Source organism: Chelonia mydas, chromosome 5, assembly GCF_015237465.2.
Source record: "Chelonia mydas isolate rCheMyd1 chromosome 5, rCheMyd1.pri.v2, whole genome shotgun sequence".
In the NCBI taxonomy this organism is placed as follows: domain Eukaryota; kingdom Metazoa; phylum Chordata; order Testudines; family Cheloniidae; genus Chelonia; species Chelonia mydas.
Window position 1 is genome coordinate 25,651,031 of NC_051245.2, and position 215,007 is coordinate 25,866,037.

General features: G+C 43.4%; 2 protein-coding genes across 19 annotated transcripts; one reads left to right on the plus strand and one right to left on the minus strand.

The window, feature by feature from the left end:
* Nucleotides 1-31,471: 31,471 nt before the first annotated feature.
* CPLANE1 (ciliogenesis and planar polarity effector 1) lies at nucleotides 31,472-214,245 on the minus strand. Of its 15 annotated transcripts, none has more exons than XM_043546680.1 (54): nucleotides 213,871-214,245; nucleotides 209,825-209,971; nucleotides 208,235-208,370; nucleotides 207,888-208,007; nucleotides 202,467-202,699; nucleotides 186,617-186,723; nucleotides 176,691-176,847; nucleotides 171,156-171,259; nucleotides 170,861-171,043; nucleotides 168,265-168,514; nucleotides 165,086-165,241; nucleotides 163,448-164,211; nucleotides 162,632-162,843; nucleotides 160,907-160,987; nucleotides 158,656-158,820; nucleotides 157,477-157,650; nucleotides 154,879-155,107; nucleotides 154,408-154,547; nucleotides 151,873-152,090; nucleotides 151,422-151,586; nucleotides 150,278-150,416; nucleotides 146,111-146,220; nucleotides 133,529-133,690; nucleotides 133,260-133,368; nucleotides 123,138-123,444; nucleotides 111,998-112,934; nucleotides 109,386-109,549; nucleotides 107,868-108,019; nucleotides 107,654-107,736; nucleotides 104,619-104,701; nucleotides 98,400-98,468; nucleotides 97,690-97,882; nucleotides 96,720-97,016; nucleotides 95,753-96,529; nucleotides 82,729-82,901; nucleotides 81,204-81,333; nucleotides 76,476-76,530; nucleotides 75,032-75,136; nucleotides 74,405-74,497; nucleotides 73,159-73,280; nucleotides 72,698-72,893; nucleotides 71,789-72,030; nucleotides 65,070-65,163; nucleotides 63,943-64,104; nucleotides 59,949-59,979; nucleotides 58,933-59,064; nucleotides 49,483-49,648; nucleotides 40,382-40,443; nucleotides 39,750-39,917; nucleotides 37,660-37,784; nucleotides 37,198-37,281; nucleotides 36,025-36,168; nucleotides 32,791-32,969; nucleotides 31,472-32,245 (listed from the first exon to the last, which is right to left on the minus strand). In XM_043546680.1, exons 2-54 carry the CDS (start codon nucleotides 209,903-209,905, stop codon nucleotides 32,111-32,113), a joined length of 9,855 nt encoding a protein of 3,284 aa, XP_043402615.1. In that variant the 5' UTR covers nucleotides 209,906-209,971; nucleotides 213,871-214,245; the 3' UTR covers nucleotides 31,472-32,110. The 15 variants fall into 15 exon arrangements, 14 of the variants coding, with proteins under 14 accessions (XP_043402615.1, XP_043402620.1, XP_043402619.1 ...); XM_043546685.1 differs by having other exon boundaries at nucleotides 107,868-107,953; nucleotides 213,871-214,233; XM_043546684.1 differs by having other exon boundaries at nucleotides 72,698-72,839; nucleotides 97,690-97,873; nucleotides 213,871-214,233.
* On the plus strand, nucleotides 37,779-62,767 carry LOC119566638. Of its 4 annotated transcripts, XM_043546695.1 has the most exons (4): nucleotides 37,779-39,204; nucleotides 41,121-41,227; nucleotides 42,320-42,498; nucleotides 44,779-46,926. In XM_043546695.1, the coding sequence occupies exon 4, from the start codon at nucleotides 45,494-45,496 to the stop codon at nucleotides 46,463-46,465; it is 972 nt and encodes a 323-aa protein (XP_043402630.1). In that variant the 5' UTR covers nucleotides 37,779-39,204; nucleotides 41,121-41,227; nucleotides 42,320-42,498; nucleotides 44,779-45,493; the 3' UTR covers nucleotides 46,466-46,926. The 4 variants fall into 4 exon arrangements, 3 of the variants coding, with proteins under 3 accessions (XP_043402630.1, XP_043402628.1, XP_043402629.1); XR_006290916.1 differs by lacking the exon at nucleotides 44,779-46,926 and adding an exon at nucleotides 62,495-62,767 and having other exon boundaries at nucleotides 41,121-42,498; XM_043546693.1 differs by lacking the exon at nucleotides 37,779-39,204 and having other exon boundaries at nucleotides 40,898-41,227; nucleotides 42,257-42,498; nucleotides 44,779-46,932.
* Nucleotides 214,246-215,007: the final 762 nt, after the last annotated feature.

Consider the following 215,007-nt stretch of genomic DNA (forward strand, 5'->3'; position numbering starts at 1 on the left):
ATAGGTAGTGACTCCTGCAGTTCTGCCTCATGCTTTATTGATACTGTGGTAAATCCCTTAGTGCCAGGAGCTGTTTCCATAATGGGAATTTCCAGTTCCTGGCATAAAGGATTTAATGAGATCACATCAGTTCGGTACAAATCTTTTTAGGTATGTCAGCTGCTAGATAGTTTTCCTAGTGAATTGTTGTTAGTAATGCTATCAAATTAATAAGTGTTCATATAAACAATTTAGAGTAAAATGTTGTTAATCACAACAGTCTTTTAGCCTTCTCATACTTTGTGAAATCTAAGGCTGAAGTGTTCTATTTTTAATAGCTAATACACCCATTGTAAGTTCCCAGGGAAACACGAGTGTGGCCCTTTGACATACTGTTTTGCTAAAAGTCACTCAAGGGCAATGAGTTTTTAATATAAAATTGTTCTAATCTATTTTTACTCTGTATTAATTTTTACACAGAGCAGAAACAAGAAATCTAACATGAGAGAACGCTGGGCTATTTGTGAAATGTGTGATATGTGAAAGGGCATATTTGCCCTTTGTTTGAATGTGTTGGCTATATTAAATTCATATAAATTATTTGAATATTTTCAATAAGATTATTGTTAGTTGAATTTCCTTCTTCCATGCAAATGTTGATCCATGGTATATCTAATGATGCCTTTTCTATCACAAATGTTTAAAGTACTTAATGTGACCAAAAAAAGGAAATGGAAATAGAGATTTTGGTTTTGGAAAACCTTTTTCTAGAAAATCTGCATGGTGTAGTGTGGGTATTAGGCTTATGACCATCAATTATATAAAACACAATAATTGAGATTGCCGCTGCAATCAGTTCTTACACAACCTCTTAACATTAGTAAGTGAGGATTTCTAATCATGCACCACATTGCTAGCAATGGTATCCACCAAAATATTTGTTGGTTTTTAAAAAAAAGTGTGCTGTAATATAGTAGTTGATCCCATATACAGAACCAAAGTTGTTTTACTACTTGGCTTTGATTTAGATTTGCCATATTTTTCCATTTTATGTCTATAGAGTTCTACGTATGTGCATACAAGTTACTGGATTTTTGATCTTTTTGATAAGAAAAATAGAGCATCATTCCTCTTTTTAGAGTAGCAGCCGTGTTAGTCTGTATCCGTAAAAAGAAAAGGAGTACTTGAGACCTTAGAGACTAACAAATTCATTAGAGCATAAGCTTTCGTGAGTTACAGCTCACTTCATCGGATGCATACAGTGGAAAATATAGTGGGAGATTTTATATACACAGAGAACATGAAACAATGGGTGTTACCATACACACTGTAACAAGAGTGATCAGGAAAGGAGAGCTATTACCAGCAGGATGGGGGGGAGGGGACCTTTTGTAGTGACATATTCTGTACGTGAGAATTTGTTATGGTAGCTTGAATAGAAAGGGACGCAACCAAACTTTTAAAAAACCAAATTAGACTTGTTGCACATTCATTATTAGATTTGGATAGGGGGAAATGCCCACATTTTAAGGAAGAGGTAGCTGTTTTTAAATCTTCCACTCTACCACTGAAATTACAGAAATATGCATTTTTGAGTCTTTTTGTTAACTACAGCTCTCCAAGAACACCGTAGGTGTTCTGACAAAATTATAAACTGCATGGTGGGAGAGAAGTATTTTTATAGTTCTTCAACGCCATTTTATATTTTTGAAGATCCCAATTGCTCTCATTGACCAGTCCAATATGTATACATTTCAAATGTAGGTATTTATTCAGCATGTTACTATTCTAGGGAGTAGGGCTGTTCAAAAATCTAGCATCTGACCCACAATCGAGAATCTGATGTCAAAGTTAGCGTATCTACACTAATGCAGAATCCATGCATTGTACTGGATGTTAAGCCAAAATATGAAGCATATTGTACCATTAAAATTGCCTGTGTGTGTGTATAACACAGTTTTGGAAAGATCTGGGTATAATTCATCTAGCACTAATATGAGGATGCGCTGCTTAAATTCAGATTTTGATGTTCCATTTTGCTGGATGGATCTGTCCCTACTTCAGAGACAGCTTTTATGCCTGAGCCCCACATACCTCAGAGGAGTTAAGTTCAAAAAAGAGCCCTGAGCCCTTGTTTATGCACCAACCTGAGTCATATGCTAGAAATAGTAAGGGCTCAAGACAAAAGCCTTAAATGTCTGTTTGCTTCTGCTCATTGTAGGACCACAAACAATTCATATAACTGTTTTCTTAATCTTCTGTGAAATTCAGTTTATATTCTTTAAAGTACTGTGTTGTAGTGGGTAAGTGAATTTATTGTAAATAGTCACTGTTTTCATTTTGTCATGGTTCCTTTACTAAATAGTAGTGTCATTATATAAAAATTAATTCATAGCATTTTTGTATTTTATGTTTAAAAAAATGTTTCAAAAAGTTCAATTTGGACCCTTCTAAGAAACTGAACCTTAAATTATTTTCTTCTAATGTGTGCACACACTCACTGATTTAGGAACCAAACAACCAACAAAAAGATCACCTACACTGTCTGAAAGAAGAAAAATCCTTCATTTGAAAGTTTTGTGCTGCCTTGAAAGGTGTCCCCCTTTTTCCACAATATCCCTCATACTTGAAATCCAGATAAACTAGTCAGGGCAAAATTGTAATTGAGTCCCAGTTTTCAGCCTTCATTTAGTTATCTACAGCATTTCATGTACCTAGCTTTTCTCCAGCTAAGAGCTTGAATGCTGCTAGTATCTCAGCTGCAAGGAAGACAAACAGACTTCCCTATCTTAACTTTTTTGGTTGAGGATGGGAGACCCATGTGCTCAAAAGGCCTAATTCTTTAAATGGTGTCGTGACTCATGGTGTACACAGGTTTCCTTTCCAGTATTTTTGGATAGGTGCACATATTTGGCTACTTCAAAAATGTTTCTCTTTCACAAGGGTTGGTTTAGTCTCTACATAAATATCTACTGAACTTAACTTTCCTTTTAATTATTTTCATTTCAGTCATATGGTTTTATACACTACAGGTACTGGACACCCAGTATATTTGACATTTATTAGCTTATTTGGGAAAAAAAAGTCATCTGAAGCCAGTCAACTCTATATCTCCTGGGTTTTTCCTTATGTTTATTTCTCCAGGATTGTTTTTATTTTAGCTACATTGGATGTAATTGATCCATAGGTCTTAGATTTGAGGAAGAATTTCTACAAGTTACATATGCTTTTGTGACATTTAGACATTGGTTAGATTAATCCTAAACAATGTCTGTCTAAATGAATTGTTGATATTAAAGTTTTATGTTACATGGCTTCAAGAAGCATATGCGTTTGGTTGGAGTTGAGGGTAGCTGCTGATGCTGCTTGTTCCCATCACTTATCTGAGCTAGGGCAAATAGTAGGTTAGAATTCAGTTTGTACAAGGTTAATTCCAAAGCAAGGGATGATTCCTGGACTGGTAGAGGAGGTTTACAGTCTGCTTTTTCAAATCAGTTTGGCCCAATATCTGAAAACATTCTCTTTAGCCTTCAGAAGACATGGGTATATTTTGGAGGAGAGAGTATGCAGAAATTGTTACTTACTTTCTGTATATTCCCCATAAATGTGCACTTGTCTTCTGTTCCTTTTAGTTTGCCTTAGCAGTATTTAGAAGTGGATCTCAGCCCTTCATAACTTAGGATTTCTATTTAGATAATTTGACATCTTCAGGAGGCCATTGTTCAAATAACACCGCAAGAGCTCTGGCCAAAGCACAGACTTGTTCTGAAGTGTAGAAATGAGATCTGTCTGAAGAAAACCAATTACAGGTAAGTACAACTTTATTTACCACTTATATCTCCCTTGATATACGTAAAATGTGACTACAGTAAGGTTTTCACATAAAACAATATAAAATAGCTTTTCAAAATAACCTTTTACTTGTCTTTCTTTTTTTCTTCCCTCTTTCCACTTTATTCCTTCTACTGTATGTTTTCATTTACATTTTTCATCATTTTCAGTTTCTTTTGTTGCTTCAGTTAGTTTTTAGTACCTTTTAAAAAAAAATACAGGCCATGATTTTCAAAATTGGATGAAAAGTTAGGGGCCTAAATCCATTTGGGGGCCTAAATCCATTTGGGGGCCTAATGAGTGACTTGATTTTCAAAATTGCTGAGCCTCCAGTAGCTGTCAATGATTCAGGAATTTTGAAAATATAGTTAGTTGTTAGGTTCCTAAATATGGACTTAAGAGCCAAACTTCAGGCATCTAAGGTAGGATTTTCAAAAATTGTAAGTGACGTAGGAGAATGAAAATCAATGGGATTTGTGCTACTAAGTCACTTTGGCCTTTTTAAAACTTCCAATCTGCTTGTTTAAATCTTGGCCATTTTTGCTAACATCATTTTTTTCATTTCTTTTTTCCTTCAGTCTTTCAATTCTATATCTAATTTCCTACCTTTCCCCCATATGTTTGCCATATGTATTTTCTTTCCTTTTTGATACTGTTTGATTTTTTTTTCTTCCTGCAACACATCTCTTCCATAATTCATACTAATAGGCTCTATTCTGTCCAAAGGTGGGTGGTTGACAAGCGAATCAAAAATGTTTTCTCCCCCCCAAAAAATGATGATTGCTAGTGTTAGTTTCTCTTCTGCCTTAGTGAGGAGCTAACTGCAGCAATCTTCAGAAGACATCTGAAAAAGATGGGGAAGGGAAAAGATGGCCACTTCCAACTCCTGCCATATAGAGAGAGTACAGTGTGCGTGAGATGTGAGGGATCAGATCCAGCCAGCTGCAGACAGTATGAGTACCGTCTCTTCTCATAAAAATACGTGATCTCTAACTTCTGGGAGGACCTTCTTTGGATACTTGCTCTGCTACCATCGAGGATGTCTCTCAAAGTATTGCCACTCCTGTCCTCTCTCGGCAGTCAATGTCCCTGCTTTCCTTTAAACTTCTTGGATAGAGAGTTGGTGGACTATCTCAGCCAGGCCTTTAGAAAATGAAAGCCATCGAAGCCATTGTCTGCTGCTGCCCCCTTAATGGCAGAGGTCAGTCCCTCTAAGCCTCATAGGAGGAGAAAGTGCTCTCATGCACCTACCAAAGGGCTCTGCTCTCATGCTCAGGGGGCTGAACATTTCTTCCTCTTGTCAGAGGCCAAAAAGGATACCAGTAATGTCAAGCATTCTGAGGAAGAAGAAAATGGTCATCCTTTTTACAAGTGGACCCTGGCTCTTGAAGAATGTGGATTCTTAATCCAGAATACATGAGCCACTTGAGTACTGCTCCTTTGATTAAAGGTACAATATTGTATTGTCTTAAAGAGAGAATTTTCACCTGACTGGCAATTTCCACTCTAGAGGAAAAGGATTAATGGTGTTTGGAAGTACCCTGAAGAGGAATCTTCTCTGCCCAGAGGTGTTAAATTTTATATTGGCTCCACAAGGAGAAAAAGGATACCTGAAGACTCCTAATTAAAAAATAAATGCATACATTGGAGGGTGATCTAAGAGATCTTATGTTCTCTTTGAAAAGGCATCTTTTACCGTAGGCATCAGACAGGAGAATTGAAGTAGCACTGGAGAGAGAACTATGGATTTGGGGCCAGTTCTAAATGCATTTTTGTCCCCACAGCTCATAATATTTGGCTGAGGAGGTTTTATTCTCCTGTAAGAATATTCAGAACAATATTTTAAAAGAAATTTTATCCACTCCTGAGGCAACATTGGAGAATTTTCAAAATTCTTGCTAAATCTCTAGCCAGTGGAGTGGTGGCTTGCAGAACTTTCTGGCTTTGCCTGTGCGTTCACTGAGTTTCACAATAAGCAAAAGTTTTTGTTTCTATGTTCATGGGACTTTTTGGTGACAGTCTAGATAAAGCACTTTAAAGTTTCTGACTTCCCTTTCCTCCAGCAAAGACCATATCGATTCCCAAGCTCAGTCTGATTCTGATCAAAATGCAAAAAGCTTCTTCAGAATATATTACTGAGCATAAAAGACTAAAAAATCAAGAGAAGATCCTCAATCCCAACAAATCCAAATTTTAATTTTTTGCAGTTTCCCTTCCATTCATTCCTAGGGAAGGCAACATCATGCATTCCCTTCAATCAGAGAAAGCATAACATCAGACAAATGTTCTTTCTGCATTTTCAATCAGTTACTATATGGAATGTCTCAATTCCATTGTCCTCAGTAAATTTTCTTCACCTCATTCTTTCGACTTCCCCAAAAATACCATACACAAGCATATGCAGCGCTGCCAAGATATCTGTGCTATTCTTCCTGCCCTTTCAACTCAGGTAAAGGAAAGCCTTTTTTCTCTCTTCTACCTGGTGCTCGAGTTTTCAACTGGATTTAGTATTCAGATAGCTAAACTGCATTTGGGAGTACAAGAAATAAAAGATGGAATCTCTTTGGTCTGCAATAACCACTGAGCAACAGAACAGGTGGATTTATGGCAGCCATTGATCTGCAAGACACACAGTTTCACTACCTATTAAAGCATCTCATTATAAATAACTGAAAATTGCAAACAGACTCTTCAGTGCCTTGCACTCTCACCACAGCCCCGTGAATTTTCTCACATGCTCTGATTGTATTTCTGGCAGCTCTTCACTCATAAGTGGTTCAAATTCTGCCATTTTTTTGGCCAGTTGGATCATAAAAATACAAAGGACCAAGTTCTAGTTCTAAAAGTGTGTTTCCTCCTTTATCATTGGTTTTTATCATAAATCTTCATGAGTGTCTTTTGAGATAGGAACCATATCTTCATATATATTTATATAGACCTTTGCACAATTGGTCCCTGATCCTGATTGGACCCTCTCAGTACTATTGTAATAACAATATTAAACATAAACGGATTTTAGTCCACTTGTAAGCTCGCTTAAACACTCAGAAGGCCCATGTGTATTTGCTTCAAGAATAGATCCAGAAACTTGTCAAGGTGAAATGCATGTCATCTTGGCCTTGTATTACAGACCCCGGATTAATGGCTCTTGCTTTGATTTAGACACAATAGATTCCTGCTTATCCCCTCTGCTCTCACAATGGAACCAAAACACTTCATGGTCTGAAGAAGAAACTTCATTCTGGAGTGTGTCAGAAAATCTTTGGCATAGTGGATCCTACCTATTCATCTTATCAGGAGCGCCACTATTTTAATTACAGGTGCTAGTCTCCTCATATGGGGTCCAAAATAAACGAGAAGTCTGTGCAGCGTAAAGAGTTCAAAGAAACAAACATCTTCATATGAACAGACTGGAAAGGAAAGAAGCTCACCTGACACTTCTATGTTTCAAGACTCGGATTTTACAGAAACCAGTCCTAATCCATTTGGATAACTATACAGGCTAGCAACTTACTTCCTGATCAATAGTAGTAGTCCTACTCATTAAGGCATCATTGTTCCTCTCTCAAAGCCATCCACGTGGCTTGGGAAACTCATCAGTATCAATTGACTCAGCCATTCCATCTGCATCTTGGAGAATGATGTCTCAATTCACACGAATTTCTCCGGATTGTCAAGAGATGGGAAGCCCCAATGATACTTGTTTACCTCGAACAAGAATTTAAAAATATGTCTATTCTACAACAGATGAAATAATCCAGTAGCACTGGGGATAGATGCATGCAGTGTTCTTTGAACCAGATGGAAGAGGCAGCTCCACAAGAAGCCTCCTTTTTCTCTCTCTTTCCCCCAGTACTGAGAAAAGTTCAGAGAGATTATAAAATTGATTATCGTAGCCACATCTTCCTTGGCTGTCACATCAGGGACTGAAAAGGAGTACTTGTGGCACCTTAGAGACTAACCAATTTATTTGAGCATAAGCTTTCGTGAGCTACAGCTCACTTCATCGGATGCATACTGTGGAAACTGCAGAAGACATTATATACACAGAGACCATGAAACAATACCTCCTTCCACCCCACTCTCCTGCTGGTAATAGCTTATCTAAAGTGATCACTCTCCTTACAATGTGTATGATAATCAAGTTGGGCCATTTCCAGCAGTGCTAATAAACAATGGTCACATAAACACCTCCCTATACCGGAAACCTACTGACCCTATTCCTACCTACATGCCTCCAGCTTTCACCCTGACCACACCACACGATCCATCGTCTACAGCCAAGCTCTGCGATACAACCGCATTTGCTCCAACCCCTCAGACAGAGACAAACACCTACAAGATCTCTATCAAGCATTCTTACAACTACAATACCCACCTGCGGAAGTGAAGAAACAGATTGATAGAGCCAGAAGAGTTCCCAGAAGTCACCTACTACAAGACAGGCCTAACAAAGAAAATAACAGAACGCCGCTAGCTGTCACCTTCAGCCCCCAACTAAAACCCCTCCAATGCATTATTAAGGATCTACAACCTATCCTGAAGGATGACCCAACACTCTCACAAATCTTGGGAGACAGGCCAGTCCTTGCCTACAGACAGCCCCCCAACCTGAAGCAAATACTCATCAACAACCACATACCACACAACAGAACCACTAACCCAGGAACCTATCCTTGCAACAAAGCCCGTTGCCAACTGTGCCCACATATCTATTCAGGGGACACCATCACAGGGCCTAATAACATCAGCCACACTATCAGAGGCTCGTTCACCTGCACATCTACCAATGTGATATATGCCATCATGTGCCAGCAATGCCCCTCTGCCATGTACATTGGTCAAACTGGACAGTCTCTACGTAAAAGAATAAATGGACACAAATCAGATGTCAAGAATTATAACATTCATAAACCAGTCGGAGACCACTTCAATCTCTCTGGTCATGCAATTACAGACATGAAGGTCGCTATCTTACAACAAAAAAACTTCAAATCCAGACTCCAGTGAGAAACTGCTGAATTGGAATTAATTTGCAAATTGGATACTATTAATTTAGGCTTAAATAGAGACTGGGAGTGGCTAAGTCATTATGCAAGGTAGCCTATTTCCCCTTGTTTTTTCCTACCCCCCCCCCCCAGACGTTCTGGTTAAACTTGGATTTATGCTGGAAATGGCCCACCTTGATTATCATACACATTGTAAGGAGAGTGGTCAGTTTGGATGAGCTATTACCAGCAGGAGAGTGAGTTTGTGTGTGTATGGGGGTGGGGGGGTGAGAAAACCTGGATTTGTGCTGGAAATGGCCCACCTTGATTTTCATACACATTGTAAGGAGAGTGGTCACTTTGGATAAGCTATTACCAGCAGGAGAGTGAGTTTGTGTGTGTGGTTTTTTGAAAAAAAAAAAAAAGGGGGGGGGGTGAGAACCTGGATTTGTACTGGAAATGGCCCAACTTGATTATCATACACATTGTAAAGAGAGTGGTCACTTTGGATGGGCTATTACCAGCAGGAAAGTGGGGTGGGAGGAGGTATTGTTTCATGGTCTCTGTGTATATAATGTCTTCTGCAGTTTCCACAGTATGCATCCGATGAAGTGAGCTGTAGCTCACGAAAGCTTATGCTCAAATAAATTGGTTAGTCTCTAAGGTGCCACAAGTACTCCTTTTCTTTTTGCGAATACAGACTAACACGGCTGTTACTCTGAAACCTATCAGGGACTGAGTTGCCATGGCAATCTCAGTAGTCTGTCCTCACTGACATAGCTTCATGAGAGATTGAACTTGAAGAGCCATGGTCTATCAGACTGAGTTGTCTAAAGCCTTCTCAAGCTTCAGAGATAAGTAGTCACTGACCATGATGACATTGTCTGGAGGTATTGCTAATAAGGACATTTCCCACTTTGGGTTTTTAAATTTTTTATTCTTATTTTCTCCAAGGTGGCCTAAAGAGAAAAATCTGTCCTGATACTTTTTTAGAGAGACAAGCTCCTGCTTCTAAAAACTTATTGACTGTTTCCTTTAGTAAGGTGTTTCCTAAGAAAGTCAAGCCATTGCAGCACAAGTTCTGTGAAATCACTCTACGTTGGAATCTGGTGATTAAAAGTCTCTGCCTCTATCTTTTTGATTTTATAGGCACTGTCCTGTTAAATTCTTTTGATCAGTTGTGACATTTTTGTTTGCAACTAACCTCAGCTAGATGGGAAGAAAATGCATCTTTTTTTTTTTTTAATTCCCATTTGTTATCTTTCATTCTGACATGTGGTTCTTAGAACTGACTGACTTTGTTCCACAGAAAAAATTCCAGACATTACATCAATCATGAGGTCTCTCTCTATCAACTCCAGCCTGGAATATGAGACGGGGAGACTCCTGCGCTCCCTTAGCATAGCTGGGGCTTTTACTTCTACCTGGAAAGGACAAAAACACTCAGATCATCTGAGTGCCTCTTTGTTTAAAAAAGCATAAAATGGCAAAGCAGCTCTCAAAGCACTGATTTCAGGATGAATTTGTTCAGCGAGCCTTGAGGCATATGTCTGGGGAGGGATCTGAGTAGGATGCCTTCTGGAAGGAAAGGAGGTAGCCTTTAAGAAGAGATCTGTAGTGTCACCTGGAAGATTCTCTAATCCTCTGCTGAAAGTGTATACTAGTCTCATGGGTAACTTTCATCTATATTTTTGCAAGACCTGTTATTCCTTTCCCTAACTGGACACATCATTGCTTCCATTTAGAGTTCATTGGACATTGATTATTGGTGCTATTTGCTGCAGAAAAGGGACATTTCTGCACCTGTACAACTGGGTTACTGTGAAAACATTTCCAGAAACAATATGTAGCCTGTAGGTATAAGTATTTGTTAGGTTAAGGCATAGGTATAAGTGAATGCAGTAATGTAATGAGCCTACATGGCCTGCAAGACAATAAGCTTAGCTAAACAAGGCCTAAGGCTCAAAAAGCCTTAGCATAAGCAGTTAACCAGAAGTAACCCTAGATCATAAGATATCACAAGATAGAATACTGTAACGACTAAATTTCTGACATGCAACCGCAACATGCTAGTTTCTACCAGCTTGGCATATCTTAAAGTGAGGGACATCAGTAGATATCTGACTACAAGAATACCATGGTAACTAATTGATGTATGTGCTAATAAGCTTGAGAGGAGAAGGGAAACTGAAGATTAGTAGGGTGAGCAAATACAAATAAGGAAAAGGGGATGAAACCCCTACTGAATATGCACTAGGCATGGTTACATCAGCATAACATATTATAAACGTTTTATCCCGGTCTGTGTGCCCAGGGAGATGCTAGGATGGTGACCACTGGTGATGGTGAGTCTGATGAGTATCTCTGTCTACCTTGCGAGTTTGGAGTGTTTGTAACTTTGTTAAGTATGTTAATTAAACTATTACAAATACAGATTTTTTTCCCCCAAGTGTGAATGTTGGAACCATAGATCTTGGGTTTCCCAACTGAACAACAATTCCAACAATATTGGGCCTGATCTTGGTACAAGATCCCTATTAGTTGGGAATTCTTCAGGGATCAACATAATTAATAAACAATCAATAGATGAGGCAACTAGGGCTCTCACTTAATCACAGTTAACTCATATGATTAACTCAAAAAAATTAATCACGATTAAAAAAATTAATTGCTGTTTTAATCGTGCTGTTAAACAATAGAATACCAGTTGAAAAGTATTAAATATTTTGGATGTTTTTCTACATTTTCAAATATATTGATTTCAATTACAACACAGAATACAAAGTGTACAGTATTCATTTTATATAACTTTTATTACAAATATTTGCACTGTAAAAATGATAAAAGAAATAGTATTTTTCAATTCATCTCATACAAGTACCATAGTGCAATCTCTTTATCATGAAAGTGCAAATTACAAATGTAGATTTTTTTTGTTACATAAGTGCATTCAAAAACTAAACAATGTAAAACTTTAGAGCCTACAAGTCCAGACAATCGCTAAGAGAAACCAGTTTGTTTACATATATGGGAGATAATGCTGCCCACTTCTTATTTACAATGTCACCTGAGAACAGACATTTGCATGGCGCTTTTGTAGCCCGCATTGCAAGATATTTACATGCCCGATCTGCTGAACAGTCACATGCTCGTTTGTGCTTTGGCCACTGTTCCAGAGGACATGCTTCCACGCTGATGATGATCATTTAAAAAAAAAATGTTAATTAAATCTGTGACTGAACTCCTTAGGGGAGAATTGTATGTCTCCCACCTCCTGTTTTACCTGCATTCTGCCATATATTTCATATTATAGCAGTCTCGGATGATGAGCCAGCATGTTGTTCATTTTAAGAACACTTTCAATGCAGATTTGACAAAATGCAAAGAAGGTACCAATGTAAGATTTCTAAAGATAGTTACAGCACTCAACCCAAGATTTAAAAATCTGAAGTGCCTTCCAAAATTAGGTCAGGATGGGGTGTGGAGCATGCTTTCAGAAGTCTTAAAAGAGCAACACTCCGATGCGGAAACTACAGAACCCGAACCACCAAAAAAGAAAATCAACCTTCTGCTAGTGGCATCTGACTCACGGTGATGAAAATGAACATGCATTTATCTGCACTGCTTTGGATAGCTATCGAGCAGAACCCATCATCAGCATGGACATGTCCTCTGGAATGGTGCTTGAAGCATGAAGGGACATATGAATCTTTAGCACTTCTGGCACGTAAATATCTTGTAACAACAGTGCCATACGAACTCCTGTTCTCACTTTCAGGTGACACTGTAAACAAGAAGCGGGTAGCATTATCTCCTGCAAATATAAACAAACTTGTTTGTCTGAGCGATTGGCTGAAGAAGTAGGACTGAGTGGACTTGTAGGCTCTGAAGTTTTACATTGTTTAATTTTGAATGCAGTTATATTTTGTACATAATTCTACATTTGTAAGTTCAACTTTCATGATAAAGAGATTGCACTACAGTACTTGTATTAAGTGAATTAAAATACTATTTTTTATTTTTACAGTGCAAATACTTATAATAAAAATAAATATAAAGTGAGCATTGTACACTTTTTCTGTGTTGTAATTGAAATAAATATATTTGAAAATGTGGAAAACATCCAAAATATTTATATAAATAATATTCTATTGAGCAATTAATCGCTATTAATTTTTTTAATCGCTTGATAGCCTTAGAGGCAACACATATATGGTGTTATATATGGGCCCAGTTATTGCTGATCTAGATAATGGTGTTTAATGTTAATGTGTTTGGTTTGCATGTTTAAGACTGGGGAAGTTGCTTTCCTGGTTCCCAAGTGAACTAGCAGTAGTGAGCCCCTGTGGCAGGAGCCTCCTTAGATTGATCTGTCGGTTTGTCCTTCATCTGTGGAGAGAGAATATTATATGAATTACTGGAGCTTCTGCCCATTTCCTCTGTCATTGATACACTTGGTCTTGTTTGCTTTCCTTCTACTGTATTTGCCCTTGGCAACTCTGAAGGTGGGAGGTAACTAACTTTCATGGTATTATGAGTCTCATGATACTTAGTAACTTTTTTGCAGCTTCTTGTGATTTCTGGATAATTGAGCATAACATAAGAACGGCCTCACTGGGTCAGACCAAAGGTCCATCTTGCCTAGTATCCTGTCTTCCGACAGTGGCCAATGCTAGGTGTCCCAGGGGGAATGAACAGAACAGGTAATCATCAAGTGATCCATCCAATCGCCCATTCCCAGCTTTTGGCAAACAGGCTAGGGACTCCATCCCTTCCTGTCCTGGCTAATAGCCATTGCTGGACGTATCCTCCATGAAGTTTTCTAGTTATTTTTTGAACCCTGTTGTAGTCTTGGCTTTCACAACATCCTCTGGCAATGAGTTCCACAGAATGACTGTGCATTGTCTGAAAAAATACTTCCTTTTGTTTTTTTAAGCCTGCTGCCTATTCATTTTATTTGGTGACCTTAGTTCTTGTGTAATGAGGAGGAGTAACTTCCGCTACTTCCTAATCCTGAAGGCCAAAGGCAGCCTCAGATCCATCCTGTGTGGCCTCAACAAGTCTCTCAAGAAGTTAAAGTTCTGCGTGGTCTCCCTGGCCTCCACTGTCCCTTCCCAGGATCCAGGGGACTGGTATGCCGCTCTGGACTTAAAGGACTCTTACTTTCATGTCTCCATATTCCTAGGACACAGGCATTTCCTGCGTTTCATAGTGGTCGGGCACCACTTCCAGTTCATGGCACTGCCCTTTGGCCTGTCCTCGGCCCCCAGGGTGTTCATGAAATGCATGGGACGGGTAGCAGCTTACCTGAGATGTCAAGGAGTCCAGATCTTCCCATATCTCAATGACTATCTCATCAAGGGCAGGTCTCCAGAGCAGGTGCAAAGGAGCCTTGATCTGGTGCATTCCACCTTCAGCAATCTGGGCCTATTAATAAACACAGAAAAGTCCACGTTCATGCCAATCCAATGCATAGAGTTTTCGGAGCGGTTCTCTACTCCATGCAGGCCAGGGCCTTCCTTCCGGAAGCGCGTTTTCAGGCCATGTTGGACCTGATCGCTCATATAAAGAGCCACGCGTTCACCACGGCCCACATGTGCTTGCAACTGATGTGCCACATGGCCGCAAGCACATACGTGGTCAGCCATGCCCGACTTCATCTGAGGCCTCCGCAAGCGTAGCTGGCCTCAGTCTATATTCCCAGCAGGTATGCCTTGGACCGAGTGGTCATGGTGCTGAGCCACATCCTCTTGTCCCTGGACTGGTGGCTAGCTCCCAAGTTGGTGCTGCAAGGAGTTCCCTTCATGACCCTATCTCCATTGCTCACCCTGGTCTCGGACACATTGGATCTGGGCTGGGGAGCCCACCTGGGTGAGCTCAACACCCAGGGCCACTGGCTACAAAATGATCTAGCCCTTCATATCAATGTCAGGTTGCTCAGAGCGGTTCGCTTGGCCTGCCAGGCTTTCTTGTCTCACCTGAAAGGCAAGATGGTGCAGGTCCTGACAGACAATACCGCTGTGATGTATTACATCAACAGGCAGAGTGGCGCCAGGTCTTCGGCCCTTTGTCGGGAGGCACTCAGCCTCTGGGACTTCTGTGCATGGCATGCATTCATCTGGTAGCCGCCTACCTGCCTGGAACCAAGAACATCCTGGCAGATCACCTCAGTAGGACCTTCTTGCCTCACCACAAATGGTTGCTCCATCCAAAGGTGGTCAGCCTAATCTTCTGCAATGGTTCTTATGAACTTTTCCCTGTTTGTGTCCAGGCAGAACAAGAAGTGCCACGTATTCTGTTCTCTGCAGGGCAGGGACAAGGGCTCCCTGTCAGACGCCTGACTCCGTGGTTGGGGATGCTGATGTACACCTTCCCACCAGTGATGTTGATCCAGAAGGTCCTGCTAAAGGGGAAGCAAGACAAAGCGACTGTTATTCTCATAGCCCCAGCCTGGCCTCATCAACATTGGTTCGACATGCTGCTGAGTCTTTTGGCAGCCACCCCACTGCAGCTGCCTCTTCGGCCGGATCTGCTGTCCCAGAACCCTGGCAATCTACTGCATCCAAACCTGATGACTTTGCACCTGACAGCTTGGCTACTACGTGGCTTAGTATGGACGGGTGGACGTGCTCTGCCGCTGTCCAACAAATCCTGCTGGGCAGCAGGAAACCCTCTACCAGGGCTACCTATATGGTGAAGGGGAAGCAGTTCACGTGCTGGGCCTCAGATCAGCACCTTCGTGCCGAGGAGGCCCTGCTGCAGGTCATCCTGGAGTATTTGCTGCACCTTAATTTCTATGGCCTGTTGCTTTCTTTGGTAAGGGTACTTATAGTGGCCATTTTGGTGTTCCACACTCCGTTTCAAGGCAGGACAGTTTTTGCCCATCCCATGATGGCATGGTTCTGAAAGATCTGGAGCACTTCTACCCGCATGCCCGGGACCTGGTTCCCCCTTGGGACCTGAATCTTGTACTGTCAAGGTTCATGGGTTCCCCCTTCAAACTCTTGGCTTCCTGCTCCCTCCTGCTTCTCTCCTGGAAGGTTTCGTTCTTGGTAGCTATAAGTTCGGCCCGCAGGGTGTCTGAGATCAGGTCGCTCACACTGGAGCCACCTTATACGATCTTCTATAAGCACAAGGTCCAGCTGCATCTGTATCCGGCTTTTCTGCCCAACTTTGTCTCCCAGTTTCATACCAGTCAAGACGTATACTTACCGGTCTTCTGTCCAAAGCTGGATACCACAGACAAGGAATGCAAGCTACTTACCCTAGGTTTCAGATGGGCGCTGGCCTTCTACATTGATAGAACAGAGCCATTCCGCACGTTGACACAGTTGTTCGTTGCTGTCGCAGACAGGATGAACGATTGCCCAATATCTTCCCAGAGAATCTCATCTTGGATCATGGCCTGCATCCACTACTGTTGCAAGTTGGTAAAGGCGCCTCCGCTGGCTATCGCGACGGCTTACTCGACTAGAGTGCTGGCGTCATCAGCAGCCTTCCTAGCACAGGTGCCAATCCAAGAAATCTGGGAGCTACTACCAGACCATCTGTCCATACAGTCGCATTGCATTATGCACTTACCCAGCAAACTCAAGATGATGTGGCCTTTGGCAGAGCTGTACTGCAAGTTGCAAGACAGTGAACTCCTAGTCCACCTCTGAGGATACTGATTGAGAGTCACCCAGAATGGAACCAACATGAACAAGCACTTGAAGAAAAAACGGTTACCTACCTTTTCATAACTGTTGTTCTTCAAGATGTGTTGCTCATGTCCATTCCACTATCTGCCCTCCTGCCCCTCTATTGGAGTTGTCAGCAAGAAGGAACTGAGAGGGCGTAGGGCCAGTGGCATCTGATATACCGCCGCATGAGCACGGCACTCCAGAGGATGCCACAGCCGACCCTATGCAAAAATCTCCAAAAAAACGGATGTGGGCATGTGCACACCTAGAATGGAATGGACATGAACAACACATCTCGAAGAACAACAGTTACAAAAAGGTAGGTAACTGTTTTTTGAGGGTTTTTTTAGATGGGGCGACCACATCTGCATGCAGTATTCAAAATGTGGGTGTACCATGGATTTATATATAGGCAATATGATATTTTCTGTCTTATTATCTATTCCTTTCTTAATGATTCCCAACATACTTCTTGGAGTGCTTGCCCATGTCCACTCCATTGTAGGTGTATGTTCTCGCTACATGCACCAGTGATGGAAGTTTTTCCCCCCGCAGTATCCATAGGGGACTGGCTCTGGCACCCTCTGGAATGGCACGCATATGCTGTGGTATAATGGGCGCCGCCAGATTTCCCACCCTCAGTTCCTTCTTACTGCCAGTGACAGTGCAGGAACGTCCTCTTGCTTCGGCAAGCCTATTCCTTCTCAATGGTTCTTATGAACTTTTCCCTGTAAATAGTTTAAAGTTAGTAGTAGTTTCCCTTAGTGTAGTTAGTTAGCCCTAGACGGGACTCAGCCTGGGGACGGGGCATGCCCTGATTCCTCAGGCTTCAAACCCTGTGAGCACTGTAAAAAAAAAAAAGGATACCTATCACTGTCAGAAGTGCCTGGGCGAGACCCTTATCAGCGACAAGTGTCGTATATGTAAAGGTTTCAAACCTCGGACAAAAAAAGGATCAGGACATATGTCTCCAGGCGCTCCTTATGGAATTGGTACTGGCGCCGGAGCCGTCCAGGTCAGACTCTGCTCCCAGCACCGTGGCATCCCCCTCCCCAGTACCAGACAGAAAGCAAAGAAAGGCCCAGAGGGGACGATCTTCTACATCCTGTAAAGGAAAGGAGAGCACTGGAGGGAAGCAAAGACGGAGAAGGGCAGCTCCTTACCTCTGAGTGGGAGTCAGGCCTCAGCTCAGGTCGAGCGGGTTAGTCCATCCCAAGACGTGCCTGCCACCCTGGACAGCAATGTTGGCCCCTGGCACCTGGACATGTCATCGACATCTGAGGCCCCGCAGAGAGCACAGGACATCCTAGTGCTACTGGTGCGGCCCACAGCAGTGCCTCATTCCAAGGGTAAACCTGCCCTGGGATCCTTTCAGCAGTCCCCATCGGTGCGGCACCGCTCCCACCAGTGCTCGCTTGCACGGAGCCAGCAGGCCTCAGACACAGAGAGGCCAGCCGAAGGAAGCCCCCATAGGTCTCTGGATTCAGGGCACCGCTCATCCAGCTCAAGACGCCAATCACCGGTGACTTGGCACAGGCCCATGCAGGTGCGCCTGTCCCTGCAGTCCCGATACCGGGACTTAGCCACTCCCCTAGTGTGTTCAGCACCACTCCGGGGACCCAAGCCAATGGTCCCGAAAGCCTCACTACAGGAGCACCGGTATGGGTCACCATGGCTGGGCTGACGTTCCCCGTCTCAGCAGGCTGACCCACTCCTGCTCTCGCTTGACGGACCGACACCGCTCAAGAAGCACCATCAGTCTCCAGGATCTTGATGTGGGGAGTTGTCATGCTCTGATAGATCCCTGTCGCAACATTGGGATCAGCACCATTGCGATCAGGATGGACAGTCGGCACCATCCTGGAATCCCAGTCGTGATCCCCCCGCCTCGGACTCAGGTTCCAAACAGGAATCCCTACCAGCGGGCCAGGATCCCATGTCAGGGATACCCACTCTACCAATGGCACCACCCATTGCGTCGTGGCCCCAGGACCAGTGGCCTACTCCCTGGTACCTTTGGAATCCCTGGGGGTTTCCGCAACCGTCGTAAGGGCTCAGGTCGGCCACAGGGGCTTCAGATAAATCTTTGACCTTGGTCTCCTGCCTGTCTCCTAACACGGAGGTGATTGTGGAAAAGACCTCATATTCACCCGGGCCCCATCGAGGGACCAGTTGAGCAGTCATCGGAGGTGGCAGATCCTCCAGTGCCTGCTTCCTCCTCTTCCTCACCCAATGAGGTGATCACAGGGCCCCCTCATCCAGTCCCGCAGGATGATGCTAAGGCCCATCAGGAGCTGCTAAGAAGGGTTGCCTCAAACTTGGGGCTTCATGCCGAGGAGCAAAAGGAACCCTCGGACTCCCTATTTGATGTCCTCAGCTTGGCAGCCCCAGCCAGGGTTGCGTTGTCCTTGCACAAGGGGCTGGCAAAGATCACAAAATCCTTGTGGCAGACACCTTCGTCACGGCCCCTGTCTCCAAAAGGGTGGAACGGAAGTACTATGTGCCAACTAAAGGTAATGAATACCTTTACACACACCCTCCCCAAGTTCCCTGGTGGTTGCGGCCATTAATGAATGGGAGAGACAGGGCCAACAAGGAGCGACCCCCAAAAACAAATACTCAAAGAGGCTTGATTTATTTGGAAGGAAAACGTATTCATCATTGAGCCTCCAGTTGCGAGAGGCCAACCACAAGCCCATGCTTGGCCGCTACGATTTCAACATGTGGCAGTCCATGGCCAAGTTCAAGGATTCGCTGCTCGAGGATCCCAAGAAAGAGTTCTGTGCGATCCTCAAAGAGAGCAAAGCGGTAGCCAGAGCAGCCCTCCAGGCAGCCTTGGACGTGGCGGACTCTGCAGCCAGAACTATTTGTTTATTTAGCGTGTGCATAGCCAGAACCATGGCCTCGGCCATCTCAGTGAGGCTGCATTCGTCAGGTCTGTCGACAGAGGTCCAACAATACAGGATCTCCCTTTCGATGGCCAAACTCTGCTGAACAAACAGACATGAAGTTACATGGGCTAAGGGACTCCTGGGTGACACTGAGGTCCCTGGGCCTCTATACCCTGGGCCCAACTAGAAAGCAGTTTAAGCCACAGCAGCTCCAGGGATCTGGGATCCAGCCCAGATCAGAGCCTGCCTGTAAGAAGGGCAAAGGCTATAGACTCTGGCAAGATTACCAGCTAGCATCCTCTGCTCAGTTGAGCTCCACCCACAACCAGCAGGGTGGCAAGCGGGCATTTTGAGCGTGCATCCAAGGGAGACCTATCCAGGATCTTGCTTCCCCACATTTTTCCAACCAGCACCTTTCCTCCCTGCATGGGCCTCCATAACTTTGGACCATTGGGTCCTCAACACTGTGGCACAGGGTTATACCCTCCAGTTTTTCTTTCTGTCCCCCCTTCCTACACCTCTTCCCTGTCCCTCTTCAGGGACCCTTCTCATGAGAACCTGCTCACGCAGGAGGTAAAGGGCCTTCTGCAAGTGGGGGCTGTGGAGGAAGTCCCTGAAGAGTACAGGGGCAAGGGGTTTTACTTCAGGTACTTTCTAATCCCCAAAGCCAAAGGGGGTGTCTGAGACCCATCCTGGACCTGCGACACCTCAGTAAATACCTCAAGAAGTTGACGTTTCGCTCCCTGGCCTCCATCATTCCCCCCCTGGATCTGGGAGACTGGTACGTCGCCCTCAATCTGAAGCACGCTTACTTCCACGTATCGTTCCAAAGGCACTGATGGTTCCTGTGGTTCACGGTGGGTTACGCTCACTATCAGTTTGTGGTGCTCCCATTCAGCCTTGCCACAACCCCAATGGTGTTCATCAAATGTATGGTGTTGGTGGCTGCTTACCTCAGGCATCGGGGTATCCAGATTTAGCCGTACCTTGATGACTGACTCATCAAGGGCTGCTCCAGGTCTCAGGTCCAGCGCAACGTCTCAGTACTGCAAGTCATGCCCTGGACCTGCTAATTATATGAGGAAAGGTCATTCAGAGAACAGAGTTTACTGGGGCTGTCCTCAACTCTACTCGCACCAGAGCATTTCTGCCGCAGGACAGGTTCGAGACTATGGCAGCTCTGATTGCCAGTGTCTCCGCATATCTCCTCACTACAGCCCGGGTCTGCCTCAGGCTGCTAGGCCACATGGTGGCGTGTACTTACATCATCCACCATGCAAGGCTCAGGCTTCAACCCCTCCAATGGAGGCTGTCAACAGTCTATGCCCCGTCCAGAGATCCTCTGGACAAGGTCATCACGATCCCACCGAATGTACTGGCGTCCCTGCAGTGGTGGACCAACTCAAGTTTGGTTGTGGAAGGAGTTCTGTTCCAGAGCCCTCGACCCTCAGTATCTCTGATATCGGGTACCTCAGCGTGCTGTGGACTCAGGGAACATGGTCCCCAGAGGAACTGACGTTGTACATAAACATCAGGGAACTCAGGGGAGTCTACCTAGCATGCAGGGTCTTCCTGCCACATCTTTCAGATTGAGTGGTACAGGTACTGACGGACAATACGGCCTCTATGATCTACATCAACAGGCAAGGGGGAGCCCGATCATCGGCTCTCTGTCAGGAAGCATTCCATTTGTGGGACTTTTGCGCACAGCATGACATCCACCTCAAGGCGTCTCACCTTTCCGGCATCTGGAATGCACTGGTGGATCACCTCAGCAGGTCCTTCTTCTTTCCTCACGAGTGGTCCCTTTATCCGGAGCTCTTCTAAAGGTGGAGAACTCCACGAGTGGACCTGTTTGCCACCAGACAGAACAGGAAGTGCCAGCAATTCTGCTTCCTCCATGGCTTAGGCAGGGACTCCCTCTCTGAAGCCTTCCTCGTATCGTGGGAAGGGGATGTGATGTACACATTCCCGCCGATTCCACTGGTCAGCAGGGTCCTGCCAAAAGTCAAAACAGACAAAGCACGGGTCATCATGATCTCTCTGGCATGGCTTCACCAGCATTGGTTCGGCATGCTTATGGATCTCGCCGTAGCTCCCCCATGGCCACTGCCCAACCGTCCAGATCTCCTCTCGCAAAACCACAGGCAGCTCCTGCACCTGAACCTTCCATCCTTCACCTAACAGCTTGGTTGCTACGTGGCTCAACCTGGAGGGGAGGTACAGCAAGTCCTCTTGGAAAGCAGAAAGCCCTCCACCAGAGCCACTTACCTGGTGAAGTGGAAGTGATTCTCCTGCTGGGCGGAGGAGCATGGCATCTCCCCAACAAGGTCATTTTTGCAGTTTATCCTAGATTATCTGTTGCACGTTAAGCATCAAGGCCTTGCGCTTTCCTCCATCAAGATGCACTTGGCAGCCATATCAGCCTTCCACGCCAGCATGTTCAGGACAAATAGTTTTTCTCACACAACATGTCCATCTGGTTCCTAAAAGGCCTTAGAGCGACTCTTCCCACCCGTCCGGGACCCGGTTCCACAGTGGGACCTCAATTTTGTCTTCTCGAGGCTCACGGGGCTCTCTTTGAACCCTTGGTCTCTTGTTCCATTCCACATTTGTCATGGAAGGTTGCTTTCCTTGTAGCCATTACCTTGGCGAGGCTGGAATCCAAACTTAAAGCCCTTACTCAGAGCCCCCTTACATGGTTTTCTACAAGGACAAGGTCCAGCTGTGACCACACCCCGCATTCCTGCCTATGGTGATGTCCCACTTCTATGTTAACCAGGATATCTTTCTCCCAGTTTTCCGTCCAAAACTGCACTCCATCGCGGAGGAGAGGTAGCTGCACACCTTTAATGCCCAGGAAACCCTAGTGTTCTACTTGGAGCGCACCAAGCCCTTCTGCAGGTCAACCCAATTCTTCATCATGAGAGTGGAAAGGATGAAAGGCCTCCCGGTATCCTCAAAGAGGTTCTCAAACTGGATCACCTCCTGTATCCGGTTCTGTTATGAGTTAACATGGGCCGAACCGCCACCTATATTGAAGGCCCACTCAACCAGAGCTCAAGCGTCCTCGGTGGCCTTCCTAGTGCAACTCCCCATCCAGGACATCTGCAGGGCTGGCACATAGTCTTCAGTGCACACATTCATGATGCATTACACCATTACCCAGAAAGCCAGAGATGATGCTGGATTTGGCAGAGCTGTGTTGCAATTAACATGTCCGTGAACTCCTACCCACCTCCGGTGGTACTGCTTTGGAGTCACCTACAATGGAATGGACATGAGCAAGCACTCAAAGAAGAAAAGATAGTAACCATTTTCATAACAGGTGTTCTTCAAGATGTGTTGCTCATGTCCATTCCATGACCTGTCGTCTTTCCCCTCTGTTGGAGTTTCCAGCAAGAAGGAACTGAGGGTGGGGGGTGTGGGCGGTGCCAACTATAACACGGCATACATGCTCCACTCCAGAAGGCACCAGAGCCAGTCCTCTATAGATACTGCTGAGGGAAAAACTTTCGGCATGGGTGCATGTGGCGAGCACATACACCTACAATGGACTGGACATGAGCAACCCATTTCGAAGAACACCAGTTATGAAAAAGATAACTGTCTTTTCTGTACACTTTTTTGACTGCTGGTGCACATTGAGTGGATGTTTTCAGAGAACTTTTTTATCCTCGATGCCAAGATTTCTTTTTTGAGTGGTCACAGCTAATTTAGACCCCCATCGTTTTATATGTATAGTTGGGATTATGTTTTCCAATGTGCATTAATTTACATTTATCAGAATTGAATTTCATCTGCCATTTGTTGCCTAATCACCCAGCTTTGTGAAATCCTTTTGTAGCTCTTCACAGTCTGCTTGGGACTTAACTATCTTGAGTAGTTTTGTATCATCTGCAAATTTTGCCACCTCACTGTTTACCCCTTTTTCCAGATCATTTATGGATATGTTGAATAGGACTGGTCCCAGTACAGAGCCCTGGGGGACACCACTATTTACCTCTCTCCATTCTGAAAACTGACGATTTATTCCTATCCTTTGTTTCCTATCTTTTAACCAGTTACCAATCCATGAGAGTACCTTCCCTCTTATTCCATGACAGCTTACTTTGCTTAACAGTCTTTGGTGAGGGACCTTGAGTACATTATTATGGTCACTATTACCAAGCAGTCCAGCTATGTTCACTTCTTGGACCAGATCCTGTGCTGCACATAGGACTAATCCAAAATTGCCTCTCGTGGGTTTCAGGACTAGCTGCTCCAAAAAGCAATCATTTAAGGTGTCAAGAAACTTCATTTCTTCGTCACGTCCTGAGGTGATGTGCACCCAGTCAATATGGGGATAGTTGAAATCCCACATTATTACTGAGTTTTTATTTTTATAGCCTCTCTAATCTCCCTGAGCATTTCAGTCACTATCACCATCCTGGTCAGGTGGTCAGTAATATATCCCTACTGCTGTATTCTTATTATTAGAGCATGGAATTACTATCCATAGAAATTCCATTGTACAGTTTGGTTCATTTAAGATTTTTACTTCATTTGATTCTACGCTTCCTTTCACATACAGTGCCACTCCCCCACCAGCATGACCTGTTCTGTCCTTTCTTTGTTTTGGGAGAAAACTCATTAAATCTGCCTTTTTTCAATACACTTGCCATCCCCCATTACTTTTAATAGCATTGTAGGCACAGGTCCTATGTAGATAACATCACCATGATTTCCAAACTTAAAAAAGAGACGGTTGTAGTGAGGTTGCCCTTAGCACAAATTTCTGTGGCCTCACAGTGCATTCAAGGCACTGAAGCTAAGTTAGACTCAGTGAAGATGTCCCCCTGTGCTGTCAGGTGATGGAGGGGAATATGTGGGAGAAAGGAGACTTGAGTGAAGGAAGCTGACTATAGGGGCATAGGAGCATGTGAGGGATACAGAGGGAGCCTGAGGAAGGTAAAAAATAATGTGGAGTTCAGGGGGATTCAGGGGACAGAGAAGGAGAATGTGTGACAGCTCAGAGACTGAAGGGAAAGGAAAACCAAAGATGGAGGGCATGTTGGAGATCAGCTAACAGGAGAATGTGAATGGGGGAGAGAAGGGAGCAGGGAGGATTAGTAGGGGCAGTGGTAGGAATTAGTATTGCTAACTTAAGCGATTTTCATTGTGAGACTTGCAATATTTGGTGCTTTTCTTAAATTTCCAGCTCTTGGAGCCCTGTGATTATGTGAGCATCTCAGCTTTAATTTTAAAATAAAGCTTCTAGTCCTTGTGATTGTGGGAAAAAAGTTTGAAAATGTGACCCTATAGGCTCAAAAAAGAATGCAAATCAGAGTAACAAAGTGTATCAGTTTTTAAAAAAAGTTTCATGATTTGTGACCACTTGGAGTTAAGGATATCAATAATAGAATAGCAGCTCTCCTGTCTCATGGGCTAACAGATGGTAAGTGAAGGCCCCGCAGAGGAGGCTTGTGTTTGTGTGTGCATTTACAGGGGCATTTCAAATTGAAAACCACAAGCACATGGGTGGGCAGCTTCCATTAAATGCTGAAAAATCACATAGCAAGATAAAAAGTTGTTTTTCTGGGGGGAGGGATGGAGTTTAATATGGTATTAAACCAGGGATATCAAACTCAAATCACCACGAGGGCCCATGAGGACTAGTACATTGGCCCGAGGGCTGCATCACTGAAACCTTTTCATACAACAATACAAAAGTATAGTCAAAAATGAAAAAAATGAAGTGTAATAGAGTATGCTATTAAAAAGTCAATGTATTAACTTTTTTAACACTGTAATGCGAAGAAGAGTTTTAATAAAATATAAACACCAGTAACTGTTCCTTATGTGGTCAATAACACTGATGATGATCTACACTAACAGTCTATCAACATAGCTATAATGGAAGGAACTTTTTAAAATAACTATTCATACAAAATACGTTGCCACTTTTAACAAACATTCTTCCCAACTACTGACAGGAAAGAATCTTACATGCTGAACTTCATACCTCAGTCCACAAGGCCCCGCCCCTAACTCCACCCTCTTCCTGCCCCTATTCCAACCCCTTCCCCAAATCCCCACCCCAGCCCCGCCTCTTCTCCACCTCCTCCCCTGAGAGTGCCACATCCCTGCTCCTCCCTCCTGGAAAGTCCTAAGTTTCTACCAAACAAAGTGCTGGGAGGTAGGCAGAGGAGCAGGGACATGGCATGCTCAGGGGGGTGGCGGGTGAGGGGAGGTTGGCGGGCCTCAGGAAATAACTCTGTGGGTCACGTTGTTTGAGACCCCTGTTTTAAACTAATCATGATTTCTTGGATCTGATTTATGATATTTGAATTGCTTAGGTTTGGTAGTTGCATTCCTTCTCCTGAGCGCGCACACTCCTTAGGGCCCTTTTTTTCCCCTGCCCATTAAAGGTTAAGATTGCCTTTCCTCTGCCCCATCTGCTCTCCCTGGGATTAGGGGAAGCACTGGAGAACTTCCTTTCTTGAGGCCACAGGACCATTTAGCCTGGTTATAGTAATTACAGTAATCTTGCTCTGTGCTGTCCTAGCAATGTGGATAGAGCTTGGTTCAGGCATTTGCTTCTGTTCTCACATGCTGAATAGCAGATTGAGTTCCATGGTTGGGAGTTCTCCCACTTGACCCTTTCCTTGGTGATAGAGACTCCACATGGACTGCTATTCTGTTGGATAGAGGTCGTCTGAGTTTTTGCAAGATCCAAGATTAGATCAGTAGGGTGCAGTTTTGACCAGACTATCATTAATGATGCTAAGCCACAAGTTTCCTACCAGCTGCTGTCTCAGGTGAAGCCATTTTCTTTTCAGTATGCTGTAGGTGAGATCAAGGGAGTAATCCCTACTCTGATCCCATTTCTCTCTGGGGCCTTTGTCAAGTCACACAGACCAACATTTTCAAAACTGCATGCCATTGAATTCAGTGGTACCTCTGAAATCATGGCATTTATTTAGGGGATTAATTATGGATTTAGGTGACTAATTTAACATACTAGAGTTTGAAAATGTTGGCCTTAGTGCCCACATCCCTGAAATGATTATCTTAGCTGCATCATTGGCCATTGTGACTATTAAGTAGTTAATGTTTGCATGTGCTGTCCAATTCCTAAAACGCATAGAATGCACACAAAGCCCTCCAGTGGCTGGGACCCTTTTTCCTCTCTGTTTTGTACCACACACACCTGTTGCATTATATGTAAATCCTATAATGATGATACTTCCACTTGAGTTATATATATTTAAGCCATGATTTTCAAAACTGGTGCCTAAAGCTAGGCTCCCAAGTCCATATGTAGGCACCAAAGTAAGTGGTCTGATGGGAGATGCTGTGTCTTTAGAACTTTAGATTTTTTCCCCCTTAGGTAGGTGCATTAAAAAAGATGTTTTTCTAATCTCGATTTAAAAATAGCCTGTGATGTATAATGCACAATGATGCTTGGTAAATTGTTCCAATAGTCACTTACCTTCACTATTAAAAATGTGCACCTTATTTCATTTCCAGTCTGTATTTTACTGCTTTTTACTAGCTTCAACTTGCAGTCCTTGGACCTTATCTTTGTCTGCTACACTAAAGAACCTATTTTTAAATATTTGTTCCCCATGTACGTACTTATGGACTATAATCAAGTCATCCCTTAATATTCTCTTAAAGCTAACTAGATTCACTTTCTGAGTCTATCACTATAAGGCATATTTTCTAATCCTTTAATAATTCTTGTGGCTCTTCTCTGAACCCTCTCCAATTTATCAACATCATTCTTGAATTGTCAAGAAGACAACTGGACACACTAATCCATTAGCAGTCACACCAGTGCCAAATATAGAGGTAATATAATCTCTTTACTCAAGATTCCCATGTATTCATCCAAGGATGGCATTAGCCCAGCTGATCACAGCATCACACTGGGGGCTCATGTGCAACTGATTATCCAGCATGACACCCAAATTCTTTTCAGTGTCACTGCTACCCAGGATAAAGTCCCATCCTGATCTACATCTTTTTTCCTAGATGTGTACTTTTACATTTAGCTGTAGTAAAATACATGTTGTTTGCTCGCACCCAGTTTGCCAAGCACTCCACATAGCTCTCTAGTAATGGCCTGTATTCTTCGTTATTTAGTACTCCCCCCAATTTTTTGTCATCTGCAAATTTTATCAGTGTTAATTTTGTTTTCTTCTATGTCACTGATAAAAATTTTAAATAGTGCTGGGCCAAAAAGAAGTTTACCTTGTACAGTAATGGTGGTTCTTTGAGATGTGTCCCCCTATGGATGCTCCGCCGTAAGTGTGCTTGCGTCCCTGTGCTGCTGATGGGAGAACTTCGGTAGCAGTGTCCATTAGGCCCACATATCCAAGGTTTCTCCTCGTGCTGCATCATGAGGCTAGCCTGCACATTTGGGTTAACCCCCTTCAGTTCTTTCTCTACCGCAGAGTCATAGGTAAGAACTCCGAAATAAAGGCAAGGAGGGTGAGTTGTGGCGCACCCATATGGACATGCATCTTAAAGAACCATCATTACAGCACAAGAAGAGTAAATTCTTCTTCAAGTAGTGTCTCTGTGGGTGCTCCACTGTAGATGACTCCCAAGCAGTACCCCTTCTGGATGGCTGGGACTTTGGAGTCTGGTCAGTTACAGATGACAGCACTGTGGCGCTGAAGATGACATCAGAGCGGAGTCTGCAGTGATCACATAGTGTTCCGCGAAGGTGTCAACTGATGCCCATGTTGTCGCTCTACAGATCTCTGAAATAGGGACTTGCTTGAAGAAGGCAACGGATGAGGAGATCGACTTTGTGAAGCGTGTCTGAATAGAGTCTGGAGTGGTCATGCGACTAAATTAATAACACTGTCTGATGCAATTCAAGACCCACTTGGAGAGCCTTTGGGCTGCTATTGCTAAGCCCTTGGATCTTTCTGCAATGGAAAGGAAAAGCCTAGGGGACTTCCTGAAGGTCTTTATCCTGTCCAGGTAGAAGGCCAGGATTCGCCTGACATTTAGGATATGTAATATAGCCTCCCCTGGTGACACTTGGGGTAGAAGATTGGAAGGTGAATCAACTGATTCATTTGAAAGGGGGAGGTTACTTTAGGGATGAATTTTGGATGGGGGCTGAGTGTAACCTTGTCTGGAAAAAATATCATGGGGGCGGGCGTGTGACACTGCACCCCATATTCTTCACAGGGATATTATGATGTTAGGTTTATAGAATAATTATAATGCATTTTGTACAAGATAAATCATGTATTAAGGTTTGGCTTGACAAAGCCCTGTCTGGGATGATTTAGTTGGGGATTGGTCCTGCTTTGAGCAGGGGATTGGACTAGATGACCTCCTAAGGTCTCTTCCATCCCTAATATTCGATGTGTGGTGTCATTGGAAAAGTTATGATTTGCTGAATAGGATTATCCTATTTGTATGCATGTATCATTTTTGTATCTGAAGTTATGAATATAGACAATGTATCTGTATTTCACATGTAGTTACACCTGGGTAACACCCACTAGACAAGATGCTTTCAGTCTAGATAGCTGGTTGGGAAGGGCCTATTCAGGACAATGAATCATTAGGGAAAACAACAGGCCTTAGGAGAAGCTTATCTCCTACCTGGTGAGCCTTCCTGCGAAGGCTACAGCCAGCCTGTGAGTGATGGCTGCTATGACTCTACAAGGACATGTGACCAGGCCACATGATGCTGGACTCCATCTTGGGATGTCAGTATTTTTCCACAGACTGGTCTGGGAACCAAGCTTTGGAACAAAGGGTTTCTGCCATCTGCAAAAGCAAGGTAGGGAGTGACATAATCTGTGGTTCTTCACTCCTGGAAACACCTGAGGAACTAAGACTGAACTGGGAGAAGTGCTAGACCCAGGCTAAAGGGATTTCTGGCCTGTGCATGAAACATCTGGGGATTCCAAGATGCAAAGCAACTGTAGCTTGTGCCTTAAAAATCTACAAGTCTGCCTGTACCATCAGTTAGGGTGAGAATCTGCTATTCATATCCAATCTATTTAGTATATTCTGCTGAGTTTGCATTTTTTTTTTAGGTAATCTGTTTTGATCTGTTTATTAACTACAAAAGATAGATTTGAAGTGATAGCAAACTTGTTTTAACCTAAATCAGTAACCTCTGACTGGTGTGCTTGGGGAAAATGTCTGCTGGGTCAACAAAAGTGTGCATTGCTCTCTTCACATTGAGGGAGAAGTGGAGTGGGTATTAAACGCATATACTGGCCCGATTTGACCAGGGCGGGACAATACTGCTCTGGGGTCCTAGGCTGGGAAGCTGGGGGTTAGAGAGCCTGCAGTTGGGTGTGTCCCTACCTGTGTGAATGCTGGTGAAAGTGCAGGCTGGAGGGCTTTGCAGCTTGTTACAGCAATATAGCGTGAGCAAGAGCCCAGACTGGTGAGTCAGGGGGCTCAGTGATACCCCAGTTCCAGGTGGCACCCCCATCACCGCAGGATGTGCCATCAGAGCCACTATCTCTCCTATTTTTCTGGCGAAGATAATTGTTCTCAGGAAGCCTGTTTTCATTGATAGGTACAGCAGCAAACAGGTGGCCATCGGTTAGAAGGCAGGCCTAGTCATCCTTTCAGTACCAGATTTAGGGAGGCAAGAGGTTTACTATACCCTTGGGGAACCTCTTAGTGGTTGAGTGTGACAGCACTGAGTATCCCTCTACAGGTTGATGGAAAGCTGTTACAGCTGCTACATGGACCCTAAGAGAGATTAGAGATAAACACGACCTTTTCAGGGTCAATGCATAGTCTATGATATGTGGAAGACTCGCAAATGTTGGGGGAGATTTGTTGGGATGTGCACCAAATCTGAAACCTGGACCATTTCTGCAGTAAGTATGTCATGTCAAGGACTTTCTTCTATATAACAGAACCTCTTGTACCTTTCTTGAACAGGGGCTTTCTAAGTGTTCGAACCAAGCAGGAGCCACGCCTTGAGGCAGAGAATCCCCAAGGTAGGATGTAGTATACATCCTCTGTTCTGTGAGAGGTGGTGCAGAATGGCCAGAGAAGGAGTGCTGGACACATTGCGAGCTGTGACAGGTAAGGGTGTTAGGTCTGTACTGGCCAAGTAGGAGCAATCAGAATGACATGAGCTCTGTCCCTTTTTATTTTCAGTTATCATATGGGGGGAAAAAACCCAAACATTTATTGAACACTTCTGCATTATTATTTACAATTCTACCCTAGTAATAGACCAAATGGGCTTCATAGTGTAGGTGGTAATGAACAACAATTTTTCATCTCAATAAGCAGGTGAATGCTTGCTCTTAATTTCTGGCTCATCAAATACATCACTTACCTCCCACATTGCTGACCCTAAAAAAGTCTATCTGTAATTACCCTACTGCTGTTGGCCTATGCATATACCAAATAAAGTTAAGACTTGCTACATGAGTTGCCATTATTATTTTATTGAGGGCATTCGCTGACACTTTTGTGTCAGATTAAAATCAAGAGGTGATCAACTGATGTTCCTAAGCTACTCACTTGTTTGTTAGCAGTATGAAAATGACAGGAATAGGTTTTGACCTGCACAGCAATAAAGGTGTGTGTGCTAGAGGACAAAAAAGAGCTTGAAAACTAAAATGTTTCATTAGGAAGGTACTGTCAACCAGTTTCACTGCTTAAAATTGATCAGTTCTAGGAAATAGTTGTGCTCTGGAAAACTATAGATGGATGTAAAAAAGTAGCTGTATAAAATGCCTGAATTAATATTTTACTAAAGGCAGCTGATGCTAAAAGTGAAAACTATCCACATTTGCTGGTCTTTCCCGCTTCCATCTTTTCACCAAATCTAACGAATAAATACTCATGGTCTCTGTATGCTAAACACTTACCTGAGTCCTTAAATCGTAACTTTTCTAGATATCTTTCTCAAAGCTATGCTGTAGTTCTTGCTGCTAAGTAAGAAACAGAAGTCAGACTGGTCCTTAAAATCTCTGAAGAAGAAAGGAATTGGAAGAACTTTAGCTTAGGGTCACCACCTATGACTTAGAATAGAAGGCACTAATATAAAAATGCAAAAGCAAACCCTCTACTGTTTTTTGATGTATTGGGAGGAATATCACTGTAAACAGACAAAACCAAGATTTTATTAAAACCAAATCAAAATATCACACTTGTTAATATACTTAATAGTTAACACTAACTGCATTGCTCTAAAAGTATAAAATGAAACTTTTTACTGAGTTGATATTAAAGTAGTTGAAGGAGAAAACCTGATCATTAAAACTCTTTAAATTGTCTGTACACTTATTTTGAGAAATAAAGTCAATATTGGCACACAAGTTCCCTTACCCACTCAGTTACAGCATTGCTCAATGGAGGATTAAAAACTGGTGGGTGTCAACATGGTACTGCATGACATCTTGATTCCCTGTTTACAATTACAAGTCAATAGTATTTCTATAACAAATTCTGTAAAGCATCTATCAACCTAACTTGGAATTACATTAAACTAACTGATATTTTTCTTATGAGATTACAAGAGAAGCTGAAGAGACAATGCACATTAACACCAAAGTATATGGTCTTTAACCAGGAAACTGAGGAACCTATTTCAAAGAGATTCAAACACTTTCCATGGTACAAGAGCTATTAAAACTCCACTATTGAGTTTTAAGCATAACTGCAAATTGATTTCAATGAAGGGTTCTGTTTAAAATACAATGGAATGGTAGGGCCGTACAGAGGTCGAGACATCTTCTCTTCACTTTTCTTCCACATTCGCTACCATAGCCTCAACAGCGTTCCAGTCCAGTTTGCTCAGGATACTTCCTGTGCTTTCAGATACACTGTCATTAACGCTAAGAGGAGAACAATCCTCTTCATGAGGCACAGAGACCTATGAGGGAAAAAGAGGGTGAACAGTGAGCCAAGGTACATATAAGGCCTCTAGAAATCCCTATACAGATAGCTAAAGTGCTCATCGTGTTGGTGTCGTAAACTTTTGTCCTGATTTAAACAATCATCTACTTAGACTTTTCTATAAAATATCTTGAGAACAAGACATGCTTGTGCTGAAGGGAAGCTAATTTCTCTTTTGACTAAGCAACAAGGCCATTACACAATTGTGTCCCAGTTGGCTACTTGGTAGCAACTGAAGTGAGCCCCCAGCATACAAGAAATCAGTATGCACTTGCAAGATTATAAGGTAGTTTGTTTTCCCAGTCCATGCTACACCAATAAAGACATGGCAGTAGCAACAGCGTTATAATGAGAACATGAGGCTCTGCTGCTGTAATATTTATAACAAGAATCCTCAGCTACTACCTCCACCTCCTGAACTCTCACACTTTGGATGTGAAACCTATTTCAAATGCAAAAGAGGTAATTAAGGGCATATGAAATACCTGTCCTTTGGACACAAGATAGGCACTGACTCCTTACCTCAAGTAGGGAATCATAATCGTCATGAAGGAGTCTTTGGATATCAACAGGGACACTCCAGGGACTTATTGAATCTCGCTCAGACTCATAATCAAGACCTGTCTCTTCTCTCTGAATTGCAGCTGCACTGGGTGTAGGTCTTCTCAGATTCCTTGTGCTGAGTGTTTGATAATCAGATGCTGAATAGGGGAACACAAAGAAATCATGCCATTGTTTATGAATTTGTGATAAACTAAAAATCAGTATTCTTTATAGCTGTTTTGTTGAAATACTTCTAGCTAAATACCCAGTACCCTCGCTGTCCCTAGAATATTAGCAGCACTCCCCTACTCAGAGTATATCAGAAACTTCATGATCTCATGTGTCCAATCATAGATCAGCAGATATTTCTTGCTATCTTTATGTAGTCAGAGCATGGAGTGTTTGTCTTCCAGAAAACTAGCATGCAGAAACAAAATTCAGGATCAGGGAATGGATGCTGTAACATAATCCTATTCAAAAAATCAAAGCCTAAGCTAGGGAAAATGAGCTGCTTACCCTGCTACTAACTGGCCACAACATGACAAATCTCCAAATCCTCAGATGAATATTACAAATACTATTAAAAAGGGGATGTTTGAACAAAGAGTGGGTGAAAGTCATGGCTAAATAAATTTAGAATGGCCTAATCTCTTCAGAACCTATTTCAAAATGAGAGCAACTCCAGCATATTTCCTTGACTGGGAGTGGAGACCAGGGATATTCCATGGCTTTAGAGCTTGGACCTCCACAAAAGGATAAATAGCTTTTTGTGAAAAGCCTTTTTTGTACATGTTCTTAATTTTAAGATTTAAGCCCCACAGATTTCTCAAGATCATAGAAACAACTGTTATGGGAGCAAATTCATTACTATATTAATGATTGGGACACAGCTGTTAAACTGGGTGGAATGTGCCTAAGAGAGAATATTGTGGTGAAAGAAGACAGTAGCCTACCACTGCAGTGCACTTGCTTAGGTAATTTTTTTGGCTCAAGACTGATAAATAGATCTGGTGAACTCCAATAACTATTCCCCCCACAAACTGGAGGCCTCATAACCCAACAGAACCACTTCATGGAAGAAATGAATATGGTTTTGTAAATTAAAATGTCGAGTTTCAAATGTAGGTTGTTTTGTGTAACCAGTAGGCCAAAAAGAAGAAGAATCAAATTTCTTATCATGTAGCTCAGAAGGGCACTTTAATGTTTAAACTATATCAACAACTTTTAGCAATACTGATCAAAAGGTCAAATGCTAAATTTGTTTTCTCCTCTTGTATTCAGCAGCCTTCAATGACTAACAATGCACAATTTTAAGATTTTTGTTAAACAAAAAGATGGAAATTATGTCAGTCAGAGACAAGGCTAGAAGTTTGTTTTATAGAATATATTCCAAAACTCATTAAATCCCCCATTTAAAAAAAATATACAGTCCCACTAGACTCTCCTTTGAATTTAACTTCTATGAAAATAAGCCCAAGACCCTGGATTTTGGAGGTATACAGTAATACATTAATAAAAAATGCCGCCTTTGATTCTTCTAGTTACACCAGCTCAGTAGCATATGGTGCCTTATAGTCCCCTAGATTCTCTGACATTCTCTCTGGACTCATGCATAAGTGATGTTGCTGCAGTTCAGTTTCTTGAAGCAGATGTCATACTTTCCTCGACCTTGGAATCAAGGACATTGGAGGACAGTCTAGACTCCCAACATGAAGTGATTTTTTGAAGATGCCCTGGCCTCAGTAATTCATGCCTTTGTCATTTCTTGGCTGGACTACAGAAACATGATATACATGAGCATGAAGCCTTCAGCACTTGGGAAACTCCAACTAGTACACAATGCTGCAGCACATTTCCTCAGCAACACAGGCTACTGTGAGCACATCAGACTTGTTCTCTGCTCTCTAAACTGGCTCCTAACAGAACTCTGAATCAAGTTCAAGGTCTCAGTCCTTATCTTAAAGGAACTCCATGGTCTGGGTCCAGGATATATCTAAAAGACCACTAAAGCTCCAGGATTAACACCATGGTCAACAACTTCACTCCTCTGGCACAATGGAACTCTATAATAAGGAAAAACTTGAATGTGTGGGAGACAGAACTTTATCAGAGGCTGGTCCAAGACTGTGGAATGAGCTCCCCCGAGAACTAAGGGCCATCACAAACCTCGCCACCTTCCCTCACAAGTACAAGGGAAATTTCTTCAACGTGCCTCCTTATAAATGCCTATCATCATGCATATTTGAAAAACCTACCAAAATAAGACACTCCACTGCTTATGCTTGTCCTTTGAGGATGAGTGATTGGACAATATGTGACATGCACAGTAACACTGCTTAATGCATGACTGGAAGGCACTCACACATTATGGTGACACAGTATAAAAAGCTACAGATAATACAATACATGCAATACAACGAGTCAAGTATCAGGGGGTAGCCGTGTTAGTCTGTTTCCACAAAAACAACAAGAAGTCCGGTGGCACCTTAAAGACGAACGGATTTATTTGGGCATAAGCTTTTGTGGGTAAAAAACCACTTCATCAGATGCAACTGAAGTGGTTTTTTACCCACGAAAGCTTATGCCCAAATAAATCCGTTAGCCTTTAAGGTGCCACTGGACTCCAATACAATGAGTGGCACTTAAACTTTTTAGGCAGTAATCAGCAAGCTTCTTATATTCTCCTGAGGAACTGACAATTGGAATTGGATCTTGCTATGACAACTGGTCTGAAATTTCTCAATGTAATATTTTCCTATCAAAACTGAAATGTTTCATGGGAATATGTTGATTCTGATGAAACTCAGAGGGAAATCTACTTGGTTTCCTGCCCATTCACCTGCCTAGCTTGTGGGCAGGCTGTGAGATTATGAGGACACTTTCCAAATGTTCTTAGAACCCTTAGTAAAAGCCTTAACTACTTCTTAACTAAGCCTTAACTAAGATATGATAAGTAGACCTAATTACACAAAAGGAGACTCCAGCTGGAGGTCACATAACCCATAAGTCCATAAACAACCATTTTAGAAAAATACTAACTTCATACAGAAATAGCAAATAGACAGGACAATCAAACAGAGTCACACCACATGAGGCTAGTTCGAGTAGGGTCTCTACTCCATTACACTACTTAAACACCAGTGATACTAGCATAAACATGGGTAATGGAAAGGAGACTTAGGCCTCAATATATCCTAAATTCCTTTTCCAAACCTTGTCTGGCCGAATTAGGTCTTCCTTTGCTCAGGCCCTGCCTCTGGCTTGCATTTTCTTGCAACCATGTTCTCCTCTGGTTAAAATCTGTCAGCATTCCTCTGTGAGTGACTTGGGACATTTGGTCTTGAGGCCGAATGGCAACTTGGAAAAGAAAATATATATATATTTTTTTAATATAACTAGTTTCACACAATGGAGCAGTGAATGTAAACCAAGCTCGAAAATTACTGCTCAAGACTCTTCTGCGCCTTCTCCTGCTTTAAACATTTGGAATTCCAGTCTATTTTAGAATCTGAATTTTGACTAACAATAACTTTGCAGATGTACCACAGGCACTCTCCAACTCATTTGAATCACTGATACATTAAATAGGAGTGTGTGCCACAGTAAACTGGGCTTTAACATCGAGGGCTGGAGTCTGGAAATTGGTACATTAGAAAAGAGGCAGAACAATGGGTTCCAAATTCACAGCAACAAACAGATCTGGAATAAGGCATTTTTCTAAAGTTTTGCCATTTTCTGCTCTACAAATGCACAAAAAGTTGAATATTTTCTGAGTAGTACCATATGACTGCTTCCACTCTCCTATCATAGATATATTTATTGTTTGTACTGCAGTACTACCTAGATGCCCTAATTGAGGGGAAACAGCCGTACAGAGAGATGAAGGGACTTGCTCAAGGTCACAATACTAATTTGTAATAAAGCTGGGAACTGAACCCAGTTAATCGCTACTTCTCTCCTGTGCTGCCTCCCGTACACTGCTTCATAAATGTATGAGCTTTACTATTTTCCTACTGCGATTCATAAATTCCATTTCATAGAAATGATGAGCTAAACAATGCATTTCAAGGCACTTACTGCACTTTTCAGGTTGTTAAAGGGCGTTCAATCATTGGTAGAACACGTCAAAACATTTAAAAATTCAAAAATTTTCAGTAAAAAAAAAAGGGGGATACCTTCCCCCCCATTTTTCAACCAGTTCTAGTCTTGAGTACTGTGCCATATAAAAATACCACCTGAAATGTGCAGTAATAATTCAGAAATGCAATAATTTTGTCTTACTGTTTAAATAGTTACTTACCTCAGAGGTTTTTAGGTCTTGTAAAACACAGCACTCTATTAAACTTTTAGTTGAAAAGCACCATTTCTTTGTTCTGTATAGCTTACCTTGCCTAGAGTTAACAGGATAATGTCTTGCATTTCTAATCCTCCCTTTGGATATATTCTTCTGTAATACCACAGTGGCAGTTCCTAAAAAAACACATACAAACCAATTTTACTGCAACCAGTTTTAGTATTGTGTGTAATATATGTGGGTTTTCAAAAGGGAAGAGAGAGAGAGAGTCAAGTAAGTGCCTGCTTCCTGGGTTCCACACTACCTTTTATTATGGACTCTGGACAAATTGCACAATGAAGGCCTTCATGAATATAGAAAGGAATGGTGAAGCAGTCAAATAACTGACATCCTATCTGAGTGGCTAAAGTCATCACAACAGCGACATTCTCATCTTCAAAGAACAATCCAGATCTTGGGTCTGGAGCCTGCATTACACCATAAGCTTGTTAGCTTCCATGTACAAATGGGGGGGGAGGCGCGTGAGGGGGGGAGAGCAGAATTTCAATTCTTACCCCCAGACTGAGCTAAACCCTGAGGTGGAGTGGAATGGGATCTTGCTTTACCAAAGTCAGGTTTGGCAGCAGTTCTGCTCCTTTCAGCTTGACTTGCTGATAGACTGCGACTACCAGGACGACTTCTAAAGCAAGAAGAAAAAAAAATACATATTTACCACTGCTAGCAACATACAATTATACTAGTACAAATGTATTGCAATAAAAACAAACTATGTTTGAAACAATAATATCTAGGGGAGGATATTTAATAATTTGTAACATTAAATGAAATACCATTATTTTCTACAAGGCAATAAGCAGCAAAGTACAAAACAAAGAAGAGTTAACTATCTCGGTGATGTAAGTCACTTCTGTGGAAGTATTTCTTTCTAGAAAAGGAGAAGGGGTATAAATTCAGGAGGCTCTGCTGAAAACCAATACATATGTAAGCAGGGTCTGCATGAGCTCTCCTCTGACACCTACAGATGAGCTGGGGAAGACGACTTCAGGAACCAACTTTTGTTGCATAGACATGCCCATTCTGCCTATGTGTGCAGCATCATGGGGCTGCTTTGCCCAAAAGATCACTTTTGGCTGGTGTTGGATCACAAGGCACTTTGTTATTGAGCGCAGTAGTAATAAAGTGGTGTTATCCTTGTTGTGTGAATCAAGGATAGCAGAACTGTGCTTGGCATACCCTGATTGAGGGACTCACCCTCAACTGAACTGCACTCGCTATGCAGGGGACAGGAGGGCCAAAGCCCAGTTTAGTTGAGGGAGGGTGGGGACAGGTGTTTGTACCTGGTGGTGTGGGTGCCATCTAAGAATCCTAGCCACCGTTTGACTAGCCTCTCTCTCCACTGTGTAATGACAGCTGATTATTTTGTTGTGTATCAATAGAGCTAAAAACACTAATAACCAGGCCTAAACATTTGACCTGTGATGAGACAGAATCTCTGGTGAAAGCAATTGCCTAGCCTGCACTGGCAATGAGGCTCCCACACTGAGAACATAAAGCTGTGTTAAGTGGTAGGACCTCAAGAAATCCTAGTAGGAGCGGCAGAGCAACGAGCGGCCAGTCAGGCGGCCAGTGCAGCTAGCGGAGTGGCCAGCTGAGCAGCCAGGGAGCAAGCAAAATGCCTTCCTCCCTCCACCCCCAGATGGGAGGTGAACTCATGTGAATGCACCTCTGAACTCTGGATCTTCACTGACCAAGGACAACAACTGTGAGTGGGGTGCAGTGGAGGGAGAAGTAACGGGCACATTAAAGGAACATTTAATTGTTGGACTTAAGAACCTGAGGCAAAATACACTGCCCCACCTACTTGGGGGAGGGTGTTTTGCTTATGAATCCTGCTTGCTTATGAATCCTGCTGGGTTTCTTTTCCCCTTTTTTATTAAAATTTTCTTTTCTACACTCAGACTCTATGCTTGCAAGAGGGGAACTATTGCCTCTTAGAGGCACCGAGAGGATGTTGTATTGCTGAAAAGGAACCCCTAGACCTTGTTGCTGCCAGTTCCACATGGCAGAAGTGTTATACATGCAACTACAAGTAGGATCAGGTAAGATGTTCAGTTTTCACTAGTCTAGGACTTTTAAAAAAAAATTTGTGATTGTTACCAGATGTTACAGGGCTCATGCACTCATGAGCCACCAGATTCTCTCAGCTGTGCTCAGTATCTCCTGGATGCAGGTAAGTGGGGGTGGATTTGAAGGAGCTGGTTATCTGGCTATGATCCCCAAGGGGTAATCCACAAGCCATGCCAAAACAGCAGCATTCAGTGCTCTGTTCTCTGGTGCTTGCCAGAGGATGGTGTAGGAGCTAGCTATGCTAGCTGTGTGCCAGCTGGAGACTTCCAAACACCAGGTTAAACATCAGCTAGAGAGACCCAGCCATTTTGCCCACTGCCATTACATTTAACTCATTCGAACTTAACCCATGTCACACAGGATAAATTGGTTAGTCTCTAAGGTGCCACAAGTACTCCTTTTCTTTTTGCGAATACAGACTAACACGGCTGTTACTCTGAAACATCTCAACTAGCAAATCTGATGTGCATTTGGGAGGCCTGTACACCAAAGTATGTTTGAATTGTAAATATGTTACCCTCTAGCAGATGTGGGGTGCTGCTTTCTGAAATCTCGAGGGGATCTCATTGTTTTGGACAATGGTCTAAATTCACTTGCAGGAAGCTGCACTGTCTCAGATAACATCTCGTTCATTAGGGAAAGCGCTTGTGAGACTCTAAGATTATGATGTTCAGAGAACAGGGCTCTTTGGAGAAAAGAGTAAGGCAAAAGTTACACATTAGTTCATTATATCATTCAGTGAAAGTTATTTATTTTAACTAGAGCTGTTTTATGGATTCCTCAGTCCACTTTCATAACATCCTTTTATGATGGTTACTGAAAAACTTTCTGCAATCACTGAACTCAGTTGCACAAATTAAGATAATTGTTACAATTAACAGCTTCAATAGAATGAATCAGAACATTACATTAAAAATAGTTAATAGAATACAAAGATATAGACCAGAAAAAGTTAAATATTCAACTTTCTCCCAAATACAATTTAATGAGAATTATGACGCAAACTGTTGATGCTTTTTACATCAAAAGTTATTAATATCTGAAACTCCAGAGTTAAGACAGACATAATTAGCTAGGCACTGAGACTGGCAGAATGGTTAAATTTAAAAGTACATAAGAAGTCCCAGAATGACACTCGTAGTAACTTACTTATCTTTTTCATCTTTCTTTTTCTGGCTCAATTTGATTTCCTTTGCAGAGAGACCAAACTGCTATAAAAGAAAATGAAAACAAGCATTTAACTTGCTATACATTTTAGTTCACCTCCTAAAAATCTTATCAGATCTTATTTATTATAGCTACTCTTTTTGAGGTTAGACTGTGTCTTTGAGGCACTACCCAGAGTAAGGAGCAAAGTGGAACTGTACTGGCTCAGCAGGAGTTCAGGCTAATATTATGCCTTTAGTTCTCCCAAACTCAGGAAACATACCCAACCCCCGGGAGCCCAACTGCTTGTTCATATGGCACAAACTCTGCCAAGTCACCATTGCTGACTATGTAAACCACATGCTTTAAACTGCAACATATTTTATTTTCAAAGAAAGGTTGTAATTGCCAACCCCAAGCATCAAATCTCCTGAGTCAAAATATCAAGAGATTGGCTTAACAATCGTGAGGGTTTTTTTTTTACAAAATAATTTTTGGGGGGGGTGCCCTTTGGTTCTGGAGCTGCTAGAGAACATGTTTCCAATCTTTTGAGGTCCAGAAACTTTTTTCTAAATTAAAATAGGGATTCTCTCATCATCACATAACTCCAGGAGCAGAAACTTTAAGAAAAGCACCAAATATTCTGATACAACAAAATCATGAGATCTGGCACATGGGAAAGGGCAAGAAAGCAGCAGGGAGGGAACATGGATTTGTCTGAATTATCTGTTTTGGCACACAGATCAGAGCAACTCAGAACTGCCAAGAAACAATCAGAAGAAGAGCGTGGTAGTTACTAGACAAGATCATTAGGAGTTTCTGAATGTGAACAGAAAGTCACCATTATGGGTAAGCAGTTTCCATGGCTTACATAGTTGCAACCTAAGAGCTGAGCCAATCATAGCTCAAAGACAGGGGAAGTTATCAATACAGGAGTTACTGACAGCTCTGTGGATCTGGCTGATCAGCACAAGACCAGAGGATGCGTTTGCTGTTGGGCAAGGTCTCAACCCCTGTAGAGCTTCAGCTACAGATTTCTTGTCGATTAAGTTGAAGAGAGCTCTTCACCTATTAAGAACAGACTGAAATGCTGCTAGCTAGAAGCCACCAGATTTTTGGTTGCTGACAAGGCAACAGTTTGTATTTATTTATTTGAGGGGAGGGGAGAGGAGGTGACAACTGAGATACTGCAATTTCTTTCCAAGCCCTGAAGAATCCCAGGTGACATCACCACATTTTACATCACTCGATAGACTGAGAAATAGTCTCTGAAACAAGATTTGAGGGGGGAAATTGTGTTTATATGTGAGTCTGCTAAAGAACAGAAATGCAAAGGTTATGCTGAAATTACACTGTAGTGCAGATATTACAAACCAAACTTTCATTCTATGAATGTATACAGTAACAGAGGCAGAGTTTAGAAATTTGTGTAGGAAAAACTTCGGTGGCTTTACTACCTATGAACTTAAGAACCACCAAACTGGGTGAGACCAATGGTCCATTCTAGCACATGACAGTGGCCAATGCCAGAAGAAGCTTCAGAGGGAATGAACTGAACGGGGCAATTTGGAGTGATCCATCCCCTGTTGTCCAGTCCCATCTTCTAGCAGTTGAAAGTTTACTGACACCTGGTGCATGGTGTTGCATCTCTGACCATTTTGGCTAATAGCCATCGATGAACTTATCTAATTCTTTTTTGAACCTAGTTATATTTTTGGCCTTCAGAACATGTGTTGTGTGAAGAAGTACTTCCTTTTGTTTGTTTTAAACCCACTGCCTATTAATAGCTATTAGCTTTTGTTTTAAAAATTATTTAATATTCCAAATATATCCACAAACATGAACAGTATTAAATGTAAATTCTTCTTCTTCTTCGAGTATTTGCTCATGTCTATTCCATGTTGGTCTCTAATGTCGAGACACCGGTCTCCATCTGCCCAGCACCGGTTGCCAGTATCAAGGAGTCGGTCTCCAGTGAAAGGATGCCAGTCACTGTACCCTCGACATCGTTCCCCAGCACCTCGGGACTGCTCCCCGGGCTCACCACGGCTGGCAGGAGAAAGAGACAACGGCCCTTCCTCGGCCTTTGGACATGGAGTCATCTTCTTCGAGCTCTGGAGGTGAGTCAGCTCCCCCACAAAAGAGGCAATGTCATCCTGCCTATGAATTGGATTTCAGTGCAGGACTATCTATGGGAGTTTGGCCTCCAGGGCAGTGGGCACTTCAATGGCAATATTGGAACCCGGCGTGGTTCCCAGCATTACCCGGACCATTCTCTCAGCCACTGTCTTCTGCAATCTCCCAAAGATAAGCTGCAGCCCTACCTAAGCAGGTTCTAGAAGCTGACTCAGGCTCTGACCATGGCTCTGAATCCTCGGCAGTACCCCCGGTAGAGACCACGCCCAGAGAGGTGGAAGAGCCAGTCCCTCCAGTAGTGGTGGCATTCTCATCATCCCCAGATGAGGTGGTTATGGGCCCCATGATCCCACTGCCTCCAGGTGACTTTGGTGCTCACCAGGAACTACTTAAAAGAGTTGCTGCCAACCTGGGACTGGAGGCAGAGGAATTGAAGGAGCCAATGAATAGCCTATTTGATATTTTGAATGCAGTGGGCCCCTCCAAAGTGGCCTTGCCAGTTCATGATGGGGTGGTAAAGCTGGTGAAGGCACTCTGCCAGACCCCATCATGTCTGCCCCCAATATCCAAAAGGGCAGAGAAAAAGTACTATGTTCACACCAAGGGATTCAAGTACATGTATTCTCACCCTCCCCTGAGGTCCTTGGCAGTTTCTGTGGCTAAGGAGTGGGACAGACAGGGTGAGATGAGTGCCACACCCAAAAATGAAGATGTTAAGCAGCTCGATGCTAAGCTGCTGGGGAGATATGAATTTAATATCTGCGACTCAGTGACAAAATTTAAGGACTCCCTGCCTCAGGAGTTGTCATAATATAAAGGGAAGGGTAACCACCTTTCTGTATACAGTGCTATAAAATCCCTCCTGGCCAGAGGCAAAACCCTTTCACCTATAAAGGGTTAAGAAGCTACGATAACCCCGCTGGCACCTGACCCAAAATGGCCAAGACGGGACAAAGGGTTTGGTCTGTCTGTGTGATGCTTTTGTTGGGAACAGATCAGGAATGCAGCCTTACAACTCCTGTTAAGTTAGTAAGTAATCTAGCTAGAAAATGTGTTCGATTTTCTTTTGTTTAATGGCTTGTAAAATAGGCTGTGCTGGAGGGAATGTATATTGTTGTAACTTAAGGTTTTGCCTAGAGGGATTCTCTGTTTTGAATCTGATTACCCTGTAAAGTATTTACCATCCTGATTTTACAGAGGAGATTCTTTTACCTTTTCTTTAAATAAGAACAATGAAAAAATCAATCAGGTTCTTAAAAGAAGAATTTTAAGATCCAAGGTTTTGGGTCTGTGTTCACCTGTATCAATTGGTGAGGATTATCATCAAGCCTTCCCCAGGAAAGGGGAAGGGGGGGATATTTTGGGAGAAGATGTCTCCAAGTGGGCTGTTTCCTTGTTCTTTGTTTAAAATGCTTGGTGGTGGCAGCATACTGTTCAAGGACAAGGCAAAATTTGTACCTTGGGGAAGTTTTTAACCTAAGCTGGTAAGAATAAGCTTCGGGGGTCTTTCATGCAGGTCCCCACATCTGTATCCTGGGAGTTCAGAGTGGGGAAGGAACCTTGACAGGAGTCAAGGCAAGAGTTTCTGGTCATCATAGACAAAGGGAAGGTGGGGATCAGGACCTCTCTCCAGGCCGCCTTAGATGTGACAGACTCCGCAGCCAGGACAATGGTGTCAGCAGTGGCGATGAGACGCAGCTCTTGGTTGCAATCTTTGGGGTTCTCTCATGAGATTCAGCAGTTGGTACAAGAGCTCCCTTTTCAGGGAGCTGCACTGTTTTCTGAGCAAACAGATTCCAAACTGCATGATCTCAAGGACTCTAGGGCTACGCTGCGATCCTTAAGCCTTTATATACCATCAGCCTTGAGGAAACACATCATATCACTGCTGCTGCCCAGGTTCTCAGGGGCCCCCCAGACATGAGCCCTACAGGAGGAAAGGAAAAGGTTACATACACCATCAGGGCCAACCTTCTTCCTCCACATCCCAGCAGGACACTAGCCAGTTCACAAGTGGGAACAGGCAGGCCTTCTGAAGGCATGCTTGAGGATGACTTATCAGTCATTATTCCGGATCCACTGTCCCCTTTATTTTCAGACCGGCTTTCGCCCTACCTCCCTGCATGGTCATCAATCACATTGGACCGTTGGGTATTAAGTAGCATAGCAAAGGGGCACACCCTTCAGTTTCTATCACTCCACCTCACCCCCGCTCCCCGTCCCTTTTCAGGGACCCTTCTCACAAGCAACTTCTCGTCCAATAGGTGCAAACCCTCCTGCGGGCAGGGGCTGTGGAACTAGTTCCTCCAGAACTGAGAGGGAAGAGGGGTTTCCTTTGATTCCCAAGGCAAAAGAGGGCCTCTGGCCCATCCTAGACCTGCAACGCCTCAACAAATATCTCAAGAAGCTGAGGTTCCAAATGGTCTCCCTGGACCTACATCAACCCCTCCCTGACTCCAAGGAACTGGTACATCGCCCTTGATTTGAAGGACATGTATTTCCACATCTTCAGTTTCCGTGGACACAGGAGATTCCTCAGATTCGTGATGGGTCAGAGCCATGACCAATTTACAGCGCTTCCCTTTGGCCTGTTGAGTTTTCACAAAGTGCATGGCAGTAGCTGCAGCCTATATCAGATGTTGAGGTATACAGATTTAGCCATATGTAGACGATTGGTTGATAAGAGACTGATCACAGGCTCAGGTTCAGCATAGTATCAACGTCAGTCAAGCCATCTGTCTGGCTAAGGAACTCTTAATAAAAGGAACAAAGGTCAAAGTTCGTCCGGGTGCAGAAAATAGCATTTATAGGCAGAATTCAATGCATCTCAGGCCTGGACCTTCCATCCAGAGTCCAGGTTCACAGCTATGGAGGACCTAATCATCTCAGCTAACCATGTGTGTGTACAGCTTCTAGGTCACTCTGGTGGCATGCACCTATGTCATGCAGTACGCTTGACTATACCTCAGGCCACTTCAAATGTGGCTCACATCGGACTACTCCCTAAGCAGACACCGTTTAGACTTGATTCTAACCATTCCATCGCCAGTTCTGGCATCCCTGATGTGGTGGTTAGATTCAGACTTAGTGCTGTCCGGGGTACCCTTTGCAACCCTACAGCTCATGATGACTTTGCATCAGATCAGGGGCGGGGGGCCCACGCTGGCAACATCAAGATCCAAGGTCTCTGGTCGCAGAGATCTATCAAGGCATATAAATGTAAAAGAACTCAGGGCGATACACTTGGCCTCCAAGGTGTTCCTTCTGCAACTGTCAGGCAAGTCAGTGCAGGTCTTGACGAACACCACAGTGGCAGTTTTCTATGTCAACAAGCAAGGAGGAGCTTGCTCCAGGATCATTTTCCAGGAAGTCCTCAGACTCTGGGAGTTTGGGGTGAAGCAGTCCATTCACCTGGAAGCATCGCATCTCTCTGAGGTCTGGAATGGGTTAGCATATCACCTCAGCAGGTCCTTTTCCTCTCACCACAAGTGGTCTCTCCACCTGGAGGTTGCCGGCCTCATCTTCCAGAGGTGGGTGACTCCCCAGGTGGACCTGTTCACCACTGCAGAGAGCAGGAAATGCCATTGGTTTTGTTTGAGGCTCGGTCAAGGCAAGGGCTCCCTGTCTGATGCCTTCCTGCTATCACGGAAGAACAACATGCTGGACACCTTCCCCTCTGATTCTCCTGATTCACAAGGTCCTCCTGAAGATCAAAGGAGACAAGGGAAGAGTTACTGTAATTGCTCCAGCATGGCCACATCAACATTGGTTCTGCATGCTTCTAGATCTTGCAGTGGCAGCCCCGTGGATGCGCCCACTCAGGTTGGACCTAATCTCACAAGATTGCGGACAGCTTCTTCATCCAAAGCTTGCCTCCCTGCACCTGACAGCATGGCTGCATCTGGACAAGAGGGCCTGCTTGGAACAAATCCAACCGGTCTTGCTAGGTAGCAGGAAACCCTCTACCAGAGCTACCTACCTGGCTAAGTGGAAACATTTCTCTTGCTGGGCAGCCGAGTGGAGCCTTTGCCTGACTCAGGCTTCTCTGCAGTCAATCTTAGACTATTTCCTTGGTCCGAAGCACCAAAGTCTATCATCATCACCACTCAAGGTCCACTTGGCAGCCATCTCAGCATTCCACCCTCCGATCCAAGGCAGATCGGTCTTCGCCCATGAGATAACAAACAAGTTCTTCAGAGGGTTGGAAAGGCTCTACCCATAAGTTCGCGACCCAATTCTTCCTTGGAACTTAAAACCTGACAGTAGCATCATGAGACCACCTCTCTCCTCCCCTACCTACACTGAAGGCAAAAAGAATGCTGGGAAGACAAAGACTCTGATTGAAGAAACACTGGTCCCAAGCTGAGAAGGAAATTCAGCCTGTGTATTAACAACTGTAACCTACCTTCAACATCCAGTGGGGTGAGAAAAGCTGTTTGATTCAAATCTTGCTTAGTCTGAAAGCTTAGGATTTAGAATGCATTACTTTTTATTTTTTAGGTAACTATCTCTGACCTTTATGCCTACCACTTACAATCGCTTAAAATTTATCTTTCTGTAGTTAATAAACTTACTCATAAGGATAAAACATTAAAGTAAGTTTGTCCAAAATGCTTGGGGAATCTGCTCAGATTACAAGGGCTGGTGCATGTCCACTATCCTTTGACGAAGTGGTGAACTAATTAATATAAGCTTGCATTGTTCATTCTAGTTAAAGAAATACGGGTTGGATGGACTATAAGGTGGGTAGAAAGCTGGCTAGATCATCGGGCTCAGTGGGTAGTGATCAATGGCTCCATGTCTAGTTGGCAGCCGGTATCAAGCGGAGTGCCCCAAAGGTCAGTCCCAGGGCCTTTTTTCTCCAATATCTTCATTAATGATCTGGAGGATGGCATGGATTGCACCCTCAGCAAGTTTGCAGATGACACTAAACTGGGAGGAGTAGTAGATACGCTGGAGGGTAGGGACAGGAGACAGAGGGACCTAGACAAATTAGAGGATTGGTCCAAAAGGAATCTGATGAGGTTTAACAAGGACAAGTGCAGAGTCCTGCACTAAGGACGGAAGAATCCCATGCACCGCTACAGACTAGAGACCGAGCGGCTAGGTGGCAGTTCTGCAGAAAAGGACCTAGGGGTTATGGTGGACAAGAAGCTGGATAGGAGTCAACAGTGTGCCCTTTTTGCCAAGAAGGCTCACTGCATTTTGGGCTGTATAAGTAGGGGCATTGCCAGCAGATCGAGGGATGTGATCGTTCCCCTCTATTCGACATTGGTGAGGCCTCATCTGCCCCACCCTACAAGAAGGATGTGGAAAAATTGGAAAAAGTCCAGCGGAGGCCAACAAAAATTATAAGGGGGCTGGAGAACATGATTTATGAGGAGAGCCTGAAGGAACTGGGATTATTTAGTCTGCAAAACAGAAGAATGAGGGGAGATTTGATAGCTGCTTTCAACTACCTGAAAGGGGGTTCCAAAGAGGATAGATCTAGACTGTTCTCAGTGGTACCAGATGACAGAACAAGGTGGTCTCAAGTTGCAGTGGGGGAGGATATTAGGTTGGATATTAGGAAAAAAACTGTCATTAGGAGGGTGGGGAAGCACTGGAATGGGTTACCTAGGGAGGTGGTGGAATCTCTTTCTAAATCTTCTAGGTTTTATACTGCTTGTGGTTGGGGACTTGGAATCTTTTGGTTTCTGCCAGTAGGGAAGCCAAGAACCCGGATTCTGAATGTACTGAGCACTTATGATTTCAAACTGAACAGTGAGTTGTCTGAGTCTCTGTGACAAACCCCTTCATCTTTTGATAGGAAAGGTTCCTTCTAACACATGCCAGTCATCAAGTTTCTACTGAACCTCTGTGTAAAACTGAATGTAGCCATGCATGTCTGAATGCATCACTGTCAAGGACAGTTTCCATTACTACCATATCACCACCATTTAAAGGATGTGAAGATCTGACTGGCCTCACACATAAGAGCTCAGATTTTTAAATCAGTCTTGCTTCCCTTTGAGGGCAGAATTAATAAAGGTTCAGGCCTTCCTAACAACAAACTTTTACTGCTCTTGAAAGACAGGTATCTCCTAATGAAAGCTGAAAGAAACTTTTCATCTAAAGATATCACAGCCTCTTCCATTGTAGTCAGGGGGTGACATATCATGAGAATAGCACATTTGCCTCTGACCTTAGTCACCTCCAACAACAAGGAAGAGTGAGAGGAACAGTTAGAAACATCCTATCGCTTACTAGTTTCAACTACCTACCTACCACCCTTGACACAACTGGGGTGGTATTCATCATCTTTCTCAAAATTCAACAGTCCCCAACAACCTAAATGTAGGAAATTTTGTAAACACACAGTTATTCAATTAGTTTTCCAAATAATCATCGATTATTAACCATCTCTCCAAACTTGCACTACCCAACTCAGCCTTAATTTATACCAGGGGTGGCCAACCTGAGCCTAAGAAGGAGCCAGAATTTACCAATGTACATTGACAAAGAGCCAAAGTAATATGTCGGCAGCTCCCCATCACCCTCCCGACCCTGCTCCCAGCGCCTCCCACCCACCAGCAGCCCCGCCAATCAGCACCTCCCCCTTCCTCTCCGTACCTCCCAATCAGCTGTTTCATGGCATGCACGAGGCTCTGGGGAGGAGGGAGGGCACTGCAGACTGAGGGGAGAGGGCGGGAAGGGGTAGTGTGGCGGCAGGGCCTGTGGCAGAGCCAGGGGTTGAGCAGTGAGCACCCCCCGGCACATTGGAAAGTTGGCGCCTGTAGCTCCTACCCCGGAGTCGGTGCCTATGCAAGGAGCCGCATGTTAACTTCTGAAAAGCCGCATGTGGCTCTGGAGCCACAGGTTGGCCACCCCTGGTTTATACCAATCCATTAAAAGAAATTCATATTTTTTTTGCCACACTAACTTATATTAATGCAACAGTGACTATTCCAGACACCCAGTAATCTTACCATATTATTTCTCAAATTAAATGGATTATATTCTCTTTCTCTTTGTTCATCCAGTTTTTTAAGATATTCTGTCAGTCTTTCTTTCCTTTTTCTTTTCATCCATGCTTGTATCTCTTTTCTCTCTCTTTCTGTTTTTGGAGAATGTCCAGCTGCAGTATCATGGATTCTGAGGACAGGTATAAGCGTGAAACAATTCAGTATGTGTCCTTTAAACTATAGTGATGAGAGTTACATGAAAACACAGATATATAATGATATACTAAAATTCAGACACAAAAAGCCTAAATAATGATCAACTGGAATAGTAATTTATTATATAAAGTGTAACTTACTAGAAATCCTGGCATGCAAATATTTTTCATGGGGTTTTCTAAAGCTATATTTTCTTTTTGATTGTGTATTTAGGCTACATACAAATAATGCTCTGGACTCAAAGCTTTAAATAAAAAATTGTTCTTGGTACAAAGGTGGGAAAAGATAAAAAGAGAAGAGTTTTTAAGTATTCTTTAAATATATAGTAATGGTATAAGAACCTAGAGAACTAGATTAGATAGATACCATCATCTATCTTTTCCCATGCCACTATGTAGGGTCACCTAAACGAGAACATTTGACTAAGATTGAAAAGATTGTTTTAAATAGAGGAAAAGGTTTTTTCATATTTAACAATATAATCTTAATGGGACCCTTTGTAGAACAATTGGTAATGTTAATTTAAGATGCTCATCATAAAATTTAACTAAGACTCTCTTTAATATGTGAATACCTTTTTGAATCTTTTAATGATAGTGTAATGGCCAATAATAAATATTAGTAACATTACTTAGGATTTATATAGCAGTTTGCCTTCCAAGGGCTTTAGAAATAGACTAAATAAATAATCCTTGCAGTACCTCTTTAAGGTAAGTAGGTAGATAAGTATTATCTCCATTTTATAAACAGAAAAACTGACTAAGAGAAACTAAGGGCTTGTCTACATGAGGACATCCAGGAAAATTAATCCAAATTAACTAAAGGTGTCAATTTGAAGTGGATTAGTTAAATAGCATTAAATCCCTGTGTGAAAACTGTTATTCAGAATTGAAGTGGCCTTAATTTGATTTAGGTTAATTCACTCTGGAAGTGAATTAATATTAACTGAGTTAAGGTCACTTTATTTCTGAATGGGGATGTACACACAAGGGCTCACTGTGGTTTAACTCAGGGAAGCCAATTAATTTCTGTCAAAGTCCAAATTTCTTGGTCAATGTACAGTAAAGGTCCAGATGTCAGAGAAACATTTTTCACACCGCAAGTGTCCCTGTTCAACAAACACATACAATGCTGTTTAATATAGCCAGAGGGTGGTGGGAGGTGTGCAGCGATCGGTGCCCCAGCACAAGCAGATGCTACGAGACTCGGCTGGGCATTTACCAGCCAGGTTGTAGGGTTGCCAATTTTGGTTGGACATATTCCTTGAGAGGTTTCATCACATAACATAATCTTTAATTAAAAATTAATCTTTAATTCCTGGAGATTCCAGGAGAATCCTGGACGGTTGGAAACCCTACTGGGTTGCCTGGCAGGGCCCATGAGTTACAGGCTACATAGCCCAGCCAGCACCACCATCTCCAGGGAAACCAGAAAAGAGTTTGAATTAGTGCCCCAACAGAACTGCCCTCTGATGGGGCTGCACAGTGTGCAAGTCACACCCCATCACTTCCTGATTGGAGAGGCTGGGGTGTAGCAGAGTGACACTTAGGCTATCTGTCTCTCCCTCAGCATCTCCTCCCCTGCCAAATCAGCTGCCTGGGGATACCCTGCGCCCCGCAGCACAGCCCAGCTGCTCGCCCCCAAGCGGTTCCTGAAAGAACGATTACTCGCCTTCTTGTAACTGTTCTTCGAGATGTATTGTTCATGTCCATTCCAATGAGGGGCATGTGCGCGCATGCACAGCAGCCGGAAGATTTTTCCCCTAGCAGCATCCGTCAGGTCAGCTTGGGCGCCCCCTGGAGTCGCACCTTCATGGTGCTCAGTATAGAGCCCTGCCAACCCACCACTCCCTCAGTTCCTTCTTGCCGGCTACAGAGGGGTAGGAGAGTGTGTACTGGAATGGACATGAACAGAACATCTCAAAGAACACAACACATCTTTGAGTCAACAGTGTGCCGTTGTTGCCAAGAAGGCCAATGGCATTTTGGAATGTATAAGTAGAGACATTGCCAGCAGATCGAGGGACATGATCGTTCCCCTCTATTCGACATTGGTGAGGCCTCATCTGGAGTACTGTGTCCAGTTTTGGGCCCCACACTACAAGAAGGATGTGGAAAAATTGGAAAAAGTCCAGCGGAGGCCAACAAAAATGATTAGGGGACTGGAACATATGACTTATGAGGAGAGGCTGAGGGAACTGGGATTCTTTAGTCTGCAGAAGAGAAGAATGAGGGGGGATTTGATTGCTGCTTTCAACTACCTGAAAGGGGGTTCCAAAGAGGATGGATCTAGACTGTTTTCAGTGGTAGCAGATGACAGAACAAGGAGTAATGGTCTCAAGTTGCAGTGGGGGAGGCTTAGGTTGGATATTAGGAAAAACTTTTTCATTAGGAGCGTGGTGAAACACTGGAATGCGTTACCTAGGGAGGTGGTGGAATCTCCTTCCTCTGAGGTTTTTAAGGTCAGGCTTGACAAAGCCCTGTCTGGGATGTTTTAGTTGGGGATTGGTCCTGCTTTGAGCAGGGGGCTGGACTAGATGACCTCCTGAGGTCCCTTCCAACCCTGATATTCTGTGATTCTATGAAGAACAGCAGTTACGAGAAGGTGAGTAACCATTCTTTCTTCGAGTGCTTGTTTATGTCAATTCCAATCAGGTGACTCCCAGGCCCAAGTTTCAGAGGCGGGGTCAGAGTTCAGATATCCACTGACTGGAGCACCGCTCTATCAAAGGCCATGATGTCTTGGGCCTGCTGGGTGATCGCATAATGCGATGTAAACGTATGTATTGAGAACCACATTGCTGCTCTGCATATTTCCAGGGTCGGAACCTGTGCCAGGAACACTGCTGAAGAAGCCTGCATCCTGGTGGAGTGCGCTGTGAGAGAAGGGGCAGGCACCTCTGCCAGGTTATAGCATTCTCGGATGCAGGACGTGATCCGTAATGAAATTCGTTGAGAGGAGACTGGAAGCCCTTTCATCCTGTCTGCCACAGCCACAAACAGTTGGATTGACTTCCGGAACAGTTTCATTCTCTCGATGTAAAAGGCTAGAGCTCTGAGAATGTCCAATTAGTGAGGCCTCTGTTCCCTGCCACTTGAGTGCGGCTTAGGATAGAACACTGGGAGGGAGATGTCCTGGTTGATGTGAAATTGGGAGACCACCTTTGGGAGGAAAGCTGGGTGTGGCGTGAGCTGAACCTTATCCTTATGGAACACCCTGTATGGGGGCTCTGATGTTAAGGCCTTGAGCTCAGACACCCTGTTGGCTGAGGTTATCACTACCAGAAACACCACCTTGTATGAGACGTAGAGCAGAGAGCAAGTCGCCAGCTGTTTGAAGGGTGTCCCCATCAGTTTGGAAATAACCAGATTAAGGTCCCAGGTCAGGACTGGTTGTCAGACGTGTGAGTATAGCCTGTCGAGACCTTTCAAGAAACACAGGGTTGGCAAAGACTGACCGGCCCTCCGCACCTGGATGGAAAGCAGAGATGGCAGCCAAGTGAACCTTTACTGATGACACGGACAGCCCCTGCTGCTTAAGAGGGAGAAGGTAGTCCAGTATAAGTGGTATAGAGGTGAGCGTTGGAAGCGGAGAGTGTTGCTCCGACCAGACTGAAAATCTCTTCCATTTGGCCAGATAGGTAGCCCTAGTGCAGGGTTTCCTACTGCCAAGGAGAACTTGTCTAACCAGGTCCGAACAGGAGAGCTCCATCGGATTCAGCCATGGAGCTTCCATGCTATGAGGTGCAATGACTCGAGGTTCAGGTGCTGGAGATGGCCATGATCCTGAGTTATTAAGTCCAGGAAGAGAGGCAAGATGACTGGGGCTTCCACGGACATCTCCAGGAGAGATGCGTACCAGTGTTGGCAGGGCCAGGCTGGAGCTGTCAATATCACCGAAGCTTCTTCCCTCTGCACCTTGTGAACGAGAGGGATAGGCGGGAACGTGTATAGGAGATGGCCTACCCAAGGGAAGAGGAACACGTCCGCGACGGAGCCTGGGCTGTGATTCAGGAACGAGCAAAACTGCTGGCTCTTCCTGTTGTGTCGTGTGGCGAACAGGTCTATCGGGGGAAAGCCCCACCATTGGAAGATGAAGTTTGTGACATCAAGGCATAGGGATCACTCATGGCTGTGGAATGACCTGCTGAGATAGTCCGCCAACTCGTTCTGTACTCCAGAGAGGTACAATGCTTGAAGATGTATTGAATGCTCTACACAAAAGTCACAAAGCCTGACTGCTTCCTGGCACAGGGGAAAGGAGCACGCACCCTTGTTTGTGGATATAAAACATTGCCATGGTGGTGTCTGTCATAATTGATACACATCTCCTGGTCTAGTGGGCTCGGAAAGTCTGGCATGCTAGGCGGACCACGCTCAGCTCTCTGACAACGTGGAGAGTGAGTTCCGCCTGAGACCAGAGGCCTTATATCCTACGGTCTCCCAGATGTGCTCCCCAGCCCAAGGCCCCCACTAGGAAGGGGGATGGATGAGGACTGTTGAAGGGGACCCCTGCACACACTACCTGCGGGTCAAGCCACCACAGGAGGGAGTCGAGGACCGGGCAAGGCCAAGTCACGACCCTCTCCAAAGTGTCCCGAACCGGCCAATGCACTGAGGCTAGCCATGATTGGAGCAGCCGGAGTCTGAGCCAGGTGTGTTGCACCACATAGGTACAAGTGGCCATGTGTCCCAGGAGTTTCAGGCAATTTCTTTATGTGGTGGTGGGGAACTGCCTGAGACTTCGAATGATATCACCCAGGGCCCAGAACCTTGCTTCTGGGAGATATGCCCTGGCCTGTGTCGAATCCAGTACCAACCCTATAAATTCTATCCACTGAACCAGGGACAGCGTAGATTTCACCACGTTCAGGAGAAGGCCCAGCTTGTCGAACATCATTTTTATGAAGTCGAATTGTGCCTCCACTTGAGCCCTGGAGCAGCCCTTCATCAGCCAGTCATCAAGGTACGGGAACACCTGTACCTGTCCCTGCGCAGGAACGCGACTACGACTGCCATGCACTTGGTAAGCACTCGAGGAACCACTGACAGGCCGAACTGATAGTGGTGGTTGTTCACCACAAACCTGAGGTACCTTCTGTGGGACAGTGTAATTGCTATATGAAAGTATGCATCCTTCAAGTCAAAGGCAGCATACCAGTCCCCTGGATCCAGGGAAGGGATAATGGAGGCCAAAGAGACCATGCAGAACTTGAGTTTCTTCATGAACCTGTTGAGCTCTCGCAGGTCTAGGATGGACCTGAGCCCGCTTTTGGTACTAGAAAATACCAGGAATAGAAGCCCTTGACCTTCAACTCCTGAGGAACCTCCTCCACTGCTCCCAATGATAGCAGCAAGTGCACCTCCTGTATAAGGAGTTGCTTGTGAGAAGGGTCCCTGAAGAGGGACAGGGAAAGGGGGTGGAAGGGCGGGAGGGCCAAGAACTGAAGGGAGTATCCCCTTTCTACTGTTCAGAGCACCCATCGGTCCAATGTGATACAGGACCAAGCAGGGTAGAAAGGGGATAGTCGGGACGAGAAGGTAAGACAGATTGCATCCAGCCTGTGTACTGGTGTGCCGTCCTCAAGCGTGCCTTCAAAAGGCCTGCTTCTGACCCGACGACAGCTTAGATTGACCAGGGTCCTGGCCTCAGGACGGGTGTGGTCTCTTTCTGCTGCTCCTGTTCCTCCTCCGGGAACTGTCCTGTCGGTTCTGCGGTTCGTAAAACCAAGGAGGAGGTTGCAGCCTGAAGTGCTTCCGCTGCATGGAAGGAGTGTGGAGGCCCAGCAACTTGATAGTGGCTCTTGAGTCTTTTAGGCTATGCAGACTTTTTTTTTGTTTTCTCCTAAAAGAAAGCTGAGCCCTCCAAGGAGAGGTCTTGGATAGTCTGCTGGACTTCATATGGCACACCAGAGACCTGTAGCCAGGAGCTCCTTGTCAATGGCAACCCCTGTGGCCATAACCCGAGTAGCCACAACCGCCCTGTCCAGAGCAGCCTGCAGCAAGGCTTGGGAAATAAGCTTGCCCTCCTTCACCAGAGCCAAAAACTTGGCATGGGAATTCCTGTGGCAGCAGCTCCACAAACTTAGCCATTGCTCCGCAAGTATTAGAGTATCATCTGCTTACAATGGCCTGGTGGTTCGAAATGCGGAGCTGCAAGCTGCCGGTCGAGTAGACCTTTCTCCTGAAGAGGTCAAGTCTTTTTGCCTCCCAGTTCTTTGGGGAGGGTCCCTGGTAGCCCTGCCATTCATGCTTGTTGGCAGCATCCACCACCAGGGAATCTGGTGGAGGATGGGTATACAAGTGTTCGTAGCCTGTCGACGGCACAAAATAGCGTCTTTCATTTTGCTTAGCCCGGGGGGGGGGGCAATGAGGTTGGAGTCTGCCACAAAGTCTTTGTGGTGTCAGAAATGGTTTTTATGAGGGGCAGGGCAATGTGTGCAGGCCCAGAGGGGGCAAGAAGATCCACCATGGGATCAGCATCCTCCACAACCTCCTCAGCCTGGATGCCTAGGCCCTGGGCAACCTGCTGCAGCAATTACTGCAGAAACTTCTTGTCCTCTAGAGCCGGGGCTACAGAAGTGCCCGGCACCGCCTCTTCTGGAGAGGAAGAAAGCCCCGGAAAGAGTGGCTGCTCCTTTCCTTCTGCGCCCAGGGAGGTCTCATGGCGCCTGGGGTTCCCGGGGTGTTGATGTCGAGCCCAACAGTTGCCATGACCTTCAGTGCCGTGACTATAGAAGACTGTTGGTGCCAGAAGAGTCAGTGCCGGTGTCAGGACCACCGGTGCCAATGGTACTGGTGACAGTGCTGATGCCGACGGCATCATTGTAATAGGCGGTGGTACCATGGGAGCCGATGTCAGTCCCATGAATGGTGGTAACCTGGCATCGAAAAGCGTTGGAGCCACTCCTGATACTGCTGGCGCCGACGGAGCCGGAGGTGGTATAAAGTTAGCTGAAGCTACCGATGCCACTCTGGAATGGGACCCCTGGCTTCGCCCTTGGCTTTGGTGGAAGGCCTAGCATGTCCAGAAGGGCCACTCTGTCAGGTGTTGCCATTGCGCCAGCCACGGTGCTGGGTAAGCATGATGATCCTGCCATGACCTCGATCTCCTACTCCTGTCAGAGTGAACAGAGTCAGACTCCGACTTAGAGTTCTCCGAGAAGGAGCACCACGGAGATGCTGTACTGCGAGGCACCGACAATTCACAGCATGGGCTAGGGGACCTGCGTGGCTCCCACACCTGGGCTGTTGGTGCTGAGGGGTGCTCTGGGGACGGTGAGCGCCACGACATCACAGCAGGCTTTCCCCTTGACGGTACCAAGGGACAGGATGGTGCCAGTGATTCATTTCTCCTGGGAGGGGAAAATGGCGCCGTAAGGCGCAACAAGTTCTGGGCCACCCAGAATGCCTCCGGAGTCTATGGGAGCTGCAGCTGTGGACTCCGTGGGCCCAGTGAGTGGACAGGGTCTGGACTCGACTGCATCACCACTGGGGCAGGAGTCGATGTGACCCTGGCAGTCGAAGGGGCCGAGGTGGTATGGCCCGACTGGGATCTCACAGTGGCTGGTTCCTTGGTCTTGGCCGAGGGAGAGTGGCCCCTCTCCGGCCTCCTTTTCTTTTGTGGCACCAGCAATTGTGACCGGTGCCTGCCCACAGCCTATACGTGGGAGGAGCTGTGACAGCACCAGTTCCCCTGTAGATGGTGCCAGAGAGCTCCGCGCTAAGAAGGAGGTGGTGCTAGGCGCAGGATCCCCCAATCTGGGGTCTGACTGGGGCCAGAGTGTGGCCTCCATAAAAAAAGGACTTTAAGACGTTGGTCTTGGTCTTTCAAAGTCCTAGGGCGAAACCCACGACAGATCCTTCACTTGTCTTTCTGGTGACTCTCCCCTAAGCACCTTAGGCATGAAGAGTGCGGGTCACTTTTAGGCATGTGCTTGCCACAGGCCTCACAAGTTTTAAAGCCTGGGGACCAAGGCATACCATGGGACTGGGAGCATTGCGGGTAGGGGGAATCCCCAAAGAAAACCTAACCACTAACCACTAAAAATAACTACACTACAAGTATTAATAACTAATGCTAACTAACAGTATGAAGAACTATATACAAGGAACACTGTGAACGGCGTTTACCCAGGCAAGAGCTATGGAATGTTCCAGCTAACAAGTAAGAAGGAACTGAGGGGGTGGTGGGTTGGCAGGGCTCTGTACTGAAGGATTCTGCTATGGGAAAAATCTTCGGCTGCCATGCACGCACACACCTGATTGGAACTGACATGAACAAGCACTTGAAGTCATCCCCCACCTCAGCCTCATTCCCCCGAGTGGGTCCTGCAGTGGGGAGTGGGCATGGCTCCAGTCCTGGCTCGGCTTCAGCCCGTTTTACCTTTGTGGTCCATTGCAAAGCGTCTGGCTGTTTGAATTTGGCCCACAGTCTGCCTATTGACTACCCCTAGTGTAACTAATCCACTTCAAATGCACACCTCTGGTTAATTCAGATTAATTTTCCTGGATGTCCCCCTACAGACAAGTCCTAAAACTATTTTCTTCAAATGTGGCCTCTAATTTGTGTGCCTCGTTTTTTCAGGTCTCCCATTTTAAGACATTTAGGACCAGTCAACAGAAGCTATTGGTATTCAGTGCCTGTAAAAATAAGGCCTCAAGCTGAGCACTTCCAAACGGAACCAAATAAAACTGATACCTTCAAATCAAGACTTGATTTCTTTCTAAAAGATTTGCTCTAGTTTAACCACAAACAATTGGACTTGATTACTGAATTATTGAAAAAATGACTAGGTGAAGTTCTATGGCCTGTGTTACACAAAGGGTCAGAAACAGAAAATAATGGTCCCTTCTGGCCATTCTGAAAATCTCTTAAAGAGTTAGTGGACACTTATGAAATTTTTCACCAAAATAATTTGTTCCTTATGGAAATTTATATCTCCCCTGTTAAACACATATTTTGTGGAGGCTAAGTAGATTATATTCACTGTTCGAATATTAGTGCCACTGAAGTCAATGGAAGTGCACTCATGCTTAAAGTTAAGCATGTGTGGAGGTGTTTTGTAGGCTTAAATTTAAGAGACAGTGACATTTTATAAAGCATTTATTTAATCAAGCTAGTTTTAACCAACAAGCTGCTTGTTTTATTAGAGTTGTAAACACTAGTGAATTTAAACAATTTAATTTACATTAATTAATATGGTAGCAGCCGTAACTCCATACAAAGCAGAAATAAAGATGACTGCTATATTATTACCTGGAGATTTTTCTAGCCTGTGTTTTTGTAATGCTCGGTTCTGTAGTGGAAACGCCACCCTCTGTTACAAGATCATCAATAACATCAGTAATACCACTCAGTCCAGTAATTTGCAGGGGATTGTCTATAAAACTCAAATTAAGGAAAAAACAATGTCGTTACTAAAACAGGAATATATTTCCAAGAAAAACTAAAATTAAAATATCTTAAAATCTTCACTTTTGAGCTCAAGTGGGCAAGAATATTCTCCTTATTCAAGAGCAAGTTACTCATACTCTTGTCTACCGAGTTGCCCATATTTCTATATGTGTATAGTTAGAAAAGGAGTACTTGTGGCACCTTAGAGACTAACCAATTTATTTGAGCATGAGCTCACGAAAGCTCATGCTCAAATAAATTGGTTAGTCTCTAAGGTGCCACAAGTACTCCTTTTCTTTTTGAGAATACAGACTAACACGGCTATTACTCTGAAACCTGTATAGTTAGAGTTACACAGAACAATATTCTAGGTGTGACACACATCAATCCATTTTCAGTCAATAGATAAATACCTCTTCAATACAGAACTACAGCCTGCCGGGTTGCATTTTTATTCAATAACTTTGTAATGGTTTCATTGTGTTAATTCTGACTTTTAATATGAGTATTTCAGTGGAAGTTGTGTGTGCTTATCCAAAAGCAAAAATTAGCCGATAAAAGTAACATAAAAAACCATGCATAAACACTCGTAATGTCTTTCTTAAATGCTCAAAATGTGCAAAAGAAACATAATTTTCAGCGGACTGCAGGGTGTCTTATATAAAACATGTTTATTCATATGCTATTAGTGCATGTTAAGGTTACTCTGATCCACATTACATGTATACAACTGCCTGACTAAAAAGCATTACATATATGCCTAGATTTCTATATAGATAAGATTTCCAGTTTGATACTCCATTTTCCAGTAGGCTTTTTAGAAATACAATGTTGGCACTGTAATTTAACAAAATCTGTGATTATTTCAAAATACTTACCTATCACCTAAATTTTCATTTATATGAATGTCTGAAATAGAAATAGCTTTAATCAATTAAAACGTAAATACATGCATTAACATCTAATTTCTGTGCAAATGTAACAAGACATACAGATTTGTTAGATGAAATATAGACTTTTCCAAACTGGATATGTTCATATTACAATGAATATATGTACTATTGTATAGTCTTAACTACCTTGTGCTCATGACAGGATTTGGGAATACGTTATCTATAGGACACTACCAAATTCACAGCCATGAAAAAATGTGTCACGAACTGTGAAATGTGGTCTTCCCCTGTGAAATTTGGTCTTCTTTGTGCTTTTACCCTATATTCTACAGATTTCACGGGGGGGGAGAGACCAGAGTTTATGAAATTGGGGGTCCTGACCCAAAAGGGAGTTGCAAGGGGGGGTGTCACAAGGTTATTTTAGGGGGGTCGTGGTATTGCCACCCTTACTTCTGCGCTGTCTTCACAGCTGAACAGCCAGAGAGCAGCTGCTGTTGGCCGGGCGCCCAGCTCTGAAGCCAGTGCCCCACCAGCAGTAATGCAGAAGTAAGGATGGCAATACCATACCATACCATCCCACCCTTACTTCGGTGCTGCTGCCTTCAGAACTGGGCAGCCCGACAGTGGCAGCTGCTGCCTGAGGGCCCAATTCTGCAGGCAGCAGTGCAGATCTAAAGGTGGCAATACTATACCATGCTATCCTTACTTCTGCACTGTTGCTGGCAGCAGCTCTGCCTTTACAGCTGGGCTCCTGGCCAGCAGCCTCTGCTCTCCAGCTGCCCAGCTCTGAAGGCAGCGCCTCTACCAGCAGCAGTGCAGAAGTAAGAATAGCAGTACCACGACCCCCTTACGATAACCTTGCGACCCCTGCACAACTGCCTTTTGGGTCAAGACCCCTACAATTACAACACAGTGACATTTCAGGTTTAAATAGCTGAAATCATGAAATTTACTATTTTAAAAATCCTATGACCATGAAATTGACCAAAATGGACCATGAATTTGGTAGTGCCCTAATCATTTAGCATCACTATTATTACTTAGTGGTCAGAGACATTCAAATATCAATCTTGGCCCTTAGCTTGGAAGTTACGGCTCTATGTTTAAATACAATTCAGTAACAATTATATAATCAGTCTGGCTTTTTATATCATTTGATGTTCACTGCTTATAAGCAGATCTCACTTGGGAACTGAGCTTTTAAAACAGTGGTGCCAACACTTTTCCTGTCGTGCCCTGCTTTATCAGTAATGGAATCTGTTCATGCCTCCCACCATTACTGAACAATTGGCTCAGCAGAGGACCTTGGGCTGAAGGCAGAGCTCGGGGCAGAACTGGGGATGAGGGAGGAGTTGGGGCTCAAGGCCTGGTGTGGGAGAGAGAGAGAATGAGAGCAGAACTGGGCTGGGGCTGGAGCCAGGAGAGTAATAGGAGCTGGGGGCAGGAGTGGAACAGGGAGGGGAAGCAGGACTGGGGCCAGGAATTGAGCCCAACCTGTGGCTGGGGTTGGACCTGGGAGTGGAGGAGTGGCCAGAAGCACAGCTGCAGCCGGGGCTGGGGCTTTGGACAGAGTGGAGCTGCGGCCGGGGCCAGAGTAGAGCTGGGAGCAGAGCAGTGCTGGGTGGCTCTCCCTCCCCGCCCTCCATGGGGCTGGCCAGGGCCCCATCACACGCCTCCAGGGGGGCATGCCCCACAGTTTGGGGATCACTATTTTAAAACCATTAGCTAGGCTGCTACAGCTTGAAAGCTAGATTCCTAGTCACTCACCAAAAGTACATATAATAGCTAAGAATGTGAAAGAAGAGAGAGGCAAGAGAATTGTCATTGCACATACCGCCAAAGAGAACTGTAATGTCAGTACAACTATTTACTTTTGCACATTGAAATGAGGCTAGATGAAATAAAATGAGCATTCAGGCTAGGATACAGCTAGGGGAACTGGTATTAGTGACATATAGCAACACATTTCATTGTCATGTGGTGGACTGGAGTTAAATTCTCATCTCAAGTCACTGGGCAGATAAAAAGGAGGGAATCAGACCCAAAATTATTTACTTTTCTTCAACAACATTCTAATGGAGGTATCTTTGGACATAACACAGGATATAATACCCCTCTGGACTGTCATCAAGCATTAAATGTACATTAAATGTGTGTGCATGGGTTACAAAAACAGTGCTTCTACACTCCTGAATGCATAAATCAAGCAACCGAGAAAAGTGGCATGATACTTCACATAATGCTAATGATCTCACTGCACACTAAGCCGTGGGGACCTTTGTTGGGCTTGGCAGAGAAGGTGTGTTGCTCCTTTAAAGGTGGTTAGAGAGCCAGAGAGTCACCTGCAACATGGAGGCAGCTCCATCCCAGGTCAGCATGGGGATGCTGACCTATTAACCCCTGTGACAAAGTGGGGGATTTTCTTGTTTTTTCCTTGTTTTCCAATGGTTTGCATGCAGAGGGGGTGGGACTCAGTTTCCCTGGGTGTTACTGGTTTACAAGGTGATGGGAGAGGAAGTTTGTTGTTACAGAGGACCGGCGAGGGAACTTGGGACCTCAGCCAATGGCCTGGAGAATGGATAACCCAGCGACTGATGACCCGGAGGCCCAGCTCAGGAGTCACAGCGGGTTCTGGCTAGTGGGAGGACAATGGGTTGTGAAGAGAGGACACCGGTGACCTAACCAGCTGGTTCCAGCCAGAGGGGGCCAGAGGATAGAAGAGGGGAGAGGAGGCCCAGGCAACCCTGTTTACCTGGGGAGAAGACAATGGACAGAGGCGGAGCTTGGGGCCGGTGATATCAGATGCCCAGCTGGGAAGCAGGGGGGCTCTGGGCTGGAGAGGGAGAGCAGGCAGGGCCCACCTGGATGCAGGGGAGACTTGGATGTGCTATGCTGAGGGAGGCCAGGCCTGAGGGCCCTGAGAGTTTCCTATGCTGTGTTCAAACGCTCAATAAACCCTCCTGTTTTATGCTGGCTGAGAGTCGCTCTGGTCTAGAGAACAGGGTGGCATTATTCCCTTTGGAAGTGGAGGCCCTGGGGGTCCACAGCGAGTGGACTCCCTGAGGGGACCCATGGCGAGGGAGAGGTGCAGCTCCAGGAGTTGGAGGGGCTGAACCCCCGAAAGAGAGTGGACCCCCGAGAAGTGCTGTCTCACTGAAGGGGGTTTCCCCCACAGATCGCACGGGACCAAGCATGGGCACAACCTATGAGTCTGTGACACCCCCTCCCCGAGGTGACTGGAAGAGCGGGGAACTATTTATGCTCATATCTGGGCAGTGAAAGGCCTCTTTTTGCCTGTCAGGCAGAGCACCACCCACCTTTTCAGCAATGTAAGTAGTTGAAATACCAGGTTTTCGTTATGATCCACTTTGGGCATTATGCTAGCTGCTCCTTTTAGGGGTCTGGGAAGGAGTTTTTCCTCACTGCCAGATTGGTGGGGATTTTTTGCATTTCCCACAGTGGACTGGAGTTTTGGGGGAGAAGGGAAGAATGAAAGGAGGGGATTAGGCTATGAAGTCACAACTCATTATGTAAGTGCAGGTACTCCATAGGGAACAGATACAGTGATCAGATAAAATGGATTGGGAAAAGATTTAAAGGAGGTATTCACTGAAAGAGGAGAAACTGTGGGAGGGCACGCTGCTGTGGGGTCGGGACTCCTATGACTGGGTATGGCAGGGAGTCAACCCCTCCCCCCTTTAGCTCCATTGACCCTCAGTCGAGGTGGGGAGGGGAAGGTCCTAGCAGCCTCCTTGGGTATATGTAAATGATTATGGAATTACCTGCATTGTACATTTTTATCTGCTGGGTACTCCCAGACATTTAGGAATAAAATTTGCAGCCTAACTAAACCACATCCAGTGTCTCCTCTCCTCCTTCCAGCCTAGCCAGACAAAGAAAGATTTCAGCAACACAAAGAAATGCGTCAACTTGCTTTTAAACAAATAAAGGGGAAAAAAGGTAAATTAAAGAATGATACCGGATGACGACTTTATACGACCCAGAAGTTTAGCAGATGAATTTGCAGGGGAAAGAGAGTGAGCTTGCAAGGCTGTATAACTGGTTACAGAATGTTCAGGTCTTGAACCCTCCTCTTCTTCATCCGTAAGATCTTCAAAGTCCACAGAGCTCACATAATGTGCTGATGCAATGGAAGAATTAATAGACACAGTAAGTAAAACAAAATAAAAAAATCCAAACAAAAACAGAAAATGCAGTGAAATAGTAATATATTTATGAATTTGTGTTATAGATTGATTAATATACCCTTCTAACCAAAAAAAACCCCAAACCCAATGTATTCAGATCACTGTGCTGCTGAAAGTTAACCAGTCGAAGTATGGAGGCATACTGCCCCAGTCTGAGCTCCAGGAGTCGTTGTGGCTCCTGGAATTGCCAGGTACATGGTAGCCTGCCCATGTGGAGGACTTAATTGCGGCTCATCCCTTAATTTTGTGTATCAATACAGAATGTAGCCATGATCTGGCCGTATATTTGATATGAAATTATATGATGTTCCCTCTTGGCCTCAATTAATCAATACAGTTCAGCAGAGCTACCCATATACGTATTTTCAATCCATTTTCTGGACAAAAATAATCAATTACATAATCAATACCTCACCACTAAGAAACCAATTTAATTGATGTGACCTTTTATTAAATCAGGCTAAAGGGTAATATTATATCCTTTTAGCTACCAAAATGGCATGAATAATGTAATTTTATTACAACATGGGGAAAACATTCAGAGGGCAAATTATCATGTTTTACAAAATTAGTGTGGAAGCCAATGCAAGCACGGCATTTGATTTTACAAAATAACTGCAATAAAAACCATTATTTCTAAAACCCAAGATCAGGTCCTGCATCTTAGTCGTAGAAACAATTAAAAGTATATCAATAATTTCTAGTCCAATGTGGTTGAGTAAATTCCCTTTATATCAGTACTCTAATTTTCTACCTTTCATGTTACCTCTTCTTGATTGGTAATCTGATCTTTTCCCAATTTTGTAATTGAGGTAACATTACTTTAAGTGGTAATAAATTTGCAAAATTCCATGATTCAGCACAGGGCCCAACACTCCTCATTTAGCAGGACACATACCTTCATCAATAACTCCACCACCTTCAGAGAACAAGGAATCTGCACCCAAGTTTGGACTGGCAGCCATTCCTAAATCTTCTATTGTTTTTACTATCTAAGAAAAGAACTCACATACTTGATAAAAGTATTTTTGATTAATGTTTTGTTTAACTGAAACAATTATATATCAAATATTCATGAAAGGATTGTTTTAAACAGAAATATCTATTTAACATTTTAATAAATATATTCTTATTCAAAACATTTTCAACTAAATAAATAATTTGGTTGAGACAGGAGCCAAAGCAGCCCTAATTGAGTCTTGTTCAATTGGTTCACGTAAACAGCTAAATCTTTAAAAAACATACCCTGCTAACGTTTACAATACTATTCACATGAGTAGTCCCATTAAGCTCATGCTACTCATATGCCTAAGGGCTTGTCTACATGGAGACTTAGTGTGTAGCAAGTCAGGGTGTGAAAAAAATGGTTACCTACCTTCTGTAACTGTTGTTCTTCGAGATGTGCTGCTCATGTCCATTCTATTCTAGGTAGGTGCATGCGTGCCCACGTGCACAGTTGTTGGGGACTTTTCTCTTAGCAATATTCATAGGGTCGGCTGCAGTGCCCCCTTGAGTGCTGCAGTCATGCGTCGGTATATCAAGCGCCACTGATCCTACGTCTTCTCAGTTCCTTCTTGCCGGCAATTCCGACAGAGGGCAGGAGGGTGGTTATGGAATGGACATGAGCAACACATCTCGAAGAATAATAGCTACACAACGTAGGTAGCCTTTTTTCTTCTTCGAGTGCTTGCTCATGTTGATTCCATTCTAGGTGACTCACAAGTAGTATCCTTGCAGGTGGGCTCAGAGTTCACAGTCTAGAGCAGTGCTCACCAACCAGTCGACTGCGATCTCCAGCAGCAGAGTGAGGCTCCCTGCCTGCCCCGGCCCCACGCTGCTCCAGGAAGCGGCCAGCGCAGCCCCAGGGGCAGAGGACAGGGACACATCACCTCCATATTAGTGCACATAACAAAATTCATGTGGCGAGGGTGGGGCCAAGGGGTTCGGAGTGTGGAAGGGGACTCAGGGCTGGGGCAGAGGGTTGGGATGTGTGGTGGGTGAGGGCTCCGGCTGCGGGGGTGGGGATGAAGGGTTTGGGGTGCATGCTTCCTGGGGCTGTGATGGGGAGAGAGAAACCCGCCCCCCCAGCTCTCTCTCCATGCAGCAGCACCTGGGCTGTCGGGGAGGGGCGCCTCTCCTTCAGCCCTGGTAGATCCGGGTCAGGGCTAGGTTGGGGCCAGGACCGCAAGAGAGGCGCCTTTCCCACGGTTGCAGCAGGTCCGTGCTAGGGCTGGGAGAGAGGAATCTCTCCCTGCGGCAGCCCTGAGCGCCTGCGTGGCGCTTCATAGGCTGTTGCGCAGCTTAGAGGGAATATAGCACCCCACGACCTTGATGGAGGCAGAGGCCAGAATGGCTTTCTTGCCTGTTGAGTGGTGTGCAGGCCAAGGACTTGAGGGTGTGGGAGTCTTTAAGGCTCTGGAGCTGTGTGTCTGTCAGCTCCGAGAAGAGCCCTGCTCCCTCAAATGGGAGGTCCTGAAGGCTAGCCTGCATCTCCTGGGATAGCCTGGAGGACTGTAACCAGGAGCTGCACCTCATGACCTTCACAGAGGTGACCACCCTGGCCACTGAGTTCGTAACATCCCAGGCCATCTGGAGAGTGCCTCTCACCACCACTTTGCCCTCTTCCACCAAGGTGGCAAACTCCTGGGCTTGGTCCTGTGGAAAGCCCTCCTTGAACTTGCTGATGGAGTCCCACCAGTTGAAGTTGTACCTGCCTACCAGGGCCTGATGGTTAGACACCCAAAATTGCAGGCTGGCTGTTGAATAAATTTTCCTACCAAACAAGTCCAACTCTTGGCATCTTTATTTTTGGGTGTGCCACTGGCCTTTTCTTGACAGCAGATACTACCAGGGACCCTGCTGGAGGGTGGGTATACAGATATTCAAATCCCTTTGCCGGGCTATAATATTTATTTTCTGCTTTTTTGGAGGTAGACAGAATGGAAGAGGCAATTTTCAGGACCCCTGGGAGAATGGGCATTACAACCCAGGCTAGGGTGGAGGAAGGTATGACACTGAAGAGGTCACTGGATTCCTCAGCTAGCTCCTCGACCTCCTAGTTCAGGTTAGCAGCGACCCTTTTGAGCAGGGCCCTGTACTCTTTGAAGTCATCGGGGGGGCTGCTTGCTTGTGAGGGACTTGCCGCTGCCTCGCCCTGAGACAACAAAGAGGACTGTACTGCAGGGGGTGGAGCAGCTTCCTCTTGCCTGCCTGGGGACGGCTCCTTGAGCATTGGGGCCCATTGCGACACTCCCGCGACAGACTCGGCACCATGCTCTGATACTCGTCCTGGCTGGTCCAGAGGCAGTTTGTCCGATGCGGCCTGAGAGGAATGGTGGAAGTACAGGATCGGCATGACAGGTACATTCCAGGGACTCCAGTACTGCCACTGCGGGCCACTGCCCCTGCTGCTGCTGCCAGAGCTGTGCCTGTCTCCTAGGTGATGGGTTGAACTCTCCCTCCGACTCGGATCACTGCCCTTCCGGCGACCAGAGCAGAGCCATAGATACCTGAGTCTGTCGGCTGACCCTCGTCAGCAACCAGTAAGGAAAGGGCAAGAAATGGTGCCTGCCCAAAGAGCGGTACCGGTGAGTCGGAGACCAGTGCCACGACCAGGAACGATCCCGCACCATGGGGGATCAATGCCAGGGGGACGGCCTAGGCAATGGGGATCTGCGCCATGGCAATCTCCGGTGGGAGGCCTGGCAGTACCATGGGTAAGGGGATTGGCATTGTGACTCGGGTGTCCCATGCCTTGTAGGTGGCGACCTTGGTGTTAGGGACCTGGGTCTTCTAACCAGTGACTGAGGCTGCAGTGCCAGGGTCCTAGGCCACGATGACAGGGATTGACACCTGCGGTCCAGGGACGCTCCGTTGCTTTAGAGGGAGGTCCGGGCCTTAACTGAGTTCATCGCCTGGCTTGGCATCTGCAGTGCTGGATGGCCTACTTGTTCCTTGGCTGGCGGGGGCACCTCAGGCACAGGTGGCCCTACGAGCAGCCGGGATCCCCTGCAGCTCCCAGGTCCTTTGCCCAAAGCCCCCTTGTTCTACAGTGCTCACAGGCCCTTGGGCTTCAGCCGCTTCTTGAGCGCCAGCGAGGGGGAATGGTGCCAGGCAGGTTCCAGTGCCGGCGGTGCACTGTGCGCCGATGCCGAAGTAGTAGGTGTGGAGTCCGATTGGGAGTGCTCCAAGGCCGGATGAAGCAGAGTCTCCATGAGGAGGGCCTTCAAGTGGATATCCCGCTCCTTTTGAGTTCAAGGGCGAAAGTTTTTGAAGATCCTGCACTTGCCTTTTCTGTGGGATTCCCCCAGACATTTAAACAGCTATCGTGGGGGTCACTAATGGGCATTGGCTGGGTACACGATGAACATGGCTTAAAGCCTGTGGAACAGGGCCTGCCCTGTTCCACAGCAAAGTCCCAGCCAAGACTCTACTGAAACTATTAGCTAACACTTAACTTAATAGCCAAACTAAGTACCTAACAACTAACTACAAAGGAGACACAACAATGGGGTGAAAGAGCCGCTAATACTCTTGCGATGCAAGACAAGGCACTCCAACCAACTGTCACAGGCAGTAAGACGGAACAGAGAGTGCGTAGGGTCAGCGGCGCCCGATACACTGATGCATGAGCGTGGCACTCAAGGGGGTCGTATTGGAAAATCCCGGGAAAGTGGGTGCCCACCCATTGCTAAAGGCCTCTCCCCCAGCCTAACGGGAGGGACCACTGGACCCAGGAACCAGCTGATTACGGGGGACAACTAATGAAAAACAGGGACGGGAGTGAGGGTCAAAGGTTCAAAATAAGGATACCGAGCAGAGAACCCCGGACAGCGCCCACTGCTCCTCAAAGCTGTCGAGGGAGCCAGCGGACGCTGCCCAGTGGAACTCTGCCCGGATGCGTGAAACTAGGGAGGAACAGAAATAGGCCCCGCAGTCGCAGAGCACCCCCTCGTCCAACATCCTCCTCCTGGTATTGTAGATGGAGACTTTGGCCAGAGCCAGGAGGAGGCTGACGAGGAGGTCTCGCGACTTCGTGGGGCCATGGATAGGGTGTGCGAAAAGGAACAAGTGTGGGGAAAAGTGCAGCCAGAACCTCAACAAGAGGTTCTGGAGGAGCTGGAATAGGGGCTGTAACCTGGTGCATTCGAGATAGGCGTGCGCCAGGTTCTCCCTCATGCTGCAAAAGGGGCAGGCCTCAGGTGTAGCAGTGAACCGCGCCAGGTGCATGCCCGTGCTCACGGCTCCATGAAGGAGCCGCCAACTAACGTCCCCGGCAGGCCGTGGGACCAAGGTGGAATAAAGGCTGGCCCACCGGGGCTCCTCACCCTCTTTAGGTGGAAGATAGTCCCGCCATTTGGTGTCAGGGCGGGACACGAGGGTGAGGAAATGTAACGTATGGAGCACGAGCATGTATAGATGGTTTCTGGGCGCGGTTCGAAACCGGACCAGCTGCAGGGTGTGCAGCCAGCTCGGAGTGTAGGAGCGGGGGGGCCCGCGGAGCGGGGGCCCGAGAAAAATGTCCGGAGGGCCAGGGGTGAGAGGTGGGCGGGGAGCGCCCTCTCACAGGGCTCGCCGCAGGAAAGCGAGAGAATCAGGTGACAAGGCGGCCTTCACCTCCTGGAGCATGCGCCTAGGGGTCGGAATGGTGGAAAGCCCCATGCGTCGTCCGAGTGCGCGGAGCTCCACCCAATCCCCCCTGTTGTAGTCCAGGAGGTCTCCGACTCTGGTGGTTTCTGCCAGGACCAACCTCCGACACACCGCGGGAGACTCCGCCACCTGCACACGGAGATTGAGGTTGTGTAGCAGGGGCTCTGCGAGGAGGTCCACTCCCTCGGTGGCAACAAAGGACCTGGTCGCCGAAAAAAGCTCCAGAGGAGGTCCTGGTAGAAGACTGGCAGCTCGGAGAGGTCTCGCGGAAGGCCTCTCAGATGGAGAAAAAAAGGAGGTGCCGCAGCCGACCCTACAGATACAGCTAAGGCAAAAGTCTCCAACAAACTGTTCACGTGGGTGTGCCACACCTAGAATAGAATTGAAGAACTATAGTGCACCCTGCTATCATACACTAGATGTTCAGCAGTGCACTTTGACATACACCCATTTCAAACAGCAGGACATAAAAGAACACTACAGAATTTTTTTTTAAGAGTGTGATAGCCAAGTCCAAACGACCAGCTAATACACTACAAGCTAGTGTGCAGCAGATTCATATCCTGGCTTGCTGCTCAATTAACACTCTGCATAGACAAGCCGTCGTGTTTTCAGGAGTACACCCTTATAATATGGTAGTTTTTATACATATTTTTATGCTGCTGAACTATTCTCATATGGTTAATTTAAAATAAGTACCAAGGTGCACTACAGTTTCACACCCTGACTTGCTACACACTAACTCTCCATGTAAATGGTCTAGGTCAGATATTTCAAAATTCTAGCAACACATGAGTTTCCAAAAGGCGTGAAATTTACCTGTGCAAACCAAACCAAAATTGATAAAGCTAAAATTTGATCCATTGTTTGTCACTGTCCCTGAAAAATATTTTTTAAATGCTTTCAACTTCTTCTGCTACCCCAGCTATTTTATGCTTTACTGCCTCATTATCTTTTTGGATGTGCTAACAGCTTGCATGATAACGTACAAAGTAGATGGCTGTGAAACATCACTTGACGTGATTCCAGACTACATGCTGGGTCAGATTCTCAGTTGATGTAAATCAGCATAACTCTGTTGAAGTAAGTAAAGTTATGCTGATTAAACTCCAGTTGGGGATCTGGCCATCTGAAAGGACAATTCATTGGCTCAGGTTAATAAAGTTACTTCCATTTGGTAGTAAACTGCAATTATACTTTTAAATTGACTGAAATAATAAATAATACTCAGTAGTATTCATCAGATGTTCTCAAAGCAACATTTTACAAGAGTATATTATTCTCCACATTTTTAGGATGATTAAACTTTGGCACATTTTAGATGGAAAATTCATAAGAAAATTAAACTAGATGTACCATAAAGAGGCAAAACTCTGTTGCTGGTTTCTCAGTTCTCATGTTTTGTCATGGCATATAGGAAATTGCATTTCCTAGAATTTATATACTGCAATCCAAATATACTATATAATCAAATGGTATTTATTTTATTTATATATTTAGATTTATAAAAATGATAAAAATGGGCATCTAAGGTACCCTTGATAAAACATTTTTATTTATAAAAATAAACACACACTCAATAAATGTCATAGTGAATGGTTTCCAGAAATCCAGTCACTCAGTTAATCTGTAACTAAAACTGCAGTTATAATTGCCAAGAATTTTCTAAAACTTGCCAAAAAGAGGTCTCCTTCCCCGCCTGTAGAAATTGGCCTTTAAAATCCACAGAATTCTAGGGTACCTAAACATGCTGGGCCAGCTCCTTAGCTGAACAGAGCTCGGACAATTTATATCAACTGAAGATTTGGCCCTCTGACAGTAACAATGGAAACCAAGAGATCCAGCACTAAGGGTGAACGGACAGTCCATTATTCTCTCTTTCTTAAAGTATACAAAAAAATCATTCCAAAATGTAAATTCTAATTTTAATTGAAAGAAGGAAAAAAATACAAAGCAGTCTGAACATACCAATTTAGTATTGCTGAAATCCTTCTCCATATTGTCTGCTATGTTTTGTAGTGCCTGCAATTGTATATCCATTTCCTGCAGCTTTTTACAAAAGTGTTCTTTGCTAATTATTTTGGGTGATAGTCCTGTAGAGTGAATGATCCTGACATCCTCATGCAATAGGTTCCAGGTTAGATTGTGTCTACCAGCAAGTGATTTTATATCCCTTTCTTGCACTGGGAACAGATCATTTTGATGGTCATCTCAAAATAATAATAAAAAAGAACACACACAATACAGTGAACTGTAAATATTTCAATAACGGGTACATGTTTATCAGTTATGTTGATGTTTTTGGTGTGGATTGGAAGAATGCAGGGTCCATCCCTATAGGAGTCATAGTGTAATTGGTCCTTCTGTGAATAAATCTCCCCCATCCTACTTGGAGAATGGGATCAGTCACCACTTCCTGCATCCCAGGAGCTGCAGAAGATCTGGTGATCTGTGTTAGAAGGGAGGGCTGGGAGATGCACAGTGTCCCCATCTCCCTGGCAAAGCGGTGGTAATTCTGCCAAAACATAATGCAGGTTGTAACTGCATGAACCTTCTGATAGACGCCACCTTCCCCTCTACAGTATTGAATATCATGGCAGTGTGGCTCTGCTGCAGGAGGATGGCATTATGGAGAATGGTGAAGAATCATAGAATCTCTGAGGAAGAGACATGACCTCGAAGAGAAAGAGAAAGCACAGGGGAATTCTGCAGAATTTCTTAGGAGGGATGGCCTCTAAGGTGGGGGAAGGAGAGAAGGTCTCTTGTGTGGAAGTGCAACAACGCTATAATGTTATAAGTGCTACAATGAAGGATTTTTGTGAGCAATTATTTTCAACAAAAAAAATAAAAATAGAAGAGTAAATAAGTGATTGTTACCTTTTCTCTGAAATTTATTAGGTGGAATTGCATTGGTAACAGAAGCTGCCATGTGATGCAGCTTTGCAGAAGATGGAACTTCAAAGTTCTCCTGTTGTGTGGTAACCATCTCTTCTGTACACTCAGCTATAGTAGGCAAATCCTTCAAGAGATCATTGTCTTCAATGTCAATCACATTGATATATGTGTGTCCAATCTGAACCACAGCAGAAAAAATTTAAAGGAATTATACAATATGTATTTTGGGTAGTACTATGGCTAACTGTCCTCTTTTCTAATCCATTGTCTTTGGTTTTTGAGTTGAAATAGATAATTGTTTATTTCAAAGACTAGATAACAGTCATTTTTCTATAAAGTTTCATGCAATCAACTCATGCTGATCAGACAAACCCAAACTAACACAACTGGTTACATACAGCATGTTATAACTGTATTATCAGAAAATATTTCTGAGTACTAACCAAATCAGGTGCAGTATCAGACCCAGAGGATGGTAAAAGTCTCTCCCCTACTTCTGTGTGGAACCTGAAGTTTAAGTACATGTCTGGTGGCAACATCTGAGGAACTCTTGAAGCCAGATGTTCTATGAGAAAGGAAATAATGGTTAGGAATACAACATACAGTAAATATCCCTGGCATATTAGAAAAACAATTTGGAAACAGATTCCACTAACTCAGAATCAAGGAAAGCTTCTGTTATCCTTTGACCAGAATAAAGTGACATGCTATGCTATATTGTTGTTTAATAATTATTCACAATAAAACGGATTATTACAACATTATTTTTCATTTTGGTGATAATCAACAAAAATTTAAAAATCAGTAATATCAAAGAAACTGTGAATTTCTATTAGTTTCCAGAAACAGTTCTTCAATTAAATAGTTAAAAAGCCCAAACCTGATACTTGCTCTAAAACTCACAAGAACACACTGTTAGCAAAAACTGTGGCACACATCTTCGTAATGCATTAAATTATTAGATGGTGGAATGGTTTCGTGAGAAAAGTGGCACTGTCAAAATTAAGCACTTGTGGGGAACAATCATGCGCTGGAAGGGGGAAGTACCTAGGTGATTTAATGGATCTTTTCCACCTCTAATTTCTATGGGTCTAGGCTAGATTAATAAAATTATAGCAATAATCCTTTTGTTATCTGTAAATTCTAATGGAAGATGTAGCACAGCTTTGTGGCTAAAAGGATATTTCCATTACAATCCTCATTTTCAAGGTCTTATATTTGGCAAAAACCAAACAAAAAAAAATTCTTCTGCAGCGCCAATTTTCACAAAAGAGAAGTATTTTTATCATAAAGAACAAATCAGATTCTATTCCGCAGAAAAATCTTGCTTGAAAAATCAAGGCCAGATCAGGGGAAAAATTGTTCCTGCCAGTAAGTGGAAAAACTGAGTAAGGCAGCCTGCTCAGATATGGAGCGACTGGGAAATGACAGATATGCATAAAACCACAAAAGTATCTGCTAATGCAGGAGAACAAAAATGTGGACTATAGAGTCATGAAATGCAGTCACAATCAACATTTTCATATCACGAATCACTGTTATTTAGTTAGATTTTAAGAACAATTGGACTAAAATTAATGTCTTCTTCGTGATATTCTCCACTAGGTACTGAAAACATCATATAATGCAAAAGTGTATACAGAAAACCCATGCAATCCACAGAATGACAAAGAAAGGCAGAAGGCACACCTGTTGAAGGAACAGAGGCGATAGGTTGGTTTTTACTAAGTTCAGAAGCTATGTCTTCAGAGCCAGTTTCTATATCCTGATATGACTTGAGAACTTGAATGGTATGAAAAAATAAAATCAAAATGGATTACTAGAACAGGAAAAATGTTACAGTTGGGAGAGCAGAAACCCATACAGAAAACATTTGCTTACTATCCATTAACAGAAACTATATAAGAAAAAGGAAGTAACCAGATTCTAATGCCTAAGATCTAAATCTTAGTTCTAAACTGCTAAATCTAAGCCATAATGTGGACAAAATGCCAAATGAAATCAACAGGAGTATTTCCAGAGAAAAGACTTTGGGATCTGGTCCTCAGGAAAAAACTGACAATCGCTTTATGTCAAGAAGAGATTTTGCATTTTTATTTGAATATCTGTAGGAACAGGAATTTCTATTGTTTTATTATTTATTTAAAATAAGAAAAGATTAAAATACCAAAAAATATAACAAGGTAGTCAATATTTTTAAGCTTTTTTGATTATAAAAATGAGCAAATACTGCAATACACAAAAGCAGATCTGGAAAACAACTGATTGCAAGAGTGTAAAACAAATAGCGCAAACAGATTATAGGTGGCATTTTACCCGGATCTGTATTTGTGCTTGCATCTTGAGTTTCTGCGGGTTTTTTCCTTGTGGAAGCCATGCAGTGTAGACCTGCTGAAGTAGTAACAGCCTCTCCCACTGTGTCTAAAATGGGGAAACACATAATCATTGTCCTCTATTAGAACAAGAATTATTTTTAAAGAAAAATATACCATAAACTAGCCATTTCAGAATGAAACAAACTAAATAATTGCTGTAATTGTATTTATCTGTTCTACAGTTTTTAAATTAGAAAAAAGTCAACTATTATTTCAGTAAGCGCGCTTTATAAAAATATTGGTGGAAATATGTGCCCAATTTAAGACCTAATGTAAAAGGATCCAACTCCACTGAAATCTATGTGGTTGTACCTACTTAAACCAAGCCTGAATTTGGCCTAGTAAATTTTAAATGAGATATCTTTTTATATAATAAAATTTTGTACTTGTCTCATTATGTTTTAAAGAAAAAATGTGTGTGTGTATATATATGTATGTTCTATTTTTCTTATTTTTGGCTTGTATTTCGACAAGGCAATCACCTATTTCTCTAATACCCAAGGTCAGGGAATAGATTTTCCTCTGTTTTTGCTCCTAGCAATACTAAGTCTGATATTGAATTAGTTAGTTGGAAGGAAGGATATCAGCCACATTTTCCCCCACGTGCACTTTTGACAGGTTAGAGAAGAGATCATTTTCAGAATAACCTGGGCAATTTGCTCCCAGAGGCACCTTATATTCCATGTAATCAAAATTTTCATTTAAATAAAAGCGGAGTAATATCTATTTTATTTAAACTACAGAAATTTGTTATAAACCTTGAAAAATATATTTTCTAACTGTTTTTTCCCAACAAGTACAGGTAGTGTAATCACTGCAATGAACACCTAATTTTCCATTCTTTTCTTTTTCTCTCTCTTTTGCAGTATTCTAGGACAGAAACAATACAGGGACAATTTATACAATTATAAACAATACAGTGATCTCATTTACTCTCATGTAAACCTGGAGTAACTCCATTCATTTCAGTGGAGCTATTCTGAGTGCACATTTATGTGTAACCGAGGTCAGAATCCAGCCCACAGACCCTAAATCTGTGAGGTATTGTTTGTTTGGTTGTTTTGGGAGTACCCTTCAAAACTCCAGTGCCATGAAAGAGGACTAGACTTATGTTTCAACTCATCATGCATTAATAGAGATAGTCATGATTTTATTGGGGAGATCTTGCAAGCCATGATGGTGTTCGCTACTCTACACTGCATGATTTGAGATGTTGCATCTTGATGTTGTCATGTCTCAGCACGGCAAACAGTTAAACATATCAACCTAGGAACTCAGAATTTAACCAGTTAGTTCTTTCTGTGACATCTGACAACCATTTTGAAAAAAAAGATAGAGTTCATGACTTTAGACATGATTTTTTTTTAAAACACGAATGTACATACCAGGTGAAATGACAAAATCATCTCCAAGATAATGGCTGGATTCTGCTTGCTGATCCTAATATGAGAAAAATGTGATCAAACCAGTGTTACAGGATTTCCTGATGCTGTCAACTTTTAAATAAAGTTATGCTTCCTTTGAGCAATAATTGTAAAACTCATTAGAAAACATACTTTCCCCACTCTTCTTCTTTAATTCTGGTATTATTCCTGTACTAAAGTGGCAGGAGGCAGCCATGCAACTCCCTCAACTAAATTTATATTTTAAAACTTTTAGGGATTTTTGGAAGAAATATTTAGGCTGCTCCTCATAACAACAGAGGTCACTTTGGGCAATTATTTTTTCATTTGAACTAATCTGAGTTTAATATAGTTCTTTACAGATCTTTATATACATATAGGCCTATCAGCAAGTCATCAATTTTAAATGCCATTAGGAGGCATTTGAAAACAAAAGGACAGGGCTACATAATCGCTACACATTCCTCACATACATGCAACAGTTCTCCAAAGCTGCAATGTATCCTTACAACCAAATATTGAGGGTTCTGTCAAAGTGGTACATAGACTGACCTTCCTACATGGAGGCAGATTCTTGCATCAATGGCATTTCCAGCCTCTGCTTGGCCTGAGGATTAAAAATCCAGAGACCAAACTTGACAAGGTTAGGCTGCTGGTATGCTGAGACCACTACCTACCATGCTGATCAGTACTGCTTAATTGTTTCCTTGTACTGCCCCTTCTGTCTGTTTCTACTCATCTGTTGTCTCTTATCTTATACTTAAGTTTGCAAACAGGGACTATCTTTTTTGTTAAATGTCTGCACAATGCCTGATCACTTATTATTATTGTACTTGGACCTTGGTCTATGGAAGCAAAGCACTACCCTCCAAGGGCCATTTTCTACAACCCTCATTCACTCTAAATAGCACTTATTCACACAAATACTCCCATTGATTTCAATACGACAATTTGCATAAGTGCCACTCAGTGAAAGTAAAGTTTGCAGAATCTGGTCCTAATCCATCTTCCTAATTTCTTTTAACCGTAACGATCCTGTCACAACGGTTAAATTAATGAATGTAGTGATCAGTTAAAACAACAGTAATACCAGGTGGTTTAGCTTCTAGGCAAAACAGATAATGAGACAACATCTTATGAGTGCTCCAAAATCTACATGGATTACTAATTCAAATCTAGGTACAATTTATGCTCCTGGTCTTTTATCTATTAAGCCTTACATGTGAGCTATACACCACCTCTCTCTCTGTCTGCACCCTGAGTGGCAGTTGCATTTGGGTACGGACACTGAAGCAACTGGGCCCCAGGGCAGGACTTGTAGGGTCCAAGAGCAGAGCATTCCTGAAGAATTTGCTGTTTACTAACATTCACCCGAGCCAAAGTCTTCCCACCCCACGGTAAGGATGCATGGACTAGAACCCAGGTCTGCTGAGGCTTGGACAGCCAATGTTCCCAGAGGATAACCAGGAGGACATGCAGAGCACACCCAGGAAGCACTGTGGAGAATAGGCGCCACAGGAAGTACCATCCAAAGGACCCATCATAACAGTACACTGAAGCCCTCTGATGGGCCAACCATCCTAATGAACTGTGGAGGGTGCCTCAAAAAATTGTCTGGGCAACCACATAGGCTTTGGGCCTGCTGCGATTCTGGACCTCACCTCATCTCCTGATCTCTCATCCCAGCCTGACTCTAACCCTGACTCTTGCTTCCTGACTCCAGCTGGGTGCTACTTCTGATCTCCAGTCTCCAACTCCAGCCTGACTCTGATCCTGACTCCTGTCTCTTGATTCTAGCCTGGTACTCTCTCTGATCTCTGGTCTCCAGCTCTGGCCTGACTTTGACCGTGATTCCTGCCTCCTTATTCTAGCCAGGTACTACCTGTGGTCTCTGACTCTGGCCCGACTTCAGCCGACTCTTGCTTATTGAACCAGGCTTACAGACTACTGTCCCTGACATGTAGGCACCAGCCCAGTTGTGACTGCTAGGCCAGACCACCCACAGAGTGCTATACAAGAATTCTCTTTGCTCTGGCTTTCCCCTACTTGTGCTATGGAGTGCTCTAAGCCAGTTGTTCTCAACTGGGGGTCTGTGGCCCCCCCACAGGGCTGAAGCCCTGATCCCCACCAGTGTCCCTCAGGAGGCTGAAGCCCCAATCCCCACCAGTGAGCCCCGCAGGGCTGAAACCGGGACTCCTGGGAAGCGCAGGGCTGAACCCCCAATCCCCAGTGCCCCCCTGCGGGGCTGAATCCCTGAGCCCTGGTGCTCCCTGTGGGGCAGAAGCCCATGGGCTGAGTTGGGGACATGGAGGGCATTCCTCCCCGCCAAAACTGCAGCACAAGAGCACAGCAGTCCTGGGGACAGCTCCACACCTCCCACCTAATTTCCTTTCCCCACCCCTTGGCCAGGTCAGAGATCGGAAGCCAGAGCCTGTGTAGTAGCACAAACAGCTCCCTGACAGAAGAATTTCCTATCTAGGTTGTACTGAGCATGCTCACCCAAACTGAGCTGGCTCAGAAGGTAACTGCTATTGGTGGGAAAATGTGCCGGCTGCTGTTTTTGCCATCACACCAGGCCATGCGGGGCAGCTGCTGATCTGGCTGGTGCCATGGAGCAGGCAGCCGCAACATTTCCTCCTCTCCTGCTGGTGCCCCAAGTTGAAGCTGCTCCTCAGCTCCCAGCCCTTTTTGCTTATGCAGAGGCAGCTGGTAAGAGCCGCCTGTATGGGGAGACCCAGCTCTGTGGCTGGCAGATCCCTCCGGGAACAGGGACTGCAGGGGAGCCCTCCTAGCACACAGCCCCTAATACCCCTCTCCCTACACCCTGAGCTACCCCCTCCCTGCACCCTGAGCTACCTCCCTACCCACACACAGACACAGCTACCCTCTCCCGGCATCCTGAGCTACCCCACCCCCCCGCCTGCACACAGCCCTAGCTACCCCTTGCCCCCACGCAGCCCCTAGCCACCCCTCTCTCTGCACCCACAGCCACCCTGTGTGCACACAGCCCCAGCTACCCCTTCTCCGTACCTTGAGTTACTCCCTCCCTCCACCTAAGCTGTTTTCAAACTTTTTAAGTTATAATTTTTGGTTGCACCTCTCCCCACCCAAACCCAGACAGGCTGGGTGGCCTGCTGAGGTGAGTCGGGGGTGGAGGTGGCTCTCCATCCCTGGACCCCACCATGTGGAGGTGGCTCGAGCCCTGCTCGACCCTGCCCCCGCAAAACAGAAGTCAAACTACGCCTATGCTCAAGGCCCCTGCCCTGAGGGCCGCACCCCTGCTGGGCACTGGAGTTTTTATAGCCTGTTGATGGGGGCCTCCAAGAGAAAAAGTTTGAGACCCCCTACTCTAAGCAACATGAACTAGACTGCTTTTTAAATAAATTGTGGAGAAGAGCCTTGCTATCCCCCATTCTTTGTGAGGAACTGCTCTATTTCTAAATTATATAAAGGAAACACACACAGCAGTACAGTGCTGGGTACCTTAAAAATACGCATAATAAAATAGCAAATGGTACCACCACACTTAAGCAAGATCTACAGTTTGTACAGTTTTAAATAAAAGTGACCTAGAAAACATTAGTGAATTTCTGGACAAATGATTATAAATATCATAGGAATGCTATGGAATAAATAACCAGTTAAATAAGAATTATAATCACTATGGGGATTTTCATCAGTACAAGCCAACAAAGAATTTTTTTATGGATTGCAACTCCCCTTGATTGTGCAACAAACCCCTCATCCTCAGAAAAAGGAATAGCTCATGTCCCAATTTTATAGGACTGGTATGTCAACATTGCAGAAATTATTTCATGTGAGCACCTGACAGGAGTAATGAAAATACCCTGAAGAATTTCTTTTGGTAAAAGAGGGCTTTATCTCCGGCTTAAAGGAAAATGCAAGTGTGCAAGTAAAAAAGGTACATGAGATCACTGCAGAGGTGCTAGAACAGGGGTGGGCAAACTTTTTGGCCCGAGGGACACATCGGGGTTGCGAAACAGTCTGGAGGGCCGGGTAGGGAAGGCTGTGCCTCCCCAAACAGCCTGGCTCCCACCCCCTAGCTACCCCCTCCCGCTTCCAGCCCCCTGACTGCCCCCCTCAGAACTCCTGACCCATCCAACCGGCCCTGCTCCTTGTCCCCTGACCACCCCCTCCCGGAACCCCCCATCCCTAACTGCTCCCCACAGGAGCGCACACCCTATCCAACCCTCACTGTTCCCTGTCCCGAGTGTACACCCAGGACCCTGTCCCTAACTGCCCCCCAAGGACCCCAACCCCATCCAACCGCTCCCTGTCCCCCCGACCCTGCTCCCTGTCCCCTGACTGCCCCCCAGGACCTCCTGCCCCTTATCCAACCCCCTCCCCCCTTACCATGCTGCTTAGAGCCGTAGGACAGGCTTATTGGAAAGCCTGGGAGGTGGGCGGGCGCAAGCTGCACTGCTCACACAGTGACATGGCTGAGGCGGAGGGGGGATAGCGGGGGAGGGGCTGGGGGCTAGTCTCCCCGGCCAGGTGCTCAGGGGCCAGGCAGGACGGTCCCACGGGCCGGATGTGGCCCGCGGGTCATAGTTTGCCCACCTCTGTGCTAGAAAGAGTGGAGGAGGTATTTAGCAGGGTTTTGTTTATATTGTGTTTGCTTGTTGCTTCTCTGGTATCATTATTTTAAAAATCAATAAAAAAAGGAAGAAAATAATTATTTTCTTATACCTGTATCTCAGTTTCAAAAACTTTCTCTATATCATCAGTACCAATAATGGAGTCATCTGGGCGGAATGTCACACTTGTTTTTTTCTTGTCCTCCTTCTCTTTTATCTGTTTTTCAGCACGTCTCTTTTGCCTGTCAACATATCAGTGAGAAATAACAATTTAACTTCACTCTGATAATAGAAACATCAATCATTCTTTCTAATAAGCAAGAAAGAACACAATAACCTTCTTCTTAAGAAATATATTAGGTGTTTGAGTAAAGAGAGTTAACTGCTGTTCCATTTAAACTAATTAAAAACCTATGTATCTATGCTATTTAAGGTGTTCATAAAATATTTAATAGTAGCACAAATTTATTCACATATTGGAATCAAAATAATATACTGGTTATCTAAGACCTCATTTAACTAAATTATTGTAAACCTGTTATTTTGTATCCTTTACAACATGATTACTACTGCTATCTTTTGTATACAATGAAAATAAAATATTACAAAAGGCAGAGGAGCCTACACAGAAATGTTGCAACAAGAAATAAATCTGTGTTGCTATGAACGAAACTTTCTCCCTAACCTGTAACTTGTTTTCCTAAAAGAACTGCAAAGCTTTCGTTTAAAAATATTTACTATCAGATTAGTAAAAGACCACAAATTGCCTTAAACATTATAATTTATAACATTTTAAAGCAAGATATCTGAAAATCAAATCAGTTACTCTTACTTACCTATCAAGAACTAAGTTCAGGATTCTGTGTTTCTAACCACAAGTGAAGGCAACAGAATCACAAGCGGGGGTGCTCTACTTTAGGTGCTTTGATGTCATTAACTCTTTCAAGGGAAACACAGAACTCTGAACTGTCATGACAGTAATCTACTGATGCTGAAGCAGAACTGCATGGGCAAGGTAGATGCAGCTCAAGGGCTAACATAGGAATTGCTTTAGTTTGTACTGACCATGTAATGAAAATAATTCTAGATTAATGTGCAATAACAAAGATCAGTTTAAAAGTCATGAAATATACAGCCAGTACCACAGAATTAGCTAAGTAAATAACTCAATCATGTACTCATTCAGATCAGTGGGAGTTTTGCCATTCACTCCACTGGGTTCACAATCAGGATCAATGACTTTACAAGGAAATTTTCACCATCCTGTCAATGAGCCTAGAACCCTGACCTAAATTAAACTCCTCCAGAGGTCAGACAGCATACTCTCTTGAGGAATACATGCACTAGCAATGTGACTATTTTGTGATATGGACAGCTGACCACTAAGAACTAAACTGTGACTATGAAATCCTTTCACAGAGTAGGCAATGAACATGATACATGGCAACAACAATTCATACCAGAGATTTAGAAGTGAAAGGCTCTGAATCTCACTATCCATTTCCTCAAATTATTAAGCATTCAATCCTGTTTTCAATGAAGCTGGTACAAAAACTCTCATTGTAATCAATCAGAGAAGGCTCAGGTTACTAGTAAGCCTCTCCAAATGAAGACCAATTTTGAAAATCTGTCCTTGCCTTTTTGTATTATTCCATGTGTGTCTTGCGTCAAATGGTTCAGTGTTAGCTTTTAACAACTCAATCTGACCAGAATGGTCTTGTCCACTGAACTCATGCGGTGCACTGGTACACTGGCGGCTTTGCTCAAATGCAATGAGATTTTGAATTGGGATGAGTTTTGGTGGTTGGAACTGTTTGAAAGAGAAGCAGAATGAGACATTTATAGAAGAGGAAACCAAAAATTGTACAGACTCTATTGAACAGAGTAGGTCCAACTCTGACCTCAGTTACACAGGTACAACTCCTAATGCAGTCAATGCAAAAGGCAACTATCTAGTAGTAGAATCAGACCCAATTACTGAACACATTTATAAATTATCACCCAGAGGCAACGTAAGAGACATAGAAACAGGTGGTTATACCATAAACAAAAAGGTGCAATACAAAACAGAAGAGGATATAGAAATGTTGTTGGTTTATTACTAGAGCTCAACAAAACCATTTCATTATTTTATTTGTCCAAATTTTAATAAAAATCCATTTTTTCTTGCAAAATCTTTTCCCATCTGTTATTCTCCAACATATTAAAATTCCTATAGCATTTTCCTGTGGATGAAGTTAGGAAATGGGTGACATACATATGTCGGAGGACCTCCAGCTCCCAGGAATTATTTATCTTTTGATATACATTTGCCTTAACAAAGGGGAAATTTACAATATTTTATATTCTAAAGTTAAATGTCATTTTCCTTTAATAATAAGGTATTTACCAAGGAATGAGGAATGTCTTACCTGATAATTTTCCTTGTTAGCAGCTTCTGTTCCAATTCAACACTAAGAAATTAATGCCCCCACCCTGGCTTTGAAATTTCTGAGGCAGTCCATTATTATTGCTGGAGGCTGCACGACTAAGCCCCTTGTCCATCAGCTCAGGCTACCAGGATTCTTCCAAAGCTATAGAAAAACTCCAGCAACCGACTATTAGCATTAAGATCACTTGATATCATGTGGTAATTATCCTTAACACAGTTATATATTTTAAGTCTCCCTTTAGAGGAAAATTTCCATTTGTATTCCAATCGTTTACCAGATTACCAGGATGTGTTGAACAAGGAAAGAAGCTGCTAATAAAAAGAAAATTATCATGAAAGAAATCTCTTTCTGTTGCACAGCTTCTCTCCTCGTTCATTTCTAATGGGAAACAGCAAGAAGTGAATCATAGAGGTAGGGGGAAAGATAAGCAGAGTTTTAATTATTTTTATAGTAGAATAATAGGCAGGAATGGAAGTTCTTCCCATATAAAGCAAGGAATTGTGTGGAAACCAACCCAGTATCACTCTCCGATCAATGGATGACTGCAGAGAAATGGAAACTTATTTTGTAAATCTTCCATACATGGGGCTCATACACTTTTCTCCAATACCCTAGTCCAATAGGGACTTCTGTGAATTGTTTCCCAAATCCTAGCATGATAACTGGTGCAGGATTTAACGTCTTGCCTGCAGCAACTTTGAAGACCTAAGGCCTTGACTTTTTGGATAGAATGAGATGAAAAGAATATAAATTAGTATATGTATTCAATATGCTTGAGACAGATTTTTAAACTGGTAGGAATGCCCATTTCTGCCACAATCTTCCAAAGGAGTGCTAGGGATTAGCACAAAATAACAGAACTATTTCCCAGGAATGGTGGAAAGAGGAACTTACCTTGAACATAAAGGTTTCCTGCAGCTATAAGAATAACCTTTTCCTCATGACAATAGTTGTGTGATTCTTGTCTATATAGGAGATATATTTCCAATTCCAAATAGCAACTAGAAAGGCCAGCCATAGTCTTGTGTAATCTGATTAATGTTGGCAATTGAGCATATTCAAAGGGAGAAACTGATGTGTCTACCTACATGACGCCATTAGGGAAGGTACATATGTTTCTATGGTGTTTGATTTTAGAACTCCAGTCAACCATTCTGGTGAACCTCTAATGTAGCTGAGATCATCAGACCTTTGTGACTATATCTGTATCACAATAGCATCCAGAGGTCAGGGACTCATTGCACTGGGCACCATACTAAGGGGCAGTCCCTGCCCCAAAGAGCTTCCTGTTTCCTCTTGCACCGGAAACATAAATTGATCAGATCAATGAATGAAAGAGACTCATAGACTTTAATGTCAGAAGCAACCATCTTGATCATCTAATCTGACCTCCTGCACATTGCAGGCCACAGAATCTCAACCTCCCACTCCTGTAGTGGACCCATAACCTCTGCCTGAGTTACTGAGGTCCTCAAAGCATAGTTTAAAGACTTCAATTTACAGAGAATTCACCATTAACACCAGTTTAAACCTGTGCATGAGGAAGGGGAAAAATCCCCAGGGTCTCTGCCAATCTGACCCGAGGGAAAAATCCTTCCCAACCCCAAATATGGCGATCAGTTAGACCATGAACGTGTGGGCAAGACCCACCAGGCAGATACGTGGGAAAGAATTCTCTGTAGTAACCCAGAGCCCTCCATCTAGTGTCCCGTCTCCAGCTACTGGGAATTTTTGCTACTGGAAGTTGCCAATGGACCATGTGCTAGTGTAGGCAGTCCCATTAGACCATCCCCTCCGTAAATTTATCAAGCTCAGTCTTGAAGCCAGTTAGGTTTTCTGCTCCCATTGGAAGGCTGTTCCAGAACTTCACTGATGGTTAGAAACCTTCAAGCCTAAAGTTTGAATGGCTAATTTATATCCATTTGTTCTTGTGTCCACATTTGCGCTTAACTTACCTCCTCTCTCTCTCTCTCTCTCTCTCTGTGGTATTTATCCCTCTGATGTATTTATAGAGAGCAATCATATCTCCCCTCAGCCTTCTTCTGGTTAGGCTAAACAAGCCAAGCTCTTTGAGTCTCCTCTCATAAGGTAGGTTTTCCATTCCTTGGATCATCCTAGTAATCCTTCTCTGCACCTGTTCCAATTTAAGTTCATCTTTCTTGAACACTGGAGCCCAGAACTGCACACAGTATTCCAGATGAGATTTCACCAGTGCCTTGTATAATGGTACTAACACTTCCCTGTGTCTACTGGAAACACCTCAGCTGATGCATCTTAGGATTGCATTAGCCTTTTTCATGGCACCATCACATTGACAGCTCATAGTCATCCTGAGATCAACCAATACACCCACGTCTTTCTGCTCCTGTCGCTTCCAATTGAGAAGTCCACAACTTATAGAAAAAATTCTTGTTGTTAGTCCCTACATGCATGACCTTGCACTTTGAACTGTTAAATTTCATCCCATTTCTATTACTCCAGTTTACAAGATCATCCAGATCTTCTTGTATGATATTCCAGTCTTCTTCTGTATTGGCAATACCTCCCAAGTTTGTGTCATCTGCAAATTTTATTAGCTCTCTCACTTTTTTGCCAAGGTCAGTAATAAGATTGGTCCCAAGACTCTTCCTGAGGAACTCCACTAGTAACCTCCCTCCAGCCTGACAGTTCACCTTTCAGTATGCTGTTTTCTCCCCTTTAACAAGTTCCTTATTGACTTTCAATCATCATATTAATCCCTATCTTCTCCAATATAACTAATAATGCCTTACTGAAATCCAGGTAGATGAAATCTGCTGCATTTCCTTTGTCTACAAAATCATTTATCTTCTCAAAAGAAGGAAATCAGGTTGGTCTGGCATGATCTACCTTTTGTAAAATCTTATTGCATTTTATTCCAATTACCGTTCACCACCACCTTAACTACTTTTTCTTTCAAAATTTGTTTCAAGACCTTGCATAAACTTGAGAACAAACTAACAAGCCTGTAGTTTCCTGGATACCTTTTTTTCTCTTTCTTAAAAATAGGAACTATATTAGCAATTCTCCAATCATAGGGTATGATCCCTGAGTTTAGAGATTCATTAAAAATCCTAGCTATTGGACTTGCAATTTCATGTGCCACTTCCTTAAATATTCCTGGATGGAGATTCTCCTGGTCCCCTGATTTAGTCCCATTAAGCTGTTTGAGTTTGATTTCTACCTCAGATGTGGTAATTTCTACTTCCATATCCTCATTGCCATTAGCCACGCTGCCACTGCCCCTAAGCTTTTCATTAGCCTTACTAAAAAATGAGGCAAAGTATTTAATTTAGGTGTTAGGCCATGCCTAGATAATCTTTAATCTCCACTCCCCATCCTCAGTGCTTATCAATCCCACTTCTTCTTTCCTTGTTTTCTTATTTATATGGCTATAAAACCTTTCATTATTGGTTTTAATTCCCTTTGCGAAGTCCAACTCTGTTTGGCTCTTGGCAGTTTGCACTTTATTCCTACACTTTCTGATCTTCAAGAGGTAGTCTTCCTTGCTGATCCTTCCCATCTTCCATTCCTTGTAGGCTTTCTGCTTTCACTTAATCCTTACACCTTCTTGTCAACTGTCTAAATGGGCCATCTTGATTATCACTACAAAAGTTTTTTCTCCTGCTGATAATAGCTCATCTTAACTAATTAGCCTCTTACAGTTAGTATGGCAACTTCCACCTTCTCTGTATGTGTGTATATATATATAATCTTCTTACTATATGTTCCATTCTGTGCATCTGATGAAGTGGGCTATAGCCCACAAAAGCTTATGCTCTAATAAATTTGTTAGTCTCTAAGGGTGCCACAAGTACTCCTGTTCTTTTTACTTAATCACCTGTTTGAGATGCTTGCTGATCCAGGTTGGTCTGCAACCCTTCACTACGAATTCACCACCCCCTCCCTTGGTGGGGATTCAGGGTTCAGATAGCTTATGCAACTCTGACTTAAAGTAATTCCAAGTTTCCTCCACATTCAGATCCTTGAGTTCTTCAGTCCAGTCCACTTCCCTAACTAATTCCCTTAATTCAGTGGTTCTCAACCTATTTACCATTGTGGGCCACACATAAAGCTCTCTGTGTGTTATGTGGGCTGCATCCACACAATATATATATATTACCTGGATGGCCCTGAGGATGTCACATGTGCTGACTGGGCTGCAAGCGGCCTGTGGACCACAGGTTGAAAATCACTGCCTTAATTTTTTGAAATTAGCTCTTTTGAAATCAAGGAAAGCAACTATTTGATGAAGAAATCTGTCAGCTATCAGATCCAGGAAAATCTGGGCCTTACTATTATTATTAGCATGTGTCCTCCAATCTCTATCTGGGAAGTTAAAGTCTCCCATAAACACACAATTCCCAGTAGAATTTATTTCATTAAAAACATTAAAGAGGTCTCTATCCAAATCCAAATCGGATCCTGGTGTTCTGTAGCTCACCCCAACCACTATAGGGGAACCTCTAGTAGCTTTCTTCCTCAAAGTGATTTTGGCCCAGACTCTTTCTTATCCATTCCATCACTTCTAATTTCTTTATAGTCTACCTCATCATTAATATACAATGCTGCTCTGCTACCTTTGCCTTTTTTTGTGTCTTTCCTGAACAGCACATACCCCTCAATACCTGTACTCCAGTCATGACTACTATTCCACTATGTTTCTGTTATCCCTATAATATCTGGTTTCACTTTCTGCATTAGTACTTCTAGTTCCTCCATTCTGTTACCCAGGCTCCTTGCACTAGTGTGCAAACATCTTAAATTGTTCCTGCTCGGCTTCATCCACATTCCTTGCCCAAGAGGCTACAGGCATTCTACTGCCAGTATCACCTATCTGACTGGTATCAGCATAATCCTTCCTCTTAATGTCCATTCTGCTACCCATTGCTGTTCCCATCTCTATTGCTGTATCCTTTCTTGATTTTCTTCCCTCTCAATGTTAAAATCAGGCATGGAGATTATAAGAACAACTCCCAACCATCTCCCGAGTTCCTAGTTTAAAGCTCTTTTAATGAGCTGTGCCAATCTCCATCCCAGAGGTCTATTTCCCTCCCTACTCAGGTGGAGTCCATCCCATGAGAACTATCCTCTGTCCATGAACGCATCCCAGTGGTCAAACATTCCAAAGCCTTCCTTATAGCACGACTGACTGAGCCATCTTTGATCATCATAATCTTTTCTCACCTTTGTTCTCCTCCTCTAGGGACAGGCAGAATCCCACTGAAGATTACCTGAGCCTCCATTTCCTTAAGCATCTTTCCCAGGCTGGCATAGTCTCCCGATATGTTCCACTGAGAATCTAGTTGTGCCATTTGTTCCCACATGAAGGACAATCAATGGATTGTTTCCTGCTCCCATTAGGATCCTCTTCAGCTTCAGGTCCACATCCCATTTCTGAGCATCTGACACACAGCAAACCCTTCTGTTCTGCACTGGTGACAGGCCTGTCTATTGTTCTTAGTAGGGAGTCCCCAATCACATACACCTGCCTTTTCCTGGTGATGGTGTTTCATGTTCTTTTCGGCTGCAAGTTCTCTTGTCTTTTATTCTCCCTTGCAATCTTCTGCAAGTCATCCTGCATCTTCCTGGGGTTGTGAACTCTGGCTATCTCCATTGACTCTTCCTCTCTTCTTACAGGACTAACCGCTCTTCTTTTTTTTCTTGCCCTCCCTCCTTCAGTTACAGCCTGATGTGCCCCTTCTTCATTTTCCAACCCAGCAAACCTGTTCCTGGGCTCTATTTCTTCTTCATTAGCCAGTCTTCTTCTCTGACTGTTTCTTGTAGTCGCATGCCTCCACTGACCATTTCCCTCACCTAGCAGTCTCCCCTATCAGTTCTTCAGTCCAGCTTGCATCCATAAGTCTTGAATTTTCCCTTCAGCCTCCTCTTGCCTTTGATCCATCATCTGCTTCAACCCCCTTTGAAACTCAACTATAGCTTCCACCTGCAGCTCCAAGCCTCGGATCTTCTCTTCCATCAGTTCTATCAGGCACCACTTCATACAAATGAAGCTCTTTTCAGGAACCCACTCTAGGATCATGTATATCCCACAGCTTCCATATCTGATCATCTTCATGGGCTCTTCCATTGCTTGGATCACTATCACTGGTGCCTCTGTAGCTGTCATTTCCTTCCCACCTAACCTCCTGTCAAGGAAAAAGAAACAAAACAAAACAAAAAGAAAATAACCCAAAACACAAACCAAAAGAAATCCAGAACACCAAACTCCTTCCTCCAACTCCCCCTAAAACTCCCGTTTACAGCTCTGTTTGCCGGCTCCTGTGTGCTGGATACCAAAATGTGTCAGACGCTATTAGAGAATCCATACTGAACTACACTTTTCTTCCAGTGCCTACGTTAACTGAGAGTTTTCCAAGTCCAGATGAAGGCGTCCCTGCTTCAAGAGATCTTGTCTTTTCTGCATGTGCAATGTGGGTTCCTGGGCAATCTAGCAAAGCCGGAGGAGGACTTGAACTTTCCCTTTTCTTCTTTTCTATAAATGATGGGCCTAACATCCATGAATTTATTCAATTCTTTTTTTGAACCCAGTTATACTTTTGGCTATCACAACATCCTTTGGCAATGTGTTCCACTGAAAGATTGTGCGCTGTGTGAAGAAGTACTTCCTTATATTGTTTTAAAAGTGCTGCCTATTAATTTCATTGGGTGACCCCTGGTTCTAGTCTGAAGGGGTGTGACAGGGTGGACTAGGTCTGGAGGCCTCGCAGCACTGCCTCACCCCACCCCAGAAAAGAGAGGAGGAGAAAGTCCTCCAGGCAACCTAGAGGGGCTGCATGGGAGCACGCAGTCAGAAGGGCTGCTGGAGCAACCAATCAGGGCTAGAAGGGCCATATATGAAGGGACCAGCAGAGGAAATGTAGTCAGTTACTATCTGGAACTTGAAGAGGAAGAATGAGATGCCTGGCTGGCTGGAAGAGCAGTAGGATTATGGACAGATTAGTGCAGGTAGGCTGAGCCCTGGACCTAGCCAGATCAGGCGAGGGTACCGTGATGGGCCCTGCTGGTCTAACTGAAGGCTGAGCCCAGGTGAGCGCTGGCAAAAGGACACGAACTGAGGGTACCAAGATGGGCCCCTGTTGGGCTGTTAAAGAAGGAAGTATCTCCACAAAGGAAGCCTTGGTGCTATGGCCCCATCCCAAGGCCATGAGAGAGAAGTAGAAACTGTATACCCCGGAAGGGGAGACAGTGTGTGTGTGACTCAGCCAGAGGTCTGAGTCACTGAAGATCCACTGAAAGAACTATCGGGGGGGAGGGGGCCTCACAAGAGGTGGGTCCTACCCTGTTGTAAAAATTGAAAAAAAGCAGATTCACACTCGACCAGAAAGGGAGCACCCATGAGAGGTGGGTGCTACCCCATTCAAAAATGAATGATTGCAGGCACTATCAGCCAGAGAGAGGGTGCTTGTGAGAGGTGAGTGCCAATGTCATTACAAGGGGTAAACAACACTTCCTTATTCACTTCCTCCACACCATTCATGATTTTATAGAACTCTATCATAGAATATCAGGGTTGGAAGGGACCTCTGGAGGTCATCTAGTCCATCCACCTGTTCAAAGCAGGACCAATCCCCAACTAAATCATCCCAGCCAGGGCTGTGTCAGGCCTGACCTTAAAAACTTCTAAGGAAGGAGATTCCACCACCTCTCTAGGTAACGCATTCCAGTGTTTCACCACCCTCCTAGTGAAAAAGTTTTTCCTAATATCCATCCTAAACCTCCCCCACTGCAACTTGAGACCAGTACTCCTTGTTCTGTCATCTGCTACCACTGAAAACAGTCTAGATCCATCCTCTTGGAACCCCCTTTCAGGTAGTTGAAAGCAGCAATCAAATCCCCCCCCATTCTTCTCTTCTGCAGACTAAAAAATCCCAGTTCCCTCAGCCTCTCCTCATAAGTCATGTGCTCCAGCCCCCTAATCATTTTTGTTGCCCTCCGCTGGATGTTTTCCAATTTTTCCATATCCTTCTTGTAGTGTGGGGCCCAAAACTGCACACAGTACTCCAGATGAGGCCTCACCAATGTTGAATAGAGGGGAAGAAACATGTCCCTCGATCTGCTGGCAATGCCCCTACTTATACATCCCAAAATGCCATTGGCCTTCTTGGCAACAAGGGCACACTGTTGACTCATATCCAGCTTCTCGTCCACTGTAACCCCTAGGTCCTTTTCTGCAGAACTGCTGCCTAGCCATTTGGTCCCTCGTCTGTAGCAATGCATGGGATTCTTCCGTCCTAAGTGCAGGACTCTGCACTTGTCCTTGTTGAACCTCATCAGATTTCTTTTGGACCAATCCTCTAATTTGTCTAGGGCCCTCTGTATCCTATCCCTACCCTCCAGCGTGTCTACCTCTCCTCCCAGTTTAGTGTCATCTGCAAACTTGCTGAGGTTGCAATCCACACCATCCTCCAGATCATTAATGAAGATATGAACAAAACCGGCCCGAGGACCGACCCTTGGAGCACTCCACTTGATACCGGCTGCCAACTAGACATGGAGCCATTGATCACTACCCGTTGAGCTTGACAATCTAGCCAGCTTTCTATCCACCTTATAGTCCATTCATCCAGCCCATACTTCTTTAACTTGCTGGCAAGAATACTGTGGGAGACAGTGTCATAAGCTTTGCTAAAATCAAAGACTAACACATCCACTGCTTTCCCCTCATCCACAGAGCCAGTTATCTTGTCATAGAAGGCAATTAGATTAGTCAGGCATGACTTGCCCTTGGTGAGTCCATGCTGATTGTTCCTGATCACTTTCCTCTCGTCTAAGTGCTTCAGAACTGATTCCTTGAGGACCTGCTCCATGATTTTTCCAGGGACTGAGGTGAGGCTGACTAGCCTGTAGTTCCCCGCATCCTCCTCTTTCCCTTTTTTAAAGATGGGCACTACATTAGCTTTTTTCCAGTCATCCGGGACCTCCCCTGATCACCATGAGTTTTCAAAGATAATGGCCAATGGCTCTGCAATCACATCCGCCAACTCCTTTAGCACTCTCGGATGCAGCGCATCCGGCCCCATGGACTTGTGCTCGTCCAGCTTTTCTAAATAGTCCCTAACCACTTCTTTCTCCACAGAGGGCTGGTCACCTCCTCCCCATGCTGTGCTGCCCAGTGCAGTAGTATGGGAGCTGACCTTGTTCGTGAAGACAGACGCAAAAAAAGCATTGAGTACATTAGCTTTTCCCACATCCTCTGTCACCACGTTGCCTCCATCATATCCCCTCTTAACTGTTTTTTCCTAAGATGAACAATCCCAGTCTTCTTAATCTCTCGTTCTACGCAAACTGATCCATATCCCAACACATTAGTTTGCCTTTCTGTGTACTTTTTCCAATTCTAATACATCTTTTCTGAGATGGGGCCACCAGAACTACATGTAGTATTCAAGGTGTGGGTGTACCATGGATGTATATAGAAGCAATATTTTCTGTCTTATTGTCTATCCCTTTCCTAATGGTTCCTAACAATGCTAGCATTTTGGCTGCCGCTGCAGACTGAGCAGATTTTTAGAGAACTATTCACGGTGACTCCAAAATCTCCTTCTTGGGTTCCAAATTATCTGTTACCACTCATCATTTTATATATATATATAGTTGGGATTATGTTTTCCAATGTGCGTTACTTTGCAGTTATCAACACTGAATTTCATCTGACATTTTGTTGCCCAGTCACACAGTCTTGTGAGATCCCTTTGTAACATGTTGCAGTCAGCTTTGGACCTAACTGTCTTGAGTAATTTTGTATTGTCCGCAAACTTTACTTCCCTGTGAGGCTTGCATTCATAGTGAGTATACAAGGATCTGGAGTGAAAATTGGGTCAGCTTTCTGTATGTTGTTTGTACTTAACTGCCAACAAAGGGACATTCAGATATGACCTGAGAATAACAAATCATTTTGCATTGTATTGGGTTCATGGTTCTGTATCCTCAGAAGACATTTCTGCAGGTGCATTTTAATAAACCTATCCAGGAAATGAAGCCGGTCATGGCACCAGCAATCCAAACAAGGCACCAGCAAACCACTGGAGATAGAGTGATGACCTATAGATGACCATTGCCAGGAAATTACTGATGCAATTAATTTTTGGCTCTTGGCAAATCTTTACCATAATAAAACGGTGACCAAAGCCATGCTTGTTTTGACCCCTGTGTGAGCAAGTCTCCGCATTAAGTTCGAAAAATATTATTGATTTTGAACTGGTGGATATGAATTCTTTCCTGCATTTGTCCACATATAAATAGATCTGCTTCTCTAGATAGGGCACCGACTGGCTTTTTTATAAGGGTATGTCAACACAAAGAGTAACTGTGCAGTAAACTGGGGTGTAAATCTGCAGTGCTCTAGCCTGCTTTGGACTAACTGGCTATGTGGACCCTGCTACCACACACTAACATTCCATAGTGTGCTGTAATCAGTATTTCCTCATAGGTCGTGTTTTCTAGATCTTGAATAATTTTTGTTGCACTCTGGATTTTCTCCAATTTGTTCACATCTTTCCCAAAGTGTGGTGCCCAGAACTGGACACAGTACTCTAACTGAGGCTTTATCACTGCTGAGTAGAGTGATTACTTCTCGTGTCTTGCTTATAACACTCTGGTAACACATTCTGGAATTAGGTTCTTTTTTTGCAAAACTATTACATTGTTGACTCATATTTAGTTTTGTGATCCACTATAACCCTGAGATCCTTTTCTGCAATACTCCTTCCTAGGCAGACATTTCCCCATTTTTGTATTTGTGCAATTGAGTATTCCTTCCTAAGTACTTTGCATTTGTCCTTATTGAATTTTGTCCTATTTATTTCCGACAATTTCTCTAGTTTGTCAAGATCATTTTCAATTCTAATACTGTTCTCCAAGCACTTGCAACCTCTCCCAGCTTGGTACCATTCATGGGGAGTGGAATCCTCATGTGACTCTGGTCTGGTCACAGACTGCTTGAAGTGCTCCTTATGCTTTAATATAGAGTCAGCCTGTGGAGCAAGAGTGGAGTGGAGAGAGACTCTTTCATGATCCTGAGCCCTTTTCTTTGACAGGGCAAGGATTTATTGCTGACATGTAGAAGGCACAAATCACATTCCGCTGGTGCTTGAAATCTGAGCCCCTTTCCTTAGAGTCAGGGTCCTTGGGCTGTACACCAGATAGACCCAATTCCCATTAACTGCAGCCTGAGGGAGTGCTTCACAGAATAGACGGGTTCTCTGCATGCCTGGAGTGACATGTCATAGGGCAAGGGGCAGAGCACAGTGTTACAGAGCACTGTGAGAGCCTCTGCATAGGAGAATGGCTCTAGCAAACTCCCTTATATGGAGGTGTTATGAATTGCTGCCTTGCAAATATGATGCTTGCTTTTGCATTTTTGGGACCAAGTCTCTGGGGTTTGTATAACTCACTCCTGAACATCATGACAATGCCCAAATTTACAGTGAGAGGAAGCAGAGGTGTTTAGAAGCCCTACTTTTTTTCCCTATGGAGCTGAGGACCCGCTTCAGTATCCAGAGAGTAGTCAGAAAATCTTCCCCCTCCAACCTGAGTCTGTTGTGTGTCTCACCCAAAGCTGACTGGATAGGATCCTTCTCATCCTTAGACTTTCTCCCTGAAATGTTCAGATGCTCCTGAGCTTTTCTGTAATGGAGTTAAGGCTCTTTGGGGAAGAAGGGATTCAACATGCCGGTCCAACACTCTGTCCTTTCACTGTGAGAGTTGGCTGTAATTCACCCTCTGTAGAGCCTGTAAATACTGCCTCACACAGGCAACACTTTAGCCCAGTGTTTGCAGAACAGCTCCACCATCCCAGAGTGGGGGCAGAGAAATCCTGGAGAGGAGGCACTGCAGTGGCGGGTCCAAGTGGTTGAAACAAACATGCTGTCAAATAACCTGATCCGGGGGGGGGCAGAGGGGGAGGGTTGCGGGGAGGAGGAGGAAAGATTATAAGTCTTTACCATATGAAAATGAATAAAAATTAAAGTTATAAAACAAAATGATGGGGAGAAACCAAACCACCAACTTGTTCCTCTGCTGGAGACAGAAAATCTGGTGGCCTGAGCTGAAGGCATGGCTTAGTGCTGGTGCCTCCTCCAAATTACACAGGTGAGGGCATTATCCCATTAGTGAGGACTGAAGCTATGCAACAGGAAATATGCTTATTTAATTGCAACATAGAAAATATATTCCTAAAATCCATTACCTTGTTTTTTGGAGGTAAATTAGTGTGAAGAATCGGTATTCCTGTGTGCTGTAATGTGTCTCTGCAGTTGGTCTCCTCAGTTATAGGTCTAACGGGTATTAAAGAAGCAGGGACTGGTGGTCTTATAATTGGTGGAAATCTAGGTGCTGGGTCAAGCTGCAGGTGCAGTAAAGGAATTCCAGCTGAATGCTGGTAAGTTCCATAGAAGGAAGCATGCTGAGCACTCAGTGGCTTCTCTGCACTTACATTTGTAGGAAGGTGCTGCAGAGGCGCAAAATTTTGCTCTCCTTCAGATTGATCCAGATTAAGTAGTTTAGGAGGACTCTTGCTTTCAGCTTCTGCCCACCTCTTCTTTTCCTCATATACTTGCCTTATCATTTCAGGATCATATCTATTCAAATTCAAGTGTGTCATTGAAATAGTCTTGTCTCCTAGCATACATGACAGCGGAGGGTTCTGTAAAGAACTAGATGGATCCCAAACTACCCTTGGTTGGGGAAGTGACCCGATGAAAGCTTGTGAAACTTTTAATGGATATAAATTGAGTGGTTTTAAATGATCAGATTCAAGTTTAAGCAAAGGAAAGCCATTTTCATAATTTAAGGTTTTTGCAACTGGGATAAGTTTGTGTGTCTTCTGGATATCTAGGGAATGAGATAACAGATGAAGTGTTGTGTCTGGAGCTGAAGGAAGCAAGTCCTGAGATGCTGGAATAAATCCTGTTCCATTGGACTGGCTCTCTGATAGGCTTAAAGAAATATTCACTTCTGGATGATTCTAAATGAAAAAAGAACACACAATAGTACTTTCAACTATGTATAAGATCGCAATAAATCGTTACTAAATGTGGTCTCTATTACATGGTAATTCTGTCTAATGCAATTACTACAAGAAAGTTCTCTAATTTTTCAAATGGAATAACATCTGATATGCTTTTTCTTAAAAAGTAATGCTTGGTTTTACCTACATGTATACTTTCTTTGCTGCTTTGATCATTTAGGATACTTCTTTCCTGAGAAGGAGAGCTGCTCTTCTTATTAGACTTTCCAGCATTTTCTTTAGTGGGCAGCTGAGTCTCAGGAGAAATGTCTGCAGACTGTACAGGCAGGGATGTGTCAGCACCACTGCCTCTTACAGTGTGTGAAGCCTGGCTTCCTCCCAACTGAATAGCCTGAGACTGCTGCAGAAGATGCTGCATATTTGGCAAGCTGGCAAAGGATGACCCCACCATTTGCATTAAGTTCAGAAAGTTGACTTGCTGCAGCTAGAATGTAAACAAAAATAAAGCTAACATTATAAAAGTTGCTTAAATGGGTCTTGGCCAAAATCCCTAGTTAAAACTTTGTACAGACCTAAAGATTATCCTAAAATTTATAGATAATCCTATTAAAATAGATAGCAACAGAAACAACATCCCAATGTCTCAATAACAAGTACACTAAATCGATATTTCTTTCATGATACAATACACTATGTGATATAATAAGGTTATCCTACAACAACATATAGTCCTTTGCATTCCTTTATTTCAAAGCAAAGAAATCTAAACCTGAATAATACCAGGATGGAATAGTTTCAAATGTACCAGCATTAACTCATTAACATTTTAACTATACAGTTACTGTTTGTTCATAATTTGTCCCCTAATTTATATGAATAAAGGACATTAAGAGAATGTTAACAGTTAGTCCTCCTAAAAATATAATTGTTCAAACTGTACTGCTCCTCAAATTCACAAACCTTCTGATTAAGAAGTCAAAAGGTCATGAATTATGCCTAAAATAATTGGTTTCTACCTTCAGTTACCTTTAACCCAGAAATTTGCATAAAAGCATCATAGAATAACCTTGAAAGCAATCATTTTTCATATTGCTTGTTTTTTAAAATTGAACAGTTTAATTTGTGTTTCATTATTTTTAATAATGAGAGATTCTTACCTGAACTAATTTAAACATTTCATCTTGGAGCATCTTTCTGACAGCTTCTGAAACGTTCAATGGCTCTGATATCTGCTCTCCATCCTGGACCTCTTGCTTCTTTGAACACACCGGACCATTATAGGTAACACTTGATACACCAGTGAAAGAAGGTTGATCATCACATGCACAAATCTCTATGTTACTTGAAGTATTGGGAATAAAAATAGTAATTTTTAGACACTTTCCAAAAGATATGGATTCTGAACACTGAACCTGATGATGAGAATCAGAGTGAAGTAAATGTATCAAAACTTTACAACTGGTAAGTTAAAATGCTAAATGAAAAATGATACCCATTAGCAATAATAAGAGACACCTTGTTTTAGGTTTTCAGTGTGCATTCATCCTCTCTGGAAATTTGAATTTTTTTTTTTTTTAAACAAAATCAATTTTCTGGAGGAAAAAAGTAAAAAGACACATTTTTTAAAATTAGAACCATTTTTCCCCCTCTCTAATGGGTAGCAGATTTCTGGCCAGACCTGCTTAGATTCTGTGATCTCACAGGATCGCAGCACAAAGTGGTGTGGCTGTAGGTCTTATACCACAATGTACAGTAAACGCAAACATTATACATTTACTGCAAAGGAACACTGAACATAATATTAAGACTGCAGATTTAATAGGAATAATCCATAATTTACTACATAATGCATTACAGTTTCTCTTACCTAGGAGCATCTGCATTCATTTCTAAACAGAATGAATGAGGAATGGTGCTGGAAACAGCCTCAGCCCTACTGTAAAGAAAGACAAAAATATAAGTTTATTATAAATGTTTCAACCTTTATTATGTTGCATATTGTTTGTTAGTTATATGGAACATTTTTGAAAGATTTTGTATGTAAAATACAAGCTTGTTTACCTAATATGCATGTAAATTTAATCCAAGACATACTGAATTGAGTACCTTCTATCACTGTATAACACTGCAGCTGAGTACACAATTGTTGATTGTTTATGCTTGGTCTCCATAGCAATCAGTAACTGACTCAAACAACATGGTTGAATAGATTTTGATTATTCACACAAAATACTAGGCAACAGAAAGGCTGAGGACCGATTTGACTTGGCAAAACAAAGGAAAATCCCACATTTAAGGAACACTGTGAACATGATTGAAATGTGCATTTCTAAAAGGAAAAGTTAATGTCACGCAGCAGCTCCTGAGGATAGTTTTTATGTGCCCTATTTTACAAAAAGGAAAAAACATACTGCCTTAAAATGGTAATGAAATACTAATGAAGACTTTATAAAGCTATGTAGATTTTAAAGACTACAACAAACTGTACACATATTGAGGACGTTTTATCTATATATATAATCAGTATTATAATATAATTACATAGAATCATAGAACTGGAAGGGAACTCAAGAGGTCATCTAGTCCAGTCCCCTGCACTCAAGGCAGGACTAAGTATTATCTTGACCAGTGGTTCTTAACCTTTACTGCAGCCTGCACCCCCTTTGGTTCTCAAATTATGTTCTTATCAAAAATTGTTGAAGTAGGTCAGTTCTTTAAACCTAGATATATTTTTGTTTGTATATTATGGTAATCATTAAAAAAAAATCTATAATGTTAATAAGTACATAGGTTTGATGAAACAAAGAAGTTGTACTTACGTCCCTGTGCTTAATTTGTGTTTTCGGTGATTTACCTTCTAAAAAAACCTGGCATGTCTCGCACCCCCGGGGGGTGCGTGCACCCCAGGTTAAGAACCACTGATCTAGACCATCCCTGACAGATGTTTGTCCAAACTGCTCTTAAAAATCTCCAGTGATGGAGATTCCACAACCTCCCTAGGCAATTTTTTCCAGTGCTTAGCCACTCTGACAGTTAGGAAGTTCTTCCTACTGTCCAACCTAAACTGCCCTTGCTGCAATTTAAGCCCATTGCTTCTTGTCCTATCCTCAGAAGTTAAGAACAACAATTTTTCTCTCTCCTCCTTGAAACAACCTTTTATGTACTTGAAAACTTAAGTCCCCTCTCAGTCTTCTCTTCTCAAAACTAAACAAACCCAATTTTTTCAATCTTCCCTCATAGGTCATGTTTTCTACACCTTTAATCATTTTTGTTGCTCTACTCTGGACTGTCTCCAATTTGTCCACATCCTTCCTGAAATGTGGCACCCAGAACTGAACACAATACTCCAGTTGAGGCTAATCAGTGCGGAGTAGAGCGGAAGAATTACTTCTTGTGTCTTGCTTACAATACTCCTGCTAATAGATCCCAGAATGATGTTTGTTTTCTTTTACAACAGTGTGACTCTGTTGACTCATCATTAGCTTGTGATCCACTATGACCCCCAGATCCCTTTCTGCAGTACTCCTTTCTAGGCAGTCCATTCCCATTTTATATGTGTGCAACTGATTGTTCCTTCCTAAGTGGAGAACTTTGCATTTGTCATTAAATTTCATCCTATTTACTTCAGACCATTTCTTCAGTTTGTCCAGATCATTTTGATTTTTAAACCTATCCTCCAAAGCACTTGCAACCCCTCCCAGCTTGGTATCATCCACAAACTTTATAAGTATACTCTCTATGCCATTATCTAAATCATTGATGTAAGAGAGTGGTATGATTGCTCAGAGCTCCAGTATGAAACTGAAGAAAAGCCTGTTGAGAGTCTTTGGGTTATGTTTAGAAGGGAGAGCAACAAGGGTGATGTCAAGGTGGACGTGTGCTATAGACCACCGAACCAAGAGGATGAGGTAAACGAGGCTTTCTTCAGACAATTAACTGAAGTTTCCAGAGCACAGGCCCTGGTTCTAATGGGGGACTTCAATCACCCTGACATCTGCTGGAAGAGCAATACAGTAGTGCACAGACAATCCGGGAAGTTTTTGGGGAGTGTTGGGGACATCTTCCTGGTGCAACTACTGGAGGAACCAATCAGGGGTCAGTCTCCTCTTGACCTGCTGCTTACAAACAGGGAAGAATTGGTATGGGAAGTAGAAGTGGGTCGCAACCAAGGCAGCAGTGACCACGAGATGGTTGAGTTCAGGATCCTCACAAAAGGAAGAGAGTAGCAAAATACAGACCCTGGACTTCAGAAAAGCAGATTTTGACTCTCTCAGGGAACTAATGGGCAGGATCCCCTGGGAGGCTAATATGAGGGGAAAAGGAGTCCAGGAAAGCTGACTGTATTTTAAAGAAGCCTTATTGAGGGTGCAGGAACAAACCATCCCCATGTGCAGAAAGATCAACAAATATAGCAGGCAACCAGCTTGGCTTAACAGTGAAATCTTCGGTGAGCTTAAACACAAAAAGGAAGCTTACAAGAAGTGGAAACTTGGACAGATGACGAGGAAGGAGTACAAAAATATGGTTCGAGCATGCAGGGGTGTAATCAGGAAGGCCAAAACACAACTGGAGTTGCAGCTAGCAAGGGATGTGAAGGGTAACAAGAAGGGCTTCTATAGGTTTGTTAGCAACAAGAAAAAGGTCAGGGAAAATGTGGGACCCTTAATGAATGCGGGAGGCAACCTAGTGACAGATGATGTGGAAAAAGCTAAAGTGCTCAATGCTTTTTTTGCCTCTGTCTTCACAGACAAGGGCAGCTCCCACAATGCTGTCCTGGGCAGCACAGTATGGGGAGGAGGTGAGCAGCCCTCAATGGTGAAAGAACAGGTTAAAGACTATTTAGAAAAGCTGGACATGCACAAGTCCATGGGTCTAGATCTAATGCATCCGAGGGTGCTGAGGGAGTTGGCTGATGTGATAGCAGAGCCATTGGCCATTATCTTTGAAAACTTATGGCGCTCAGGGGAAGGTCCCGAATGATTGGAAAAAGGCAAATATAGTGCCCATCTTTAAAAAAGGGAAGAAGGAGAACCCAGAGAACTACAGACCCGTCAGCCTCACCTCAGTCCCTGGAAAAATCATGGAGCAGGTCCTCAAAGAAACCATTTTGAAACACTTGGAAGAGAGCAAGGTGATCAGGAACAGTCAACATGGATTCACCAAGGGCAAGTCATGCCTGACCAACCTGATTGCCTTCTATTATGAGATAAGTAGCTCTGTGGATATGGGGAAAGCAGTGGATGTGATATATCTTGATGTTAGCAAAGCTTTTGATACAGTCTCCCACAATATTCATCACAGCAACTTAAAAAAGTATGGATTGGATGAATGGACTATAAGGTGGGTAGAAAGCTGGCTAGATTGTTGGGCTCAATGGGTAGCGATCAACGGCTCAATGTCTAGTTGGCAGCCGGTATCAAGCAGAGTACCCCAGGGGTCAGACCTGGGGCCGGTTTTGTTTAACATCTTCATTAATGATCTGGAGGATGGGATGGATTGCACCCTCCGCAAGTTCGCAGATGACACTGAACTGGGGGGAGAGGTAGATATGCTGGAGGGTAAGGATAGGGTCCAGAGTGACCTAGACAAATTGGAGGATTGGGCCTAAAGAAATCTGATGAGGTTCAACAAGGACAAGTCCAGAGTTCTGCACTTAGGATGGAAGAATCCCATGCACTGCCACAGGCTGGGGGCTGACTGGCTAAGCAGCAGTTCTGTAGAAAAGGACCTGGGGATTACAGTGGATGAGAAGCTGGATATGAGTCAACAGTGTACCCTTGTGGCCAAGAAGGCTAAAGGCATATTGGGCTGCATTAGTAGGAGCATTGCCAGCAGATCGAGGGAAGTGATTATTCCCCTTTATTCGGCACTGGTGCGGCCACATCTGGAGTACTGCATCCAGTTTTGGGTCCCCCACTACAGAAAGGATGTAGACTAATCGGAGAGAGTCCAGTAGAGGGCAACGAAAATGATCAGGCAGTTGGGGCACATGATTTACGAGGAGAGGCTGAGGGAACTGGGCTTATTTAGTCTGCAGAAGAGAAGAGTGAGAGGGGATTTGATAGCAGCCTTCAATTACCTGAAGGGGGGTTCCAAAGAGGATGGAGCTCGGCTGTTCTCAGAGGTGACAGATGATAGAACAAAGAGGAAAGGTCTCAAGTTGCAGTGGGGGAGGTCTAGGGTGGATATTAGGAACAACTATTTCACCAGGAGAGTGGTGAAGCACTACAATGGCTTACCCAGGGAGGGGGTGGAATCTCCATCCTTAAAAGGTTTTTAAGGCACGGCTTGACAAAGCCCTGTCTGGGATGATTTAGTTGGAGAGGTCCAGCTTTGAGCAGGGGGTTGGACTAGGTGACCTCCTGAGGTCTCTTCCAAACCTAATCTTCTATGATTCTATGATTAATGAAGATATTGAACAGAACCAGACCCAGAACCGATCTCTGCGGGACCCCACGTGTTATGCCCGTCCAGCATGACTGTGAACCACTGATGATTACTCTCTGGGAACAATTTTCCAACCAGTTATGCACCCACCTTATAGTATCTCCATCTAGGTTGTATTTCCCTAGTTTGTTTATGAGAAGGTCATGCGAGACAGTATCAAAAGCATTACTGAAGTCAAGATATACCACATCTACTGCTTCCCCCCATCGACAAAGCTTGTTACCCTGTCAAAGAAAGCTATCAGGTTGGTTTGACACGATTTGTTCTTGACAAATCCACGCTGACGGTTACTTATCACCTCATTATCTTCTCAGCGTTTGCAAATTGATTGCTTAATTATTTGCTCCATTATCTTTCTGGGTACAGAAGTTAAGCTGACTGGTCTGTCATTTCCCGGGCTGTCCTTATTTCTCTTTTTATAGATGGGAACTATATTTTCCCTTTTCCAGTCTTCTGGAATGTCTTCTGTCTTCCATGACTTTTCAAAGATAATTGCTAATGGCTCGGATATCTCCTCAGTCAGCTCCTTGAGTATTCTAGGATGCATTTCATCAGGCCCTGATGATTTGAAGACATCTAACTTTGTCTAAGTAATTTTTTACTTTTTTTTCCCTATTGTAGACTCTGATCCTACCTCATTTTCACTGGCATTCACTATGTTAGGTGTCCAATCGCCACCAGCCTTCTTGGTGAAAATCGAAACAAAGAAGTCATTCAGCACCTCTGCCATTTCCACATTTTCTCTTATTTTCTTTCTCCCATCATTGAGTAACGGGCCTACTCTGTCCTTGGTCTTCCTCTTGCTTCTAATGTGTTTGTAGAATGTGCTTGTTACCCTTTATGTCCCTAGCTAGTTTGATTCAGTTCACATGCCATCGTAATCAATAAGACGTTGTCTGGATTTCTTGAAATCCAGGTGAAGATTTTAAATAATTAATGATAAAGCAAGTAGTCTCAAACAGGGAAACAGATTGGAGGGAGTGACTGGTACAAGTTTGCCAGTTTGAAAGGAGTTGAGCTGCTCTCCTCCAGTCATCAAGAAAAATATCAGACCAGCAGTTGGGGATCCAGATTCCAGACAGCGAACGTGACATTTAAAAAAAAAAACCATGCAGAAAAATACAAATATCTTTCTTTGAGAAACTCACAATTGAATCACACAAGTAAGCCATATAAGTTATCAATTCAAACATAAGACCACGAGAGACACTCAAGAGATGGTCTATGCAGAGTTCCTGTAATTCTTTATATGGTTTTTCATTGAAAAGACAAATGCTTCAACAACTTTAAAAATGTTTTTAATTAATATAAGGAAATCGGAGTTCTCTGTAAAAATCCTGAAATAATGTATTGAAGCGACTTGATTGTATTCTTCAATTACTGAAGAACACATTTGCGTTGTTCTTAAAATAAACACTCAGTTGTAGATACCAAGCTTCTCATGGCCAACCCTGCAAAAATACACTAGCACACACCAGAAATGGAAGGGGGGGTGGAATTTAGCTTCAAACTATAAGTATGTTGTTATGACCAAGAACAAATCTTTTTTTAGTTAAGAATAATACTCTCTCTTTATAAATTTAAGAAGGTAGTAATAAACTAATTCTTTTGAAATGCTAATGATATCAATTTATCTTACCCATTTTGTTTGGCTTTTTTTTCTTCTAACTTTTCCATCATGGGTTCTTCCCATGGAGATTCTACATCTAGAGTGGAGATATGCTGCAATTTAAAAAGATGCATATGAATATGTATATATTTGCTTCAGCATACTTCTGCCTAAATAGATTATTATGAAAATCCTAGACTGTTTCTGATTAATCATCCATGTGGTCAAATTCAGATTATTTTTTGTAATAATCCGAACATCCTAGTTTTTGCATAGCTACAGAACTATAGAAAATGCAAGGTGGTGTCCTAATGACTTCTTTAACTAAATTTAATCATATCTATCATGAGTTTTCAACCATTTCTAAAATTCAGTTCACTAGATTGCCATAGAATCAGGCCTGTGCAGCAGTATCATCTTGCTAATAAGAAAAGGAGTACTTGTGGCACCTTAGAGACTAACCAGTTTATTTGAGCATGAGCTTTCGTGAGCTACAGCTCACTTCATCGGATGTTCCGATGAAGTGAGCTGTAGCTCACGAAAGCTCATGCTCAAATAAACTGGTTAGTCTCTAAGGTGCCACAAGTACTCCTTTTCTTTTTACGAATACAGACTAACACGGCTGTTACTCTGAAACTTGCTAATAAGGCATCCACCTATTACTATTCCCCTTCGTAGCATGGAAACAAAACAATTACAAACAAGCAAAAAAACAAAAAACAAACAAACAAAATGATTACAAGTTAAAAGGACTGACCCTATGAATAATTATTTCCAGGAGTAGCAAAGCCCAGGATTTTGCACCAGGCACAAGGGTCCAACCCTAGTAAGCCACATGGCAGAATTGAGAACAATAGTACATATTTTTAATCCTGTTTGTTGCATTGGTTCTAAAGTGCTACATGAAGGTAAACCAGATTCTATTCTGATTCACACATCAGCAAAAGAACTCTTGACCAATTTCCTAGTACTGAATCTTTGATACTGGTGGTGATCAGTGTTCCCTCTAATTTTTCCCACCCATGCGCGGAATGAATTTTGTTATGTGCACCAATATGGAGGTGATATGTGACACATCAGTTTCATATTGGTGCACATAACAAAATTAATGTGGTGGGGGTGGGGCCGAGGGGTTTGGAGTGTGGGAGCGGGCTCAGGGCTGGGGCAGAGATTTGGGGTGCAGAGGTGTGAGGGCTCCAGCTGGGGGTGTGGGTTCTGGGTATGAGCGGTTTGGGGGCAGGAGGGTGCTCCGGGGCTATGGCGGGGAGAGAGGACTTCCCCCCCTCAGCTCTCTCCCCCCACGGCAGCTCCAGGGCTGGGGCTGCAGGTTAGGTGCCCCTTCCCTGGTCCCTGAGGGGCGCCCAAGCCAAGGCTGGGTCTGGGTCTGCGCCCGCACCGCACCTAGGTCTGTGCTCCACCGCCCCGGCCGCACCTGCAACCAGGCTGGACTACACCTGGAGCTGCACCCAGCTGGGCCACACCCTGGCTGCAGCTGGGTTTGGGTCGGGCTGCCACAGCAGAGCCAGGCTGCAGCAGAGTTGGGGCCAGCAGAAGGCCACGCCACCCCAGCCGCAGCAGGTTGGGGACTGGGCTAGGTTGGGACTCAGGGAGGGGCGGGTTCCCTAAACACCTGCGTGGCGCAAAATAGGCTGCTGTGCAGCCATGCAGCTTACAGCGAATTTAGGTGATACATGAGCCAGAAAAAAATAGAGCTTATTTACAGATCCCAAGTTAAGTTTTCAAAGTGGAAGTAAGAAACGTATCTGTGTACTTGTAAACTGAATAAAACTGATTTGAAGTCATTACATAATCGCTCTGGCTACATAAAAGACAACACCATGTATTATAAAAACATAAGAATGGTCATACTGGGTCAGACCAATAGTCTGTCTAAACCAGTAATCTGTCTTCCAACAGTGACTGGTGCCAGATGCTTCAGAGGGAATGAAAACAACAGGGCAATTATTGAGTAATTCATCCTCTGTTGTCCAGTCCTGGTTTCTGGCAGTCAGAGGCTTAGGGACACTCAGAGCATGTGCCCCTAGCCATCCTGACTAATAGCCATTGATAGACCTATCCTCCATGAATTTATCCAATTATTTTTTGAATCCAGTTGCACCTTTGGCTTTCACATCTCCTGGAAACGAGTTTGAGGTGACTGTGCATTGAGAGAAGTAGTAGTTCATTATGTTTGTTTTAAACCTGCTGCCTATTAATTTCATTGGGTGATGCCTGGTTCTCGTGTTATATGGAGGAGTAAATAACATTTCCTTATTTACTTTCTCCACATCAGTCATGCTTTTATAGGCCTCTACCATAGTCCCCTTTAGTTGTCTCTTCTAAAATGAATAGTACCAATTTTTTTTAATCTCTTCTCATAAGGAAGCTGCTCCATACCCCTAATAATTTTTGTTGCTTTTCTCTGTACTTTTTCCAATTCATCTTTTCTGAGATGGGGCCATCAGAATTGTACGCAGTATTTAAAGTATGGGCATAACATGGATTTACACAGTGGCATTATAATAATTTCTGCTTTATTTTTTATCCCTTTCCTAATGGTTCCTAACATTCTCAGCTTTTTTGATTGTCACTGCACCTGAGCAGATGTTTTCAGAGAACTATCTATGATGATCTTTCTTGAGTGGTAACAGCTACTTTAGACCCCATAATTTAGATGTGTAGTTGGGATTATGTTTTCCAATGTGCATTACTTTGCATTATAATGAAGAGAAATACTAGATTACTGTTAGTCAAAGAGCTAAATGTAAAAATAGACAGTATTCAGTACAAGCAGCATGTTAAACCAGAATCACAACCCCCCCCCCCCCCCCCCCGTAGTTCTTTTTATAAGCATTGGGTAAGATTTTCAAAAGTACACAGTGTTGGCCTAACTTTACTATTGTTAAAATCAATGGGCATTGTACCATTGACTTAAGGGGAGCAGTCTGGTGAACACTGAGTGCTTTAAGCCCCCCCCCCCCGCCCATTATATATAACAGTGAATAATGCATTTTGAATATAATATTTAAAAGTAATTGTTTCGTTCATCTGTGAGAGTAACTTGCCTCCTCTTTTTGTTGTTGTACAGGTTTAATGCTGACAGAAATACTGGGGCTTTTTGGAACTCCAAATGGTTCTTCAAAGAGCTCTATGAAATAAAGAGATGTAATTCATAAAGAAAATAAAGTGCATACAATCAGTAAACTACATGGCTGACAACTTTATTAAGATAAAAGGATATGGTATAAAAAAAAGAATATTTTTGCTAAAGGAGCAAACCTTCATTTTCTGAAGTTGCATCTATTTCCTCCTTCAGGAATGCTCCCACTTCTTCTTCATCAAAACCTATTACTCCTTCTTCAGTACTGTGAGTTACAGAATAACTCTCATTCATTTCATTCTTTTCAGAATGTTTTGTTTTTGTAGATATTCTGTAAATTAGTATAACAGATCAAATTACAAAAAATAAGTGAATAATGCATTTATGTATGACATAAGTATATAGGGAGCATATACTATATGCTGTATGCATTCATTATTTAATAAGTTGTGCTTATTTTACCTATAACAGTTGGGGTTTTTTTTGTTAGTTTGACCAGTACGTATCATCCATTTTTTTCTATCTTTGAGTTTGTGTATTGAAGTGCACACAAATCATTAAAAATATCTGACATTTCCTGTACATTGGTGAGATTTTTACATGAACTATTCTTTTTATAATTTAGTAAAAGCATGCAGTTTTGCTATGATCATAAATGCCAAATTCCAGACTGGTGTATATTTACACAGTCAAGTTCTAAATCTCTGAAAATCAAGGTTTATAACAAAAGTACGACACAACCTTGGCTCCAGTCATGCAAACCAAGGACATGCACAAGGTAGGGGGGAGCCCAAGCATGGGCATGGGCCCACCCAATAATCAGCAAGGTCACAGAGCTCCTGCGAGCCCAGAGTGGTGGTGGGAGCTAACAGCGCCTTCCGTGCCCGGTGCCACGGCACAGAACTCCTCCAGTCCCAGAGGAGCTGTGTGCCCCGGCCCCCAACAGCCCTGGGCCCAGAGAAGCTGTGGCCCCCTCTCTTTTGCTATAACAAACCCTTGGCTATAAACAGCCAAATGGCTCAGATCCCCAGGGGTTCGTTATAGCGAGGGTGTCCTGTATTTCCTCATATGACGCTTTTAATGTGCCCCTCCAAAAGTGGTCAAATTTAAATTCCTGCCCATATCTCTGATGAGAACAAATGTTCAAGTCTAATATTTTTTGTTTGGATTTTTTATAAACAAAAAATAAGGAATATTCATTGTTCTGTATATATTTTGATGTAGTTTTGAGCTTCCTCAAAATTAATTATATGGTACAGCCTGTCATATGGAATATGTCCAGACAGAAGTACATCAACACAAATAATAGATATAAACAGCAAAAACAAACAGGAATGTGTAAACTGCACAATGGAATGTGAAAGGATCTGGTTACAAAACTGATACATATTAGAACATTATAGAAAAGAACAAGTTCAGTTATATTTCAGTGAAATTATTTATTTATATCTGCACAGAAATCTCTGCTGAGTAAAGACTATAATTAACAAATAAGGATGAAATTTTGCTCCATAAGAGCATCTCCCACTACACTCCCTTGCAATCTACCTACAACTCCAATTGCCTTAAACAATTATGAATATATATGAAAGCAGAATTTGTCTGAAATCAAGAAGATACGATTTTATGTATCATGCCAATGTTTCCTGCTTAGCTGAGCAATTACATCAACTTGAGTGTTCTAGTTAAAATATTACCCTAAAACATTTTCAGAAACTTCATCGTAAGCATTTACATCCTGGACAGCGTGTGGCGTTTCTGTTGATGGAGAACAGCCTGTATCCATACTTCTTTCTTTCTGTATCTTGGATCTAGTTTCTGGTAGGGATGCAGAGTTCATTAGGTATTGATAATCTGGACTCTAATAAAACAAAACCCAAAACATACATTCAGAAGTCTTTCTAGTTAAAAACAATACCTGAATTGTAAGAATCTCTCTTCTACTTCAGATGTTGCATTTCTGCTTAACTACACATCCTTTTCTCCAGATGTAATTTTACAGGCTGAAGGTATTACGGATTTCACACAGTTAAAAAAAAAAGCCCGATTTATGGTTGCCTGTGCAAGCTGAGTTTTGCATCCTTTCACATCCAACCTGTGCACTGAATGAGGTAAAGAATTCTGTGCAAAACAGTATGTGACCATTAAATAATCAATATATGGTCACTATAGTTATTATATAGTCACTATCATTAATAGTATGTAATAATTAAAAATTGTTTCATACTACATACACCTGAATGGGCAGAAAAATACATTTGGTTTTGTGCATCAGAAATAAAATCAGTGCTAAATTCAAATGGTTAGTTATTACTAGAAATAACGTCAGAGGTAGAAAAAACAGTTCCAATATTGTGTATAACCAGAAGCATTCAGAAACATCTCTGGTGTCTGGAACATTCTGGTGATACCTTAGTCATCTGTGCATTATACACCATTTGTGTCAGAGGAGAAGAGACTACACAAACAAAACAATCTACTTTATCTAGAAGGGGAAAGAATGCTCAATAAAAAGAAAAAAAGTCCTCATAAATCCAAAATGTGATTCAGTTATTCCTAGGGTTACCAGATAGCAACTGTGAAAAAACGGGACAGGGGGTGAGGGGTAATAGGCGCCTTTATAAGAAAAAGTCCCTTTAAAAATGGGACATCTGGTCACCCTAGTTACTCCTAACTTCAAAAACAACTAATACAGCCTTAATCTTGTTATTTGTTAAATTCCACAGACATTCAACTTTGCTTAAAAATGTTCACACTTGACTCACACTGTGAAAGAGTTTGGGAACAAGAGTTTACTGTACCTATTTACCATTTACAATTACATCAAATTATTCTTATATATATTTCCTTTTATTCTAAATCTAGAATGTCTGGTTCTCACCTATCCAGTAACATCATGCAGAAATGCAAAATTAACTTTATAATAGCACTTAGCCAGTTTAAATATGTCAAATCTTAATCTTCTCTTTCAAAGCTAAATAAGCCTAATTTCAAGTCTCTCCTCATATGAGCCTTTTCTCTTGACTATACATCTAGTTGCTCTCTGCTGTACTCTTTTCAACCTTATACATTTCTTCAAACAACACGACCAAAACTGGACACTAAAGCCAAAATTTTCAAGTGTCTACTCAAATACAATAGTATCTAGATAAATTACATAGATCTCACAACAGACGATAGAGCTATATCTACAACGCAAGTCTTCTCACCCATAAAAATACCTCACAGAAAGAACTCCAGCACTCTTGGAATGTTTATCTCTTCCTAGCAACTCCTTATAGAGAGGTTGATACTCAGTATTCCAATCTTTACCTGGAATGCAGCTAGAAGGTAAAAGTCTCAAGCATTCACATTGTGTTCAGTAATTCTGTTGCTTTAAAGACTATGTGATGCTGTTTTTTGCTATTACTAGTCACTTTGACATGGCAAATCTTTTCACTGAGATAAAATATAACCTGGTTGTCAACGTTTATCTAAAATGTGTTCCTCAACAAGGTGTCGAACATATGGTATTTATTGCTTTCCTATGAGTCAATTCGCTATCCCCTAGGATTCTGGTCCCCTCAGTCTTGCTATGGTTTTAGCAGGTAATATGTGCAAGTTACAGGCATTCCTGCTGTAATTTAGGAAATTACAGAAACATACATATGAAATCTTTAACATGGATTTCAGTTATCTAAAATTGCTGTCAATCTTCCCAAGTAATGGAAATTACTCACACTTTTTTCCTATTTGTTTTACGATATTCATAGCTTTGCTCATTGTGCACCCATTTTTGCAAGGTGCTGACTACTTATGTGACACTGAACACAAATTAACATCCTTAATGTTTTGAGCATGTTTAAAATACTCTTAAGCAAAAAAACCAAACCAAAACAAAAAACCTGTGTTTAGGTGACAGAATGGGGTGCAACGTTTTAATATTTTAATGTCCTTTTTTCCTATGTCTGTAGAGAATTATTTTTCAACAGCCAAAAAACCCAAACAAATAAATAAATACCCAGTCAAAATTAAGCCCATGATCCTGCAAACCACTGCTGCTACTTGGAGCTCCACTTATTTAAATAGGGTTCTGCACAGATGCCTGGGGTCCATGTGCATGGAACAACTTGCAGGATTAGTGTCTATATTAGATGAATATTTTTTAAAAAGGCATGGGAAAAAGTAAAATTATATACTGCATTTTAAAATATCTACTTTTAAATTCATGCATGTAAAAAGGAATTAAAATACACAAATGCATAATATTTTAAGTTTAATTAATTACAATCCTAGCTCTCTCTACTAAATACTTATTCAATCCCCTTACCTTAAAACTAGTGATCCTAGCTTGCGATTCATCAGAATAGGGTCGTCCTAGAAGCCATAATGATGTAAGTATAGCAGCTGCTGATGTTTTCACATGCATCATGGGGCGGCTCTCTTGAAATGACTCTATTTTGTTGGTGTCATATAGCAATCTCCTATCAGACCATCTGATCATCCATTCAAGCAGTCTTGCAATACTGCTAAATTTATTCTTCAGTTCTACACAAAGTTCCTCTCTTGGTATAACATCATTCACATGAATTGCTTTGTACGTATATTTACAGGTCACTGAAGTTTGTAGACTAGAGCAAGCATGGTCAGACAAGGTCTGGGTTATGGGTGTAATAGTTATTTCTTGCTTGTTATCTTGTGCTCTGTAAACTGACAGGTGGTTTAGACCAAATAAACCTTTCTTTCCCATGTATTTTTTTACTCCATTCACTGAGTCACACAGCAAGGAGTCTGCTGGTTGTAGAACTGAAACAGATATTTGGTTTTCCAAATATTTTTTCTTTTCATTACACAAGGAAGCTGGTTTGGAATCACAAGATGCAAGAGTAACAGCATAGCAGCAACCAGCTCTAAACACATTCTGGCTATTAGTTCTGCCCTGTCGACGTTTCAGTGTTGTATGCACATCAAAAAGGAGAGAGTGTAGTTCATGTTCTCTAAGGAGTTCAGAAAAGCTGGTCAGAAAAGGAATCCCAGGATCACTGCAATTAAAGTCTCTTTCAAGCATGTAACTCAAAAAGAGATCTAAGAACTTAACATATTCATCATCATCACGTTCAAATTCCCATGCACCTACCACAGGCAAAGTATGTTGATTTGGCAAAACTTTACTTTGTTCTTTATGTTTTGCTTTCCAGTTAAGATATTTTATCTTATATGCAGTTTTCTTACTACCAGTTTGTTCTTCTGTGTGAGGCCGTGTCTCCCTACAATACAGCAAAACATGAAAACAGAAAAAAATCAGAAGGCTAACTTTCTTTAAAAAAAAAAATTAAATTCAATAAAGTACGTTAATGCAACAGTTCTCTTAATTTCTTCTCTCTTTTGTTAACTAAAAATAGGAAATTAATTGCAAAAATTTACATTAATGCAATGTAAAGGTGGCAAAATAGACAAAATGTAGTAGTCATAATTCACAAACCAATATTAACTTAGAAGTATCACAGTAACTTTTATTGCTAATAATAATTTACAATCTAAGAACAGAAAACATGAAAAAATAAATGGTAGGGTAGGAGGTTCGGAGTAACTCTAAGATTGTATGGTTACTTTGGTAAATTATACAGGATAATTATTACATTTTTAGGGTGAGAGAATGGGAGTATAAGGGAAATAAGAAATTGTGCAGAGGGGATAAGGTCACAGGAATAACAAAGGACATAATAGAGGATTAAAGAATTTATGGAGGGAGGATACAGCGGGGATGAGGGACTGATGGATGATGAACAGTTAGATGACAGGGATCATGAATAGTGACAAAAACTGATGTGGGAGTCCAAAAAGCAGAGGTTACATACCTGTACAGTAACTTGAGTTCTTTGAGATATTTTGTAGCTATGGGTACTCCACTGTAGGACATGCCTGTGCCCATGCACACTTGACCAGAGACTACAAAGCAGTGTTCACAGGCACATGACTGCGCAAAGCAGCTCCTTATGCTCCTCTGTGAGGGCATACAAGGAGACATGAACCCACCGCCACACAGAGGGGAAGGAGGACAGCAGATGAAGCACCCAGTGGCAGTGATCCCTCGGGGTCGAAGATGATCTCTTCCACAGGTTTTTATTTTTGTATGGGTTCTTTGGTAACTGAAGGGTCCAATCCTTGAGCCGCAAACACATTGGCAAACATTTGAAGTAAGTAAGATGGTGTAATGCTTGACGAACATGTGAACAGAGGACCAAGCTGCAGTCCTGCAGATGGGCATATTTTTCAATAAAGTGTCATAACCGGGTTGTGGGCAGTCTGACATAGTGGTTGGAGCGGGGGTCAGGAATCAGGAGGCAGGCCAGGTGTGGATATCAGGAGAAGGGAATCTGAGAGCCCAAGGGGGAAACCAAGAGTCAGAAGTCAGGCAGAGTAAGGTAACCAGGAGATCAGAGGGCAGAGACTGGGAGTCAGGGTCAAGAAGCAGGCCAGGTCAGAGTCAGGCAGAAGGTAGTGCAGCAGAGGCAGTCTTAAGCAGAGAAAAACCCAGCTGCACAGACAACTTCCTGTTCCTCTGATTGGTTTAAATAGAAACAGGGAACCAATTAGAACCCTTGGAGTTTTGCCAAATCCGATCCCAGGACTGAAGTACTCTACTGAAGTTAAGCTTCAAGTTCTAATGACTTGACTTAGGTCACTTGAGTGGTAGGTTGGAACATACTGGCTCCTAAAAGCCCTTTGGACCGGGGTTTGAAACCCATGGACCTCAACGTAGGGCTATAGATGTAGACTGAGCCCTAGTGGAGTGTGCTGACACTCTTTGAGGTGGTTGTTTTCCCTCAGCCTCATAGCATGTTAAAATACAACCCGAAACCCACTTGGACAGTCTTTGTGTGGAAATAGGGTGACCCATCATTCTTTCAGTACAGGACACAATCTGGCAAAGGTCCTAAAGATCTTGGTTCTGTCTATGAAGAAGGCAAGAGCTCTTCTGACATCTAGCATGTGCAGGCTAGCCTCCTCTCTAGAAGTACGAAGCTTTCAGTAGAACAATGGTAGATGGATTTCCTGGTTAATATGGTATTCCTTCTTAAGACACCTTAAGGAGGAAGCAAGATGGGAACATAGTGTGACTTTGTCTCTACAGAAGGTCACGAATGATGGGTCTGCCATGAGTTCACTTAGTTCTCTCATTTGCCTAGCCAAAGTGATAGCGATAAGGAATGATGTCTTGAGGGAGAGGTGGAGAAGAGAACAGGTAACTGTTGGTTCAAAGGGTGTTTATTTAAGGCAGTGGTCTCCAAACTTTTTGGATTGCACACCCCCCCGGGGCCAGTTCTAGGGATGCAAAAAGAGAAGAAGAAGAGCTGCTGCCAGTGTGCCATCAAAGACACAGTGGGGAGAGCAGAGCTGCCTCCGGCGTGCCGCCGAAGAATCAAAGGTCCAGGAGCGCTCCTCCTGCTGCACACCCCCAGGGATGGTCTTGCGCACCCCATTTTGGAGACAACTGCTTTAAGGCATTCAGCTCCAAAATAAAGTTCCACAGTGGAGCAGGATTCCATAGTGGGGGAAACAAATTGTGTAAACCCCTTAAGGAATCTGACCACAGTAGAATGGGCGAAAAAATGGAGAAGCTTTCAAAGGGTGAGTGGACGGCTGTGATAGCAGCCAGTTGAACTCTGAGTTAGCTTATTGATAGATCTTGTGTCTTTAAGTACAACAGGTAGTCTAGCATTTTGGTAAACAGAACTTCTGAGCATTGAGGGAGTGAAGAGAACACCAGGAACTCCAGCGTTTCCACTTTTGCAGATAAGTTTTGCAAGTAGTAATTTTCCTGCTAAGTAAGAGGGCTGACTGGACCCTATCTGAACAGGTTATCTCTATGCCCGAGAGGCACCTGGAAGCCATGCCCTGAAGTTCAGAGGGGTTGAGATGGTTCAGGGTGCCTAAGTTCTGAGAAAGGATATCCTTCTTGAGAGGAAGGCAGAGAGGATGGTGTCACCACTGAGAGGTGAAGAAGGTTCAAATACCAAACGTGTCTCAGCCATGTTGGTGCTAGGAGAATGACCCGCGTTTTCTCCTGTCTCAATCTGAGTGAGGTCGTGAGAATGAGAGGTAGAGGTGGTTAAGCATACAGCAAGAGATGGGGTTGTGGTGCTATCAAAGCATCTCCTAAGAAGTTGTGACCACATTGTCCCTTGGAGTAGAAATGGTGACAACTTCACATTTGTTGGGGGGGGGGGGGAAGGGCGGGGTAGCAAAGAGGTCCACTGATGTCAGACATAAGCTTTGACAGATGATATTAAAGAATTGTTTTGCTCCCATTCACGGTCCTGACAGAAGTTTCTGCTCATGGAGTCCACAACTGTATTCTGGAGGCCTGGTAGATAAACCACCAAGATTTTATCTGGTAGGAGATGAATCAGTTCCACAATTTTGGTGACAGTACACATAAGGACTGGGATCTTGCTCCCACTTGGCAGTTTATATAACATTGCTGCCCTGTTATTCAGCATTACCTGACAGAGCAGACCTGCATGTCATGAAGAAAGTGTTGATAGACTGCTCTCAACTCCAGGACACTAATGTGGAGCATAATCTCTTGTGGGAACCGCTTGCCCCCCAGTCCGAAAGGCATCCATTGTTAGGATTTTTGATAGTGCAGGATGTGAGAATGGGTTTCCCACGCAGACCTTCAATGGGTCTGTCCACCACATTGGCAAGTCTACAACTTCCAGAGGTAATATTTGTTTGGAGAGACTGTGTCTGTCTGGGGCACTGAAGGTACTGAGGTGCAGTCTCGCACATAGTGCAATGCACATAGAGGCTGACTTATGGTTGAGGAGTTACAGACAGGTCCTTTCAGTTGTTTGCAGACTGTGCTGTAGAGTAGATATGAGATTGGACAAAGTGGAAAATTCTTCCCTGGGCACGTAGACTCTGATAGTTATGGAGTCTACAATGGCTCCAATGAAGTTAGACAAAGGTTAACGTAGATTTCTTCAGGTTGACGCAAAGGACCAGAGACTGAAATAGGGCTAGCACTTTGGAGGTTGCTGACTGGACCTCTAGAGCCAAGTGACCTCTGAGGAGCCAGTCATCCAGATATGGAATTACTGTGATGCCTGACTGATACAGGTGGGCCACCACCACTGAGAAGACCTTTGTAAAGACCCTTGGGGCTATGGAGAGCCCAAAGGATAGGACTTGATATTGGTAATGTTTTGAGCTTATTACAAAACATAGGAAATGCTTGTGGGAAGGATGGATACCTACATGATAGTAGTAGGCATCCCCAGAGGTCAAGGGCAACGAACCACTCCCCTAGATTTAGGGCTGGTATTATGGGAGCTAGTGTAAAAATTCTGAAGTGCAGCGAAAGTACACAGGGGTTCAAGTTTCTGAGGTTCAGGATCGATCTCCATCCTCTTGGGAACTAGAAAATAGTTGGAATAGAATCCCCTTCCAATGAACTCTTGGGGAACCAGTTCAATCTCCCCCAAGAGCAGGAGAGATTTAAAGCAAGAGATCCACAGCTCCTTATAAGAAGGATCCCTGAAGAGGAATGGGGAAGGGAAGTGGAGATAAAGTGGAAGTGGATGATGATCACCTCCAAGTTCCGTTTGTCTGAAGTAACGTGTTCCCAGGCTGGGAGGAAGTGAGACAATGGTCTCCAAAGGGGGTGGGGATGGTAGAATCGTGCAGCAAAGGATCTGGAGAAATAGGTTGCTTTAGGTCCTGGACGAAGATGTCAAAACTGTTTCTTACAGGGAGATGCCAATGGTGCAGTTGTAAAAGAAGGCAATTCCATTTTCTGAGGTCTGCCGCTCCTCCTCGGAAGTTCTGAAGGTCTGGGAAAGGTCTGTTGTGGGTGGTACTGTCCCATTTGGGATCTGCTAAACCATCCCTTTGTTTCAGGGACGTAAATTCCCAACGACCTTAGCATTACTATTACTGTAGGAGGGGAGACTCCAGTTATTCCAGCATGAAAAGTTCTCTGGAGAAAAAAAATCTGGATAGTGTTGGAAGACTCTAGTAGCCAGAAATCTGGGTCGGTATCAGGGTCTGGAACATAGGTCAGTCCAATGGAGATGTGCATGGTACCAGAGAAGTCCGATGAAAAACTTCTCTGACCTCAGAGCTCTAGTTCAAGGAAGGCAGCCCTATGAATCTCTATGCTGTCTATTGGAGGATTTTTCCACATGCTGCTTCGTGTGCAGTACCAATGACTCAACCAGATTCAGGAAGTGGGCATGATCCTGAAGAGGTAGTTTATCTCCAAAATCTGCCATCTGCCCACAGTTCAGAAAATCATATTTGGCCATCATAGATTCATAGATATTTAGGTCAGAAGGGACCATTATGATCATCTAGTCTGACCTCCTGCACAATGCAGGCCACAGAATTTCACCCACCACTCCTACAAAAAAACCTCACACCTATATCTGTGCTATTGAAGTCCTCAAATTGTAGTTTAAAGACCTCAAGGAGCAGAGAATCCTCCAGCAAGTGACCTGTGCCCCATGCTACAGAGGAAGGCGAAAAACCTCCAGGGCCTCTTCCAATCTGCCCTGGAGGAAAATTCCTTCCCGACCCCAAATATGGCGATCAGCTAAACCCTGAGCATATGGGCAAGATTCATCAGCCAGATACTACAGAAAATTCTTTCCCAGGTAACTTGGATCTTACCCCATCTAAAACCCATCACAGGCCATTGGGCCTATTTACCATGAATATTTAATTACCAAAACCATGTTATCCCATCATAAACTTATCGAGTTTAATCTTAAAGCAAGATAGATCTTTTGCCCCCACTACTTCCCTCGGAAGGCTATTCCAAAACTTCACTCCTCTGATGGTTAGAAACCTTCGTCTAATTTCTAATCTAAATTTCCTAGTGGCCAGTTTATATCCATTTGTTCTTGTGTCCACATTGGTACTGAGTTTAAATAATTCCTCTCCCTCTCTGGTATTTATCCCTCTGATATATTTATAGAGAGCAATCATATCTCCCCTCAGCCTTCTTTTAGTTAGGCTAAACAAGCCAAGCTCCCTGAGTCTCCTTTCATAAGACAAGTTTTCCATTCCTCGGATCATCCTAGTAGCCCTTCTCTGTACCTGTTCCAGTTTGAATTCATCCTTCTTAAACATGGGAGACCAGAACTGCACACAGTACTCCAGGTGAGGTCTCACCAGTGCCTTATATAACGGTACTAAAACCTCCTTATCCCTACTGGAAATACCTCTCCTGATGCATCCCAAGATGACATTAGCTTTTTTCACAGCCATATCACATTGGCAGCTCATAGTCATCCTATGATCAACCAATACTCCAAGGTCCTTTTCCTCCTCCGTTACTTCTAGTTGATGCGTCCCTAGCTTATAACTAAAATTCTTGTTATTAATCCCTAAATGCATGACCTTACACTTCTCACTATTAAATTTCATCCTATTCCTATTACTCCAGTTTACAAGGTCATCCAGATCCTCCTGTAGGGTATCCCTGTCCTTCTCTAAATTAGCAATACCTCCCAGCTTTGTATCATCTGCAAACTTTATTAGCACACTCCCACTTTTTGTGCCCAGGTCAGTAATAAAAAGATTAAATAAGATTGGTCCCAAAACCGATCCCTGAGGAACTCCACTGGTAACCTCCCTCCAACTTGACAGTTCACCTTTCAGTAGGACCCGTTGTAGTCTCCCCTTTAACCAATTCCCTATCCACCTTTCAATATTCCTATTGATGCCCATCTTATCCAATTTAACTAATAATTCCCCATGTGGCACCATATCAAACGCCTTACTAAAATCTAAGTAAATTAGATCCACTGCGTTTCCTTTATCTAAAAAATCTGTTACTTTCTCAAAGAAGGAGATCAGGTTGGTTTGGCACGATCTACCTTTTGTAAAACCATGTTGTATTTTGTCCCATTTACCATTGACTTCAATGTCCTTAACTACCTTCTCCTTCAAAATTTTTTCTAAGACCTTGCATACTACAGATGTCAAACTAACAGGCCTATAATTACTTGGATCACTTTTTTTCCCTTTCTTAAAAATAGGAACTATGTTAGCAATCCTCCAATCATACGGTACAACCCCTGAGTTTACAGATTCATTAAAAATTCTTGCTAATGGGCTTGCAATTTCTTGTGCCAATTCTTTTAATATTCTTGGATGAAGATTATCTGGGCCCCCCGATTTAGTCCCATTAAGCTGTTTGAGTTTCGCTTCTACCTCAGATATGGTGATGTCTACCTCCATATCCTCATTCCCATTTATCATGCTACCATTATCCCTAAGATCCTCTTTAGTCTTATTAAAGACTGAGGCAAAGTATTTGTTTAGATATTGGGCCATGCCTAGATTATCCTTGACCTCCACTCCATCCTCAGTTTTTAGCGGTCCCACTTCTTCTTTCTTTGTTTTCTTCCTATTTATATGACTATAGAACCTTTTACTATTGGTTTTAATTCCCTTTGCAAGGTCCAACTCTACTTGACTTTTAGCCTGTCTCACTTTATCCCTACATATTCTGACCTCAATAAGGTAGCTTGCCTTACTGATCCCTCCCTTCTTCCACTCCCTATATGCTTTCTGCTTTTTCTTAATTACCTCTCTAAGATGCTTGCTCATCCAGCTTGGTCTACAACTCCTGCCTATGAATTTTTTCCCCTTTCTTGGGATGCAGGCTTCCGATAGCTTCTGCAGCTTTAATTTAAAATAATCCCAGGCCTCCTCTACCTTTAAACCCATAAATTCTTCAGTCCAATCCACTTCCCTAACTAATTTCCTTAATTTTTGAAAGTCAGCCCTTTTGAAATCAAAAACCCTAGTTGCAGATTTATTTTTGTTAATCCTTCCATTCAGTTTGAACTGAATTAGCTCATGATCACTTGAGCCAAGATTATCCCCTACAACCATTTCCTCTATGAGGTCCTCATTACTCACCAAGACCAAATCTAAAATGGCATCCCCTCTAGTCGGTTCAGCAACTACTTGCTGAAGGAATCCATCAGCTATCGCATCTAGGAAAATCTGAGCCCTATTATTATTACTAGCACTCGTCCTCCAGTCTATATCTGGGAAGTTAAAGTCTCCCATGATCACACAGTTTCCATTAGTATTTACTTTATTAAAAACATTAAAAAGGGCTCTATCCATATCCAAATTAGATCCCGGCGGTCTATAGCACACCCCAAGCACTATCCCAGGGGAGGCTCTAATAGTTTTCTTCCCCAATTTAATTTTTGCCCAGACAGACTCAGTCATATCCATTTCATCGCTTCTTATTTCTTTACATTCTATCTCATCATTGATATACAGTGCTACTCCACCACCTTTACCTTTATTTCGGTCTTTCCTAAACAGCACATACCCTTCAATACCTGTAGCCCAGTCATGACTACTATTCCACCAGGTCTCTGTTATACCTATAATATCTGGTTTCACTTCCTGCACCAGTAACTCTAGTTCCTCCATTTTGTTACCTAGGCTCCTTGCATTAGTGTACAAACATCTTAATTTTTGCTGTTTAGCCTCACTCACATTCTGTACCCTATTAGGCACGGTTATTTTACTACCAGTATAACCAGAGCCGGTAAGAGGGCCTGCCTTGGGATCAACTATTCATGCTGTGCTGGCAGAGCTGATGGAGGAGTGATGCGTGGTTCAGGAACAGTGACTGGCAGATCCAGTGAACAATGATTTCTTCTTGCTCTTGTGGACAAGAACTCATGGATGGTGCAAAGTCTTTCTTGGATCTGGAGGAAGACTCACTACCATGCTTATGCGCATGCTTCCGTGGTTCATAGCCAGGTGCAGTGAGGGGTACTGAGCCCTGGTACTGGCAGAAACAGACTGGAACTTCACAGTAGGAGGCACACTCCTGGACTGCTCAGGCTGATGTACAGAAAGGCTCCCCAGCTAGGATTCAACCATGGTCCCATGGTGACCTCCAGGAGGTGCTGCTTAAGGCACAGGGCCCAGCCTTCCCAGGTATCGGCAGGGAAGAAGAGGCAGACACTGCACCTGGATGCAACATGGACTTCCCCCAAGCAGTACAGACAGCTTTGGTGCTTGTTGCTGAGCAAAAACGAAGGAGGGCAGGAAGCACAGATAGATAGATGGACCGACAGACACTACTACTTTGAAAAGCTCTGGCTCAGGCGGAATACAACAAGGACCATCACTCAAAGAGGGCGGCAATGGTACCATAGAGTGAGTAGAAGCCCTGTACGCATCTCTGTGCTGTCTACTGGAGGACATTTCTGCACGCTGCTTTGTGTGCAGTACTGATGACTCAGAACCATGGGGAAAAGACCTGTGGAAGGTCTGGCAGGGCTTTAAGCCTAGGGTCTTTGGCATAATTCAGAGTGCTAAAGCACCAAAATTCAGAGGGACGGCGGGAACCCTCTTTGAAGCACAACTGTCCCGGAACTAAAGAGAAATAAAATAAAAATAACCAAACTACATAAAGAAAAGGACTAATAAAATTAGCTAGATAAGAAGAGTGGGAAGCTGAGAAGAGCAGACACACAAATGCTCAGACGTGAGCCACAGGAACTGAGTGGCAATGGGTCCATCCTTCCCTATATGCCCTCGTTTGGGAGCACAAGGAGCTGCTCTGTACAGCTGTGGGATACAACAAGGACCTCCCTATATGCCCTCATTTGGGAGCACAAGGAGCTGCTCTGCACAGGTATGGGCCCACAAACACTGCTTTTTGGTTGAGTGCACACAGGGATGTGCACACACTACAGTGGAGCACCCATAGGGACATATACTTGAAAAGAAGTCCAATATTGTTGATTTTCACTGATATTAGGAAGACAGCAGCTCCTGTCTGTAGGAATGTCATGGGACAGGGCAATATGTAGGCTACCTGGAATCTGCTATCAGTTGAGTTTTAAGCCAGGGGGCTGGGAAGACAGTGGGAGCTACTGGGGCCTAGTGCCCTTGAACAGCTGCCAGTGGGTCTGGTGGATGACCAAGAGAGAAGCTAATAAACCAATATTCATCTGTGATTCCCTGCTACCAATAAAACTGGCTGCTGACTGAAGCGGTATGCATGCATGCATAAAATGGATTAACAGCTTAATCTAATTATCACACAAAACAATTGTGTATGTGTAAGAGGCAAGAAAGGTTCAGGTTCAAAAGTAGTAGTCAGACAAATCCTCTTCACTTTTTTAAAAAGTTCTTTCCCCTTCCAGAGTTCCTTGCACAGGCCCACCATCACTCCCTGCCAGCACACCGACTGCCTGGCTCTGCAAGTTTGCCCTTTCCTTCAGTCTATATTTGTTGACTGTAACAAATGCAATAATAAAGACAATGAAAAGAAAAAATGTATTAAATGGTTTCAGTTGAGTATTAAGTAGCTGGGAGGGAGGTGAAAGGTGTGGTGAAACTGTACTGAAAAACAATCTGACAGTAGCTTTATGTTTTGTTTGACTGAACTCAATTCGTTACTTTCTTAATACCTCTGAGGTGAAGGTGCTTGATTTCTTGTTTCTTCTGTAAGCAAAGCTTCAGAGAGTGTATCTGCTGCTTCAGCATCACTATATACTTGAGGATTTCCACAATCAGAGAGCGTACTTCTGCTTAGACTGGTCCCTAATGAGAATCTATCATAGCAATGTGCCTCATCATCTGGTGTCTCCTCTTCCGATGGCTCCCAGATACTCATTTCAATGGGACCTATGTTCCTTATTACACGTTTCAGTGCTTTCAGCCTCACTTTGTGGGTGGCCTGGATAACAACAGACATCATTTCTTCACTTTTGGATCCTAACCAAAGGAAAAAAAGAGAGAGGGGACAAAGAGATGGGATTTTGAGTGTGGAGTCCATATATTTCACATTCTCTAAGATTAGCAGGACATAAATCAATCATATAAAGTATATTCCAACTTATATCCAGAACAAAGATGAAGTTATTTAGTATTTGGGACTCTACTTATGCAGTAAGTCTTTAGAATAATTTTTACTTAATTACAACTTGTAAATTTATATAGCTATAAAGAAATGTAGGCTGTTTTGATTCATGTAGTTACTATTTATTTTCTAACTGAAGAAACACCATCACTTTCAAAATTGCATGTCTGCCAGAAACACTTCTATCTACTCTTGTTACAAGTCACAATTAAGATTACTAGAACCTAAAGAGATTAGAAGAAAAATCTCTATTTCTTCCCCATTGCTTACCCTATGACAGCACTCTGTGGACAATCAGTTTATTTCCTCTATAGAAGTAGTCCATCAGACAGTTTCCCTGGTTATGTTTCATATATTTGAGAAAAATACACTCAAGAACAAGATTTGAACACAGAACCCAAAATTGTACATGCAAAATATGAGTGGCAGAGACAAACAGGTAACTGTTTATGCAAAACAGGTAATATTCAAAATGATAAATGCATACAAAATATACAATGCATACCAAAAATGAGTAGTTGCCTTTGAACTCCCATTCATTCTTGAAAAGCTAATGAATTTACAATTTTTGTAAAATCTAATGAATATTAGCTGTCAATGATGCAGTGAATTAGAGGTTAAGCATCCCACAAGGAACCAATTCTAGTCCCAATTCTGATGCTGACTCACTGTGCAGCTTTAAATGAGAAAGTCACTTAACATTTATGAATTTTTGTAAAATAGAAATAAAATTAATAATAATATTTACCTACCATCTCTTATGGCCATTAGTTAATGGCTGTACATTTAAAAATGTAAAGCAACAGTTAAGTGCCATCAAAGGAACCTTTTACAGCTTTGTAATTAATTTATTTAGTATGCTGCCCTAAAATCACTGAATCATCAAATTTTAGGGATGGAATATGGCTCTGGAAGACTCAGGGGACTGGTACTAGAATAGACACCAAAAGATATTATCACCTGTTAACTTATAAAAAATTAACAGAGCTCAGTCCAGTTCCTAGTACACTGGATCCACACCAAAACCAAAAAGTTGAGTAGTCTCAACTATAGAGACCAAGTCTCAAATAATCATATTTATTTAATGTTTTGGCCATAGTGGGTATGCATGAGCACCATGCATGAGAGTTCGGAAATATTTAGTAAGCAGCGTCCATTGGTCTGTGCATGCGCTGTTGTTCTCCTCATGCTCTGAACTGATGGTGTAAAGGGCAAAGTGGATCAATGCCTCTTCAGTTCCTTCTATTATGAATGCAGTCATGATCCACAGCAATGGGAATAGAGTGTGGGTAGTGGCATGGGCAGCAGGTGAAGCTTCTTCTGGAGAGACTAGCTCCCCATCCTGCCTCTTCTGCCTGCAGCCCTGCCCACACTTTACCCCCCACTCCGTGCCTCACGCCGCCACTCTCCACATTCCTCCTCTCCTCCACCCCCTGCCCCCCGCGAGGCCCCCCATCACTCCCCACATCCCTCCTCTCCTCCACCCACACACCCCGCCACACACCAGGCCCGGGCGGGGGAGGTGGAGGTGGAGTGGAGGAAAAGAGGGACTCACCAGGCAGCAGCGGGGCATCAGGAAAGGGGCAGAGTAGGGACGGGAAGACGCAAAGCACAGCCGAGGCCACCCCGACCCAGGCGTCCAGCAGTGGGGCGGCAGCGGCTGCGCCAGGGGAGATTTAACTTCCCCGTGCCTATTATATCCTCCACCTATGGGGAGTGGAATACAGATAATGACCTCACATCTCAAATAACCTCCAGCTACAGATGAGTAACCTTCATTTCTTCTTCGAGTGAGGGTCCCTATATATATTCCACACATGGGAGCAGCAGTCAATCAGGAGGGGACATGAGGAGATGGGTGCTATGGATATCTCTAATACTGCCGTCCCCACAGCTGTTTTTGAAGTAGTAGTCTGCAATATGTAAAGGTGTGGATGGAATTCGCGCTAGCCACCCTGCATATATCTATTAAAGATAGTCTCACAGAGATGTCAGAGAAATCACCTGTGCTCCGATGTAACGGGCTCCCACCCCCTCTGGGGGTGGGATGTGTGCTAGTTGGTAATAAAGGATGATGCAGCCTGACATCCACTTGGAGAGTCACTGCGTGGACAGTGGTTGACCCATTGATCACTCTTCAGGGTGATAAATAGTCTAGGAGTCTTTCTAGTTGCTTTCATTCTCTAGATAGAATGGCAGTGCCAACCAGACATTTAGGGAGTGATGTCTTCTCTCCTCATCAGAAGCATGTGATTTTAGGGGGAAAACTGGTAAGTGATTCATGTGAAACTCCAAAATTACTTTAGTGATAAATTTCAGTTGGAGGCACAGAGAGACGCTTTCTTTATGAAAAATGGTATATGATGGATCTGCCATGGAAGCTCTCAGTTCGCTTACCCTTCTGGCTGATGTGATGGCAACTCAGAAGGCAACCTTCATCCACAGATGGGACATAGAACAGGTGGCTAATGGTTTGAAGGGAGGTCTGGTGAGAACTGAAAGGTCAAGATTGAGATTTCAGTGTGGTATTGGATACACCATTGGTTGGAAAGTTCTAATATATCCCTTCAGGAATCTACCTGTCACTGGATAACTATCCACTATCATTGGAGGAAAGACGCTATGGCCCTCATCTGGAGAATAAAAGGCACTGATTGCTGTGAACTAGACGTGTAGGGAACTCAGAGAAACCTAACATCTTAAGGGTAAGTAATTAATCTAAAATAATAGGAATTCCAGCAGACTATAGAAATAACTGGTGCTGTTGTGACCAAGGGGAGAAAGGTTTCCATTTAGCCAAAAAGCATCTCCTAGTAGAATTCTTCCCGCTTTAGGTGAGGACAAATTGGATCACTACTGAGCATGAGCACCCTATGGCCAATGCCCTTCCAAATACCAGGCATTGAATTGTAGTGGTCCCCATTTGGAGTACCTGGTTATACTGTTGTGTTACATCAGTAGATCCAGAAATGGTCAGATGTTAATGGTCAGATGTTGAAGTCTGAGAACCAAAACCGTTTTGGCCAGTTGGGTGCAATGAGGATGATCCAAACCTTGTTGTGTCAAATATTTCACAGGACTTGTGCTATTAATGGAATGGGAGGGTTGCCATATCTGAGGTGGTCCATCCAGGCTAGCAAAAGGGCATCACCCCTTGAGCCTTGTCCCAGAACTGCTCTGGAGCAGTACAGAGGTAGTCTTATTCACCTGTGAGGTGAAGAGGTCCCATGATGGCATTCCCCACTGGGTGAAGATCTTGTTCAAGACAGAATTGTGAATCTCCCATTCATGGTGTGTGGAAAAATGTCTGCTAAGACTCTCTGCTAGGGAGTTCTACACACTGGCAGGTATGCCAGCAAAAAGGTTATGTGGTTTCTGATGCACCAGTTCCACAGATTGACTGTCTTAACACACAGGGGAAAGGATCTTGCTCCCTCCTTTTGTTCACGTAAACGACAGTCATTATATTGTCTGACATTACCTGGACATGTTGGAACAAATGAGAGAAAGGAACAGATTGCAGGCCCAACACACTGTCCTTAATTCCACAAAGTTGATATATTTCCTGGCCTCCCAATGCATCCAAGTGCCTTGTGCAGTGTGATTGTCCATATGGGCTCCCCAACCTAAGAGGGAAGCATCTGTAATGATAGACACTTTGAGTGTTAGTAAAGGAACTCCAACATGAACCTTCTCCGGGTTTGCTCACCAGGAGACAAACTGTAATCTTGGCCGGAAATGTTACTCTGGCACTGATGTTATCTTTATATGGTGAGTAGACAGACTGAAACCAGGTTTATGCAGTGGAGATGGATCCTGGCGAATGGTGTTATGTAGGTGCATAAGGCCACATGCCCTAGAACGGACAGATAGATCCCGACTGTAATCCAAGGTCGGAGAGTGATCTGTTTTATCAATTAGTTCATAGCACAGAATCTCTCCATTGGGAGACAGGCTCTTGCAATAGTTGAGTCCAGGGTCCCTCCTACACAATCACAGTCTTTGTGGGACTGAAAGTGGACGTTTTATGGCTGACACAGATTTCCAGGGAAGACAGTAGGTAGAGTAGGAGCAGGGTTGCTACTGGACTTCCCTGCTGGATCTGCCCATCAGGAGCCAGTCGTCGAGGCATGGAAAGATAGGAAGCCATTTCTTCTCATCTAAACCACTGCCACTTAAAGGATTTTTGTAAAGACCCTAGTGCTGTAGCTAGTCCAAATGGGAGGACTATGAATTGATAATGGTCTTTCCAAAAGACGAATGTGAGGAACTTTCACATATTGTGAAGTACGGAGCCGTGGAGCTCCCACTCGTGGTTGACTGAACTGTCTGCCGAGGGAATCTGCTAATGTGATTTGCTTCCCTGGAAAGTAGGTGCCAATACCGTGATCTGATTGCTTCTGCACACACACAGAGGCAGATTCTCACTTCCTCTTTTTTGTTGATCTATAAGAGTCATAACGTTGTCAGACATTATAAGGACATGGTGAGCGCAAATGAACGGGAGAAAGGACTCACGTACCTACCATACTGCTTGCAACTCCAGGATATTGATGCGCATCTTGGCCTCCAAGATGTCCAAGCACCTTGTGCTGCGTGGCAGTTCATGTGGGCTCCCCAACCTAATAGGGATGCATCCATAATGATGGTACTGTCCAGAGAGGCAATGAGAAAGGGATATACCTGACAAGGATTTGTACAGCACAGTAGGGAAGTTAGTAACTTGGCCAGAACTGTCACCAGGAGTTTCATGGAATGACAGCTTGGGGAATATACCAATTGCAGCCAAGCTTGAAGGCAACAAAAATGGTGTCTTGCAAATGGTATGACATAGGTGTACAAGACCATATGACTTGGGAGCTGAGGTAAAAGTAAGCCAGTCCAGTCTGGTACAGCGTACTGGCAAGAGCCAGTTCACAGCCAACCACACCGGCAGGGAGTAGCTTCTCCAGGCTGCCAATTTCAGAGGGTCCTCGGCTATCGGCAGCGGCCAGAGCCTCTGGTCCTTTAAATTGCCGCCAGAGCCTCAGGGCTCCAGGCCACAGCTACCTCTACCATGAGGCTCTGGCGGTGATTTAAAGGGCCCAAGGCTCCCGACGCCACTACCACACAGCTCTGGCAGTGATTTAAAGGCCCTGCCCCTTCTGGTGTAGCGCACACACACACCTCTTGCTCAGAACCCCGGCCCTGCATACTAGTAAGTCCCTTAAATTACTTTCACCCCTGCCTAGGAGAGACAGATATGTCTTGACTGGCACTCAAGGGTTGCTTGTGACATGAGCTATAATTTTGTTTATGGTCTGGAACCTGTCCTTGGGCAGGTAAACTCTTCCAGTGATAGCATTAAGGTGGCCCCAATGAAATCTAGAGATTACATAGGGGTGAGAACAGATTTTTCTATGTTTATGCTGACTGTCAGTGAACAGAGGAGGTGTAGCATCCTGGAAGTTGACACACAAGCTTCCTGGTGGGATATGGCACCCTAGAGGTAGGGGAAGACAATAAGACCACAACGTCTGATGTGGGCTGCTTCTACTGAGAATATCTTGATAAAGACTCTGGAGGCAGTCACTATTATGAAGGGGAGTACTCTGCACTGAAAATGGCCAGAGCCTACCATGAATCATTGTGGGCGGGATGAATGTCTATGAAAGCAGGTGTCCTTCATATTGAGAGCTGTGAACCACATGCCCACTTCTAAAGATGGAATTATCGCTGCCAATGTGACCATTCAAAATCTGAGTTTGTAAATGAAGCAGTTGAGATGGCAGAGGTTGAGGATTGGTCTCCAGCCACCTTTCTTTTTGGGCATAAGAAAGCAAGTTGAGTAAAACCCTCTTTCTTGGTACTACAGAGGGACATGTTCTATCCTCGCTGCAGTAAGGAGTTCACCTCACGTGAGAATACTCTCATAAGAATGGTCTCATGAGAGTGGTGAGGAGGAGGGTTTTGGAGGAGGTAGGGATGCAATCTATCATCTAGCCAGAGTAGATTAGGTTCAGCAACCACTTGACCATTGTTATCGCACTCCAGGTATTGAAAGAGACTGCTAGATGACCCCCAAATAGTGTGTGGGAGTCGGGAGGTGCTGGGCTTAGTGCTTCTTAGCTCTCAAACTCCCATCAAAAATAAGCTCTTGGGGATTGAGATGCCGAGACTGTTGCAGACGGCATAAGGAATCAGGACTTTTGAACCCTCTGTCTCTTACATGGTGGTTCATAAGGCCTCTGATGGAAGAACTACTGAGCTGTATATTTAGATTTGGCCCATGGGCAATGAAACTTCCTTTTAGGGGCAGGCATGGATATCCTCAGCAAATGTAGGGTAGCCCTGGTACCCTTCAGGATATGGAGGGATTCATCAATCTTCTGATTGAAAAGTGCAATTCACTGAAGGGGGGGGTCCTCGATAGTATTCTGGATCTCCCTACGGAACCTTGATGCATGGAGCCATGACTCCTTGCGCATGATGATGTCAGTATCCATAGCTCTAGAGAAGGTATCAGCGGCATCGACTGCACATTGGAGGGCAATCCTCACTATCAGTTTGCCCTCGCCAATCAGAACTTGAAAAAAAAACCCTCTGTCCCATTGCGGAAGGCTGTCAGTAAATGACACAAACTTGGCATAGGTCAGGAAATCTTATTTAGCCAGTAGCGCCTGGTAATTGCCTATCCTGAGCTGGAGGCTGGATAAGACCTTTCTTCCCAGCATATCTAGGTGTATGTCCTCTTTGCCAGCAGGAGTAGACCAGAGATGTTGCTCTCTAGCCCTTTCAGAAGCAGCATGGACCACCGGTGAATTGGAATTGGGATAAGAAAATAAAAATTCCACATCCTTGGCTGGCACATAATAATGCTTCTCCGGCATTTTGCGGGTAGAGACAGGGGTGTGCCAAACTGTTCTACTTGGTTCCAGTATGGCTTCATTAATGGGGAGAGCTGTTCTGTTGGGTCCAAAAGCATGCAGGATGTCTAGAAGTTTGTGCTGGGAGTCTTGGATCATCTCAAGGGGATCTGAAGCTCCGCAGCAACTCTGTGGAGAAGGTTCCAGAACTGCCTGAAGTCACTGGCAGGAGAAGGGGATTTAGAAGTCACCACTTGATCCAGTTATGACAATAGCAGTCTTGCTGGTTCTGATGGAGCTGTCGGATCTGGAGCATAATATTCCTTTTCCTCTGTCAGCTCTGGGAGCAGATCTAAGCATCCCCGCAGAGGGGAGGCAAGAGGTGACTTCCTGGCAGATTGGATTGACACTGCAGGGATCCCAAGCCCCCCAGTATATTCAGTAGCAGAGGCTGACAGGTGGTTGTAGAGGCCCCCATATCAAGGGGTATCAGCGGCTCTAAGTTAGATGAGGTGGAGACTGGTCTCAAACCTGTGTGGGTCTTTTGGGCAGCGAAGGATCTGTAGGGCACTACAATTGGACTGGATGTGTATTCTGTATACGAGAGGGGTGATAAGCTCCTTCCAGCACTCAATTCTCTCAGAGGTGATATCTCCCTGGAAACAGAGGAGCCCAATCGAGGAGGGGATCCCACAGCCAGAAGAGCAAAAATGTCCTGTCGGGTGCTAATTGGTTCATATCTCCCTAGTGTGAGAGGAGTTCAGCTTGTCTGGGTCACTGGAGCTGGTGAGGAGGGTAGTATCTGAAGTCAGTGATGATCAGACTTTCTTGGTGCTGATGGTTCCCAGGGTTTGGGAGGAGCTAGGGATGACGGTACCAATGGAACATGGTCTGGTACCAACAGAGCCCAATGCTTATGGGCTTTCTTCTCATGCCTCTGGGGCTTAGAACATACCAAGTCCTCATGAGCCAAGCTGGAAGGCTTGCTTACAAGTGAGTCCAACTTCTTTGATGTGGACTTTGAGAAAGACTGAGTCTCATGCTCATGAGAGTCCTTCCCAGCTTCCCAACACCACACTGGCTCTGGGGATAAATTCTCCCACACCAAAATGAGACTTCAGAGCAGCAGATGTGACACATGTCTTACGAACTTCACAATAAGCAACCACCTGCCTCTATCAGGACACACTCCACATGAGCGCTCTCAACCTCCATTGCATTCCTCAATAATGTTCCCATAATAGATGTATGCAGGGCTGCCACGTGGGCGTCCTCTGATAAATTAGCCCAACATTATGCCATCTTGCAGGATTCTTCGATGGACACCATTCTTGGACATATGATCCTATCCTCGGCGATAACAGCCGCTCTGAAGCCCCAACCCTCCAGCTAGGGGCACTGCTTTATAATCACCTACAATGGAGCACCCATAGGGACATCACTCGAAGAAGAAGAGAGGGTTACTAACCTTGTGCAGTAACTGAGGTTCTTTGAGATGTGCTCAACTACCCCCCTCTGCTTCGGAGTGTAACATATGGGCTCTACAGCAGAGAAGGAACTGAAGGCGGTCAGACTGCACAGTGCTATTTATACTACCCACGCACAGCACAGAGACATAAGCTTCACCAAGGCAGTAAAGGCAACGTTGGTGTTCGTTGCTCAGTCAAAAGGAGTAGGGCATAAAATGCAATTCTTAATACCCAAGACTCTGAGCACAGACCCTGTCCTCAGTGAGAGCTTCCCCAAGACGGGAAGAGAACTAACTAAGTTCTAAAGGCTATAAATCTAAGAGTGAAATACTAAAATATTAATAACTATTTAAAATGTATATATTTAAAGACTGAAGCAATGATAGAAGAAGTTGTGGACAAAAGAGTCCAACTTAGGCCATGAGGCACCAAGAAGGAACTGGAGAGGCATCGGCCTGCACTACTTATACTTGTACTCTAATTTCAGAGCATGAGGAATAAAACTGCATATGCGCAGAGCAATGAACACTGCTTACTAAAAATCTCTGAACTAAGGTGCATGCTTCACATGTGTACCTATGTGTGGAATACACGTACGGACCATCACACAAAGAAAAACACTAAGTTTAAATTAGGTGCTTGTAAAGGATGGATATTGAACTTGAGTTCTAAATATGAAATAAGGCAAGCTTGTAGTCCTTCATCTGGAGTAATATCTTTTGCCGTTATTTGTAAGGATAATTCTTAAAAACCACCAACAAAAAAATTTGAAAGTGTTAGTGTTTATATGCAGTACTGTAAAAATTGATTTAATTATTCTGCCATCATACCAAAAAGGTTTTTTTTTTTAGTTTTAAACATCACAGAATAATGGAATAGTACTTTCCTTCTACTGTTCTTATGCAGCACCTTTCAATTCATGATATCTGAAAGTGTTTATAAATATAAAATAAGGAGATGAATACTGATAGCCCAACGATCACGTACACAAAATGAGCAGCCATTAACTCAATGATAGCTCAAACCTTGGTAGAATTTTCAAAAGCGTTCAGTGTTTGGCCAACACTGCTCCCACTGAAGTTGATAGGAGTTTTACCATTGACGTCAGTGGGAGAAAAGTCAATCCAACACTGAGCTCTTTTGAAAATCCCAGCCTTGAACTTGATTTGTTGGCAAGAACACTACAGTTCTCATTTCAAAAGCACCATGATATCCATAGCTACTTCCTAGACAAAAGCCAATAATTCAATGTCTCACCTAAAGAAATGTTACCAGTATTATTGTTCATAAGAAAACCCAAAAAGCAATGAAGTCATTAAGCCCGCTTTATATTCCCTGAGGAAGAATGTACATTACCTCTGACAATACAGTGTCTAAGTCGCTGCTGAAGAGCATGATATTTATCCCTTAATGGAACTCTTACATCTTCAGAATTAGGAAATGCTTTCACCAAAATTTCTGCCACCTGTATAAAATATATCAGTTTCAGGGTTAATTTTGATGGAAAAAAGTTATAGCAAAACTCCCAACAAAACTTGTATTATTCAGAGCTCTAAAAATAACATTTGCAAGAAAGCTAAAACCTTGTCATTCTCAATATCTTTTGTGGTTTTAGCTTCTTTTACCTTTCTGATTGGTGGTAATTCTCCAACAAGGCTCAGAATTATATCTTGAACAAGTTCTTCAACATTCATAAACCTAGCAAAAGGGAGCATTCGACAAGCCCATTCCACTGCATTGAGACAATGCTCAACTATAGAGGCATCATACTCAGCCTTCTTGCAATCCTAAAAAATAAATGGTCAGATATATATTAATTTATATACATGAAAAATTCCAGCTAGACTATATACTTATTGGCAATTTTCATGATTTAATCTGGTCCTCAGCTCCAGTGAGGGAGTGGGGTTGGGGCTTGCCCCGTTCCACGCAACTCCCAGAAAGCAGCCCGCATGACCCTCCCTCTGGCTCCTACGTAGTACACAGAGGCGTGGCCAGACACCTCTGCGCACTGCCCCGTCCACAGGCGCCACCCCCGAGCTCCCATTGGCTGTAGTTCCTGGCCAATGGGAGCTGCAGGGGAGGCACCTGAGGATGGGGCAGTGGGCAGAGCCCCCTGGCCATGCTTCTGAGCTGGAGGGGGGGACATGCTTCTGGGAGCTGCTTGCAGTAAGAGCCACCCAGAGCCCCCCACCCCACCCCAATCCCCTGCCACAGCCCTGATCCCCCTCCTGCCCTCCAAACCCCTTATCCCCAGCCCCACCCCAGAGCCCTCATCCCCCCGGCACCCCAACCTGGAGCCCCCTCCCACACCCTGAACTCCTCACTTCTGGCCCCACCCCAGAGCCCGCACCCCCAGCCGGAGCACTCACCCCCACCCCCAATTTCGTGAGCATTTATGGCCTGCCATGCAATTTCCATACCCCGATGTGGCCCTCAGGCCAAAAAGTTTGCCCACCCCATCCTAGTTTCTTTGAGTATTAAGACCTAACCTATATTAATTTCATGTACCAGATTAGCTTCATGGACTGCTAAAACAAGGAATTTTCGATATTTTTCAACCCATCTGTGGTATACATGTTTAATGAGTTCATTGAATATAGGTAATAAAAAAGCATGGAATGTATTATTGTAATTGCTACAAAAATGCAGAAAATGCTATATTTCTTGTGATGTATGTCTCTAATTCAAATTAAAAATAAACTAAGGTCCCAGGAAAAATAACATTACTAACATTTTTAAAGATGTACAGCATAATAGACATGGACAGCATTATTCATTGGTAACATATATTAATAGTATAATTACAGCAAGATGTCTCATGAGATTACAGTATCTTAGAGTAACATTTTGTACTACTGAGTGAAATGGAGTTCTTTCAAGAGGTCATAAAAAGTGTATAACAAATCTCCAGAGATCATTTTATGGGAGAAAGGTTACATACCTTAGAGTAACTGGAGTTTTTTCAGATGAGTGGTCCCTGTCTGTAGCCCACGGTGGATGCACATGCGCTTCATGCACCTGACACTGAAAGATTCTTAGTAGCAAGGTCTGTTGGTCTGTACCCATCTCCTCCTCATACTCCAAAGAAAGGGCATAAGGGACGTCATGAACCGATTGCTTTTCCAGTTACTTTTCTACCATGAACAGCCCTAGGATAAGACTCCACCGCATAGGGGAAGAAGGGAGGGTGGACAGAAGGTCATAGTTCGGGACCACACATCTCAAAGAACTCCAGTTACTGTAAGGTAAGTAACCTTTCTTTCTTTGAATGATGGTTCCTATGAGTATTCCACTGTGAGTGACTCCCAAGCAGGATTCATTGAAAAGGTTGACGCAAGAACCCTGGCTGTATCACTGACTGGAGGACTGCTCTGCCAAAGTATACATCAGCTGAAGAAGCTTGCATCAGAGCATAATGTCTCGTGAAAGACTGAACAGAGCCCCACTCTAAAGATTTCCAGGAGAGGAACATCTCATAGCGAGGCTACCAATGCAGACTGGGCTCTCGTCAATTGGCCCCCAACATCTTGTCTGGTAGGAGTCACCATTAATTCATAACACAGCAAGATGCAGCCCAAAATTTGGAAAGTCGCTCAGAAGAAATCACTTCCCCTCACATATGTTCCATAAAGGATACAAATAATTTAGATAATTTCATAAAGGGTTTAGTCCTTTGTAGGCTCGACAAACAACTAGAGTGTGCAGCTGCCTATCTCAGTGGTGGCATATGGCTTTGGGAAGAAGACAGGTAAGTGAATGGCCTTTTTTAGGTGGAATTCTGAGACTACTTTAGGGGTGAATTTTGAAAGTAATCTCAGGAAAACTTTGCTTTTGTGGAAGATAGTGTAAAATGAATTGGCCATGGAGGCCCCCAGCTATCTACTCCTCTAGCTGATGGGATGGTAACCAGAAAGGCAATCTTCATTAGAGGTGGACTAAGAAACAAAGTTAAGTGTCTCTGTATGCTGACAGGACTTGACTGAGGTCCCATGTTGGGGTAGACTTCATTATCAGAGGAAAGGTTCTACTGTTACTGTCATGCTACCCCAAATGACTCATAGCCATGAGTGCCAACCTCAGGACAGACTGTCAAAAAGCAGGGCAGATATCCCAAACTGGTTGTATGTTCTATATTAGATCTCATCAACCCAGTAACAAATGTGAACTCCTGAAGCACTATAACAATCCTACCGTGGAGTCACAGACAGCCCTCTTGGACATTCCAATCTATCTTGCCACCAAGGCAAACCGGACTAAGTGATAAACGCTTACTTGCACCAAAGATCACAAAATATTCAGGTTGCTCCCAGTCCCAAGAGACTTACACCAAGTCAATATGTAACCCAGATCTCACACCGAAGACAATGCTTATACCCAAATCCTACAGTAAACTAACTAAGGATTTATTAACTAGGGGAAAAGACAGATATTTACAGGTTAAAGAAGGCAACACATATACACAAATGAGTTACAGCCTACGGTTCCAAAAGGTGACAGAGCTGTAGGAAATCATCAGCATTGAATATCTTTTAGGGCTAACCCAGGTTGACCCTAGCGATCTCTGCTTCTGTTTTGTAGTTCCAGCCCTGTGAGAGTCCAAACAGCCAAAGAGCAAAGTTTCTCTTTGTCAGGTATTTTTATTCCCTCCACCCCAGAGTCCAAACTGATGGGATAAGCTCAGGAGTAGGTCTCTCCTTCCCGGAGGGAGTTAGAAATGCATTCAACAGGGCCTCTGTCCTTTGATGCTATACAATTCCTTATTTGCCTTCAGTGGGCTATCTTGTATTCAGGACAAGCACTTTATCTTAATTAATGCTTCTTTTCCTGTTTGGTGAGTTATGCAATTACAGAAGTATACAATGCAAACACTCAATATAACTTTATACATTAGGCTTTAGAGGTTATAAGACCAATACATGCAGCATCCTACAAGCATTTCATACAGACTAAACACATTCTTATCAACTTAACATCTAATATCTATTTTGATAATGCACACAGCTAAGCAAGACTGGTTTCCAGCTATGCATTTGTAAGTGTTTAGTCAGGCCTGAGGCCTTGGCATGAGCTGGCACCTGGTCTGCCGGCATCACAGACATCTTTTAGAAAATGTACTGTACACAGAATGGGTGAAGATCAAGTGGTTGGTTACAGGCACTGATAACTGCTAAATCCACCCATAGGGAACAAAAAGATAGTTGTGAAATCTTTAAGGAAAAAGTCCAAAATGACAGGGATGCCGATATCCTGATGACATCTGACGCCGTTGGAATCAGACAGAAAACCTTTTTCATTTTGCTGTGTGGCACTTCTTTATGGAATTCTTCCTATTGGGTTGAGTTTTTCATGTGTGGATGCCAGGTGGTGTTGGTGGCCTGTGATATACAGGAGGTCAGACTAGATCTGGTACTCCCTTCTGGCCTTCTACTCTGTGACTCAATTATTGTTAAGAATGGATTGTGCTGCTTCCCAGAATGTCCTTTCTAGGTTGGTCATCCACCGAAATAGCAGACTGCGATGTGGAGAGATGCCAGATTGGGATGTCTGATCTTGCCTCTGACCTGCGGTCAACAGGTCCAGGAAGAGCAGGATATGGATGCCCAGGCATGCTGATATCTATAAAACACTTGGAAACCTCAACTGTCTGCACCATCCAGGAGCAATCAGGATCACGAACACTCCCTCCCTCTTGCTTGATCTTCCTCAGAACCTGAGCTAAAAGCAGAATGAGTGGAAAGGCGTATGTCATTTGCATCAATCACAGAACTAGAAATGCGGCCCCTCTGGAGCCCTGACCTTGAGTCCCTCGGAACAGTCATTTGTTCATTTCTTGTTCTCTTGTGGGAAGAGTCTCTCCAGCCCTCTCAAGAATCTGACCGTTATGTAATGGGAGAACACCGTCTGTCCATGGATCAGCAAGTGAAAAGCAGAGATGGCCGCAAGATGCACTGTAATGGAAGAGAGTGTGCCCGGCACTGGTTCCTCAAATGGAGCAGGTAGTCCAGCTCCTGTAAGGAGAAACGCGAGGGAGAGATGCCCCATTTGGATGCCCAGAGGGAAAACCTTGTCCACTTGGCCAGGTAAGTCAGTCTAGTTGAGGGCTTCCTACTTTCCAGGAGAACCTTTGGACTCCTTCCAAACAGGTCCACTCCTCCAGGTTCAGCCACGCAGCATCCATGCCGAGAGGTGGAGGGACCCAAGATTAGGGTGTAAGAGCCGACCATGGTCCTGCAATAGCCGGTCTGGTTGGTTGGGCAGAGTCCAGAGAGGGGCCGTTGACAGGCTCACGAGCGTGCCAAATCAATGCTGGCGAGGCCACGCCAGAGTGATCATAACCTATGCCTGGTCCCTCTTGATCTTTGCCAGCGCCCTGCCAATGAGTGGAATCAGAGGGAATGCGTACATCAGGCTCCCTGACCATGACAGGAGGACGGGATCGGAGAGGGAGTCTTTGCTCAGATCCTGTTAGAGAACAAAACCGGTGGCATTTCCTGTTCTGTCTTGCAGCGAACAGGTCCACTTAGGGAGTTCCCCATCTTTGGAAGATCATGCAGGCTACCTCTACATGGAGCGACCACTTGTGGTGAGAGGAGAAGTCCCTGCTGAGCTGGTCTGCCAGCGTATTCCTGATGCCGGGAAGGTGACAATCTTCCAGGTAGATTTCGTAGCTGATGCAGAAGTCCCACAGATGGAGGACCTCCTTACAGAGAGCCGATGAGCATGCGCCCCCTTGCCTATTGATGTAGAACATCAAGGCTGTGTTGTCCGTCATGACTCGTACCACCTTGCCAGACTGGTGAAGCAAGACTCCACATGCCAGCCGGACTGCTCCAAGCTCTTTGATGTTTATGTCTAACCACTCCTCCTCCGGGGACCACATCCTCTGTGTCTGGAGGTTGCCGAGATGTGCCTCCCAGCTGAGGTCCAAAGTGTCCAACACCAACTAGATGGAGTGAGGAGGCTTGTCAAATGGAATTCCTTCCGGGACTGTCCTGCAGTAGGTCCATCATCTCAGCGAGGTACGTATCGCCTGAGGAATGGTAACGATCTTTTCCAGGGGGTCTCTGGACTGGGAATAAATTGTCGCCAGCCATTGTTGCAGGGGCTGCATCCGGAGCCTGGAATGGCAGACCACGTAAGTGCATACTGCCACGTGGCCCAGAAGACGTAGACAGACGGAACGCGGAGACATCTGCAATGAGGTTTGCCATCGTGTGGAACCTTTCCATCAGCAAGAACACTCTGTAGCAGGTAGAGTCAAGGACTGCTCCGATGAACTCTATCCCCTGCACTGGCACCAACATCAACTTTTTGTCATTCACCGGTAGGCCCAGAGAGCGGCACATGGCTTGAAGCACCGCAACATCCCTTCAGACTTGAGACCAGGAGCTGCCCCTGATGAGCCAGTCATCGAGGTACAGGTAGATCTGGATATGCCAGCGCCTGAGGTAAGCTGCTGCCACTGACATGCACTTGGTAAACACCCTCGGTGCTGTTGCCAGGCCGAACGGGAGGACCATAAACTGGCAGTGGTGGGGTCCCACCGTAAACCGAAGGAAGCGTCTATGCCCTTGAAATATCGCTATGTGGAAGTACACGTCCTTCGAGTTGAAGGCGGCATACCAGTCTCCTGAATCCAGGGAGGGGATAACAGAAGCCAGAGACCATGTGGAACTTTAGCTTCTGTAGGTACTTGTTGAGGTCTCGCAGGTCCAGGATGGGCCGTAGACTGCCCTTGGCTTTTGTGTTTAAAAAATACCGGGAATAGAACCCCTTGTTCCTGTACTCCAGAGGAACTTCTTCCACCTCACCCAGCTGTAGTAACCCCTTTACCTCCTGCGCAAGGAGAATCTCGTGAGAGGAGTCCCTGAAGAGGGACGGGAAGGCAGGTGGGAAGTTTTTAAGGTTTTAGAGGTTTTTAAGGTCAGGCTTGACAAAGCCCTGGCTGGGATGATTTAGGGGGGGATTGGTCCTGCTTCGAGCAGGGGTTTGGACTAGATGACCTCCTGAAGTCCCTTCCAACCCTGATATTCTAGGATTCTATGAAGGGGGGTAGAAAGGAACTGGAGGGTATAACCCCTTTCCACTGTGTTGAGGACTCAGCAGTCCGAAGTTATAGCAGTTCACGTTGGAAGGAAAGGCAGTCAGAGAATACTGGGAAAGATGGATCTGGGGAATAGTCTGATAGGTCACTCTCGGGCACACCCTCAAAATGACTGTTTGGCCCCCTGCTTATTACGGGTCGAGCCCAACTGGGCAGAGGGTGGAGGCGGGTGGCGCTTGTAACCCTTGGCTCGTGTATGGGGCTGGTCCTGCCGAGGCTGGCTCCCCTGGCCTTGAGGCTGCTGCGGTTTGAACCACTTATGCACCAGGGCTGGGACGTAGAGACCCAAGGTTTTCAGGGTAGAGCGGGAGTCCTTGAGGCCACGCAACTTGCTGACTGCTCCACAAATAAGGCCCTGCCGTCGAAGGGCAGGACCTGCAATGACGGTTGGCCTCAGTGGACAACCCAGAGAGGAGCAGCCCAGAGACTCGCCACATGTGTACGGGGAGACTTTGGCAAACCAGTAAAGTGCCTGAAACCACTATGGCTTATTGCTAAAAGCAGCCAAGTCAGCAGGCTGTAAATTAGCCATTCAGCACTCTCAGTTTGACCAAGGCAGGAGTTTTGGGTGCCACAGAAAGGGCAGCTTGAGCCCGCGTCCTTCCTCATAAGAATTGTGTTGAAGTGGCTGATACATGCATTTTCGAAGAGCAGGATGTGCCCCAGGAATGTCTATTGGGGCCTCAAGCCTGCAAACTCTGAAAAAACCCACACCTGGTTAATCGATAATCAGAAGGAAACTCTTGCTTGACTATTGAAACTGCTTACTTAACAAGTTTTCTTTAAGGGACATGTCATTCTATTACTAATGTATAAATAAGGGGGAAAAGTTTGAGGTAGTTGGACTCTTTTTGGATTCTCCCTCTGGATAGATCTTGCAGTCCCCACCGGCAGACGTAAGATTTGGCCACCGGAAGCCTGCCGCTGTGCCACTCGAGAGCCACACTCAGCTTTGGTAATTATCAAGGGTTGGGGGTGTTTTACTAACCTTTTGCGGACGTGTGTTAGTGCTTGAGACTAAGTAAAGTTTAGCTTAGAGTGAAAGCACTCTTGCGTTGTCCTGTTTGTGCCAGCCATCTATTGGTCGGACGGCCATGTCTCCCCAATTTATTTCCTGACACCACCTCGCACAGAGTAAAAGTTAGCAAGAGCTTTGGGTTGAAAGAAACCCGGGTAACACATGGAAATAGCGGAAGCCATGGTGCGAGCAGCAGCATCTGACATTACCTGGAGGGCCATCCTGGCTGCAGTCGTACCCTTATCAAGGATCGCTCGTAACAACTTCTTGGAAGCCTTGGGGAGCAACCCTTCAAACTTGGCCATGGCTTGCCACATACGAAAGTCATATTGGCCAAGGAGGGCTTGGTGGTTGGCCACTCTCAGCTGAAGGCTGGAAAACTAATAAACCTTACATCCAAAGAGATCCAGCCTCCTCAAATCCTTATTTTTGGGGGTGACCCCAGGTTGACCTTGCCTCTCCTTGTGGTTAACCACCTCAACCACAAGGGAATTGGGGGCTGAGTGAGTATAAGTACTCATGCCCTTTGGTTGGCACAAAGTACTCATGTTTGGCCCTTTTAGAGATGGGGCCAGGGAAGAGGGGGTCTGCCACAGGGCCTTAGTGATCTTGGAAACCCCTTCATGAAGGGGTAGAGCCACCCGGGCAGGAGTCGAGGAACAGAGGACGTCAAACAGAGTCAAAGGCTCCTCCGATTGCTCTGCCTGAAGCCCCAGGTTAGAAGCAACCCTCTTCAAAAGTTCCTGGTGCGCTTTGGCATCATCCTAAGGAATTGGGTGAGTGGGCCCCCACAATAGCCTCATCTGGTGACCATGAGGACGATGCCGGTGCCGTGGGAACCTCCATGTCCACTGGTGGTCTAGCAGCTTCCTCCCCTGGGTCCTCCTGGACCCGCGGGGTCTTACCCTCCAAAGCCTCGAGTACGGGAGAGGGATGGGATATCAAGGCCACTGGCCTCTCCAAGGCTCCCAGCACTGATCAGGCAGCCTGAGAAGGGTAGGTGAATCCCCAAGGGTTCCCCAGATACCATGGCGCCAGCCACTGCGCTTGGGGCCATGGGACAGGTTTCGGTGCCGATAATGTAGTCAGCAGCGCTGATACCGGGGCCTGTCCTGCAGTCAGGGAACCTCACTCCAAGCGGGAGCTACCAGCGGAGCAGTCAGTCGATCCCGGGCAACCAGGATCAGGCTGAACAGTGGCTCTTGTCCAACTGGTGCTGGTCACTGCATCCTGAGGCCGACCTGTCTGAGCGAGACTGTCTTGGTTGGGCTCTTGGAGACTGACAGTGTTCAGTGGCTACCAGCGATCCGCATCGGATACCCAGCAATCCGCGTCAGATACCCAGCAATCCACACCTCACACTACTCAACCAATTCCGGGACATCGAACGGGACTGGTAGCTACTACAGGCTGGTTGCCAGGAGGATTGTCCTGAGCAGGACGACCTCTTTCTTGGAGACAGGCGATGATGACCCAATGATCAGCAGTCTCTGGTGCCCCATCAGTCCCAGGACCGATCCCGGGCTCTTGAAGACTGTCGGAGCCAGTCCCAGAGTTCATGCAGGGTGGTGCATGCCTTAGAGGGTCTGCGCCAATCTACTATCAAGGTACGCCTCGAGTCCCACAATCGGTGCCCCCGGTGCAGAGACTCAAGAGGGCTCCGCCGAGCCTGCCTCTCGAGTCCTGAAGCGTGATGGCTTTGGGCGGGCGAACAGTGGCGGGAAGTCCCTCTCGATGGGAACTGGTACCACTGAGGTGGGGACACACGCATAGGTCCCAACATGGGTTTTCCCAGAGACCGGGGTACCACGAGAGCCAGCGTGGGCAGCACCGGGAGCATCAAGATTGCTTGAGCTGCTCGAAAAGCTTCGGGCGTCAATGGCACCTGAAGCTGGCTAGGGCCTGCACCACTATCTGAGGTCGCAGGCAAAGCCTGGGATCGGCTGCACCACTCAACTTGAGCTGGGCCCCGACTTCCCGAAGAGGGTGTTGAGCTGCCTGGCACGAGTCGTGGCTCATCCCCAGCCCTCTCCATTCCCTTATAGGAAGCAGATCTTCCTCTCCTGGTCTTTTTCAACTTCTTCCCCGGAACCGTGGAGAGGGACTGGTGCTGGCTTGCGCAGAGGGCGCAGTGCTCGGTGCCAAGTCGGACCGCTGCTATGGTACTGGAGTGAGTGCCAACTCCATTAGGAGCACTTTCAGATGGATATTGCACTCCTTCTTCATCCTAGGTTTAAAGAACTTGCAGATATGGCACTTACGTGCCCTTCGCCTAAGCAGCTTAAGCATCTGGTATGTGGATCGCTGACAGGCATAAGCCGTTTGCAGCCATCGCAGAGGTTAGAGCCTGGGGACGGGGGCATGCCCCATCCCCCAAATGAGTCCTGTTTGGGATTAAGTAAAAGTTGAGAACTACTAAGGGTAATTAAGAAACTACTAACTATATACAACTATATTGCAGGTTTTCAAAGTTCACAAGAACAGAAAACAAAACAACGTTAGCCGAAGCAGCAGACGTTCCACCACGGTCACTGGTGGCAAGAAGGAACTGAGGGTGCGGGGAGTCGGCGGTGCCCCTTATACCATGCCATATGGGCACTAACTCCAGGAGGCACCAGAGCCAGTCCCCTATGGATACTGCTCAGGGAAAAACTTCTGGCATCAATTCATGTGCCGAGGACACGCACCTAATATGGAATGGACATGAGCAAGCACTCGAAGAAGACACTTCTGTGTGCAGGATGCACAGCTACCTGCAAATAAGTGTCCTTCAAATGGAGAGATGTGTACCAATTGCCTTTGTTCAAAAATGAGGGAATTATGGAAGTCGGGGCAATCATCCTGAACATTAAGTTTAGGATGAAGATGTTCATCCATCTGAGATCCAGAGTGGGTCTTCATCCTTCTTTTTGGGGAGAGTGAGGAACCTTTTCAAGTAAAGTCATTTTCCCTTCTGTTGAGGAGGTATGGGTTCTATTGCCCGCAGATGCAACAATGAATCTACCTTCTGATAGAGCATTCTTTTGTGAGAGGGGTCCCTGAAGAGGGACAGCGGGGGGGTGGGGAGAGGCGGCTCTTGAAGGGGCAGGGAAAATAACCTGGTGTAACCACTAGTGCTAATTTCCAGAACCCATTTGTCTGTTAAGATGTCAGGCTTGTGAAAAGTAGGCTAGGCGGCCACCAAATTGGGTACCAGATGGATATGGTAGAGGGACTGATTCGCAGTTCTCTAAGGTCCTATCAAACATGTTTTCTTGTGGGATGCTGGGGTTGGAAGGATGACGGGGCAGGGGTTGTGGGGGAAGTTATGCTTGCTACGCTGCACCCTCTGCTGCTTGCTGGGTGGCTCATAACCCCTCTAATGATAAAAGGATTGAGGAGCTGATCATTGCTTGTGGGGGCTGAGATCTGTGGTGTTTCATCATTGGCACTGGAGTGCAGATGCCCAGTGAGCAGAGGGCTGCCCTTTAGTCCTTTAAGGAATGTAATGACTCCTGTCTTTTCATTAAAAGAATTGTTTCCTTCAAAGTGCAAATCGTTCGCCATGGATTACACTTCTCTGGGAAATCCAGAGGACTGGAGCCAGAACGCCAAACATACAATCATAGAAGTAATCACCAAGTGGGAGGCTGGATCCACAGCATTGACTAAGGCCTGGAGGGACAATCTGGCTAGCAATTTACCCTCCTCAATGAGTGCTTTGAATTGGAGCCTATCCTCTTGTGGGAGTTTGAGAGTGAATTCCACTAACTTAGTAGAATTAATAAAATCATATTTTGACATTAATACTTGGTAGTTTGTAATGCAGAATGGTTAGCTGTCACATTTTTTCTCTCCTGAAGAGATCTAAACATTTAGTTTTCTTATTGGAGGTGGCAGATCTAGGCTGTTGTCTCCTTCTTTCAGTGACAGTTTGAACTACTAATGAATTAAGAGCAGGATGCGTAAATAAAACATTCTGCTCCTTTAGTTGGCATGAAGTATTTCTTCTCCATTCTTTTCGGAATGGGGGCATAAGTGACTGGAGTCTGCCAGACGGTCTCGGCCAGTTCTAAGATAGCTTCATTAATGGGAAGTTCCACCTTACTGGGACCAATGCTCTGGAGAATGTCCATAGGTTTATGAGGTGTCCTTTACCTCCTTCAGGGAGCGTGTCAGCAATCCTCCAGTGCAGGTCTTGAAACTGCCCATAGTCATCAGGAAGTAAAGGTGAGGCTGGTGTGACCACTTCATCTGGGGATAATGATGGACCATTGGAGCTGGTGGTTCTGCCTGATCCAGTTCTTCCGATTCCTCCATTAGTTCTTAAGGAAGTTCAAAATCCTCTTTGCAAGGGTAGGCTTGTCTGGATTGACTGTGTAGATTCAGGATATTGTCTGTATGGGTCACCTGGACCCCCCAGTAAGGCCCTAATGGAAATTAAGGCAGTCCTCATGGAGTAGTAAGGTATTCTTGATCCAAAGATGCATAATCTCTTTTAGGGGATTTGGACAATGCCCAAGAGACTCTGGATGTTCTGTCTGGGCTGACCCCTTGTCTTGATGCGTGTGGTGACACTTTCCCACTAACATCTGACTCAGAGGAGGTGGCGGCTTCAAATTCCATGAAAAATGCTGTCAATATGTGGGGGCCTTGTTATTCCCTGGCTGGTATAGGATACAGGTGAGCAACTCCCCTTTCTTATGAACTCTGGACCAATGGTGGGGGTAGGAGAAGACCCCCACACACCCAGCTCCTAACTACTAAAAACTACACAAGTATAAAAATGGCCTAAAACTATTCTATAAAAACTATTTACATAAAATTACAGTTAGATCTAGAAGAATCTAGATAATGCTGCGGATACTGAAGAGGCTCCATCTCAGACCATGGTTAGTGGAGAGGCAGTTGGTCTGCACCACCCCCTGTGCTCCCGGTTCAGATCGTGATGAGGAAAAGGGTTGCAGGCGTAGACCAATGGACACTGCTTCTGGTCTCAGGCACATGGAGAACATGTGCACCCAAGGTGGAATACACATAGGGACCATTTCTCAAAGAACTGTATCCTCTTGGAGTAAACCTTTACTGTAGTGCCACTATTACCTTTTGATTACCCACACTTTCTCTTGCAGTTTGGTAGCATCTGCAACTGTCAGACAACCTTTCACGAACATGAAGCATCCAACACAATGCACATAATTCTCTGAAGCAACCTACAACACAATATAACTTGTTACTTAAAGGTGAAATAAAGGAACAACTTGTTAATTAAAATGTTCAACTACAGGTAGCAATAACTTAGAGGAAAGGTTTTAATTCTTGATTTTTCAAGAATGACCAGTAGTCAGATTTCTGTAGGCACCCTTTGTAGCAATGAGTTTTAATATCTCAGTTAGATCTATAAAAACATATGTTCAACATCTTGGAATAGAACTTTCGGCCAGATTTTCTTCTAAACTAAAACAGATTCGGGACAAGTGAGCTTGAGGAGGACCACCAGGGTGCAATTACATGTACATTTCCCTGATCCTCAAGCTATTACAATCACAGCCCTGACCCTGATTCAGGTTAAGGCAGCCTAGTGGATGCTCTAATTTAAAACTGCCGGTTATAGTCAGTCACTAACGGAACACATTAGTTGTATATTGTCACTCTGCTCCCCTTCCCAGCCCTCTCCACTCCCTCTTAATGCCCCACTTTTTCCTCAGTAAGTCCTCTATGTTGGGAAGTTGACACAGGAGATTTACTTCTAGCATGAATGTGCCCCATGTGCTTAAGCTCAGATTTTTTTTGGCTAGCAGCATCTGCTGGGTACGTGCCTATGCCCTAAGTGTCCTCACACACCCACAAATGAGGGCATAAAGGGAAGAACAGGCCCAAGTGTCCCTCGGTTCCTTTACCAATACAAAATGCAGGAGTTATAGGACTCTGCAGTAGCAGGGAAGGAGGATGGGTTGCAGAATACATACAAACAATGCATTTCAAAGAACCACAGTTATTGCAGAGTAAATTAGTTTGAGTGATTGTCCATATGTAGTCCACTTCTGGTGACCTGGAGCATAAGGGGTGGGTGGTTGGTGTTTATTTCAACAGTGACTTTAGGACAGGTCTGCCAAATCAGACCTTGATGCCTCTACAAGGGAGTAATGTTGTGTAAACTTATGTGCTGAACCCCACATAGTTGCCCTACAGATCTCAGAAACTGACATGTTTCTTAAAGTAACCACAGTAGCTGGCTGGGTACTGATGGTGCTGGCTCTAATCTTTACCAGTGGATCTACATTGCTAATTCGTAGCATATTCTGATGCAATTGCAAATCAAGTTATCTAACTTCTCGGTTGATATTGCCTGACTCATCATCATATCTGCAAAAGTTCCAAATAATCTTGGGAAATTCCTGAACGTTTTAGTCCTCTATAGATAGAATGATACCCTAAGCATATCCAAGGTGTGCAGCCTGGCTTTCCCTTAGTTGGAGTTGGGTTTAGGAAAAAGGAAGATTACTTGATTTAGATGGAAGTCCAAGATTATTTTTGGCAAGAATTTAGGGCGAGGCCTAAGGAGCACCTTGTCCTTATGAAATATAGCATGCAGTGGATCAGCCTGAAGGGCCTGTATTTCTCCTCTCTCTTGGGCAGATGGGGTATAGTCTATCACGTTTTGACAATTCTAAACTATCAGTCCTCTCAGTATTGGAAGAAATCTCAGGTATGTCCTGTGAGATGGATGGATTGTTATGTGAAAATAAAAAACTTGGAGTTTGAGAGCCGTAAACTAGTCATGGGAAGCCAAGGAGAGGACTAGAGAGGCCAGTGCTTTATCATCCTGAACTTGAAGTGGTAGATGAAGGCATTTAGCAGCCTCAAGTCTAAAACCAGTGCCAGCCTCGCCCCACCATGTTCTTTAGATTTAGACAGTTACAGCAGTTCTTTGGATCTAAGAAAATTATGAGTACTAGAATCATTATCTGAAACATAAAGGATCACGAGATCGGGACCTTGGAGAGCAGCTAGGTGATGCTCCAAGGCGGAAGAAGAGCATGAGTATTCCTCTTCTAGACGTGGAGCTATGTTAACTGGAGTTTCAGGAAGAGTCACAGTCTCTGCCCTGACCAGCACCAATGAAATGCTGAGTACTATAACATTATCTGCAATCAGTATGATGGAGGATAATTTCACCACAGCGATGATTTGGGCTGAGTTGAAATCATAAGATTGCTCAGAACCATAGAAGTTTTCAGTACCAGAAATGATGGTACTGTGGGAGGACTAATTGAGGCTATCAGTACTGGTAATTAGAACTTCAGTACCAAGGGAATGGTATTGTGCAAGCACAATGACTGGTGCTTCTGAGGGTGTCAGTGGGACCCATTCTGGGTCTTGAACTACCTTTTAAAGAGGCAGGATGAGATTTCTGCCTTTTCACACTAGGACCACTTTCTTCTTGCTAACTCTCTTGGTTTTACTAGTCTCAGTCTCTTAGGATTATGTCTACACAGCAGATGGGAGATGTGATTCCCAGCTCAGGTAGATGTACATGTGCTAGCTCTTCTCAAGCCAGTGCTCTAAAATAGCAGTGTAGTTGCAGCGGCATAGGTAGCAGCATGGGTTAGTCACCTGAGTACAACCCTGTCTGAGGTCCTAGGTGTGTACTCAGATGGCTACCCTGAGCCGCTGCAGCCACACTGCTATTTTTAGCATGCTAGTTCAAGCAGAGCTTGCGCGTGTACATTTACCAGAGCTGGGAATCACACCTCCCAGCTGTTGTGTAGACATACACTTACACGCATAAGTTGAGGGCTGTGCCTGAGTTTGCATTCAATAAATGGATAATCTGCAAATGGCACATTTATCAGGAATGTGCACCTTACTGATGTGCCATTAAACAGCTTCACCGCATCACAAGAAGGGCAGGTCTTGAAACTAGGAGACTTCAGTTCAGTCATAAGGGCTAGTTACCAAATTACCCCAAAAAATTGCCTTTTTTTTTTAAAGGGGAAAAAACCCCTAACAACTAACCAACACTAAACTAACACTAACTACCAACTAATATTTATATACAAGGGAGAAATTAGCTGCTCGGTGTCTAAGCCGCTAGGGCTCCAGCTCACTGCCCTTGGCAGTAAGAAGGAACTGAGGGATGGTTGGGCCTGCTCCGTTTTTTATGCCCTCAGGTTGGGAGCAAGTGGACACTCTGTGCACAGTGTGGCCCCAACAGACACAGCAGGCCAAAAGAATCTGAACTTGAGTGCATGTGCACCAGAAGTGCAATACGTATGGACAAGCACTTGTAAAATTAGGATTGAGAATCTAGCCTTTCAATTTTGCCAAAAGAATATGTCAACAATTATTCACAAGTTAATATAGATTCTTCTTTATAGGGTCAGATTCTCATTTCACTTGTCTCATAGCAAAACATAGATCAAGGAAAACAAAGATCTTGGCATCTTTGTATTCACATAGTAAAATTTCCTAATCAGTTGGAATCTTTGAGGAGAGAGATTGTAAGTGTTAAAGAATTGGGAGAGCTCTAACATAGATCAGCTTGCTTCGAAAGAATTAATGTCATCACCACCAATTCTGATTATTTTCACATTAATTTGCCCCAATTTATTGTCTATGGATTTCTTTATATTATACTACATTTGGTTTTCAGTAGCACAGATCACCCTTGACCAAGTTTTCTCACATTTTTATACACTTAAAGAAGTCTCTAACATAAGATCTGTTCTAGTAATTTGACATTATGAAATTTTTTAATCTTCAAGTTAGTACATTCTCTGAATAATATGAGAAAAAGGCCATCTCTCCCGCCCCCCCAAAATAATCACAACTAAACACAGAAATTGGAATAAGAGCTGCAAAGCAGTATAGCCCAGTATACACGTCAGTCTCTACAATTTTAGTTAAAAAAATTAAAATAAATGGACAGACATTACTAATTAATTTGTAGTCTTTAAAAAACAAGCATGATTAACTCATTTTCTAAAAAATTGTAAATATATAATTACAACCTATATTTTAATATACTAATATTTTAAAATTATACAGAAATATAAATATCCTTCTGAATTATCAAAAACTGCACAAATTTTGAAAGATTCATAACAGACAGCACTGCAGAAGACACTGTATCTTGACATACTTTCAACCAAATGCAAAAATAAATAAATAAAGCCTACCTAGAGAGCGCCCTTGCACATGCAACTTCTCATCCCTTGCTCTATTTTCCAACCATAAGTTACTTATTCAATTTTATTATACACATACCTATTGTTTTACAAGAAATATCATCAAAGCAATGGTCTCCAGAAGATGCGGATCTAAAGAATATTGTACTAAATTTGGAATAATGAAGCAAAGTTTTAGGAAATGAACTTAATGAAGGAAGAGTGCCTTTCATTCGAATCTATAGGCAGGAAAGAAAACAAAAATGTTATAAACTGAGAGCAATTTTATTTGTGACAATTTAGAAATTAGCAAATTACCTTTGTAAGTGCTTACTAGTTAAAAAATTTATTATTCAGTTCATCTGTAGGTGAAAATCCTAATGAAATCAACTGAAGTTTTTCATATCAGAATTGAATGGCCCCTTTAACTTACTGACAGAATATTGCCATAATCAACTATATTTCCAAAGGCCTGCTTTCTATTTCCTGTAATGCAATGGACCTGAAACCCAGATTAATTTTTTTAAAAGGAATTTTAAAGGAATTTTTTTAAGGAATTTTTAATTTATTTATTTTTTTAAATTTTCATCTAATACATGTACAAGCTATGACAACTACAATGCTCTATTTAATATGATAGAGTGAATTACCAGGGTGATCGAACTTTAGTATAACTACTGTATAAAACAGCTAAGAAAAACCTGAGTTTCTCTGTTTCAAAATCTTTATCATTATATTATAAGGCTTAATTTTAAGTCAATGAAATCTAAATAGTTGAGATTAAAAGTCTTATTACATGTGTACTTTGTGCTCTAGATGGCTGAAAATTTGCAGCCAGTTGCCAATCAATTATTGTGGGGAACTTCTACGGCCTGTTATTATGGAAATCAGATTAGATTATCATAAAGGTCCTTTCTGGCCTTGGAAACTATATGAATCCATAAGGTGTTAAGAATTATTTCTAAAGGCCCGAGTGGTCTGGAACCGAATGGTCACTTCTTTCCCACCTCCAGTAATAGCACTAGTTATTTGTGAGGCCAAAACCTTGGACCCCCCCACTTGTTTAGGCTCCAGTTTCCTCTGGAGTAAACTATGAGAAGAATATAGACAGCAGCTATCTGAGACTGAGACTTTTATCAGACTAGGAAGGAATTAAAGTGGATATGGGTATTTCCCTCAAAAGAGTCACCCTCTAATATTTACTACAGATAATGGAGTTAAAATTAAACAAGTTTATTATTTACCTTTTGCATTACTTTTCTTGCCCATTTCAGTTGTACAATATACCACTGTGCCACAGGGCAGGAACAACGAGCAGCCCGGAAGAGCAGCATAATTCGCTGAAGGACCCCAGACACCTTCTGACGATAATCTCTCTCAATTTTTAAAGGAGAGTCATTGTAGTCTTTCTGAGAAATACAAAGTTTAAGTACAAGACAATAAGCCCAATAGTTTGGGAGGACATAAAGAATGAAGGAATTGAGCTACACATGAAATATCTACTCTTCAGAACATTTCTCTTCGTCTTAAGAGCAGAGATTCCACTAAGTAGAAGGAAAAACTGAAAGGAGCTTTTCAAAGAGGCTTCTTGCTATTAGGGTGCCACACAAGTAATTGGCTGAAGATTTTTTGAAAGAAAAACTGAATTAGAAGGTTCAAACTAACATTCATGCAACTTCTACTAAATACGCTTACTTCACTGAGAGAAGCTGGTTGAGGACAGTATAATGGAGGTGCAGGAAGATATAGCCCATCAGGCACTAAACCACAAAATTTTCTGCTGAGGTCCTTGGCAGAGTCTATCAAAAGTTGAAATGTGTCTGAGAGAATGTCTGCATCTGCCATAACAGCTGCTTTCAGTATTTCTTGCACTGAACCAAACAGAACATTTGCATCTTCCTCTTCAATGGGATCTAAAAAATACCAAGAATTTAAACCGATATGGTAAATGCATCAATTGATGCAATGCTTTCTTCTGAAATTAATAAGTAGCATTACTGTATTTTACATTCATTTTTCCAGAATTTATGAATAACTCTATTTACTTTCTTTAATATAAGATTTGAAAAAGTGAATAAATGTAGAGTTAAAAAAATTGCTTCTAATGCTTAATAATTAACTCTGGTTGTTTTTTGCTATTCAACGTCTCCCACAAATCTGGATGTCTGGACTGCTCTGCTTTCTCTGCAGCTCATGGAGGAGGATCAGTGTTTTAGTGCTGAGATGCTGGCAGAGCAGGTGCCAGGTCTTACCAAGGCTGGAGGCATCAGCTGAGCACTGACAAATTCATAGCTGGAAACCAGACTAGCTCATCTGTATGCTAGTAGTGTTTAAGATAGATGTTAGACTTGTAAGGATGTGTTTAGACTCTATAAGATGCTTGGTTTCAGAGTAGCAGCCGTGTTAGTCTGTATCCGCAAAAAGAAAAGGAGTACTTGTGGCACCTTAGAGACTAACAAATTTATTAGAGCATAAGCTTGCATCAGCTACAGCTCACTTCATTGGATGCTTGTAACTTGCTGCATGCATTAATCTTAACTTGCAATGTCCGTATCCCATGTTGTAAGGTAACATGTAAATTTCGCTTTACAATTATGAAAATGCCTGCTCTGAACTTCTGAATTGTCAGGAAGAGTGGTACCCCCTGCCCACCAAGGAGGACTATCAAAACTAAGTGAGCCATTGTGAAGCAACAAGATTTAAAAAATGGGTTAATAGCCCTTTCACACCCATAAAGGTGCAAGGAAGCTTGTCCTATATCAACTTGAATTCTGAAAGAGGAAAATATAGATAGGTGACATGAAAACTTTTAATCTCTTTGCTCTTTGGACTCTCACAGGGCTGGAGCTAGGAACCAAAACCAGAGATCCCCAGGGTCAACCTGGGTTAGCCTTAAAAGACATTCAGTGCTGACAATTTACTACAGCTCTGTCACCTTTTTGAACCATAGACTATAACTCGTGTGTGTATATGTTGCCTGATTTAACCTTTATTTAAACTCTCTCATTTCTTTTTCCTAACTAATTAATACTTAGTTTACTACAGGACTGGCTACAAGTGTTGTCTTTGTTGTGAGATCTGGGGTACAAATTGACATGGGGTAAGTGACTGGTCTCTTGGGACTGGAAGCAATCTGAATATTGTGTGATTTTTGCTGTAAATGACCATTTATCATTAAGCTTGCCTGGGGTGGCAAGAAAGTCTGGAGTGTCCAAGGGGATAGTCTGTGACTTCATATTAAGACTATTATAGTACTTCAGGAGTTCACATTTGTAACTGGGCTGCTGAAATCTAATGACAGAACATAGCACCAGTTTGAGATGTCCGCCCTACTTTTCAACAGTCTGCCCTAAGGTTGGCACTCATGGTCGTGAATCACTCCAAACAGCGTGATAATGGCTAAGACAAAGAATACCATAAATCACAAATGCAAACAACGCCTTGAAATATGGACTTCAAAGAGCAGAGCAGAATAAGGGATACGGATAATTTTACTACGAGATTTTCTGGGACATTGAACCAAGGGCAGTCTGATCTGGCTATGGGAGCCAACTTTGGCGTACTGCAAAAAGATGACATTTTTTGTCTTGCTATAGGCCGAAGTAATACTTCCGTGTTCTGCAACTCTAGTGCCATTGCAATGATGTTTTCTATACTGTTCATACATTCACATTTATTTCAATGTGTCTTATTTTTATTATGCTCTAAATATGTACATTTGCCAATAAAGTATTTTATAGTCAAACCAAACTGAAGTGACTATCTGATATGTCTAGATCTTCCTCCCCAAACAAGAAGGAAGATATGGGCCATCTTGGGCATGGGAAAAGCCAAAAGACCAACAGGATACTATACAGTGTTGTTGTAGCCTTGTTGGTCCCAGGATATTAGAGACACAAATGGGTGAGGCAGTATCTTTTATTGGATCAGCATCTGTTGGTGAGAGAGAAACTTTTGAGAGCTTACAGAGACCTGAAAAAGAACTCTGTGTAAGCTCGAAAGCTTGTCTCTCTCACCAACAGATATTGGTCCAATAAAAGATATTACCTCACACACCCCGTCTCTCTATAGGATTCTAGGCACTTACAGTAGCTATCTGCGTATGTGGTGATAATAACTGTATCTTCATAATTCTAAAGACATTTATTTTTAAAGTGAACACCTAGGATTTGTGGAATCAACTGGAATAAAGTTGATAGTAAATAGGATGAAACTATATTTTAAATGTACCTGTAAACTGTTTATATTTAGTGCTTCCTTCATTTGATGTTTCAAAACTGACTGGCTGTCCCAAGAAAGACTGTAGTTTTTCCTGAAAAATTTGTGTTGGAGTCAAGTTCAAAGGCAGATGCAATTCCGTTTTCTCTGACCTGAAAGCATATCAAGAAATTATTAATTAATGACAAAGTAAAAACAAAACAAAACAAAAAATCTGTGGAGAAACCAAGGAAATTCTGTGGAAACATCTTTCCTTTTTCTGAATAAAAACAAACAAAAAAACCTTCCATAGATAAAATTATTAATCTGAGGCACACTGGCTAAAATGCACATCTATTTAAATCTTGTATCTATTAATCTGGAAGTGTCTTAGGGGAAGGACACTACCTTCTCTGCTAAGTAAAATACTTGATAATACATGATACTATATAATAATGCATGATGATAATTCTGAGTTCCCTTATTTGAAAAAGCATAACTCACCTTAAGAAGTCACCACCACTTTGACAGTACAGATTATAGGCCACACCTATTGAAACAGACATTTTCCAGTCTCCAAGTTTGTGTGCTAGCCACACAGCCTCTGGAATCAGTCCACCAACAAAGAGCAAGTCAAGAGCATATTCAGCTGTCCATACAGAAGAAAGTTTCTGGTCTCTAACAGCACTGGCGACCACAGAGTGCTGTAGTGAAACAACTCGAGGGAACCGGTCTATGAAAGAAAAATATGTTTTTAATAATGTTAATTACATACCCTGCAGGTTAGTTAAAATAAATTCAGAGTTTTTAGTTTATAGTGTGGCATTTGATCACACCACCTTGTTGTGTAACTGATTTTTTATTATCTTTATAACATGGTATATGATTTTTAAAAGAATAATATGGGGAAGATCCTCAGCTGGGGAAAGTTGTCATAGCTCCATTAAACTCAGAACTATGACAATTTTCACAAGCTGAGGATCTGCCCCCATAGGCTTTCCTCTATTATCAAGTATCCTCTCCCTGTCTAGCACTTACAGACGGACAGAACAAGTTGCCTCTTAACCTTCTCTTTGCTGAGCTAAATTCAGTGCCGCAAATCATTTTAACAGAGAGTTCAGATTGACTAACCGTGTCTTGTACCCTTCCAGAATGTCGAGTGCACGTATACTTAAGCCTCTAAAAACAAGAAAATAACTTAAGATACACACCACCCCTATCCCTGCAACTTTTACTCTACTCCCTAGAGTAGACAAGAGCCATTGGGGATATACGGAAAGTACATTTCAGCAAGGGGTGCCCTATAATGAGCAGGCATAAGGAATGACTATGTTAATAAGTCATTTTATTTGATGTAAAGTGTCCCATCGAATTGTATTCTCTCATTCATTTCCATAGATTCTAACTGCTCTTCACTGTGCGAGACACAGCTGTATTGACTGGTGCAAGGATTACTTGCTGTAGGTTGCCATAGCTCACTCTGTGAGATGAAGAGAGGTATATCTGCACCCAAAAGGTATCATGCACTGCTTATTTCTGTGCTGAGTTAAGTGGATTGTGCAAGCCACAAGTCTAGTCTTGCCATGGAGATTTGTAGCATAAGAGAAAGGGGCTCCGCACAACCCGCAGCAGCAGGGGAAGATTGCAGAAGTAGAAAGTTGCCCATTAATCTTAATTGGGTGTTTCCAGTCAAGGTGTTCAGAACACCATGTGGAGGTGAATACAGACTGACTCAACCTGACAGGTGTGAAGTGATCCATTCACCTTGTGGGGGTGCTCTTCTCTCCACTCTCCCAAAGTCTACCCCAGCCTCTGTTGTGGAGTACCTATTTTCGAGACAAGGCATGTGAGCTTTACAGCAATGTGAATATAAAAATCAGCTCCTTATTGTGAGGGATGTGTCTGAGGAACTAACCCCCTGACGAAATGACTCCAAAAGTAGCACCAAGAAGCATACCCCTGCAAATGTCATGGCAAACCAATACTTTAAATAATCTCACTATGCACATGACTGAGTATTTTTAAAATTACAAGCTCATAACATAAGGAGCACATGGTATGATTACATTACCCTAATGTTGCTTACTACATCTTCCCTTTAGTTAATTAAAACTATTTTCCTTGACAATACTTCTAAAGTGAAAACAGAGAATGCATGTGGATGTTAGAGCACTTTGAAATATCAGGTCTTAAACCAGAAACTCTGCTCTCAGGGCAAAACTTCCAAAAGAAACCCTTGCAGAATGCAGGCAGAGAGTACCTAATATGCAAACACACATTCCCAGAAAGCTGCCAAGGGCAGGACTAAAACTCACCCTAGAAGGTGCTGCTTGGATTTAATGGCCACAGCATGTCAGCTTGAGTCAGCCAGTTACTCTAATGTCAGGCTGCTTGGAACACCACAGCTTGCAACAGAGCCCCAGTCCTTTTGCACATGCACAAATTATTTTCTCAAGCCACACTGTAGATTCAATTTATATTCTGAATAAACTTTAATATACCGCTTCTTTCCCCAAAAGGGTAGTGTGTATCAGACAATAGCTGAGATTTATCCTGATTGGGGGATATCAAATTGAGGAGGGGCAGAACCAGAGTTTGAGCCCCAGATGTGTGTAAAAAAAGGCATTGTAAGAACTGTAAAATTTTGATGTCACATTATTATAGTTTTTAAGGAGGGCTGTATCTTGGGAATCCCTTGTTCAAACAACCTCAAATTTGGATCACTAACTACTCTGGATACCCATGAGGCACAGCAATTTGCAAAACAATCCAAGTAAGTATATGGATTATAGAATAAACTGAGAATACTCTGTACTATACTTTTTAACTATGACATGAAAGCTTAAATATTTAAACATGAAAATATTCTCAGCAATTACCACAGCTACAAAATATTTGTTTTGCTGGCACAAAAAATATTTGCAAAAATATCTTAAAATCAAGTATAATTTTATCCTTAATACTAGTAATTATAAAAAATAAAAATCACATATCTAAAAATACTTACCCTTTTAAAGTTAGGCAACATTGACCCATAAATAAAAACATAAATCATAACACTGAATCAGAGCCAGTTAAAATATTTTTTGTTTAACAGAATACCTTGGTTGATGTGAAGTGGAGGTAGAATATCAACTTTATGTGGGGGAAGTATATAAAGCAGCTGATTAGTAAAGTAGGCAGCCATGAATCGTGCCATGGACCGTATTACTGCCACTGCAGCTTCAGGATGAACTTCTCTTATCATCCACAGTTCATATTGAGAATGTTCAGCATCTAAGAGAGAGATATCTAATTAAAATGTTTTTGACAATAACAAAAAATTGCTATAAAAATGTAGCGCTAGAACTGTTTAATTATAGCCAACACAACTGTTTATATTGAATAAACAAACTGTGGCCCTACTCATTTCCCCTGACAGCATTCCTGAGCCTTTTAAAACAGAAAACATAGAAGCCTCTTACTACTACTGACTAGTTATTAACAATTCCCTTTGAATATTTCTTACAACTATAAACTATAGATGGTCCCAAACCACTAAGTTTACATCTGGGACTGACTCTGAACTTTCCCAAAGTTTTGGTTATTCAGATCTAGGGCTCTGATTCAGCCCTTTATAAAGCAAGGGGCTTAGTCACAAAATTTTTATCCATATAAGAATACAAAATGTTTCCAAAGTCTGTGTGTTTGGATTTAGGATTGTGACCAACTCTGATCTATTACATTACACACACACACACACACACTCTGATCTATTACATTACACACACACACACACACACACACACACACACACACACACACACACACACACACAGTCCACTAAAGTCAAAAGAAGTCTTCCCACAAACTTCTGTGATTTTGGATCAGGCTCTAAAAAAAGGAACTTAATCAACTCACACACAAACTATAAAATTATACAATTAAAGCTGTCGTCCAAACACTCATCTAATTATTACAGACTAGACAGATGTTCTGCAGTCAAATATTTTTAAGAGACAGAAATACTGATTCAGAAGCATTAAGGAATTAGAGGCTGAAGAATGGAAATAATTAAGAAACTCTCAGCTTCTGTCAGAGTTACACAGAAAACCCATTTTCCATCCCTGAAGAAAAAAAAAGATGTATTCTGTCTGCAGGAAGCTCTTAGAATTTTTTGAAGGGAATCATGGAGTCAAGTTCTTACAGGGGCATACAAGTTAGACACCAGGTTATCTAAAGAATATAAACATACATTAGTAAACGGATCAGATTTTCTTTTTAAACACGTGATAAACATACCAGAAAAATCTTCTCTCTGCCTTACAGACAGCCGAGATCCTCTTAGTATCTCTCTCACAAGATGATCGCTCAGCCCCTGAGCCTCACTTAAGTTGTAGTGATACAGGTGGCAATATAATATAGCAAGATAATACCTAGTTTGAAGAAACTGTGTCTTCTTTTCTCCTACATTATAAAAGGAAACAAATGCAGAATTGTATATTCAAAAGCAAAGGAAGATAAATATAGGTTCAAAGAGTCAGTCACACACACACACACACTCCCAGAGAGGGAGTTGCAGCTGTAATCCAGGATGCAGAAAAACAAATGAGCATAAAAAAAGATGCAGAAAGGCTCAACATAGCAGATGCCCCTCACCTGAAATTGCCTCTGTGTAAACATGATACACCTAAGGATCCATAAGTTATAGAGGGAGCAGAACTGGAGGGCAGACATTCTAGAAGATGAGATCCTATTGCAAACCAGTGCATTATCAGTCAGAAATCTGCATGGGAGTTAATTCTCCTCCTTGAAGTTGCCAGTGGGAATCACAAATAAAATGTAATACTGTTGCCAAAAAAAGTGATCATCATTCTGGGGTATATTAGCAGGAGTGTTGTAAACACGACTTGACAAGTAATTCTTCCATTCTACTCAGCACTGACAAAGCATCAGTTAGAGTAGCGTGCCCAGTTCTGGGCACCACACTTTGGGAAATACGTGGGCAAATTGGAGAAAGCCCAGAGGGGAGCAACAAAAATGATTAAAGATCTAGAAAACATGACCTACAAAGAAAGAATGAAAAAAATTGGTTTGTTTGGCCTGGAGAAGATATGACGGAAGGGGGACATAACAGTCTTTAAGAGTGTAAAAGGTTTGTATCAAGAAGAGGAGTGATAAATTGTTCTCCTTATCCACCACGGACAGGACATGAAGTAATGAGGTTAAGTTGCAGCAAGGGAGATTTAGATTAAACATCAAGAAAAAATTCCTAACTATAAAGGTAATTAAGCACTGGAACAAATTAGCTAGGGAAATTGAGGCATCTCCATCATTGGAGGTTTTTAAGAACAGGTTAGACAAATACCTATCAGGGATGGTTTAGATAATACTTAGTCCTGCCTCAGTGCAGAGGACTGGACTAGTTGACCTATTGAGGTCCCTTCCAGTTCTACCTTTATATGATTCTATCATAGCTCAAATCATGTCAGACTTCCATTCCACCTGACCCCTCTGCTTTTTCCTTCCCTCTTCCAGCCCTGCCCTCTCCTTTCCATTTTTGCAAATTTGTATATGGTTTTTTGCTATTATTATTTTTATTTTTATATTTATCCCTACTCTAACATGTTACATCTTTGTAATACTGTCTGACTTTGTATTAGCTGGTCTTGAAGCTTTGACAAGTGTAAAGTTGTGTAACTGCATAATTTTATTGGATATCGTGTGAAATGTGCAGTATTTGGTGACAAATACAAGCTGTAAGTAATTTACCTTTTTGCATTTTTATTGTTTCTTTAGGAAAATTAATTTTAAAAAATCATAAAACCTCCTATGCAACCGCTGTCCACTTGGCATACCTGAGAACTATTCCTCTCCTAAGACATGAGTGGCTGTCCTCAAAAGGTAGCCATGTAAAGATTCTGGAGCACTTCTTTCCTCCTTCCTACTCTCTATAAATACAACAGGGGTAAACACCAGGAGAAGAGAAGAGCTATTTAATCTAGAGGACAGTGCTGCTACAAGAACAAATGGGTATAAATGGGCCATACATAAGTTTAGGCTGGAAATTAGAAGGAGGTTTCCAACCATCAGAGGTTCGAGGTTCTGGAACAGTCTTCCAATAGGAATAGTGGGGTCAACCTAGCTAGTTTTAAGATAGAGCTTGATAAGCTTATGAACAGTATTATCCAATGGGGTTGTCTGCAATTCTGGGAACTGGACTCAATGAACCAGGAAGTCCATTCCAGATAGTCTACTCGCTCACCAAATGGATTTTCAGCTAGAATTTTTTATTTAAAACAAATTCCCCCTTTAACTTTACAACTTCTGTAGTAATTGTCCTTTGGTTTTTCAAAAGTACTTAAAAGTCTTCTGGACTCAATTTTTATTCCTGAGCAAATTTTGATTTCAAGATAACTCTGGAAAATAGGTATCTTTTACAAAAGTGCTAGCAGCATGTTAACTACCGCAGAGAAGTATGAACAGCCTTGCCAGAATATTGTGCAAACATCTGAAAACTGAAAAGATGAACACGACACCATTTTTCCCTTGCCTTTTGCTTTGGTTTCTTGAAGAGCCTTCTTCCACAGATTCACAGATTCTTCATATGAGCCTAGAAGAAACTGTTCCTCACCTTTAAAAAAATACAATATAGTCAACAAAGTATGTGAAGTATTCACATCTTTTCACACATACAAACACACAAATATATATCTGTTTCTATTTCAGTTCAAATCTTTGCCTGTTATTAAATATATGATTTTTAAACACTATATCAGAGAAGCTGTCATAAATGGTAGCACAATTCCACAGCAACTACTACATGTGCAAATTTCTCAGTGGCTGGAAAACCACTCTTATTCCAGACAAGCTACTATTTGGGAGAAGGGGGGTGAAAATAATAATTCTGAATTACTTACTTTTCTGCGTTAAACATTTTTGACTGTTAAATCACTATTAAAGTGGAATTAAAATCAGTTACAACCTCTTTCCACAAAGCTTTCATAAACTGTAACTTTTTAGCATACTAACAGTAAATTCAGAAATGCTAAGTCAGGGGAGGCCAACCTGTGACTCCGGAGCCGCATGCAGCTCTTCATAGGTTAATATACGGGTCCTTGCATAGGCACTGACTCCGGGGCTGGAACTATAGACGCTAACTTTCCAATGTGCCGGGGAGTTCTCAACCCCCTGCTCTGCCCCAGGCCCTGCTCCCACTCCACCCTTTCCCCCGAGCCTGCCATGCCCTCGCTCTTCTCCCCTCCCCACCAGAGCCTCCTGCGCACCGCGTAACAGCTAATCGCAGTGGGTGGGAGGGAGGTGTGGGGAGGGAGCGGGAGGCACTGATTGGTGGGGCTGCCGGCGGGCAGGAGACGCTGCAGGTTGGAGTGGAGGGAGTTGATGGGGGGCTGCTGACACGTTAGTGTGGTTCTTTTGCAATATACATTGGTAAATTCTGGCTCCTTCTCAGGCTCAGGTTGGCCGCCCCTGAGGTATGTGTAATTAAAAGCTTTATGGTTCAAAAACATACAATATCTTATTCATGGTGATAAGCATTTCCCGTTACTTTTTCCAACTTTCACATCACCTGCTTTGTTGTTTTAGTAATAAATAATAGCAGCTCAAATTTATATAATATTCCCTTTCATTCCAAAAGGCAAATCTCCCACTGAAGTAAACTGGATTTTGCCTGCATGAGAACTATAGCGCCCTATCTACACATTAATGAAATGTTGTGAGGTAATGGGTGAAAGCCAGGTGAACAACCAGCATAACAATGGGAGGATGGAACCTTTTTGCCAAAGACACCATTATCAGCAAACTCCTACTCCGGAGGAAAGTGGCATGGAACTTTGAAAACAATCTCTGTTTGTAAGGTCTCAGCTGAAAAACAAACACACAGTGAAGTGCCCGGAACTCCACTTATCTACTTCACAAGAGACAAAACTGTCTCAACCTTGTCAGGATTCAGATTTGTGGTACCAGGATGCCTAAGTATTTCAAACTTGATTCAGCAATCTGAAGTCAGTGGAGTTTTTCCATTGAGTTCAACAGGTTTTGGATTAAGCCACTAAACTATACGTAGAAATATTGTTAGCCATAAAATATTACGATGCTTCAGTTGTGAGTCCTCAGAAGTTTGATGAATTACAACTATAATTATCTCAGCAAATAAATTACAGATCAAGTCAGTTATTAATTACAAATAAGTTGTACCTAATCTAAAATTCAGTCCATACAATTGTCATCTGATTACCGTTCCTTCCAATGTACTAACCAATCACAGAATTGAGCTTCTGGGTTTGTTCCAAGGTCTCTCCTGAAGACTGCAGGACTGCCTGTATATGACCTAGAAGTTGTGCAACAATGGATTCTTCATGTGCAATCTTCATTTCAGTTAATGGTTTGCCATCCTTAGATATTTTTCTGTTTAGCTGAGTCCGATACCAAAGCACTTGTTTATATAATAACCGCCACAATATCATCAACCTGCAGATCAAAAAGTAGTACACTATCACTAACAGAAAATACAGGTTAGTTGAAACAGAGGGATAATTCTGTCTTATTCCTCAAACTTACTTGTTATTTTGTATATTATATTACAGCTAAAGTAATATATTCTTCAATGTTTCCACCATAATTTGATTTTCAGCTCTATATTTCACCAATTATAATTTTTTCATTAATATGTTCATATATTTTCTTGGATATTCTTAAGAACCATATTTTATGTATTGTTTTCCTTTTGTTTACTAAACTTATTGTGCAGAATGTTGATTAATAATTTACAGCTTTTAGTGTTCAGAAAAATCACACTAACTCGTGCACCCAGGTGTTGCTCCCACACTGTTATTTGTTTTATTGAACTTAGTACAAACATAACAGTACCTTTGTCAAATAAACAAATATATGACACTGTATTTCACTCTAATAGCATGGAATTACTATGCCTGCTTGAATAAATTACCACAATCTTTTCAGAGTATAAAGTGGTGATGAGATAAAATGCTGCTGTAATTCTTCTCTAATAAAACAATGAGAAACTAATTAAATCCCATTTTTAAAAAGTTTTAATGCACATTAACAATCATACCTGTTTTCTGGCTTTTCATTGAGTTTTACTGCCTGAGGAGGTATCTTAAGCAGAGAATTCAGTGAGCGAAATTTCTGAGCACTGCTCCCATCAAGAACTTGAAAAATAGGCACAATCAGGGAGTCAAGCTCTATAGCAGTGTTAACATCGGAGGATGCAGACATTATCTCATAACAAGGTGTGAACTTCCCATTTAGACTATGTGCAACCATCTTCAGCAAACAGAAGCACCCCAAAAGGTATTCTGAGAACAACTGATCTTGGAGCTGAATAAGCATCAGTTTTACAGTCTGTGATGTCAGCTTTACCAAATGCCCAACTGTCTGTCTGTCTCTCACATCCCAGTACAGGACAGTTAAACACTGCTGAAAATGTTTTAAGATGCAATGCATCCACAGATTATATTTTTCAGACTGGTTTAAAAATGCATCATGGTTTAGTAAAGAGCTTTTACTGAACTGGAGAATGTTGAAAAGGTGGGTAATGCAGCCTACTGTGTAATTCAACAGCATATCTTTTTCTTGCACATTTTTTGAAATCCCTATCCCCCAGGCTGCAAGAAGGTTTTTCTGAATTGAATTTAGTTCCATAGATAAATCATCTTTTGCATCAGTATCATCTTTCGCATGAACAGTGTCGAACATTGATGCAAATTCCAACTGGCCTTGATCAGCTCTACTGAAAAATGAATTTGGTCCCTGGCTGCAGAAAGTAGAAGAGTTATTTTGAAACTGCTTGTCATCATCAGATTCCTCTTCATAATCCTAAATCAAAGGGAAAAAACACACATGTAATCTGATTTGTGTCTATTTTCTTGAAAGCAAGGCTAGTGAAGGGGCACAGTGAAGATTAACAGGCCTTATATACGAAACCTCTATCCATTCTAAATAATCTAACATTCAAAAAGCAATTAGCACAGAGTGTGTGTCTGTGTCTCTGCCTGTGGACTCTACTCCCCACTCCATTTGCTGCCCCAAATAGTAAGGATGGAGCTATATAATCTCTCTGACCCAATGGTCCAAGAACCATTCTGCAAAGCACAAGATATGGTGGCTCAGAATGCGGGTAAAGGGGAATTTGCTTCTACAGAAGAGATCCTCAAAAGCAAAGTACCCAGCAGATTTGAAAGGCTGCATGGTGAGTTTGACATACAGCCATTTTTCCTAAAGAGATGTTAAGATCTATGAGGTACACAAGTAGCAATACATGTCAAAGCTTCAAACTCAGAATAGATTTCTTTGTTATAGTTCAAGGTGCAATTCCCAATTGAACTAGATTTTGAACAGCAACAGAAAGTGATTAAACAATATGCATTTTATTAGCATGCATTTTTGGAAAAGTAAATTAATTTCTGAAAAAAATCATTTGTTTTAAGAAGATGTTTGAAAACCATTAACATTCTGCTAAAATGACTGATAAGAAAATCAGTGCATTTTCTAGACCCTATAAGCCAAAATAAAATTAAAATTCTTCCTAAGAATTTGTTTAATGTAAAATCATTTAAGCAAATTTAGTAAGAGTAGAATATTCAGAATATGACTTAAAATAGAGCTCAGGATAATTAGATTTTTTTTCCATATTCAGAAATTAGATCAGATGCATTAATTATACAGTAAATACAAAAGTGCTGTTAAATACCTGTAAATCTGCTGCTCTCTCACTCAGTTCTGCTGTTTCTTCTTCTTGCAGGAATTTTGGAATGGTAGAAAGGGTAGAATTTTGGTTTCGATTCTGTTTCAGTAGGCTAGCTTTTAAAGAAGACAATGATCGCAACTGCAGCCTTTTCCCTTTCGACTGTAGGAGACAAAAAGTAAGAGAAACTACCTTAATATTATTACATATTTGTCTGTCTCTGGTAACACCCACAACATGCTAGATACTTTCCAAACATAAAAAATTATTCCTGACCTAAAGAACTTACAATACGAGAGCCAAACAGGCAAATACACAAATGGCTAGGGGAAAGGGGCAACACCACCAGTCAGTTGTTTTTTTCCCCTACATATCATGGCAGAAGCGGGTCTTCAGGAGGGATTTAAATGCATGGAAGTAACAGACTGACAGACGTAGTATGGATATTCTATGCATACAAGGCATTGGGGAAGAAGGTGCAGAAATGCTTGTGGGAGAAGTGGATCATCACAGATCACAGTGTGCGCTATGCCTTGTACCCCTTCACAGTCCCTTGTGAGTGCATCATTCCCAGTAATAGGATTGGGGCTCCACTTCCCCCAAAAGAGAGTCCTGCAATTCTGTCACTCAGACTGCATACCTAGGCTTCAGAAGGGCCTATTTTGCTTGGCTTCTTGTACAAGTCTTCTCTCAGGAGCTCTAACAAGAAAATATATGCAATGACACAGCTCAGCCTCTTCAAAATGAAGTATTATTTATTAGCCAACAAGAACACAGTATTCAGAGAAATGGGTTACAATAACCAAGAAGGTTTGAACATATAACTATTAACCAAACTTCATTCTTTCCTTGTAAGTTGTGAAATTTTACATCTTAGACATTCCTACTCCTGGGCTGAGACAGACAGTCAGCCACTGCAGCATTCTCTCAGTCTCTCTCTGTCAGCCACTGCTCCCCTCTCCATCGCTTCCTCTCTAGGCAGAGGTCTTTAATGGATTAGAGTCTCTTTGATCCTAGGCTCAAGCCTGGGAAAATAAACCCGGTCATCCGCCTTGGGTCAGGCAGGTGAAGATTTCCCACTGAATAGCTCCCCCACAGTTCTGTTGAAGACCCTTGGCATTTCCTCTGGAGGGATCTCATCTCTGTCATTGTTTCATTTCCTGTTTTGATTAAATCCATGCAGTCATACAGACTAATATCAAATAGATAAACTGAGACACATGTAATATTCATAGAAATAATACAGAAATCTCCCACATTCTCCACATAGACAAACACCTGTGGGAGAAGTAGTGTGTCAAGGCTGCCATCCCTGGCAGTTCAGATAAGATGGGGGCAATGAAAAAAGAGACAAGGACTAGTATGTTGGGAAGGACAAGGTTATGTAGGCACCTGGATGGAATGGGGAAAAAAAGCTTGAATTTCATGTAATATAGGAGAAGCTGCCAGTGGAGGAATTCAAAGAGATGGATAACATGGTTAGAATAACAAGCAAAGAAACCAATCTGGTAATTGTATTTTCTAAATACTGGAGGTATCAGTATTCCGAGGGGAGGAAGATGTTACAATAATCAAGAGGGAAGATCATCAGATAGCCTGAACAAATGTTTTAGCTGTAGGGATAGAAGGAAGAGATCAGATCCCTGGAACAGGTAGATATTTTGAAGAATAACTGGCAGGATTTCTGTACAGCTTGTGTAAGTGGGAAAATGGAGAATAAGTGGTCAAAGATGATCTTCAGATTCCTGGCGTTACCCTGCATTAAGTTTTTAAGATCTCAAATAAGGGCTCTACTTCTGATTCACTTCTTTTAATATGTGTTTTCCTATTCAACAAATGTAAACTGAAATACTAAAAAAAAAAAAAAAAATCATGATCAATTACAAGGTCACAGTAATGTAATACTTCGCTTTCTATGCCTCTGTGATTTTGGGTGCAGTGTGTTAATAAATCTGGACATATCTATACCCTGACAGATATGTTCTTGTTCATTAGCACTGGGAAATTTTACATCCAGGCTGACTGCCTTTCAATTAGCTTGCCTATAACTTCATCTCCCTGCTGGATACTCTCAGTTTATCAAACCGCAATGGACCTATACCACCACATATTCAACCTAATTCATATCAAACTCGTCTTCTCTTCCCACCCCCAAATCCATCAGCAATCATTCTCTCATCCTATTTGATTTTGTTCTTCCTAAACGGTCTTCTTCGTTCGCTAACATACATGGTGCCCTTAATCCCCGTTCAAAGAATCCTTCTCCTCTTGATCTCTCAGTTGATCCCATAGATAATTTTACTGATACTTACAATTCCATCCCTTCTTAGGCTCTTAACAAAATTTCACCCCTAAATTCTCACATCCTCTCCCACTGTTCCAATTTATCCCAGTAAACAGATCATCTCCATAAATTCAAGTATACTTGCTGGCACCTGCAAAGTGGTGGTGATGCAAACTGGTTTCAGTTTCCATTGGGATATATGGAAATCCCATTTTACGCTTAACATTGAATGAGTCTCTGTGGGGGGCTGGAAATAGAGCTGAAAGGTCTGTCAGCTCTAAGTTTTTTGTTCAAATTTCGCCCCAGTTGCTAGTGACTGAAAACTGTCACCCTCCAACAGCTGTTGATCTATGTGAAATGAGTTGATGGTTTCAATCCAGTTGCTATGGAGCTCAATGGAGTGATGATGTTCACAGTACAACTCGAAACTTCGTTGACTGTCTCGACAGAGACCAAAGACTTAAAAATGACAAGGAAGCAAAATTACCTTCTTACTCACTAGAGGTGGCCTATGCAGAACAGGGTTGAGGTATAACAAGTCGCTGTACTACCATTTTTTGTTCTCCATGGGCATATAAGAAAATCCAGTTTCACTTAAATTCAGAGCCTGATTTTCAAATCACTGCCATTCTAAGTCTGTCTCAAAACCTTCCTCCACAGAGCACTAAAAGGAATATCTCATGATTGTTCTTTCAAAGACTAAACAGGCACATGACTCCACAGTTGCCTTTGAAAGCATTTTGTAATACTCTGTTTGAAAGAGATTATAGTGTTTACTATTTTCTCCTTTTGACTAAAAATTCATCATTTTAAAAAAAAATCTCTAATGTAAAAAAACCCACACACAAACAAACAAAAAAAAAAAAACCACCACCACCACCACCACCCAACCCAACAGTACCTTAGGTATCACCAGACTCTGATGTATCTTTTCAAGCCTTTGGGCTGAATCAAGTAGAAGTGACCTCATAACTCCAGATGGTAAAAGATTATCAGAAAACCTAAGTACTGTAACCATATACCCATCAGAGACAACGAGATAGGGTAATCTTGAGTGTGATGTTACAGAAAATCTCTGTCTCATAAGATCACTTTCAGAGGCAGATGAACCAAGAGAATGACTAGAATCTTGAGACACAGACTGTTGCGGTCTAGCAAATAAAATAAAAATATATCAGAAAAAATAAAGCAAATATATGCAAAATTATTAAATAAAAATATCAAACATACATATTTTGTTTTAAAAAATAATTTTTGCAATTTATACAATTTTTCTCCAAGGGGAAAATTTAAGCAAAAAGTGCACAAATGCAAGATGACAAAATAATAATGTAAGCAATTTAACACCAAGTTGGAAGTTATAATATAACGTGACATAATACAGAAGTTAAGCTTAACAGAAAAATGTGCAAATACTAACGGGCCTTTTTTTAACCTTAATTAGCTACTACTACAGCAAAATATTGACGTCTTGAATTTTGTTATTTAGACCTATCATATAGTAACATATCAATTTATGGTCCTCTATATGGCCCCAAGTCTGCAAAGATTTACGCAAATACTTAACTTTATGCATTATCAGTAGACCCATGGAGACTAATCAGAAGTTAAGTCCATGATAAATCTTTGCAGGATGGGGCTCTAAATGACTACTAATAAAAATCATGTATGTTAAGTAATAAAGAACACTAGTATTTTGTGTCTATTTTAAAAATAAACTCCTTGGCCATTCTACAACAATTTTTAAATACAATGCACAGGACCTAGTCCTGTAGTCCTTACACAGAAAAGATTCCCATTGAAGTCCATGGGCCCTGTATTTGCACATGCATTGTAAGATTGGATCCATGGCATTTCCAAATTATCAGTGAAACATTTGGTTATTTCCATTTCTTGACAGTTAAAATGTTAGGAAGTTCTCTAAAATTTAAATAGCTGAATGTGTGAACAAACAGTTGTATTACAATTACAAATAGTCTTTCACATATCATAATACCACCTAGCTCCTATATAGGTCTTCATCAGCTGATCTTAAAGTGCTTCAACAAAGGAGATCAATATCACTATTCCCACCCTACAGATGGAAAAACTGAGGCAGAGATATGAAGTGACTTGCGCAAGGTCATTCAGTAGTCTAGTAGCAGAGTCTGGAATAGAACCCAGGTGTACTCTACTCAGTAGGCCATTCTGCCTCCCCTATATAAAAAATAAAATTCTGATTTTTAAATCAGCCAATGAAAGTGTGCACTGCAATACCATTTGCAAGCATGTAACTTCAAATTCTTTTAAGTTATTGGCCAGCAATTTTTTTTCTCCATCTATATGTACAAAGTTACAAGAATGCCTGAAACTTAATTGTTAGTATAGAGGTTTTTAAAGCCAGTAGTAAGATACTAGAGGACTTAGCATTGGGGAGCTCGGTAATGTGGTGAATTAATATGCTATCTTTTCATCTGTGGAGATCTGTGGGTTCAAAGTTAACGTCACAAGAGAAAAGGAGTTTGTTGGTTTCAAACGAATCACTAAAAATGCTGCACATCCTGCCACAACAGACACACTGCTTAAATAACGACAAAAACTGGAACAACACAGTTGATCTGTCTTACATATGATGATGGCAGGCATTTAGAAACACTATACATGGATTAATGTAGAAAAGGATTTAAATGCACTGGCAGAATAGTATGAGACAATACCTGGCGATAATCCATCAGTGCTAACAGTCAAGATCTTTAATTAAATTAATCAGGTTCACAGAAAAAGTATTTTAAAGATTCTTATATGTATTGACATTTTGTAACTATCTGCAACTTATAATTAAGGTTAAATAAAAGTTTCTATTGCACGTGTGATTTCTTGTTATAACATATTAGAAGTGCCTTTTGTTCATTTTCAAGAAGCAATTTTCAATAGTGATACACGCTACTGAACAAAAATGCATGCACAACTGCACTTCTTATATGAGTGAGAAATTGCATGTGAAAAATAAGGTACTGGGCTTGCAAAAGGCTATTTAAATATAACTAGCTGCTTTGTTTAGATACCCTACTTTCACATACAATGCTATAATTTCGTATTCAATCTTGGAACTCTCACAATTAGAAAGTTACAGTAAATTAATTCTTGAGCCACCAAAGTTATCCTTGCATTAAAAATTAATCCAAGTTTTTAACATTTACAAAAAGTGAATTTCTTCCATCACAAAACAACATGCAGGTTTTAGGTAATGTTAATCTCTGACATATCTAAAAATTTAACCAGCCCTAAAAGCCACAAATAATTTATACTTACATTGCCACAATGCCAATTTCATCAGGACAAAGCCATTATAAGAAATAGAAGAGAACTATGAATGAGAAACAGATATTGAGAAAAAGACAGAAACCAAAAGACTTAATTTGAAAGATGAAATTTATTTTAAATAGTGGAAAACATGTAAGAAAGGAAGATATGATCAAATGATAAAGAAAAAAATCTGAACTTTCAGGTTGTCTCACCTGTATGTTATTAGTGGATGAAAGGGAATAAACTCTGCTGGTCCAAACTCTATAGAGCAACCAGAAGTAACCAAGGTCAGCAATTCACCCATACAAGTCAATAAGATCAAGGAGCCACGTTTTAACATGCAAGCCAGAAAAAGGCTATCGGGAGTCCAGCTCATGTCACCTACCCAGTATGACCTAACAAAGACAGAAAAAATTAATAGCTTTACAAGTCTACTTTCCTATCAAATCAAGGTAACAATGATTTTACTTCTTAGAATAACTTAAATTCTACTCTTCAGATACTGACCTGACAAACTTGGATGGAACCACATGATTCTTGCTACTACAACCTTTAAGGCTACCAGAAACAGTAACAAAGTTCAGTGTATTTATAAACAAAATCTGAGTTGCCTGGGAAGAAAAAAATAAAGCACAAAAAAAAATTAAATAATTGACGATAATAAAGACTTTTAATACCAAGTTATGCCTTAGATTTTTGTACTGAAAACATTACTACATACTGAAATCTTGTCTGCATTACTACATGCAGAAATAATAAGTCATGCTTATTAATACACAGGTACGTTTTTACCTTTGTAACTTAAATTAAATCAACTTGTGATTTGTAATGTCTTTATATAGGCATATAATATCATCAATATTCGTTAAACAGAGAGGTGAATCTTAGGCAGAGCTGGCAGTGCAGCCTATGCTTAGGCTGCCCAAATTTTCCATTACAAGACCTTGTTTTCAGTTGCTTGAAAGTCTAGCAAACTTTAATCACTTGGGTTGAAATTATTTGGTGTCTGCTGCAGACTGAATTTTTCTGGAAAGTTTCAGATAAAACAATACAGCCACATCCAGGAAAAATATTTGAGAATCTTTTGCCCACAATAAAAAAAATTCTCACATTCAAAAGCTCTAGCACCCCCAACTTTTGTAGCAAGGATTTGAAATTTGGCAGCAGCTTGCCTGTGTGTCAGGGATGCACCTTTTGCTATTCCCATGCAAAAGTACTTAAATTTGGTCAAATTAGAAACCTTTAAAAATCTCATTATATTCTCAGCATTGACTTGTTAGAGTTTGGCAGCATGGTTCTCCAAAGATTCCATCTGAATTGAGCATGTTCCATCCCACAGTTATAGGGGCTGAGCTCGACTTCCCTCTAATTGCTGCTCCCAGGTGCTGCAGTCCTTTCTGGTTCCAGACACCAAAACTAAGAGCAGGGAGATAGTCTCTCCCTATTGGCTCCCATGCAGCACGAAAAAGGAAGACGACTGACTTGAATAGACAGGGAACAACAGTCCCATGCAGAATGGATGGTGGGAGGCTGGGACTGAAACAAGGAGCCAAGGAGGAGGGAAAAGACAGGACTGAAACAGGAACAGGCTGGAAGGGATAGAGGCATAATGGATGAGGCTTGGAAGGGAACAGGGACAGAAGTGTCTGTGACCAATACAGCACACTCCCCTCAAGAACTTGGAATGGAAGGAGTGGTTCCTTATCTTAGAATAATTCAGTTCTTCGAAATGGTTTGTCCCTTTCGGTGCTCCACTGTAGGATGTATGCACATGTGTGTGTTCTCAAATGGAGAATGCAAAGAGGTGTCCACGGGCTCATGGCTACGCAGAACAGCACCTCATGCCTCCAAACAACAACATGTAGGGAACCACGGCCTACAACCACTCAGTTCCTTCTCAACCATGGAGCAGAGCCTCCACAGCCAAAGGAAAGGAGGGTAGAAGCACCCACAGAAACAAAACATCTCAAAGAACTCAAGTTACTGTAAGGTAAGTAATCTCTACTCCTTCTTCAAGTAGGACTCTGGATGCTCCACCGCACAAGACTCCCAACCAGTAACTCAACGAGAAGGTAGCAGATTTTCCAGGCTTTTTCTGTCAACATAGGTGAGGGCCCTTCTGATGTCTAGTGTATGCAGATTGGTCTCTCTAAAGACATGAGGTTTTGGGTAGAACACTGTCAGGCGAATCTCTTGATTAACATGGTGTTCCAAAGAAATCTTTTGGAGAAAGTGAGGATGAGGATGCAGTATAACCTTTACTTATAGACGGTAGTATATAGCAGGTCAGCCATAAAAGCACTGAGCTCTCCCTTTGTCTAACTGAAGTGATGACTCTGAGGAACAAAGTCTTGGGTGAGAAGTGGAAGAGAGAACAGGTGGTCATTGGTTCAAAGGGAGGTTTCCTGAGGGCATTGAGAACCAAATTTAGGTCCCACTATGGGCTGGCTTCCATACAGGCAGAAACAAGATGTGTGAGTCCTTGAGGAATCTAACTGTTGTTGGGTGGACAAAGACTGAGAAATCACTGATGGGTGAATGGAAGGTTGTGATAATGGTCAAATGTACTCTGAGTTCAACTGAAAGGCCTTGCAACTTTGAATCCAACAGATAATCCAAGATTTTGGAAAGCAGAACCTCTGAGGCTTGGGAAGAGTGAACAGAACAGTAGGAGTGGAAGCATTTTTGCTTACCTTACCTTACTTTTGAAGGTAAGTTTTGCAAGTACTAAGTTTCCTGATAGATAAGAGAACTGATTGGACCTTACCCAAACAGGTTAGTGCCATGCATGAGAACCATTTCAGAACCGCGATCTCAGGTTCAAGGAGGAAGGGTTGGGATGGATCAGGGTCCCAGAGTTCCGTAATAAGAGATGATTCCTGAGAGGAAGTCAGGGAGGTGTTGACACAGACAGGTAGAGGAGATTCAAGTACACACTTGTCTTGGCCAGGATAGTACTAGGAGAATAACCTTCACTCTTTCCTGATGAAGTTTGAGTAAGGTCTTGAGGTAGAGACAGATAAGCAAACAATAGGCCATGGTATTATCAGTACATCTCACAATGAGTTGAGGCCGTATCTTCTATTGGAACAGAAAAGGTGACATTTAATGTTTGGACTGGCAGAGGTCTGCTTTTATGAGACCACAGATTTGACAAATGCTGTGGAAGACGGAATTGTTGAGCTACTGTTTATGGTCCTAAAGAAAGCATGTGCTTAGGGAGTCTGCAACTGTATTCTGGAAGCCTGGGAGATAGAAATCTCAGCAGTCTGTCTGACGGGTGATGCATCAGTCCCATAGCCTTAGTAACTATATGCATAAGGATGGGGATCTTGCTCTGCCCTGTTAATTGATAGAATATATTGCTGCTCTGTTGTCCAGCATTAAACTGACTGAGTGACCCTGTATGGGTGAAGGAAGCGTTGACAAGCATAATGAACTGCTCTCAGCTCCAGAATGTGGATGTGATGTGGACTGTGACCTCTTGTGCAGACCACTTGCTCTGGGTTGTGAGGCGAGTTCCCCATTCCAGAAGAGAAACATCTGTTATAAGGATCTCAGAGTGGGGAATGTGAGAATGGGGTTCCAACACAGACCTTCCAACACCACCACCTGAGAGAGTTCAGAACTTTCTGAGATACTGTGACATGTTTGGAAAAACTGTATCTGTTTGGAGTGTACACAGACCTTAGCCATATCTGAAAGCACCTAAGGTGCAGCCTCGCCTGAAGTGTGATGAATGTGGAGTCTGTCATGTGACCACAAGTTGTAGGCAGGTCCTTGCAATTGTTTGCAGGCTGTGTTTCTGGAAGGGTGGATAGCTATATGAAATTAGGCATCCTTGAGGTCGAGGATGACGAATCAATCTCCCAGATCTCAGGATGGAATTATAGTGGCTAGTGTCACCATCCTGTAGTCCTGGAAAAGGATTCAGGTGTTCAGGTTTCTTAGGTTGAGGATCAGTCTCCAACCTCCACCCCTTTTGGAAACGTGGAAATAGTTGGAACAGAATTCCCTTCTGACAAACTCTGGGGGAAATGGCTTAATTGCCCCCAAGAGTACAAGAGACTGGACCTCTTGTTTCAAGAGATCTCAGTAAGTGAAAGAAGATGGAATACCCCACACTGATCACCTCCAAAATCCATCTGTCTAAGGTAATCTGTTCCAAGGCAGTGAGGAAGTGGGATACCTGATGTCCAAAAGGGGGTTGGATGGAATTGTTCAGCACATGATCTGGGAAGGCAGGTAGATTGAGGCCCTTGTCCAGGACATAAAAACAGTTTCTTACAGGGAGGTGTAGATAAAGTTGCTGTAGAAGGGGGTGGGGTTCCCTTTTCTGGGGTCTAGATCTCCTCTGAAAGTCCAAAGATCTGTGAAGGCTTTGGCTAGGGATCTAGAAGCCATGTCCGTAGAATCTAGGGTACCTTGGAGGGAGGTTTTAGCTAGCAATTTCCCCTCCAAAATGAGAGCATGAAATTGTTCCCTCTGGTCCTGTGGCAGATGTTCAACAAAATGAGTGAATTTAGAATATGGTTAGAGTCATACTTCACCAGCAGGGCTTGGTAGTTTGCCACATGGAACTGGAGTTTTCAGCATTTACTCTGACTCCCAGTGAAGAGAAGAGGTGCAGCATCATAAAAGTTGATGCACAGGCTTCCTGGTGACAAGGAGAAAGTCAGCGAGACAGTGGAAGACAATGAGACCATGACTTCTGATTTGAGCTACTATTACTACTGAGAAGATCTTGATCAAGACTCTGGGGACGATACATATTCCAGCGTGACCATGAGAAATCTGAATTTGTGAATGAAGTGGTTGAGATGGCGGAGGTTCAGGATAGGTCTCCAACTGCCCTTCTTTTTGAGTAACAGGAAGTAAGGAGAGGAAAAACCCACTCCCTTTGTATTGCATAGGGAAGAATTCTATCAATCCTCACTACAATAGGGAGTTCATCTTGTTTGAGAGTACTCTTGTGAAAGTGGTTCCTGAACAGGGGTGGAGAGGGTTTTTGGGGGGAAATAGGGATGCAAACTCTATGATTTAGCCAGATTGGATGATGTTCACCACCCGCTTGTCTATTGTTATTGCACTTCAGGTGTTGAAAAGAGTGCTAAACAACCCCCAAACAGTGTGTACGGGTCAGGAAGTGTTGGGCTTAGTGACTTGCAGCTCTCAAGTGCCCATCAAAAACAACATCAAGGTAGGGGCTGAGATGGAGATACATAGCCTGTTACAGAGGGTGTGGGGAAGCAGGTCATTTGAACTTTCTGTCTCTTGTGAGGTGGTTCATAGGGTCTCTGATGGAAAAGCTACTGAGCAATATGTCCAAGAGAATAAATCTATAATACATCTATAAAACACTAAACTGTAGACTATAAAAACTGTATAACTGTTAAAACTATTTACAAAACTAATTCTTATTTTGCAGGACAAAGCTGAAGCTACGGATGCTGGTCGTTACAAAAAGGAGTATGTGGTGGTGAGAAGGAAATGCAGAGGCGGTCTGCCCTGCCCTTTATCCTGTCAGATGGAGGCATGACGTGAGCCAGGTCACACGCGCAGACCAGACACTTTTCAAATTCACCAGCTGCGGGCACATGGTGCACATGCATAACCTCCCACAGTGGAATACAATAGGGACCATTACTCAAAGAACCGTTCATGCCAGGGCCGTGTCGATTCTGTGCTTTAGGCTATAGCCTGACTGTTAAGCATTCAGGATAATGGCAGATGCAACATGTTGCTTCAGCTTAGTTGTCACTGCTTTCTCAATAACTTTGCCTAGAAATGGGAGGTCAGATATAGTGTGGTAGTCGGAGAGAATTTCTATATAAAGTTTTGGTGTTTTGAGAACCAAACAGATGATCCATCTTCCTGAGAGCCATGCTTTTCTGAAGAATTTCCTAGCTATAAATACGGTTATGATTAAATAGAAAGCCTATCTGAGAAGCAATTCTAAAACAATTTAATAAAGGTCACTTTTGCCAAACTGTATTCTATTTGCAAGATTAGCTTTAGTGCTCTACTTTCTACCAGTCTTACCTTTGGATCACTTTGATTAACGGCTACTGCCAGTAAAAGTCCATCCCTTGAAAATGCAGTAAGCAAAGCTCCTCTTGACTTTACTGACTCACACACTGGAACCAGAGTGGGCAGAGAACATGCTTGCTGTGCCCAGTGGATATGATAAGGTAAAGAACTGTTAAAAAAATTATATTAAATGAGAAATAATGATGCATAAACAAACTAGGGAAATACAACCAAATGAAACTACTAGAAGGTGGGTGCACAACTGGTTGGAAAAACATTTCCAGAGAGCCGTTATCAGTGGTTTGCACTCAAGCTGGAAGGGCATATCGAGTAGGGTCCCACAAGGGATCAGTTCTGGGTCCGGTTCTGTTCAATATCTTCATCAGTTATTTAGACAATGGCATAGAAAGTACACTTATAACTTTTGTGGATGATACCAAGCTGGGAGGGGTTACAAGTGCTTTGGAGATAGGATTAAAATTCAAAATGATCTGGACAAACTGGAGAAATAGTCTGAGGTAAACAGGTTGAAATTCAGTAAGGACAAACGCAAAGTACTCCATTTAGGAAGGAACAATCAGTTGTATATCTATAAAATGGGCAATGACTGCTTAGGAAAGAGTACTGTGGAAAAGGATTTGGGGGACAAACTGGAGAAAGTCCAGAGAAGATCAACAAAAACTAACGGTCTAGAAAACATGACCTATGAGGAAATTGGGTTTGTTTAGTCTGGGGAGTGGGGGGGGTCTCCTTAACCTCTGAGGACAGGACAAGAAACAACAGGCTTAAATTGCAGCAGGGGTGGTTTAGGTTGGACAGTAGGAAAAACTTCCTGACTGTCAGGGTGGTTAAGCACTGTAATAAACTGCCTCGGGGGATTGCGGAATCTCTATCATTGGAGATTTTTAATAGCAGGTTAGACAAACACCTGCCAGGGGTTGTCTAGATCAGTGGTTCTCAACCAGGGGTACTTATACCTCTGGGGGTACACAGAGGTCTTCCAGGGCGTACATCAACTCATCTAGATATTTTCTTAGTTTTACAACAGGCTACGTAAAAAGCACCAGCAAAGTCAGTACAAACTAAAATTCCATACATACAATGACTTGTTTATACTACTCTATATACTATACATTGAAATGTAAGTATAATATTTATATTCCAGTCATTTTATAATTATATTGTAAAAATGAGAAAATAAGCAATTTTCAGTAATAGTGTGCTGTGCTACTTTTGTATTCTTATGTCTGATTTTCTAAGCAAGTAGTTTTTAAGTTAGGTGAAACCTGGGGGTAGACAAGACAAATCAGACTCTTGAAAGGGGTACAGTAGCCTGGAAAGGTTGAGAGAAGAGATGGGGAAGGGCGGTGGGAGGGTGGGGAGAAGCAGCAGAATTGGAGAGAATATCCCACTTCTACCATGCGAAGAACCCAGTGGTCCAAATGTTATATGGGACCACACACAGTAGAAGAGGGGTAGATGGTTCAGAAGTGGGAGAAAGGATCTGGGATAGCGACTGGTACGCCATCCTCAGGCGTCCCTTGAAAATCCTTTCTTGGACCCTGACGATGGCTTGGTCGGGCCCTGCCCTTGGCTGAGGAAGGGTTGGAAGGTCTACGCCTATTATTCCTGCCCCCACAGCGGTATGAATCCTGCCTCAGGAGGGGCTGGTATTGCCTCTGCTGCTGTTGGGGTTGAGGCTTGAAGCGTTTTCTCTGGGTAGCAGGAGTGTTCATCCCCAGAGATTTCATAATTGCCCTCAAGTCTTTTAGACTGTGAAGCCTCGAGTCCGTCTGGTCTGAAAACAGCCCCTGCACCACCAAAGGGAAGGTCCTGTAGGGTCTGCTGAACTTCCGGGGGAAGCCCGGAAGCTTGGAATCATGCGGTTCTCCTCATGACCACACCAGAGGAGATGGTACGTGCCGCAGAGTCAGCCAAGTCAAGGGAAACCTGCAGTGATGTCTTAGCCACTGCTTTCCCCTCCTCGACCAGAGCCAAGAACTCAGCCTTCGACTCAGTGGGGAGCAACTCCCTCTTTTTGGACATAGAGTCCCATGAGTTAAAATTATACCTGCTGAGCATAGCTTGTTGGTTAGCCATCCTCAGGTGTAGCCCCCAACGGCATAAACTTTCCTGTCAGAGAGGTCCATACATTTGGCCTCTTCAGCCTTGGGAGCCAGCGCCTGCTGCCCCTGGCACTCCTTCTCATTTACTGCCGAGACTACCAAGGAGCAAGGGTGTAGGTGGGAGAATAAGAACTCATATCCCTTCAACAGAACAAAGTATTCTCTCTCCATACCCTTGGCAGTGGGCGGAATGGAGGCTGGAGTCTGCCACAGGGTAATATAATTGTTGTAAATAGTTTTAATGACTAGCAACGCCATTCTGGAAGGACCTTCCAGGGTGAGAATGTCCACCATCGAGTCCTTAGACTTGATTACTTCCTCTGCCTGTAGGTCCATGTTATGGGCAATGTGGCGGAGCAGATCCTGGTGCGCCCTGTAGTCAATGGGCGGAGGACCTGAAGCGGACGCTCCTGTCACTGCCTCATCAGGCGAAGATGACAAGAAAGCCAGTGGGGGTACAGGGTCCTCAAGACCCTCTATGTGCTCAGGTTGCTCTGGGTAGCATTGGCGTCCAGTGGTTCGGCACAGTCAGATGTGACCGGGCTATGGGTGGGTCTGGAGCCGGTTCTGCTGCCCACTCTGTAGTATGAGGGGGCGGTCGAGATCGGGTCACCTATGTAGCTCAAGGGGCAGGTCTGTCTGCCGGTGACCATGCAGGAGGATGCCCCGATGCTACAGACCTAGAAACCCTGGAAGGGATACCCAGGGACTGATGGTAAGCCCTGGGGGTTCAGAAGGGCCATTGCGCAGCAGGTGGCCACTGTGGCTGCCAGGTCGACTGTGCGTGTCTCTGACGTTTATCCGACCTGTGCCTACTGCGCCGCAGGTAGTAGGAGTTGGCCTCTGAGTCCGAGGACGACGACCAGGGTGGTGTCGATGATCCCTGAGCTGGCGGTAGGTGCCAGGAAGAGGAAGTCAGGAATCAGTGCTGCAATGATCATGTAGAGGATCAGTGCCGGCTGTCCCATGATCGAGAACAGCTCCTGTGTTCCTGTGCCGTGTCTCGGTGCCAGTCGAGAGAGGGTGACCGCGATCAGTACCGACCCATCGGTGCTGGAGACACAGATCATCACGCTCCCTACACTGGACGATCTTGTACTGGGCCGGTGCTGGGGGGTGTTGCGGCGATGGAGACCGGGAACAGTGCCGGTCCGGCGATGGAGAGCATCATCGTGGGCTTGCCTCTAGATGGCACCCGTCTGGACAGTGCTGGATGCTTCTCTCTAACAGTAAGGGGCTGAGGCACAGTACTTTCTATAAGTTCCTTTGCAGCCTCAAAAGTGTTTGGGGTGGAGGGGGGGGTTCCAATTCCTCCACCAAGCACTGCCCCGCCAGAGAGTCACTGAGTGCCGGGCTCAACGGTGCCAACTGGGGTGCTGGAGTCGACAGCACGAGCTCTTGCTGCTTGGAAGTAGAGTCCTTCCTCTGAGGAGCAAAGTCTTCTCGGATGGTCTTGCTCTCTGAGGAGAGCATCCTCTGTCCGCCTTCTTATGGTGTTTGTGGGGCACCGGGGATGTTGACCAGTGCCAGGGGGCCGCTCCACACTGCAGTGCCGGGGATCTCCAGTACAGAGGGTATCTAGCACAAGAGTCCTTCCTTGGTACCGATTCACGGACCGACACCGGGGCGTTCCGCACTGACCTCGGGCCCGGGACTTGGCGGTCAGGTGCTGCTGGATGGATTGTGGCTTCCATTAATAGCTGCTTCAAACGGAAGTCGCATTTCTTCCTAGTACTGGGCTTGAAAGCCTGACAAATCTTGCAGGGCTCACACTGTTGCGCCTCCCATAGACACCACAGGCACGAGTCGTGGGGCCACTATTGAGCATAGGCTTCTTGCATACACTGCAAGATTTAAATTCTTGCGGTTGAGACATGTCCCAAAGCCCAACATGGGATGAGGGAAGAACGACCCACTCAACACGTCTATCCTAACTACAAATAATAATAAACTAACTACAAAACAAAAACTGGGTAGGACTAAGGAACAGCTAAGGGAACACTTGCAAGCAAGCGAAATGCAGTTCCAGTGCCACCACAGATGGTGAGAAGGAACTGAAGGGGGGTCGGGTTGGCAGGGTCATATATTGAGTGCTATCAGGGCAGCACTCCAGGGGGCTCCCTAGCCAACCCAACAGGAGCTGCTGAGGGAAAAAGTTTCCAACAACCATGCACGTGGCAGCGCACACCTGATTGGAATCAACATGAACAATCACTTGAAGAACTAGTATTAACAAATGGAAGCAAGGTCAGAGAAAAGCAATGCTCATGATTAGGTGGTGGGAGGGATTGATTTCTGAAGGCCTAAATAGGCAAAGCTTTGTCTATACATAAAAGTTGTACCACTTTAATTCCCATATAGTTAAAATGAGGGTACAACCCTCATAGTGTGGATACAGTTATACCCCTATTAATGTGCTTCCCACATGGGAAGGGGAATAAGCTATACCAATATACAGCATCTTTATACCAGTTCTACTGCATTCACAAAGGACTGTACCAGTATAACTATATCAGTAAAAAGAAAAGGAGTACCTGTGGCACCTTAGAGACTAACCAATTTATTTGAGCATAAGCTTTCGTGAGCTACAGCTCACTTCATCGGATGCATACTGTGGAAAATACAGAAGATGTTTTTATACACACAAATCATGAAAAAATGGGTGTTTTATCACTACAAAAGGTTTTCTCTCCCCCCACCCCACTCTCCTGCGAATACTCACAGCAACCGCATACCACACAACAGCGAGAGACTGCTGAATTGGAATTCATTTGCAAATTGGATACAATTAACTTAGGCTTGAATAGAGACTGGGAGTGGCTAAGTCATTATGCAAGGTAACCTATTTCCCCTTGTTTTCCTAACCAACCCCCCCACCCCTTCCTCAGACGTTCTTGTTAAACCCTGGATTTGTGCTGGAAATGGCCCACCTTGATTATCATACACATTGTAAGGAGAGTGATCACTTTAGATAAGCTATTACCAACAGGAGAGTGGGTTTGTGTGTGTGTGTGTGTGTGTGTGTGTGTGTGTGTTGGGGGGGGAGGGGGAAATAGTGTGGCTGATGTTATTAGGCCCTGTGATGGTGTCCCCTGAATAGATATGTGGGCATAGTTGGCAACGGGCTTTGTTGCAAGGATAGGTTCCTGGGTTAGTGGTTCTGTTGTGTGGTATGCAGTTGCTGGTGAGTATTCGCTTCAGGTTGTGGGGCTGTCTGTAGGCAAGGACTGGCCTGTCTCCCAAGATCTGTGAGAGTGATGGGTCGTCCTTCAGGATAGGTTGTAGATCCCTGATGATGCGTTGGAGAGGTTTTAGTTGGGGGCTAAAGGTGACGGCTAGTGGCGTTCTGTTATTTTCTTTGTTAGGCCTGTCCTGTAGTAGGTGACTTCTGGGAACTCTTCTGGCTCCATCAATCTGTTTCTTCACTTCCGCAGGTGGGTATTGTAGTTGTAAGAATGCTTGATAGAGATCTTGTAGGTGTTTGTCTCTGTCTGAGGGGTTGGAGCAAATGCGATTGTATCGCAGAGCTTGGCTGTAGACAATGGATCGTGTGGTATGGTCAGGGTGAAAGCTGGAGGCATGTAGGTAGGAATAGCGGTCAGTAGGTTTCCGGTATAGGGTGGTGTTTATGTGACCATCGTTTATTAGCACTGTAGTGTCCAGGAAGTGGATCTCTTGTGTGGACTGGACCAGGCTGAGGTTGATGGTGGGATGGAAATTGTTGAAATCATGATGGAGTTCCTCAAGAGTTTCTTTTCCATGGGTCCAGATGATGAAGATGTCATCAATATAGCGCAAGTAGAGTAGGGGCGTTAGGGGACGAGAGCTGAGGAAGCATTGTTCTAAGTCAGCCATAAAAATGTTGGCATACTGTGGGGCCATGCGGGTACTAGCAGGAGAGTGGGGTGGGGGGAGAGAAAACCTTTTGCAGTGATAAAACACCCATTTTTTCATGATTTGTGTGTATAAAAACATCTTCTGTATTTTCCACAGTATGCATCCGATGAAGTGAGCTGTAGCTCACAAAAGCTTATGCTCAAATAAATTGGTTAGTCTCTAAGGTGCCACAAGCACTCCTTTTCTTTTTGCAAATACAGACTAACACGGCTGTTACTCTGAAATATATCAGTAAAAAGTCTCCGTTCCAGCAACACACGTAGTTATTCTAATATACAACCTGTGTGTAGACGAGGCCTAGAAATGACAAACAGGGGTACAGTAAAAACACAATTTATAAATATTTGAAGGAAGCGAGAGAGCAGGACGAGTTACCTAAGGTGTGTATGGGGGTGTATCACAGACTAATAGGAAGAAACTAAGACAGGGAAAATATAGGAAAACTATCAGGAATACTTCCTGACAGTGAGTTACATTATATTCTAGGCTAATCTCCCAAAAAAGTGATAGAAGCTTCATCTCTTGAGATTTGCACAAAACACTAGCAAAACACTGAACAATATACTGTAGGAAATAATATAATTTTGGCTGGGAATGGACTGGATGATCTAATATGTCTAATATCTCAAACTTTTCTGATCGTAGAATCATAGAATATCAGGATTGGAAGGGACCTCTGGAGGTCATCTAAACCAACCCCATGCTCAAAGCTGAACCAATCCCCAACTAAATCATCCCAGCCAGGGCTTTGTCAAGCCTGACCTTAAAAACTTCTAAGAAAGGAGATTCCACCGCTTCACCACCCTCCTAGTGAAAAAGTTTTTCCTACTATCCAACCTAAATCTCCCCCACTGCAACTTGAGACCATTCCTCCTTGTTCTGTCATCTGCTACCACTGAAAACAGTCTAGATCCATCCTCTTTGGAACCCCCTTTCAGGTAGTTGAAAGCACCTATCAAATCCCTCCTCATTCTTCTCTTCCGCAGACTAAACAATCCCAGTTCCCTCAGCCTCTCCTCATAAGTCATGTGTTCCAGTCCCCTAATCATTCTTGTTGCCCTCCGCCGGATGCTTTCCAATTTTTTCACATCCTTCTTGTGGTGTGGGGCCCAAAACTGGACACAGTACTCCAGATGAGGCCTCACCAATGTCGAATAGAGGGAACGATCACATCTCTCAATCTGCTGTTAATGCCCCTACTTATACATCCTAAAATGCCATTGGCCTTCTTGGCAACAAGGGCACACTGTTGACTCATATCCAGCTTCTCGTCCACTGTAACCCCTAGGTCCTTTTCTGTAGAACTGCTGCCTAGCCATTCGGTCCCTCGTCTGTAGCGGTGCATGGGATTCTTCCGTCCTAAGTGCAGGACTCTGCACTTGTCCTTGTTGAACCTCATCAGATTTCTTTTGGACCAATCCTCCAATTTGTCTAGGGCCCTCTGTATCCTATCCCTACCCTCCAGTGTATCTACCTCTCCTCCCAGTTTAGTGTCATCTGCAGACTTGCTGAAGGTGCAATCCACACCATCCTCCAGATCATTAATGAAGATATTGAACAAAAAGGGCCCCAGGACCGACCCTTGGGGCACTCCACTTCATACCGGCTGCCAACTAGACATGGAGCCATTGATCACTACCCGTTGAGCCCAACGATCTAGCCAGCTTTCTATCCACCTTATAGTCCATTCATCCAGTCCATACTTCTTTAACTTGCTGGCAAGAATACTGTGGGAGACCTTATCGAAAGCTTTGCTCAAGTGAAGGACTAACACATCCACTGCTTTCCCCTCATCCACAGAGCCAGTTATCTTGTCATAGAAGGCAATTAGATTAGTCAGGCGTGACTTGCCCTTGGTGAATCCATGCTGATTGTTCCTGATCACTTTGCTCTCGTCTAAGTGCTTCAGAACTGATTCCTTGAGGACCTGCTCCATGATTTTTCCAGGGACTGAGGTGAAGCTGACTAGCCTGTAGTTCCCCGGATCCTCCTCCTTCCCTTTTTTAAAGATGGGCACTACATTAGCCTTTTTCCAGTCATCCGGGACCTCCCCCGATCGCCATGAGTTTTCAAAAATAATGGCCAATAGCTCTGCAATCACATCCGCCAACTCCTTTAGCACTCTCTGATGCAGCGCATCCGGCCCCATGGACTTGTGCTCGTCCAGCTTTTCTAAATAGTCCTGAACCACTTCTTTCTCCACAGAGGGCTGGTCACCTCCTCCCCATGCTATGCAGCCCAGTGCAGTAGTCTGGGAGCTAACCTTGTTCGTGAAGACAGACGCAAAAAAAGCCTTGAGTACATTAGCTTTTTCCACATTCTCTGTCACTAGGTTGCCTCCCTAATTCAGTAAGGGGCCCACACTTTCCTTGACTTTTTTCTGCACAGGGGCATGTTAACAGCATTCATTTCCAGGACAGGAGTTGCACGAGTAAAAGTTTATGGCCCGCATTCCAAATCATTAGACCCTAAATAGAAATTCCCCCCCCAACTCTCTCTCTCTCTCTCTCGTTAAGTGTATGCAGTTGCTCTTTCACAAAAGATAAGATTGGAGCAGAAAACCTCAGCTCAGAACTCCTATGCTTTATGCAAATTAGCTGACATTGCCTCTGAGCAGCTTCTTGCCAAAAATCAACAGTAAAAACAGATCAATGTATATAGTTATAATTTGCTCTAAAATTGCTTGTTTTTTTAAATTAAACATTACGGGTTCTGTATTCCAAGTTAGGGAGGTACATTTGTTGTTTATATCTCTATGCATGACTACCTTATGTGTATATATAAGCAATGCAGGCTAGCCATGCGTGCTTGCAAATACCTGATTTGTTCATTCACCTTAAGTATTGGTATTCATAAACTAGTTTGACATAAAAGTGTCCACGGTTGTTGTCATAAATATAAAGGGAAGGGTAAACCCCTTTAAAATCCCTCCTGGCCAGAGGAAAAATCCTCTCACCTGTAAAGGGTTAAGAAGCTAAAGGTAACCTCGCTGGCACCTGACCAAAATGACCAATGAGGAGACAAGATACTTTCAAAAGCTGGGAGGAGGGAGAGAAACAAAGGGTCTCTGTCTATATGCTGCTTTTGCCGGGGATAGAACAGGAATGGAGTCTTAGAACTTTCAGTAAGTAATCTAGCTAGGTATGCGTTAGATTATGATTTCTTTAAATGGCTGAGAAAAGAATTGTGCTGAATAGAATAACTATTTCTGTCTCTGTATCTTTTTTGTAACTTAAGGTTTTGCCTAGAGGGATTCTCTATGTTTTGAATCTAATTACCCTGTAAGGTATCTACCATCCTGATTTTACAGAGGGGATTTCTTTACTTCTATTTACTCCTATTTCTATTAAAAGTCTTCTTGTAAGAAAACTGAATGCTTTTTCATTGTTCTCAGATCCAAGGGTTTGGGTCTGTGGTCACCTATGCAAATTGGTGAGGCTTTTTATCCAACATTTCCCAGGAAAGGGGGGGGTGCAAGTGTTGGGAGGATTGTTCATTGTTCTTAAGATCCAAGGGTCTGGGTCTGTAGTCACCTAGGCAAATTGGTGAGGCTTTTTACCAAACCTTGTCCAGGAAGTGGGGTGCAAGGGTTTGGGAAGTATTTTGGGGGGAAAGACATTTCCAAACAGCTCTTCCCCAGTAACCAGTATTTGTTTGGTGGTGGTAGCGGCCAATCCAAGGACAAAGGGTGGAATATTTTGTACCTTGGGGAAGTTTTTGACCTAAGCTGGTAAAGATAAGCTTAGGAGGTTTTCATACAGGTCCCCACATCTGTACCCTAGCGTTCAGAGTTGGGGAGGAATCTTGACAGTTGTCCATTTATTACTCTGAAAACTTGACTTCAAAATGCTTGATCAAAAATAAATCAACTGTTCCTTGTAAAACTGGCAAAATTTCAAATAACTTTGAACTCACCTAATGTATTTGAAACTATTTTCATGCCACCGCAGTGCCAAAAACGTCAGCATCAAGCATTCCCCAGAACAAAACACAAAAGAGCACAAGCAGCAGTCACCTAGTATCTGCAAAAGAAACGTTTTTTTTTCTCTCAAACTTACTTGATCAGTGCAATCCTATTACTACAATTAAAATTAAATGTAATACAAATATTTTTCACTTAGATTTAGAAGTTAGGACAAACCAATAAAAGCAATTTGCCAACCACGCTGTAACCTCGCTTAAACTATCCCAGTATCTTACGAGATACAACATTTTGGTTGCCTAAGAACTGAATATGAGACTAGCCTGAGTAGGTAATAGATTACATAATCAATCTTACTAGGCAATTTACCTTGTCACGCTGAATTAGTATTCAGTTGTGGTTATAGTTCAAATTACTCATTTTTTGCTTGTACAATTAAACTAGAAAGCACTACAGGCCTCTACAGGGTCCCACACTTCCCCCTCGTAGGTTTACTGCTTTGAGAAGTAAATTTCCACAGTAGACTTCCGAAACTTTAAAAAGCTATGGGTTTTAGCTGTTAAAAAAGTGTATTTGAGAGTTGCCTATACTCAAATCTTCATTTGCTACCAAAACTTTCCATACTTATTAAAAAGGAATTGCGGGGGCCTCTTTCTTAGAAAAGTGAACTAAAAATGGTGGCTGCAGGTAACATGATAAAATTCCATGAATCCTTACATACATATCCTTACATAGGAGCAAGTCCACCACACCTACACCTATTCTGCTGTCTTACTTGAAAAATAGTAAACAAATTAAAACAAAAAATGACAAAATTCTATGCATGTAGTGCAATATAACAACACGTATGTAAGCACTTTAGCAGGACAGTGCAGGTGACTGGTTTTAATTATTATTAATTTGACAGTAAATCCTACAGATTACACTTGTACAGACAAAAAAAGAATTGGTTGGAAAAATACATATATGATGCATGAACTGAGAGAGGACAATTAGAACACAGTTTTTCACAGATACTGGAATCCCATCTAATCTCCCTTAGCCAGAAGGATGTATAATGCAGAGCCCTAAACTGACGCTTTTAAAAACAGGAAGAAGGGTAGTGGGGAGATATTCAGAGCTTTTTGAGACACACAGAAGTAATCACCCCTCCCAGTTCAATCAAGAATAAATAAATACATGGCTGGATTCCAGAAGGAAAGGCTTTCCAGGTTTCTGATCCTACAATCAGATCTGCCGAATCAGTTCCCCACGCCTGCACAGAGCCATATTGAAATAACTGGAGTTATCAGCAGGTACAAGAAATCACCAGTGCAGATGAGATTGCAGGACTGAGGCCCAAAACTGGGTTCTCATAACAAAAGTTGAGACAGCAAAATATTAACAGTATGTTGCAGCAATGTCTTATTTTGATAATACTTTAAAATAAGGTCTCTTTTCTTGGTCTCTAGTTGAAAGGAAGGTTACTTACTTTATAGTAACTGGAGTTCTTTGATATATGTGGTCCCTATGGATATTCAGTAAATCATATGAGATCCTTGGGAAGGTTCTCACATGACCCGTCTTGCATAAAAACATCTTAGTTATGCCATATTCATATCATAACAATATTTGTATGAAGAATATGGAGTGTAACGTCACACTAAACACAGCAAAACAACTACCTCTAAATTTTAGGATTATATGCTAGAGAGTCTATGGCTTGTAGACCTTTTTTCAGTTGATTAAAAAAATAAAAATAAAGGGAGATTTGTATCTGTCAGTTTTGCGGACTATGTGCCTTCTGCAAGTTGTGGGAATGCTCAGCGCTGGATTGACATGACCTGTTTTACCTCCAATTGTTTAATCTTTTGTATGTAAGCACATTCTGTACCACTGATATAGTTACACTAGTGTTGATTAATGAAAAGTAGATGAAATAAACAGTGCTTCAAGTGTCATCATGAGAAATTGATTACATCAACATTTTCCATTTTTGAGAGGTTTTTTCCCCTGGATTGAATTTTTTTTTATTATTATTTATTTTAAAGTGTCTCATTTACCACAAACCCAGTCTTCAGTAAAAGAAAAGAAAAACTTCAGTAACTTAAAAAATTGAGACAAATTGCAAAAATTTTTTTTGCAGAAAATGGGTCCCTTTAGAACCTTGTGAAATGGAAACAACTTCAGAACTATTTTTAAAATCATTTTGCTATTTTTCAGCAGTCTACTGCTTATTATCTATTTTTGCCTAACTAATATTTAGTACCAGTTTGGCGCCTGTGATGTGGAAAACTGTCTTCTACTTGTGTCAGACAACTAGTAATTTCACATACCTACCAAACACAGAATGTTCAGTCATTGCTGAGGTAGGCCTGTTTTGAACCGATGGCCTGAGACAAACTTCCAAATCCAAACACATAATTAACACTTCATCCAGCCTCTAGAAAATGTTGACATACTGCAGCACCCTTTAGCATTGTGTTTTTAAGCAGCCAGCATTTCGTCTCACAAACGAGGGGTCAGATTTATAAAGATATTTAGGTGCCCAAAAGATAAAGATAGGCATCTAATAGAATTTACTAAGGCTTTGTCTACACTTGCAGCGACATGTAGCTACAGAGGGAGTGAAAGGCAGGTTGCGCCCACAGTGAGGTGTGCCACAACATGTGGCGGTGAAAGGCTCCGGCAAGGGGGAGGCAGTGCGGAAACAGGGAGCAACAGGGAGCTGACAGATCCTTTCCCTGCTGCCTCTCCCCTGCCAGCCCCCCTGCACGCACCCGAGAGCCTTTCATTGCAACAGGGAAAGACACTTGCAGAGGGACGCTACACTGCTAAAAACAGCAGTGTGGGCGTGGGAGGTACTGCGAGCCACACAAGGATACTTTAAGATTTTAGCTTGTCTATACTCTACTTGCCTAAGCAGTGCCCTCTCATCTTCGCATGCCCAGCTAGCATGTTCATAAACACCAGTGGTGTCTGTACTCTACACGCCAATGTAAGTGTAGACCTACACTAAGTGAGTCAGGCATGTAATCCCCACTGTCAGACAGGTGCCTACACATTGTGTCTCCCTGAGACCAAAGATTTTTCACTAGCAATGTCCACTGCTCTGCCCCTGCACTCTGTGTCTCCTTGTGCTCTTAACTCAAGGCATAAAGGGAGATATGGACCGACCTGTTTCCCGGTTCCTTTTCTACCAGAATGACTTAGAAAAGGATCCAAAGAAGTGGTGTAGGAGAGACCACACATTTCAAAGAATTTCAGTCACTGTGAGATAAATAGCTTTCCTTTCTTTTTTGAGTGGTGATCCCTATGGCTATTCCACTGTGGGTAACTTGCAAGCAATATTCATTGACAAGAAGGATGCAAGGAACCATGCAGGACTGCTGTATTGAAGGATGCATCTGCTGAAGAAGCTTGTACCATATCGTAATGTCTAGTAAAGATATGCACAGAGCCTCATGTAGCCACTCTACCCATCTCCAGGACAACACCCTGAAGAGAAGCCATGAGGCAGCCTGGGCTCTGGTTGAATGAGCCCTCATATTTTGAGGGGCAGGAGTCTCCATCAGCTCATAGCAAAGCAGGATGCAACCTGAGATTCATTTAGAATGTCTCTGTGAGGAGAGTGCTTTCCCTTTATCCACCCAGAAATAGAAATGAAGAAACTTGGAGATTGCTTGAAGGGTTTTGTCCTTTGCAGGCAGAAAGCTAAGGTTCAACAGACATCCGGAGAATGGAATTTTCTATCTTCCCTGGCAATGTGAGGCCTTGGGTAGAATACAGGCAGGTGTTGATTGCTGACAATTGCACAGGCAGTGAGCTGAGATACAGACCTGATTTCTTTAAGGAAAGAAGGTAGTCCAAGATAGTAAGGATCTCTGAGTACTCTGGAGGTATCTCATCCTGATCTGCAGAAAGAATAGCAAATATGGCAGGCAACCAGCTTGGCTTCACAGAGAAATCTTTGGTGAGCTTAAACACAAAAAGGAAGCTTAGAAGAAGTGGAAACTTGGACAGAAGACTATAAAAATACAGTTTAAAAATATTGCTTGAGCATGCAGAGGTGTAACAAGGGAAGCCAAACCACAATTGGAGTTGCAGTTAGCAAGTAATATGAAGGGTAACAAAAAGGGTTTCTACAGGTATGTTAGGAAAAAGGTGGTGGTCAGGGAAAGTGTGGGACCCTTACTCAATGGGAGAGGCAACCTAGTGACAGATGATGTGGAAAAAGCTGAAGTACTCAATGCTTTTTTTGCCTTGGTCTTCACAGACAAGGGCAGCTCCCAGACCGCTGCACTGGGCAGCACAGTATGGGGAGGAGGTGAGCAGCCTTCAGTGATGAAAGAACAGGTTAAGGACTATTTAGAAAAGCTGGACATGCGCAAGTCCAATGCAATGCATCCAAGGGTGCTGAGGGAGTTGGCTGATGTGATTGCACAGCCATTGGCCATTATCTTTGAAAACTCGTGGCACTCGGGGGAAGATCCCGGACGATTGGAAAAAGGCAAATATAGTGCCCATCTTTAAAAAAGGGAAGGAGGAGAATCCAGGTAACTACAGACCAGTCAGCCTCACCTCAGTCTCTGAAAAAATCATGGAGCAGGTGCTCAAATAATCCATTTTGAAGCACTTGGAAGAGAGGAATGCGATCAGGAACAGTCAACATGGATTCGCCAAAGGCAAGTCATGCCTGACCAACTTAATTGCCTTCTATGATGAGATGGCTTTCTCTGCGGATATGGGGAAAGCAGTGGACGTGATATACCTTGACTTTAGCAAAGCTTTTGATATGGTCTCCCACAGTATTCTTGCCAGCAAGTTAAAAAAGTATCGGTTGGATGAATGGACTATAATGTGGATAGAAAGCTGGCTATATCGTCAGGCTCAAGGGGTAGTGATCAACAGCTCAATGTCTAGTTGGCAGCTGGTATCAAGCAGAGTGCCCCAAGGGTCAATCCTGGGGCTGGTTTTGTTCAACATCTTCATTAATGATCTGGATGGTGGGATGGATTGCACCCGCAGCAAGTTCGCGGATGACACTAAGCTGTGGGGAGAGGTAGATATGCTGGAGGGTAGAGATAGGGTCCAGAATGATCTAGACAAATTGGAGGATTGGGCCAAAAGAAATCTGATGAGGTTCAACAAGGACAAGTGCAGAGTCCTGCACTTAGGACGGAAGAATCCCATGCACTGCCACAGGCTAGGAACCGACTAGCTAAGCGGCATTTTTGCAGATGGGGATTACAGTGGACGAGAAGCTGGATATGAGTCAACAGTGTGCCCTTGTTGCCAAGAAGGCTAATGGCATATTGGGCTGCATTAGTAGGAGCATTGCCAGCAGATTGAGGGAAGTGATTATTCCCCTTTATTCAGCACTGTTGAGACCACATCTGGAGTACTGTATCCAGTTTTGGGTCCCCCACTACAGAAAGGATGTGGAAAAATTGGAGAAAGTCCAGCAGAGAGCAACGAAAATGATTAGGGGGCTGAGGCACATAACTTACAAGAAGAGGCTGAGGGAACTGGGCTTATTTAGTCTGCAGAAGAGACGCGTGAGGGGGGATTTGATAGCAGCCTTCAATTACCTGAAGGGGGGTTCCAAAGAGAATGGAGCTAGGCTGTTCTTGGTGGTGGCAGATGACAGAACAAGGAGCAATGGTCTCAAGTTGCAGTGGGGGAGGTCTAGGAGGGATATTAGGAACAACTATTTTACTAGGACGGTGGTGAAGCACTATAATGGCTTACCCAGGGAGGGGGTGGAATCTCCATCCTTAAAAGGTTTTTAAGTCCTGGCTTGACCAAACCCTCGCTAATATGCTTTAGTTGGGGCTGGGTCCTGCTTTGAGCATGGGGTTGGACTAGATGATCTCCTGGGGTCTCTTCCAACCGTAATCTTCTATGACATCAATGATTGTGATGCAGCAGCAGCAGGAGTAGGCTATTGTCTCCTCACTGGTCTCTGTTTTCAACACTGTGGTTCATACTGCCGTTGTTGTTGTGAATACAGTGTGTGGCGGTAGCATTGTGGGACATAGTAACTCCTCTGTCGCTTCTTGAGCTTCGGTATTATGACAGAGCTCTGTCCTTGTCTCCGTGGGTCCCGCATTATCTGGCAGATTTCGCTAGCCTCAGAGGCTAACTGTAACCCTCCACATAACCCTTCTCTCTCTAGAGACAAGGGTCACAGTCTACTGAGCCATTTTCATCATAAGCCAGCGAGGGAGGTGAGGAGAAGCTATCCTCCCTTGCACAGTCTCTGTTGTCTCCCAGTCTCAGTGATTAATCGGGGGGTGAGGGCAAAAGGGGGAGCCCGGGCCCGCCCTCTACTCCGGGCTCCAGCCCAGGGACCCTAGTAGTATCAGCTATGGTAGCTGACCTTTTAGAAACATGACACGTACAATTCCCTGGGCTACTTCCCCACAGCAGCCCCCACTTCCTCAGGCTCCACTTCACCCTTACTTCAGGGCCTCCTTCCTTGTGCCTGATATGGTGTGTACAGCTCAGTCTCTCCAACAGCACAACTTCTTCCCACAGCTCCTGACATCAACACCCACCTGACTAACTGGGAGGCTTTTAACTAGTTTCAGCCAGTCCCTGATTGGCTTCAGGTGTCCCAATCAACCTGGTACCAGGGATTTGTTTAGCCTGGAGCTAATATAGCTATCTCCCACTACTTTTCTATAGCCATCTGGCCTTGCCCCGTCACAGTATATAAATACCCAGGAATCACAGCATCACCCTTGAGTCTTTGAGCATATGGAGAGAATCTTCAATCTTTGCAGAGAAGAGTTTGGACCCCTTGAATTGTAAATCTTCAACTGTGGATTGCTCTTCCCCAGAGAAGCCAGAAAGATGGAGCCATGAAACCCTTCTCACCACTCATTTTCCTGCTGTATCCACAGAGTCCAGAGCGACTTGGAAGGCTGTTCTAGATATTAGTTGACCCTCTGATACAAGTACTGTAAATTGTTCTTTTTTCTCATCAGAAATAAAAAGTCAACTAATTCAAAATATTGTGTAGTTATAATCATATTTAACCAGCAAGGCTTCATAGTTGGCTATCCGCAGGTGTAGTGTGGCTGTGGAATAAGCCTTGCAGCGGAAAAGGTAGAGCCTATTCCAGTCCTTATCATAACAACTGTATTCTTAGGTTGCTGTTGTCTGCCCCATTCATGGACTGAATCGACTACCAGAGAATTGGGTGCTGGATGGGAGAAGAGGAACTCTGTGCCCTTAACTGGCACATAATATTTTTTGTCAGACCTCTTGCATATTGGTGGAACCGTTGCAGGGGTCTGCCAAATGGACTTGACAGGTTACATTATCACATCGTTCATGCGAAGAGCGATTTTGGAAGAGGAGGATATGTTCAGAATGTCCACAAGTTTGTGCTGTGGCACCAGGACCTCTTCCAGAGAGATGTCTAGAAAACTCACCACCCTTTTAAATAGGTCCTGAAATTGTTTAAAATCATCCCCCATACTGGGGGGAGGAGGCATGACAGTGTCATCTGGGGAGGATAATGACAGGTGGGTAGGTGGTGTCCCTTCCTGGTCTGAGGATTCTTCTTCCTCTTCATCCCCTTCCCCTGCCGGTTCTGAGGGTGCTGTACTGAGGGGTAAAGGCGATTCCTGTGTTCTCAGTCTGGATGTGGTAGGCAGTCCTGTTGTGGGGGGGTATGTTGCCCACGGATTCCAGTACACACAATGGGGTGGAAAGGGCATCGCCGGGTCCCAGGATTTCTGGGATCAGTATAATATGCCCCCTGAGGGGGTCCCGTTTTGAGCGGCTCTCGGTGGGAAAGAGATTGTGGAGGAGAGACTATTTGCCCTTCCTTAGCCTCCCGCTCAAAAGAGGTGAAGCAGAGTGCGGTGGCAAGGCTTGTCTAGGTGGGGTCTGGGCTTCAGGCTCAGATGCTGGTCTGAGAGGCTTCCCGCCCCACACCCCAGCTGCCCATCCCACACCTGGGACTCTATGCCCGATTGCTGTTGCAGGCCTCGGCCCCTGGCCGAGGGTCCGCTCCCACCCCCAGTTGTGGCCCCAGCCTCGACCCTCTTACCTGCGTCCCCGCCCCACCTTCCCCGGAGCTGCTACTCTGCTCCTGGCTCCATGGGAGGGACAGACAGGGGTAAGGAGGGGCGTGAGGTACAAAGTTTGGGGACCACTGGTCTAAGAGGATTGTCTGTGACTCCACGGTAAGACTGTTACAATGATCCAGAAATTCACATTCGTTACTGGCTTGGTGAAATCTAATTACAGAACACACCATCAGTTTGGCGTGTCTGCCCTACTTTTGACAGGTTGCCCTGAGGTAGGCACTCACGGTCATGAGCCAGTCTAAACAGTATGACAGATGAGTCTTTTCCCTCCCTTGGATTTGGGCATCAGGAAGTAACAGAAGTAGAAGCTGTGACCCTGGTGTTTCGGTGGAACCCTTTCCACCACTCTCAAAGCCAGCAGAGTGGACTTGCTCGAGGAGCAGCAACTCCAGAGAGGAGTCCCTGAGGAGGGATGGAGACTAACTGGATAGCATAACCCCATCTGACCATGCTTAGGACCCAACTGTCAGTAATGACAGAGTCCTAAGCATTGTGAAAGCAGGCTAGCTTGTCACCAAAGGGGGGAGATGAGGAGCGGCAACTGGAACAGTGCTCTGGACCAAGGAGTCAAAATGGGCACTTGGAAGGCACCAGGGGAGAGGGTGTGGACTGGCCAAAACCCAACCACGACTACTTTCTCTGGTGGGACTACCTCTCTTTCTGGGATAGTCCCATTGCCTTGGAGGAGGGAAAGTCTGGCCCAACATACACTACGGAAGATACTGCTGCTTTTGGACTCTGTAGTGGCGCCCCCAAGGAGCCCTGGAGTTCCTGAAGGAGTGCAGCATCTTGTCAGCTGTGTTCGAGAACAGCTTTTGCCCTGGAAAGGCAAATCTTCAATGGCTTGCTGGACATCGGGGGCAATGCTCAAATTCTACAGCCAGGAAGCCCTCTTCATGGTGACTGCAGAGGCTATCACCCTGGCCAAGGTGTCCATGACATCAAGTGTGGACTGCAAGGACATCTTAGCCGCCAAGCAGCCCTCAGTGACAAATGCCAAAATTCCTCCACAAGGCCTCGGGCAGCTGTTCTGCAAACTTACAGTTGTCCAGTTAACAAAATCATACTTGGACGGCAAGGTTTGCTAGCTAGCAATTTGCATCTGTAAGGAGGAGATGTAAGTCTTCTTGCCCATAAGGTCCAATCATTTAGAGTCCCTAACCTCACGAGTGGACTGCTGTTCACCACAGTTACAACTAAGGAATCTGGAGAAGGATGGGAGTAAAACCCCTCAAATCCCTGCACAAGAACAAAACAGCACTTTTCCAGGCACTTAGCCACAGGCACTATTGAAGCCAGCGTGCTCCAGAGGGTCTTAGCCAGTTCAAGGAGTGCATTGATAGGGAGGGCAACATTCCCAGGAGAAGACAGCTGTAAAATGTCCATCAATTTGTGGGTGTTCTCTTGTAAGAGCTCCACTTGCATACCAAGTGAGGCAGAGGAACCTCAAGATCCCAGAGATAAGAGCAGAATGAGAATAGAGGGAGCAAATAGGAGGTCTGACTCATCCATCACCAGAACCAGGCACTGCCGTTGGAAACAGTATTGGTCCCAGAAGCAGTATCAGTCCTGAAGTGAACAGCAGTACCAGAGTGTCTGATGGTACCAATGTTGAGGACGGTGAAAGCTGCCACAGAAGCATTTGCAGTGCCAATTCCATCGGTGCCGAGGAGGTTCCCAGTACTGAGGTCCCCTGTACCAATCCTACTTCCACAACCTCTGGAACTGAAACACTGGGGTGTGGTCCAGATAGATCCCAGGATTCAGCAGCTTGTTCAATCAAAGGGGTTATAGCTGACGCAGCCCTGGCAAAATCCTGGAAACTAAGGAGAGGTTGGGACTGAAAGGCAGAGGAGGTCTGTAGCTGCCTGGTATGCCACCGACATGGAAGCAATCAGTACCAGCATCTCTCCCCGTCAGTACCGGACTCCTGGAGGCCAGAGCTGGCATCAACAGTGTAGGGTTTCTAACCTCCCTACTGCGTACCAGTTATTAGGAAGAGACAGGTAACAGTTATGAGGGATTAGATCATTAGAAACATAGATGGCTGGGTTTGCGATGACCAGGAGAACCGCATGGTCACTTGCCTGCCTGGTGAGAAAGTTGCGGATCTCTTGAGACATCTAGGTAGACTTATGTATTGTGCTGGAAAAGAGCAGGTGGTCATGGTACATGTAGGTACCAATGATGTAGGGAAGGATAGGAGAAGGGTTCTAGAGACCATATTTAGGCTGTTAAGTAAGAGATGGTAGTGTTCTCTGAAATGCTTCCAGTTCCACGCGCAGGGCCAGTTGGAAAGGCAGAACTGCAGGGTCTCAATGTGTAGATTAGATGATAGTATAGGGAGGAGGGGTTTAGATTTATTAGAAATTGGGGAAACTTTTGGGAAAGGGGGAGCCTATACAGAAAGGATGGTGATACTGACTGTCAAATGCTTAGGAAGATTAGAGGCTACAAAAATAAAAAACAATAATAATGGGGGATTTCAACTATCCCCATCTTGACTGGGTACATGTCACCTCAGGACGGGATGCAGAAATAAAGTCTGACACCTTCAATGATGGCTTCTTGGAGCAGCTAGTCCTGGAACCCACAAGAGGAGAGGTAATTCTTGATTTACTCCTAAGTGAAGCACAGGATCTGGTCCAAGAGGTGAATATAGCTGTATCGCTTGGTAATAACAGTGACCATAATGAAATTTAACATCCCTGTGGTGGGGAAAACACCACAGCAGCCCAACACTGTAGCATTTAATTTCAGAAAGGGGGACTACACAAAAATGAGCAATTTAAGAAGATATAGTGCCAAAAGTGAAATCCCTGCAAGCTGCATTGAAACTTTTCAAAGACACCATAATAGAGGCTCAACTTAAACGTATACCCCAAATTAAAAAAGGCAAGAGAACCAAAAAAGTGTGCCACTGTGGCTAAACAAACTAAAAGAAGCAGTGAAAGACAAAAAGACATCCTTTAAAAGGTGGAAGTTAAATCCTAGTGAGGAAAATAGAAAGGAGCATAAACTCTGGCAAATGAAGTGTAAAAATATAATTAAGAAAGTCAAAAAAGAACAGCGAGACAAAGACTCAGTAAGTACTAGCCCCATCTCAGAAAACATATTGGAATTGGAAAAGGTTCAGAAAAGGGCAACAAAAATAAGTAAGGGTATGGAATGGCTGCCATATGAGGAGAAATTAATAAGACTGGGACTTTTCAGCTTGGAAAAGAGATGACTAAGGTGGGGATATGATACAGGTCTATAAAATCATGACTGGTAAGGAGAAAGTAAATAAGGAAATGTTATTTACTCCTTCTCATAACACAAGAATGAAATTAATAGGCAGCACATTTAAAACAAACAAAAAGTATTTTTTCACACAACGCATAGTCAACCTGTGGAACTCCTTGCCAGACGATGTAGTGAAGGCCAAGACTACAACAGGGTTCAAAAAAGAATGAGATAAGTTCATGGGGACTGATCCATCAATAGCTATTAGCTAGTATGGGCAGGGATGGGGTCCCTAGTCTTCATTTGCCAGAAGCTGGGAATGGGCAACAGGAGATGGATCACTTGATGATTACTTGTTCTTTTCATTCCCTCTGGGGCCCCTGGCATTGGCCACTGTTGGAAGACAGGATATTGGGCTAGATGGACCTTTGATGTGACCCAGTATGGTCATTCTTATGTTACCAGGGAAATGTTACCAACTCCATGGGTGCTGCGGGGCTGCAGCACCCACAGGGAAAAATTAGCGGGTGCTCCGCACCCACCGGCAGCCAAGCTTCCCCCCACCCCCCGCACCACCTCCTCCTCCCCCGAGCCTGCTGCGTCCCCACTCCTCCCCTTCCCAACACACACACCACCACCCCCTGGCCACCTAACAGGTGTTTGGTGGTTCTTAGGACTTCCCAGGAGGGAGGGGGAGGAGTGTGGACACAGCACGCTCGGGAGAGGAGGCAGCAAAGGCGCGGGGCTGGGGCGGGGGTTGGCGGGGTCGAGCACCCATGGGGCAGAGGGGAAGTCTGCGCCTATACCAGCACCAGCTCAATGCCAATCCATGTATTTCCTGGGAGAGGCAGAAGAATCACCCCAAAACCTGGAGTGGTGTCAACTGGGCTCATGTGACCTTTTCCTTGGTAAAGTTGATGGGGAATGGCTCCTCTGGTTTGAGAGAGAGGTGCCTGCTCCAGAACATGAAGTGGCAGCACTCTCAGAACCTGAGGGCAATCTCCGACCTGATGATGGCCTCAGTTCCAAAGCCGACCACATGACCTATTCGAGCAGGTGCTGCTGCAGACTAAGGTCCCAAGTCACTGAGTCCGTTTCTTAAACCATCATCAGATCGTGCAACACAGGCTTCTTGTTACCCTTTAGGTCTCTAGATAGTGTGATCTTTTTAAGGGCCTTGACCTTTCTAATTTTGTCCCTACATGCTTACGTTTGTTTATATTCATCCTTCATAATTTGACCTAGTTTCCACTTTAGGGAGTCTACCTCCTGTCTGAGGATCCTCTCATGAGTTGGGTCCCTGAAGAGGGACAGGGAAGGGGGTTTTGTGGCAAGAATGAAAAGAAATTCTGCTGTGTAGCCTTGGCAACTCCAGGGGAGTCCCATCAAAATGATCTCTTGGCAGGAGGCTGGGATTGGGAAGAGGACAACGATGAGGCAGTTTGTCTGCTGTGCTGCACCCTCTAGTACAGGGGTGGGCAAACTACAGTGCGGGGACCACATCCGGCCCTTCAGATGTTTTAATCTGGCCCTCGAGCTCCAGCTGGGGAGCAAGGTCCGGGGCTTGCCCGGCTCCAGCCAGGAAGCAGGGTCAGCGGCTTGCCCTGTTCTGTGCGTGCTATGGCTCCACGCGGCTCCCGGAAGCAGCGGCATGTCCCCTCTCCGGCTCCGACATGTAGGGGCAGCCAGGGGGCTCCACACCCTTCCCCTGCCCCAAGCGACGCCCCCACAGCTCCCAGTGGCTGGGAATGAAGGCCAATTGGAGCTGCAGAGACGGTGCTTGTGGACGGTGCAGTGCGCAGAGCCACTTGGCCATGCCTACACATAGGAGCTGGAGTATGTGGGAGGGACATGCCGCTGCTTCCAGGAGCTGACTGAGGTAAGTGCCGCCCAGAGCTTGCACCCCAACCCCCTCCCGCACCCCAACCCCCTGCCCTGATCCCCCTTCCACCCTCGAAACCTCTCGGTCCCACCCTCCAAGCCTGGAACACCCTCCTGCATCCTCAACCCCTCATACAAAGCCCCACCCCAGAGCCCGCACCCCAGCCGGAGCCCTCACACCTCACCCCCACATCCCAAACCCCAATTTTGTGAGCATTCAGGGCCCGCCATACAATTTTCATACCCAGATGTGGCCCTCGAGCCAAAAAGTTTGCTCACCACTGCTCTAGTTCCTCCTGAGACCGTAAAAAGGCTGACATTCTGACAGTAAAAAGGCTCAGGAGCAGAATGCTGCTTATAAGGAGATGGTTTGGAGTACTTCCTCCAATAGGCTGGAGTATAAATATCCAAGGAGTGCAGAGATTGCACATGAGTCCTTAAGGGGTGCAGGCTCATCAATTTTTTTCATGAAAATTGTTGCCCTCAGAGGGGAGGTCCTCCACAGTATCTCGAACCTCCTTGGGAAACCCAGAGGAACAATGCTATGAAGCCCGCCTCATGACAACCACAGTTGACCTGGCGTATGAAACAGTGTCACAAGTGTTAATTGAAGCTTGAAGGGATGACCTAGCTATCAATTTACCTTTGTCGATGATGGCCTGAAATTGTTATTTGAGTTCCTGTCGAAGTTTTTTGATGAATGCAGACAATGTGCTGTAGTTAAAGTCATACTTAGAAATCAATATATGATATTTACAATGCAAAACTGAAGACTGGGAGAGGAAGAACTCTTTATTTCATCTAATCATTTGGTGTACTTTTCAGAGGGAACAGACCTAGGCTGGTGCAGTCTGTTACATTCAGCGATGGTCTGAACCATCAAAGAATCTGGGGCATGGTGTGAACACAAATATTCTGTCCCCTTACTTTTTCTCTGTCTTTTTTTTGGGGGGGGGGGGGGGGCGGGGGGGGGGGGGCGGGGAGCGGCGGGGAGAAGATAAGGTCACAAATAGCTAGGGTATGCCAGACCATCCTGGCTGGCTCCAGCATAGCTTTCCTCATTGGTCCCCGAGCATAGTAGTGTGCCCTGCTGGAGTGCAAGAGTGCCCAGGAGACTCTGGAATCCCTGCTGTGGCTAACCGCACACCTTGGAGAGGCAAAGGAGTTGCTGTCTCAACTTCTAGCTCACCAGATAAGTAAAAATATTCAATTCTGCCAGCTGAGCCATTGGTACGGTATGCCTTGCAATACAGTAATGGCATATGGTGCACTGATGATGTGGATATCTCCCCTAGAGACTACCAGTTCCAGGAGTATCCGTGACTCCGGGTCAGAGTACAGATCCAGGCCATAGTAAAAGATAATATACCAGGATCTAACAGTGGGGGACATGAAGGGCTTCTACCCCTTGATGAAGCAGATAGTGTCAATTTAGGTTGGGTGGTGAATGTTGGTGCCACCAAAACCTCCTTCCTCCTGCTGTGGCGCGGTACCTTTGGTGCAGTAGGCAATCGTTTCTCTCTCTCTATCGGTTTTGGGGCACTCTTGGACCTCAGTGCTGGTGGTTGGGATCTATGCACCCCATGAATTCCTGACACATCCACAATGGGACACAGAGTCTTATTAGATTTGGAAAGAACAGGGGATGCAGTCCTCTTCATAGAGGCCTCGGGAGGGGATTTCTCCCACTTCTTATGAGGGTATTTGTCCTTTCCCTCCTCCCATTGCAGGTTAGAGTATTTAGGCCTGGTTTCTGATGGTTCAGAGTTATGGAGAATCCAGGAGGAGGAGTGCTACTAAGTACATCTGGCCAGCATACACGGGAAGCAGACGACTCAGGTTTGGACTGGGCTCTCAACGACTGCTCCATCAGGTGTCTTTGGAACTGGAATTTTCAGTATTGCTGGGTTCAGGACGGAAAAGAATTACAAATATTGCATATGGAGGGAATGTGGGATTCTCCAAGCCAATATACAAATAAGTCATGGGGAATCACTCATCAGGAAGACAGGGGGCAGACCATGGAAGACTTGAACTGGGGATCTTAGACATACTAAGCAGGGGAGAATGGAAGGGGAAACTACTAAAACTATCCAGAAGGTAGAACTATTTACAGAAAAACCTGATTTGAAGCAGTAATTATAGTGAAGCTGCCAACACTTCAGGGTTTTCTCTCAGGTCATGAAATATAGAGAGGAATTGGAAAGGTAGACAGTCTGTGTCTACCTTTATGCCCTTGGTTTGGCACAATGAGGCGGCACAGGCATGGACCAATGAATGCCGCTAGTGAAAAATCTTCCAGTTTAGGCACATGGAGAGCGTGCACACCCACAGTGGAATACTCACAGGGACTAAGAATTAAAATATCCCTCAGCACTTTTTTTTGAAAGACCAGAAGAGAATCTCAGGATCCACTCCAAAATGCCCTAAGTAAAGCAGACTCTAAAGTTCATGGCTGTGAACAGCTATTGTTCATTTCAAAATCATTGCCATATTTGCTAAGACTCTCCACAATCAGTATCTAACTCAGTTTGCTTTGTAAAGCACACATTAGGAAAGTTACTATTTCATATTAATACGTGTAAGTATTCCAATTGTTTTTACATTTTCAAAAAGCACACGGCATGCAGTGCTATTTTACACTTTTTTTTACCTCATTTTTGATGAAATCAGCACTCATTCCAGTTTCTTTATCTTCAGCGGAAGGCAATATAACTGATTCCTCAGGAACAATTTGTGACCAACGCCCAGCCAGTGAAGTATTTTTAGGAGAGGATATATTTTTGCATTCTGTGCTCTCCCACAGAAAGACACACGCAGTAGGAGTAATGAGTAGCACCTTGTTCCCATCTCCTGAGACATACAGGTACAATCTCATGGAGCACTCTGGAAAAATGTGTCAGAAAAGTGACGGTTTTTCAGTGTCCACAGATTTGCATGAAGAGATTTTACTAAAAAAAGTTATGAGTACTAACTGAAATCAAACCAGTTTTTAAAAAATATTTTAAAGAACATTTAGTGAGTTTCATACAAGGAAGACACACACGAACAGCAAGCAGTGTTGTTAAACGTAACAGGGCATGGGTCTCTCTCCCTCCATGGTCCACTTCACCCAAGAGAGGTGATGGCTAGGAGCCAAAAACCCTAGGTTGGTGCCCTCAAAGAACCACAGAGGGAGAATACCGATGCAATTGTCCTAAAACTGTGACAATATGTACCAAGTGTAACTCTAGTGTATGTAAAAAGAAAAAGGAGTACTTGTGGCACCTTAGAGACTAACCAATTTATTTGAGCATGAGCTTTCGTGAGCTACAGCTCACTTCATGGGATGCATGTAGCTCACGAAAGCTCATGCTCAAATAAATTGGTTAGTCTCTAAGGTGCCACAAGTACTCCTTTTCTTTTTGCGAATACAGACTAACACGGCTGTTACTCTGAAACCTGTCTAGTGTATGTGAGGCACAAGTAAGAGAGGTGGTATAATTGAAACAATCTTTGTTGTTGAAGTAAGCCTCCAAAGACAAAGGAGGCAGCATACATTACATCTCAGTGTAAACTGCAGACACAAAAAGCTTCACAGTAGCATCAATCCATACAGTAATGTCCTGTGTAAACATGGGGCAAGAGAAAAACCTGTTTTAAAATTTCTTTTGGAATTGCTTTATCATGATTGGGCTACATTTGAGAGTCTTCATCTTGATTAGCATAATCTCGTCTTCACCCTTCTCCCTTCACTTATCACCCCTTCCAAAATCCATGCAACACACAGCTTTTAAGTCTACTTTGCCTCAAGTGACCATGTAAACCCGTCCACTGGCTACCCTCTTCTCCACCATCACAATGTCAACCTTATAGTGACGGTTCTAAAGGCTCTAAATTTCCATCTTCATAACTGTGGGTCCCTCCATTCTGCCACTGATGGCAGACCTGATGTCCCATTTATCTGCTTCCTCTATGACCATCTCTGCATTAACCTTCATGCCATAAGAACAGAATAATGGCCATACTGAGTCAGACCAATTGCTATCTAGCACAGTATTGTGTTTTCCAATATGCAGTACTTTGCATTTATTGACACTGAATTTCATCTGCCATTTTGTTGCCCAGTCATCGTTTAGTGAGATCCCTTTATAACTCTTTGCATGCAGCTTTGGACTTCATTATCTTGAGTAATTTTGTATCATCTGCTTTGCCACCTTACTGTTCACCCCTTTTTCCAGACTTTTTATTAATATGTTGAACAGCACTGCTCCCGATACAGATCCTTGCGGGATTACCTCATTATTTACCACTCTCCACTGTGAAAACTGGCCATATATTCTTATACGTTGTTTCCTATCTTTTAACCAGTTACTAGTCCATGAAAAAAAACTTTCCTTCTTATCTCATGATGCCTTACTTTGCTTAAGAACCTTTGGTGAGGAACCTTACCAAAGGCTTTCTGAAAGTCCAAATACACTATATCACCTTTGTCCATGTTTGTTGATCCCCTCAAAGAATTCTAACAGAGTGGTGAGGCATGATTTCCCTTTATAAAAGCCCGGTTGACTTTTTCCCAACGAATCAGGTTCATCTATGCATCTGATATTTCTGTTCTTTACTACAGTTTCAACCAATTTGCCTGGTACTGAAGTTAGGCTTACCAGTCTGCAAATTAGCAGGATCGCCTCTGGAGTCTTTTTCAAAAATCAGAGTTACATTAGCTATTCACCAGTCATTTGGTACAGAGGTTGATTTAAGTAATAAGTTAAGCACAGTTGTTAGTCTGGCAATTTCATATTTGAGTTCCTTCAGAACTCTTGGGTGAATATCACCTGGTCCTGGTGACTTATTACTGTTTAATTTATCTGTTTCTTCCAAAACCTCCTCTACCAACACCTCAGTCTGGAACCTAAAAAGAACAGCTGGAACCTTCATCTGCAGTGAAGACAGAAAAATAATTCATTTAGCTTCTCTGCAACAGCCCTGTCTTCCTTCAGTGATCCTTTTGCACCTCAACTGCCCACTGGCCCAGTTGATTGTTTAGCAGGCTGCCTGCTTCTGATGTACTTTAAAAAAAAAAATATTGATGTTAGTTTGTGTGTCTTTTGCTAGTTGCTCTTCAAATTCTCTTTTGGCCTGGCTAATTATACTTTTACACTTGATTTGCCAGAGTTTATGCAAACTTTTGTCCTCGGTAGGATTTGACTTCTAATTTTTAAAGGACGCCTTTTTGCCTCTAAGCACCTCTTTTACTCTGTTGTTTAGCCATGGTGGCATTTATTTTATTTTTTTTAATTAGGAATATACATTGAATTTGAGCCTCTATTATGGTGATTTTAAAAAGTTTCTGTGCAGCTTGCAGGCATGTCACCCTTATGACTGTTCCTTTTAATTTCCATTTAACTAGCTTCCTCATTTTTGTGTAGTTCCCCTTTTGAAGTTAAATGCTATTGTGGTAGGCTTCTTTGGCATTTATACCCCTACAAGAATGTTAAATTTAATTGTGTTATGGTCACTATTACCAAGCGGATCAGCTATATTTACCTGTTGGACCAGATCCTGTGTGCCACTTAGAACTAAATCAAGAACTGACTCTCCCCTTACGCAAGACTAGCTGCTCCAAGAAGCTATCATTAACGGTGTTTAGAAATTTTATCTCTGCATCCCATCCTGAGGTGACATATTCCCAGTCAATACGAGGATAGTTGAAATCCCTCATTACTGGGTTTTCTGTTTTTGTAGCCTCTCTAATCTCCTTACCTTTTCACAAAAGCCATCACCATCCTGATCAGGTGACTGGTTCTATGTTCCTACTGCTATACTCTTATTATTCAAGCATGGAATTTCTATCCATAGAGATTTTATGATACTGTTTAAGTCATTTAAGTTTTTTTTTTTACTATTTTTGACTCTATGCTTTCTTTCACATATTGTGCCATGCCCCAGCCAGCGTGACCTACTCTGTCATTCCTATATATTTTGTATTCTGGTATTACCATGTCCCATTAATTACCATCCTTCCATCAAATTTCTGAGATGCCAATTATATCAATATCCTCATTTAATACCAGGCATTCAAGTTCACCCATCTTTATATTTAGACTTCTTGGATTTGTACACAAGCACTTATAAAATTTGTCAATATTTAGTTGTCAACCTTCATGTGAAGGTAATTGAATGGTACTGTTTTTCCTTTGATTGTTTCTCTTCAGCTCTTACTTGTAACTTTATAGTAAAGAGGAGAGGATAGAAGTTGATAGAGTAGCCCCTTTAAGAAATCTTTCCCTAAGGGATGTGTCTTTCATAACCATGTGTTCCTCCACACCTGTCAGCTTTCCACCAACCCTTAGTTTAAAAACTCCGCTACAACCTTTTTAATTTTACATGCCACCCCCAATGCATGGAATGCCCTACCTGAACTGGTTCCTCACTATTTAAATTCCTCCTGAAGACCCACTTTTATGAGGACTAAGTCCTCTACTTCCCTATTTCACTTATCTCATGAATGAACTGCTCCTTTATATGGAAAGACAGGCTTGAATGCTGGGAGAGAGAGATGTAAGGATACTAGAATTGAAGCTAAAAACTGGGATGTGAGGAGGATGAGGTTGAACTGTGTACAGAGAATTTAATGTGTTTAACTTTTAAAAAACAACAAAGAAACAAACAACAATGCATTCTGTCAATTTTCTACTTGATCATCTTGCCTGAATGATAGTTTCCTCGGTATTTGGAAAGCTCCTACCACATTTTGCGTGCTATCAAAATCAAAGTCAACAACTTTATTTGTAAGTGTTATACAAAAATAAACCCCAATGACACCAAGAAATCTTTAATTTTAATTGAAGAAAGAATATTTCCCTCTCTCTTTTGCCTTTAAAGGAGAGAACTGGCTGAGAGACGGGGGAGTGGCTGCTACAGAGAGGTGAAGAGAAGAACTTTAAGATCTAGATCTCTTTGGAAAAGATGTTGCATTTTGTTAGAGAGCTGTTGGCTCAGGGATAGAACTATCTGTGTAACTAAGCCAACTTCAGCAGCAACATTGAGTCTTCTTGTCTGATCCCTGTTGTGAAGAGGTAGGGACAGCCAGAAAGCTGCTCCTGATGCAGACAGAAAAAGAGAGATAGCAGCCCCATCTCAGACTAAGATATGCCATCTGTCAAAGATCCTGTTGTCAGCAGAAGAGATACTGCACTGGCAGATCCCTTAGGTATATTGGCACAACATTACTGCTGGGAAGTGGAAGCCCTTCCTCATGGCCATCCATAGGATGGGGATGAATGGGGGAGATTCCAAAGGGGCATTTCACGGGGACAGGAGATCAAGTGGTGGGTACAATGGAAGCACAGATGTCTCCCTTACTACCTTACCTTGACCTTTACCATTACCCCCATGGTTGCCTCTCAGTTCACCCACAATTCCTCAAAATGGGCACTTTTCTTCAAGTTCACCCTTCAGGATGCAGTCCCCTGGAAACACTTATTACATTTGTCATGGTTACAGGGCTAGAGGCAACTCTGTCCCCTTTTCTGGTCTCACTGAATGCACAACCTCAGATGTTAAGGCTCATGTCTTCACCTCTCCTAGGGTGGAATCCCACAATTCGTCCACTCTTAAATCAGGCCTTGGGCTGTGTATCAACCTTCATTATTCAGCAAGTCTCCCCTTCTGGAGCATGTGACCAGTGGTTAACACAGGTGACTAGACAGCTCTCTAAAACCAAAGTGTTGTTTAATTTTAACAGCAGGAACAAAGCACTTTAAAACATTAAAGGATCTATATGCACATCTATCTTACCCTCATCCCCACCATCCAACCATCAAAAAAAAAAAATTATTCTGTTTAAGACAGAATCTGAAGAGTTTGGAAATCCAAAATGTAATTAACATTTCTGTTAATAAAAAATTAAGGTTTGCTAAGGGTTAGCTTGGCATACCCAAAATACTAATTAGATTTACAACTCTCTCTTCTGCCAAATAAAAGTTGTCATTATTTATTAAATAAAATTTAATCATCAAGAGGAAGATCTTTCTTGTCAACATTTGTTTTCTATTTTTAATTGTAATAAAAAAGACAAATTGGAGAGTCCTACCTTGTGCTGCTGTAACCACCTTACTAGATTCTTCAACTGCTGGTACAATTTTCAGATAGTCCTGGTCTTTATTCCAAAGAAATAGTTCTCCTGTTGTAAGTATTCCTGCCAACCAAGCACCTGTTTTCATAGGGGAAAGACTTCTTAAATTGTTTTACTATAAAGTATTTAAAATTATCTTCCCCCATTTTGTCCCCAATCCTTCAAGTGTCTCTGAACTAGCAGATCCTGTGCTTGTGTGGAGACAGCTACAGTATCAGAGCCTTTTACAGTACTGTATGTTTCCAAATTGTTGCAATCTTAAATGAAAACAAAAATTTGAATTGGAACTTGAGAAAATACTTAACCATTTCTTGATGTTGCTAAGACGACAACATTTTTCAACAGTGATTGAAGTCGAGGAATTTTCTTTTTTGTCTTTCCTGATAACAGGTTAATTTCACTTATACATTTATCATCTAAAAGAAAAATAGCTTCTTTTTCCTGTTAAAAGGAAAAAGGAATATTTCAGTTTTCAAAAATACTTATTTTCTATTTTTGCCTGAAAATTGATGCAGATATAGATAACTGTGTTAAGACCAGAAAAGGGGGGGGGGGGGGGGGGGGGGGGAGACTTTATCAAGTAAATGCAAAAGGCTAAAATGAAATTCACAGTTAAGCATTCAAAAATCACGTAGTGCTGAAACTGAAACTTTAACTCTGCCTTTTTGCACATATCCATTACAATACAGGGCCAAATTCAGCACTCACTCGCTTATGCCAGGGTTGAATTTGGCCCACCATTTTTAATTAGCCTGATCCCACAATCCTTATTCCCACTTACCTGAATAAGACTATGTGCCTAAAAAATGCAGGATTAGGCCCTAAAGATCTGATCCTATGTCTCTGAATTCAATGGGAGTTTTGCCATATCGCTCAATCGAAGAAGAATCAGGCCCTAAACGATTACATACTATCTCTCAAATTTCAGAGTAGCAGCTGTGTTAGTCTGTATTCGCAAAAAGAAAAGGAGTACTTGTGGCACCTTAGAGACTAACAAATTTACCTGAGCATAAGCTTTCGTGAGCTACAGCTCACTTCAAATGAAAGAAAGAAAAATTCTACTATATTAGATAACATTTGAACATATGTGTAAAAACTGTATTGTAATGTATATATGCAAGAAAGGAGAGCTAAGGCTATATGTTTAACTTTGCGTACAGCATTTCCTGGCTACTAAATGCTTAACTATGCAATATTGATACTGCTTTAACTTAGTTTTTTACATAATTTCATAAGTTGTTTTAAAAGAAAAGGATACAGTAAACTTGTGCCCATCAAAAAAAAGTCATTAATAAACTGCGTATTTGTTGTACAGGTGCTAGCTGGCTAAAAGGCAGTAGTGTCTGTCACTATAGCAGGTTAAGTATACATTCCCATATCTGTGCACGTATATACTTTTATAAATGTATAACTAAAGAAATCTTTAAAGTAAAATAAGCAACTTCCACTCCTGGCTCCAGGCCCTTGCTATCCCCTATTGCACATTATTACAAAAATGTCAGATACTGAACATAGGTCAGAATAGTTGAGTTCTGTTATGGTTGTCCCAGGGGAGGAATAAAATCTCAAACACTGTATATTTTTCAGTGCATATAACCAAACACCACTAATAGGAATTATTATAATTAAAAAATTATATGAACTCTTGTGAAGCATACAGCTATCAAAAGATGTTCTCCATCAGGTATTGTGAGCAATACTGAAACTTTGGAATGAAGTCAAAATGGCAGCAATAAATCCAGTGATTTGTCTTGGTGCTTCCTAACTTAATAACCAGTATGGCACTTTTAAACCATTCCCTGAGTTTTTTGTAAACTGAGCTGCTAAATAACTGCCACAATCAAAACTATGTTTAATGTACACTTAGGTTTAAATAAAAATCTACAGACTCTCACCTGTCCCAGCCAGGAGATTCGAGGCCAAGGTTTCCTATGTTTGATACACATAGAGACTAAAACATCTAACTTAATCTCCATGCTTATTAGCACTCCCAGTAATCACAACAGTTTAAAAAAAGACTGGAGGGTTGTCTGCAAACATACCTGTAAAAGATTGAAAAAAATATGTTGGTTTTCATTTTAGTTTTTGAAAGATATAAATTCAGAACACAATTTTTAATTTCCACATACTACATAAACACAAACATAATTCCCAAGCATTTTTATTATCAAAATAAACTTGAATTGTGGATTATTTGCATTTGTGAAATACATTTTAACTTTTGGGTTCATTTTATAGTATTAACATGTGACATGGTTTTTGGTTGACAAAGTATATAATCAATGTAGGCTAAATATGCTTAGCTAAACCTTGGCTGTTCTAGCCCTATGTTTAAATACCAAGCAACATTAGTACGTTTCAGCACAGAACTCATCTGTACCAGAATTACCATGATAGTACAATACGATTGCTTAAACTCTATGACATTTTATGGTTCCACATAATACACATTGAACTGAAGCAATCTAACTAATGTAAAGAAATGAACGCAGCACATGTAAGTAAAGGTGGAAGCTGTGAAGAAAGGCATATAGATAGGTAAACAATATCATGATAAGCAACAGCACTGTATAAAACTAAACATCATAGGAGTGAATCCAAACAACTCAATCATAGATGTCTGCTTCTCAGTACAAATGCACCTCTAGCACAGTTAATTATTAACAGGACCCTACCAAATTCAAGGTCCATTTTGGTCAATTTCCCAGTCATAGGATTTTTTTTAAATAGTCAGTTTCACAGTTTTAGATGTTTACATGTGAAATTTCACAGTCTTGTAACCATCGGGGTCCTGACCAAATGGGGGCCAGGGAATTGCCACCCTTACTTCTGTGTTGCTGGTCGCAGGGGTACTGCCTTCAGAGCTGGGCAGCCAGAGAGCAGTGACTGCTGGCCAGGCACCAAGCTCTAAAGCCAGCGCCAGCACAGAAGTGAGGGTCGCAGGGTCTGGGCCGGGGGAGGGTGTTTAGCATACCTGCAGGCTTTCCCAGCAGCCTCCCGCCTGGGTCAGGACCTGACAGCTGGAGCTGCAGCCTCCCACTTGGGTTTGGAGTGTCCTGGCCAGCAGCAGTGCAGCTTCCTGCAGCTGAGGGAGGTTCCAAGAAATGGGTCTGACCCAGCTCTGGGAGAAGCCCCTGCAAGGGAAGAGCAAGTCCCGTCCCTCCCCAGGCTGTGCCGGGACTAGCAGATGGTACCCAGCCCATGATAGGAATCCCTAGCTAGGGCACCCCCACCCCAGTCAGATTTCATAGGGGAGATCAAATTTCATGGTCTGTGACAGTTTTCACAGCCATGAATTTGGTAGGTCCCTAATTATTCATCTAGCAAAGTATCCAGAGTGAGGCACACCACATTCCACAATGTAGCCTCACCTTTAATACAGTGACATGACCCTCTGAAACAACATATCCCACTATATAATGCTTTGATCTGTATTACCAAGGGAGCTGCTCAGATGTAGTATTACATGCAGAAGCCTATCTTTCTATAGGCTTCTCACATCAAGACAATATGTCTGTGTGGGGCCAGATCTCCAATCAATAATTAGTTGTATCTTTATCCCCCTCTAATAGCTACAGCTAATGGAGTTATTCTTCTAGCTCAAGCAGTACAGAATTATGGTTTGAGCACTAAAGGCCCCAAAATCAAACTCTGAGAATGATTCAAATGGAGAATTCAAATGATTCAAAAATCTGAGAATGATCCATTAAAACAGTGGCACATCAATATGGGGCTTGAACTCCAACAGAACTCAGAGGCCTTGGATGAGCATCTTCAGACAAGGGAAATATGTAACTCACACCAACAGAGCGCAAGTCTTTGTTGATAGTTTAACATAAGAAGATAAGTGTTTACTACAGTTGACAGCTAGCTGAATCAGTACTGGATATAGTTTGAAACAATATACTGGATGCTGGGACCCCATGTCTTTATTCTGTCATATTGAACGTGTGTTTGTATGCTTTGAGATGTCGCACACTGGGACCTATCGTGTGCTGATGAACTGTATTTCTCTCCTGCCTTCGGTATAAGATAGCACACTATATACCAGAACACATCAAGCAAGGGCCTCCTCCGTTCAAGACAGCACATCACACCATAATACTCAGGGTCTCTGCACTGCTACGTTGATACAAAAATTATTGGGTGGGGTTCTTTGGCCTCTGTTACATTGGTCATGCTAGATGATCAGCATGGTCCCTTCTTGCTTTAAAAATCTATGCACTGAAGAGCATGCACATGACTTAAATCAAGGTGGTGTAGAATATATATGAGAGTAAAGAAATAGAGTTAGTTTAAGTTTGGTTAGGAAATATAAGTATTGTAAAGGAAGGCATTCAGAATAATGAGCTATAAGCCCAGAAGGAATGAAGTAGGGAGGATGCCTGGTTCAAAGAGTAACTAATGACAAAGGGAAGTTTCTAAAAAGAAGACCTATGACCAATAGGGGTGACTGCAGATGGTTTTAAATAAGACAAAGACTCTGTCTTAGAAGCAGCCAACATGGACTTTCCCAGCCCACATATCAGTGTTACCTCACAATTGGGACATACGCAACAGAAAAACTGTTGGTCTGCAAGAAGGATGGGAAGAGTTAAGAGGAAAGACCTTGGTGAAAAAGGAGATGGTAAATTTTATCTGGATTAAGACCAGAAATAAAGGCTAACTGCCCAAATTGGTATTTAGCTTGTTATTAATTGGGAATGTCTTCATTGATTTGTTGAGGGTACAAAAAAGTATGAATTTAGAGTTCTTTGCCAGACTATCTGATCATGCTTGAGCATACCAGGATGAGACAGTTTGGCTAGGTTCAGCCTATTTGTAATATATTAATCACATGCTTATGAATATTTTGTTACTGTATTGCAGTGATGGCCAAACTTTTCCTGTCATGCTCCCCCTTACGATTAATGGAATCTGTCCATGCCCCCTGCCCGCATAGTTGACTCAGCAAAGAAGCTTGGGCTGAAAGCAGAGCTGGGGACAGAACTGGAGATGGGGAATGAGCTGGGGTTAAACATAGAGCTGGCCTAGGGGCAGAGAGGGAATGAAGGCAAAAATGGGCTGGAGGCGGGGTAGAGCTGTCGCTGGGGCCAGAGCTGGGCTGGTCACGGAGCCAGGGGTGAAGTGCAGCTGGGGCTGGGCTAAGGGCAGAGCTGGGCTGTTAGTGCTCCCTCCCCGCCCTCCTCAGGGGCTGGCCCAGGCCCTGCCGTGCACCCCCCACCCCAAAGGAGGCATGCCCCACAGTTTGTGAACTACTGTGGTATTGGATATAGTAACTGCTCAGCCTTTAGGATTTTAAAGCTATTGTATAAAATACCATTTGGCCCTTGGATTTAAAGGAATGTATGCGTAAATTAATGTTTGATGGTCTCCAATATTAATATTTATAATTCTAATTATTAATAATTCCAACAAATGGTGAATTATGTTCTAAGTCCCATTACCTCAATACTCTCATACTAAAGGCAGAAGAGGATACACTGTTCAAGGTAGCACCCCACATACTACATCAAGGATAAGGACACGACACAAACTGGGTCAAGCTACCTTTGCATTGGTGCAGATCACACCTACCTCCATGTTGAAGTAGAGAAAGGGTATGTTATATGCCAGGCCCTGTTGCCTCAACCTCAAAAGCATTGGGGGAAAGGATCTGTCGCATGCTGGCACTGTTACCTCCGTGCTAAAGGGGGTGTTGAATATGAGGGGATGCAAGGTCCCGTCCCTCCCGGCACTGAGGGCCCCTCACCCAACTCACTCGCCTCGCGATGTGCCTCAGAGACGCGGGCGCAGCGCGCGGAGACGTCCCGTGGTCCCGGAGCGGTAACGGCCGCGGGGCCCATGGGGCGGGCTGTCTGGGCCCTGGGAGCACAGAGCGAACCGGCCCCCCTCGGCCCGTCACCACGGAACGAGCAGAGGCTGCCCGCCCCACACTCACCGCGCTTCTGCCCAGCACAGCGGCTGCCCTACGGGCCCGGCTACAGCGGCGTCCGCCCAATTGCCGGCTGCGCCCAGCGCGAGAGCTGAGTGGACTGGAGTGCGCAGCTGCGGGCGCGCGGGGCGGGGAATGAGCAGCGGGGCGAGTGGCTCCCTCCGAACCCCTCCTTTGGCTTTGGCGCGCGTTGGGTCCCGTCAGAGCAGCCCGGCCGAGGCTGCTGCCCCCCACAACCCGAAGCTGGATGCGCTTCCTCAGGGGGCTGTGCTGAGAAATCGGGGCCCGCCGAGGACTAGTACGAGCGGCTCATGTCCGCGGCGCCCACGCCCCAGCGTCCTTCCCCTCAGCTGAACGTTAAACAGCCATCTAAACAGACGCGCCACACAACTGCTAGCTCCTCAAATATAAACCTTGCAGCAGCCCCTCCCCTACCTTTTCATCGATTGACTTTGGGTGGTGCAGAGCTGCTGGAACAATGCATACGGGGGGGGGGGGGGTGTTGAGAGCTATTATATTGAACAAAACTGTAAACCATGGATAAGATGGAAACTACTTCAAATCAGGAGGTTCTGCTGCACCCCGAGCACCTCTAATTCCAGCATCGATGGGCTGGTGTATTTGCAACAGCAGACTTGTTTTACCCTAGCCTGTCGGCAAGCGTTTTGGTCTGAGTCTGAAGGAGAAGGTTTGAAAGAAAAAACATTCAACCAGTTGTTTTCAAGTTTTGGTTACAAGCTATATTTTTGAAGTTATAATCAATAGTATAACAGGATAATATCTAACAATGTAGAAAGCTACCCACAATCTGCATTTTCCTTTTTGTATAATGTCTCAGCTACAGATGATTAAATATTATGACATACTATAGTTTAGATAAGAGAAGGAAACTCATATGCAGCATATTGGAGTTGCAGCGAGCAAGGGATGTGAAGGGTAACAAGAAGGATTTCTACAGGTATGTTAGCAACAAGAAGAAGGTCAGGGAAAGTGTGGGACCCTTACTGAATGGGGGAGGCAACGTAGTGACAGATGATGTGGAAAAAGCTGAAGTACTCAATGCTTTTTTTTGCCTCCGGTCTTCACAGATAAGGTCAACTCCCAGACTGCTGCAGCACAGTATAGGGAGGAGGTGAGCAGCCC

What these genes read in the sequence shown, in the direction of transcription:
- LOC119566638 (XM_043546695.1), top strand. Translation starts at nt 45,494, where the DNA reads ATGTGGCTCACATCGGACTACTCCCTAAGCAGACACCGTTTAGACTTG.
- CPLANE1 (XM_043546680.1), bottom strand. Translation starts at nt 209,905, where the DNA reads ATGGAGATTAAGTTAGATGTTTTAGTCTCTATGTGTATCAAACATAGG. An exon ending in CGCCTCTGTTCCTTCAACAG is followed by an intron (nt 73,281 to 74,404) that starts GTGTGCCTTCTG and finishes CCTTTCTCATAG; the next exon opens with AACATCTGGCTTCAAGAGTT. An exon ending in CTGATACTGCACCTGATTTG is followed by an intron (nt 72,894 to 73,158) that starts GTTAGTACTCAG and finishes GCTGTGGTTCAG; the next exon opens with ATTGGACACACATATATCAA.